Source organism: Strix uralensis, chromosome 24 (genome assembly GCF_047716275.1).
Source record: "Strix uralensis isolate ZFMK-TIS-50842 chromosome 24, bStrUra1, whole genome shotgun sequence".
In the NCBI taxonomy this organism is placed as follows: Eukaryota; Metazoa; Chordata; class Aves; order Strigiformes; family Strigidae; genus Strix; species Strix uralensis.
The window spans coordinates 6,346,372-6,619,609 of record NC_133995.1 but is presented as its reverse complement, the minus strand read 5'-3'; the positions used below and the strand labels follow the sequence as shown (position 1 = coordinate 6,619,609).

Below are 273,238 nucleotides of genomic sequence, written 5' to 3'. Positions count from 1 at the left end.
CCCAGGTCACTGTGCTCTTGGGCTGGTGATGGCTCAGGAGGTCCTGGGGCTCTGCTAGAGAGGAGCTGCTGCGGGGAGCTGTGATCCCCCTTTGGGTCTGATCCCACCAGCCCGTCTGTAGGAACGTGGCTTTGCAGGCTGTCACTCAGCCAGCTGAACAGGAGCCAGCATTGTGCCCAGGTGGCCAAGAAGGCCAGTGGTATCCTGGCTTGTATCAGCACTAGCGTGGCCAGCAGGGACAGGGAAGGGATCTGACCCCTGTGCTCGGCACTGGTGAGGCCGCCCCTCGATGAGTGGGTTCAGTTTTGGGCCCCTCACTCCAAAAAGGCCATTGAATGACTCGAGCATGTCCAGAGAAGGGCAACGGAGCTGGTGCAGGGTCTGGAGCACAGGTGTGATGGGGAGCGGCTGAGGGAACTGGGGGGGTTTAGTCTGGAGAAGAGGAGGCTGAGGGGAGACCTCATGGCCCTCTCCAACTCCCTGAAAGGAGGGTGCAGAGAGGGGGGATGAGTCTCTTGAGCCAAGGACCCAGCGGCAGGCCAAGAGGGAATGGCCTCAAGCTGCGCCAGGGCAGGGTCAGACTGGCTCTTAGGAAGGATTTCTTTGCAGAAGGGGTTGTTGGGCGTTGGAATGGGCTGCCCAGGGCAGGGGGGGAGTCCCCATCCCTGGAGGGGTTGAAGAGTCGGGTTGACCCAGCGCTGAGGGATCTGGTGGAGTTGGGAACGGTCAGGGGGAGGTTCATGGTAGGGCTGGAGGAGCTTCAAGGGCTTTTCCAACCGAGAGGATTCTGGGATTCAGCGGTGACGGCTGGGGAGTGGCTGGGTTGGTGGCAAAAGCGGGGGTCTTGGTGCCCCCCGGGTGGGATGGATGGGTCTCACCCTGCTGTCTTGGCTACCAGGCATGGTGGAGATGATCCCCAACGCCGAGACCCTACGCAAAATCCAGGTGGAGCACGGCGTGACGGGCTCCTTCAAAGACCGGCCGCTGGCAGACTGGCTGCAGAAACACAACCCTGAGGAGGATGAGTATGAGAAGGTGAGGAGGAGCCTGGCAGGGTCCCCGTTCCTCATGCTCCCCTCTCCAGGGACAAGATCTGTTGCTTCCCAACGTGTCCAGCCTTTCTCCACACATGGTTGCAACTTCCCTCCCTCCCTCCCTCCCTCCCTCCCTCCCTCCCTCTCTCCCTCCTCCCAGGCTGTGGAAAACTTCATCTACTCTTGCGCCGGCTGCTGCGTGGCCACTTACGTGCTGGGGATCTGCGACCGGCACAACGACAACATCATGCTCAAGACCACCGGCCACATGTTCCACATCGACTTCGGCAGGTTCCTGGGCCACGCACAAATGTTTGGCAACATCAAGAGGTGAGAAACGCCTCCAGCATCCCCTTCCCCATCACCTGGGCTCGTCCCTGCAGGGCTGAGGCTCTTTAGCGTTGGGGTTCACCCCAATTTTGTGGGGTGAAATCTCATGCTGTGGTCCTGGTGGTGGGTGACCCCCAGCCATGGTGACGTTCTGTCCCTGCTTCCCCCATGCAGGGACCGGGCACCGTTTGTCTTCACCTCGGACATGGCGTATGTCATCAACGGGGGGGACAAGCCCTCCAGCCGCTTCCACGACTTCGTTGACCTGTGCTGCCAGGCCTACAACCTGATCCGCAAGCACACCCACCTCTTCCTCAACCTGCTGGGGCTGGTGAGAGCCGGGGGGGCCACACACCCATCCCCCCAGGCACAGCAGAGGGGTCCTCCTGCTGCCACCTGCCCTCACCCTCTGCCTCCCCTCCCAGATGCTGTCCTGTGGCATCCCTGAGCTCTCCGACCTGGAGGACCTCAAATACGTCTACGATGCCCTGAGGCCGCAGGATTCTGATGCTGATGCCACCACCTACTTCACCAGGTAGAGGACGTGGGTGGGTGATGGGGCAGGAGAGGATGAAGGGAGCCCATGGAGGGGGACGCGGGCACAGGCTCAGCACACCAACGGGCTCCTCCCTACTGAACACGCGGTGGCCTCATTGCAGGTTGATCGAGTCCAGCCTGGGCAGCGTGGCCACCAAGCTCAACTTCTTCATCCACAACCTGGCGCAGATGAAGTTCACGGGCTCCGATGCCCGCCCAACCCTCTCCTTTGCCCCCCGCACACACACCATCAAGACGTCCGGCCGGATCCGCGACGTCTTCCTCTGCCGCCACGAGAGGGTCTTCAACCCCAGCAAGGGCTACGTGAGTGGGGACGGTTGGGGACAGGTGAAGGGACAACTCAGGCAGTTCTGTCCCAGTGCTTCCCCCCAGCCCCATATGGGCTCAGGGCACCCCAGGGTCCCCATCCCATGCCACAGCCCCATCTTTCACAGAATCCCAGAATCATCCAGGTTGGAAAAGACCTTGAAGCTCCTTCAGTCCAACCATGAACCTCACACTGACCATTACCAACTCCACCAGAACCCTCAGCGCTGGGTCAACCCGACTCTTCAACCCCTCCAGGGATGGGGACTCCCCCCCTGCCCTGGGCAGCCCATTCCAACGCCCAACAACCCCTTCTGCAAAGAAATCCTTCCTAAGAGCCAGTCTGACCCTGCCCTGGCGCAGCTTGAGGCCATTCCCTCTTGTCCTATCACTTGTTATCATTTGTCCTATCACTTTCTGCAGACCTACGTGGTGAAGGTGCAGCGGGAGAGCCCAGGCGAGGTGGCCTTCGTGCAGCGCACCTTCGAGGAGTTCCAGGAGCTGCACAACAAGCTGCGCCTCCTCTTCCCCTCCTCACTGCTGCCCAGGTACCCCCGCAGACCCCCACAGACCCCCGGGGCTCCCCACTGCCCCCCAGGCTTTGCTGAGTGTCCGTCCCCACAGCTTCCCCAGCAGGTTTGTCATCGGACGGTCGCGGGGTGAAGCGGTGGCCGAGCGGCGGAAGGAGGAGTTGAATGGCTACATCTGGCACCTGATCCACGCTGCCCCCGAGGTGGCAGAGGTGCGGAGCTGGGGGGGTGGTCCCAGTGGGGTGGAGGGGGGCTGCTGCCTCCCGAGAGGTGGGGATGGTGCTGGGGACACCAGTGAGGTGGGAAAGTACGTGGAGGGCCACTGCACCATGTAAAGCACTGGCACGGGGGACATGGTCACTACTGTCACCACAAACGTCACCTCCTCACCCCACAGTGTGACCTCATCTACACCTTCTTCCACCCCCTTCCACGGGACGAGAAGGCGTCTGGCACCAACCCAACCCCAAAGCCGGCAGGTAGGAAGGCCGGGGCAGCGTTGGCAGCAGGCTGGCACCGCGCGGGTTGATGGTGGGGGGCTCCCGTCCCACCCGCGCCCCTCCTCTCCTCCTCTCCAGACGCCACGTGGGCTCGGCCCCTGGGGAAGGTCGGCGGGGAGGTGAAGCTCTCCATCTCCTACAAGAACAACAAGCTCTTCATCATGGTGATGCACATCCGGGGGCTGGTAGGTGCACGGTGCTCGGTGGCAGCGGGGTGGGGGGGGGTCCACCCCACCACTGCACTCACGGGGTGCCCCCCGCTCTCTGCCCCACAGCCACCGTTGCAGGATGGCAATGACCCTGACCCCTACGTCAAGACCTACCTGCTGCCCGACCCTCAAAAAACAACCAAGAGGAAAACCAAAGTGGCCCGAAAAACCTGCAACCCCACCTACAATGAGATGGTAAGTGGGATGGGGATGGGGATGGGGATGGGGATGGGGATGGGGATGGGGATGGGGGGGCCAGGGGGGGCCGTAGCTGAGGGTCTGTCCCATTCTACTCCACAGCTGGTCTACGATGGGATCCCCAGGGGGGACCTGCAGCAGCGGGAGCTGCGCCTCAGCGTGCTGAGTGAGGAAGGCTTCTGGGAGAACATCCTCCTCGGGGAGGTCGGCATCCGCCTGCGGGACCTTGACCTGGCGCAGGAGAAGATGGGCTGGTTCGCCCTGGGATCCCGCGGCCATGGCACCCTCTGAGGTCCCACCGCCGGGGCTGGGGGACCCACGGCACCGCCGCCGCGGCTCTGCCCGCCCTGGGATGTGCCCGTAGGGACCGGGCACCGATGGGTGCTGCCGCAGGCGTCTTCTTTTTTAAGTTTACCTTGTGTCAAGGGAGCAACGCGGGGAGGGAGGGGCAGGGAGGACCAGTGGGGCGCTTTGGGGGGGGTATTTCTTCCTTTGGGATATCTGTATTTTAATTTTTTTTAATAACGAGTAGCGTGCGGCCAGGCACCGGGGCAGAGAGGAAGAGGGGAGGCGTCGCAGAGGTTCGCTGTGGGCTGGGGGTGCGTGTACCCGCAGAGCCCCGGGTAACAGCTCCAGCCTGGAGCCGGGCAATTCCCATCCCCGGGGAATTTGCTCCCAAAGGAGAGCGGTGTGGCGGGGCCGTGCACGGCACCGGTCCCGTGTGGCTGTCCCCCCCTCCACGCCACAGGAAGGGGACCGCTGGCCACCCTTCCCGTCCCCACGCCAGATCCGTCTCCTCGTCTGCCGTCCGGCCCCGGGGTGCGGGCTTGGTGCCTGTGGTGCTTTGTTTACAGCGAGAGCTCCGTAAACGGACGAAATGTTTCTCAGGATCGAGAATAATGAACTTAACCTTTATATTAAAAGTTTTAAATATTGTATCTAGCGGGTGTTGGGGGTGGGGGGGGCAGCAGCCTGGCCCTGCCAGCGGTTGGGGTGCTGGAGCTGGCACCCGCCAGTGGTTGGGACCCTCCTGCCTGTAACACGGTGGCGTGAAAATAAAGGAGATGAAGCGTGGGCCCTGCCTGCACCTCTGCCTGCACCTCTGCCCGCACCTCTGCCCGCCGCGGGGCACAGGAGGCTGAGTCCTGGAGGGCGGGGGGGGGGCGGCTGTGGCTCCCTCGGCCCGCAGGGACACACGCAGCCCCCTCCAGCTCGTCTCCCCAGCCATCGCTGCCCCTTAGGCCGAGGAACCCCCCGCCCCAGCTGGCTGAAGCACTACCGGGGGTTCCCGGGCAGCCCCCCCCGCCCCGGCCCGGTGCGTCCCGCCCGCCGCCAGCGGGGGCGCTGCCGCGCGGCCCTGCCGCCCCCCGGCTGATGCAATCCCTGCGCGGAGGGAGGGGCGGGGCCCCGGGGGGGCGGGGCCGCCGCGCCGCCGTCCAATGGGGGGTGGCGGCGCTCTGTGACGTCGAGGGGGCGGGCAGGCGCCTGCGCGGTGGGTGCGCTCCGCCCCTCGGGGCTCGCGCCGGGTGAAGGCGCCGCGCTCGCCCCCGCGCCGCCATTTTGTGCCGCCGCCCGCAGCAGGATGGAGCCGAGTACCCGAGGGAAGCCGCCCGCCGCCCGCCGCCGCCCCGCAGCCCCTCGACGGAGCGCCGCTCCGCAAGCGCGACCGCACCGCTGGGAACGCTGAAGAGCCTCCTCTGCCCGCCGCCGCCGCTCATGGAGCCGAGCGGCCGGGAACGCGTCGGCCCCGGCCTGGGGCGGGCCCGGCTGGGCTTCGCCGCGGCCTGGCCTAAACTGGCCGGGCCCAGCGCGGCCCCCGCCGGCGCCTCGCCCCAGGCGAGCCCGCCCTTCTCTTGGCTGCGGCTGATGTCGCAGCTCCTCTCCCCGCTGCCCGCTTTGCTGCAGCGGCTGCTGCCCGGCCCCGCGCTGAGCAGTGCCCTGTGCCCCGCCACCGGGCCCGCCAAGGGCCCCCAGCCGCCACTGCTGCTGCTGTCGGAGCCGGCCGCCTCGCTGGACTGGGCCGAGGAGACGCTGCCGTGGCCGGAGGAGCCCCTGGAGAAGGGGCGAGAGGGTGGCACGGAATCCCCGGCGGACCTCTGGGGAACCGGGCTGGTGCGGAGCAGCCTGGTGTCCCTCCCCGTACCGCGTGTGGACTTGTACGTGCTGGGCCCGGAGCAGGGCCAGGCTTCCTGCTCCGGCAAGAGCCATCTGCCCCAGCCCCTGCGAGCCGAGGTCCCCGCGGAGGCCTGGCGAGGCTGCCCCGTCCGGGGCGGCTTCCCGGAGGCCGAGTTCCTCCGCAGCAAGCGCCTGGCTTTTCTCCAGCGGTGGCATTTGGCGAGCGGTGGCCTGACGGTGCCAGACCTGGACCACGGCTATCACAGCCTGGAGGAGGAGCAGCAGCAGCACAAGGGCGTTTGTCAGGAAGAGGTAGGGGAACGGCGGGAGCAGCGGTGCGATGCCGGGGAGTTGAAACGGCCCGAGGAGCCGAACGACGCGGGGAGACAACCCGGAGGTGGTCCCCTGGATCAGGAGGGGATAAGGGGTTCAGCTGAGGAGAGGACACTTGAGGGCGAAGCCTTGGCTGAAGAGGATGACGAGGACTCCGAAATAGAGCAAAACCTTTCAGTTTCAGCCAGACCTGCCTGCGCAAATAAATTAATAGACTATATCATAGGGGGAGTTTCCAGTGGGGAGGAGAGTGATGATGATGACGACGGGTTTGATAGCGAAGGGGTCCCTTCGGATTCAGACGCCAGTAGCCAGGACGGGGAAAGGCTTCATCTCTGGAATTCCTTCTACAGTTTGGATCCCTACAACCCTCAGAACTTCACAGCCACCATTCAGACATCTTCCAGCGATCCGGAAAAAGATATGTCGGATGTGGAAGAGGAGGAGGAGGAGGAAGAAGATGATTCTTCGTGGGCAGACGAGTCCTCAGGTTCTCCTCACCCTAGTTCTGAAGAGGAGGACGAGTGGGACTGTAGCAGTGTGGATGAGGCAGAAAACTTGAAACTTTGGAACTCGTTCTGTACCTCAGATGATCCGTATAATCCTTTAAATTTCAAGGCAGCCTTTCAAACAGCAGAGAAAAAAGGGACGCCTGGTTTAAAAGGAGCAGAGAAGCCGAGTTTGGGCACTTCTGAGCGTAGACACTTAACTGTCTGTCGACTGGAAACTGTGCAGTTGGAAAAACATAACTGTGGGGTCACTGAGCTTGTGCAGCATGGCATTCTTTCTGGTGAGAAAGGTGCAAGTACCAAGCGGAAAAAGGTATATACTTCGTTTATGGTTTTGTGTTTGGGGGATGCTAAAAAACCCAAACAAACAACAAACCCACATTGCACGAAGTGGTATGTGAGTGGGTGAGGTCACTTGTGCGGGGATTCCAGCCGTGGCGACGGGCAGATCATGCCCCATGAGCTTATGGTCTAACTATTTGACTGAAATGAGTGTGCCTCATCCCTTACACGTGATGGTAGATTTCGTAATTCAGTGACACAGGGCAGATAATTCTTTTAAATTTTTTTTTCTAGACTTGGAAGTTACATTTTCCTTTTAAGATGTTTTCATTCTGTATTTGTGTTGTAACATAGTTTTCATCATCAGAGAAACAGATGAGACATGTGACGTAAGTTCTTCCTCTGGGAAGTACCCGTTAAGAATAACCGTTGATAAAGTATTTTAGAACCTTTGCGTGTGCGTAGTGTAATGGAGACTTAAAGCATTGTAAACGTTTTAGAACTTGTGACAAACCCACTTGAGTTACAAACGTCTTTGGGAGTAGGAAGAACTCTTCTGTTGTGGGTTAGCGCATGCTGCAGTAAGCAACTGAAGTTTCAGTACAAAGTATAGTAATACTCCTATTTCCATTTAAGAGACTGTTATAAGTCAGTCGTTTATAAAAAGGATGTAGCCTGGAACTGGGTTTTTGAGCACAAACTGGAAGTGTAATGCGTTTATGAGGAGTTTGTGCATTAAAAAACTTTAAATATATGTGCTAGGATTCAGGTAAATAGTAATAAAGAAATTTGCCCCCTCGTAAGTTTTGTGATGCCTGAAAAGCCATCTTGTACATCTGTAGCAGGATGTCTGAGTCTTGCCTGGTGCTTCAAACATTTGTATGAGTAACTGCTTGTGATACCAAGTCCCAGGGTAATATCAAAATAGAAAACTTGTATAATGCTTTAGTGTCCTTAGAGCGGAGAGCGTCCTTTAGTTGAGAGCAGCCTGGCTTAGAGGTAACTTCATACCTGTTTTTGCTAGGGCAGGTGGTGTTTACAAACTTAATGGTTCACACAGGACAAACTGTTGTATTTTAATCTAAATGGAAAATACACAAAGTTCAACAGTTCCTGCAAGAGGCCCTTTTTAACTGACAGTGTCTGTCTGAAAACGCTGCAAGGTGGCACCGATGAGCCCTGCTAGAAGTTCATTCTGCCATAACCTAAAATCTTGTTGCGTGTCAGGGCTGTGGACTTAACAGTAGTAATTTTTTGACTATCTTGTTTGACTCTGTGTAATGTGTTGGCATGGTGAAAGAGCAATGATCTAGATGCAATATTTAGCATGACGTTACAAAATCCGGTAATTGTGCCCAAGGGTGTCTCAGACTGATGTAAAAAGGATGTAAGGTAGGAACTCGCAAAGGGAGAGGCTGATGTAACAGCTCGGTGTGCTTGGAAGTGGGTACTTAATTAGGCCCACCTGCAAAACAGCAGAGATGCCGAGCAGAGGTGTTCCCAGGAAATCTTCAAGTTATTCATCCTGCTCAAGGCTGTCTCCTGTCTTGCATCCTGCGATCCAACAGCAGCAATATTCTTGTTTGTAAAGCCATAAAACTTGGAAGCGTCACGAGTTGGCAGATGCATTGGTGCTGTGTGAGGACGTGTGGGGTCTGATGCTCCTGCTTTCACAGACAACTGGGCAGTAATTTGGGATCGCTGCACTACAACTAGAGGACTTTCAAAGTCTCTTGTGGCTCTGTGTCCTCCTCAACTGCTGATTATTCCTATAGGTCATCTCTTCTCTAACTGTTATCTTCATGTTTTCTGTTAAGGCTGGAAGGTGGCTCTGCCACAAAAAGCAATCTCGCTCTACACTCCTCATTGTGTTAGCATGAACTGGGTGTGAAACTAGGGTTCTGTGTTAACAAAACGTAGGAATGGAGCAGCAAGTTTCTTGTACTTCCCCATGTTTTTTCCTGACCTTCCAGAAGTAGTTGCCCTGCAGCAAATTCAGTGGAGTTGTCTGTAAGGACAGCATTTGGCTTGTCTTCGAGAATTCGTCCTAGTCTGAGTTGATGGTTGCTGACAGCTAGTTAGTTTGCCCTTTGGTTTTGTGCCTGCTGTATAGCTAAACGACAAGCAGTACATAATTCAGTAGGAGCCTGAAATAGTCTGGCTTTTGCTTATTGCTCAATAACAAAGACTTAAATCCTTAATATAGTAATAGTCTGAATACCATCAAGTTTAGATCTTGAGCCTATAAGTTTATTTTCTTAAAATAGCTCAACAGTTCTTAAAAATAGCAAAGAGTGAAAGTTTTCATATGTATTTTAAAGTGCCATGACTTTGACTTCATTTCCTTGCATGAACTTAAATACACTGGAATGTGATACCAGCTCTAAATAGATGGGTTTGTTCCAGTCACGTAGTGATGAGTGTTGCTTCCTTATATGTAGAACCGTGATACTTCTTTTCCTGGTGCTGAAGTACACGCTGACTCACGTGATTGCTTACTCTACAGAACAATTACTACTTTTTTTTTTTGTTATGTAAGCTTCAGTAATCAGAGATGTTGACCCATAGCGTATTTCTAGCCTTGAGTGTCCTGGCCTGTCCTACTGAGCTGTACCTGTGTACGGTTGTAACCCAGTACTGATGTCGGGGGGTCTTATTTCGCAGGGAACATCCTGTGATCTGCTGTCAACATAAAGAGGCCTCTTAGGCTGCAGTTTAGAAACCGTAGTAGTTTGAGCTCTACTTTTAGTAGAGGGGGAGGTCAGCAATTGGTTGTTTTTAAAGTTGAGAGGTGAAATATGCTCTGGCTTAGGTGGTGCAGAGACCTTGCATGACCTGGGAGCGTATCAGGTCTCTTGCTGTTCTAGACTTCTCTTAAAAAAAAAAAAAAAGTACATGCAAATAAGTATTAAGCTCCTCTTGCATGAGTGTTTGGCTAATGCTTTGCTAAATAGTTTGTCTTTTCCAGGTAACCTTCCTTGAAAAAGTTACTGAGTATTACATAAGCAGTGAGGAGGATCGTAAAGGACCCTGGGAGGAGCTTGCACGAGATGGATGCAGGTTCCAGAAACGTATCCAAGAAACAGAAGAAGCCATAGGCTACTGCTTCACAACAGAGCATCGACAGAGAGTATTTAACAGACTCCAAGAAACCTACTACAAGAGGGTTGATCTCTTCTAGCACCTTAAAAGATCTGGTAGTTGTGTGACCCTAAGCACTCACGAACGTCTTCAAAACGAGAAGTGGCAGCTGCATGTGCTATTTTGAAATAGGGAAGGAAGTGGGATTTTCACACTTTCTTCCCAGTTCGATGTTCAGCCAACGAATATACCTGAGTGTCCCATTTTGATATCCAGACAAAATCTTTTGAGTATCATCAAGGGTAAGGGTGGTATAATTGCATTCCTTTTAAGTAAATAACACTTGAGAAACAGACTGCTTTAGGTTAAATCCATTCCAAAAATGCCTTGTCTGCCATATGTTGAGAAGTGGTGACTATTAAGTTGGATTTTTGCACTTTGAAAAAGCAAAACCTATTTTGAAGGAAATATTTATGGGGCTCAGAACCTAGTTATTGCAGTTTTGATTTAAAGTTTCTAGAGGTATGTGCTATTTTCTTGTGGTTCTCCATTTTCTCTAACTTGTACAAAAGTCTCAATTTTTGTTAGCTAATAACGTTAACTTTACTGCGCAAAGCAGATAGTTTATTCCTTCCTTCTAAGATCCTGGGTTTGCATGGAATCTAGCGTTTGAGTGTTTACGTAACGCTTTGATGTCGTAATATTTAAGTCTGGCACACTGGGGGATTCGGGGGGACTCTGGTGCACTACAAGCCCTTTGGTCTGGCTTTATTTAAATAATACCTTTACCCAGTACTGTTCCAAAGGGTGTTGGCTGCTTGTGCACCAAACCTCTTTGCTTTCGGGGCAGTGAAAGGCCTCGTCCTGATCAATAATTAAAGCTTCAAGGTACATATTGAGGCTGATAGTTGGAATTTAGGTAGCCACACACAGGGAATCAGCCCCTAGTTTTTTAGTTACCCTTGGAATAACTTTGCCGTAATTGATTCTGCTTTCTGAAGATGGATTGAAGTGGAGGACTCTTCATGTTTCTTGTATCCAATATGCTTCTTCTGGTACTTGTAAGAAGAATTACCTTTGACTTACGGAAATCTAAGGCTACAAATTGCTATGTTCTTTACCAAAAGCCAGTATTAATACCTCTATGCGTCTGCACTTTTGTTTGTCTGGTACCAAAATAACATTTCACGTTGGGGTCTGAAAGTTGAGGTCCTTGGTGGAAGGAAGACACTCCTTATTTATGTTCTAACTTAAAATGTTTAACTGTCGTTTCAGTCAGAATAAAAAAGCATATCCAAATGGTGCTGTGTTTGGACCTGAAGGATGTTGTGTGGCTGTTACCGAGGCAGGTACAAGGTCATGCAATGGAATAAACACCAAGCATCAAAGCATTCTTATCTGTTTGCATGAAGTTATGTGAATAAATGATTTGCTACGTGGTTCATTCAGCTGACTAGAATTGTTTCCCTTTCATAAGGGAGAAGCCTAAAAACACTTCAGACTTGTCATCTCATTAATGACATCAATTTCTAATTTGAAAGAAAATTACAGAAGAGCTTCACAGAGCTTTTCTGTGCTTTATCGTGCCATCTTTTTGGCCATCTCTTAATTCTGTCTCAAATTCCAGAGTTTTCGGGTTTATACTTTATGCATGAAGTATGTTCTTTGTATTTAAAAATTACCTTTTTCTGCTACAAGTCAGAAGTGTTACAGTTATGAAATTCAGAGAGTTAAGAGTTGTAAACTTAAAATTCAGCCAAAACTCAAGCAGCCTTACAGACTGGCTACTTGAAAGCAATGCAGCAATGTTATTTTTCATCCCCATGGCATAAAAAGAACCTGGATTCTCCTCTCCTACAAAAGATAATTTTAGTTGTGAAATTGTAATTCTAATTATGCTCTTGAATCCTGAGAAACAACCTTTAGTTTTTAAGAGTTCGTTTTCCTGTATCATTTGATAACAGGTGTTCTGCTTTCTTGTTTAGGAGAAAGCATGCGGGATGATAAATGTAGGATTAGAGTAGAAAATTTGTTGACTTATGGTCCAAGTGTGACTGACAAGTAAAAATGCTGTTTGTTGCTTTTGCTAAAATATACTATAGTCATTTTTCCATGACTCTTCTCGTTTCTTTGATCTTGGAGAACTTGGTGCTTCAGTTACTCTGGACAACTCACTTGGTTTATGGTGCTTGTAAGAAGCTTTTAGTGATGTGAATTAACACCTGCAAATACTGATCCACTGTTTGCAGAGGCTTGGGAAAGGCTGCAGCTGGTAACGAACCCAGTTGACAAATTGGATATAAACTAGATTAAAAACTGCTGCTTCCAAAGTGCTTCTAACATTGGAGAAATTTTTTTTCCAGCCTGCAGCGTATCAAGCACTGTGTTCTAACACTGCTGATTCTCCCTGAAACATACCTACACATGGGTAAGCTTTTCCCCTCTCTAACTTCACATTTTCAAAGTATCCCATGTAAGGTGGTAAGAAATTAACACTAAATTCATCACCATGAGCATCATCTTAAAAGCAAGCTAAGCTTGCTTGTCACCATTTTCCCTATAACATATCTTAAAATGGTCATACAGGATGTGTACATGTGTAAGTGCTTTGAGTGAGACAGTAAAAATAACACTTGCTGAACTTTAAATCAAAACTGTAATTATCAGATTTTATTTTTGTATAATTTAGAGAAAGTTAGAAAACCTTCAACATTGGCTTTATACAGATTTTAATTGATTTGTGTCGAGTTTGTTGGGTTTTTATATCTAAAGTTATATTTCTGTACATAATAAAACTATTCAGAACTAATCTGTAAATTGTAATAAAGATATTTGCAAGATAATGCCAAATTGTTTTTCTTTGAAAACTTACGGGAGATGTCAGGTAACTGCAAAAGCAGGATTCATGCACGTATGTTCAGCTTTATGAGAATATTAAATATTTTTTTTTATCGCCTTTGGTTCAGAGGAGGTTATGGTAATTAGAAGGAGGCATTCTCCCCTGTGAATATCCTTCTGAACCAGTAAATTCATGATTGTAAGGGCTCCTTGCACTAACGAATCTTTTTAAACTAAAATACAAAGTGTGCAAGTGCAATTAGTTGTTTTCAAATTAGGTGTTGGCTTGGTGTAAGCAGGGATGTTCGTGTTTTGTTGCCCTCATTGAAGATGGAGATCAGGTTTCGGTTTGCTCACTGGTTAGCATAACTTTAAATATGAATACTGCATGGTTTTGGAGGTATTTCAAGGGGTTTTTGAAGTATTTTCAGTCTTTGAACTGAAACAAATTTGAGGTGTCACCTTGTGAGTAGAAGTGACTCGAAGGTGCCAAACGTCTGATCTTTCTTCGATTAGAGAAGAGCCAGAACGCTTCCCTGGGTTTTGCCACGTAGGGTTGGCCAATAGTACAGCCAGTGATTTGTTCCCTTTATCTTTTCCTGAATTGGTGTAAAATGCTCGGTAAGGAGCTCAGAATACGTGCGGGGTGGCAGTGCCCAGTGACGCTTAATCCTGCACCGCGTTACCCTGCGTAATTCTTTTTAATGGAGGATTTTTTTTGTTGTATAAAGCTGCGTCTGTCACTCCGTGGTTTTTAGACTAGGGAATACTGTCATTTTGCCACAGGCTCCCACGAGTGTGAAGCTGGAACGCCCCAGAGGAGCTGGGGGCTGCTGGGGACGGTGGCTCTTGGCTGGGTGGGACGGAGGAGGCCAGGATGCGGTGCTGCTGCCCAGCACGGGGCTTTGCATCTTGGGGTGAAAGGGCCTGGAGTGGTTTGCCGGCACAAAACTGGTTTTTCTGGGGGTTCCCAGGGGCTTGCTGGGGAATGAGCCTGGCCTGGATGAGCCTGAGAATTTTGGTCTCAGCCAAAACCCTGCTGATGAGCTTCCTCTGGAGCAGCGCTACTGGTGACGAGCATCACCAGAGTGTCACCAGTGGCTCCGCTCCGCCTGTGATGTGGTCACGGTGTAGGAGTCTCTGGAATGAGTTCAAGGGCTGCAGGTCAGTCACACCTCTTTCACAGCGATGTTTTGGGGGGAGAGCTTTCAACTTACTCATCGTTTAGTTTATGCCTTAGAGAAAAGTGCTGCTCAGAGCTCAGGCCTGGGATGGTGCTGAGGTTTGCTCCTCTCTTGCAGCACAAGCCACGCTTCACCCTGTGCTTGCGTGTTGTCTGGGCATCTCTGTGCCACCATTGTGCAGTATGTGTTTCTGTAAGAGTACTGCGGGTAGAAAACTGCTGGACTGGACAAGGAAAAACATTGTTTGAACTTCCTGCAATACTCTGTTAAAAACAGCCAACAAAGCTGAATGCACTGAACATAGTTACGGTGGTTTTTTAAAGTGTTTTTTTAAAGTCATATTCACCTGTTCTGCTGGCTCAAAAATCTGCTTTACAAACAAATATTGTAATTTCTCTATTCAGTGAGATAGCTAAAGGAATATAGTTAGTGTGCTAAATGAACGCTTCTGTGTAGCTGGCAGTGCATCCAGATGCCATCTGGAACGGAGAAATCCTGCTGGGATTTCTTGATTCTATCAGCACTGAGGTCTGCAGTTGGAGTTTGGTTGACAATTCATCTGTGTTAGAGTAGAATTGTTCTTGCTCTGGTAGCTGTATCTTCTCCACGGGACTCAAGAACTTGTTTGTCAGCAAGGCACATGGGGAGTAAATAAGCTGCTATCTTTGTAGTCGTTGCTGACTGCATCCACTAAAATGCCATTTGCAAATTAATAGTGCTGCGGAGCTGGTTTGGTCCCACAAAAGCGAGTTTCTCCTGAAACTGGCAGGCGGGAGAAGGCCACGACACTGAATCACGCCGCGGTCGCAATTCCGGGCAGAGTCCGCTGCCTTCCAGCCACACAGCCTCGGCCTGACGGGCTGCGACTGGGGTAGGATCCGGGGTTTAATTCAGCCTGTGCGGTGGTGGGGGGGAAACGGAGTCTTGTAAATCTGTCCATTAGTCTTGAGGGTATAAAGTATTAGAGCCCATTAGTAGCCAGCATCCATCTGCCGCTCCTGCTAATGCTCCCGATAAGACTTAGCAATAAAAACACTGGCTGCTTTGTAGCTGCCCCAGCTGCGTGAGCACATCGGATATTCATCGCTCGCCTGGCCTCTCTGTTGTTTTCAGGATGGCGTGTGGCGTTCTGCTGGACACGTCAGCTGGTTTCCGTCTTCACTAGGTGTGTTGCTTCTCACAAAAAAAATAAATTCTCTGACAAACCCCCGTGCCTGTAGGAATGCGCTGTGTGGGGTGTCCGGCTCTGGCAGGCTGGACTCGAGGCTTCGAAGGGGCTGTGGGGACGGAGCACAGCTCACTGCGCTCGCTGGCTGAGCACAGCTCGCTGATTCAAGGGGCAAACCTGGTTTGCACTAGCCCACCAGCTAGTGCAGCGAAGCTGCTGAAGATAAATTCCTGCTATCTCCGTCACAGATACAGCCTGGACAGCTCTGGCTGGTGCTATCTTAAGCTAAATCTAAACGCCTGTCTTCAGGGAAGATAGCTGCCACGAAGAATAACTGATACGTACAGAGAAAGGAAAGGTCCTGCTTGGAAAACCAGGCTTTGCTGCTCGGTGGCTCTGTGGAGGGTTGTGGAATGGAAGCAGCGGGTTTCACGCTGCTCTGGAGCCGCTGTTCCTACCCCGCTGCTGCGTGACAGCCCGGCGTGAGCGGCTCCTTGCCCCGTGGGAAATGCCGGCGAGCTTCCTTCCCCATCACCGAGAGACGAGGCACCTCGTCAGAAATAGAAAAATAGCTCCCAACTGCAGCCCTTTTGCATGCAAAGAGCCGCCTTCGGCTGCAAGCGGCTGGGACACGGGCCCAGGTCTCTCGCAGGGACTTTGTGCCGAGGAGGAACAAAGACCCAGCAGGGACATTTGGATTCAGCGTCTTTTCCCCCCTTTCCTTCTCGTGCACCGTGCTGCTTGTTTTAGGCTTGCTGTTTCAGGTTGCTGAGATGATTTAGGCCAGATCTGAGGTTAAGCAAGGCTTCTGGCAGAGGGGAAGCAGGAGCAGGTTAAAAAGATTTCAGTTCTAGAGCCGGAGGGATGTTTTGCTGGCACCACTCCACGCCTCCTCCCATGCCGGCTGTTGGGAGCTATGGTAACGAGCCATACCAGGGTTGGGAGTTCTCGGGGTGGCTGTGGGAGCGCTGGGTTGCTGTGCCTGGTGGTAAATGTGTTACTCAGATCCGTGATAAAAGGCTGTTAAACATCTGCTTGCAAGCTGGGTGTCTGGGCTCCAGCGTCCCAGCCCGGTAGGATCCACGGAGCAGCACCCACCAGCGCTCCCGGCAGCGGCGTTCCCTGGCACCATCTATCAAATTACAAGCAGTTTACAACCAGACATAAAGAATATGAAGCAATTAGCTTTTTTGCTTAGCAACTCTCTTTCACTTGAGGTGATTACTGGTCTCTGGGCTCGAGCTGGGAAAGCCAAGAGGGAGCAGAATGCTCCTGCCTGCCCTGGTATTGCGAAGCGCGGTGGTGGGGTGGCCATTGTGTCCCCACCCTGGCTCCCACGTGGGGCTTGTGAGCTGTTGGACGGGCAGCACGTGGAGTAAAAGGGGAGATGACAGCTTGAAGTTATGGGGGGCAGACTGTGGTCTGTTGACAGGCGGGGAGGGGGCACCACGTGCATCTCAGGGTGCATCAGGTTGGATCGGGCGGAAGCGCCTGGCTGACTTGCTCGGCAGTTGCGTTTCTGGTCTTGTTTCTGGGGAAGCTTTTGTCCAGGAGATGGTGCCAGAACTGTACGGCACTGCGGGACTTGCAGCAGCAACGCTGCCGGGGCCACCCCAAGGCACTTCTGGCCGAGTGGGTCCCGCTGTTGTCCTCCCTGCGCAGCCCCCTCCCAGCCCTCTCTCCGCAGTGGCCCGAAGGTGCCTGGCTCTGGAGCGAGCAGCAGGGCGGGAGGGGCAGATGTGGGGCAAGTGCAATAACCATCCCTTTCTGGGCAGAAGCGCCCGGTTTTGTGACATTCCTAACATCTGACCCACGAGGGCTCCACGCAGGAAATTTCCTCAGCCTTCGTTTGCTTTCCTCGGCAGGGCAGGTCCCCCACCATGGGCTGGGTGTCAGGCAGCGGCCAGGCCCAGACGTCCTCCCTGACCACAAGCCACAGCAGTGCCTGTGTCACGCCGTTGCTCACCCAGCGCAGCCCTTTTCCACATGCTTCGCTCCCTCTGCCCTTTGTTCTCCGCCTGGTCCCTCCGTGGCTCGAAGCGAAGGCTCGGCGCTGCAGGGATGGAGGAGGAGGCGACTGCTCCACAGGGACAGCGGGGCCGGGCTGCTCCTGGCACGTTGGCAAACAAAATCTTTCTGCCCAAACCAGCGTCTTGAGCACCAGGGTGACCCGGTGCCCTGGGCTTGTCAGCAGCCACGTGTCATCAGAAGATGGCTGACTGCTGGGGCTGTTTCTTGCTACAGCAAATACATCTGCTGGCCTTTCTTCTCCGTCTCCTCCCCGTGCTTGGTCCTGACGCAAATCCATTTCCCCACTGGTGGGCCTCTGCTCTCAGGATCATCCCATGGGAGACTGGTGGCTTCCCCGTCCCTCCGTGTCCCCGCTAAAGGAAGGACATGGGACAGAGGTGGCAGTGCCTGATGCTGTGGGAGCCTCCCTGGGACCATCAGTAGAAACACTGAATGCAAAAGAAAACTTTGGTTTCTGCCTGCTTGCTGTCCTCTTCCTAACCTGGATGGTTGTGAACAAGGAGCTTTTAAAAGGATTTTAAACCAAATGAAAACAAAAGCCCCGCTGGTATTTCCCCTTTGAATTTCCATTGGATTAAGATAGAAAGAAATAGGGAAAAAATTCTCTTGTGGAAAGCAATAAAAGCTGATTTATTTACCTGGCAGGAGAGAGCCTGGAGCTGCTCAGGATTCTTGGCTGAAGGTCCTACAAAGCCCTCCAACAACCTCAGTGTTTCTCACCCCGGGGGCTGCACCAGCTCCTTCTCCTTTCTGATGTTAGTGTCTGATGAGTCGGTTTTGCCCTGGGCTGGAAGGTGAGGGCCGTGCACATCGAGCTCCTAACCCTGGGACTGCAGGGCGGGCTTGTTCCCTTCTGGTTCTCTTCAGGTTTCTGGTTCACATCTGTATAAATAAATTGGCAACGGTTTTGAAACCTGTCCTGAAAGCTGCAGGATGGGGAAATCTCAGAGGAGTCTTGAGAATGATGCCTGGAGCCCCTCACAGACCCGGGTCCCCGAAATATTTGTGCTGAGGATAAAGGCCGTGTGTGAGCTGTGACTCAGGTTAGAGCCTGCTCCCAGTGAAGAAAACCCCGTCTGCCAGCGGCTGCAGAGGCAGGGTCGCCGGGAGGACCTGTTGTTTCCAGGAGCGCCGTGGTTATCCCCACAGTGCCTCCACCAGCGCTAAAATAGGATTAGGGCAGCTTAGGAACAGACTCTTGCTGCATCTGACTTTATAAAACTATTTCTGCCTTGAGCCAGCACGTGTCACAGGCCACCTCCCAGCCAGGGCTGGCTATGGGGGTTCCTCCCCCCCCAAAAAACATGATGGAAACAGTTAAATGCGGCAGCTTTGTCCGCTGGTTTTGAGTTGCCCTGAGATGAAGCACCACCACACCGAGCTGCTCGTGTGCTCCCAAGCTTTGGCCACGAGCGTTAAGCTCTGGGATTTCTTCGCTGCGGTTTGGCTCCTGCGCACAGACCCTGCGTGGCTGCGGAGGCCGGCGAAGCGGAGCTGCCTCCCTCGGGGTCACGCCGTGACCTCCCCAATCTCGGGGCGCATCTCGGCATCAAAGCCCCGGGAGTTCCCATGGTCGTTAATCGGGCGGTGATTGACGTTTAGCTCTGCAGATGGTAACGTGATAAGGGTGGCAACTCCCCAGCCGCCCCAGCGTGACCGTAACCTGACAGGGGCGGGCAGGCTCGGCGTAACGCTATCCCCGTTCAGCCCAAACCTGGGCAAAAAGCCCAATCTTGTAAAAAGCCAAAGCATAACGTAATCCTGGTGAGCCGTGCTCTGAGCTCCCCCCTGGGGCTGCAAGTGTGGGGGGCTGAGCACACATCCACTGGTCACGTCCACGGCACAGGCAGGGCACGAGCTTGGCCCACAGTTTGCAGCCGAGCGTTTCTCCTACAAAGTGGAACTTCCCCGCGTGAACCAAAGCCCAGGACCGCGGCATCGCTCCCCGCTACGCCAGGGCCCCATCAGTTGCTCTCCCGATGGACTCGCTGGGACTAACCAGACGTGTTTTTCCTTCCCAGTGGTTCAAAGAACTATAGGAAGAGCCTTCCTGAGGCTTTGGGTGAACTGGTTTCCCCAAATCCTGGCAGGGAACTGCTCTGATGTGGGGACTGTGTTTCAGCTCAGCTGGGCAAGCCCCTTCCTCCCAGCTCCTTCCTCTCCACCTCTCAGGCCTCTCCTGAACCAGCATCTTTCTCCTTGTGCCATGAGAAGTTTTGCAAAGGCGCCGCTGAGACACGAGGGCAATTGCCTCCTTCACAGTCACCCAGCCCAGGTGCCTCCCAGACCCCACCTTTCCCCTTAAAAGACGTTTAATTGACGGCTAAGAACAAACAGAGAGAAAATACCCATTGGGCAGCTCCGAAAGCGTTGCAGATAATCATCAGGGTGCCCTACATACTGCCTCGGCTTGGCTGCGAGATCAGACAGGGAGAAGAATTTGACATTGTTTAAAATGAACAGGAGAGGGAAGTAACAACTCCATAATTACTCACCCCGAGTTAATTGACGGTAATTACACCGAGTAGGCAGCGGAGGAAGCTGTGACAGGCTAGCCCTGAAGAGTCATTTGGAGAGCCGTGCCGTGGTGCTGGGAGGATGCCCTCTGAACCCCGGCTCGCAGGCAGGGTGGCAACCCGGCTCCGAGGGGGTTAAGTTGATGGGTTTGGTTGGGGTTTGGTTTTTTTTTTCCCTCCCTCCTTGGTTATTTGCAGCAAACAGAGTCTGGGTGGAAGGTCTGAGCTGAGCAAGTGGTTGTTCCTGGGGCGACCGGGAGTTGTTTGGCACTTCCCGAGCCGGGTGCCGTCCCTGTCCCTCCTCGTAGTGTGGGGCTGCTCTGCGTCTGAGCCCCCCCCCCCCTCACACTGCCACCCCCATGGGGGATGACATCGACTGGCTGGACCTGCCGGGCAGGTGGACCTACGGCGTCTGCGGGGACGGGCGCATCTTCTTCATCAAGTACGGTCCTGCCTGGCAGCTGGCACGGCGCGGGGGCTGCCGCGGGGATGGGCTTTACGCTGGGGTGCCTGGCTGGGGGGGGCTGCGCTTAGTCTGGGCTGGGAACACGGGGGTACCCGCTGCTGCAAGCCTCTGCGTCTGGCTGCTTCCCTATCACACAGTCATCTCTCCTTTCCCCCTGCTTCTTTTTTCTTGGGGCTCTCCACTCCCCCAGCCTGATGGATGCTGTTCCCCTCTATCCCTAAAAATCTGGTCCTTCCATTCCTTTGTCTGGAAAAGTCACCCCTGTTGCAAAGACCCTTCCCTGGCGATGGGAAGGGGCTCCCTGAGCCCACGGAGGTGCTGACAGCCCCGCTCCTTGTCTTCCACAGCGACGAGACCAAGTCCACGAGTTGGGTGCACCCCGGCACAGGCTACTCCATCCAGAGCGGGCACTTCTCCTGCACCGGTAAGGAACGGCTCCTGGGTCTTGGTGTTTGCTCTCTGCCCTCCCCAGACACTGTGGAGGATCTGGAGGTGTGGAGTGAAATCCTGCAGAAATGCAGTGGAGACCCTGAAAAGCTGAGCGAGGGCTGGGGGACTTTCTGAGTGATGAGTGAGGCGATGCTGCATCTCTCGGGCACGGGGTTGCTAGCTGGAGAGATGTTCTTGGGGGGCTTTTAAGCGTCCCCTTCCACAGAGCTGTCTCTGAGACCTGTCGCTGCTGGGGAGGGAATGCAAACCACTTTAAAAATGCAGTTTGAGCATGTCAGAGGCGACCGTGGCAGGACATGGCACCCCACAAGTGTCACGATTATCCCACGGCTCCCTGCCCATGCGCTCCTGCCCTTCCCTAGTGCTGCGTCCTGCGAGAGGGATCTCCTCCACAGTTGGTTCTGGGGGAAGTGGGGCCAACGAGCACTGCTAACCTCCACTGCTAACCTTCGGGCAGCGCTCTGCGCCGGTGCAACACCCCAGCCCGCAGCAGGGCAGTGGCGGGGAGGGCAAGGGCTGTGCGGGGCGAGGGAGGGTGACCGCTGCTTCTGGCCTGTCCTTCCAGGGCTACCCCGAGGCTGGGAGGTGGACACAACGCTACACGGGGGCTTCTACTTCATCAAGTAAGTGAGAAGGGATTGAGGGGGAGAAGTTCTGCCTCCCGCTCGTGAGTGCCACTGCACCCTCGGAGGATGCTGCTCCCTGGGTTGGTCTCTGCCCAGAGGCAGCTGCTACCGAAATGCTGGCGAGGGCGACGCGGGCTGCTGTCACCCGTCCTCGAGGAGGAGCAGGGCGGTAAAGGTGGCGTTCGGGAGGCTTTGGAGCACAGCAGTTGCTAGAGGACAGAGTCAGGGTCCATGCTGCTAGCGCGTGTCGGGCGTGGGTGGGTGGGTGCCTGTGGCTCTGCTGTGGCTCGTCCCACGCTGCTGTGGATGTGGCTGTGATGGTCCCGCGGCCCCAGCAGCTGAGCAGACGTGGAACGCCCCAGCTTTAGCAGAGCACAACACAGCGAGGCCAGGCTGGAGTTACCTGTCCCTGCGTGACCGTGGCAGTCCCTCTACGTTATTAGCAGGGACCAGACCCAGCTCTGGGCTACGTCCTGCCACCTGGATCCCACAACCGGCGCTGCTGGGACAGGTAAATCTCGCCCTGTCCCTGTGCACAGGGGAGCTCCTGTGCCGAGTTACCATTTCAGATGCAAATGTGTCTCTTCTGAGGGCTGTGGGAGCTCCAGGGTGGCGTGGGCAAGCCAGCCAGCCCCCGGCCCTGCGTCATCCCTCGGGGAAAAGTCCCCTGAAACCCAGTGGGGCCTTTCTCCGGGGCCCTGCAGCACCCTGCCCCTGTGGGAGGGAGCTCGGGGGTGCGGAGGGTCCCCAGGGCACGCACTGCCCAGGGCAGAGCTGGCTGTGCTCGCTGGGCCAAATGCAACAGGAGCGTAACTCGGTGAGGATCTGGCCCGAGGTGCTGCTCTGAGAGCCCCAGTTTGTCACAGCGGGTTATTTCTCATCGCCTCTTGCCCCCCTCCCTGCCTCCAGTCCAGGAACTGGGACCCTGGCGGGGTGATGCTGGTGTCTAGACAGGCTGAGCTGCAAGCTGCCGCCTCGCCTCGCGCGGGGCTCCAGGTCCTGCCGGGCGAGGGTGTTTCAGACGGGAACTTTGAGCCCGTCCCTATCTGGCACAAACAGAGGTTCCTCTGTGTGCCCAGACGGCAGTAAACCCAGCGAGAGCAAAGATCCCAAGGTGGGTTGAGGGCTGGAGCAGAGCCCCAGGATTATCTGGGTTAATCCGTCGGGCAGAGCCAAGGTGTCCTTGAACCAGCCTCGTGTTTGAGTCGCGCAGCCACAGACGTCGCCGGCGGTGGGGCTTGCTGGGCGAGGGCTGCGGCGGCGAAACCTCCCGCTCAGGTTCCAGCTGCGTGCCTGCAGCATGTCTGCGATGCTTCCCCACGGCGGGGCCCGTCTTCCCCGTTGCTGCGTGCTCAACGTGGTGGGGTGTTACCCGTGTCTGCCGTTCCCCATGCGCCGCGGCGGCTGGGAATGCCACAGCGGAGCGGGGAGCGGGTCAGGGCTGGAGGTGGGGGGCTCCGACCAGGAGCTGCTGGCCCCCCCACCCACTCCAAGCCCTGGCTCCTGCCTTTGCAGCAGCACCCACAAGGTGGCATTGAGGCTGGCGCAGCGGTGCATGCCCTGCACGTTGCTGCACACGTGTGCAGGGCCCAGCTGCAGAGAAGGGAACCGCTGGCTCCGTGCGATGCCGGGCACCCCCGTGCCAGCCTGGGGTGCGGGAGGGCAGCACCCAACCCCCTGCCCCGCTGGGTGCTCCTGCGGGGAAGCACTGCTGGTAAAAGGGCTCTTTTCCACCTCGCTCCTGGCTCCAGCTCTCTGCCTGCGGAAGAAAAGGCCCTGCTGAGTTGGTGCCTTCGGGCTGAACCCTGAACCTCTTGTCTGTGCAGGGGGGCAGGGAACAACCGGCCCCCACCCGGGCTGGGGTGCTTAGGGCTGCCTGGCCAGGCTGGGAGGGGGCTCCCCAAGTTGCTCATAGGCTTCCTGAGCTGTTTTCAAGCTCTCAGGGCTCTCCTGGGTGGCAGGAGGGCAGCGGGAGGGCAGAACCACCCCAGCAGGTCCCCGCTGCCTGCAGACCAGGGGAATGGCTGGGGACAATGACCTTGGAGAGGGGACGACTCGCAGGCGCAGTGTGTAGCTTTGGGGGTGCAGGGGGTCCCTCTGCTGTGGGCTGGCAGGGCGGGAGGATCTCTCCCATCGCTGAGGAGGGGGAGATGCAGGAGGCAGAGCATCCAGTGAAAGCCAACCCCCTCCCCAGCCCCTAATGCCATGTGGCTAATGGGGGGATTATAGGATCAAGGGCAGCCGCTGGTTTTTTCTTCCCGGAGAGCCCACATCTCCCCCCACACCAGCTCGGTGGTGGAGGATGAGGGGTCCCTGCGTGCTGTGGGGTCTGAGCCTCCGGCCCCGCGGGCTGGGTGCAGGCAGGGTCCCAGCTGCGGGGCCTGGCAGCTCTGACGGGCAGAATTAGGGCAATGCCGTAGATCAGGGCACGGTGCCATCCCTGTGGGCTGGAGTTCGCAGCTCCCCAGCGCCTCGGCGAGTGCCTGGCTCTGCAGCCTGGGAGTCACCTGGCCACTGGGCCAGGGCTGGGGAAGGGGCCTGCCAGCCCTGCTTGAGCCATCGCTGGCCCTCGGCTCGGCCCAGGGGACCCAGCGGTGGCTTTTGTGCTCCAGAGAACAAGCTGGGGCTGTTGAGGAGTTTTTGCTGCCTGTCCTCTGTGTGCTGCATCCCCCCCGCAGGGATGCAGGGCCTGGGGGTGCTGCCTGACCCGCTGCAGGGGATCCCATGAGCCTGGCTGGGAACAAAGGGGCTCCCCTGCCCTGAGATGCCGGGATGTGGGGGAGCACGGTCCCGGCTGTGCCCCTGATACTGGAATGTGTGGAAGGAATGGTCCCAGCTGTCCCCCTGATGCTGGGATGTGGGGGGGTTGGTCCTGACTGTCCCCCTGATGCTGCCATGCAGGCTGGCACCATGCTCCACGCTGCTCCCCCAGGGATGCAGGGGGGTGTGCGGGGGGAACAGCATAGTCAAGCCCCCCCCCCCAAGTGCTGCAGGGGGGGCAGCACGGTCTCGGGCTCCCCCCAGGTGATGGGGCGGGGGGTGCGGTGCGGTCCGGTCCCCCCGCCCCGGGTGCTGCCGGGGGCACAGCGCTGGGGGGGCGGCGGGGCGGGGGCGGCAGACGAGGCCCCCCCGCCGTGCTCGGTGCCAGCCCGGCATCACGTGTCGCTCGGCGGCCCCCGAGCATGCCCAGCTCCGGCTCCGCTCCGGCTCCGCTCCGGCTCCGGCTCCGGCTCGGGCTCGGGCTGGGGCTGGCCGGGAGGATGCTGCACCCGTAGGCAGCCGGGGGATGGGGGGGGGTCCCGGCTGCTGCCCGCCCCGCACGGTGAGTACCCCCAGCGCGGCTCCCTTCCTCCTCCTCCTCCGCCTCCTCCTCCTCCCGGGCGCTGCGGGGTTGGGGGGGGGCCGGCAGAGCATCCCCCCCGATCGGGGATATGTGCTATAGGCCGGGTGGGGGGGGAGCTGTGCAGGGGGTGCTTTCTTAGGGAGGGTGGGGGGGGACCTGTGCTCTAGCCGGGGGGGGGTGTCACAGCCCCCCCGGGGTGCCCTAAGCGCACCCCATGGCCAGAGCAGGGTGCGCTGGGGGCCAGCACCTCCCGGCTGCCCGAGGGGCTGGGGGCCAGGTTCCCCCCTGCACAGTCCCCCCCGTACCCCCGCCCCTCCTGCTGTGCTTTCGGTGAGAAGTGGGGACCCCCTGAGCTGTCCCCACGGTGTGTTTATGTCCTGGCTCCTGTCCCCAGACCCCCACGACTGCGGGCCGGGATCCCTTGGGCTTGCACAGCCAGGTGGCACTGAGGTTTTGGGGGAGACATGCGGCTTTTGGAGCCTTAGCTCAGCACCCCCAAACCCCCATGATTGTGTCTGGGGGGCTCGGAAGGGCCAGACCCCCCCTAACCCTGCATGCTGGAGCTGGTGCCCCTGTGGCTGGGCGCTTTGCTGAGGTCACAGCCCGGACAGGCTGTGATGGATGGAGCCGGAGATGTCGTCTGGCGCTTCCCAGGGACCCAAGCGCTTCCCTGGGCTTCGCGGCTCCCGTCTCGCTGCCTGCGTGTTTGCGGAGAGCCAACCTCCCCCTCCTCGACAGCGAGCAAGGGCGAACCGCCTCGGGGGTGCGCGTCGCCTGCGAGATGCTGTTCTGGCTTGGCCCCCCCCTGCATCGAGGTGTCTGGCGGTGCCGGAGACGGCGCGCGAGCCGCAGCCGCTACCCTGAGCGCTCAATCGCAGCTTTGTTGCGCCGCTGTTAGATCTGAGGGAACAGGGTCTGATTCATCACATGATGGGGCATGTTAAATACGCCACGAGTCTATTAAACCCCGGCGGAAGGGGCTGGACTGGCCACCCTGGTCCATCCTCCCCCTGGATGCAGTGGGGACCCCAGCTCTGGCCACGGTGCCCCTCTGCAGAGGGAGGTCCAGCCCCTCCATCACCTCTTTGCGGGGTCTCTGCCGTCCTCTGAAGGCTGGGCCGTGGTGTGGCGTGGGAGGGCCGAGTCCCGTGTGCGCGGTTCGATCCGTAACGGCCTGGCCCCGCCATCCTCCCCGTGACGTGTGCCGCGGTCCCTTGGGTGCAGGGGGCCGGCTCCCTGCTCCAGATGGCTGCTGGAGCGGCTGTGTAATCCCTGCGAGCAGGGGGGCAAGAGGGAAGCTGCCGTGGGGAGGGGGTGCGTGGCCATCCCGGGGTGTGGAGGGGGCTGCAGGCCTGCCAGGGACCGGTCACGGCGGGACCCAGGGTGGCGTTTGCAGGGGGGAGCCATCCTTCCAGGCAGGAGAGGCTGTTTGCGGCGCTGCGTGCTGCTCTGCAGCCGGCAGTCAGCAGCGCCCGTTGGTTTCTCCCACTTCTCCACGTCAAGAGCGTCTGCATCCCGCTGTGCATCCCCAGGGCCGAGCGCAGGGCAGGAGCTGGGACTGCTGCTCCCCGCACCGTCACTCCCGGTATGGCTCATCCTGTGGCGCGCAGCCACGCACACGCGTGTGCACGCACGGGCACACACACTGGGCTCTGTCTGTGCGGGTGGCTGCGCCGGTTCCCTCCCCTGAGCCCCGCTGGCATTTCCTGATGGGGAAGGAGAGCTCCTGTCCTGTTCCGATCTGCACTGGTCCCTCTTGTCCCCTTTATTCCCGTTGGGTGAGGACAGGGCTTCCCCACTCCGTCCCCCCTCCACCTGGCAGGAGCCATGGCTGGGGGACAGCCGGCCCCGTCGCCCACCCTAAACCAGCCCCTCAGGGAGCCAGAGCAGGGATTAGGACTCCTGGAGAGGGGGTAGCTGAGGCATTAAAATTCTTGAGTGTCTGCTAAAAATCACATGGCAAGCGCAAAGCCTGTCCCCTGTGGCTGGTCTCTGGCTGCCTTGGCCAGAGTCTCCCTGGGGGGAGCAGCCCCAGCACCCCCAGCCCATGCTGGGGAGCCCAGTGGGCTGTGGCACCCATCCTGCTGCACTGGGCCACCAGCACTGTCCTGGCTCCGAGCACCCCATCACCCCGACTGTCCCCTCAGGGAGAGGGACTGCGGCGAGGGGACAGGGGGGCAAGGCCAAGCGCAGGGTTTCCCCTGGCAAACCCTGTGATGGGGCAGCTTGCCGCCAGGGTTTGGGCTGCCGGGCTAGCGCTAGCCTTGCTGGAAACTATATTTTCCTGCTGAGTTCCCATAGAAACCGGCGGGAGCAGCCGCTGGGCTGGCGGGGAGAGGAGGGACGGGCAGGAGCAGGCAGGAGCAGGCAGGAGGGTGAGCTCCACGCCTGGTACTGCCGGGATGAAGCGGCTGCACCCGGTGCCGGCTGCTGCGAGGGCACCGGCGGCCGTGGCCACCCCCGGCTGCTCCCTGCCATGGGTAAGATACATCAGCATCGCCCTGTGTGCTGGCCGTGGCTCGCTGTGGCTCGCTGTGGCTCGCCGTGCCACGGGGCACGTGTGTGTGTGTGCATGTGCGTGTGCGTGTGTGTGTTGCGGCCAGGCCTGGCGTTGTCGGGCGCAAACACCAACGCAGATGGGCAGCGAGGGGCTTTAATCCCCTCGAGGCCACCTGGACCCTTCGCAGCCGGGCAGGGTCTTGGGTTGTTTTCTGCTCCATCTGTGCCCCTGGGATCAGCGGCGCTGGGGATTTCTCCGGCCTGTCTTTGCTCCCTGGAGGGGAAAGCGTGGCTCCTTAGCAGCTCCTCTCTCTCTCAGGCATTTGTAGTAGCATCCCCCCCTTCTGTTTTCCTTAGCTTGAAACACGATAATCCGCAGCAGGCAGAAATAGTACATTGAGGAATGTGCTGTCTCCTCTTTAGCCTTGTTTTTCCCCAGGATCTGGCAGCTCCTCACCCGCCCGGGGAAGCCCAGCTCCGGCAGCGGCTCCGTGGCCCCTTCCCACCGCCTCACGGGGAGGTGGGTGCCTTGTGCCCTGCCAGCCCTCCTCTCCGAAACCCCCCCCGGCTTCATGGCACAGCTGCAGAGCATCCCCCGGCGTGGCACGGCAGGCAGATGGGGAGGCAGAGGTGACCTGCAGGGAGAGAGAGGGAGGGGGGCACACGTGTTCTGACCCCCCCTCCAGCTCTGCCTGCTCCTCCCAGCATCCAAAGCTGGAAAAAAATCTTAGAAATGAGGATTGTTTCTGTGCAGGCAGGTTGGGGCCCTCCTGCTTTCCAGCGTGGTTCTGGGTTTATTTTGGTTTTCACTCCGCAGCAGCAGCGCCAAGAGCCCGGCGAGGGGCGAGGGCTCCCCGGGGCGCAGCGGCTGCGGGGCGAGGTTGCTCCGGCCGTGGTATGCAGGGAATCAGGTTGGATGATGGCAGCGGCCGGTTGTGCCCTTAATCTATGAATTCACTGAAGCTCTTTAATAAAGATTCAGAGTCACCAACTTCTCAATTAAGGGATGAGACAGCTCTTGATCCATGTTTCTGGGTCAGCTGGAGAAAGGCCATTTAAGACCTGGGCGATTGCTTTCCTTTGATGTTTCTAAAGGAGATGACTTTGGAATAAACACCTCGCCACCGTGCGCTGCGCAGGGGGTGTGTGGCTCGGTCACCTCCGAGGCAGGACCCGCAGCCTGGAATCCAACCCCGGCTGCTCCCGAGTCACGGGCTGAGCTCTGGAACACGGGTGTTCCCTGCTGCGTGGTGCTGGGTGATGTCCCGCTCCCCTGGGGTGCTCCGGGCAGTGCCACCAGCCCCGCAAGGTCCTGCTGCTGCCATGCTGCTCTCTGCAAGGTGCAGGGCAGCCTTGCAGCGGGGGTGAGGGTGCCCTGCCCAGCCCTCGCAGGCTCACCCGGAGCAGCCGAGGGGCTCGGGGAGGTGAGTCAGAACCTGCCGGGCTCAGCACTGGGGCCACCAGCTCCTCGGTGCATGCCCATGGGTGGTCTGCACCCTGCCAGGGCCCCCAGCTCTCTAGGGTGCTTCTAACCCTCTGTTTACCTCAACAACAGCCGCTTGCATGGGTGTTAATTGCAGGAGCTGGCAAGGCACTAATTAGGGGATAATGAGACAGCTTTTGCGTGTGTCTGGCATCATGTAGACAAACGCCCTGCTCAGCCTGTTGGTGATCCCCCGTGCCATGTTTGTGACCCCCCCTGTACCGTGGCCACCGTGGCTGCTGCCCTCCCTGCCTGCCCCCCTGCTCCAACCTGCCAGGCCGGGGCAGCTCAGGGTTTTCTTCCAGCACCCCGTGTCCCCACCGTGACATGTCTCAAAACAGCCGCTCGGTGCTTCTCTAATTTTTTTAAGCAGAGGAGTTCCCGTCCCTGCTCTGGGGGACTCGGGTGGCAGCTCGGCTGCTCTGAGCCCCGCGTCCTGCTGGTAATTAAGTGGCCGCCGGAGCCTTCGTAGCCCTTTGTTCTCGGAGCAGAGAGGCAGGATCCGGCCGTCACGGGGCTTGGGCTGCCCTTCTGATGCCACCATCTCCCCTCGCCAGGTACCATCCCTCCCCATCCTCGTGGTGTCCCCAGCCCCTGGGGGACTGGAATTGGGGACTGGGGCTGGGGACTTGTCCCCGTGGTTTGCTCAGTGACATCCTCCTGCTGCTCCGGCACCCATCTTCCTCCCACTGTGCCTGCCGAGCAGCAAGAGGCTGTTGTTCCTCTCCTCCTGCCTGCAGTCACCAGGGACTGGGAGCCGGTGCTCTCCTCCGAGGTGTCTTTACGTCACCGCCGGCAGCAGCAGCGCGGTTGCTCTGGCAGCTCGGGGCCACCGAGGCCTGGCGCCTCGCACCGGCCGCCGGGTAAGGCCACCCCAGCACCACGTTGGGAACCGGCGTGTGGCTGCTGACTGCCTTTACCGGTATCACTGGGCTCCACTGGGGCTGGGCTGAGCGGGAGATGCCTCTCGGGGTGCAGCTGAGACCGGGGGATGATGCGCTGTGGGTCGGTGGCTTGTGCCTGACAGAACAGCCAAGACCAGTCTGGCAACGCCGACACCACCGGCCGCCTCCCAGCCCGGCTTGGCCAGTTCTGCACCAACCGGCACGGCGAGCCCAGTGCTCACCGCTTCCCGGGGCACCGGCCGGGCACCGGAGCGGTGGGTGCTGGACCCCCGCGGGGACCGTGCTCGGTGTTGGGTGAGGATGGGGTGTGCGTGCCTGCGGAGGAACAGCTTAAAAACCCCATCCCACTGGCATTGCCCCCAGCAGCCTCACACCCCCCGGCTCCAGCCCGGGCACTGGGGAGGGTTTGGAGGGACCTGACCAGGGCGAGAGGTCCGGACCCTTCTGTGGTGGGTGCTGAGCTGCAGCTGGCAGGTGGGTGCCGCGGTGCCTGTGATCCGGCGGGCGAGGGCTAATTACAGCCCAGAGCTGGCTGGGTTTAAAGAGCTTTGCCGGCGCAGGTGGGGCTGGTGAGGGCGAGCCCGGCTGCAGCTCGCCGTGGGCTCAGCACCGCCGTTCACTCACACCGGGGCTCAGCCCAGCTTCCCCTCCTGCACCGCCATCTCTGCCCCTCTCTGCGGTTACAGGAGGTGAATCCCCCCTGGCTTTGCAGGGATTCACTTCCAGCAGTGGAGAATCCTCATGTGATTTGGTGGTGGCGGGGTGTTGTGGCTTTTTGTGTTCCTCGGGGCCCGGTAGATGGGTGCAGGATGAGGCCAGGGTGCGTGGGGCAGCGAGACAGCGCTGCCGGTTTCCAGCCAGGCTGGAGAAAGCAGCTCACGCGGGTTTAGCATCCCCGACCTGCCACGACCGCAGCCGGAGGCAGCTCAGGCCCCTGCTCTCCCTTTTCACCCCCATCCTCACGGTCCCTGGAGTCACCATCGCTTGTCACTTGTCCCCCTGTGCAGCTGGCCCCAGGGCCAGGCTGGCTGCTCGGGTCCCACAGCTGGGACCCACAGCCCAGGGCCCTGCAGCGGGGCGGGGGTTCAGCTCTGCACCCCCTTGCAGGGGGGGATGCTCGGGGGGGGGGCGGGAGGTCCCCCAAAGCCCCAGCCCCCCGGCCATCTGCTTGATGCCCTGAAACCAATTTTCTGGCCTTTATTCTCCCAGAAAATTTGAAAATGCGATTGCACCCTCGGGGCCCAGAAAGCAAAAGCAAATCAGGAGATAGAAATCTGCTGGTTTTGCCTTTGTCTGATTATTTTAACGCCAATTGCATGATGCCAGCCTGCCAAGTCCGGGGTGCTGGGGGTCCCCAGGCTGGGGCAGGATGGGCTGTGGTTCGCCGGTTCCTCCGCCGTCCCGATCTTCCTGCAGCACGTTTGCCAGATTTGCCATGCGAGCGTGGGATATTTTTTTCCCTCTTCTTTTTTTTTTTTTTTTTTTTTATAAAATGCATGTTTTGTGAATGTGCAAATGCAGTGACCTTTCGCGGGGGCCGCCCGCAGCTCCGACTCTGGCTGCCGGCTGCTCTCCCTCTTGTCAGGGAGATGAGGGTTTCGAGAGCTGTGTGCAAACTCCGGGGCCTCTGGGCTCCAACACTCACTTGCAATCGCGGTGATGAGTTCCCGGAGGGGAGGAAGGAGCCCGTTTGCCATCTCTCCCTGTGTGCCCGGAGATGCCAGGCCCTTCATCAGCCCTCAGCGCTGCCGCTTCGCATCCTGTCCCCTTCCTCCCCGCGTCTCCTCCCCTGCTAGCCACAATCTGTTATTGGCGTGACCTTGTCCCCGCTGCCATCGCCAGAGGCTCCGGTGGCAAAATGTCCCCGTTGTCCCCGAGGGTCCCTGGCAGCGGGCAACCCGGGATGGACTCACGGTGCTGTGGGGTGATGGGGCAGAGCACTGGGAGCTGGTGGGGAGGGTCCAGCTCGTGGCCGTGACGCCCAGCCCCGCATGCTCCCGGCGAGCTGTCCCCTTCCCCAGCGTCCTTGGGCACAGCGATAGGGCCGGTGGCCTCTCCAGGCCACGGACAGGCCTGCGCTAGCCCACCACAGATAAGGGCTGTGCCGGCGGGGAGCCAACAGGAATGTTATTTATGCGGTTAAAGTTCCCCTGATCTTGGGAGCCGTCCTGGGCACGTGCTCAGGGGGTGTTTGGGGTGCCCTGTCCCTGGGGTGGCATGGTGGCCTCGGTCTGGGTGCCACCATAGCCCTGGGAGTGGGCTCTTAGGGCTTCTCTGGCTCCCATGAGGGTGCCTGTGGGCAGGGGAGCAGCACGGACCCCAACTCCCAGTCCCGTGGGGCCTGGGGCTTGGTGGCAGCACCCCGCTGCCGGCCTGAGGCCAGGGGAGGGCGGCAGGATGGGGCTGGTGGGACGGGGGTGCTCCGTGCCGAGGCAGAGCCACTGCCAGTGCTTTTGGGGCGCAGGGGGGGCTGAGGCGAAGGGCAGGGCTGGGGTAGCCCAGCACGGGGCTGTATCGATGCCTCTGGGGAGAGGCAGGGCAGCGGCTGGAGCGGGATGCCCAACCACAAGTGGGGAAACTGAGGCACAGAGCCAGCACAGTGGGGATTTGAAGCGGTGACCTCTCTCGGGTGAGGTGCCTCCCTCTGACGTGTCCTGACCCCGCTCCAGAGGGCTCCTGAGGTTTCGTGGGGTGTGTGAGCGTGTGCGTGTGCGCCTGTGCACGCGTGCACGACCTGGCACCCAGCAGTCCCATTTCCTGATCGGGGTTTGGGTGTTACCATCATATAATTAGTCTGTAATTGCTCTGTAACGAGGTAGCAATCCTGCGGTGGGGCTGCACTTAAAAGGGCTTCCTCCACCCCTGGCCTCACTCCCCACAGCCCCCCCCCACCCCACCCTGAGCCCTGTCCTCCGCAGGGTGCTTGGGTGGGTGCCGTGGGGTCCACACCGGGTCCACACCAGCTCCACTCTTCCCAGGAGCAGGATGGAGAGATCAGGGGCAGGGTGTCCGGATAGAGGGGTCTCCTTTGCGCTTGCCCCCCCTCCTGCTCTGCTCCTCCCAGCACTGGGGGCACTGGGGGCACTGGGAGGCAGCGTGTCCCCACAGTGCCCGCGCCAGCCTGGCAGGCTGCCCTGGCTCCTATCAGCGCTGCCTTTCCCTCCCTCCTGGCACCCGCTCCGCAGCCTCCAGGGCCTTTTGGGGATTTCCTCTGCCTCGCCCCTGCTTGTCCCCACTGGTGGCTTGACCGACCTGTGGCCACTGTGCCCAGCTCCCGCGTTACCCCTGGGGAAGAGCCATCCCAGCCCCACGTCCCCCCAGTGCTGCTGGGTGAGAAGGGGGCTCCTCTCCCTCCCTCCTGCCCTGTTTCCTTCCTCCCGCTCCCCGTTTCGCTCCGGTCCCATTTAAGCCCCCCCACCCCGCAGCCGGAACGGAGAGTGCTGGGTATTTATAGCTTGGCACGGATGCTGGGAGGCAAACATGCGTGGAGGGGGGTTGTTTTGGTCTTTTTTTTCCCTCAGTCCTCCTATTTTAAAGGCCAGGCTGGCTCTGCCGGAGGTGGGGGTGCCCACGCGCTGGCAGATCCCTTTTGTAGATTCTGGGAATGGGACTGAGCGTGCCAATCCACCCCATTTTCTTCCCTCGCCGTGCCCAGGCACCGTGTAATGCTGAGTTCGGGTGGGAGGGAGACGGACCCGGGTATGAACAGGCACCAGGGGAGGGCCCATCTTTTTGGGTGGCCCCAAGAGCTGCTCTCCCCCCTCCCAGGGTGGGTTTGCATCCATGGCATCGCCCCACGGGGGATGCTCAGCCCCGGGTTCCCGGCAGCGCAGGCAGGGTGATGCAGTGGGAGGCAGCGAGGAGGAGGAGGAGAGGTCGTCGGAGGAAGGCTCAGGTGTGTGTGCCAGCCCCCGGTGAAGTCCATGTGCTCTGCTCTCGCGGCCTGTGGGTTTGTTTTCCTCGGCGGCATCTCTTCTTTCAGGTCGGCTGAGCAGCAATGATTAGCAATTCCAGTTTTTATTGCGAGCCTAATGCAGTCGGGTTGTGTGCGGCTCTCTCCCCCCGCCATGCCCCCCCCCACCTTTGCTGCCAGGTTTCCCCAGACAAATTGTTTACTGTAGTGTGTGGGTTTTGTTTTTGCATTTTTTTTTTTTTATTTTTCCCCTCTCCCCTGAATCAAGTGGATTGTTTGATTTGGAAACAACAAGCAACTGTTGTGTGTGAATGTAATGAATCTTTCAAAGCTCATTAAAGCGAGAGGTTGCGTGGGGGGGGCCGGGGGGATGTTTGGGGGGTGCAGCACCCCTCAGCCTTGGGGCGCAGCGCTGGAGGAAGGGCCTGTGATAGCAGCGAGGCTGCACGGGGCCTTATCTTATCCCTGGGCTTATCACCAGACATGCTTGTGCTGCAGATAAGCAGGACCTTGGGTTCAGGCGCGGGTTGTCGGGGGGGAGCGATGCTCCGTGTCCCGGCGCTGGGGCACGGCTGGAGGATGCACCTTCGTTGCGTGGATGGTGCAGAAACCAGGGATGGGAACAGTGTGTCAGGTTCAACCCTGTCCCTTCTTCTCTTTAAGCAAAGGAAAATGGAAAAAAAAATTTTTTTAGGCCGAGGAGATGACTGTGGGCTCATCTAGCTGCTTAAGTAGAAGTGGTGCATTCAAAATACCTGAGGAGGAGCCCCAGCTTCTCCCTCCAACCCCCAAAATCTCAGTCTGTGCTGGCAGGAGCCCCAGATCTTGCTGGTGGTCTCTGCTCCATTCCTGGGGATTTATGGTTTGCTGGAAGAAGACGATTTTGGGTGCTGCCGGGCCGTGTCGGTGTGTACTGGAGGAGCGGGAGAGGGGAGGTGTTTGTGCAGAGGTGCTGCCTGGTGCCAGGGCTGCTTGCAGTGCACAGCCGGTGCTGTCTGGGCAGGGCAGGAGGATCCGTCCTCGTGGGGCCAAAGTCCCTCGGGGTGGCCCTGGGGAGGAAATCCCTGCCCGAGGCCATCTCATCCCCCCCATACCCAGTCAATCCTGGCTCTCTGAAGGCAAATTTGCTCTTCCAAAGTACCTTTGCAAGATGCTGGGGGTCAGGGAGCTGCACGGGGTGGACCCACGGTGCCGGTGCCTGTACTGGGAAGGGTCCGCGTGCCCTGCACCGTGGCAGCATTTCGGTGGGGGCTCGGGGGGCAGCTGGTGGCCCTGTCCCGGGGGGGATGAACAGCGGAGGGTGCCCGGGGAGCCACGGGCAGCCAGGCTGGGGATCAGCATGTCTCCCACTCTTCCTCCCCGGGATCAGACAGGGCGATAAGAGCTCTGGAGGCAGGTAGCTGGGGCAATGCCCTGCCCACAGCCCTCGTGCTGCCTGCTCGTAAACAGGCTGTTGTTGTTTGTGCGACGCCCGGCAGTGCCCTGGGGGCTGCTTGTGCAACCGGGGCGGGGAGCTGGCGCAGAGAACTGTGGGGCTCATTGCACCCCAGATGGAGGAGACTCCTCGGCTGGATCCAGCCCCCAGGAGCGCAGGGGAACCCCGGGCTGTGCTCACGCAGCGCCGGCAGCCCCCAGATACGAGCTGCCCCATCTCAGCGCCGAGCTCCCCAGCACGGGGATGCCACATGCAGCTGCACGATGGAGAGGTCCTCATGGACGTGCCCACCGAGACCCTCTCCATGCCATGGAGCGGTGTCACCCCCAGCTGGCAAAGCAGTTTGGGGACCCCCCTTTCCCATGGGCAGTGCCTGGGGCTGGCCTCACATCCCCGAGCAGGGCACAGTGCATGGCCCCGCTCGCCCCACGGGCTGGAGCTGAGGTGAAGCAAGCAGCCGTGCGCAGAGCCCAGCCTCGCCGATGGTATGTGGCCGCCCCGGTTCTGGGCTGTAGGTGAGCCTGGAGAACTGGGAAAAACAGGGCAGGGTTGTGTCTCCTTGAGGGTTTCGTCCCGCTGGAGGAAGTGCGGCCGTGGCGGTGCTGGCACAAGGAAGTCCCGCAGTGGCACGGCACGGCTGCGCTCTGGCTATTGGCCACCATGGCCCTGGCAAGTGGAGGGGCTCAGCTGCCTGCACTGCTCGGCAGGGACGGTGACGGGCACCCACCACCCTGGGTCGTGCACATGGCATCACTGCCCATCACTGCTGGGCGAGGGGGACTGACATTTCCCATGACGGCAATTTTCGATGACTGCAGGTACCCTGTCAGATGATCCAGCATGGTGCTGAGTCCCTCCAACCTGTTTTATGAGGTTAAAAAATGCACTGTTTGCTTTTCCTGTATTGCTGTTTTTAGCACCCAGGGAGGTGGTGCCTGCCGGTGGGTCCCTACCCCTTTCCCAAAGCCTGGAGCCTGGTGGCAGAGCTCTCTAGGGCATGAAAATACAACTGAAGCACGACATAAACCAGTATCAGGCTTCGCTCTGAGCTGGTTCAGGGCCAGGACTGGTGGCGGGGGGGCTCAGGCAGCAGTGGCCACCGGCTGGGCTCGTGGCCATCCCCGGCAGAGGGCTGGTGGGTGCCTGGCGTGGCCGGGAGCAGCGGGAGTGGCATGAGAGCCGGCGCGCACGGGGTGTGTGTGTGTGTGCGAGCGCCTGTTTATATAGGAAGGAGCCAACCTCCAGTTTCAGATTTCAGACCTAGCTTATCGGCCGGGGCCTGTCCCTGCCACGCTCGGACGTGGTGGCTCTCGGAGGCGACCGACACTTCTTCCCCTTCCCCACCAGCCCGGGGCTTGGCACCGAGCCCACCGCCCTCCCCACGGCCCCGGCAGCGCCCGACCAGCAGGTAGGCTGAGCCAATTGTGGGTGCTCTGCCCTCGGAGCCCGACCGGTGGCGGGGGGTAAGGAGGGGACCAGGGGGGTGCAGGAAGAGCCCTGAGGGCTGAAGCAAAGGGGATGGAGGTGCTGGAGGGGTTCACGCTGCGCTGGGGCAGCCAGCGAGTTGGGCTTTGCTGGAGGGTGGCTACAGAGCCGCTCACGGGGCCAAGGCTCGTGGGGAGGGTGGCTGGTGGGCATCAGCACGGTGGTGGCATTTGCAGCACGTCCCACCGGGCACAGGCACGGGCATGGCGCGCGGGAAAGCCGGGCTGCGCTCTCCCAGGGGTTAAACTCCTCGCAGGGAGCTAAATGGAAGGTGTGGCAGCACGATAAGGCTGGCAGAGCTGGGAGTGGGGCAGAGGCACCCAAGCGGGTACACACACGGCTCCGCTTCCAGCCAGGATGCGGGGTGGGATCCTGCCCAGGGTTCGTGCCCTGTGCCATGGGCTGGCTCGGAAGCCTGGGGGAGCTGCTGTCCCTGCCCTTAGATGAGCTGACTGGGGAATAATGCTGCGATCTCCTGGAAACGTTGCTTAAAATCACCTCTCCTCCTGGGGGAGAGACCCAGCTGCGTTGCCTGCTTGGTTGTGTTTAAAGGGATGTTTTCAGAAAGGCTTTTTTAAAGCAACTCTCCGCCATACCCTGCCATGCCTCCCTGTGCTTTCCCAGAGCCTGGAAAAGCCCCTTTCTCCCCACACCCTCCAGCTGAGCCACCGCCGTCTCCCAGAGCAGCCGAGAGGAACGCTGACACCCAGCACCCTGCGAGCACTGGAGGATGCTCCAGCACTGGGCAGGGGCGGGTGCTGTGGCCCCTGTTCAGCAGCTGGCAGCAGCGTGAGGCTGCTGCAGGTCTGCCCTGCTCTGCAGCACAGGATGGCTGCGGTTTCCATCCCATTGCTTCCAGCCATCCACGGGGATGCCCGGGAGATGGGAGCAATCTCCCCACTGCTCTCCGGCGCTGGCAGGGTGGTGGGTTTGTAGCTGAGCCTGATCCTGGCACCATCCTGCTCCTTCCTCCCCTCTTCCTCCAGTGATGGTGGGTGAAGAACCAGGCCCTGGAACAAAGCGCTCCCTCCTCCCGGCAGCGTGTCCTTCACTCCATCCCCGTGCCGCAGGGTCACTAATTAATTTTGTGACAAGGAGGGACCTTGAGCAGCTTCTGGCGATGCCCAGCGTGGTGCAGAGCTGGGATGTCACCTCTGTGGTCGCCACACGGTGCCTGCTCCATCCTGCTGGGGCAGGGAGACACGGGAGGGAGAACGCATCAGGGCGAGTCAAGTGCATGGCTGGCTTTTTTCCACTTACTGGTTTCCTAAGGAGTTGAGGTTTGTGATCACGTTACCTTGTCCGTTCCCTTGATTCCCAGTGATTTCTGGACCAGATTGGGCTGGGGACGCTGGTCTCCATGTGTGTGGAACACCCTTCTCTGCCCCAAACCCCCAGAAAAGCAGGAGCCACCGTGCTGCAGGCACCTGGCGAAGGGATCTCCCACCTCTCTGGCACCCGACTGCTCTTCCCACGTGTATCGGCCCATCTCTGCCCTCCAGAAACTCAGCACAAGCCTCCGGCTCTTCCCAGTGCCAAGCAAACCAGTTCCTTGTAGAGGGCAGCCACTGTGCTTGCTCCCCTTGAGTAAACCTGATGTAGCTCCCCAGCCCTGGCTGCCTTCGAGCATCCTCGGGGGGAAGCTGCGGGCAGGCGCGTTGGTGAAGGGCTCATCCAGGCTGCACCGCCGCTGGCAACGGCATCGCCAGGAGCCCTCACGGGGCTGGGACTGGCCCAGCTCCAGCGCCAGCCCGGCTCAGCGACTCCTGTCCCACCAGCTTCCCTCCCCAGGCACGGTGGGGGACGCAGGGCTGGGGCCGGAGGCGGCATCTCCCCGCCGGGGCGGAGGGAGCGTTGGGGCGGCGTTTATTTACGTGATGCTGGGGGAGAAGGGGGGAACTGGCAACAGGCTCGCTTGCAAATGGGATTTCTGAGAAGTGGAAAGCTGGCGTGTGTTCAGCCTGGAACTGTCCTGATTTCCAATTGGAAACATCCCACGGTGACTAAACTTCATTCAGGGGAAGATCTCGTTCTGCAGAGCCGGCGCCGCGCTACTAAACTCGCCCGCGGCGTTTGCACCGTTGCGGAGGTGGCTGCGGGGAGGGGGACGAGGAACAAGACGAGGGCTGTTTGGTGGCACAGAGGCGTGCCCTGTCCCTGCGCTGGCTTTGCACCACCCCAACAGACTCTGAGGGGTCCAGTCTGGTGGGTGTGGAAGGTTTGCAGCTCCCTCTGCTTTTCCCCCCAGGAGATTTCTTGCTTTTCCCTTTCAACTGCCCCTCGGGGCTGTTGTTGGCTGCGTGGACTAATTAGGACACTGTTGGGAAGCTGGGAGCAACCAGTGATTCACCGGGAAGCTGTGCCCGACTGCCCCGGCCACGGCTCTGCCACACCAGGGTGTGGTGGGCTGGAGATAGCAATAAAATTGGGGCCGTCCCATCCGAGGGCAGCGAGGACATCGCTGCGCCCGTCCTGGTGCTAATGGCCAGGCTGAGCGTTTAGTGGCCAGTGGAGGAGGCTAATGGCTCGATATGGCGAGCGCCTGCAGATAGCCGAGCTCTTGGTGGGTGTTAAGAGGAACTGGACAGTGTCCAACCCGACCTGCCTGCTGGGGGCTGTGCTGGAGACAGATCCCCAGGGCCACGAGGAGCACCCAACTCTCCAGCAACCACATCCTGGTGCAGAGCTGCTCCCAGCTCGGCAGCGGGGCGGGCGCGTTGGTCAGCTGCGGTTTACGGGGCCGCGGGGATTTGGTGCAGAGAGCCCTGACACGCTGATTTATCTCTGTCTCTGGAGACCCGTTCTGGCTGTGTCAGCTCGGCACAGCACGCGGGGGTTCGGCTGTGCTTCCTCCCCCCAGGGATGCTCCACGCCAGGACGGCACTGCTGCTGGAGGCGGAGGCAAGCTCGGCAAAGTCAGCGGATCCCGAGCCTGTGCCTGGCGTCCGGGGAGGGCCTGTGCGTGTTTGGTTTGGTCTGTTTGCTTAAGAACAAACCTCCTGGTTTGGGGGACCTTTGGTTCCTGCTCTGTTTGTACACGGAGGCCGGCAGTGTGGGCGCACGCCCGGGCAGCTCTGGCACTGGGGGCTGTCAGCGCTGGGGCCAGAGGAGTCAGAGGCATCTGCGAGTGCCAGGCTCGGCTCCTGGCCACGGCAGATCCCTGCTGTGGTGGCTCTTCCCGGGCACTTGGGAGCACTTTTGGCTGCTCCGCACATTGCACTCACTGGCACTCACGCCATGATCACGCGCTGCTCTCCGGGGCTGCAGGACATGGGGGTTGGAGACCCTCAGCCAGCCCCGAGCTGCCCAGAGCTGGTGCTCGCCCTGTCCTTGGGAGCTATTTGGTGCAATGCACTTGCACAACCGAGACGTGTGTGCTGTTGCGTCACAGCTCAGTTACAAGCTGTTCCGAGGCCTGTGAAGGTACAGGACCAGATCTAAAAATGGAGAGTTTCCCCATATACTGCCATCACACCCATGCTGATGTAGGGGAAGTGCAGCATCGCACAAGGAAGGCAACTGGGACGGTAGTTGTGCTGCTGGGGAGGGTGACAGGCTGCCCGCGATGACAACCTGCCGACTAGACCAGCTTTGCCACAGCACGGCAGGCAGAGCTCCTGCCCAAAGCTAAATCCCCACGGGCACACATGGCCATGCTGGACCACTGTGGCCACCAGACCATGACGGAGCCCCGGGGTGCATGAGCCTCTTTGCAGAGAAGCCAGCGGGCTGCTGGCATCCCCCCAGCCTCACTGCTCCGGCAGGTGTGGGGCTCCGTGCCGGCACGGCACAGCCGGCTATGCCAGGAATGTGCCGAATGTGTCGGGACTTGACTATGGGAGGTCGGGACGCAGAGCAGCCGATGAGTCACTTGGAGAGGGCTGGCAGCGGCACGGTGAAGCTCGTGAGCTGGGGCAGAGCCAGGGCTGCCACAATCCCCAAACCCAGAGCCTCCCAGAACCCAAATTCCCGCGGGAAGCGTGCCGGCAGCGCTCTGCCGGGGTCCCGCCACGGCGGCGAGGCCGCGCAGGCTGGCAGGGTTGGTGTTGGCAGAGCAAGGCGCCGTGTCATGCTCCCCGCACCCCGGGGTGCTGCATTTACGACTGTTTTTCATCCGTATGAGCGCACCCGTTTGCTAAAGCACTCGAGTGAGAGCTGCCTGTGGGAGATCCGACAGCGGAAAATTGGTAATTTAGACAAAAACAATCAAGAGCCTCTACAGGGAGCGGCACAGCCTGCCGTGGCTGATTGAGCCCAGGCTGGGGCTCACCCCGCTCCGTGTCCCTGTGGGCTCAGATCCGAGTGGGAATAGCAGCACCCAAAACTCACTGCCAGAAGCAGGGGGATGCTTAATTTCAGCACCCTGCTCCTGGCCCTGCGCCCTCCAAGTGCTCCCAACTCGGAGGTTTGCACAGAGCTTGTGGCTCCGTGTCCCGTGTGGGTGCGGGGAGTGGGAAATGCAAAGGCCGAGCCCAGCCCCGCTGCCGGTGGGTCTTATCAGCCGCTGTGTCTGCACTTATTTAACAGCTCATTCCCGTCTGTGGTTTTTTTAGCCATTTGATGGTCTTATATCATGATTAAAACCATCCCCACAGCAGCCCTCCGCTTTCCAGCCTACGCGGGGTGTTGCCGTGCAGATGTTTGTCCAAAGCTATTTATGAGCGCTCACAGCCCGGACACCCCCGGGGCTGTGGCCGGGGCTGGAGAAAGCGAAATCGGTGGTGTGTTGGTGTCCAGAAGCTGGAGCTGGGCTGCGGTGCCAGCGGGGTGCCGCAGGCTGTGAGTACCCCCAGACCCACGGGAGCTGGGATGGGGCTGAGGACAGGGACTGAGCCCCATCTGCATTTGCGGGGGGACGCGGCAGCTGCTCCAGGCTGGCCGAGCCGGATGTGTCCCTGCTCCGGGTCCTGGCACGGGACAGTGCTGGGGTAGTGGGGGCTGGTGCCGCCAGCTGGGCTTGGGGCTGGGGGGCATGGGGGTTCATCCCCAGGTGCTGTCATGCTGCGTGGGCAGAGCAGGGCCCTTCTGGTGACGGCGCAGCTGGAGGTTAATCATTCAACCCCTTCGCAGGTTGGGTAATGCAGCCGCGCTGCAGCCAGTGCCAGGGGAGGGGGGACAGGGACATTTGTCCCACTTCCCAGAGCTGAGACACCGGAACAGCCCCTGTGCTCCTCCTGCAGCTCCAGGTGCCGGTGCCCCCTCTCCGTGGCGGTGATCCCCGTGGGCACCGCGGCATGTGGGAGACCCTAGCAGTACCGTGTGCTGGCTGAGTGGCAGCCCTGGGAGCTGAGCTGGCCCACAGCATGGCCGAGGGAGCCAAGAGCTGCGGCTGGGTTGTAAACACGCTCGGATAAAGTTACAGCCATTGATGTTCCTTGGAAAAGCTGCGGGAAGGGAGAGCTCCAGGACCCCTGAGCTGAGAGATCCCATCCTGACGCAGCTTCCCCAGCAAGGAGGGGATGGACATACCTCCTGCCCTTGTGGGGGGGGAGCAGCCCCCTGCCCCACTGTGCTGCCCCACTCCTTGGGGGGCAGAGGGCTGTGGGTCTGACCCCCAAGGATGAGGGGGACGGGGGCTTTCCCGTGGCTGAGCTGCTCATGTCTCAGCTGGATGCAGAGCAGGATACAGCCCTCGGGGCGGCCGGGGGCCCACGCTGCCAAGGGAGCGCTTTGGGGAGCACAGATAGGTGACGCTGGGGGAACGGCCGCGGGTCCACAGGGGGTGCGGAGCCCCTTGGAAACCCCTTTGCCTCCCCGGCGCGTTGGGCTGCAGCGGCCTGCCGTGCTGTTAAAGGGGCTTCCAGCACGAGCAAAGGATGCTTCCCGTGCTCGTCCCGCAGCGGCGCGGTGCCGAGGGGGTTAAGGCTGCCGGCAGCTGCCGTGGCTGTTAATGATTGATACCAATGATGGTCTCCGTGGGCTTGGAAGGAAACCATCCACCCCGGCTGCGGGAGAGCCACCGGCTTGGCAAGCGGCGTGGACGGAGGGGATGAGCGGCGGCACCGGTGAGTGCGTGTGTGTGTGTGCGTGCAGCGTCGGCACGGAGCCCGGCCGTGCCACACGTGGGCCATTGTCTGCGGCTGGTGCCCGACGGTGGCCAAGAGCAACCGGGGACCCAGGGAGGGCGGCCGGGGCGGTGACGGGCACAGCTGGAAGGCTGGCAGGCGTGGGGAGCAGCAGGGAAGGCACCGCGGTGCCTGTCACCATCGGGACACTGGTGTGATTGTCGTGTGCGAGGGGTTCAGCAGGTGCTGAGGATTTGTCCCAGCAGGATTTCCCCAGCACTGCTGCCATAATCCCGGCTCCTGACCTGACCTGGCTGGGGAGGGGCTGGGGCCGGGTTTGTTTTGATGCCTCGTACCAGCGATTGCTTAGGACAGGTATTTCTGCCCACTGGAAGTGGTTTCTTAAAGAGCTTAACGAGAGGTTTAAACCCTCCAGGTCTGGGTCTGGCTTGTGGCTCGGAGGCTGCATTCGTGGATCACCTTTGGCAGGGGCATCACAGCTGCCCAGGCACCTCCGTAGCCCCTGGCTGGGTTTCGGTAGCAGCACCGAGCCCAGCCACAAGCTGTGGCCCTGCCGCCCCGGCCCCCCGCAGCCCCAGCCCTGGGTAAGGGAGGGGGAAGTCTGCAGCCCCGCAGCGGTTCCAGATTTGTAGGAGGCTCTGGAGTGTGGGGGGTGAGGCTGAAGGGTTGCATCCTGATCCGATAAACGCTTTTGAGGTCTCGTGTCCACTGTGCTGGTGCCCCGTGCCTCTCGGTGTCTGCCGCGGTCCGGCTCGGTGTGCTGGCAGCTGCCCCCCGCCTGCCCCTCATCTCCCAGCCCCGCAGTCTGCAGTTGCATCCGTCCACAACTGATTTCATCCCTGCTCCTCCCCTGGGGGATCCGCTCCCTGGTCACCCCACGGGTGGGGAAGGATGCTCGGCTTAGTGATGCCGCTGGAGAGTGGGTGGCTACTGTGGGGCTGCCCTGTCCCCCATGGACACAGTAGCTTGGGGAGCCTCCAACCCCGTGCACGTGGGGTTTGGGCTCTGTCCCCAAGAAGGGACAACGGAGCGACATGGTTAAAGCACTCAGTGCTGCCAGGGCATGGCCTGTCACCTGCTCTGTGCTGGGTCCTGGACCACCCATCACATGGCTGTGTGTCACCCCATGCATATGGGATGCTGCTGTGCCTGCCCCAAACTCTCCGTCTCCTGCAGCAGCGCCTTTTTGGCCGGGCCGCCCCTTGGGTCATGCCTGTGATGGAGCCGGGGTTGCCAGGGAGATAAAACACAAACTCCCGGTGCTTTTTGTGCTTTTTCCCTGACCCCAGCTGGAGCTGGAGCGGGGGACTCGCCCTCCCCGCCGCCGGCAGTGCTGGCTGCCAGCAGCCGCTTTGTTCTCTGGAAATCCCCTGACTTCCCCCTGCTCCCCGCCGTCCTGCTCTGCCCTGCCGAGGACAACGGCAGCTTCTCCCACTCTCCTTCCCCACAAATTCTGGCCGGCTGGGATGTCCCTGTTTGGGGGCCACCACCCCTCCTGTGCCAGCCCGGCTGCGTGGTGACGGTGACGTCGCACGTGGGTTGTGGGTGTGCGGGAGCTGCCATCCGCCCTTGCGGGGGACTTTGCCCTGGCTCGGCAGCTCTGCTGCTTCCCAGTTGGATCCAGCTCAAGCTTTCCTGCCTTCCCTCTCGGCCAGGCTCCCGTGGGGGACTCGCAGGGTTGATGCAGCGGGTGGTAAAGCCTGGCCTGGCCGCGGTGCTCGCTGGCTGCTGTGTCTCACGCCAAAACCCTCCCGAGGCGCATGGGGCAGAGCAATCCGGGGAGGGGCTGCTTGTTCCTGCCAGCATCGGTGATGGGCAGCGAGTCGGGGTGCTCCCGGCCTGGGCACCGCGGTGGCAGATGATGTGTGCGGTTGGGGGGACCAGCACCCTCCCTCCTGGGGCAGATGAGGGCAGGAGGCAAAATTAACCTTTGCTTTTGCCTCCCTGGCCCTATCCCAGACGCAGCTGCACTGGAGGGGGAGCGCAGCAGGCGGGCCCCGTGGTTTGGGGTGCGGGCAATGCTCAGCTGTGCCCCGGTGCCAGCACCGGCTGCAGGAGGAGGCTGTGCTTGTGCGGGAGCCTGGGGTCATTAGCACGGGGGGGAGCTGCGCTGCCTCCTGGCCCCCCAGTTTCTGTGCCGGAAACGCTGGCTCTGCTGGATGTCGGGCCGGGATTTAGGGCAGGGATGAGGTTACGGAGGAGAACCGGCTGCTGGTCCCCGCCGTGCTGGGGATGGCCCGAGGGAAACCTCAGCGTGCGGCTCAGCGCTGAGCTCTGGTTTTTGAGTGCCCATGAGCCGCTTTCTTCCCAAAGGTTGATCTGGCTGCAAATCCGGCAGGCGCTGGGATTTCCAGGACTGCGGGTGGGCTCTGATGAGCCCATGGCAGTGCCTGGCCAGGCACGTGGAGGTTTCTTGCAGCTCTCCATCCCGCCTTTGCCTCCATCTCCTCTTCCCCTGCAACCTTTTTTCCTTTGGCTGCCCTCTCCCCGGGCTGGCATGTAACTCTTACAAGTCCAGAGCGATTTGGAAATGCCGAGCAGCGTTTCCCACCGGGTTGTGCTCTGGGCTTTTGGCCAGGGCCGGGGCTGGCACAGGATGCCCCACGGCCAGCTCAGCCCTGCCGAGGGCGTGGGGAGCGTGCAGGGCCAGTTTTTATTTTTTCCTGCTTGAGTCATCCGACGGGGGTTGAAGTAGCTGCAGCGATGGAGCAGCCCAGGGCCTCGCTCGGCGGAGAGCCGGGGCTGGGGACAGCCCAGCGTGGAGACGCTGGAGCAGCCGAGCTGCTGGCACTCATCCCCTGGCTGCAGCGACTCCGCCTGACCCGCTCGTGCTGTGCCTGCAGAATTTAATTTAAATTATTTTCTCCTTTTTTTATTTTTTCCCTATTGCATCTCGAGCATGCGCTGTGCTGACTCCGCGGGGCAGAGCCAAGCCCTGTGCACCCATTGCGCTGAGCAGGATGGCCCCGGGGGTGTGGGGGGTCTGGTTTATTAGTGCATTATAACAGATTTACTCCTGGGCTCCCCTTACAAGACAATTTGCACTTGCTCATCTGAGGGTGGATTTTCTCTGCCAGCCCCCTGGCAGGGGCCATGGGTGACAGGGTGACCCCACGTCCCTTCGCGTGGGTGCTGAGTGCTGCAGTTAACTGGGAGAAAAGGGTTTTCAAGGGCTCTGGTCGGAGGAGAGGGCTGTGGCTCAGGAGGAGAGGGAGAGGTGAAGAAAGGGCTAGAAAAACAGAGGAAGGAGGCCAAGGCGCAGAGCGTGTTTGGCCGATGGCCACGCAAGCCCCTTGCTTGGGAGCCGCCTGGATGCTTGCCCCGAGAACGTGGGTGAAACATCCAGACGAAGGGTTTTCATTATCGCTTCGGAGGGGGGTTGCAGGCAGCCTTGGCCACCTGCCTCCTCCTGCCGCTGCCTGTCACGGTCCTGGGGTGGCAGAGCCCCGGATGGTCACCCCTCCATCCCAGCCGAGCCCCACCCCGAGGGGCTGGGGTGATGGGGGTGGCGAGGGGCCTGCCGGAGCTGAAATTTGGGTTGGGGCGTGGGAGGACGAGGCGGTTGGATCCCCGTGACACACAGCCAGCCCGGGAGCTGGAGGGATGACGTTAGCCTGTGGCGAGAGCTCGGAGGGGAGCCCAGCAGCTCCAGCATCGCACCCCGGTCAGGGTCCCCATAGCCCCCCTGCCCAGCCGCTCTGCTCTGGATTTAGGGCTTGGCAGGCTCCGGCGCCTGGGCGGTGTGAGCCTGTGCCTCCCCTCCTCCCGCCCGCACACCGCCAGATAACAGCCGGGAGCCCCGACACCCCGGCGAGGACCGCAGCGCAGGAGTGGTTCCTATTAACGGACGTCTGCCTCACTCCGGGGGGGTTTTGGGGGCTGCTTGCTGTCTGCCCCCCTTGCACCCCACACCAGCCCTCAGCGGGCTTTTTCCAGCCCGCTTGGTGCCCTCTCCCATGAGGAAGGGTCCCCACACAGCCAGGTGGGGGTCCTGCATGGCTGGCATCACCCACCAGTGCTTTGCCCCCCGGCGAGGCGTGCTGGGGGCTCAGCTCCCCGCACCCAAGAGCTGGCTGCAGGCACCTTGGGTGCACCAAGCCCCTTGGCGTGGGCTGGTGCCAGGAAATCGCTCCCTCCTGTCACCATTTCACCTGCTTCTTCCCAGCTGGGGCGGCCTTAACTCTCTCGCACCCTCAGCTGCAGCCATAAAGCCACTCACCCTCCCGCCCTCCACTGCTGCAGCATGGTCGGGTTGTGCACCGCAGGGTGCTGCGGGTGGGGGATAGCACCCATGGTGGCTGTGGGGGTCCTTGGGCTTTGCTCAGGGATGTGTCCCCCCCAGCCATGGTTTGTGGTTTGCAAGAGCTACAAAGCCGTGACTTTCATGGGTTGTGGAAGGGCAGGGGGGAGCCAGGAAGGTTGTCCTCCTGCCCTCAGCAAACTTCAGCTTTGGGGAGGGGAAAGAAAAGCAGCTTTGAGAGAAAGTTTTGTTCTTCAGTTATTGCATTTATTCCCTTGTCTCGCTCCTTACCCTTATGAAAAATCAAGAGAAGGTTTAGAGGGTTTTTCTTTGGTGTTTACCCCAACAAAAAGCACCGACTCCTTTCTCCTGTGGCTCTCCCCAGAGGTCCGGGGGACCCCCCACCCCTGAGCTGCTGCTTGGAGCCTTGAAGCGTGTCCGCACGTTGGCCCGTGGAGGATGTCGTGTCCCTGCCCACCCCTGGCTACTAATGACTGTGAAATAGCCCAGCTGGTGCAGGGAGAACAGCGCCTGCTCCGGGCTGGCGAAGCCAGGATTGAACCCGGGTTAAAGGCTCCCAGAGCGGCCCCCGAGCCTGGCGCAGCCCTCCATGCCACTGAAATGGGGTGATGGGGTGTGAAACCCCCACACTGGCGGGGGACGGTGCCTCTGGCACAGCCGCGGGTGGGCTCTGTGGCTCCTACCTGCAGTGTCCAGCACGCCCGGGAGCCGCCTTTCCTGCCCTTGCCACGCTGTCCCTTGGGGCTACCATCCCCAGAAGGGGCCACAGCTTCCGCTGGTGGCCTCGCCACCAGCTGAGCGCCGGCCTTGCCGCCCGGCAGAGGGCTGGCACGCGCCCACAGGCCATTGGGGGACCTTGACCCCCGGCTGCTTGGCTGCAGAGGGCGGCAGCGATTGAGGAGCGGGTGAGTCGCTGCTGCGGGGACGCAGGGACAGACGGTGCCGGTGGGTTTGCCAGCGGCGTGAATGCTGGCACAAGGCTGGTGCTGCCCATGGGTGGGCAGGTTCTCCGTGCCCGCGTGTCTTGCCCCGTGGCTGGTAGCTGGCGATGAGCTGGCAAGGAGAGCCGTGACGGCACCGCTCAGCTCCTCCAGCCCAGGGTGCCCTAAAAGGGTGGATTTAGGTGTTTGGGAGCGGTAAAGCCGCTGCGTTGGCACATCCTCTGCCCACACTGGGGACGGGGTTCCCATCCCTGGCTGCTCCCTGTCACCCTCCCAGCAGGGACCAGCTGAGGAGCAGCGGGAGCATCCCCAGCTCGCCCCAGGCTGACCGACTGGCCCAGCCGTGACTTCAGGGTCCCAGTTTTTTGGGGGAGCAGTGAACGGTGTGATGGCGGGGAGAGGCTGAACAGCACGGCGGGCTGGCGGGGGGCATGGGCAGCGTCCCGAGGTGGTCCCGGGGTGCTGGCGGAGCGGGGCCGCGGCGTGATGGAGGCCAGCTGGCTTTGTGTGCTCCGCTTCCTTCTTTGGAGGTTTCTCTGAAATGTCAGCGCTGCCTTCCCGCCCTCCCCAGGCATTATCATAACAGTCCTGATGGATTTGCATTTGCTTTCCAAAGTGCCCAGCCCAGGCAGAGGGTGGGACACCCCGAATCCTGCTCCCAGGGCTCCCCCCCTCTTAATCTGCTGGGGTGTGACGGGCTCCCCACGCTTTTGGGGGTGCTGAAGCCCCGTTGCTGGATGCCCTGCAGGGTCCTGCCCCCCCCTTCCGCCGCAGCTGCTGGGTTGTTCGGGGTGGTCGGTGCTTGTGCCCGTCCTGCTCCCCGGGATTTTCTGTTGGTGTGACCTGGGGAAGGGACGGCGGCGTGGGGAGGGCGGAGGGGAACCGGGATGGTTTGGGGACAGAAGCAGGGGGAAGGGATGCAGCCAGTGAATCCAGGGCAGCGGCAGAGCTCATCTCGGCGTGGCTGCCTCCCTCGCCGCGACACCCCGCTCTGCTTCCCAGGGAGCAGCCCCCCGCGCATCACTGTCCTGCCGGGGTGGGGGGGACCTGGCAGCCCCCCCCGCCACCCCATCCTGCCCCTCTCGCCCTTCGCCTGCCTTCAGCTGCTCCCCAACGCTGCACCTGGGCTGGGGGAGGCGGCGTGTGCAGCGCTGCCCTTCGCCTCTCCTCTGCGCGGGGACGCGAGCGGGAGCTGTTTGTCCCCGTCGCTTGCCGGCTGGCTGCCGCACACCGGGGCTCGCCAACCCCAGCAGCGCCGGAGCCCACGGGAGCTCCATTACCGCTTCCACCGGGAACGCCGATGCCACCGGCGCAGGGCTCGGGAGATTGGGAGATCCGGGAGAGGACAGCGAGACCCTTCGCCCACTGCCGGCGTCCCCCTGCCCATGCGGGGCTGCTGTCCCCATGGCACGTGCCATCACCTTGTAGCGTGGCGGCCGGTGGCACAGGGCTGGCCGTGCCCACCGCTGCCATGGTGGGAGCCGGGAGCCGGCGCTGAGCTGGGAAGGCCCCCGGCATCATGCTGAAGTTTCGGGCGGACCGAAGGGTGAGGTAGGACCCTGGGGTTGGGCTGGTGGGGGGCCCGGGGGGTGGCCGTGGGCAGGCGGTGGTGGGGGACCCTCAGCCCGGGCAGTGGCTGCTGCATTGCAGTGCTTGGGAGGAGATGTGAACTCGGGAGTTTCTGGAGCGGGGTCAACCGAGGGAGCTGCTGCTGGGGGGGTGCTTTAAGGAGGTTTTTCCGGCCAATTCTGGGGTCTTGCCGCATCTGGGGGTGGGGGCAGACTTGGAGCAGGGGGAGGCAGTGGGATGGGTGCCAGGAGGAGCGGCGAGCGCTGCAGAGTAGGGTGGGTGTCCTGGGCTTGGCGGCAGGGTGGGGGGAGAGTCCAGCCTGTGGGAACACAAACCAGCTGGGGTGCAGGGTCGTGGGCAGGGTTGGGGGGGTGTCCCCAGCTGGGGTTCAGGCACTGACAGGTCTGGCAGCCCCCACTTTCCAGGGCTGGGGCGGTCGGGGTGCTGCTCGCTTGGCGTTTGCACCCTGCCCATGTGTCAGCATAACGGGGGGGCCTGGGACCAGCCCTGGTACCACCGTGTTACCCCTCTCCAGAGTCACCTGCCGAGGGCAAACGGTGCCGGAGCGGCTCCGACCCCGGGTGGCAGAAACCCCTTTTGGTGCTGTCGGAGCGTGGGCCGGGCAGGCTGTCTCCGTGGATAACTCATGTTGGTCGTGGCACAGAAAATCCTGGTGCTGGGGGGTTTTGGGGAGCGAGTGCTGCCCCTCGTTGGGGGGTGCATACACATTGCCCAGGTTTTTAAGGTGACCCCAAGCAAGGGGGAGTGCTGGCAGGGGAGAGCAGATCCGTGCCAGGGTGCAGGATGGGACCTGCAAGGAGAAGCAGCTCACAGCAGGGCTTTTTTGGGCAGAAAGTGGTTAATATCTTCAGAGCCTGGCTGGAGCCCAGGTTCAGGGTGAAGCGTGTGTGGATGGGATGGTCTTGGCAGCTGCGTTTTCTTGCTCAAACTTCCCCTGTTTTGCTGACACGCAGAAGTTCAGCAGCGTGCTGGGCTGTCGGCGTGTCGGCTTCGCGGGTGGCCGGGGGCACTCGTGTCCTGGTGCCCGGCAGCTTTGGGAACGAGGGATGTCCCGGGGACGGGGTCCAAGCCCTCAACCTGTGGGTACGCCTCCTCCTTTCCTCCTGACACAGCTCCAGCAGCGAGGGACCCCGGGAACCAGCATGTGAGCGCGTTCCCCAGCCGGAGCTGCGAGGTGCCGGGGTGCCCGGCAATACCGGCTCTGCGGGATGGGGCAGGGACATGGCAAATGCTGCCAGTCGAGCCCGGTGGGAGCCCTGCCTCGCTTCTCCTGGTGCTGCCAGGGAGCCCTGCACCCCCCGGGGCAGCTGCCTTTGGCTGCACCCCAGCATCACCAAAGCAGCACCAGGGTTGGGGCTAAGCTGGGCCTGTTCCAGCTGCAACAGCTTGTGGTGGTGGGTCCTGGGCTGATGTTTGGTCCAGTGGTGCACAGCCCCGCGTGGCCAGGTGACCCTGACTCGAGGTGTTTTGGCAAATGGCTGTAAAATCAGCAAGTGACGGGGAGGACGTGATGTTGGGGCTGTCGCTGCAGGCACAGCCCAGGATGGACCGTTGCTGCCACTGCTTCTGCAGTGACTTCTGAGCGGGATTTATGGTAATATCTGGGATGTGACCAGCAGAAGTAACAAGGGCTCAGCCACCGGAGACCTCATTTTGGCTCCCAGCAAGGCAACGGCTTTCTGGGAAACACCGATGAAATGTGCTGAGCAGATCTGAAGCGTGGGGTTAGCGGGGTGAGGGGGGTGCTCGGGGCAGGGTGCAGGTGTGGGACAGTGGGGTTGGAGCAGCAAATGTGGTGCTGAAGGCAACGGGTTTCTGAGGGGGGGGCGGGGATGGGGGACACTAACCACCGCCCCGCCACTGTCTCTCACAGCCACAATGAAAGGCGGAACACGTTCCTGCACCCAGTGACGGGACAAGTCCCTGAGGACAGCTCAAGGCTTGACTTGCAAAAGTAAGTTGGCTCCCGACTCCCCTGGTTTTGGGGTCTGGGAGTGGGTTGTGATGGGGGACCAAGGTGGGTTGGGGTGTGGGGGGCCGGTGCTGGGGGTGAGGATACCAGGGGCAGCTCCTGCCGGGTGGAGAAACGCAGTTCTGCTGACTCAGCTCTCCTCCTGTGCCACAGACAGACCTTGGACATGTCAAGCAAAACGGGCAACAAGCGCCCGGCGACCATCCCCAGCGAGCCCTCCAACCACGCCATGGTGTCGGAGGTGCCCCCGGAGCGCCCCGGAGGCCGGGTGGGTGCCCGGAGCCGTGCAGCACAGCAGACAACAGCGCAGATGGGGTGTCGGGGGCCCCCCCGGGGACTGAGCGGCTCCTCTCCCCCTCTGCAGGCTTCGCGCTCCTCCCGCAAGGGCATCGCCTTCGGGAAGCGCTCCAATTCCATGAAGAGGAACCCCAACGCCGCCGTGACTAAAAGCGGCTGGCTCTACAAGCAGGTACCTGAGCCCCCACCATGCCGGGTGCCCCCTGTGGGGCTGTGCCACCCCCTCCCTGGGTGGGTGCTGCTCTCACCACCCCTCTCTCGCAGGCCAGCTCGGGGGTGAAGCAGTGGAACAAGCGCTGGTTCGTGCTGGTGGATCGTTGCCTCTTCTACTACAAAGGTATGGCAACGTGTGCCCGCCCCAGGTGTCCCCCCTGCTGCTCGTGCCCCCCAGCAGGACCTGGTGGCCACCAGCCACAGCAGGACCCAGTGGCCACCAGCTGGGTGCCTCTGTGCAAACCTGGGCTGTTCCCAGGCCTGGAGCCTGATTTGCCAGCGTGGGCAAAGGGGTCCGGAGGTGACAGCCGTGCCGGGGAGCGGTGGCCACACACAGCACCCCTTTGTTTGCCACACCGGGGACCCGAGGGGTTAACGCAGGCGCGTTCCCCGGCCTCCCTGGCAGCTCTGCCGGGCTCAGCCCTGGCAGCGCAGCCAAGGGCGGGCATGAATAATTGAGCAGGTTGTTGTGCGAGCCCGGCAGAGCTGGCGAGCAACAGGCAGGCAGCGGTTTCCCACAGGTGCCCTGCCCGCCTGCCCACCCGCGGCAAGGGGCGATGGCGTGTCCCCGCAGCAGCTCGTGGGTCTTTGCTGGGGGGCAGTCAGGGCTCCCAGCCCCTCTGTGTGTGTAACCCCCCGCCACATTTGCTCACCAGATGAGAAGGAGGAGAGCATCCTGGGCAGCATCCCCCTCCTCAGCTTCCGCGTGGCCGCCGTGCAGCCCTCCGACAACATCAGCAGGAAGCACACGTTCAAGGTCAGCGCGTGGTTGTGCCGGGGCTTGGAGGGGACCGAGGTCTGGGACAGCACTGGGGTGTCCCCGCTGTTCCCTCTTTTTGCTTTCTCGGTGATGGGGTGTGGAGCAAGCTGGGGAGAGGGGTGACAGCAGTGACCCTCCCGCAGGGATACCCTGTGCTATGCACATGTGCCTTCTGCTGGGGAAGCTGAGGCACGCGTGGGGCAAAGCAGCATCTTCAAGGTCATCACTGCCCCCCCTGACCCCAGGCCTGAGCTGCCCCCAGCTTCTGCCCCTTGGGGTGCACTGCTGCCCCCCAACCCGGAGGGGTGCTGGGTGCAGGGCAAGTAGCCGTGCTGCCCTGGCTGGCGGCGCTCTTGGCCCTCTCCCTGCCCCGCTTTGCCCTCCGCAGCTCTGCTCCCGGCCAGCCTGTCCCCCCCGCCCGGCCGCTGCGGCACTTCTCGGCAGCACTCCCGGAGCCAGACATAGAGAGGTGTCCCCAGCTCCAATTTTTTTTTTTTTTTTTAAGCCTGCTTTGACTGGTGTGTGGAAGAAAGGGAAATGTAATTGCAAGGGGGTAGCTCGGAATGAGTCGCTGCTTGTCAGCCTGCGCTGCCGTGGGTGTTTGAGAGGCGGAGGGCGGCCGCTGCAGCCGGGGCTCCCCCGTGCCTACCCCTGGTGCAGATCTTGGCTCTCCCTCGCTCAGAGCAGGGGCTGAGCTTCCCTGGCACCGCACGGCACTTGTCGGCATCACCAGGCACCTTTGGCATCACCGGGCACCTTCACCGACACAACTGCTTGTGCTGCCCGTGGTCGCGTTAGCACTCGCTTGCCGAGGGGCCGATGCACGGGCTGGCTTCTACTCCTGTACGTGGTGCAAAAAACCAGCGTGCACCTTCCTGCCTGTCAGCATGGCAGGAGCCCGGGGTCCCCGCAGGGTGCTGCGGAGGAGTTTTTCCACTCTTGAGGGATGGATTTTTGTAGCTGCCACCCTTAAACTTGCATTTAAGCCGCCAGCTGAGCACGGTTTAGGGGCGAGCGTTGGCAAGCGGCAGCGACAACCAGGAGCCACGCGTGGGCTCTCCTGCAGCCCACGAGGTGTCTCCACAGGTGAGAGCAGAGAATTGGCTTGGAGATGCCAAAAAGTCTCTCTCAGCTTGTGGCACTGGTGGGGAAGGAGCCTTGCAAAGATGCTGCCCTCAAACCAAGCTCTGTCAGCATGGGCCTGCCCTCCCATCGGCACACGAGGGTTTGGGGGGATGGTTTTGTTCAGAGAAGGGTAGAAAGAGTCCTGATGGCCGGGAGAGGTCTGTGCCGCAGCACCCGCGCTCCCGCCCCGCTGCAGCTTGACCCCGTGTCTGTGTTTCCTCCTCTCTCCGCGGGCGAGGATCCCCGGACAGGAGGTCTCTCTTCGTGCCCGTCCACCACGCCAGCACCCAGCCACCACCTAGGTAGTACCTTCTTGTGTTTCTGATGCATGCGGAAGGGTGAGGGACCCCCAGGCTTGCTGGCATGCTCCGCTCACCCCACTTGCACTAATCCGGGGGATGAATCTGGTTTAATCTTTTGCTCTGGCTGCGGAGCTTTTAGAGGCAGGAGGTGACCCCGTGGCTGGGCACGGTGGCTGCATGCTCTGGGGAAGGGGAAGATGGAAACCCAAGGGAGGGTTTTAATCAGAACTCAATTTTTTTTTTTTTTCATTTTATTTTTTTAAGAGATTGAGCCCTGAAAGTCTTTCAGGGAGAAAAACTTCCCACTTTCTCCCTTTTCTTCCTCCTCGCTGTCTCCCATCCCTTTCCACAGAGGGGGAAGGTGGAAGCTTTGAAAAGGCCCTAAATAGCCAGATCTCTTTCTGGATGGAGAATGAGCACTGACATCTTGGACCAAAAGCAAACCTTTTTCCCCAAAAACGTTGTCTGGGCCAAGAAGCCACCTTCCCCCTAACCCTGCATGAATATATTGCTCCCTCCGGCGCTGCCGCTCTCACTGGGACGTTGGACCCTTCACCGGCCCTGTGCGCCCCGCGGGGACCCGCTCGATGCTGGGATGCAGCAACCTCTGTGCCAGGGTGCTGCTCCTCCGGTGAGGGGCCCTGGGGAGGGCTGGTCCTGAGCATCACTGGGGGTGACCATGGGGGACTTGTGGCTCTGGGGGATCCCCTGTGAGGGGACAAAGGCTGGTGCTGGCTCTGCCTGCAGAGCCTTCCTCCCGCTCAGTGCCCGCTGAGGATGCACGTGGCCGCGAGCCTTGGGCAGGGGGGAAGGACCGTGTCTGGCTTCTCCTGCAGCAGCAGGACCTTGTGCCAGGGTGGAAATGGAGCTCTCACCCTCCTGTCTGTCTCTTTCCCTTCTTCTCTGCCTCCCTGCAGGTGACAGTGTGCTGGGTGGAGGAGATGCCGGCGAGTAATGAGCAGTCCCTGTTTCCCCAGGCCGAGCACGCTGGCATCCGGACCTACTTCTTCAGCGCCGAGAACACGGAGGAGCAGGAGTCCTGGATCCAAGCCATGGGCGAAGCCGCCCGTGTGCAGATCCCCCCGACCCAGAGGTCAGTGCCTGCCGTCTCCCCGTGCCTCTTGGAGATGGGGCGGGGGGGATGTGCATCGTGGGGAAGGTCCCTCTGGAGAGCGGAGCTGGGGGAGCGTTGGCCCCCCAAGGCTGAGGGAGGGACAGGACATTACCGGCCACCCCAGGGGCATTGCAAAGGGAAGGTGTAACCCTCCCTCCTGTCTCGGCACCCCCCAGGCATGAGAAGCCAGACTCTGAAAACATCCCCCCCAGCAAACACCACCACCACCACTGCAACACCACCCACCGTGAGCACCCCAAAGCTGACCCCGACGCCAAGACCCGGGGTGAAGGCGACGGCCGTGGCTCGGAGAAGATCGAGAGGAAGTCAGAGAGGATGGAGAGCAAGAAGGAGCCCTTGGCCAAAGCCAACGGCATTGCCGGGCAGGAGATGCCCTCAGAGCCTGGAAGTCCTTACCCTGAGGCACCCCGGGTACCAGCGAGCGTGGAGCGGCCACCACAGCCCAACGGCTGGCCCTACTCCTCGCCCAGCCGCCCCGGCAGCACCGCGTACCCCCCACCCGACGGGGAGAGCGTGGCCCAGCGCCGGGGCTTTGCCCCCCGCACCAACCCTGAGAAGATTGCCCAGCGCAAGAGCTCGATGACACAGCTGCAGCAGTGGGTGAACTCGCGCCGGGGGGCCGTGCCCCCCGAGGAGCTGCGGAGGTGAGGGCTGCGGGGGGCTGGCCAGGGGTAGAGAGGGGTTCTGCTCCTTTTCTCCTGCTGCCCCTCAGGTGATTCTCTGGGAATGTTTTTCCCCTTCCCATCTACTTTCTCCCCTCCTTGTGTCAGAAAATCTTCTTTCTCTGCTGTCCACATCTGCCAGCTCTGAGCTGTGTGTAGGACACCCCAAAAAGCTGAACAGGATGAATTTTGGAGGGGAGGCCACCCTAGGGTCCCTGGGAGGAGGGATGCCAGGAGGGGAGGCCACCCTAGGGTCCCTGGGAGGAGGGATTACAGGAGGGGAGGCCTCCCTGGGGTCCCTGGGAGGATGGATGCCAGCCAGCCGGCTTTCTGGATGCTGGTGGCAGGACTACTTGCTCTAAGCCTGTCCTTGCCCACCAGGACCCCCAGCTGCAGAGCGAGGGGCTGGGGCACTGCCTGGCCACCAGCCTGGCTCTCACGGCTCTCTTCCCTTCTCTAGCCCCACCAGGTTTTACCCTGTGTCTCGCCGGGTGCCCGACTACTATTCCCCCTACTCACCCCAGTACCCCGAGGACTACCAATACTACCCACCTGGGGTGCGCCCCGACAGCATCTGCTCCATGCCCGCCTACGAGCGGGTGAGCCCGCCCTGGGCGCTGGAGGACAAGCGGCATTCCTTCCGCAACGGGGGCACCTACCAGCTCCGTGACTGGAAAGAGCACCCCGGTTTTGGCCGGCAAGATGTCCCACTTTGGCTACCCAGTCCTGGGAGGCAACCAACCTACTTGGATGAGGTGGATGCAGCCTCAGGCTCTCTGCGACGAATGTCGCTGCAGCCCCGTTCCCGCTCCGTGCCCCGCTCGCCCAGCCAGGGCTCCTACAGCCGGGCACGGGTCTACTCCCCGGTCCGCTCGCCCAGCGCCCGCTTCGAGCGGCTGCCGCCCCGGGGGGAGGAGATTTACGCCGACCCCGCCACCTTCATGATGAGGCGATCCATCAGTTCTCCAAAGGTAAATGCCCTGGCGGTGCTTGGGGTGCACAGAGTTGGAGGGGGCAGGGGTGTCAGGGGGCATCTGGGGTGTCAGGGCAGGGATGCTGCGGTGCAGCTTGTCCCCTCAGCATGCACAGCCTGGCCTCAAAATGCCACCAAGTCCATGGCTTTGCCATCCTGCAAAGCTGCCCAGGTCGTGGTTGTTCCCTCCTGGCTGCTCCTGCGCTGCCGCCAGCTTGGGGAGATGGGGCAGGAGGGGAATGGGGTGCTCAGGGCCACCATGAGTGATGTGCTCCTGAGCAGGGAGCGCTGGTGTCCCTGTCTCGCTGCTGTGTGCCCCAAAACTGGGCCTGACCCTACTGCTGGGCCAGGGGCTGCCCTTGCCTCACACACCTCTCACATGTCTCTGGTTTTGGGGTGGGGGGGCTCCTTCTCTTTTCAGTACGACTATCTGGGTGACAGACGGCCCGTCCCTGCAGGAATGTATCCGTACCACTACCCGGCATCCCCCAACGTCCACGACAAAATGGTACGTACGCTGCTGGCACCAGGGCGGTGAATCCCGGTGGACCGGGGTGCACAGAGCCCCCCAGGAAGGTGGACCAGTTCGGGGGCTCCTTGCTCGGACAGCCGAGGAGGAACCGCTCCAGGGGCAGCTTTGGGGGTCAGAGTTGGGCTGCTACGGGGCAGGTCGGTGTCTCTGGTCCCTCCCAGCTGTGCCCAAAGGAAACCCTCATGGCAAGGCCCCCAGTTCCTGCCCTGCAGCCCCCAGGTCGCAGGGGCACTGGGACACCCTTGGACCCCCGTACGCCCCGCGATGCTGGGCTGGGCTCATCCCCGCCCAGGGTGGTCCCTGGCTGAGGCTGGCGCACACCCTGCACCTCTCCCCCTCTTGCTTTCCTCACTTCTGGCTACAGCTGCTGCTTTTTCCTGCGTTGTGTTTCCCCTTGGAGCGCTGAGGGGGCTGAGACTGGGAGGTCCCCCCGCAAAACACGGTCCCCAAACTGCGGGGCAGGACCGGCTGCTGGAGGAGGGAGAAGCACGAGTCACCATAAACCACCCATGCTGCCATCCATCCTCGCTAGCCGGAGACGCGGGGAAAGGGCCGTTGCCTCTTCTGAGGCACCGGGAGCCGGGAGGGGGAGCCGGGAGCAGAGCGGGTTTTCCGCGGGGCACATCCACGGCAGCTCTCCCGGCTGTGCCAGGGAGGCTCCTCGCTTCCCCAGCCGAGAGGTCTTCGCATTTCCGTAGCCTTCACCTAACTGCTTTGCTTCTTCTTTTATATGTTCTGTGTGTTCGTTTCTTGCCGCATGCCTGCTGGCTCCTGGTAGGATGAACTTTTAGACCTTCAGTTGCAAAGAAACCTAGAGTATTTGGACCAGCAGGTAGGCAGAGCTGGCTGCAAGCCTCACACTGCTTACGTCCCCATGTGCCCTGTCCCCAGCAGCATCCCCTTCCCTCCCAGTGCAGCATCTCTTCCCCTAACAGCCATCCTCATCCTTCTTGGCATTAAAGCAGCACGAGTTGGCTTTGGTTTGCTTCTTCCATCCGTCCCGTCTGTAGGGTCGCTCATTGCTTGGCAGAAAAATCCCCCCGATGGCGCCTTCTGTGTGGTGTGCTGGAGCCGGTGGGGGGGCTCTTGGGGGGAGCCGGGGCAGCTTCCCACATGTCTGGGCCCTTGGGGAGCTGCCCCTGGGGTGCAGGGGAGGCAGCCGGCTCTGAAACCCTCCCCAGGTTGGTCTCGGGGCAGCGTGGGACACCGGTGCACGGTGCCAGCGTAGCTGTGCTGGACGGTGTGTCCCCACACCCAGAATCGGTGCAAGCCGAGTCCCAGGGCTGGTGCCCCCCACGTTGCGGGGTGGCCGGGTGAGCTGTGGGGAGCTGGGTGGGTGCAAGGTGGTTTCGGTGACACACTAGCCCTGTTCCTCCTCAAAGGTGAGAGGCTTGATGCAGGGTGGGGGTGAGGCACCCTCCAGGACTGATACTGAAACAGCAGCTCTCAGATTTTTGCATGTCAGGGGGTGTTCGGAGGAAAGTTGTGAACTGGTTTCATCCCAGGAGCGGGGTGGGGGAAATCCAGCTGGGGGAGACCCCCAGGACTGGTGGGGTGGGAACCGCAGGCACCAGCTGAAGTCAAAGTCGAGGACAGGAGCTGTCAGCCAGTGCTGCAGCCCAGGCGCTTGCCTGCAAAAGCCAGGCTTGCACTGAGGGAGCTGCTCCAGAGACAATCTCATTAGTCTGCAAATCTCCATCGGTGCAGTAATCGCCAAGATCTGTGTCTGCCTTGGAGCTGAGCCAAGGACAGGCAGGAGCTCTCGCTGCAATAAAAGCTCTCTGGATTATTTCACAGCCATCGGCAGCCATGTGTGCTCTCCGAGGCTCTTTAAAACACTCCCTAAAAAGGCTTTGCATCTGCTCCTCCTCTCCTGCTGACCTCTGGAGAGACTAATTCGGAGTGACGCTGTCAAGTATCTCTTTTCAAACAACTTGCTGCTTTATTTTCTCTCTCCTTGCTTGTCCGGTCGCGGGGACGGCTCACTCGGCTGCACCCCACCTTGCTGACCCAGTCAGGGATGGGTCCCTGGTTTGTGCTCAAACTGCCCTCACCCCTTGGACCTCGAGGGTCCTGGCTGTGGGGTGCGAGGGGCTTCCCTTGCATCATCCGTTTTGGGCTGCAGGATCCTGCAGCGCTCCTGCAGGCAAAGGCAGCGGCGAAGCTCCTGTGCTGCTGATTTGAGTGGCTCCACCGTGCAGCACCGAGGGACCCTGCGGCCGTCGCACGGAGAGCAGCCAAACCCCCTCCGGGTTGCAGGGGGTGAATGGGCCCCGGGGTTGGGGTCTGTCCCGCTCCCCTGGAGGGCTCGGGGCAGTGCTGCCGGCCGGCTGCGGCTCTGGGGAGGCGCAGCCATGCCGAACGCCGTCGCATCCTTGCCCTGCCCGGCAGCGTGGCTGTGATGTGCCATCTCCCCAGGAGCACCCCATTGCCACCCGGCTCTGCTATGCGAGGCTGCTGGCCTGGACGGGGGGACGCTGCTGTCCCCAACCCCAGGCTTCAGTCACCTCCCGCTATGCCCAGAGCTCATCTGCGCCCCGAGTGGGGCCATCCTCTCCCCAGCTCTGCGGCGAGGGCAGGACACTGAGCTGTTTGTCAGCGCCAGGAGCGGAACCCGTCTGTCTGTCTGCTGGGACCACACTGTGCTGCAGCCGGGAGTGTCTCTGTGCAAGCTTGTGTTTGTGTGTGCAGTTTGCTGCTGCCCAGCTCCGAGCTGGCTCGGTTTTATCTGTGTTTTCCCCTCAACAAAGTTTTCAGGGCATGGCACCAGCCCAGGATGCTCCTGAGTGCACAAAACGGAGCAGCAGCAGCCGGGGGCAGCCGTCCCCACGTGGCTCAAGCACCTGGGACATCTCTTGGAGGTGGCATCTTGCAGCCCGATGCCCTGAGGGCTCCTGGACTGAGCCTCCTCGCTGCTCCGACGGCACCTGAGCACCGCGGCACACGAGCACATCTCCGCTGACCTCTGAACTTTTCCCTCCCTGTCTGCCGCAGATGAGCGAGAGCGAAACCCTGATCAGTATGGTGAACAGGATGGTGGAGACCTCCTCCCCTAGGGCTCAGCTCTACATGCAAGTAAGCCTCCGGCCACCGAGCCGTGCATGGCTCATGCATGGCAGCCACGCCAGCCACCCCGCGCTCCATCCCCGAGGTCACCTCCTGCCATTTCCACTCATGCAGACTCCAGCATCCATGAGGCTCCAGCACATCACGCTCTTGGGGACCTGCTAGTCCATCCCAGGCTTTGCTAATCCATCCATGAGCCATTAAAACCCAGTAAATCCTTGTGCTGAGAGCACGAGGTGGGGACGCCGCGATCCTGGACTCTCATCCTTGTTGGGCTGGACTTGGGTGTTTTGCTCACCCTCTGTTTGCTGGCGTGTGTTGATGAGCAAGGAGAAAGTGTGGGATGACTTAAAGATGGGAATCCAGCCCAAGGCTCTTAAACTCCTGTAGCAAGGAGAGGAAACAGCCCTTTTACCTTACCACACAAAAGCATTGGGATGTCCCTGCTGATGTTGGGCTGCAGCTCCAAGCATGAGCAGGTCCTGGGAACATGTCTCCAGGTCACTGCGACCCGCAGCCCCTCGTGCTGCCAGCCCAGAGGGGTCACAGGGCTCTGCCGTGCTGCCCAGGGCATCTCCTGGCTGTGCGAGCGTGCAGCGGCTGGGCAATCGCTGAGGTTTTCTGATGAGGGGAAGGTGCCTGTTTCCATCCTGCTGCAAATGGGACACGGGAACATGCTGGAGGGTGAAGCTGGAGCTGCCGAGATGCTCTGGCTGGCCGGGCTCCTTGCCTGGAGGCAGCAGCACCCCCATCTGCCAGGCTCTGCCTGCAGCGCTGGCCATTTCCCAGGTTCAGGTCTATTTGCATTGTCCTAGAGTTTTGAATGGCTCTAAAGTAGCGTCTTGCTTTCTAGCAGTAATGATCCCCTCCTTCCTATCTTATGTCTTTCATCTCGAGTTCTTGGAGGCATTTAATTGTTGAGGTCCCATTAGTAATTTAGATTTCCAGGAAAGGAAAATGACTCACAGAGAAGCCGGATGGTAAACAGGCCCTGATGCAGCTGCTGATTTATAGGTGTTTCCACTCTGCGAAGTGGGATTACAGCTTAATCTTTCAGCCTTTGTTTCCCTGCCTGTGAAATGGTGGCAGTTATACGCCAGGCAGTTAATGATTCACGAGGCATCTCTTTAACTCAGCTCTTGGCGTTCTGCGGAGAGGTTGTCTCTGGCTAATTCCCATGCCTCACCCGGCCGATGGGCACCGGGGCTGGGAACGGGGAGGGAGGTTGTGCCTTCACCCGAGCCGGAGCGAGAGCTCCAGCACCGTCATCCCGCGCTGCCGGCAGCACCTGCTGCCTCCCGACCGATGCCGGCATCTGCCCGGCCTCGGGGAGCACCCGCCACCTCCGGAGACTCGGCTCTCGCCTCTCTTTTCCCACTCACAGCGATGGGGGAGAGGGGCCGGGAGCTGCCTCGCCTTCCCCAGGGCTTCCCGGAGCGGGGCTCACCCCACGCTCTGCTTCCAGGTGACGCCCTTCCCGGAGGCCTACAGGGAGACGCTGCATGCCTACAAGATAAGCGAGCAAGACACCGATGTAAGAGCAAATGTCCATCCTGCATGTCCCCCCTCTGCCCCGTGCTGTTGCCCCTGTCCCCCGCCGCAGGTCTGTTATCCCCATGGAGAGAGCTGTGCCGTGCGCTCCCGGGGTGGGAGCTGGTGCTGCCCCAAGCGTGGTGTGTGCTGCTCGGGGACTAAATCCTCCACTGAGCTTAAGCTGCTTGGTCTTGTCCTATGTCCAGATTTGGCTGGTGTCACCCTGGCCGAGGCTGAAGTCCCTGCAATGAGAGCAGCGGGCTGGAAACCCTCCCTGGGACCACACGTTGACCCATCAAACCAACCCCCTGGGCCATGTCCCAGCTGCATCTCGTCTCTCCCAGGGGCTTGGCCCTGGCTGAGCACCGAGGCATTTGCACGGGTGTGTGGACACCCTGTGGCTGGGCTCTCATCCTCTCCTCCCTTTCTTTTTCCATCCTGGGGTCAGAAGCTGCTGGGGAAGCTCTGTGAGCAGAACAAGGTGCTGCGGGAGCAGGAGAGGCTGGTGCAGCAGCTCCGAGCAGAGAAGGTACGTGGCGAGCGGCTCGAGCGGCTGTCCAGGGATGAACCCTGCCCAGCCAGCACCTTCGTGGCGAGGAAGTGACGTGTCCTGCTCTCTTGGGGACAGCTCAGCAGGGACATTTCTGAGCTGGGGGAGATGCTTTGGCTGTGCCACAGTCCCAGGACTCCCAGTGTCTTCATGGCCTGTAAGGAGAGGGAGGGACTGTAGCTCCTACACCAACCAGGCTCTCACGGCTGCATCTCCCACTTTCCCCCCCACTGCAGGAGAGCCTGGAGAGTGCCCTGATGGGGACGCACCAGGAGCTGGAGATGTTTGGGAGCCAGCCTGCCTACCCGGAGAAGCTGCTGCACAAGAAGGAGTCGCTCCAGAACCAGCTCATCAACATCCGCGTGGAGCTGTCGCAGGCCAGCACGGTAATGGGCTCCCCTCCGCCCCGGGCCCTGGCTGCGGGACTGTCTCCCCGCACCTACCCTGATCTCTTTTTTCCCCTTCCTGTTAAAAAAAAAAAAAAAAGCAAGAAGGGAAATCCCCTCAGCTGGCTGGGGTTCTAGAGGAGCCCAAGTCCTTCTCAGCAGGGACAAAGAGAATTAACCCTCGTGGTGCCGCGCTGGCAGGCGTGCCCAGAGCCATCTCAGCCTCTGCTTCCCCCTCGGGCTCCCCGGCACCGCTGTGCCACAGCACTGCCATGGGCACAGCCTGGCTGGGGCACGGCACAGCTGGTACCCCCCAGCTGCCAGCCCCGCCATGGCACAGGGTGGGTTGTGTTGCGTGCAGCATCCTCATCCACTGTGCTGGCCGTGGCTGCTGCCAGCTGGGGGAAAAACCTGCCAAAGACCCCCTAACCCACCCACCTTTCCCTGCTCCCCAGGCCTTGGCGAATAGCACCGCTGAGTATGAGAGTCTGGAGAGCGAAGTGTCTGCCCTGCACGACGACCTTTGGGAGCAGCTGAACCTGGACATCCAGGTGAGTGGGATCCCCCCAGTCCCAGAGTCCCCCAGCCATTCCCAGGGTCCCCCCACTGACCCCGTAGAGGTGGAAGCTCCCTGTTTCCTTCAGAATCTGCTCCCCACAAAGAGCTGGTCTGCAAGTGGCTGCTCCATGCTCAGCCCTCGGTGTCTGGCTTTGGCCACAGGCAGAGGGGCTGAGGAACCGTGGGCACCTGGGTGCCATCGAGGGGCTGTGGCCCAGCACTCCCCATGCTGCTGGGGCTCCATCAGCTCCCCCCAGCCCGTGGCGGGTGCCCAGGGGAGCGGAATGATGGCTCCTGGCAGGCGATGAGTCGTGGGTGTGATGGCTCAGATCCCCCCGGGCTGTGTCTGCCTCAGCTGAACACCCGCGGGTCCCACGGTTCGGCTCGGGGCTGGGGTGCAGCAGGGCTGGCAGTGGTGGGAGCCGCTCTGACCGCTGCCTTTTCTCCCCTCCAGAACGAAATGCTCAACCGGCAGATCCAGAAGGAGATCTGGCGGATCCAAGACGTGATGGAGGGGTTGAGGAAGAACAACCCGTCCCGCGGCACGGACACTGCCAAGCACAGAGGTGAGCAGGATCCGTCCCTGCCCTTGCACAGCACAAACCCCAGTGTGCTGTGACCTGGGACATCCGCGGTGCCTGTGCTGCCACGAGGCAGATGGCAGCACCCGTTTGGAGAGGCAGAGGCTCCGGTGCACGCACTTATTTCTGCTTCTCTCTGCAGTGGCCATCGGCCCCTCGGGGACATACAGCTCCAACAGCCCCGCCAGCCCCCTGAGCTCGGCCAGCCTCACCAGCCCCCTCAGCCCCTTCTCCCTCGTCTCCGGCTCCCAGGGTTCACCCACCAAGCCAGGACCCGGCGAGGTGAGTGAGCCGGGGGGTCCATAGGGAGCCTTTTGTCACCATTGGGTCCCCAGCCTGGCCTGAGCCCTCACTCTCAGGGGACGGGTGGGCACCAGGCACAGAGTGCGCCTGGGTTTCCTTGTGGCTTTGCCTGGGGGCACCGTTTTGGCCACGTCCACCACTGTGGGGCTCTGCAAAACCAACCTGGAGCACCACAGGGCCCTGCAAAGCCAGTCCCCCGGTGACGTCTGGGTCTGTGGTCCTTGCAGGGTTGCAAACTGGGCTTTGGAGCCTTTGGGCTCCTACATCAAGCAGCCCTGATGGCTCAGCTCCAGCCTTTGGCTTCAGGACCAGCTCCTGCTGCCACCACAGTCCCCTCTTGCTTGGGGTCCAGCAGTGCTGGGCTCGCCTTCATCCACGTGAAGTTTAGGGTGGAATCTGGGGACTCCCCAACCCCACCTGGCTGCGTAGAGGTGATACCAATGTCTCCTGGGGGCTGCCAGCCCCAAGCTCAGGAGCCCCCCGGCTTGGGCAGCCCCCCGAGCCCTGCCTGGCCCCGCTGCCCTGAGGACATGCAGCAGTGAGGGCAGCGCAGGAGGTGGGAAGTGCTGTCCCCATCTGCATGGGGACACGGAGGCCGTGGAGCCCTGGGGAGCGGCGGCCGGCTGCTCTCCCTCCTCCTTTCCTTGACTCGACACTTCCACTGTGTGTTGCCTCAATCTTTTTCTAACTGTCTCTTCCTTCCTGGCTCTCAGTGTCTCTGCTCTCATGCCTCACGCTCCTCTCCACCCCAGGAACCAGGCCCGCCTCGACCTCCCCTCCCCAAGTCCTACGTACCCCTGGAGTCTCCTCCGACCGTTCCTCCGCTCCCCGGCGAGAGCCGGCTCTGGCCGTACCCCACCTCCCCTTCCTGGCAGCAAGGCGGCGAGGCGAAGAGGGGACAGGTACCGAAACCTCTCCAGAGCAGCCCTGCAGCAGCAGCCCTGTCCTCTTCCTCCCTGAGACATCAACTGGCAAGGGCTGGGACGAAGCAGGCGATGGGGCTACCCACCCTCTGCCCTGGCAGTGGAGACAGGGATAGCGTGGAGGTGGCACTTGGCTGGGGGACAGCAGCGTGTGGCTAGTACCTGCCCTCTCCAAGGGTGATGTCCCCCTGGCAGCCTCGCCGTGGCCCTGCTGTCCCTGCCAGGTCCCCTGCACCCACCTGCAGCACCCACTGTGCTCGCTCAGGACGGGGAGTGGCTCCTCTTGGGCAGTCCCCGAAGCTGCTGCAGCCCCCGGTATCAGCCCCTCTGCTTTCCTCTGCCTCTCTCACTGTCCTTCCGCGGCGCCGCTCCCCGCCATGCAGCTCTGCCGATGGGGGTGACCCCCCACACCAACTCCCACCCACCCGGGGCAAACCCAGATTTGGGAATTCCTGGTAATGCCTCAGCCGTGCTCCCTGGCCAGGGGAAAGGGCCAGGTTTGGACACCAGGAGACACCAGCATCCTTGCAGTGGGGGGGTCAGGATGCGTGCACGTGGGGGCTGGCACCACGAAGCAGCAGCGTGCTGAGTTGGGGAGGGTTACAGACCGTGCAGGGTAGTCGCGCCGTGGCTGCATGCTGATCCGTGGGGTGTAAGGGCTGTCAGGACGCGTGATCTCCATGAAGAGCACAGGGTGGTCGAGGGGGGCACGTTGGGCTCCTCAGCTGGTTGCCGTAGCCCTCCATTGCACCAGCACTATTGCAGCAGTGTCTGGGCACTGGCGGGCTGTGTCCAGGGGATGCAAGAAGGGAAGGACCCCAAAAATGGCCCCTTTGCTCGCTCTCTGCTGCTGCACAGTGTCTGCCCTGAGTTCTGCCCCCGTGGGACCCCATCCCCTCCTGTGGGCACGGGATCTTGCTGGAGCTCAGCCCAGAGCCACGGTGTCCCCATCCCGGGTGCCACCTCTGAGCTGCAGCAGGATTGTCACCCCTGAGGGAACCTCTTCCCACGGGGACAGTGATCGGTGCCCAGTCCTGATGGGCTGGGGCGTCGCGGGGGTGAGAGCTGCAGAGCCCTGCCAGCCCCTCCCCACACATTTTTGGGGTGCGCTGGTACCGCCTGGCTGGTGTCTGTGTGTGTCCGTCTGCCCCCCCAGAGTGTGTCTGCAGGCTGTGTGTCACCCCGTGGCTGCGGAGAGCAGCGGGTCTGTCCCCAGGCAGAGCGTGGCCCCCCAGGCAGGACGGGGTCTCACCAGGGACCTGCTTCCCTCCCGCAGCCCAAGCCAAGCTTCGAGCAGAGCAAGAAAGAGGCACAGCGGCTGTCCCCCCCCGGGCCCCCAGCTGAGGGGCTCCTGCAGAGCCGGCAGGAGCAGGAGGCAGAGAAGCAAGCGGCTCTCAACAAGGGTACGGCACCAGGGTCACGGGTTCCGCTCCAGTGGGCTCCCCATGCTCGCCAGGAGCACCCAGGGTCTTGCTGGGACCCTGCCCTTAGTCCCCGGCGGGGGTTCAGCCTGGTGTTTGGGTTTACTCCGCAGTGGGCATCGTCCCCCCCAGGACCAAGTCTCCGGCGGAGGAGGAGGTGGTGCCGGTGGTCGGCGTGGCAAGGAGGAGCGCCGGCGGCATGGCCAACGGGCTCAGCTCTCGGGTAGGGCTTGTGTTGGGGGGCTGGGGGCTGGGGGGGTGGGGCTGGGAGCTGGGCTAGCAAAGTGGGGGCTGTATCACAGCCTGTGGGGCTGGGGCAGCGTGTAGGGGAGCCTGTCCCTGCATGGCTCCACGTCTCAGCATCCAGCTCCTCGGGGTCCCCTGGGCTATTTCGGCACCTTCCCCCCACCCCAGGAGCGGGTTGAGCAGCCCCATCCCAGAGGGACTCAGCACTGGGTGGATGGGGCCGGATCCTGCCACAGGTTGGGGTGCGTGACCGCGGGGCTGGGCTCTCCCCAGGAGAGACCGAAGAGCGCCGTGTTCGCCAACGAGACGAAGGTGAAGATGAGTGTGGAGGAGCAGATCGACCGCATGAAACGCCACCAGAGCGGCTCGATGAAGGAGAAGCGGCGCAGCCTGCAGCTCCCCGGCAGCCAGCAGCCCGAGACCCCCGGCACGAAGGCACCCACCTCCTACAAAGTGGTGAGTCCCTGCGCCGGCCACGGCGTGGGGGCAAACTGGCCTTTGCTTTGCAACATGCCTGAGGTCTCCAACAGAGCAGAGAGGGGGCTGGGGGGTGTGGGGCTGGGGCAGGGGACAGTGTGTCACCCCGGGGGTGCTCAGCGGGGCTGGGGTCCCTCGCAGGTGCGCCGGCACCGCAGCATCCATGAGGTGGACATCTCCGACCTGGAAGCAGCGCTGCGCTCCGACGACCCCAGCAAGGTCTACGAGACGCCGCAGGAGGAGATCGCCCGGCTGCGCAAGATGGAGCTGGAGCCACAGCACTACGACGTGGACATCAACAAGGAGGTGAGGAGGGGCTGTCCTGGGGGTTCCTCCACACCCTACGCTGGGGGGGTCGATCCATCCTCCTGTGTCGCAGGGTCCTGGAGCCACTGGCCGTGCCCAGGCGGGTGCTGGGAGCTGGGGGTGGGTGGGTGCTGGAGTGGGGCTGTGCTCAGCTCAGTCCTTGCTGCTGTGCCCAGCTCTCCACGCCGGACAAAGTCCTCATCCCCGAGCGGTACGTCGAACTGGAGCCCGATACGCCGCTCAGCCCCGAGGAGATGAAGGAGAAGCAGAAGAAGGTGGAAAGAATCAAGACCCTCATTGCCAAATCCAGGTGAGGCTGCTGTGCCCACGCCGGCCATCCCGGGGGGCACCCTCCCACTCACCAGCACCCCTTCCCCAGCCATCCCCGGTGTCTGTCCCGTTGAGGCCAGACATGGGTGCTGATCCTGGGTGCTCTGCGCAGCCTGCAGAATGTCATCCCCCTGGGCGAGGGGGAGGTGGACACCCCCCAAGACCCTGAGACCCAGCTGCAGGAGCAGGAGAAGAGGATAGAGATCTCGTGCGCTCTGGCTGCCGAGGCCTCCCGCCGTGGCCGCATGCTCTCGGGTAAGGCACGGGGCGGGGGGCACGGGGGGTCGGAGCCTGCCAGCCCCGCCGGAGAGCGGACCACAGGTAGTGTTAGGGCAGGAGCGGTGAGGGCAGGGCAGATCTGGCAGTAGGATGCAGGGCTGGACAGGCAGTGAAAGCAAAGGCCCGGTCCCGGGGCACGGCTGTGCCGTGGGAGAGCCAGCCTGGTGACGCTGGCAGCTGCCGGCACCCTGCCCGCCGTGCCTGGGGCTGCCTTCCCCCACCACGTCAGCGCCGAGCGTCACGGGCTGGAGCAGCCGCTTGGGCCAGGCACAGGTTTCGGCACCTAGTCGGAAGCGTTGGCGAGGCTGTGGGATGGGAGCGCCTGGCCACGCGGTGGCCATGCCTTGTCCATGAGGAGCCCTGTGGGGAGCTCACGTGTGCGTGCCGCGGCCGGGCCGTGGCTGTGTGTCCTGACCACGCTTGCTTCCTCCCTTCCTTCCTCTCCATTTGCTCCCCACCGCTAACCGCTCGCTGGGCCGCCTCCTTCCCCTCGCCGCTGCCGGCAGCTTTGTGTTCTTCACGCCCTTCTCCCATTTCTTGTTTCCAGCTCAGTGCGCTACCCCAAGCCCTCCCACCTCCCCAGCCTCCCCGACTCCACCGACCAACCCCCTCTCGTCTGAAACATCCCGGGTCGCCGACAACAGCCATTTTATGCGTGTCTGAGCCATGAAGTAAGCACCTCTTCTCTCGTACTTCATCCCATCCTCTCTCCATCCCGGGAGGCCGGGTAGGGGGGTGCCTTTTCTGCGCCCGGCATCCGTCCATCGCTGCTTGCTCCAGCTAACGTCTCCTGAGCCACGTCAGCCCCGTCTCCTCCCATGGACGAAGCACAAGTGTCCTCCAAGGCGAAACCCCCCGGGCTGGGTCAGCCAGAGACCCCAGTGTGGGCAGGGGCGGCTCAGCAGGGAGAAAAAGGTGGTGGGTGGTCTCAGGGCCAGGCTCTGGGGGATGCCTGCCCTGGTATGGCTGCATTGGTGGCTGCAAAGTTGGGGGACACAGCGTCCCCCTGCTCGGTTGGAGGTTCCCCCCAGGGAGCCAGGGGCGTAGAGCCGAATCTGCACTAGGTTTTCCTCCAAGCAGGGCAGGAGGGGTCTGTGGGGTGGGCACAGGGGCTGCCCCAGGGCTGGCTGCCCCACACACAGCTCAGCCCTGCTCTCCTCTTCCTCCAGCTCAAGCCCTGGCTGCTGCCGGCGCCATCAAGTTCCACGGGGCCACGTTTTAGCTCCCCGACACCGAACCTCTCACCATCATTTTCGGTTCTCCTGGACCCCTCTTCCCTCCCAACCGACGGTGAGACCACCCGGCACAGCCAAGCGGGGAGATGGTCACCGACAGCACCAGCTGCTCTGCCTCATCCCGGAGGAGACGAGTGGGTGCTGGGAGGTTGTTCGCCGGAGTGTGGTCCCCGAGGAGCCCCCGGGCTGCCAGGCAGCACAGGGACAGATCCGTGGTGTCCTGGGCGTGCGTGGACGGCTGGGCAGGGGCATCTGCAGCAGCGGCAGCCGGTACAGCGGCCGTCTCCCTGCCAGGGCAGCCCTGGGGGAGCGTAGGACTCCCCAGGCTCCTCGTGCTGCTGCGTTGGTCTCCCAAAAATCTGTGAAGGGGCTCTTCTGGGTGGAGACCAGCCAAAATCCCCACCATGGATGGTGCTTCCACCTTACACTGGACCTGTGGATGCTCCATCTCTGCTCCTCGGGCACTTCTTCCCCTCCCCATGCCCTGAACCTGCTTTTAGCATCCATCTGACTGGGGGTAGTTGCCGGCAGAGCCTGGCCTGTCCCATCGCTCCTCGCACTGGTGGCTCAACAGGAGGAGGAAGGAGCTGTGTTGGGAATGGGACGGATGGAGGTGGGACTGGGGGGGACACGGGGGTGCCCGGGACAGCGCTGTGCTGGGGGTCAGGGTGGTACAAGGGCTGCCTGGGGCACCGGTGCGCCGCTGGCACGGAGCAGGAGGTCTGGGCAGGGACGGGGATGTTGCGCGGGAGCAGAGGAGCGGTGCAGGGAGCTGGGGCGCGAGGTGGGACAGCGAAGCCGTGGGCTCGGCAGGGATCCCTCTGTGGTGGATGGGGACAGGGACGAGAAGGGGAAGGGGCTTGGGGCCAGGCGGCAGCAGTAGGGCTCATCCTCGGGGAGCAGTGTCCCCCCGTCACTTCTGTCCAGCCCCTCTGAAAATCTGGCACCACGTCTCGCCCCAGGACCTTGCCATTGCACTCTGGACCCTTCGATTTGTTTGGTTTTCCTGTAGCAAGTTTCCCCTTTTTCTTTAGCTTTCTGGAGGGGAAAAAAGAAAAAAGCTGTTTCTGCCTGGAAAAGTGGAATCCCACGCGAGGTGGTGTGGTCGGCAGGGCTGCCCCGATGGGGCTGGGGTGGGCGAGGCGGGTGGAGTGAGGAGCTAAATACTGTCCCTCCTGCAGCTATTTCCCTACGGGCCTCATCTGACACCCACCAGGACCCCTGCCCCACGCTCCCCCTCTGCATCCCCATCGCCCCCCCCCGCACACCCCATCTTAGCAATACTGGTAGGATCCCAGGAGCCCTGAGTCCTGCTCCACTCCCGAGCCTCCCGCAGCCCTCTTAGCTCATAAAGCTGGCCCTTTATTTTGCTATTACATGCCTTAATATATGTTTTATGGAAATTATACATTTATAATATATATCTATATTTGTTTTTCTCTTCTTTTCTGGGAGGTACTGTTTTGTGCTAAGCTCTCTCTCCGCAGGGTTGTTGGCACCAGCCCTGCCAATGAGTTACAAAAGCAGATTCTTTGCCAATTTATCAGAAAAAAAGAAAAAAAAAAAGAAAAAACCTATTTAAAATATATATATTTTTTCTGCTTTTATTAAAAGCAAATTTATTTAAAATAAAATATAAAGAGACTGTAAGTTTTAAGAGATGATGCGTTTATTTCCCTGTCCCTGAGCGCAGCGGCGGGGCGGCCGGGGCGGGCTCCCCAGCTCGTGTAACCGGGGCAGACCCCCCTTACACCGGCTGTGGGGACACCGCCGGGGACGTGCTGGGGGCCGCGGGTGGCCCACGCAGAGGCTGTGCTGCCCAGCGGGGAGCCGAGGGGACACGCAGACCCACGGGCAGCAATTCCTCCCATCTCTGGGGACCGGAGGGGACGAGGAGCATCCCTGCTGCAGTGGCCGGGTCTGAGCCTTCCCCAAGGTGTGAGCACAGCCTGGTGCACTGGGACCCCACATCTGCCCTATTGTGGAACCCAGTGGTCATTATTTCCTTTTTTTTTTTTTTAAAAAAAAAAGCAACCTTAATTCTTAATTTTATTTTGGTTATTATTTTTCATAACACTTCATATACCAGTGACTTGTAACCAAGAAAGGATTTGCATCGGGAGGAAATCTATTTATGCACTGGGGAGGGTGGGAAGGGAGGCATTTGTTTTCTGGGTTTTTTGCTAGTGTTAGAGAAATAAAAGTATCTAAGAAACAGCGAGGTGTCAGTGTCTTTTGTCTAGAGGTGACCTCAGGTAACAATCTTAATATTAGACTGAAGAGACGGATGAATGGCTACAGCATCTCAACTGGCCAGGAAGGGTCTCACCTTGCCCAGAGCTCACCTGGTGGCACCTTCTCCTCCCTCTCCCTGTTTTGGGGGGTTCATTTTCCCAGTAAAATTTATTTTAGCTATAGCTGATCAATAGCCAGCTCTCACGGAGGAATAAACCCCACATTTGTACCTGGCAAGTTCATGTAAAACCAAGGAATAAGAGCAGCTGGTTTGTAAATGTGTGGAGCTGGTCCCCGGGGGAGTTTCTTGAGGGATGTGGGTGCAGAGGTCCCTGCGGGGTGGCACGTGGCTTGCAGGGACCTTGCTCTGGCTGAGCCATCGTCCCTGCAAACCCTGGGGACCAGGGCTGGGGCATAGCAGGTGCCAGAGCTCCTCTCTTTCACGGGGCAGCCGGGACTGTCCCTGCCCCGCGCGATGCACCGGTGACGATGCTGCAGGGAGCTGCCCGTGCTCACCGTGCCCCAGGAACCACTCAGACACCCCAAGGGACACGACAGCCACGTGCATCCCGCTATTTTGGGGACTGCTCCCAGCTGTCCCTTCCCGGGAAGGGCATGCAGGCAGGGACCCACGGCCACCTCTGTATGTCCCCCTGCAGTAATGCCCGGCCACTGTATCCCCCCCTGAAGGAGGTGCTGCTGCCGTGGGGGCAGGTGCTGCTGGGCTGTTAATGATTTACAGGATGACGTGGGGACTAAAGGCCTTTCCAAGGGTCACTGCTGGGGAGGCACGTGGAAGGGCAGCCGCCCTCGCCCAGCCCCACCGCCGGCAAGATGGTGTCTCTGACTGACTTCCAGCGTAAGCAGGCGGGCGTGGGGTGGCCGTGTCCCGTCCCGGCGGTGATGCCCATCCCCGTGGGACCAGGGTGCACCGTGGGGATGCTCCACAGCACCAAGTCAGGGCTGGAGGCTGTTGACTGGGGTGGTCAGGGCAGGGAGAGGGTGCAATGGCAAGTCCAGTCCTGGGGTGGGGGGATGTGGTAGGAGCACTGGTGGGACGAGAGCCGGGTTTGCCCTCATCCTCTGCCCCAGGTCTGCATCGGGAACAGCAGCTGGGGAGGTGCCCAGCTTGGCCCGAAAGCATCGCCAGCCTCTCCCACCGGCTGCCAGCACCGACACCCTTCTTACCACTGCTCAGAAAAATGCTGGACATGACATTCTCATATAGTTTTTCTTTGTGGTTTATTCTTTATCTGGCAGCCCAGAGGAGTTTCTGGGGTACCCAACAGTCTCCCCAAGGCTTGGGCAGGTGGAAAGGCTGTTTCTAAGCTTTGGAGACAAATCCCAAGCTCATTTCTAGGAAGGAATGGATCAGGGAGGTGCTGAGGAGAGCAACTGCAGCCCAAGGTGGGACCTGAGTTGTGTCCCTGAGCCCCCATCTCAGTCCTCCTCCCATCCTCTGCAGGGATCGGCGTGGGACTGGTCGGCTTTGGCCTCTTCTTCATCCTTTTTGGGATGCTCTTGTACTTTGACTCAGTGCTTCTGGCCTTCGGGAATGTGAGTACGGTGGGGCTGGGGCTGCCCACAGCAGGCGCTGATGCCCAAGATGGAGCAGAGTCCAGCTGGGCAGGGCTTCTCTGACCTGATCCCCTTCATCCTCCCAGATCCTCTTCCTCTCCGGCTTGGTCTTCATCATCGGTTTCAGGAGGACCTTCACCTTCTTCTTCCAGCGGCCAAAGCTGAAAGGCACCAGTTTCTTCATGGGAGGGGTCCTTATTGTCCTCATGCGGTGGCCACTGCTGGGCATGCTGCTGGAGGCTTATGGCTTCATCACCCTCTTCAGGTCCTTCCCCCAGCACCCAGCTCCCCGGCGTGACATGGGTGCCCCGGGGCGGAGAGCAGGACCTGGGCAAGCCTCATGACCTGCAGCCCCAGGCAGAGTCCCCACTACTCCCATCCCAGCAAAATCCTAGCACGGGGCTTAACACAGATTTTTGTTTTGATACAGGAGTTTTTTCCCAGTGGCTTTTGGGTTTTTGGGCTCGCTGACAAACATCCCCGTGCTGAGCAAGGTGAGCAGGGCGCTGGGCACGGTTCACATGGGCTGGTGTGACCCTTGGGGTTTGCAGTCCTTGGGTTTATCAATCCAGATCGCCGTGGTAGGGAAGGTCACCAGCAGTGACTCCGCAGCCCCCCAGGGATGCACTGGAGGATTTTCATGCTAATCAGGGTCTGTCCCCAATGCAGCTCTTGCAGAAGATGGGAGAGAGCAGCTCCATGGTGTGACCTGAGAGACGGGCCACGTCGCCAGAGATGGGACGGCACAAATGAACCCTGAGCCCGGCTCTCCTGTGGTGGGCTGCCACCTCTCTCAGCCCCGGGACCCCCAGTGCCAGCCAGAGCCACCCCCGTGACAGGGATGGTGCCTCACTGCCCCACAGGGCTCCCACAAGCAGCTCCTGAGCAAGGCTCCGGGGACCAAACGCTGTGCCAGACAGGCTTCTGGAATTATTAACATTATTTTATTATTTTTGTCTTCCCCTGTTGAAAGGTTTAATTAAAAAGTGTGTTAGGAGACCTAATGCAGACTGTGCTCCTTTCCTGTGGCTCAGGGCTTGCTCTAGCTTGGGTATCTCTTAGTGTCACCAAGAGGCATCATGTCCATGGTTGGAGGTGGCACGGGGACCTTCTGGTGGCCATGGTTGGAGGTGGCATGGGGACCTTCTGGTGGCCATGGTTGGAGGTGGCACGGGGACCTTCCCATGGCCATGGCCCCTGGCTGCCCTGGCCACGAGCGCCAGCCAGCTCGGGCAGCCCTGCCTTGCAGGCAGCGGCCATGGCATTGCCTTCCCATGCGTCCCACGGGGACGTGGGCTGCGGGCTGCGGAGAGCAGAGCCTGGGGAGCCGCGGGAGAGGGCAGGGGAGGTTAGAAAAACACCCATTAAACCACATTAACATTTCATGACCTGATCAGAGGAGAGTAAATTACCCCGTTCAAATTCAGCAACCATGAAAAAGCAAATGACATCTGGGGTTATTAATTAATTGAGAGATGCTGGAGCAAATCCACAGAGTTACAGTGCTGGTATCTCTGGGCATTATGGGCCAGGACTCGCATTTCCCATAGACCCGTTTCCTGTGGGATGAGGCTGGGATGGAGCAGAGCTGGACCCGCTGGCTGGTGCCTGGCAGGATGGAACTAGTGGGAGTCACGGCGATGGTGGGCACTGGGGCAGCTCTGCTGGGGTTTGAGCCAGGGGAACATCTCCAGCACCTGATGCCCACCCCAAGGCCAACATGGGTGCTGGGGAGGGGGCTGGCTGCCTACCCATGACCCAGACATCTGCCCTGCTCTGGAGGAGCCTGCTGAGATCCACAGCTTACACCCCAGAGAGGGATCCGGCCCCAGCCACCAGCATTCAAAGCACCTTTTCATCAGCTGTGCATCCTCACAGCCCCAGCACCCCTCTGGGAGGCTGACGGGAAGCTCCTGCTTTCCAGCCTGTTTCTGTAGGGACAGAAAGAGGCTGTTCTGGCCAAGTGCTGGGGGCCCCATCACGTCACATCACTCACCATGTCCCCTCTGTGTCCTCTCTGGCTGATTTGGCCTCAAGAACCATTCAGGCTCAAGTTCATCTGGTGCTTTTAAACCCTGGTCGAGGCAGGACCTGCGCTGCTGCGTGTTCTGGGGGACGAGCATCCCCCTGTGCGAGGGGCTGGCTGCTCGCAGGGAGACCTTCAAGGCAGGCAGGAACCTGAGGACGGCGCAGAGCTCTCCTAGCTTAACGTCAGATGATTTTAAAGGAGCTATTTTGTTCGGGCTGCAGAAACTCCTCTCCCCAGGAGCGCAGCCAGCGCTGCCGGAGAACTGGTTGGATAACTCAGCGGGTCTGTGCGATCAGAGACACAAACTAAATGGATGCCAGCCAGGTTTCTATGAGCACTTGGGAAGCTGGGTGCAAGCAGGAGCTTAATTAAACCAAGGCAATCACATCAAAGCTGGTCCCTGTGCAGATACCCTTCTTAACTTGCAAGAATTAATTAATGACTTTGAGTTAAACCCGTTCCCTCTTGATTGAGGCACAGCCTGATGGAGCTGGTGGCTGTGCCTGTTGGCTCTTAGCAGGTGCTGCACCAGTGCCCGGGTTTGCAGGGGGTTTGCACCAGGTGAAAGCAGACTGGGGACTGCTCTGAGTGCTCAGCTGATGTGGGGTAACTCATTTGGGCACCCAAAACCCAGCCCCAGCAGCCCAGCTGAGCCCTGGGTTACAAAGGACAAGCTCCCCGGTGGATATAAATCAGGGCAGCCCCCCCCCTCAAGCTGGGTATGGTTGTGTTGTGTCACTGAGAGGCCTGGCTCAGGGGAAGCTGCTCCCTTGGTGCTGGTTTTTGAGAGGGGTGCCCTTAGTTTGAGCACAGATTGCAGCTCTTGAAAAAGGGAAAAAAGAGCTTACAGCTTCCTGGCACCGGCTTGGCTGTGGGCAGGAGGAAGGTACAGGTGGGGCCAGCTCTGCTGGTATCAGGGCCAGCTTTGATGATAAAGCGGAGGAGTTTGGAACAGAGAGCTGAGCAGCTATTTGTGGAGGAGGAATAGGAGAGGAAGCTCAGGCTTGGACATTGTGCAGGTAAGTGAGGGCTGTAGCTTCCCTAATGCCCATCTGTGATTCCTGCCTTTGCCTCACTCCAGCTGAAGACTTGGTCTGCAGATCAACTTTTCCTGGTCAAGCTTCATCTTTAGGGCTTCCTCAGAAGAAAGAGGAACAGTCCTAGGCACACTGTGAGCAGGATAAGGTGATTCCCACTGTTTAATGCCCCCATCCCTGTGGCAGTGAGCGTGGCTGAGCAGGGTCCGTGTCCAGGGTGGGAAAAATCAAGGCAGGATGGAGCATCATCCCTGGGTGGCTGTGAGGGATGCTTCATACCAGGCTCCAAAGTGACCCAGGGAATGGCTGTGAGCTGCCTCTGGGATGGAGCAGGCAGCAGCAAGCCAGGGCTTCTCTCCCCAGCCTGCATTTCTGAAGCTTATTGCAGGGGAATGTTTTCCCTCTGGTTCACTAAACTGCTATTTCAACGTGCCCTGCCAGAGCAGTTTTGGTTTTAAACAAACACTTTGGGTGAAGCCCTGGCTCTGCTGACGTCAATGGCCGAATTCCCCCGGTGTTGGTGCCATCCAAAGCCTCCTCTAAGTCCTTCCCAAAAGTTGCTTTCAGGCTTGAGCCTTTTGCGTCTTCTGGAGCAAGGATTCTCACAAGCCTGATGTGTTTTTACTAGCAACAAACTCATGGACTTGTAGAGTGTGTAAAATATGTGGGAAGGATGGAAGCGCATCTACCTTTCTTTACTGTTTTAAAAGATCCCTCAAGAAATAAGGCTATTCAGTAAAACTTCCTAATGATTCCATTTAGAGAGGGAAGTACTTAATATTTCATATTTTATTTTAAGAACCGTGCTTGTTCAGCCCAATACTAGGGAGGAATGCATTTATCTGGCAGGAAAGGATTTGTTTCTCTCTCTGGAAAGCATTTTCCATGAATTCACTCTTAGATCAATCATCTGACTCCTTGAAAGCAGGCAGGGAAATAATGTAAGAGCATTCCCCTGCTATTTCCAGATGAGCTGCTCTTTATAGGATAGGTAATTGTACGAAACCCCAGCCCTTTGCAGCAAACTGCAGCAGGTTTCCCCCAGCAGCACATGAATCGAGCAGGGCGATTGCAGCCTCGCCTGATGGCCTGTTACCTTCAGTCGCTGCAAATTCAGGTTAAGTGATGCTTTGGTTAGAGCTGCCTGATGCTTCCAGGCTGCGTGGGAATTGTTAAGCATCCTTCCTGAAGGGCTCGGGGATAAAATCAGCGTGGCCCCAGAGCTGGCTGGTGTCCCCGTGGCCATCCTTCCTGTGCTGCCCTCCCCTCGCCTGCTCCAGCCCTTCGAGCCAGCGAAGTGATGCTCCTTCCCCCTCCCCTGGCTCCTACAACCCTGTGCACAAACACACCCTTTGCAGGTTATTTAAAGCCCCGTGTCAGGTCTTTCCATCGCTGCTCCCATGCACCTTGTGGGGATTTTCCTTGCACGGGGGGGGGGGGGGGGGGGGGGGAAGGTGCCCTGTGCTGAGGGGCATCCTCAAGCCGTGGTGCTGCCAGCAAGGCAGGTCAGCCTCAGGGCTAGCACTGGCCTCTGCCTTCAGTTCTCTGATGGACTGGGGTAAGTTGTTTTTTGCCTTGATTTCCCACCAAAAGGGCTGTGGTGCCAAGCCCTTGGCGGGAAGGTCTTGTCTTCCTTGGGGACTGGAGTGGGCTGGTGCTGCCTTTTCCCTGGTACCCACAGCCCCCCGCCATTCCCAGCTGCATCCCACTCTGGCTGCCCCATGGGAGGCGAGTGCCTCTGTCCCTGCTAGGGGAAAGCCCTGCCCACAGCATCTAACACTTCTCAGAGCTCCTGCAGACGTGCCTTCCCTCGGCCCTGGGTCGAAGGGGAGCTGGAAACGCTGGAGCCCCACGGCCCCACATCCTGGGACCACCTTCCCCCAGCTGACGTGGCCCCTTTCCTTTGAAGTCACGCTGCAGCCCTGGCCTCCCCTTTGGGGAACGGGGCTCAGCAGAGCCCACGGGATGCCCAGGAAGGGGATTTATGTCTGGTGGCTCCCTGCCAGACCCTCTCTCACCAGGCTGCTGCCTCCTGACCTCTGTGCCTCGCTGCAACCTGCGCCGGGGCATGAGGCTCCCCTGAGTGACGCAACGCTGGGGCCTGGCGTGGGAAAAGACGTCAGGGCTGGGGGGAGCGGGGCTACAAGCTGCGGGGCAGAGCCTGCTGAGGTCAGCCTTCCCCTGGCTCCCAACGCTGCAGCCAAAATCCCCCGGGGAAAGGAGCCTTTATAGCCCCAGCTTGGGGGGGGAAGGTGTCTGTAGCTTCTGGGGTGTCCTCGTCATCCCCCCCCCCAGCACCGCTGTCCCCTAGACAAGGGTGACGGCAGTGCCCTAAACAAATCCCATCCGTAACAGGAGCATGCTGGCACAGTTGCATAGCTGGGGGTTTCGAGGCAGGGGCAAGTGTGTCATCAGGTTTCTTCCAAGAACATTTTTATTGCCTTTTGCGGTCATTTCCCACCGAGGTTCCCTGAGCTCAAGCCCTGGGCTTGGACCCACAGGGCCTGATCTGGCACCCACCACCCTGGGCTGGGGGAAACACAGCTGAGTGTGAGCTGGGGACCAGTGATGCACCTTGTCTGGAGGAGCCCTCTGGGCCTTTTGATCAGCATCTCCCTTCTCGGGTGTCTTTTGGGCCACCTTCTGGGTGTCTTTCAGGCATCCAGAGCCACGCTGGGCCCCCTTGCACCCTGCGTGTACAGGGCAGAGAACAGACTATTCCTCCTGACCGTGCTGTGCCTGGCCAGGCTGTGGGTGCTCATACCTTGGTCTTATATCGTATGCCACAACTGCGATGAGTTTAGCTGTTCTCTGCATTAAGACTCTGCTCCCTCACCAGTGTAATGGAGCTGGCGGGGGGGAATCCCCCCTCGCTGTGCTCGGAGCAGCCCCCATAAGGGCAGTGGGTTTGCAGTTGGGGTCTGCGTGGCCCAAGGGGCTGTGACTGAGCACCCTTTGCTCTTTCCACCCCCGGGGCCTTTGGGGAAAGCCTCATTGCTCTGTGGCGTGGAGCTTGGGGACATCTCCTTGGCCAGCCTGTCCTTTAGACTGGAGCCACCACCACCTGCATCCCCATCATGCACCAGCTCTCCTGACTGACACCAGCAGGCATTTGGCCCATGCCCTGCACACGCCGTGCTGGCGGTGGCGGGGTGCTGACAGGTAGCGATGTTATTAACCGCAAGGAGCGTGGGTTTGCAGCTCCCAGCTATTCGCAGCTCCCCTTGCCAGCCACGCTTGTCAGCTGTGCCCACGGGGCTCCCCCAGCCTTGCCACCCTCCACAGGGACTGTCCCGGTCACCATCCAGCTACCTGCCTGCAGTGCTGCCGGCAGCATCCCCAGCCCTCCCCCGGCGAGCGGGGAGGAGAAACCCCCACGGATGCAGAAACCCAGGCTATAAAAGCATCCTCCCCTCTGGGACACAAGGAAGCTGCTGGCAAAGGAGGCGGCTGCCCTGGGAGAGCGCGATGCCGGCGGGACACAGCAGGAGGGTGCAGCAGTATCTGGTGGTCTTGGCTGTGACCTGGGGCGCCAACTTCTTCCCCTCGCCAGCCCAGGCTTTGCAGAGGTAGCAGGCGTGCGGGTTGCAGGTGTCCCACAACATTGTGGGTCTTGCTGTCTCCCCTTGGGTTTTTTTGGGTGCTTGGGCTGGTGCTGAGGACCGAAGGACTCTCCTCCTGCTGCAGCTGTGCTGGGAAACCCCCTTCCTCCTGCTTTTCTGTTCTTTGCTTAGCATGCCCGCTCTTCCTTACTCCTCTTCCTCGCTCCCCTTGAGCATCGTGTGGCTTGGCAGCACCCCTGTCTCCCAAATAACCAAGGAGGCCACGACGAAGCGTTTCATTTGCAAACGAGCTGAGCGTGGGGCTGGGGTCGGTAGATGCCTCCTGCAGCAGCCAGCCCCCCCGTGGGGTCCTTGTCCCGGCTGGGCCGTGATGTATATCCTTCCCCCCCACCCGGGGCCGGTGTGGGGCTGGCAGTGGCCATGGGACCCACCGGCACCCGTCTGGCAGCCCCACGGCGTGGGGTGCTGCGGGGAGCTGCTGCCATCTAGAGCCACCAAGGCAGGAGTGCTGGGGGGGTGGCAGGGAGCTGCGAGGGGGGTCTCCTCTGAGGGTGCTGGGTGCTCCCTGGCCCCCCCAGCCCTGTCCTCGACCCTGGCAGGGTCACGCTGCGGAGGATGCCCTCCATCCGCCAGACTCTGCAGGAGATGGGGGTGAAGGTGTCCGACGTCTTCCCCGAGCTGAGGCACAGCAGACGCAGCAGCGTGGCCGGCCCCAGAAACGGGACGGCTCCCACCCTCCTCACTAACTACCTGGACGTGAGTCTTCTCCCACGTGGGGGTTTGTCCCCCCAACACGGCCCCGCACCCTGCAAGTCCCACCCACTGCCCCCCACGGGGTGTTTGCTGCCAGGTCTGGGGGACCCCCCTCTCCTGCCTGAGCTGTGCCCCCAGCGATGCTCCCCGTGCCTCTTCCAGACCCAGTATTTCGGCGAGATCAGCATCGGTACCCCCGCACAGACCTTCAAGGTGGTTTTTGACACGGGCTCGGCCAACCTGTGGGTGCCATCCTACAAGTGCTCCCCCCTCTACAGCGCCTGCGGTGAGTACGGGGGCACAGCCAGGGTTGGGGCTGACCCCCTCCAGCCTCAGCTCAGCGAATGTGGGCAAGTGCCTCCATCTCGAGGGCCACTCAAAGTGGGCTGGGCCGGGTTTGCCTTCACACAGTGGGGACTGTCTGTGGCTGTCCAGTCCCTGGCCCTGGGGCAGGCTGGGTTCATCCCCCTCCCGGAGGCTGGGGGAAGAGAGATCCTCAGCCCATCCTGCCGTTGCTGCCTCCTTTGCTTTCTTTGACTCACCTTCTCCCTCTCCCCAGTTTCCCACAGCCGCTACGACTCCTCCAAGTCACGGACGTATGTAGCCAACGGCACGGGCTTTGCGATCCGCTATGGGACGGGGAGTGTCAAAGGCTTCCTCAGCCAGGACATCGTCCTGGTGAGTGCGTGCCCCGAATCTCCACTCACTGGCTCAGCAAGGAGATGCCCTCGCATGGTTCTGCTCCCTCGTACGAGCATCCCCCCTTACCCAAGAGTAGGGGGGCTCTTTGGGGGATTTAGCCCCACCCTGCAAGGACGCTTTTGCCCTTCCCCAGGTGTCAGACATCCCCATCATCCAGGTCTTTGCCGAGGCGACGGCGCTGCCTGCCTTCCCCTTCATCTTTGCCAGGTTTGATGGGGTGCTGGGGATGGGCTACCCCAGCCAGGCCATCGACGGCATCACCCCTGTCTTCGACCGGATCCTCTCCCAGCAGATCCTCAAGGAGGACGTGTTCTCCGTCTACTACAGCCGGTGGGTCTTGTGGGGAGCAGGTGCCGGGGCTGGGGAGCTGTTTGTTTTGTAGGGCAGAGGAATTGCAACTGCGGCAGTGCTGGGTTTGCATCTCGGGACTGGGAATGAGCCATGGCTGGGGCTGCGGGACCTGGGGGGGTGTGGAGGGTGCCTGGAGGAGCTGGGGAGGAATGAGGCAGCACAAGAGGCAGAGCCAGGTGGATGCTTATCTGGAGCTGCTGGGCAGGGCGTGCCGAGGCTGGGAGCGCTGCTCCGCGCTCGTTTGTCACTGTCAGATTGCACAAAGTCACCAGCTCTGCTAGTGGGGCTGGAGCAACCACAGCCAGCAGTGGATTTAGTGTTTTATCTACAGGCCAAACTAAAAAACTCAAAAATCTATTGAAGAAAAATCTGCACCAGCAGCCAAACTCTTTTCATTTCTTGCCCCAAACTGTCATGCCCCAGCATCCCTCCTCCCAGCAGCACCAAAACCTGCAGGAGCAGCGGGAGGGCCCATCCTGGCAGAGCAGGAGTGCTGCCCCCGCCCCCACCAGCACTCCCCACTGGCCCCAGCAGCTTATAGCAAACAAACACACACTTAAAGCAGCCGTGGTAGCTCTTTACCTCACCTAAAGGTGGATCCATCAATAATGAAGAAGGTCTAACAATGCTGGCTGCATTCTGGGTGCCACTTGGGTCCCCTTGGCACCCCGGGGACACAGCTCCCCTTGAGCCACGGGCTTATGGAGCATCTCTCTCTTTGCAGAGCTTCGAAGTAAGAAGACAAAAAGCACGAGAGCTCTTGAGACAGCACCCGCTAACAGTCACCCCTGCACCCCAGGGCTGGGCAGCCGACCCTGCTGCCAGCCGGGCACAGCTCCACGGGAGCTCACACACCACAGAGCCCCGCACCGGGCTCTGCCCGCACGCCTGCCCCGCACGTGAGCCAGCACCGACCTGCTCGGAGACCTCAGCATGTGGCACCCCCACACCCGCGGGCTCTCGCACCCCTCTGAACTAACTCGGGGTTTCTTCTTGCTCCCTGCTGCGGCTCACTGGGTCAGCAGAGCCTCGTGGCTGGGGCTGGTCCCTTCTTGCTGTTTTTTTCAGGGACAGCGGCCAAGGGAGAATCACTCCGCTGTGTTTTGCACCCTAGGAACGCTCCTCTGAAACCCGGGGGGGAAATAATCCTCGGAGGCAGCGACCCAACCTACTACACTGGGGACTTCCACTACCTGAACGTCAGCAAGAGCGGCTACTGGCAGATCAGCATGAAGGGGTGAGGCCAGGGAGTGCTTCTGCCCAGCACCGGGCCTCATCTTGCAAACCTCCCTGGGTGTGCAAGGGTGGGGTGGGAAAAGCTTGCTGGGTGCTGGGCACGGTGGTCCACGGAGGTGTGTGTTCACAGGCGGGTGCTTTCCCCTCTGGAGGGGAGCAGGGCTGGTTCCTCCAGCACAGAGTTGCAGCTCGGTGCTCAGCAAGGAGCCAGGAGCCGAGCTGGGGAATGCAGAGGGGGTGGCACCGTGGGCTGATTCAACTTGGAAGCTGCAGTGGAAGAGTTTAACCCCCTTTAGTCCTGCAGAAGGAGCATGAGGCGCTGAAACAATTCGGCTTTGTTTGATTTTAAAAAAATAAAAACCACACATGATGAAGCTTAGCTTTCACATTCGAGAAGCTCGAAGGGAGGGTTCCCGGTGCCCCTGGAGAGTCCGTGCTCCAGAGGCACCCGGAGCAGCACATGCTCTGCCTGGCCAGCAATCCCTGGACAAAGACGTGGCACACTCGCCCGAGGGCACACGTGGCCCTGGGAGCTGAGCTGCGGTCACCATGGGAGACTCAGGGTCACCCCTCTCCCCTCCCGCTCCAGCGTGTCCGTAGGGGCTGAAATCCTGTTCTGCAAGGAAGGCTGCTCAGTGGCCATCGACACGGGAGCGTCCTACATCACCGGCCCAGCCGGCCCCATCTCCGTGCTGATGAAAGCCATTGGGGCAGCAGAAATGGCTGAAGGAGAGGTGAGCAAACCCCGCCCTGTGCCCCACTCCACATCCCCGCCACCTCCCCCTTGGCTGCCTGGACCCCAGCCCATCCCTGCCCCAGCAAACGCTCAGCGCTGTCTCCTCCTCCCGCAGTACGTGGTGGACTGCGACCGAGTCCCTCAGCTGCCCAACATCTCCTTCCATCTGGGTGGGAAGGCCTACGAGCTCAGCGGCTCTGCCTACATCCTCCGGGTGAGCTGCATCCCTCCGTGCAGGGCGGGAGGGCGGCTTTCCCTGGGGTGCAGCTCTCCTGCAGCATCCTGCGCCCTCCTGGCTCCCCTAAAGCAGCTGAGATGAGCCCCAGAATGATGCTGCTTGTTTTTTCCCCAAACCCTCCTGTTTGGCAGAAGTGTCCAGATGAGCCAGACCAACCTGTCGCTGCTTCCTTGGGTGGTTTTGGGGGAGATTTGGGGTGAGCAGCAAAGAGCAGAGATGGGCAGGGATCCTCCTTCCTGGAGGAAGGAACATTGGGGCTGAGCAGCGGGTGTTGAGCTGGGGGTCGCAGCCCTTCCTCGGGCACCTCCATCACCGCCTGGGTCTCCTCCTCTTTGCAGCAATCCCAGTATGGGGAAGACATCTGCGTGGTGGCTTTCTCAGGGCTGGACATCCCACCCCCAGCTGGACCCCTCTGGATTCTGGGCGCCAGCTTCATCGGGCATTACTACACCAAATTTGACCGGCGCAACAACCGCATCGGCTTTGCCACGGCCCGCTGATGCCGGGGGGGCTGGGGAGAGGGACGGGGCACCAGCCTGGAGGCACGAGTACCACTGAGAAGAAACAATTTGAAGTACAAATGAGAACAGCGTTTCCTTACAGCTCAGCCACCTCCTCTCTTTACTGAAGCAACTGCAAAACCTCGCCTTCTCCCACTCCAAAACCCCCGCTCTGCTTCCCGAGAGTCTCTGCTGCTGGGGAGAACTGAGCCTTAAACGCATCTTCTAGTGAGCGTGTTCAGTCTGGCGATGAAAGCGGGATCCTGGGTCCGGAGCTGCACCTCCAGGGACATTTAGGGTGATGTGCAATAGTACAACCGGCACGCGGTGAGCTGCTGCTGGCGTGGAGGTGCTCGCAGGTTGCAGACAGACTGAGGAGGGATGATCTGTTACAGTTCGTGTTATTCTTTGAATGGGAGAAAAATAATCTGGCTGTGTTTAATGATCGTTTCAGCTGGTGTTAACTCTTTCCCTCTCCATGACTTTAATATTAAACAATTTTAGAGCAACAGGACACTGAGTGGATGCTTATTCTTGCAGATGGGAGAGATCAGCATATCTATTAAGAGAATGGGGGCACAAGTGTTTCTCTGCTAGGATCCACCACTGCATTTATGTCTTTCCCTGTTTCGTAAGAGTGAAACTCCCTCCCAGCTAGTGCCACAGCATCTGCATGTAGGCAAATCGGGGTCTTCTCAAACAGCAAACAAGCTCTTTCTGCAGGAGATGAGCTGCTGTGTGGGCTACGCCTGCCTTGACCTGCCTTCCCGGTGTGGCTGGGGACCACTGGTTGCACCCCTGGGGACAAGGAGAGGGCTGTATGTCTGTTTGCTGCCCTTTGGGGAGGGGAAGGTGCCTGGGGTTCTGACTAAGGGTGGCTGATTTTGTCCCACCAGGAAGGCAGCTCGTTGCCCCAGTGCCTGGATCCTTTTCCATTGCCACGTTGGCTCCAGCTGACAGCCAGGGGTTTGTCTCTGTCCTGGCTGTGTGTCGAGATGTTCAGTGGGAGCTGTAAGCCCCACGTCTGCTGGCCTGGCAGGAGGGGGCGACCAGTGCTCCCAGCTGGAGGCTGACATTTCCAGTTCCATGGCAGAGCTGGGGTGCTTTGGGTTACAGCCCAGCGGCCACGAATCCAAGCTGTCCCCAAAGCCAAGCGCTTTGCAACACGCTCTCATCCCCGGTTCCACCAGCTCAGGTGCTGTGACTGCCGTGGTCCGGAGCCGAGCCCTGGGAAAGGTGCCTGTAAAGCAGAGCACAAAGCTGGGGCGCCTGGAGCAAGCCACCATCTGAGCGTGATCACTTGTAGAAGCTTCTCATCCTCGTTTCTGCCACCAGTGATGACTGCTGATGAATTCCCAGCGTGCAGGCTGAAGGGGTGTTCGGGAGGGTGATGCTTCTGCCAGCACTGAAGCAGCAGCTGCTGTGTGACCTTTCCAGCCAGGTAGGCAGCAGCCTCGGCTCTGCTCACCAGCCCTTCACAGAATCCTTCAGGTTGGAAAAGCCCCTCGGGATCATCAAGTCCAACCCTCAGCCCGACTCTACAAAGTTCTCCCCTACCCCACATCCCCCAACAGCTCATCCAAATGACCCTTAAACACACCCAGGGATGGGGACCCCACCCCCTCCCTGGGCAGCCTATTCCACTCTCTGACCACTCTTGCTGTGAAACATTTTTTCCTCATGTCCAGCCTGAACCTCCCCTGTTGCAGTTTAAAGCCGTTCCCTCTTGTTCTGTCACTAATTCCCTGGGAGAAGAGACCAGCACCAACCTCTCTCCAATGTCCTTTCAGGGAGCTGTAGAGAGTGATGGGGTCTCCCCTCAGCCTTCTCCTCCTCACACTGAACAGTCCTTCCTCCCTCCCAGCACAGCACCTCATCCTCTGCCCTGCCCCACGGATCTGCAGCCCGACAGCGGAGAGGATGTGGCTAAGCGGATGTTTGTCCCTCCTGGGAGGGTCTCTGCAGCCACGGAGCATTTAAACCTCTTAACGTTGGGATGCGCGACCCTGGGGATGGGAAATTCAAGGCACCCAACGATGTTACTTGTTTTCCATCGCCTGCTGCGGCGCTGAGCCATCACCTCCAGCGCGGGGACCAGGAGAGCCGTGGCAACAGCTCTTGGGGGGCCGGGGGGTGGAGGGAAGGGGCCCCAGCGGTCAGTGTATTTTAGTTGCATCCAGCGTTTCCTGAGGACAGCCCTGGTGCTCTGGGCAGCTGCTCGGCAGCGCAGGAAAGCCCAAGGGCTGGGAGGCAGCGGCAGTGCAGGCAGGGAGGGCAGAGCTGCCCAGAGACCCTCGGGAAGGCAGGGGAGCAGCACAAGGTCAGCGCTGGAGCTACAGCCCGGCCTCTCCGCAACCGTACAGCGACGCCGGCAAGCTTCTCCCCTTCCTTCCTACCGCAGGGAAATTCTCCGCTTGGAAATAACTAAACCTCCTCTGTCCTATTCTACACTGCAAAGGCTCTGGTCTGGAGAAAACTCGAGTGGATGTGGGCTTGAAAAAGCACCAGGTGACTTAAGCCCATGACGGCTTCTGCCTGTAGCCCTCAGCTGGAAAAGGGTCAGGCTGGCCTAAAATCGGATGTTTTTGTGGATCCAGTTCTGTCCCCATTCAGCACAGTTGTTTCAAGCAGCGGGAGGGGAAAAATGCCCGGGCTGCTTGCGGTGCTGCTCCTGGGCCCCTTAAGCCACCCTATTAACACCTCTAATCGCCTGGCCAGCGCAATTTCCTGGTGGCTGCTGCCCAGTCCTGGCTCGGAGGCACCGCTAACCCCCAACTGCCCCGTATTAACACTTGGGATTGTTATGGGCAAGCAATTAGGCCACGCTCAGCCCAGCAAAGCAGCGAGAGCAATTATGGCCTTCCTATTAAAACTGACAGAGCTCGCTCTATATTTAGAAGCACGGGGAACTGGCTGGTTTATTTTTTTTCCTTTTCCTTAAATGATTTTTCCCCTAGTCTCCATGGTCCATTTAGCTGGTTTCAGCCGCAGCCAGCTGTAAACTTTGGAGGGGGCATTCTCCTCTGAGCCAGGGGCGGTTGTTATTTCCTCTGATAATGAAGCGGTGTCAGCGGGCGGCGGGGGGGGGACACGGTGCCAACGTGCTCAATCTTTAATTACCAAACCCCTCCCCAGCCCACCTGTAAATCCCTCGTGGGGGTCAGCGCTTGGTGGGGGAGATGGTGGCGGGACTGGGGGAGCCGCGTCCCTCCTGGGGGACATCTCATGTGCTCCATCCCTTTTTATTATCACCCCAAAGGGATTGGGGGGGGGGCTGTGCGCACCCCGGGATGGCTGAGGGGGGATGGGGAGGGGGGAGGCACCGCGGTGGAAGGCGCCGGCCGCAGGTGTGGGGGTGCCGGTGGGGGTCGCGGGGAGGGGGTCCCGGTGCGGGTCCGTTGCGGGTCCCGCTGACCTCACAATGCGGGCGGGCGCTGGCGGGGAGGCGGCGGCGGGAGGCGGGCCGGTGACTCATGGCTTCCCAACGGCGGGCGGCTCCTCCCCGCGGCCGCCGGCCCCGCCGCAGCCCCCGGCACATGGGCCGCGGCTCCGGTAGCTCGGAGCTGGCGATGGCCGTTCCGCCCGGCCGCTGCCCCGACTGCCCGGGGCCGGAACGGGGGGGCGGTGGGGTCCCCGCCGTCCCCCACCTCGGTATTGCGGTGGATGAGGGCGATGTGCTGCCCGGGGCGCTGCGGCTCATGCGGGAGCTGAGACCCGGCTGGGAACCGGCCAGGGTGAAGACTAAGGTACGCCCCGTCGGGGGGGGGGCGGGGGGTGAGGGGAGGGGGCGAGGGACGGGACACACGGGGCACACACCATCCCCCCCCCCCCCCCCGCGGGGATCGTTCGAGGGGGCTGCAGAGCCCAGCCTGGGGGGCTATAAGGCTCACCCCGCGGTGCTACAGCACCCGCCGTGGGGCAGCGATAGAGCTCACTCGGGGGGGGCTATAAGGTCTGACATGAGGGTGACTGGAGGACCCACCGTGGGGGGGTATAGAACCTGCTAAGGAGGGTACAGCATCCCGTCCCCCCACCCCCAGATCTCCTCTCCACTCTTAGAGTGTAACCGGGGCCGATCGGATGTGCAAAGGTGTGACACCCCCCCCGACCCTGACTTTGGGAACCCCCCCGAGGGTCACTGAGCGGTGACTGGGACTGTAAGTGTGTCCCCAGGGTCCCTCGAGGCTGCCAAGGTGGGTGAAGGCTGGGGGGCTGCCGGGGCGGCAGGCTGCACCGCTGGTTCCCCCCTGAGTCTCTCCTGCAGGTGCTGCACCCCTGCCTGCACCCCTGCCTGCAGCCGGTGCTGCCAGGCCCCTGCTCGCAGGAGTAGCTGCTCCCAGGAGCAGGTCTCGCTTGGGTTACTTGGCTCACACCTTTGCCAGGACGCAGGAGCCGAGCCCAGGTTCGGATGGGAGCTGGGATTCAGCGGGGTTCAGAGCTCCTTGCACGGGACGGGGCTTGGCTGGGAGAGCGGGGCTGGCAGCTGCCTGAACATGGGAGTCCCTTTTCCCCTCCTCACCTCTGCCTGGGGGTGCCAGGTTTTGGGGGTGACATCTGAGCCCTCACCGGGCTCCCAGCGATGGGCACGGGAGTGTGGAGGTGGCGGAGCTGGGTGCACTCAAACATACACACGTGTGTATGCGTGTCCTCTGAAGGCACATGCTTCCCGTGTGCCTGGACTGTCATTAAAAATGTATTAATAGCCAAGTGTAATTAAATACAAGAAGCTGCAGGAAAATACATATGAAAGGGCAGATGGCAATAGGCAGGAAGCTCGGAGTTCGAGTTCCTCAGAGCACATAGTTGTAGGGGCAGGAAATGTCTCAGGCTCTGTGCAGCACCGAGCACAGACCTCGGTGGTGATGGTTGTTTGAGAAGGACCCCAGCTCTCCGGTATCCAGGCTCTCTCCAGGCATCGGAGGGGGTCAGTGTTCAACAGCAGCTTGTCTGTGCGTGCGTGTGTTTTTAATTAAAAAAAAAAAAAAAAAAAAAAAAAAAGAGGCAAAAAACCCCGTAGGAATTGCGGGGGGGAAAAAAACCTCCGGTTGCGTTTCCCTTCGCTGCTCTTGCCGGGCTGTTCGGGAGGGGATTGGAGCGGTGCACTGGTCCTCAGCTGGTTCCTATTAGCGTTCCTGTTCGCTCTCCTCGGCGCACTGGAGCGGTGCCCGCTTCACACCACCTCGTCACACCGTGTCAGTGCACAGCTGCTTGCAGGGGCTGTACCAGGCTGTGCCGGTGACATGGAAAAATCTCCTGGCACTTGGGGCAGGGTGTGGAAGATGCGAAGGAAGGATCTGGGTGCTTGGCCTCCCCCGCCTTGCCCTCTTCTTACTGGGGTCTTCAGGCCCCTGTGCTCCAGGTTGTGCCCGCTTTCAGGGCTCCTGCTCCTCACCCTTTAAGCTCTGTCCCTGGGCCAAGGCATCCCCGTGCCGGGAAGGCACAGGCAGTGTGGGTGAGTCAGCCAGCCACGCTCTCAGGGAAGCATGCACTCCTCCATCCCTCATCTGGCGATAAGAAGAGCAGCAGTGATGTGGAGCCAAACCTCTGCGAGGATTCCGGCACAGCTGGATGTTTTTAGCCCCACTTGGGCAACAAGGTGCCCTTTTTGCAGTCCGGCCCTGGGGCTACTGGCTGCCTCTCGGGCTGAGGAGTGGTGCTGGGGGTGCAAGCCGAGGGGGGTCTCATGGCAGGGGCAGCACCGGGGTGTTGGATGGAGCTGCTTCGCTTCGGCCTCTTTGCACAAGGCTTGGGTCTCGCTTCGCGTTTAATTGCTGCAAGGTTCCTGGTGTGGAGTCACACTGTTTCCCCCCCACTCCCTGCTGTCACACAGCCACAGCAGGGAAGGATTTGGGCTGGTAGCAGCGCTGTGACCCTGCTGATAGCTGACTGCACCTCGGATCTGCAAGGAAATGGCACCAGGCATCTCCCAAGCAGCCACGCTCGGGAGCTGGAGGAGCTGCCACCTCCAAACCAGGCGAACCCCTGCGTGTGTGTGTGCAGGTTGACGAACCACGTGTGAGTCTCCAAAGTTAGTGGCCTGGAATTCAGAGGGGATAAGGCTCAGTAATCCCATTAAACCTGCTGGAAAGGGCTGATCGAGCTGTCGAGCAGCAAAACAAAGCAGTGCAAGGGACTTTGCAGGCGAGGAGGTGCTGAGCATCTTGAGGTGGAGCCATTCACCTGTGGCTGATGGAGGGCACCGGCCCCAGGCTGCACCCTCTTCTGCATGGATGGGCCATGCCACCTTTTCCTTGCTGAATTTCTGGCCTCTGGGGTCTGGCAGGACAAGGAGAGGAGACCAGAGCGTGGCACCATTGTGGAAACACAGATTATCTGCCTTGGGAAAAGCAACTCGGTTGCTTGAGAAGATTCAGCCCGCCCCAGCTGCAGCCCACCGGGGCCGTGGCGGCTGGCTAGCCGCTTGCCGTGCTCGCCGCGAATCCAACACCAGCCAGCTGTGTAACGAGCCGTCTAACTTGGGGTGTCTCATTCCAGTGCTTTGAGTTTCCCTCGGGAGACTGCATGGGGAGCCCTATATATAGGCACCCTATATAGGAGCGTGGGTTGCTGAGTGGGATGTCTAAAATTAGCTGTCCCACCCCCGAGCACCGCTGCTGCCGTAGCACGTGCCCTCGCCCCGCTCCCGCTCCGTCAGCATCACACCTGCTCCGGGAGCTCCCCGAACCCCAGGGGGATCGACAAATCGCTTTCCTGGGGAGCAGCGGCACCCTGGTATGCTCAGCCTCGGCGCCGAGCAGGAACCGCATGGGGCTGAGCATCCTCCCTGCGTGGGGGACGATGGGACAGGGGTTTCCCGTGAGGCGATGGAGACCCGAACCCCTCGGTGCGCCGGAGGCGACCGAAAATCGCGGCGGGATGGGGAGAGGAGCCCGGTGCGGGCGGCAGCCCCTGCATGTGCGCGGGCAGGCGGCCAGGCCGGGGCGACGGGAGAACAAAACTCCCTTTCCATCTGTGAGGAGCCATCAGAGCAATGACACGAGACGTCCCCAGCAGAGACGTCCCTGCCTATCAGCGACCCGGCCCCACGGGGAGGGTCAGGAGGAGGAGATGGGGTGGTGGTGGTGTTTGTTCCACGTTGTTTGCTGGGTTGTGGTTTTTGGGGTTTTTTTTAATTTCATTTTGTGCCAAAAGATTTACGTTGATTTTTTTGGGAGCGATTCCTGGAGCCGCTCGGGTGCCAAGTGTGCTGGCGGCACATCTGGCCTCAGCTATTCCTGAGCTTCCAGGTGAAAAACGGCAGGATTTCCACCCAAACTGCCAGCTTTGTGCAGCTGAAGCCTTATGCCTGTGGCCCTGTGCAGAGCCCCAGTACATGTGTGAGCCTCGAGGCCTTGCAAACTCGAGCCATCTGCTGCGGGAGCTTTCCTGGCTGCCGTGGGCACTGCTGCTTCGTGCTCTCTTTTGCCCGTTGCCTGTTCCTGCCTTCGCTTTCTCCCTGGGGTCTGCTGGTGGGAGGGGGTTTCCCTTTGGTGTGGCAGGGATGTACAGGCATCGGCTCTGCCGCCCTTCTCCCCCTCCAGCTCTTCACCGATGGCATCACCAACAAGCTCGTGGCTTGCTACACGGACGAGGACATGGCGGACGCGGTGCTGGTCCGTGTCTACGGCAGGAAGACGGAGCTGTTCGTGGACCGGGAGACGGAGCTGAGGAATTTTCAGGTGCTGCGTGCCCACGGCTGCGCCCCTGACCTTTACTGCGCCTTCCACAACGGGCTCTGCTACCAGTTCCTGCCGGGCATCGCGCTGGGGCCCGACCACGTGCGGGACCCCCACATCTTCAGGTGTGCAGGACCCCCACGTCCTGGGGTGGGCGGGAGACTACGGGGGAGCCACAGGAAGGGGACACTGGTGCTTCTCTGGGCGTGGGGGGTTTGCTCTGTGTTTCCACCTCACCCCCTCACTGCCTTTGTGCCAGACCGGTGCTCGAGCATCGCTGACGGGCACAAACCTGGGTGGTGCTGGGGGATAAATGGGCCAACCCGCAGCTGGGTTTATCAGTGTGTTTTTAAAGCATCAGCTTTTGGTGAGCAGAGATTTCATGAGAACCACAGCTTTCACCTGAATTTGCCCTGGAAAGGTGAACGCTGCTTTTGACCCAGACAGGGTCCTGATACGCTTCCGAGGCTTGCAGCTGAGGTGGAGGGGAGTCTGAGCTGCGCTGAGCCTGCGTTTTTAAACACGGCTTTCGGGGACCCCCCCTCAAGGCTGGTTTTGTGGAGCACTCCTCTGGGGGACACTGCTGCACGGCCACCTCTCACCCACGTGTCCGTGTTTCCTTCCAGGCTGGTGGCCCAGGAGATGGCCCGGGTACACGCTATCCATGCCAACGGGAGCCTCCCCAAGCCCATCCTCTGGCAGAAGCTGCACAAATACCTCACCCTCGTGAAGACGGATCTCAGCCCAAAGGTATCCAACCCCAGGTAAAGGCAGAGGGATCCCAAAGAGCCAGGCTCTGGCTTGGGCATCCGCTGCCCACCCGTCTCTAAGTCTTCCCCGTACGGGACCGGGGGGAAGAGCCCTGGTTCCCAGGTAAAGCCTCTGTGGGACTCTGGGGTGGGGGAGCGGGGCTGGGGATGGTGCTGGGGCTGGATCCGGCCACGTGGCTGCTTCTGCATCACGATCCCTCCATGAGCAAACTCATGGCCAAGCCCCCAAGAGCAGGTGGGGTGGAGGCATCTCCGCACACCCTTCAGCACCCTTCCTCCTGTCGGGGGGGGCGTTTGCTGTGTTAGAGCAGAGACAGCTCTGGGTTGTGTCTCTGCAGCACCCAGGCAGGATCTGGCCTGAGCCAGACTCCCACCTGCTGTTAATAATCCGCCTCCTCCTCCTCCCTGCAAATCTAGCCTGCATTTTAAGCCCTCCCTAGAATAAGCTGAAGCTCAAGCCCTTCTTATGGCGGGGATCTGAGCAGCAAGGTTGAGCTGGTGTTGGAGGGGATGCTGGAAACCCAGTATAGAGTAAAGCAGCCAGTTCCCACTTGAAAACGGTTCATCCCATTTCTGGGAGCCTGGGTTCATGCCAGGTGAGTGCCGGGGTGTCTGGGAAGGATGTGGACAGCCCCAAGAGGTGGTGGAGGTGAATGAACCTGAAGGCAAGCGAATAATTAACCTGTTCCCTGAGCAGCAGTGGCAGGCCACAGGGCTTTTCTCAGCACTCGCCCCGCTGCAGGCAGACTTTACCCAAGCCTGCACCTTCAGTGCAGCCAATTAGGTAATCATTAACTGGCTCGCTTCTTGGAATAGAAACTTCTGAGGTTATGGAGAGGATACGTGCCCTGACAGAGTCCAAAATATTCCCGTTGCCTGGGGGTTAGCTGGGCGCTTTGGGAGCGAGCGCTGCGGGGCTCGGTGGCTGGTGGGGTGAATTTGGGGGATGGATGCGGGTGTTCGTGGGGAGAAGGGAAGGGCTGAGGCTGCACCGTGGCGTCTGCGGGCACCCTGGGTACCACCCAGCACGCCAGAGGATGTCTAAGCCACACCTGGCCTCCCACCAAAAATGGCCTTGTTAGCTCTGCTCTGTGTCACTGATGAGTTCGTTTATCAAATGCACGGAGGGAAGCAGGGGGCAACGCTCTGCCCCCGCAGGAGGTTCCCTGTGAGCAGAAGTGATTCCACCCCGTCCCCTTCCCCAGCCTCCAGCAGGATGTGCCCAGCCTGGAGATGCTCGAACAGGAGCTGGCCTGGATGAAGGAAACGCTCTCCCAGCTCGGGTCCCCCGTCGTGCTTTGCCACAACGACCTGCTCTGCAAGAACATCATCTACGACGGGACACAAGGTTCGTGGCAGCAGCTTCGCACACCCAGAGGAGGGGTCTGTCCCTCGCCCGCCTCCCCAGGGGCTGGCAGCTCCATCTCCAGCCCTTCTCTGAGCCCCGGCCTTTGCCTCCACAGAGCACGTTCGCTTCATAGACTACGAGTACACCGGCTACAACTACCAGGCTTTCGACATTGGAAACCACTTTAATGAGTTTGCGGGTGAGTTGGGCTCCTCTTCGTGGCACCAAAGGTTCTCCCCCAGTTGCAGCGGCTGCCCCGGGATCTCCCCATCCTTGGGGATGGAGGAGGAAGTTGCATCCCCAGTCCCGTGGTGGGAAATAGGGCAGCTCGTCCTCGGGGTTAGAGGGATGTGCGAGGGGAGGGTCTCTGCTGGCAGTGGGGAGCAGCCTGGCTGCAACACCTGCACCAGCCCAAGGGTTAGTGACCTCGAATCAGCCCGTCGTGCGCACCGGGAGCTGCAGGGGTTTCGCTCACCCAGTTGTGCGTGGGGAGAGCCCTGTGGTCACGTCGCTTTGCACCGGAGAAACCCTCCCTTTCACCTTTCTGCCACCCCCCGGGCATCGCTGACCCCAGCTCCCCTCGCAGGCGTGAAGGAGGTGGATTATCGCCTCTACCCCAGCAAGGAGACCCAGCTGCAGTGGCTGCGCTCCTACCTGCAGGCCTACAAGCAGCTCACCCAGGGGGACCGAGGAGGCACAGGGGTGTCTGAGGAGGAGCTGGAGGCTCTCTACGTGCAAGTGAACAAGTTTTCTTTGGTGAGTGGTGGAGATGGGAAGGAGACGGCCGCTCTGTGGGACAGGTTTCCCTCAGCTCTCAGGTGAGCTGGCTGCAGCTTGGCTGGTGAGGATGGGGGTGCAGGTACCAGCCATGGGGGGTTGGGGGCACCTGGGGCAGGAGGTTGCCCCAAAGAGCCCAGCTGCACCTCAGAGGCACTGAGCCCCTGGGCAAGGTCAAAGATAGCACTGGCTGCCCGCCATCCCACCGGATGCCAAGGAACAGCGTGTCTCTGATAGCTGTGGCCTTGGGCATCCCTTCAGAGAGGCCAGGCGCAGCCAAGAATGAAGAAATCCTCTTTGGTAAATGCCATGGGCAGGAGGAGCCAATTTTCTGGAAACTTAGGGCAAAATGTCACTGGTTTCCTGGCTGGAGCTGCCAGGAGGGACATCCCGGCTGCAGACACAAAGGTGGTACCCTGAGCACGTTGCACAGCTGTTCAGCATCCTTCCTGCTTGTCTCTTCTCCAGGCTGGGACCAGCCTCTGGAGCATATAAAAATACATGTGTGGGCCAGCCCCAGCTGGCTGCCACCCCGCATCTTGTCGTCACAGCCACGGGACTTCTGGGACCCCGCCAGGAGAGGCATGAACAGCTCATCCTGTGGGCAAGGATGATGCTCCGTGCCTGTTTCTGATCCGTGTTTTGTCTGTTGCAGGCATCCCATTTCCTCTGGGCATGCTGGGGCCTGATCCAGGATAAATACTCTACCATAGACTTTAACTTCTTAAGGTGAGTCTGCTGGGGCCGGGCGGTGTTTGCTCCCAGCGCAGTTCAGTGTTAGAAGACTGGAGCAAGAGGATCCCAATGGCCCCTCTGTGCTGGAGGGATCCTCTGTGGCCAGGGGACATGGGGCCGGGGGGACAAGTGTCTCATGTCTGTCCCTCTCCTCTCTCGGCAGATATGCAAAGCTAAGGTTTAAACAGTACTTCAAGATGAAGCCGGTGGTCACAGCCCTGCAGATCTCTAAATAGCATCTCTGGCCTGTGAGACCCTGAGCTATTTTTGTCCTTGCTGCGTCCACAGCCCTCGCATCCCCCTCGCCCCTTCCCCACCCCAGCCGGGGGCGAGGGCAGGTCCTGATGGTGGGAAGGTGGAGGAGAGGAGCTCTGACCCGGCCACCGATTAAAGGAGACCCTGGACATAACTGAGACTGGACCGTGAGATGCTAGAGAGGACCACGGCCTCGGAGAGGCCCCTGCCTACGCCAGGAAGCCTTACCATCGCCTTAAGGCCGAGCCCCGGCTCGGCCCCGGTGCCCGGCAGGTCTGTGCTTTGCTGGCACTACTGCTGCTTGGCCTGGCACCCAGTTTTCTCCCTCTGTGCCGTCCCAAGGGGGGAAGCGGGTCCCCCCGTCTGCTCAGGACCCCCCCAGAGCTGCCCAGTTGCTTTAGCTGCCCAACACACACGCTGTGCCCGTTGCCTTCGCTGCTCCCTCCGTCCCCTCTTGCCCTGCCTGCTCGGTGCCACTTGGGCTCCCACCTCCAATCCCAAAACCTTTCTTGGGTCAGTATTGATCCTGGGCTTGGGGCTGTCTCTGAGCACGGCACCCTTTTCCACGGGGGGTGGTGCTGCCGTGCTCCAGCTTGGATGGTGCAAAGCAGCAAGGGGCAGCTCCAGCCGTGAGCCCTGGGACCAGGGGGCTTTTGCTGGCGGGCGCTGGGTGCCTGCGCCCCGGCGCTGTGCTTGGCCCACGGCTGGCTCTGCTTGTCCCCATGGCCATCATCTCCCAGACTCCCGTTAGCTCCCGTCATGGTTTCCCTTGTAGTGTCCTGTGCTGCTGGAGCAAGAGGCTCCCACCTCTGCCTTCCCCGTCTCCCCCAGGGCCAGGGGGAGGTCGGTCCTGCCCCTCGCACGGGCACCATCGCTGTGCTCCTCTCTTGGCTGTGTCCTTGCGTGGGACCCCCTGGCAGGAGGTCGAACAGAGCTGACTTGCTCCATGAGTGCACCCCTGTCAGCACTCGGCTGCTCCCCGCCACCACAGGCTCTGCGAGGGCAATCCTGACCTGCTGAGCACTGTCCAGCTCATGACAGTGGCTGTGCATCAGCTGGGGGGTGAAATCAGACCCCTCTGCCCCTGCCTTGGCTGCTCGGCAAGTGGTATGGGGACAAGGTGGCCGTCCCCTCCGCACGGGCACAGGAACCTGCCCCAGCAAGAACTGGGACTGTTGTTGCATCTGGTGTTTGTTTTGGTGCAAAATAAAAGCTGCTGGTAGCTGGAAATGGGGGATGGTGGGTCTGTGGGGACTGGTGTGCCAGAGCAGAGATGCTGGTGGAGGTATCTCCTCCCAGGGTGGGCTGCTGGTGTCCCTCCATGCTCCTGACCTCTCTTCAGGTGCCCTCACTGCCCCTTCCTGCAGGCAGCAACTGCTGGGGCTTGTCCTTGTCCCAGAGCGATGTCCTGGGGTTGAGGACAGTCTCTGCAGAGCTGACCCCTCATCTTCGTCGTGGCCCCCCCGAGGCACCGTTGGGCTCTGGCTGTGGCAGGGGCAGGCTGGGCCACTGGGCTGCAGCGGGCACCCGGGTGGAGGAGGCTGAACCCCAAACCTGCTGCTGCGTGGGGTGAGACCTTGGGAAAAGCCTGGTGGGAGGTGGGAGGAGAAGGGAGCGGCTTGGGGCACACAGGGCAGGAGCAAATGCCGAGAAACAGCACAAGTGAAACCATCGCAGGGAGCGAGAGCCTGGGGAGGGGGCTGTGCTGGAAGGGGGGCAGGGAAGGGGGGAAACAAGCACCCCCCATCCATACTCTGACTGCCTGGAGTGAGAGCTCCCTGCCCAGCCCTCGGCTCTCCCTGACCCCAGGCTGGTAAAGTCCAGACCCAGATCTCCGCTCCAAAAAGTCACCTTTATTGTGCCAAGGGGTAGGGAGGGGGACAATTGTAAACAAGTATGTGAAATATACAGGTTAAGTTACTCATCGTCTTATTAACAAAATAAAGCTCTATCTATATTTACAGTCTTTTTTTAAAAAAAAAAAAAAAGAAAAGAGAGAGGAAGAGCTGCATCTTTGTTGGGCACTTCTGCTTCCAGCCCCCTCTGCAGCACAGCCCATCCCTCCCTGGGGGCCAGCACCCCTTCCCCAGGGACCCCAGCCCCAGCCAGAGCAGCACAGGGAGGGGGAATAAATAAAGCACTGACGAAGGGCAAGAGAGGAGGGAGGTGATTGCTGGGTGGGCGAGGAGGCGGGATCCTCCCTTGGATAAACGATGTCCTGCCGGCAGCCCCGTGGGGTGCAGGGGAGCAGCACTGGTACCCCGATGCTCCTCTGGACACCCCCCTGGGGCTGAGGACGGGCGTCCGCTGCAAAGCCCCCATTGCAGGGCTTGTGTCCCCCCCGCCCCCCCCCCCGCAGCCTGGAGCGAGGGCTCCTTCTGCACCCCCAGTGGTGCTGGGCTGAAGGCCAGGCTGGGGCTGCAGCCGCGCTGCCTGTTTCTGCCTGTTGCCACAGGGCGGTGCACGGACTCTGCGCACAGCCGGACACCGTGCGCTGACACCCGGACACTGGGAATGCACAGCCAGACTCTGCACGCACAGCCGGACACTGGGTATGCACACCTGGACACTGTGCATGCACACCCTGAGACTGTGTATGTACACCTGGACACTACACACACACCCAGACACTGTGTATGCACACCCTGACACTGTATATTCACACCCAGACACCGTGCATGCACACCCGGACACTGTATGCACACCCTGAGCTGTGCACGCACACCCAGACACTCTGCACGCACACGCAGACACTGTGCACGCACACCCGGACACTGTGTATGCACACCTGGACACTGTGTATGCACACCCTGACCCTACACACGCACCCAGACACTGTATATGCACACCCAGACACCATGCATGCACACCCAGACACTGTATGTGCACACCCTGACATTGTGCATGCACACCCGGACACCACACACACCCAGACGCTGTATATGCACACCCAGACACCGTGCACGCACACCCGGACACTGCGCACGCACAGCCGGCCACACAGCCCCTCTCTACCCCAAACACCCCTGGGCTGGGCTCTGACCGGAGCAAGGTTGGGTTTTTTTAGAAAAAAATCTTTTTTTTTCTTATTTTTGTAATTGCTGTTATTTTTCTCTCCCTCCCTGGTTTCAACGCTGCAGCCCATGGGTGGAGCCTGCAGCTTGCAGGGCTGGGGTGCGGGAGGGAGAAGAGGTGCCCAGGGGCCACGGGGCACGTACCCACCGCAGCCGGGGCTCGTGCCCGGGGCAGGGGCCAGCGGGGGGACGGGGTGACGGCGCAGCCAGGGAACAGGCACCCTCTTTATTTACAAAGTGGGCCAGAGCTGTCAGGAGCATAAAGGGCTCCTCGGAGCCCTTGGCTGGCACTCGGGCCAGGCGAGAGCTAAAAATGGCTCCACGGGAATTTGCTGGCAGGCTCTAAAGACCGAGTGGGAAACGCAGCAGGGAGGTCAGGCGGGGCTGAGCGAGGGACAAGCGGGTCCCCATCCCGTGTCCCCAGCAGTGGGGGCTGGCGGCTGCGGGTGAAGCTCTCTGCAAGGGACTCACAAGGGCTGGGAGATGCTCTGGGGGTTTTCCCGCACCCCGATACCCTCAGGGAACTCCTGGGGGGCTGCAGGTGGGTGACAGCCGGTGGCACCCATGTCCCCAGGCCAGGTGGCTTTTAGCTCCCCACACCCCTGCCGCCACAGCAAGGCTGCACCAGCCCTCGCCAGCTCGCCCAGCAGGGTCAGCACATCCCAACCATGGCCCCATGCAGCGCCCCATCACCCCCGTGCCCCCCAAAACTCTGGGTGCTCACCTTCGTGGGACCCATTTGCAGGCAGCAGCTCCCACCCGCCGGGGTCACCTCTGCTCCCAGCGCAGCCCTTCGGCTGAGTCCCAACAAATCGGGGGGATGCTGTGACCTCCTTTTTGGTGGCAACCAGCCCTGCTGCCCCCACCCACCGCCCCCTCGGCCCCCCACTCAGTCCGTCAGCACCACCAGCTCGCCGTCACTCTTGTCCTCGCCCTCCGAGTCCTCCTCCTCGCTGTAGCGGTACATCTCCCCATCGGCCACCGAGTGCCCGTCGTCTCCGCCGTCGCTGTCCTTGAGGCTGCGCGTGTTGACGATGACGGGCATGTTGGGGTCCACGCCGCGGGGCAGGTAGTGCTCCATCACGGGGGACGTCAGCTGCATGCCCACCGGCCGCTGGTACAGCACGTCCGAGGAGGCGGGGGGCACCTGGCTGCCCTGGGGCCTGCGGGACAGGGGAATCCACTCACCAAACGGACTATCGGGGTGCTCCCACCCACCTCCTGGTGCACCCACCCCATGGGCGCCTCGGTGAGCACCCCCAGATGGGAGGAAGGGGCGCGTTACCCTATCAAGTAGCCCTGCCTGGCGTCCTGCCGCCGGTTCCTCATCAGCGCCTTGTACTCGCCGACGCGCAGCCGCTTCCCCTCCACGATGCAGGTACGTTTGGGTCGGGGCTTGTACTTATAGTCGGGGTATTTCTCCAGGTGCTGCCGGCTCAGCCGGGCTTGCTCCTCGTAGTAGGGCTGCTTCTCCTGGTTGGTCATGGATTTCCACCGGGAGCCTGCATGGAGAGGAGCCGCGGGGCGCGCTTACACCCTGCCTGCTGTGGTGAAACCCACGCCAGCTCCCAGCTGGGAGAACCATCGTGAGTTAATTAATGTTCATACCATCCCCTGGGCAAACAGTAGCTGAATTTGCACCCAGTGAGTGCAGCAGCACCGGTGGGAGCCCTGTGCTGGGGTGGGGAACACTGGGAACAGGTCCCCAGCCCTGACCCTCCCCTGGCACCTCTCGGGCCACAGCTTTCGAGCCTCTCCAAGGTACAGCGAGCAGGTGCTGTGGCTAAAACAGGCTGTGCCAGCGTGTGACTTGCATTCCCCCATGGGCTGACCTTTATTATCATCGCTGCCAGCACCCCGGGCAGGAGGGTGAAGCAGGGCACAAAGGCTGCTGGGCTGGGAGAGGGGCTCGGGGCCAGGTTGGTGGAGAGAAGGGATTAATCCCCTCAGCTCAGCACCTGGGAGGCTGCAGCCAGACCAGCGCCTGGTTTGGAAGTGAGATAGACGAGCTGGAGATGTTTGGAGATCCTCAACATCCTTGGAGATGCTCAACAGTCAACAGGACACAGCCCTGAGCGTCCTGGGGGGACTATGGGGTTAGCTGGGCTTCAAGCAAGGCTGCAGAGATCTCCACAGACATCCCACCATCATCTAAATCCTCCCGTGAGTCCCTGTGTTTCCCTTTCCTGGGTGTCCTTCACCCGCTAGAACAGCCCAGCTCCCCCAGGGAGCTCCACCTCCACCTGTACCACGAGCCAGGTGGCCCAGGTAAACTGAGGCACGGAGAGATGCAAACCCCTCGCCCATGGTGTCCTCCACCAGCTCCTTCCCCACGCACTCAGCCCCTCGCACGGGCTCAGACCCGCATTTCCAGGACCAGGAGAGCACACAGGATCCAACCCCCTCCCAACCTGGGTTCATACCAGCTCTGGACCACTCATCCATCTGCAGGTATCCACCTGCTAAATTTGCACCCTGCGAGCAGCGAGTGGCTCCAGCTCCCCGGGCAGAACCACACCGGTTATTTAAAGCCACGGACATCTACCACGACAGCAAGCAGCTCACCACAGCGCGCTTGCTCCCGGCCCCCCGAGCCCCCCCATGGCCACAAGAGTTAAGCGGAGCAGATCCTGCCTACGTGTTCCTTCAAAGGGAAAAGCTTGGTGGTTGTTTTGGGGTTTTTTTTCTTTAACGAGCAGAGCTGCTAAAAGGAGTCGGTGGCAGAGCGAGGTGCTGGTGTCGGAGGGAACCCACAGCACACCTGTGTCACGCCGCTGCACGCTCGCTGCTGGCCCTTCGGACCGGCTCGCTGGTGACCGCACCGCTTGCCTTTAATAGCAACGTGGCCTCTGGGAAGGGGCTGGTGTGACTGAAAGCCACAGGACCACTGCTGTCAGGGGGTGTGAGACGTTGGCTGGATGAGGCCCGTGCTGCTACGGGCATCTCCAAAAGAAATGCTACAACAGGGGTAGAATCATCCTGGTGGGCATCACCCCTACGTGGAGGCTGAGGATGAGCGGAGCGAGCAGCTGGCTGGAGCTTGTGTCCCCCTGCAGAGGGGGGGTCCTGCCCCAGCCCCCCCAGTGCCATCCCTGGCACTCACCCAGGATCTTGCTGATGCTGGAGTTGTGCATGTCCGGGAAAGCCTGCAAAATCTTCCTCCTCTCGTCCTTCGCCCACACCATGAAGGCGTTCATGGGCCGCTTGATGTGGTTGTTGTTCCTGGACTCGGGGAAGTGCCGTGAGCCTGTGAGGGAAACAGCTGAGGTCAGGAGCCAGAGGAAGGACCAAAGGGGGGGGGTGTCACAGCACGGTGCTCTCGGCCATCCTCACCATCCATCTCACAGGTCAACAGAGCCTCGTCCAGCCGGTGGGCCGGCGTCTCCTCCATCCGCTCCTTCACAGGGGAAGAATCAATCCCGACGTGGTCCTGCAGGAGAGCAGAGGGTCAGGAACCAGCCCCAAGCCTTGGAGCTCACCCAGAGACAGACACCCGGCTCCGGCCACCAACAGTGGGGTCGGAGAGGGGGACAGCGACCACCCGGCCGGCATCCCTCACCTTGCGGTAGGGGTTGCTCAGGGATCCCTCCATGGCTCCGCTGTGGCCATGCAGCAGCTGCCGCGCGTCCTGGATGGCTTTGGTGATGGCGTCACCTTCGCCCAGGAACCCTGGCAGGACACCGGCACCCATCAGCGCCAGCACCCACTCCTCCGACACCCCACAGCACCCCATCCCACCCCAGCGATCACAACTGAGTGCCCCAAGGGGGTGGCACAGAGCTGCAGGTGCCCACCCAGGCCACCCCAGGGATCAGAGATGTCCCCTGGCTCTGGGAGGTGGCCAGGGGAGGGCGTGGGGCCACCCCTCAGTGAAGGCACTTGGGAACCCACCCAGAGGCAGGTTGGACGGGCTGGTCTGCAGGTCCCTGGTGGCCCCGTGACTCGGCGTCAGGGACTGGCAGCTGCTCATCTTCAAACTGGGCGAGCTGGAGGCACTGGGGAGGTCGGAACCTTTGGGTTTGGCCGTCAGGTTCAGCGGCTGCGAGGTCTCCTGTGACAGAGGGGAGGCAGGGGTGAAGCGCAGCCCCCGCAGCACCCCAGCCCGGGGGATGGAGGTGCTTTGGGGCTGTACCTGCATCTGGAGGTGGCCCGAGCCGGCGGGTCTCTTCAGCGTGGGAGGAGGGGGGCTGTGCAGCAGCTGCACCGGGTATTCCACTGCGGGGAGCAGAGGGAGAGGGGTTGGGGGACAAGGCCACCCTGCAGGGCTTGGGGCAGTCCCGGGGACCCCGCTCACCTGGTTTGCAGGGGATGGGCTGGATGGGCAGCGCTAACTGGGAGTCGGGAGTGACGGGGAGAGGCTGGTGGCTGGGGGTGAAGGCGGGAATCATGACATAGGGCATGTTGACCTGCTGGAGGGAAGAGGGGGAGAGAAGCAGAGAGACCAGACAACCGCTGCGGGACACGGCAGGCAGGTGCCATCCCCTTGCCTGGCCCCGGGAGGGGCACACAAGGGGGCTGCAATCACCCAGCATGGAAAGGGGGACATGGGGAGGTGTCCCCTGCCTTTACCTGGATCTGTTGCTGCAGCAGGTTGATTTTGTGCTGCTGCTGGATGAGCTGCTGCTGCTGCTTGGCGATCTGGCAGAGAGGAGACAGCTGGGCTCAGTGGCATCCACGGCAGCACCAAGCTGGCCCCAGTGGGGCTACGGCCCGGCACGAGCTGCCCAACACCATCAAAATGGGGACAAGGGATCTGCAGAGGGTCTTGAGGGCCGTGGGGAGGGCAGGCGGGGGGTGGCTGAGCTGCCCCTGAGCCACCTTGAAGGGCAGGGGGAGAGAAACAGGCTGGAGGGACAGTGTCACCCTCGCCCCAGGGTATGCCAGGGGTGTCACCCCTGCCCTTAGCACCGTATGGGCCACCAGAGAGGAAAAATAGGTGTTCAAAGAGAGCACAGTCAGGTTTAATTATTTTAAGGAGTGCAATTCTCATTTTCTTTGACCCCTGTCCTCCCAGCACCAGGGAGTGAGATGGGGAGTCTTTGAGGTGGGCACAGAAACCGGGAGGGTTTCTGGGCAGACAGAGAAGTCCCCCTGCCCCCGACGCCAAAGCCACCTCCCCACCGCTCCCAGGAGAACCCTGGCCTGATCCTGCACCCACAGCCAGCAGATCCCAAAGGGATCCCCAAAGGGCTGGATGGTCCCTGGCAAATGCTTGCCCTGAGCAAGCTGCCCACGGGGACCCAAGCCCACCTGCTCCTGCTGCTGCCGTGCCAGCTCCATCTGCTGCTGCTGCTTCTCGAAGAGCATCGCGGCCATGTTCTTCTGCTCCGAGTGGGCTGTCAGGAGCTGGTCCCGCAGCGTGGACAGCTGGTTGATCATGACAAGTAACTGGAGCTCCTTCTCTGCCAGGCTCTCCTGGGTTCCTGCAAGAAACCAAGTGGCTGCGGGTCAGAGGCTTGGGGAGGGTGAACAGCATCACCACCACCGGTGTGATGGCCAGGAAATGGCTCATGCGCAGGGGGCGTAAAGATCCCCATGGGCTAAACCAGCCCCTTGGTGCAGAGGGCAAGCGTTCATCAGGGGTGCTCACCCCCCCAAAAATCAAATTAATGTTTTGGTTTAAAAAGAACAAACCCTTATTAAATTGTTAAAATATTAAATTATTAAATAAAAACACTTGCAGGCACATCTCCCCTCCAGTTAAGGTGGGAACTACCGCGTTTCCAGCCCCGGCTGCCCAGGCATGAGGAGGACGGTGGAGGTGGGTGGCCAGGGCAAGACTTCACCTTTCACTTCCTTGGCCTCGGTGGTGTTTCGGCCCAGCAGCCGCTCCTTCCAGTCACTGGACAGCAACTTCTCGATGGTTGGCATCACTGTCCACGCCGGCAGGGACCGGGGTTGGCAGAGCAGGGAGAGGGTAGAGGACAGCCAGGTGAGCACAGCCCGAGGCTCTGCACCATGGCATGGGGTGGCTCATCCCATCCCGCAGCTCTGGAAAATACCGAGAGGCCTGAAGGGAGCGGGGAGGGCTCCCAAGAGGCCACTCGGAAATATTTCTTACCCTCCTTCAAGTTCTTGTTGAAGTCCAGCTTCTCCTGGCCACTGACGGCCGGCTCGAAGGCAGAGCGCCTGGGCTCCAGCGCATCGCCGGCGGGCGAGCGGGACTCCTGCGACACACACAGTGTTACTCAGCACCCGCTCCCACGGACGGGGACATCCCCAGGTCTCTGGGCAGGAGGTGCTGGGCTGGTGGGATCCTTGGAGCCAGTCCAGCCCAGCCCAGCTGGCTGCTGGACCACACTCTGCCAGGCACATTCCCCCAGCCCGGCTTGAGAGCATCTCTGCTCTTCATGCTGCAAAGATGTGTTTGCTGGAGATTTCTACTATTTATTTAGACTGCCTGGCTCCTCTGAGACCCATCCCCTCCCCGGGAGGCAGCACAGGGAGTGGGAGGGCTGAGGCTGCTGGTCGTGGGAAGAGAAACCCAAGAGCAATTAAAAAGGGAGGCTGGAGGGACGGAGCACGGCTGGAGCAGGGGGCTCCATGCCAAAGGCAAAGCACTCAAATCCCCGAGAGCATCAACAACAGCCAGAAAACCTTGGGGGAGCCTCAGGTTTCAGCTTCGTTTCCTCAGGATGAGGAATAACCACCCAGGGAAACCAACCCCCCCACTATGCCAGGGGATAGAGCCCAGGTCCAGAGCCGAGATGGCCGCAATGCTCTGCCAGCCCGGCGGGACCCCAGCCAGGAGTAGGGTTTGTCACAGCCGTGGGACCCACCTGCGGCAGGGCCTGGGGGTCGGTGCCCTCCTTCGGCGGTGGCCCTGGCGGGTCATTGGGACGGGGCTCGGTGCTGGGGGCAGCCCCCGGCGGGGACTCGTAGCCACCCTCCTTCTTCTCCTCCGTCTTGATAGTGCAGTTCACCATGCTGCCCGCTCCATCGAGCTCCAGGTGGGGAGAAACGGGGCTCCTCATGGACATCCTATGGGGCAGCAGGGCCATCAGCAGAGCCATGGGCACCCCCTGGCCATGGATACCCCTTTTCCCAGCCTGGCCCCATCCTGCTGTTTTTACAGGGGCAATGGTCTCACTTTTTGCCATGGCTTGGCGAAGCTGCACTCTCCTGGCTTCCCAAGCTCAGGTTTTTTGCAGATTTGGGGCTCAATGGCCAGAACCCCCCAGGGAAACAAACCCTTCACACTTTGGGCTGTGGAGTGAATGGAGAAACAAAGCAAAGCCCTAAAAAAAGCGACCCTCTAGATGGGATTTAGGGCCAATATGAGCACGTGCCTTCGCGTTTCATCCAACAGGCTGGCAGAGAGCAGCCCAAGGCTCACCACGGCAGAGACCCGTGCCAGACCCGAGCCAGCACCCCAGGGGTTCTTGGCTCACGAGCCACCCCGCCCCACACCGCCCCAGCAGCCGTGCCTAGAAAGCCGGCCGGGCAGCAGGCAGCTTTCCTGCTCCGACGGGAAATGGAAATCCTGGCCCCACCGAACAATGGCTGGGACGGCCACCAGAATCGCTCCTCTGGGAGTCCCCGGCACAGCACGGAGCTGGGACCAGCCGAGCCACAGCCAGGGCAAGGGGCTGACCCCAGGGAACGGCTCTCCCCGATTTCACCAGCATGGCTGTGGCTGCTGGTCCAACCCCCGGTGCTGCCGGCCGCTCGGCCGGGCACCGCAGAAGTGACTCGAGCTGGGCTGTGTCCCTCTGCCACCTCATCTCCGCTGCCGTGCTCGCAGGGATTTGCCTTCTCAGGGCCACCAACCCTCACGCTGCGCAGCAAGAACGGGAACAAATATTACCTTCCCGACACCTTTCAGGGAGGAATAATGGGAAAAGGAGGATGTTAAGGACGGGAAATTCCCCGGCCGCTGCCAGGAGCCAGGATCTGGGTTGCAGGACCACAGGGGCTGCTGAGGTGCGAAGGTGCCGTGGTGGGATGGGGAGAGCATCCTGCACCCCACACCAGGACCCCCCTGCTCTGCTCCCTCTCGCCTCCCCACATCCCAGTGGCTCATCAAGACCCCCCTAAACCAGGACTGGGGGTGTGAGCTGGGATGGGGGGGCGGGCTGAGCCGGGCTGCCCCACTCAGGGCAGCAATTACATAACAAACAAAGCCCAGCTCAAGCTGCGAATTAATCAAACCGCTGAAAATAAAACCTTCCTCTCAGGAACTTCAAACAAAAGAAACGAAAACAACAAGGCCGGCTGGGTAATGAAAAGCCAGGGCTGTGAATAGGGGACAAAAGGAAGTGGAACAATAGGGTGTTGGACAAAAGCAATAAAGTAAAGGGAAGTGTGACAGCTCCACAATAGGGCACTGTGCGCGCCAGCCTTTCTGATCTTAGCGGGGCTTTTTTTAATCTCAGTTCCCTTGCCCTCCGCTGAACAAACCACCGCACTCGCCAGGCCAGCGGGCTTCCTCCCGACGTCGGCATCGCCGGGATCTGCCGCATCCTGCGGCACCGCCCGCGTCGCCCCTTCCTGCCCCCGGCTCACCTTGGCCAGCCCGACGGCAGGGAGGGCGACCCGGGCACGGCCAGCGCCCACCCAAAAACCCATCGCCTGCCTTGGGCACGCCTCGGCCGGGGAGGAGCCGGACACGCTTGGCAGCGGCGTGGCGGTGGCGGGCAGCCAGCGGGAAGCCGTGCCCATGGCTCTGCCAGCTCCAACGACCCGCGGAGGTAGGATTTACCCCGCGAGGCTGCCCCGGAGCCTGTGCTCTCGCTGTGCTACAGGTGGGGAAACTGAGGCACGAATGCACGGCGGCTGCAGCGCCTTGCTCTGGGTGCTTTCTTAACACCCCACACCTGCGGGTGTGGGTGCACAGCTGCTCCCAACTTCCAGCCTTTTTTGGGTTTTTAAAGCAAAATAACCCCTGCTCAGTGCATCCCTACCGCAGGTCTGCCCTCCCTACCTGTGGCTGGGGTGCTGCCCAGGCAATGGGGCGGCAGCAGCAGCGCTGCAGCACAGAGCGATGCCGTCGGTTTGAGACACACACAAAAGCGACGTCCCACTCCTCCGGCAGGTCACATTCCTATTGTACTTAACCTCCCGGTGCCACTGGAAGTTTACTCTTAAAACGGGGCCGATACTTTAATAGGGGTCTGTTTGAAAGGGGCCTCATTGTGGATTTATTATACGGTTTGCCGAACAAAAAAAAAAAAAAAAAAGAGAAGAAAAAGGAGAGAACGGTGCCGTTATCTTGTTACAGGGCTGGTTCCCGCCGCAGCCCTGCGCTGTGGGCTCAGGTGCTGGGCTCTGGGGCTGCCTGTGGCAGACAATAGGGATGGGAACAATTGCCTTGGCACCAGGAGTGTAACAGATCTTTGCCTTTAATGTTTCCCATTTAATGCAGGGCGGGAGGGGAAGGGAGGGAATAGCACTGGGATGCGAAGTGCCAGCCTGGAGGACCAAAACGGACCCGCCGTGGAGCCATGAGTCCTCGGTGAGGGACCAGGGATCCATGGGGCTGCTTCCTCCCAGCACGGCGTTTTGGGGAGCACAAGGGGGGCTCATCTCACAGGCACTGAAGCCCTAAAACGTACCGTGCAGGCATCATTGTGCTCACCTCGCCTCCAAACTTCAGCCTGGCAAGTCCAAGGGCTGAGCTTTCTGAGATGGCGACAGCTTTTCTTTCGCTTGTCGTACCCCGAACAGCACGTCCTGCAATTCTCCCTGTGGCCGTGCCACCCTTCCTGCCTGCCAGCCGATCCTATCTGCCCCGTTTGTGTTGCAGCAGAACAGCTCGAAAGGCCAGGGGGGGCCACCGAGGCGCCAGCAAGCCCCCACCCTGCCCGGCACCGTAGCAGCTTGGGGAGCACCGGTGAGATGCCAAAACCCTCCGTGACACTCAGAGCGTCTTCAGGGTAGCTTGTGCAGGCTCTGGCTTTGCAGATAAGGGGGTGGCCAGCATCACCCCACCCCCACAAAGCAGCAAGAGGAAGAAAAACCAAAAAGCTGCCTTTTTGTGTGGTGTGGTGCCGGCTGGACCAGGCTTTCTCCCCGCAGCAGATCCTGCCTGCAGTCGTAAGAAAAGGTTTTCTGCTCACAGGGCAGCTCAGGGGGGAGGCTGGCAGGTGGGACTGCCTGAAGGGAGGGGGATGTCTGCCTGCGGCTGGGGCAGGGACCAAGCAGGCGCTGAGATTACGTGAAATCCAAGCACTCTGCAAAAATATCAACGAGTGCAGGAGGCCAGAAAGCCACAAACGCACAAAATTTCCCGCGCTGCCGGGGTGTGAGGAATTGTGGACGCGCTGCTCGGCTCGGGCCAGCGGCACCACCACCTTCAACGGTCCCGGGAGAGGATGCAAGCACAGGAATGGTCCCGTACCCCCGTTCTGTGCCACAGCACCCCTGCCACAGCACCCACTGCCTGTCTCAGGGCTAATCCTGCCTCTCAATTCAGGGTTGATCCAACCCCCAAAGGGCTCCCGCAGAAGGGGGGCTTGGGGAGAGCAGCCAGCGGTTGGCTGGGGAAGCTGGGCTGCCCACATTCTCAGGCTGACCTTGCCCTCACCTGCCCCTCAGGTTGACGAAGGCAGCAGGGGAGGCTCTTGGAGGTTTTGTTTTCCTCTCTCTCCCCAATTACAGCAGAAAGCTGTCAGTTCACAGGTTACAGCAGACTTTTCCCTTCAGGAGCCCAGCGTGGTACCCAGTCATCCCAAACCAAATCCTCCCATCCCAGCAGCACACAGCCACTCGCCCCACGGCCGCATCCTGCCCCCAGGGCTCAGGTAACCAACCCAGCCAGGGGAAAAACACCCATGGCAAAAACCCGAGGGGGAAACACCATACGGGCAAACACAGCAACGTTGAGGAGAGCTGGGGTGGCGCGACACCACTGCTGTGCACGCACCAGCCACGTGCAGCACTCGCAGCCCCCAGCACCCCCTCCGGAGAGAGGGTAGAGGAAAAAATAAGACACACACGGACGTTTTCTTCTTCCAGGCAGGACCCGAGGAATCCCGGCCGGCCACCAGGACAGACAATAGCCCATCTCCTGCCAGACAAGCGGGCTGCTTTCCTGCCAGACTTGGAATGTCCTTTCGGGGCTGTTTCCAACTGTTTCCGCCCGGCGTGCCTTCGCACATAAAAGAATGGATGGCTTCCTCCACCGTGCCCGGGCAGGGATGGCCAGGGACAGCCGAGGAGAATGGCCCCGGCTGGGGGAAGTTCACGGAGCTGCCATCCCTCCCTGGGGATGCAGAGCATCCCGTGATGGTGGGTTATTCCCTGGGAAGGCGAAAGCAGGCGGCTGTGGGGGATGCGAGCTCTGCTGCCCCCAGCCGTGGACGGATGGGGACCACCAGCACATTGGCTACATGCTGAGGGGCAGAAAGTGTAAGACCCCGGGGCTTACTGCTTCTGAAAAAGCAGGTTTTAAACCCAGAAGGCCCAGAAATGCTGTCACCACGTGAGAGCCATGGCTCCACGTGTCCCCAGCGGACGGCAGCCGCTCAGAGCCGCGGGCCACATGTTCCCCCGCGGGGCTGCGTCACAGGCGCGCACCCACCCGTGCTGCCCCACAAACCAGGGTGCAGCAGCAACGGAAACGCTCTGCGCTGGGGGGGAGCACGAGGCAACGCTTTACGTATCCTCTAATGCCACATTTTCAACATCTTACCTGTCAGCGGCGCTCCCACGGAAAGCCACAACCTCCATCTGCCCAGAAGGCTGCCGAGAACTCAGGTTGCCGGAAAAGCTGCAAAATCAACGCCGAGAAGGGAGATCTTTGGCAGGCGGAGGGGGATTTCGGGAGGGTAATGCCCCAGGGGGCAGAGGGGCAGCAACAAGTGCCCAGCAAGCGCAGAACTGGGCACCAGGCTGGCACCCGCGTGCCAAGAGTTGCCCTGGGCAGGATGATGCCCACATGAGCTGTCAGGCACGTCCTGCCCAGCAGCAGCCTATGGCTGCTTCACCATCCCAGAAAGACCCCCAGACCCCAGCTGCTCCTCTCCATCCTGGCAAGACTTGGGATTCCATGGGAAAAGCTCTGGCGTCAGCAGGAGCTGGGATTTCCCACTGCCCACGCAAAACAGACCCGTCTTTGTCCAACCTCCATCCACCATCAGTTCCCTGAAGGCAATTTCTCTCCCTCCGAAGGACAACGGCCTCTAGAAACGTCTCTACAGAGCCAGAGCAAAGCGGTGACGCTACGGTGAGAGCATCAGCATCACGGAAACTCCAGGGAACAGTCGGCGCAGGAAAGAGCAGAAGGTCACCCCTCTGCATGTGCCACCCCGAGCACCCCACCTTCCACGCAGGTCCCCTCTGTCCCTTCTCCAACCAGGCATGGGACCCCTGTCCTGGTGACCCCCATGTGGGGATAGCTCCCCCTTCACCCCATTCCTATTGCTGCAGCCTCAGCGCTGCCACATTATGGCTCTTTTTTTTGGGGGGGGGGGGGGGGGGCGGAGCATCAATTCTCCATCTACTAAGATGAAAAGCAGCAACGCGGGTCTCCTGTTACCGCACAGCACTTGGAAGATTTAACCCTAACGCAATTACAACCAGCTAGCATAGCATTTACTAATTCTATCCCCCAAAAAACCCAACCTGCCTTCTTCAAAGGCCTCCAGGCCATATCCAGGACTGCTAATGAAATGCATATCTCTCTGATTCATGCCAGCAGAGAAGCCCTTCAGAGGTTCAGGGGGAAATCAAATCAATCCTGCTATTCAAAACTTGAGAAGAGAGAGAAAATAACCCGTATTAATGGCTAAATTCACTTAAGTGAACGCTTGCAAGACAGGGAAAAAGAGATGAATTCTCAGGCTGTGGCAAGGGTAAGAGGATCTGGGTTGCTTAACGAGGTGGCTCTATGTCCTCCACGTACACCAGGAGATCCCAGCTCTGTGTAGGTTGTCTCAGGGCACCGGCCGGTGGCTCGTGCGAGCACTAAGCTACAGCAGATTGAGTCCTTAGAGGGCAGGTCTGTCCCCAGGGACCCAGGTCCTGCTTTTCTAAGTCTTACGGGTTAATCCTACTTGCCAAATCCAACTCACCCCCTCGGAGATTGTGCCCTGGCCCTGCCACCTCCCTGCAGTGTCGGGTCGGAGGGACCGGCTGGACCCGAGGGGGTGGTGATGGAGCCTGGCCACGCAGGATGCTCCGGGTGGGAATGGGAAAACGGAGCCTCCCGTGATAACGAGACGAGCACAACATACTCCCTGTGGGTACGTGGGGCCATTTCATCCATCCCAGCACACATTTGAACGCGGCCACGTCCCAGCCTCCTAACGCCCCCTCTTACTAACAATTTCCAGCTCGCTGCTAACTGGTTTCGCAGTGCTTCTGAGGGGGTTTTGTCACCTTTCTCTGGTTCCTTATGAGATGGCAGAGGGACACATCACTGCAAAATGCTGTCCTGTCTTGGCGTAAAGGATTACTCAGGTGTTCCCTGCCTGCGCTGCCCCAAAGCACAGGGGCTTTGCTGGGACCCCCCCCTCCACCACCCAGTGGTGCCTCTGCAACCCAAAATCCAGGAATGCCGCCTCCCGTGAGCCTGGCTGTGTCAGGATGCAGACAAAAACCAGCCAGTAGTTTTATAACTATCCAAATAAAAAAATGAAATACAAAGAGGTGGCCGGATCCTTCCCTGGGTGTAAACTGGCACAGGTCCACCACCTTCACAACCACGACCCAAACACATTTTTCCTTTACCGGGACGAGCCATAGGATGGTTTTAAGTAGGGGAAAAATTAAACTGAACCTCAGGTGGAACTTCCTGGCCGCGAGATTTATTAGACAGGGAATGATCTCATCAGGGAAGTGGAGGAAACTCCGTCGCGCTGGAATTATCTAAAACCGTGCAAAGCCTGGAGGAAGAAGGCACGGGAACAATCCCAGCGACGGCCCACGTGATGGCCGGGGACTGCGCTGGTCATTCCCATTTCCTGGCCTCAAGACTAGACAGTCTGCAGGATGGTTTGGGTTTTTTCTTCCACTCAATAAGACATATCAAGGAGGGAAAAACTCTTTGCGCTGTCTCCGGCTTTGCAGGCAGATGGGTTTCTTGTCCAGGGAAGGTTACGCGGTTGAAAACATCTTTAAAAAAAGGCCTGGCAGCCACAGGGGTGCAGGCGTGAGGAGAGGGGGGAAGGGGGTGCTCAGCACAGGCGAGGGCTTTGCTCGGGTCCGAGCGACGGCACTGGAAGAGGTGGCCCAGGAACAAGTGTTGAAATAAGAAATTCCCCTTCCCCGCAGGTCTAAACGCTCCAGGGAAAAGTGCAAACCCCACAATTTTAGTATTTTTAGAGACCCCTTTCTTATTGCGTCCCTCTCCTCTGCCCTCCTTATCTTCCCGGGCATTACAAGCCGATGAAACATAGAAATACCAACAGCGTGTTAACAAGGGAAGCTGCAGGGGAAGCACCAGGAGGGAAGAACTCTGAAGCACAGGTATTGACCCTTTCTTTCCTTTTTTCTGCATCAGAAACAATTTTTAAAATAAGTTTCCTCCTTTGCACAAGGCTTTGCCTGGATGCCAAAAAAAACCAGCCTGGCTCGCGGGTGCTGAGCCTTCACACCCAGCACCTGGGGTGGCTGGATCAGGCCCATGGTCCCACTGATGCCAGCAGCAGCCGACAGTCCCCACGGTGGTGGGTGCTCGGGGGAGCTGCCAGGTCTCCAGGACCCAGTGAAGGTCCTTGGGGCTGCTCCCAAACCCCCTCCCACCACCCCAGCACAGGCATCGCCCCATTCCATCTCCCCACTCCCCAGTTTAACCGATTTGCATCAAACAATCAATTATGGGAAAGAAAATTTAAAAAATCAGCAAACCCTGAGCAAACAGAGAAAGATCTAGCCCTGTAGCAGGAGGCCAGCAGATCCCAGTGGTGAAGGACGGGGACAACTCACCCAGCCCCAGCGGGACAGCGCGGCGATGCCAGCACGGCGCGGCGAGGGAGCGCGGTTAGCACATCTCCCTCCTTTTCTTCGCAGTTTCTGTCCTCCCCTCACCCAAAAGCGGCCCTCGGCCTTATCGGGGAGGCCAATCTCAGTGTCGTTTTTGTGTAATTTCACTCACTCAGCGTTTCCAGGCAGAGCGGAGGGCACGTTTGACTCGGCTGCTTCGTAAACAATACTTTCCTATCGCATGACGGAGGGGTGAAGACATCTGACCCTTTTCCTCTCCTGCTTAGAAGAAGAAAAAAAAAAGACACGGGGCTCACCCGCCTCGACAGAGATCTGCCCTGCACCTCCCAGGCTGGGGCTGCACTTTCCCAACCCTTTTTCCACGCACCGTGCCACGGGGCACCCATGGGTGAGCCTTGCCGCACGCGGGACCTGATGGAATTTTGGCACATCCATCCCATGGCATCAGCCCACGTCCACCACCCCCTACTTTTGTTGAGTTTCTCGTGGCATTTTACACCTTCCACTATGTCTTTATTTTTCCAGCCACCACCAGGCTTTGGGGGGGGCCTCTCATTTGCGGGGGGGGTCAATCTCATCTTGTTTGCACTCCTGTTTCCCTGGGTGAGCTGGGCACATTATGTGAGCACTGAAAGGATGCTGGGCGCCAGCCCCGGTGCCCACATGGTACCCAAGCCCATGGTGGCAGTTGAAAATCATGGGGCCGCACTTCCCCCCCACCCTGCAGCCAGCAGCACCCTGGAAAACTTTGGGGTCCCTTTGCACAGGATCCTGAGCTGCAACAAGCAGGTCCTTACGTCTGAGCCGTTGCATGCTTGGACACGGAGGGACAAAGGCTCCGTGGAGCCACTTTGCCCTCTCCAGCTGCTGCCCAAATTCGGGGCAGGGGGGAGCTCCAGCTGCTGGGGCCGCTTGACATTTCAGCAACAGATTTTATTTTTTGCTGGCGTGACGGGAGCTGCCCTGCAAGCCATCAGGGCCATCGTCAACCTCCCTCTGAAAGAAAAGGCAGCCTGAAGGACGGGTGCTTGGTGCCAGTAGCCGTCCATCATCTGCCCCAAATCATCACACCCTTACTAACTGCAACCCTGACTTCTCCTGCTGTGCTTCAGCTCGGAAGAGTCGTGGCTGGCTTAGTCTGGATGAAGACCCCCAAGGAAAACGTCTTCTCCTGACTTCTCCCCCTTATTAGTGTAAGCCACGGTCATTTTCATGGTGTTACCCCTGATTTAGGGTGCGGATTCAGGCACTGAAGTTCAGGGCTCTGTGCCCCGGGGGTGAACCAGAGCATCCTGCAGCAGCAGCAACAGGGCTCGCGACCGGCATCACCTCCCGGGGCTGGTGGTCACGTTAACTGTGCAAGTGTCACGTTTGCAGGAGGAAGGAGCAGGGGTCTAGTTCATGCCATTTTTATTGCTACCATTATTTCATCTCAGGGGGAGATGCTGGGATCTGAGAGGTGGGGGACCCACCACCACCCTGTCCCACTGCAGGACCTGAGGGATCCAACAGCAGCGACCCTCCGAACCCCGACCATCCCCCAAGGCTGGGTTCCTACCTCACCCCTCCTCTTCTCCCTCACTTCGGAGGAACTAAAGCCATGAAATCTTGGTCGTGCAGTGGCTCCCGGCCAGGCTCCTCTCCTCCCAGGGGAACAGAAAAATTTGGGAACAAGCATTTACTGGCCCACTGGGATAGTTTTCATTGCACAACAAAAACACAGCACAGACGAGGGCCGAGGCACTCCAGCAAGAAACCGACAGCCCTCCCCGTTTGCAAGGGGGTATCCAACTGCCCCCTGCCAGCCCGGGGCTCCCTGCATCTCGCAGCAGACAAGGGGCTCTTTGTGCCTGGTGGCACCTGTCCCCCCACCCCCCCGCTGTATCCCAGTTTCCCCTGGGATCCCCAACCCTGCTCCCTCCAGCGAGGGGCTTTGGCAGCTCCTGCCTCCACGTGCCACGTCCCGGCCACGTCCCCTGCACGGCCAAGCCGAACTGTGGGCAGGCACAGTTGCTCTGCCTGCACAGGCGTGCAGGCAGGGACACGCAGGCAGGGACATGCAGGCAGGGACATGCAGGCAGGCACACCCCGCTGTGCTGACGGTGCTGGGAGCCCTGTAGGGATGGGCACGCCTCGCTTTGCCCCCCTAAATGAAGAATGGAAGGGTGTAAGAGACCGTGGGGCTTCCAGCTCCTGCTGCTGGGCCACTTCCACCAAGAGCCACGGCCAGTACTCAGCCCCCAGTCCCAGCTTTACTTAAAAACACACACACACACACACACACACACGCACAACCCCCTCCCTGCAAAAATGTGTTCCCCAACCCAGTTCCCAGGATGGCGCCACAGCCCCGAGGCAACGCCGCAGGAAGGACCGGGTGCAGGAAGCCCAAGGGCCAGTGTTGCACCTGAGGACATAAATCACAGCCCGAGAGCCACCAAAGAGGCAAATACTGCGCTGCCTCTGCCTGTGCTGCTGCCCACGCGGGTAGCGATGGGTCCTCCAGCCTGCCCAGGCCTAGCTGCCCTGGGGATCGCGTCCACATTACCCCTCCATCTCCTGAAATCCCTGTGTCATGGCAAGAAAAATGAGTAGGAAAGGTCCTGAGCCTCTTCCCACTCAGGAATTCACCTGCAGAGCTGCCCACGGGTGGCAGTGCCTGCGTGGGGGCCACGCAGCACAGACTGGGGAGGATGGCCCTGCCAGCCCTGCCTGTCCCTGCCCATAAATCCCCTCCTGCAGGCAGGCACACTCGTGTGCAAGCCTCTGCCCCAGGGGACTCGCTTTCCGCTGGGCGTGCAAGGTAGAACAATAGGGCCAAGCCCTCTATTGTTCCAGACAAAAGATAAGCCGGGCTCTGGCATTCCCCTACGCCCTCGTGGGCAGGCAGGCAGGCAGCAGGCAGGCAGGGCTGCCACCCTGGGCCAGGGCAGAGGGTTTTCTAAACCAGTCCCAGGTCACCTCACTTTGAGGAGGTGAACCAGAGGGGCTGCTGGAGGGGGGGGTGACCCCCCTGCCCAGCTCAGAGCTTGAACACCCTCCTCATCCCGGCTTGCCCTGCCCTGCAGGCTTTGTCCCAGCTCTGGTGGTCCCCAGTTTCTGCCACAGCAGCCTCAGGCACCCACGTGTCCCCAGTGCCAGGACACCCAGGATGATGCCCAGCCTCTTGACAGACCTCAGTCCTGTCCTCTCCCCACCCCGAGCTGCTTCTCCTCTCTGCACCCCGCAGGGACACGCTGGGGACAAAGCACCCTGCCAGCCACAGGGGTGGTGGCAGGAGGGATGTGGGTTGCCCAGCACTGGGGACTGGCTCCCAGTGGCCTCGCCAGCGGGCGTGGGGCACAGAGCAGACGGGCAAGCCCATGGCTGCCAGCTCTGCACACCCTGCACAGCCTCTGCAAACCAACCCAGCACCATCACCTAGCTCAGCTTTTTTAAACAAGTGGTTTTCCAGGCTCTGAACGAGGCTGCAAACCGGAGCCGCACTGTGCTACCGACACTCAGATGGGACAAGGGAGGAAGACTACGGGGGATGAGGGCTGCTCGCTGCACACCCGCACCCATCCGGGCACCCAGGCAAGAACTGGAGGTGACGGTGCTGAGGTGGGTGCTGAGTACAGCAGCATGAAAAGCCTCGTCTCTGCTGGGAAATGGCCCTGCTCCCTCCCTGCAGCGCTGCCGGACCGGGTCTGCCTGACCCTGGTGTCCCACCACCACGTTGCCTGGTCACACTCGGCCCTGCCAGCCCAGCTGAATCAGACACTTTGACTTTTATGGCCAAAGAGTTTCGATTTCTGGCTCTCTCTGGTAGCACCGTGGGCCCTGGCAGCAGGGGAAGGCGGCAGCGGCGGAAGATGCTGCGTGGTGCTGGCGATGCCATCGGGTATTTCTATTTACCTGCTTCTACAGCTTCTTTTCCTTCTCCTGTTAGACTCTGGCTCAGCCCAGCTCGTGACAGCCCCATTTTGCACGGCCAGAGAGGATCAAATACCCCTACTGGGCTCGCTGCTGCCCCACGCTCTTTTACTTCTCTTTGCTATATTTATTTTATAATCTTATCCTCTTTCCCCCCAACAATGAACTGCCATGAGCTGCCTTCACCGAGCAGAATTAAGAAATAATAACTTGGGCCAGGAGATTTTGGTCTGGGGTAGTGGGTGCTCACAGGGCTCTTCCAGGCAGCTTTAATGATGAGCCATATTATCTTGTTCTTCTCTGATAAGACACCCGGGGGTACGTGGGGGGAGGCTGCCCGGCCTCTGCAGCCACCAGACTGCATCTTTTGTAACAGTCACATGCCTCGAGCAGGCCTGGGTGGTAATGGAGCATTAAATTATTGAGAGGCAGAATTTCAAATATTTCAGATCCATCTCCCAATTTGCATTCTTCAGCTGAAGGGCTGCAAGCAGGCGCGGGACAAGAAGGCAGGGAAAGCAGCTTCCCTCCAGTACAATGTTCGCAGAAGTAGCTTTCCCCATGAAAAACGAGACATTTGAGCTAAAAGCAGCTGCAGAGCCATCCGGGGTCCGAGGGGCTGGCAGGGTGCTCGGAGGCAAAGGGGACGGGGCTGTTTCAGCGGTGTCCCTATTGCTATCCTCCACTTCACCATGTGCTCCAGCGCACTTGGATAAACGCTTTGTTGAGGCAGATTCAGCCACTGCATCCCCTATTTATAATTTTTTACTGACCCATCCAAGCGGCTGGGGCATTTCTGATGTGAGACAGGGCCCCACACGGCCAGTTGTGCCCCCCGCACCTCCCCAGCCTCTCTCCCCACCAGTGCTGAGCTGGGGGGACTGGGCAGACCAAGGGCCCTTGTTTGGGGCTGGAGCGGTTCCAGCTTGGGACATGTGGTCCTGGAGCAGGTGGACATGGAGTGGGAGGGAGGGAGGGAGGACGTCCAAGCAGCAGAAAATTTTCCAAAAGTTGATGCCTCGGACCCTGCCAACTTTCCTCGTGCTGGAGGAGCCCACGCACTTCTAAGCCGTGCACAAGCAGCACCCAGCCATGAGGAGCTCCCAGGCCAGCGGCAGCTCTACCCAAGGGAGCAGATTTCACTCCTGAAGTTACTCCCCAAAAGGCACAGGATGGGGTAAAAGCACTGAGATATTTTCCAGCAGAACTGTCATAAGCTGCACTAATTTATTTCCCTTTTGCATGTTCTTTGCTGGGTTAAAATGGGGTGGAAAACAGTGATGCATCATGCAAAACTTTTGAGTGGCCCAAATCTTCCTCCCTGCAGTGCAATGAAACCAAAACCTCCACCAAACTGTGAAAAATAAAGCAACAGAGCCTAAGATAGCCCAGCCCGGGCTGGTCAGGGGTGGCCCCGATGCTGCAAGGGACCCCCAGCCGGGGAACGCCTGACCCCGGGGCTGCCCGTCTTTCTGGGCTCTCCCTCCTGCCGAGCACAACTCCTCCACCAGCCCTGCTGCCAGACCAGGCTGCTGTCAGACGCACAAAAAGAGGCAGCTTTGACCCGTCAGTATTTTCTAGCCGAGGGAAAACGCAATGAAAATATTTCATCACTAGTCCCCAGTTCGTAGCGATGCTACGTGCAGCAGCACGGCCGCAGGAGAGAACAAAAGAGGCCAGCCGGCTTTCTCCACGGCATCGCAGGCTGTAGGTAGCAACTGCCCTGCCTGTAAGTGGATTTTTTTTTTTCCCAATAAATGTATTTCTTTAGGAAAATAAGCAGTACGCATTTTGTTGGCACGGCTGGGAACTTCCAGGGTGTAAAAGCAGAGCAGAGCTGTACTGACAGCGCGTCCCTACAATCGGCCGCGGCCGTCTGTTAAAGGTTGTCGCTTCGGTAATAAAAGCTTTTCTGATTTCTGCAATTACACGTGCACGCACAAAGCCAGCCCGACACAAAACTGCGCTAAGTGTTTACAATGGGATAAAGCTGGAGCAAGCAGGAACGCGGCTTCGCGGCGGGCAGACAAAGCGGGGCTCACCGCGCTCCACACCGGCTCGTGCGGGACGGCTAGCAGCCACAGGCCGTGGGCTAACAGGCTGTCTCACTGCTCTGCCGGCCCTGAGGGCCCCCGACACCTTGTCGATCTGTTGGGTCTGCAGTGAGGGACCCCCAAAAGCAGAGCCAGCAGCGACGCCAGCCCGCCAGCACCACACCAAAATCCTTCAAAGTTTGTTTGGTTTTGTCGTACGCCGGAGAGCGGCCACGGCTGCGCCGAGCACACGGGCGGGCTGGGGACAGCGGAGGTGACCCGGCTTCCCCGGCAGCAAGCCGAGCATCCCACGCTGCACAGCCCCCCGTACCCCACAGGGATTCACCGCACCGCCCCAGCCGCTCGCCAGCAAACTCCCAACACCTGCAGCACCGGCCCCCGCCACCCCGAGGATGCTCCGTCCACAGGACGCAGCTCGGACGTGGCACACTGCAACCCCGGGAGCGCGCAGCCCCCCGCCATCTCCCCAAAAACCAGCCCTAAACACTCACCTGGGGAGCACAAAGCTCGCCGCTGCCGGGGCCCAGAGCCACCCTTCGCCCCCGTCCCCCGCCCTGCTCGTGGGGTGTGTAACGGTGGTTCGGCCCCGGCCGGTCTCGGTCCCTGGAAGGTGACGGGCAGCGAGAGCAGCAGGCTCCGGCCAGCGCCCCGGGGAGCCCACCAGCAAGTAACGAATGTAAAAATAAAGACTAGATTTACTGTGCTTCCGTGCTCCCTGCACGGAGGGAAAAACCCTTCCTCTGCATCCCAGGAACGAAATTAAAACCCCTCCAGCACATAACAAGTTTATGATCTGCTCCATCTCCCCTGCGTCCCAGCGTGCCAGGGCACAGCTCCCCCGGCACCCCCCCCGGAAAATGGACATTTCGGCAGGGAGACAAAAAGTCCAGCTATTCCCCCCGGGACATCTTGCACCCTGACTGGAACAAACTTTGCTCATCAGGACTTTCCAGGGGGAGACGGATGGTTTGGGTGCTCCGATATGGCAGGGGTACAAAAAGCAACGCAGGCACGCCGGAGGAGGTGAGCAGCTGCCCAACGGCACGAAGAGCTTCCCAGAGGAAAATGGATTTTTAAAAATTTGGGATCTCTGCTCTTACCTATTACTCTGCTCCAAAGGGATTTCGCCTCCTGCGTGAGATGCCAGATCAGATACCAAGGGCGAGCCCCCAGCCCCACGGGAGGGCAGCCCCGGCAGCAGCAGCTCTGCCAGTCACAAGTGAAACAAATAAACAGCACGAAGGGAGATGCTGGTAAAAATGTGTCACTCGCAAATGATTTAGAAAACTGTCTTTAGCCTGCCCACGTTTGTCAAAGGACAGCAGCTATTTTTAACACAAAGCCTCTGAAATCGCAGGCTTTCAAAAAAATAAAAAAAAAGTACTGTATCAGTGTCAACAGAATGGATTCTGTACAAAATTAAATTGAACTAAAAGGAAATTGCATGAATTACAAACACGAGTTATTGGCTCAATAGGAGAGAGTAACTGAGTGATATTATCTGGTCTGTGCTATGGAGAAAATCACATTAGCTGAGCTAATGGTCCTTTTTCACTCCTAAAATCTATTACTCCAGATTTGCTTTGGAAGTCAAGTGTTTTCCATGCTGAAGGTACTTCACAAGATGTAACTGAGACTTGAACAATATGCGGCCACGGTCTGTAATTTTTCCTGGGCAGCATCCCTCACTGGCACCAAAACCCCTGCATAAGACACTGGAAATCATTAGGCGGAGGTGGAAAGAAGCAAAGCTTTGTATTTATTTGCGCATTTCACACGAAACCCTCTCCTTTACGGCTCCCTGGGCGACTCATCTCTCCAGTTTTTTTTCTCTTCCACCACTAACTTTGTCGGTGTTTCACTGCGGGGGTCTCGGGGGGCGAGCGCCCCGCTCCGCGCAGGGGCTGCGCTCCATCACCCGCCTCGCTGCTCCCTGAGCTGAGGGTGTACCAGCACCCAGGGGTGGGGGTGAAATCCCCCCCCCTCCAAATCCCCTCACGGCTGCACCCACAGCCCTGCCAGTCACCCCGGCAGCGTGGGGCTGCCAGAAAGGGTCGTGGGACCCCACGGCATGAACCCCGCTGTCGGGAGGGCTCTGCTGGGCAGCAGCTTTGACCCCCAGAGACCCAAATTTGCCCAGGACGGGGCTGCGAGGCGCAGGCAGGACCCGCCATGGCCACCGGGGAAGACGGAATAATCTCTGTGACGAGTTTCATCTGCTCTTGGGTCTCAGCAAGTGACGGGGTTCAGCGCTGAGCCAGGTCCCAAACGCTCTCTCGGGCCGGGCGTTATCGCCACGTTGTCCCCGCGGTTTGTCGGAACGACCCCAGCCCCCTCTTGGACAGACAAACAGCCCCCACGGGAAGTTTTCCTGCGTGGACCCCACACCTGCTCGTGGGGCTGGCTGGGGTGATGCTGTCACACCGGACAGAAATCGCCTCCCCCTGGCAAAAAGGAGTCGCGGGATGGGGCAGGGGGGTCCCAGCCATGCCCCAGCGGGGGACAAGGGATGGGGACCCCAAACCCTCAACACCCGTGACCAGCCCCACGCCCTGAGGACACACGCGTCGCGGGGTCGGGGCCAGCACAGCGTGTCCGTCTGTCCGTGCACAGATGACCCCCAGAGCTGTGTCTGGGGGTGGGGGGCTGTCACCCCCCCCCCGCATCCCCGACCCAGAGCACCCCGTGGGGGTCGGGACAGGGGGATGGGTGCCACCGGGTGCCACGGGAAGGGGTGAGAAACCTTCCTGGGGGGGGTGGTGGGACGGGGGTCCAGGGGAGGGGGCTTGGGGGGGTAACCCCTTGGTAGCCAGGTCAAGGGTCGGCGGGGGGGGGGGGGGGGGGGGAGGATGTCGTTCATGGATTAACCCCTTGCCTGCCGACCCTGTGCTCTCCCCCCCCGGGGGGGTTGTCCGTGGGTTAACCCCTTGCCTGCTGGGCTTTCCCTTGCCCCGGCACTGCTGCCGGCGAGGTGGGGGGGGCTCTCGGAGGAGAGTTTGCAGCCCCTGAACTTTGCAGCGGGGACGGGGCGGTGCGGAGGACGGGCCCTGCATCCCCCCTTCCCCTTTTTCCTTCTCTTGTTTAAGCAAAAGGGCTTGGGGGAGGGCGGTCCTGCCGGGCAGCCCCCAGAGCCCCGCTGAGCCCCGCCGGGGTCGGGGACCGCGCCCCGGGAGGATGCTCGTCGCCCCGGGAGGATGCTCGTCGCCCCGGGGCCGTGCCGGTGGCCCCCCCCCGCCTCCGAGCACTGCTTGTGCTCCCCCCGCCCCGGGCCGTGCCCCCGCCCGTGCCCTCGGCCACACTCACGGCTCCGCCGCGCTGCAGCGCTGCGCCCCGGTCCCCGCCGCCGCTGCCGGTGCTGCCGCCGGTGCCGGTGCCGGTGCCGGTGCGGGCTCCGCCGCCGCCGCGCCCGGCTCAGGTCCGCTCCATGTCCCCAGCGCCTCCGGTGGGAGCTGCCCCGGCGCCGGGCGGAGAGAGGGAGCGAGGAGGAGGAGGAGGAGGAGGGGAGGAGGAGGAGGAGGAGGAGGAGGAGGGACACCGGTCCAGCCAGCCAGCAGCCGGCTCCGGGGCGGCCCCTCTGCCCCGTCCCCTCCCCTCGGGACCCCCTGCCCCGCCGGGGGACCCACGCGTGACACCGCCGGCAGCTCCTGGACTGCTCCCACCCTCTGCCCTGGAGTCTTGTGGTGGGGCCGAGACCCCCCCAAAAGACTGAGGGACGACTCGGAGGAGTCCCGGGACCCCCGTCCGTGCGGGGACCGGTCCTACCCGCTCCCAGCGAGGGACTGGAACAATGCCTGGCGTGCAGAGCACAGCCCGCAGCTCCGGGGAGAGTCCCAACACCATGGCACACCAAGTGACGGACCCCCAAACCCGGCTTCCAGCCTCCCCACAGCACCCCCAATTCTTGCTCCTTCACCCAGGAGACGAGGGATAACCCAGCTGGGAGCTCGGGTGTAGAAACGGGGCCCTGGCAGGGCCTTCGCTGCCCTCGGCCGTCGAGGAGCTCGCCCCGCACCCCGCATCCCGCACCCCACCGCTGGGAATGCCATCACCCGCCTTCCTGAAGGGAAAAAAAAAAAAAAGCTCCATTTGGAGCAAAACGGTGCCTCAGCTGGAGAGCGAGGGGGGTGGTTTGGAGAAACAAATGTTGACAAACAGTTTTTTCTGTATAATGAAATCTTTAAAATGTTATGTCAACATTGAAGGAGAACTGTTTACGTTTTATCAACCGGGAAAATTCCCATTGACTCGAAGCCGTTTCCTCCCCCACACCGTTATTTTCTTCCATGGGAATTTCTTTTCTCCAAACATTGTTTTCACCCGGTCCCAGGAGCAGAAGACAAGAGCTCAGCCTCCTGGGACTCCCAGCTCCCCCAGCCACCACGCGCTAGCCTGGAACGGGGGGTTTCTGGAGGGGTTCGGGCACCGGCACCCCAGATCCACACACGGCCTCCCCTCGCCCTGTCCCCAACGCACAGGAATGAGCGGAGCTGGGCAGAGCCAGGCAAGAAGTTATATGGGAGAGTTTCCCATCTGGCATCTTCACCCGGAGGATTAAACACGAAGCACGACTGTGTTTGGAAACCAAAGGTGGCAAGTGGGCTGCACTCACAGACCCCAAAACATAAAGGAGCTCAGTGATACATGTTCCCATTTCACAGATGGAGAAACTGAGGCCCAGAGAGGACACAGCGTTCCTGGGGCTGTGCAGCAAGTACCAAACATGCAGCAGGGCAGGATGCAAAGGCAGCTCCTCCTGCACCAGCCCCCCCCACCCCCAGCCCCTCTGAAGCCCCCTCCCCAGGTGGGGGGGGGGACTGGCTGCCCCCAGTGCCATCCCATGCGCCCACCAAAACCACCAGCCCCTCTGTGCTGGTGCTTCGGCTGCCAACTGCTCCCACCCCCGTCACGGGAGAAGACCCCGAGAGGTCACGTGAGGGAGAGGGTGATCGGCAGCCAAGCGAGTGCCGAGCGCGCTGGCGAGCTCGCAGAGACCTCCGTGTGCTCCTGGGGCTGCGGCTGTCCCAGCGAGGCCCCCAGAGCCACTCCAGGGGCAGGAGGAGGCGGGAGGCGCATCCCCCAAACTGGACAGGGAAACAATTAACAAAAGGGCCGAGGACCCGCACAACCGAGCCAAAAAAGAGGGAGCGGGAGCTTTGTTCGGGTCGTCATAGCAACAGCAAGGCCGGAGCAGCAGCCATGGACTTTCACTTTCCTTTCCTTCCTCCTTGTCCCCAGTGGCCGTGGTGGCCGTGGTGGCCTTCCCTCAGTGCCTGGCAGGTGCCCCCAGGTGCTAGCCACACTGTGGTCCCCCGGGTCCAGCACCACAACCCAGATGGGTGCCAGGAGGTGGTGGCCCAACTGCCCATCCCCAGATGCCACCATGGGTCCTGTCCCCATCCTGGCTCTGCTCTTCCCTGTGTCCTCTGAGCCACACCAGCTCCACCAGCATCTCCTTCTCTCCATCTCACCGTGAGGCATCCCCAGGACCTGCTGGGCATCCCCAGCACCCATGGGGCATCCCCAGGACCTGCTGGGCATTTCCAGGACCTGCTGGGCATCCCCAGGACCCATGGGGCATCCCCAGGACCTGCTGGGCATTCCCAGAACCTGCTGGGCATTCCCAGGACCCATGGGGCATCCCCAGAACCACAGACACGAGGTGTCAGGATGGACATGATGGTACAGAGACAGTCCCCGTCCTTTCAGATGGGGTCACATGGGCTCCTGCTCCGTCTCTCCCTACCTGGCTGCACCCAGGCGAGCAACCAGGGCTGCTCCCACCCTGTGATCCCTCCCTCAGCTTTTTGTTCCCTCAGCAGGAGGAAGCCGGGACAATGGGTGGAGGGACCAGGAAAGCTGGTGAGGGCAAAGATCCCGCTGCTGCCAGCACAAGGGGCACGGAGGGGAAAGGCACGGCCAGTGCTCGCCTTCCTTTTCCCAAGCCCCCCACCCTGCTGCGGAGCCTGCGGGGCCGCTGGCCGCGGGAGCCGTGCCTCCCGCTTTGTGCTGGCTGTGAGTCCCGGCCTCCCGATCGCAGGATACTGGTGACTGAGTCATGGAAATGGTTCAGACAATGGCTTGGCCCCTTTATAACTGGCCGGAGGGGGCAAAGCAGGGAGAACAAATCCGACCTTGCTTCCTGCGCGGAAGCGGGCCCATTGTTTGGAAATGGGCATGTGCTTTGCTCCTCACCAGCCTGGGAAAGCTGCAAAGCGATTGCTAATGGGGAGCAAGCTGCGTGGGTGCTGCCAGCTGCCCCCGTGGCTCCCCGCCTCAGGCGCTGCCTGTGAAAATTGAGGGAAGATGTGGATGGAGGCGCTGCTGGGGGCTGTTCGGCCAGCGAGTAGCTCAGCTGGCCCAGGCTGGCATGGTGACAGTGTCCAAGCTGGTGTGGTGACAGTGCCCGGGCTGGCGTGGTGGCAGCACCCTGGTGAGCCATGTGCCAGCTCGGCTCCTCACTGTATTGGAGGGGTTGGACTCATCAGGCCCCTCTCCTGCCTGCTCCCATCAGAGCTCTCTTTTGCAGCATGCGGTAGAAGATGGGGTATTGCTGGGCATCTCACAAACACCACTAACCTCCCCCAGAAAAATGAGCACGGTGTTATCCTTGCACTGGCCCTGCGGATGCGGAGCACCCCAAGAAGCAGGCCCAAGGCTTCAGGCGAGCAGCAGCACAAGCGGGGCCAGAGGAAGGAGAGGAGCCAGGGAGCAGCTCGGGAGCCTTGGCCATCCAGGGACGGGGTCCAAATCTTCCCCAGCTCCCATCTCCAGACCTGCCTCGTGCATCCCACGATACCCCTATGCCTGCGGGACGAGGGTGTCCCCACTGCTCTGCTCAGAAAGCTGGACTGTGCTGGATGGACAGAGTGAGCAGAGGGACCCAAAAAGGTCCCTTGGAGACCAGCAGACCCAGCAACAAGCCCCAGGCCGAGAGGCTCCAAGGCTGGACATGCCCCGGTGAGGCCAGCACCATGTCCCCGGCCGTGCCACGCCGTGAGAACCGGCTCACCAGGAGCCGTACCAGGCGCACACACTCTGGTCTTGCACGGGCAGACAGACAGACATCAGCAGCCCATTAAAGCCAAGTCGATATGACAATGCTGAGAAGCTCAGACCCTTGGAACTGTGATGGCCCTGGGGTTTTCCTGTTGTATCTCGCAGTCCATAGGGCTGATGGACGTGGCACGCTGAGGGCTCCGCTGGCTACCTGTCTCGCCCAGCTCTCTGCATCCCCAGGCAATGGGCAGCTTGTCAGGATGGTCCTGTACCCACTTTGTGCCCCCTAGGTGCTGCTTTTCCCTGTGTCTGCCTCCCCGGCAGCGCTCCTACAGCCCCTGCCTGCCTGCTCCCCCTGGTTTTGGGGCTCAGGGTGGGAACACGGCTGGGCCCTGTATGTTGGGGGCCGATCGCTGTGAAAGCAGCACACCCCAAACCCTCCCCGAGCTGGCAACTTCTCCCCCTGCTCCCCACCCAGCGCCCGCCCTCGTGGGCTCCTAGCAGGGGTGGTGGGTGAGCTCCAGGAATTAACCTAACCAATTATTTCCACCCAAACACCACAATTGATCCTGGCCACTTCAGAGGCGTTTCCAGCGGCTGGGAGCTCCGTGCTGCCTTCCTCCCCGCCGCTGGCAGTGCCCGGCTACTGCAGGGAGTCAGGGCTGTGCGAGCGAGTCCGCCCACAGCCTAACAGGCTCTAATCTGAGCATAATAAACCCAAGATGTTCCAGGATTGCTCTATGGGGAGCGCACTCGGAGCAGCACAGTTCTTAGCCAATGCTCAGAGAGAGCTCGTCCAAAAAGCAAAGTAAAATTGAGCAAATAAATGATTCTGCAGGAAAGCAGAGCTGGAGCGGCACGGGTTGAAATTGCAGGTGAACTCCAGCTGGTGTCTGAGCAGAAATACCTGGGCAGAACATTTAGAAATGACCGAAACGCTCCCTGCGGCAGGCACAGCACAGGATGCTGCAAATGTTTGGACACTGTGTTAAAATCCTGCGTCCCACGGCCCCGGCCCCCTCCCTGCGCAGCCGCCAGCCTCTGCCGGGGCGATGTGCGGTGGAGGAGGGTGGCTCTGGGCAGCGCTGCCCGCAGGCAGGACACGAGGGAGATGCCACCACCGGGCTCATGGGGAAGGTGCATGACCAGGGCAGGTGATGGAGAACAGACCCAGAACCGGGGCCACATTTTGGGGCTGAAAGGGGGATTTTTATAAATCCGCCGGCTCTCCAGCTGCCTGAGAGCGTGCCAGGTGGGCACCTCCAAAAGTCACCAAAATCACCCACCACTTCCCAAACTGTGGCAGCGACAAGCAGCCAAAGCTCCCCCAGGCAGAGCAGAGTGCCAGCTCCAGTGGGGCTCCCGTCCACCACCACCGTCCTCGCCCCATGCCGGCTGCCCGACCCGGGGGGTACCCACCGTGTCCCCCCACAAGGCAGCACACGTAACACAGGCGGACCCGTGCATGCCAACAACCCTGCCAGGGACCTTCAGCTCCAAACAGGGATTCGATGGGGAGAGGAAACAAAGCGGCATCGCATCTCTGTAACTCCCTATTCCCAACCTGAATGCCGTTGTTGTTTTTAATCCAGGCGACGCGAATCGTCCTCCCCCGGAGCACAGCCCGGCAGGCTGGACTGGGAGAGCCACACACGCAGCACCGGCCGATGGCTCCTCTGCTGAGGGAAAGCCACGGGGTGGGGAGGACGCAGCCAGGCAGCCCCCCCAGAGCATCCCCGGCCGTCAGACGGGGCAGGGGGTTGCACCGGGGGAGGAAAGAGCGGAGGGGTGATGCTGAGCGGGCTGCGCGCCGGAGAGACGCGTGGGGAGGGAGGGGATGGCTGGACCACACAGCGGGACGGGAGGGGGGCCGTGGCTGGAGGGCAGCGCGAGAGCAAAGCCATGGCCCCAGCCTGCCGCCGACCCCCACGCAGCGCCCGAGACGGCGCAGCACTGGCGGGGGGCCGAGCCCATCTCCTCCGATTCAAAGGCGAAACTGGGCTCCTGGGGCCTCCGCTCCCAGGCTCCGGCGCCCTCCGCCAGCCCGGCTCCAGCGGGGACCCGCAGCACCGCCCGTGCCACCCACCTCCCACCGGGCCGGGACCCTCCAGCTCAGCCCTGACAGAGGGGCTTTTCTTGTCCCCTGCCTTTGTTTTCTATTTAGTGCTTTTGTTCTCCCCTCTTTGGTCCTTTGTTCCAGCTTGTCCTTTGTTCCGACGCCTTTGGTTTCTCTTCCCTTTGATGCTTTGTCACTCCCTTCATCTTGGTGCTTTTCTTTCCCCGGGTTTTTAAGCTGGCGGTTGTTTTCTCTCGCCGCTCTGTGCTTGGCATTTTTATCCTTTCTCCTGCCTGGTCCACTCCTCGGGTCACATGGGCCCGGCCCGGATTGTCTTCAAATCCCCATTTGTCTTGTTTTGGTGCCTGGATTTCCCTGCCTTTATGTCCTTTCTTAAGAGACTCTTAGCGATTTCTTCTCCTCAGTGAGGAAAGTAAGGGGGGGGGTCGGGGCTTAATTAATTAGCGAGTGTAATCTTTAGATGCGTGGCACTGCGGGACGTGTGGAGCATCATTATTATTGTCATTAGGATGTTAAGGGTTAGCGAGGGTTTAAATACCAGCTAATTGCAGCAAAGAACTCCAACTTTGCAAAATTATATCAGAAAGAGCCAGACTTGTTTTCACCCACCAGGCTTGGGAGAAGAGAGAAATTCCGAACACAGGCAGAGGATGAGCAGAGGCAACACATCCCAGCCCCAGCCCTGAGGGCCGGGTGATGGTCGGGAAGGGCTGGCGGGAGCGAGGAGGAGTGAACTGATGCTCTCCCCACCTCTCCCAAGAAGACCAAAGAGCATCGTCCTGCCTCCAGGGATTTTAAATGCAGAGATTGGTGACTCTGGGGCATGGCAGAGCCCAGGGGAAGCACGAGGGCAGAGCTGCTGCCTCAGCGAAGCGGGTTGAAGTCCCCAGGGTTGGTGATTTTTGCTGGTGCCCATCGCACAGTGGGGCCGATGCAGCCTTTGGAAATAGGGACTTGCAAAGGGTTTGGCCTTGTCGAGCTCCTGCCGTGGGCAGGGCAGGACGCAGATCATGGGGCTGCTTCTCCGACAAGCCACAGAGGGTACGAGGGCTTTAGCTTCGGGAGAACGACTGCTCCTGCGCTCGCTTTGCACCTCGAGACACAGCTCAGAGCACGTGTACAAACACAACCACAAAATCAGATAGCGGGCGGTCAGGATTAGGGAGCCGTTTTCCTATGAACAACTTCAATGTTAAGACGCTGCCGCTTTGCTTTGATTTAGTGCCCTAAATATTCCCCCCCCCAGCGCCGTGTCCTCAGCATCTGGTCGTGCCACGATTCGCTGGCCGAGAAAGAAAGGGCAGGATGCAACCCTGCTCACCACGGCACCTCCGAGACGTTGCATCGCTCAAATGGTCAAACCATGGTCAATTGAAACACAGGATCCATTTTTACGAGCCCCGAACCACCCCCCCCGCCCCGACAGACGCCATCCCGCACAGGTTTAAAGCAGCTGTAGCTGCACAACAGCTGTTGAACGGAGGAAGCAGCCAAACTTAGCAACAGGATGTACCCTCAGATAACGTGATCAATATCAGAAAATGCAGCTTTTCAAGTGAGAGCTAAACCCATCTGCTAAAACTGGGTGTCTCAGGAGATCGGCACCGATACGGGGCATCTTTGACTCTGTCTTCACAACACCCTGATTTCTCCTTTCCCAAGTCACTTACAGTAACTGGGTGATGTCCCCACAGTCTGTGGCAGCTCGCGGTGGCGTGGCGTAGGAGGGATGGCTTTCCGAGTGTGGGACCAGAGGAGGAAAGGTCACGAGCATGCCAGGAGCTCCAGGAAGGGACGGGCGCCTTGTGGGACCATCCCTCTCTGCCCAAATGGATGGCTCCAGCTGGATCAGAAGGCATCTGGGTGCTGCAGAGGGGGTGCTTTGGTGACATGCCCTGCAGTAACAACCCCACGCTGTTGTTAAATGAGCTGATGTGTAACCACACCAGAGTGACCCCGGGCTCCCCACGCAGGCAGCCCACCACCAGGCAGGACCAGACATCAAAACACAACCGGGAAGGCCCCGAAGGAGGGTTTTCCAGGCAAGAGCTGGATAAAACCTGTACCAGCCCCACTCACGAAGCCCACAAAGCATCGCAGGCACAGCAAGTGAGGTCTCCATCGCAGGCATGGGAGCAGCCACACACTGGCTCCCATGGCACATCCCAAGGGCCCACTGCTGATTTACACCAGCTGAAGGTGCGGGGTGCTGGGGCCAGCGATGGACTGGCAACCTGCACAAGCAGGAGGCGAGACAAAGAGGGTGCAGAGCAGAGCCCTGTCAGCCGTGGCAGCGCCCGCACAGCTCCTGCCAGCCCCAGTGTAAGAAGAGAAAAGGGGAGCTGCCTGCCCACCCTCTCCTGTGAGTCCTGGTTGTGCCAAAAACCTGAGCTTGGTGGTAGCAGGAAGAGGCTGGATGGGTCGGGGACATCCTCACCCAGGGCGGACAGACTCTGCTCAGGCAGACAGCCGTGTCCGAGCACGGCAGAGCCGTGACCTGCAGATTAACCCCCCCAAACTGTGCCAGCGCCTCATCTCACCGGGGCTCGGTGACTCCCCTACGGCCATGGAGCAGGGGACGGGTGCGGAGGGATGCCAGGGAGCCATGGCTGGCAGCTCTGCCAGCACCCTGAGGGGGGTCTCAGCCCAGTGGGCACCTCTGCCCCCAGCCCACATTTCTGAGGTCAAACACTTAAGCGCTTGAAACAAAAGCAGCCAGAAAAAGCCATCTTTCTGGTCTGCCCGGTTCTGGTTTCAGGCCTGTAAGTGCAGCTGGCTGAATGCAAAGTTGGGCGTTGATAAGCCCGGGGCATGAGTCATAAAACACACTGCCCCAGAGCCCTGGGCTCGTACCGGGCTGCTGGCCCTGCCACGGCTGCCCAGCGGTGCTGGGGGCCCAGCCTGGCCCTTGCAGGAGGCAGCACCCGACCGATGCTCATCCAGCAGCGAAACGACCCTCCCTGGCATCGGCAGGTCGGCCCAGGCAGCTCTGCCCACCCACCCCCTCGCTCTGCCCCGCTCTCCGAAGGGCTGAACCTGTTTTTATTACAGAGCTGGCACAGGGAAGGCAAAAAAAGAACCAAACCCCCCTCATCTCTCTATCTGCAGCCATGCAAGGAATATTGTTCAGCGCAGCACAAAAGCATCCCTGAAAATAGAAGCGCCAGGGCCAGGCCTGCCAGTGGCTGTGTGAGATAACGTCTACTTGCAAACAGTGTGCCTTTGTGCCGCTGTCACTGTCCCCATTGTTCAGGAGCCTATTGCCTCGGGGATATTGTTCCCTTCTTTTGTCTCAGCCCGGCTCCTTTTTGTTTGACTTTACTTACCATTTCATTCCTCTCCTTTGTGCTGGGGTTCTTTCTTTTGTCTCTCTCTCTCTCCCTTTTCTCTGTGTGATTTGTATTTAGCAATTGTTCCCGGCCTGTTGGAAACACAATGTACTCCGGGCTCTTTTCTCTCCTCCATTCATTACCTATTCAGGTGGGTTTGTCTGCCCATAGGTAATGGGGAGGAGCGGGGGCCTCCAGGAGCTCCCGCGCCTCTGAACGAGCGGGGGCGCAGGAGGAGGCTGGCGATGGGGACAGCGGGGTGCCCGTGTCCCCGAGCCCAGCACCGGGTTCCCATCTCCCTCCATGACAAGCCCCAGAAAAAGGACAAATCGGCCCCCAACTCGCCGCTGCCCCGCTCTCAGCAGATGAGCCGAGGATGCTGCCACAGACGTGGTGGTGGTAGCCGTGAGCCACATGCGCAGCGGGGACGCAGAGGCACGGAGAGCAGCCCAGGTCCAGCACGCTGCCTGCTGCGACTGCCGGCACCAGGACAGGGATCTGAGCCCTTATTCACACCGGATCTGAGCCCGGCCAAGCAGTCCTGGCCCTGGCACTGGTGCCCCTGGTTAACACAACTGTGGCTCTTCCCCATCCCTGCTCTTCAGGACCCAGTGAAGGGACAAGGAGAGGATGCAATGGCAGGAAACATCAAGACTGCCTTGCAGCAGCAATCCCACCACCCAGTGCCTCCCCCCAGCGTCTCCCCCATGCTGCATGGCAGCAGGATGCCCTTAGAGAAGGACCCTTGGGGCTGCAGGGTGGGCACCCACCCCCCCCACTGCCAGCCACCAGTGCCCAGGGCTGCTGCAGCCCATCCGGCAAAGTAGGGAGGGGTTCACCCCTCTGCTGCAAGACAGCCCCCAGCAGCTTCTGGAGACCACAGGCATGCAAAGAGCGGCTGAAGGCTTGAGCCTTGGGATGGCTGGATGCGGCCAGGAGACAGAGGGAATTGAGCAGAGGTGACTGGAAAGCAGCTGAAAGGCTCCAGAGGTGCCCCAGCTCCTGCAGGATGGGGGGGGGACCCCTTGCACCCCATCCCCTTCTGCCTAACTCCCCAGGCCCACACTCCTGCGGCGCATTTGGGGTTGCAGGCAGCGACTAGGGTGGGCACAGCCGCTGGGGTTGTTTCTAACCCCGGGAGGAGGATACACCAGGAAACCTTCAGGGAGTGCCGTGACGGGAGAGCTGACAAGTGGCCATCCCCGGAGACAACAAAGCCCTGCTGTTCTCCAGGGCACGGACCACATGACCTAATGGGACTTTTCCATCCCTCCCGCTGATTAAACCCCCGAGGATCAAAGCCCGCTAGAAGCCACCTCCTTCTCCTCTCAGGCACAACCCGCGCAGACGGGGAGGCCACGGGGACCCCCGAGACTCACCCCACGAGCGAGGGATGGGCGCTGTGCGAGCGGGATGGGGGGGAAGGCGAGCAGCAGCGGCGGGTCCTCGGGGATGGCGTGAGCCCCCGAACGCAGACGGCCCCGGGGCTGCAGGACGGGGCTGGGGGGGGGGGGGGGCGGGGGGGGGGGGCGTGCCTGGGAATAAAGGGAGCAGACTGTGGTCTATTGTTTCATTGTTATGGCTTCAAAGGACAATGGGGCATTGTTGTCTCTGGGGATCCCATTGTTTGCTTTCGCTGCAGATCCCAGCCGCGCGGTGGATGGAGGTTTCCCGAGGGCCAAGCAGGCTCCGTGTGTGGGACACTAAATAATGAGGCAGGCATGTTTCCTTCCCCACCCCCTCCCAACACCCTTCCCAAAAAGGCACGGCACGCTGCAGCCCGCCTGTGCCCGCACAGGCCAGGGCACGGCCTGGCACAGCACGGGCAGAGGCACCAGGACCACCCATCCGAGCGGGGAGCGCGCAGAGAAACCCCCACACCCCACAGAGATGGGGCGAGAGCAGGGAGGGTTCACCCCGGAGGGGCTGAGGTCGCTCTCTCCATCCCTGCCGACTCCAGCTAAACCTGTGCCAGGGCGAAGGGCAAAAAAGACCCCACCAAACCACCCAGCATTTACGGTGGGAGCTGAAGCCTGTTTGCTGCCAGGAGCAGAGCAGGATGGAGCCACTGCGCTGCTGCTGGCCGGCAGCCCGGGGAGGTGCCCAGGCTCCAGCCGTGCTGGACGGAGCTGTGGCTTCACAGCAACATCCCGATGTTTTTGCTGCCTCCTGTCATCATGCAGCATCCCCAGACACGCAGAGCAAGGGGCGTTTGCTCTGCTCTGCTGCAAAGCCCCACTTCTCCATCCGTGCCAATGAAAAGGTACTTGGTGCCATCGAAGGGACTTGGGAAAGGAGGACGCAGCCCTGGGTCCTCCCTTCACTGTTTGTGCAGCACCGCAGGCCCAGGATTTATTTGCATAGCTCCTTCCTATGTAAAAATAAATCTGGGTGCTATGAAAAAGCTGGGGGAGGGGGAAGAAGCAGGGAGCCATCTCCAGCCCCCAGCTGAGCCCTCCGGAGCCTGCCGCTGTCCCGGCACATCAGGCGATGCCGGAGGTGGGCTGAGAGATTGATGGAGCGGGAAAGAGATATGGTCTCCCCAGAGACACCCTTTCAGCGTGGGGCTGCTCACAACAGCTGGGGAAGGGAGTAACTCAACCAGGGAGCCCAGGCTGAGCCCCGGGAGGGGTCCAGGGCTGGGCAAAGCAGCGCTGGCACGCTCAGCTGGGGGAAGGGGACACACACCCTGTGGAAAATCAGCCTGGGACAGTTTCGCTACCGTGCCCCGTCACTCCCATTGGGCTCAGACCCAGCAGATCCCCCTCCCCAGGGGTCCGACCACCCTCCTGGATAACCCGCAGAGAGGTCCCAGACAAGCTGGAAGAGCTGGCTTGCATGGCCAGGCCCCCCTCCCCACTCCCTGGACCGCAGCCCTGTCACCGGAGGGCTCAGAGGCTGCCCAAGGTCTGGGATCAGATCAGCTGCCGCAGAGCATCTTTCCCCACTGCCCAAGTGCACCTTGGTGCTGCCCGGGCACCAGCCAACCCCCTGGTCTTGTCACCCTCAGAGGGAGAAAAGCCCAGCCCAGGCTGGCTGTAGACCCAGACCAAGCTCAGCTTGCAAGGACAAATAACAGGGTTCAAGTTTTTCAAAGAGGGAAGCAACTGCAGCTAATAAAGGTATAAATTCATCTGGGTTTGTTTGTGTTTTAATCCTGGGAATTCCCACTGCTTCTAATCAGAAGATGAGGGTGGACCTTGCCTCTCAAATGCCTCTAAGATTAATTTCTGGAAGCAGCACCGAGGGATTTGTTTGGGGATCAGTAGAAGCTATTTGGGAAAAACAAGCAAGGTGTGATAAGAGACGCTGGATCTTGGCACTGCTGCGCTGCCAGCCTCTGACTAAACCCCTCTGCTCCCCTGGGCCTCGTGTCTCCACCGTGGAGCAAGGGCATGTTTCCTCCCTCGAGGAGCCCGGCTGCAGTCTGCAGAGGCCAAGCATGCCGGCTACCAAGGGCACCCATCCCCTGGGGTCTGCACCCTGCGGCCCTGGGAGCTCTGACGCCGCTTTGGCTGCTTCTGCCGTGATCCCTGGGGCTCCTGGGGACTTGCTCTCATCCTCTCGAGCCGCCAGCCCGGGGAGGGGGCAGTGACCAGCTCGTCTTTGGGGCCAGACCGACCCCAGCCTGGGCGCACACGGGTCAACCCGTGTTTGCAACGTGCCAACGCGACCCCAGGTGCTGGCAGGAGCTGGCAGCGAGCCCGTCCTGCTCCGGGGGCTCTTTCATGCTCCTGGCAAGTGTTATTTACACAAATGCGCACACACGCACACACATAGACACACACGTACACGCTCTCTCCCCCTCGAATAGTGCAATTTCCTCTCAGATAAAGAGCTCCTACCGCAGCCCCCCTTTCCCTCTTCCCCCAAACTTGTGCATGTCTCACGCACCCATTTCGGAGCCCACCTTGGGCTCAGATATTATCTCACTTCCTTGATATGACTATTAGCTCTGTTGTTGATTTACGATAAAGGGATGGGCTCCAAAACACTGTACTTTGGGGAGGAGGCAGTGGTGCAACACGGTCTGCCGTGCCCCAGCTGAGAACAAAGCCTTTTCAAGAGCGGATGCTGGTACCTGCTGTACTGCTAACTTGACAGCCCATCTCCACCAAAGCGTGGCTCCCGTTGGCGCTGCCCTCCTGTCCCCCCTACACCTGCACGTGGCAAGGCGGGGGGGGGGGGGGGGCCCTACAGCAGCTTGGGGCTGCCTGTGCTCCGCAGGGTGACAAGCGCTCGAGGGGCAGGGAGCAGCTCTGCAGGTGCCACTGACACAAAACCACGGCCAGGCACACGGGATGTCCCTGCCGTCCTGGTTTCAGCTGGGATAGAATTAATTTTTCTTCTTAGCAGCGAGCTCAAACCACGACACCTGCGCAGTGGGGGAACCTGGTGTCTGGGTCAAACGCTCAGGGTAGGGTGTCTGGTCAAACTTCCCCTCTATTTTGTAGCATCTTCATGTATAAAACACAACTGAGATCCGGCAACCCTTCAAGATCCCTCACCAGCTGGACCTGGCCTACTTCTAGCTCAGTTTACGAAGCGAAAAACAACCACCTGAATAGTCTCCTTAACTTTGAAGCCACCCAACAGGGAGCACAGGGAAGGAGAGAAGTGTCCCTGGAAAACTCAGATTTATTTACAAACCAGATTGCCTGGCAGCAGGAGAGCCACAGAGACAGCAGGTCGGAGCACAGCGCTGTTCCACTCAGCTGAGGACATCACACCACTCCATCAGCCATCCCCCCCCAGGGGACTATTAGATATTGCTCCTATTTCACAGACAAGAGACTGAAGAATAGCAGATAAGGCAAAATGCTGAAAAGCAGCAGCCAGAATCAGGGCTGGACCTGCAGGAAAGCTCAGGCTGCTTTTGAAGCTCTGGCCCTTGCAGTAAGGCAAACCCTTCTGCAAACCTGATCTCATACATCTTTTCTGGTGAGACTGGCAAAACTTGGACTAGGAGCCGAGCGTCCCAGGTCTTAAATACGTGTGACTAAAATAAGCTGCCCAAACCTAAAGCTCTCCCGTGACTTTGTTTTACCACGTCTATACCCCAGATCCTGCAGTCAGAGGACAGCCTGCCCCACGGAGCGGAGCTGTAAAGAACGATCGATCTCTCTGCCACAGATAAATTGGCATCGTTGGGGGAGAAGCCCAGAAAATGTTGCCCAGCTAACGGGTGATGCTGTGCTGGGAAGGAACACGACCCAAAGACAAGTGCAGGAAAACTGGGCTTAAATATTGCAGCTTGAGGCAGTGGAGGGAAAAAGCCCTATGGGAACACGGTTGTCTTTTGGGTGATGGATTCTGCGACGACACCTTGGTCTGAAGTGCGTTCAGGCTTTTGTGCATGGGGAATTAAGGCACAACACCCTCCCCGAAGCCCAGGTTACTGCTGGCAAGAAAAGCAGCAACATCGACCAACTTCAGCGAAGCAAGTCCAGCTCCTCGCACGAAGGGGCCTGCTGGTATGCGAGGCAGCGGCGCGGGGGGGCGGGCGTTGCTGCTGCTAATGTGGCAGAGTTTCCCTGCTGAGGGCAGGCAAAATGCCCATGACTCATTTTTCCAAGAGATGTTACAAACAATAGTAACGATGCCCCTGGTGGGTATGAATGTGAAAAGGCACGACGGGGGGGCAGCCATGCTGGGCACCTTGTGTGTGGGCTGCCAACGGAGGGTACTGCCATGAACAAAACCTGCTGGAGCCAGTTTTTGGCATTGTGTGCGACAAGAGCCCTTCTGCAGGGACTTTGGGGGGAAGAAGGGCGAAATGGCTGCCCAGCAAACTCCTCTCCCTACTGCAGCCTGCTTCCGATGGGTACCAACCCTGCCTTCAGCTGAAGAGGGGACCAGTTTTATTGCCCAGGGAGAAAAAGGGCAAAACCAATCCCAAACGGTTCCATCCCCACGCAGGACTGGAACAAGAACAGGCAGGGAATTTAGGAAAGCATTAGAGCACTTTAAGGCTGCTCTCCCCGAGCTCCTGCCTCTACCCTTGACACAAGTTTTCCATATTCAGATGCTGCCCTAAGGGCACAGCTTCTAAGCCGTTTGAAGCCTTGACCTTCCACTGTTGTCTGTTTGATACTATTATTTTTAGGCACACAATCCTTAAAACATACCAGCACTTGAAATAAGCTCCCAGATAATGGGCACTAAAGCATGAGGTGGCGAGGCTTCAGGAGAAGGGAGCTCTGCGGGATCAAGGGTGGTGGCAGAGCGCGACGGAGGGAAAGGTGGTTTTCTCCTCATACAGCCCACACAGTTACACATCCCATCTCCCCGTTTACTTATTTTACAGACATTCAGGTGGTTACAGGCCTGAAAAGATGGTAAATGCTGAAGGTAGCCCAAGCTCAGCCAGCAGCCACGGGCTACACAAGGTGTCTGCTCCCGTTTGCGGTGCTCCTGCCGACACAGACCCGTGTCCTGCCCGAGGACGGAGCCCACGGCGTCCCACGCAGGCTGAGCAAAAGTGCAATTGATGCCTTTCAAGAGCCCTTCCAGGCAGCTGCCTGGCTCAGAGGTTTAGGTTCAAGCATATGTAAAATCGTCCCACAAATTATTGCATCCTACCAAAGAACCACGGAGAAACTGTTCCCCTCTGGAAAGGCAGGACCACTCTGCCTCCCTCCTTGGGCGGCTCTTTCACAAGCACAAAGAGTCTCATCCTGCAAAAGGACTGGGCTGGGCCAGGGCAAGCAATTCCCAAGTGCAAAAGGGAAGAAATACAGCCTTTTTCCCAGAACCCCAAAGCCACAGGCAGAGAAAAGGGACAAATATTTACTCAAAGCACCTTCCGAGTGCTGTTAAAGGTGCTAACGCTTTTAAGAAAGAAAAATAAATTAAAAAAAAAAAAAATCGAACACTGCAGAGCCCCACTTGGATCTGAGTGGGCTCTCATCTGCCTGCCACGATCAGCACAATGGTCTCAAACCAAAACGCCGTGTGGTAGAGGGCTCTGTCGTACAGAACCTGTCATCATTTGTGCAGAAAAAGGTCTCAATCACTCATTTTTTAAGACAGAGCAAGCTCTATTTCTACAAAAGAGACATTCGGGTACGGTGAGATGGTATCTAAAGCTGCTCTCAGCTGGATTTCTGGTTGTGACAGATACCTGAGTGCTGGTAGCAGTAAGAAAACTTTCTCTGGCAAACCCCACCTCAGACACTTTATTCCCTACAGCTGCATGAATGCTCCAGCCTGGTATTTGTGCCACAACACGACATCCCACTGCAACAATTCAGCATGCTGGTGCACTCCTAACAACGCCACCTCAAGGCATCTTCTTCAAAAGGAGCCTTTACATGTCCCCCTCCTCTGACACCCCCTGCTCCCCCCCACCCTCCCACCAGAGGGAAAGCAATTCACACGTTCAGTACAATTTGCAAAAGCAAACACAAACAGGCTTCAAGGCAGCAGAAAGCCAAGCGATGGGAGTTTTCTAAACACAGAGCCCAGCTGTCAGCATTCACTCTACCTTGCTCCTCCTCACTGCCTCTCGCTCAGCCAAAACCAGAACCTTCTACTCCTCATCCCCTTCTGGAACAGGACACCCCAGGGTGCGGACGAGCCGGGGAAGGTGCTGGCACCCAGGAGATCCGGGCACCCTGTCCGGCCACCGCACCATCCGAGAGCAGCCCCGCACCAGCCAGCCCGGTTTGTTTTCTCCCAGGTTGTTCGGGAGCCAACAAAGCTCCTTGAGTGCTGGGGAACTCTGTGTTCCTGCGGAGGCTTATGACACTTTGCTGGAGGGGCAGGGGGAGCTGGCCGAGCCCGCAGCACCCCCTTCCGTCTACCGCACTCTTTTGCAGCCGGTTTGAGTCTCATTCTGGCACCGCGGGGTTCGAGCGGCTCATGAGAAGTTACCTTCTCACTGCCTGCAGCTTGGAAACACTCAGGAAGCTGGAAGGATTTGGGGTTAAAAAAATCAGCAAGCGTTTAGATGAGTCAGTGCTGTGGTTTTTATGAGGACAGACAAGTGCTTCTTGGGAAGCCAGTTTTGGCAAAGCCAGAATTGTTTTTGTGCCCAGTCTATGTGCTGGTAATGCCTAGAAGCTCTGTTCTTGGACCACATGCTCCATTGCCAGGCGCTCCTCAAACAATGGGGCTGTGTTTCCTCCTGGACGTCCACACTCGCCTGGACTCTCCTGCAGGCTTTCTGCAGTTTTCACAGCTTCCTGCTGGGGAGCTTCTCCTTCGCTTCTGCAACTCCCCCCCCACATAATTGCTGCCTATTTTGGTACCTTATCATGAGATGCTTCAGAGCTGATTAGCCTGGACTTCCTTCCTCCCATCATCAACCTACTCCAATATTGACGTTCATTCGCACTAATTTGATAATATCAAAGAGCAGAGGAGCTTTAGGAGGCATTACGGTGTCTTGAAGTGCACAATTTGGAGTTGGCAGCGGCACTGCTGATAAGAATGAGCTATTTCTCCTAATGTCCAACTCTTCTCAAAAAGCAGCTGCTCGCCAGCCACGTGCAAAGCGGAAGGACAGACCCTCGTGGGCTCCGAGCCAGTTTTGTTTCAGTGGCCCTGGATAAACTGGAGCCAAGCAATGCGATGCAACACATCCCATTAAATAACCTTTTTCTGAACAAACACTATTAGTAAAGTTACACACACTTGGAAAGAGAAATGATTACTTCAAAACTACTTTGAAGAGAGTCTGCGTTTTAATAGTCTCAGCTCTTTTGCAGAAACTTAAATACAACAGCCAGATCCTCAAACGGCTAATAAAAATAAACCAACATGATAAGAACCCAACTGATACATCGCCTATCCCAATTTAACACTGCCATGGTTTAATCTAGAGACTGCCCAAAGAAGCAAATAATTAAGAGATTTAATCCAAACCAACTGCCCTCTCTGCTTCTCTGACCTGAAGATAAAAGTCATTTTACAGGCACGCCTACCAGCAAGGTTTGTAAGTGTTGGATTACTCTACCACAGCCCCAAGTCCCTCGCTAGAACTATGCAACCTCAAGGACCACATCGCTCCAATTTCCTGAGCGAGCCCACCCTGTCCACCTAACACAGACATAACGTGCCAGAACGCACAGATATTTATCAGAGACTGCACAAATCCACAGCAAAAAATCACTCTGAAGGCATTTCTCCCCCTTCTCTACTCACAGACGGGCATGAGACTGAAAGCAAGCAGTTTTATGTTTACAGTTAACATGAAAAATGTTTATTTGCAAAATACATCGTTCATCGTTTCAAACTACAAAAAAAAAAAATATTACTTGCAGAAAGGAACGTGCAGTTTTCAACTCTGCATGCAACCCCAGTTAGGTATAACTTCCTGTCTACTAGCTGGTCCTGCTCCCACTAGCACTTTATTAACTCCAAAGCACTGTAGCCATTATTTTAAGTGAAGAACAACAACTCCTAGTTAGAAACACTTTGAAGAAGGGTGATATTGTCCCCTTTTAACATGATCCGACCTGCAACACAGAGAAAGGAAAGGGAGGATTAGAGAGATCCCAGACTCTGACGATAACCTCGTGTTTTCAAAAACCATTTCACAACAGCCAAGGTGTTGCAAGGAGTCACCTCCACAACCAGGGTGTGTATCAGTACCAGGGTCCGTCCCACCGGCTGCGCCGCAGGACTGGACGGGTGGTCGTGCAGGGCCCACAGTCACGATTCACACCACGACATCGCAGACAGAATCTCCGCTCCGCAGCACTCTGTCCCCACTAACAGCCCCAACACGTCACTCGTCACAGTGTTTATCCTCATCAGCGGGTGGTAAGTATTAAACACCGCCACTGAGGTGGCTCCCTGCTTTGACTTGGAGGGGACACAGCAAGTGTCAGACCTGCTCGGGGCCACCTGCGTTAGACAGAGCCGAGAGGAGTTTGGCTGGACCCCTCCAGCCACCCTGGCTGCAGAAAAACCACAGTGCAGCGTGTATGCTGTTACACACGTTTGAAAGACAAAAGCTGGTCTCAGGCAGAGGCAGATTCTCCTGCACATTCAACAAAACCACCAGCTCAAGGAACAGCAGGAACTGAGACCTAGCCACTATCTGCTCACTGCGCTTCGAACTCAACACTCCTCGCGTATTTTGCACTTTAAGGAGTTGCCACGTGGAAAGCTCACGCAACCAGGTCCTGGGCACGGCTCAGGTTACACGTACTGACATACCCAGCTGTTTCCTGGATTTTGTTTTGGAGTGAATCTCCTCTGCGTCGTCCAGCACCAAGTTCATATACTCATCAAAGCCCTAAAAATCAGTAATAAAAGCAGTCAGTGAGTCACGTCCCTCGGTCTAAACCACGATACAAACTATCATTAGCTGTGCTGACACAGGCTGGACAATTAAGACTATCCATTGGAGACACATGAAGTTATTTCCATCCCCCCACACTAGTTTTTCTCAACAGAAAGACAGTTTTATGAATCTGAAAAAAAAACAAAACAAAACAATCAAAAGACATAACAAGGGGACATCCTGATACTCACAATGATGCAGCCTTCTATCCGCATGTTCACTTGCTCATAAAGCCACACCTGGATCCTGGACCTCTGCAAAATGATGGAGGAGGAGAGCAAAACAGGAACATAAACACTCCAAGCAATTCTGTTCTCTCCCCTGCATTAAGAAATCCTTGCTACCCACAGCTTCGTAACACTCAAAACAGTAACTCTCACACATGGTTTCAATTACGTCCACAGTTATTTTTAAGGTGTTATACTATGGTGTAAACACTATGTGTTCACTGATGAACGTGTAACAGCACATGGATGTGTAACATCCGATTGCAAAATCAAATGCCTGTTACTAAGGTAATTCCTTAATGCGAGAAGGAAACGCTGAACTCAGAACTGGCTGGTCTCCTCACGTACCTGAGGGACAGCAAGTTCTTCAGTTCAACAGAAACTGGCTTCGAAAACTGAATTATGAACTCAGAAATACAAATCTGAGGGTGTGGCGCCCTGGTCCCCACACGGGTCTAAGGGCCCTGCGCAAAAATCACAGACTGGTTTGGGTTGGAAGGGACCTTGAAGATCACCCAGTCCCAACCCCCCTGCCCCAGGCAAGGACACCTTCCACTAGCCCAGGTTGCCCAAAGCCCCGTCCAACCTGGCCTTGAACCCTTCCAGGGAGCGGGCAGCCACAGCTTCTCTGGGCAACCTGTGCCAGGGCCTCACCACCCTCACAGGGAACAATTTCTTCCTTAGATCTCATCTAAATCTGCCCTTTTCCAGTTTAAAACCATTACCCCTCATCCCACCCCTACTCCCCCTGACAGAGTCCCTCCCCCCTTTCCTGTAGCCCCTTTCAGTCCTGGGAGGCCGCTCTAAGGTCTCTCCGGCGCCTTCTCTTCTCCAGCTGAACCCCCAGAGCCGGTTGTTCTCTCCAGAAGCACCCGGCCCTTTCCCTCTCCCGGGGGGAGGCTGCTGCAGGCCCGCCCCGCCCCGCGGTACTCACGTTCTGCAGGTAGCGGAAGATCAGGTTCTGGAGCGGAGCGTTAAGGACGCAGCACAGCAACAAATCCTCGGCGCCACGGCCCCCGGGGCTGGCACCCGCGGCCTTCCGGGCCCCACACAGCAGCTCCTTCCCGCCTGCCCCCCATCCCTCCCTCCCGCGCGGCCCCGCACCCCCCAACGAGCCCTCCCGCGCCCCGGGAAGGATACGATGGGCTGCACCATCACCTTCTGCACCTTCTGGCCCTGCCCGCGGTACGCCATGGCTGCTGCCGCCGCTGCCCGGCACGCGCTCCCGCCGCCGGAAGTCGCTGGGCACGGCGGGAGCGCGCAAGGAGCTCTGGGATGCTGGCGGAGCCGGCCGCTCTAGGAGGCGGGAGGACCGCCGTCTCTACTGCTCGGCGCCAGGCGGGGGGCGAGTAGGAACCAGCCTCTGCGCGCCCCCAGCCCCCTGCCCCGGACCTCTGCGCCCCCCCAGCCCCCTGCTCCGGAGCCTCTGCGCCACCCCAGCCCCCAAGACAGACCACGCTTTTCCTAGGCCAGGTTTATTTAAAAACACTGTTAACTGCTGTCCTAGGGAACAGTTCAACTAGCGGTGAAGGCGGAGGAGGCCAGACTACGTTTAATACAATACCTTAAATAGAATACAAATATAAAATGGAAGAATAAAATATTTACAGAAACCATGGCATACACCAAATCCCGTCTCCACGGACAGAGCCTGGGCGAAGGCTGACGGCAGAGCAGGAGGGGGAAGCCTTCCTGGCCGGGCTCTTGTGCACTCTTCCTCTCTCCCAAAGTCCCTCCCGTCCGTGTCCACGCCGGCAGGAGAAAGTCGTTCAGCAGGATAAAGGTGACCCTTCCGGAGCCGGAACAACAGTTTTCTAAATTTTGGTTTCAAACCTTTCCTCTAGGAACTAAGACATCACAGTGGATTATCAAAGCACACAAGTGTTTTCTTCCAAAGAAAAAGTATTTACAATCAACCCAAAACTGGTTTTTCCTCTGCCAGCAGCAAACGCCTGAGGGCCCCTACAGCTTCACAAATCATAGTAGGAAGAGACTAAAGTTCTTCAAAAATTTAAGAAAAATAAAATATATCTGCTAGGGTGGCAGGGTACACAATACACCCCAGTCTCAGCTATTTTCTGCAGGGTCACAAATTCAGATCGCACCAAGACAGACCAGTAACCTCCAGCACGTACTCTGACACGGAGCTCAAGCCTCAGCAGTGGGGCAGGGGACACCGACGGGAGGATTCCCTGGGGCACGCCCCAAAAAGGAGAGCAGGGTTGGTCCTGCAGCAGTACCAGGCTCCAAGATGGCTGGGGCACACGCTCAGATGAAGCCCCCAGTGTCTGAACACGAGTCCCAGCAGCCGCCGCTCCCCGGCGGAAGATGAGGCAGCAGCTTGGGGGAACGATTCTTAGAACCAAGAGGCACTTAAACCAGTTCTTAGTTTACTAATTTACTGCAGACTACGAGAGGAATTGTGACTATCCACCCCCAGAATCCTATTCGTATCAGCAAAAAGCACCAAACCCCTCCCCTAGGCTTTGGTACAACAAAAGGGGCTGGGGGTATTCTGGCTGTACTGCAGAGCTGCTGCTTTTCACACTGACATTGTATCATCCCTGATAATTCAAAGTAAGGCTGGATGGACTGACCCCAACCACCACCCTTGGCAGCACGTTTGGTCCAAAATACTATGAGTAATTGTTCCGCTCCCTCCCATCTTGACGTTTTCATTAAGTTACCCTAAAAGATGAAAGTCAAAATGATAGCATACATAAATAAAACTCAAGAGTTGACATAGTAACTCCAGGCTTTAGATATCAACTGTCCAAGAAACAAGAATATCAAAGCTTTGAAACAGGCTGAACGTTGAGTTTTGTCAAGGGGGGAGGAAGGAAGAAGCTTCACGTTTAAGCCTTCAGAGCATCACTGAATCAGTAGGTCAGTTCACAGCCACCACAGTTCATAGCTGGGCATCTCTGTCCCAAAATAAACAAGTGCTTTGTCCTCTTAACACCGAAGGTAGCCACCGATAGTTACAGAAGGGATGCACACGACCTTGACTCTGACCAGCAGGGAAATTTAGGACAACTGAGTGCAGATACTGCCAATTTCTACCAGTTCAGCTGTGCTTTAAGACTCATTGCAAAGTCTCAGCCGGAAGAGGGATCACCTCTGGGTATCCAACAAAATACATAGTTTTAATTTTTTTTTTTTTTTTTTTTTTTTTTAAACTTGAAGACTAATGCAGTTCAGCTGTCAATCATTTCCGACAGTTCCAGGAGGAGGTCATCCTCATCCTTCCCTGGGTCCAGGTCAATTTCTGCTTCCAGTTTGCCTCCTGAGATTTCCCAAATAAGCTTCTCAAAGTCATCTTCTACAGATAAGGGTGCTTTCCCAGCCCCTGTGGAGCTCAACCGGCGTGTCTTTACTGCTACTTGTGGAGAAGCTGAAGTTGAGCTTGAGACCTCTGACTGTGCCACGGAGTCTGCCTGGCTTCCAAGATGCAGCTCAGGACTTGGAAGAACAAGAGAGAGCAAATCAGTGTATGACATCCTGTAACCAGAGAGGTGTTTTCTGCAAACCAGCTCTTAAAACTAGTTAATCCCTCCTACTCCTCAACTTTACACAGGGTTTGTTATTCAATTAACCTGGGGCTACTCTTAGAGAGCAATATATTAGGAGGTACATTTTTCAGTTTGGGGATTTATTCATGAAGACAGAGCATCTGGGGTCTGGCAAAGAAAGATCTGGGGTCTGGCAAAGAAAGTTCAATTTTTGTAGCCAGGGACACTTTGCCACCTTTACTAAATGACTGTAAAAAGGTTACTAAGTCAACGTCTTCAGGCATTCAGAAAAGCTGAAAAGTCACTGAAAAGCTGTACCAACTTGCAGCATTTTAAGAAAAGAATCTAAATAAGCATTCCAGCTAGCTGCTAAAAAATTATTTCAGATAAATTGTTCCTTTGTTGGATATTGGCATTAATTATTTCAAAACTCTGATTTTTCCACATGTGAAAAAACCTTCTATTTCACGCGAAAGACACACTGATCAAGAAAAAGAACAAGTTGTGGTTGTTACCTGGCTTTGGGTTTTTCTCTCCCAGGTATGGAGACCAGGCTGTCCTCTGGCAAAGCAGGAACAACAGCCTAGGAAAAAGCAAGATGGTTTTTACAATACACAGGTAAAGGACTTTAGTAGATTCTTCCTCTGCTGCTTCTCCTCTGGCATTGCTGAGCCTTAACCAAAATACAGAACCAGGGAGCTCCTGAAGAAAAGTTAAGTGTTCAAGTTCACTAATGGCCTTGTGTCTTTTTTAAGAACACAGCATTAACAGACAAAATCCTTCACCCCACAGAGAAGATCAGCAGAGTATTATGTAAATGCTGCCATTTATCGAATAAAAAGCAGAAAGGTACTACAACCGTCCTGTAGACCACTTCTGGATTTAAAAGGGAACAGGCACCCATAGAACATTTCAGTTTTCCATCTTTTCCCCAAGGGGAGGGTGAAACTTGGGCATAAATTTTACTGGGGACCCACTACGCCTCAGCCACTGTCCTTACCACAGCTGCTTTCTTAGCTGAAGGCTCTTTCGTATCCCCACCAGTGGTGCTCAGCGGTTTCACAGCCGCCACAGCAGAGGGATGACTCTCAGCTGCCTTTCGTTTCAGTGTCTGCTTTGTGGGGGAGGTGGTTTTCCCATCCAAAGGCTTCAGACACACCTTAGATTTGGCTACAGTAAGAAGAAGAGAGAATGGATACAGTCTTGCTCTACCTCAGGAAAAAAAAAAAAACAAAACAGGTTCTCTTAACAGTACCATAATCCTTCCAGTTAAGTATATATGGCCAGCACAATTACACTGCCATTTCCCAGACTCTCAGCTGTATTTTCCACATAGTAAACTCTAGTTTACCAACGAGCCATAAAAAGGAGCAAAGAAGTTACAAAAAGGAGCCAGAGTTACAATGAGAAAATTGTCATCATCTGCCTTTTTGACCTAAAGTAACTCTTCAATGTACAGTCAACACTTACTTTTAGCTTTCCGTTCCAGAAGCTGAGCTGCCTGTTTCCCTGGTGATACGGCAGCATCCTTTCCTGGGCTTTCAACCCCATCTTCCGGAGATTTCACCAATACCTTCTTCGCAAGTTGATAAGCTGACCCTGAAACCACGCTGGATTCAGGACTCCCTGATGCTGGAGTTTTATCCTTGATGGCTTTTTCAACGGGAGACGGCACAGCAGCTGCCTCCTTCTGAAGCTTCTCTTCTTGGCGTTGTTTCAGTTGCCGCTTCTCCCTCATTATCTCTTCAAGGCTCTTCACTTTAACTGCAGAATTAGTTGCACTCTGATCAGAGGGCTAGAAGGAAACAAAAGAAGAGGACTAATAGGACAAAAATAGATTTCATTAAGAAAATCCGAGTGGCAATCTCTCCAAAATGGCTCCATGTGGAACAGAGCATGTTAATACCATTCAGATCTGACATTTTTTCCATGCTTTTCTATGGAAATACTGTTTGAAAAGCCTGCAATTCCCAACACAGCATGCTTCTTTAATAGAGCAGAAGATTCTAGCTGTAATCTATTACATTCTTTTTAAGCAACAGAGCCATGCAAGCTCTCCCATACAGCATTCACTGACACAGATTTCCTCCAACACGAAGCTCGAGCCTTTTCTAGTAAAATACTTACCTCAGGATTTTAAGCTATCCTTCCAGCCTGACAGATAAAGTCACCGAGAACAAAAACATTCCCTTCACATTAACCTCGCAGATTTTATCTGGTGCTAATAGGGTCTTCTTATTCACTGTCAGGTATAATAAGATTAATTCCAAGCTCGAGGATTACAATGTTGGCTGGAAACGCTATTGAAAGTGACAGGGCTTACAACTTCACTGCAGCGCTCACGGAGTGCAGCAAGGAAGGAACACACTCAAACTGGGAGCATGCAGCAAGTTACAAACAAAACAACAAAATTTAGCAAAAATTGTATGAATATATGCATATCCTCACAAAGGACTCACCTCTGCAGGTGCAGAGATGGCTTTGGGAGAAGACTTGCTCAATTCCACTACCTTCTTTTCTTCTCTTCCAGGTGCTTTAACACAAGAAAAAAAAAAAAAAAAATCTGTCAACAGCAGAAATAAAGAAACCTGGTTACCTGTTTCTTTGGTGTGTTTATTTCCTCATGTCTAATAATGGGACAGAGGGAAAGGCTACAGCAAGGATTCCATGCAGCACTCGAGCTCTCTTTCCCTCAATCTGTCTCTTTGTACATGGCTTATACAATCTTAACAATGACATCTTTAATGCTCTGTCATTTCTGACAAAAACTGTCCCTCACACTAAGAAGCTGCTGATACATGATTTGCAAACACATATACATCGATAACGAAGTTGAACACCACATATGCTGAAGAGGAAGGTAAACTTGGATTCAGCACAGGAAAGATCTCGTACCACAAACAGATGGCAGAAAAAAACAGAAGAGAGAAATTAGACTGTAAAGCTCCTCAATGAATGAATTTTCCAGTGGGAAATACAGAAAATGGTCATGCAATTCATGGAAAATAGTATGGTTGCATATTCTGGCACTTTCTTGCCTTTTGACTCTGTAGCCTTAAACTCTTTTATCCTCTAGTACACATAGAAGAGAAAAAGCAAAGTGAATCCTGAACAAACTGAATTTGCTTGATAGGGGAAGCACTTCACCAGGGCAGGTCCCACACCATCTTATTACCTATTAGCTTTGTGATCCGTAACAATCTCCTCCCTGGCGGGGCAGGTTCAGGCTGTGCTGGTGGGGCTGGCACATTTTCTCCACTCTGCTGCATCCGCAGAGCTTTCTCCTGTTTGATTTCTTCCAAGGTTTTAATACGAACCTCTCCTGCTGGCTTGGCTTTACCTGCCGGCTCTGCCAGCTGCACTTTGCTGGGCACAGATGGAGCCAGTATGTTCTGCTTCTTGGGCTCGCTCTCAACTTTTGTCTTGGTAGGAAACTCTTCTGGTTTTGGCTTCTCTTCTTCCAATCGCTTCTGTCTTTTTTCAGCCAGGGCTCCTGAGAAAGTTTTGATGCGAACTGCAGGGGAAGGTCTTGGCCCCGAGCTGGGATCTTCTGTTTTACAACGTCCTTCAGTCTGGGGTTTAGCTTGAGGTTCTCCTCGTCTCTGATTAGCTCTCTCAAGACGGATTTCCTCCAGTGTCTTCACATGGATCTCTCCCGTTGGCTTAGCAGCCTTCTCTGTCATCATCAAAAGAAGAGAAGCACCAACATTTAAGGAGAGTCCAACAATATTTAAAATCTCCAAAATCTGTCACAGTACTAAAGAAAACTAGGTATGAGTGTTCCCCAGAACACATCTTAGGACACTATCATTCTGCACAATATTCTCCTCCTCCTTTAAGCCACTTGTATTTTGAGGACCAGCGCTATCCAGCGAGTGCTGCTACACAAAAACCACTAGTCTATTTTATTTTGGTACTTTCTCAGACTGTGTCTCTCCGTCAGCATCTCAACCTCTTGCTCCTGGCAGTGGTTCTATTCTACTTGTGGGTAAGCACAGTGCAGCTTCTGACGGTTCACAGCAGGAGCATGAAACCCTGATGAGGCCCAAGTGGAAAACATACACACACACCCCCCTAGAGCCAGATCTCTGGCAGTGGCCATCAGGACAGCTTCAGCACTCAAGCAACAGGAATCAGGCAGGTTTTTTTAAATTAACTAACAGGGCTGTACGGAAGTTCAAAGAAAGAAAAAAGGGGAAAGCGTATTTAATAGCAGTTATTACCTGTCTCTGTACTGGCCTGTTCAGAGGACAATCCTAGCCTCTCCTTCAGAGACTTGGGGACTTGAACTACAAGACAGGACAGAAAAAGTTTAGGAGAATGCATAAATCTCAATTTTGCATTCATGTTTCAAAATGAGACAGGAGATCACTTCACTGGGATTCAAAGTTACCTTAAGCCCTCAACTAACATGCAGAAAAAATTAGAAGAAAGACAACCAGAAAACCTAAACAGAAAATCTGTGCATCAAATCCAGATGTGTTTAGCAGCTGTACCTCTCTTTGGTGCTTTGTCAGCATTCTCCAGAATCTCTATCTTCTTCCCCAGCCTTTCAGCAAGGTTGCGCTTTAGTGGAAGGACACTTTTACCAGCTTCAGAAAGACAGAAACCAAGAAATACTTTAAGAACATTTCTCCAGAGGAGGATTTTAGAACAGTTAACCACAAACTTCAATTCTTCCAGATAGATCTTCCTCTATTTCCCTTTCAGTTGCTAACAGAATTTACCAACATTTTTGCAGTCAACACAAATCTCCTCCAAAATGTATTTTCCCTCTGTATACAGCAAAAATACCCTTAAATATAGTCACGTTTAGATGAGGGCACCCAAACAACAGCTCACAAAAAGCTCTTACTTATGGAGGTTTTCCGTTTTCCCAGTCTCTCAGCAAGATTCAGTCGAATCACAGGCTCCTCCCCTAAAACAAAGAATAAACTCTTTAGTGCACAGAAACCAGTAGCCAGTAAAAGTATTGTCCTTCTAGCCCAAAGATGCTCTTTTGGTAGCCAAACCTCATAAACAAATGACTACAAGCAGAAGTAGTTCTACACCTTTTTTGCCGTTAAAAGGAATTTGTGCAGATCTAAACATGACCATTTATACAGACTCATACTGCACTACTGTCCACAACCGCCACTGTCAGCCTCTTCAATGCCTCAAAAATTGGCTGTTGTATAACACCATCTTCTACAGGTCTCCCCTTTCATTAGTTCCCCGTTTTTCCGTTCTCCCCCTATTTGCATACTGACACTTGTTTTGACATTAGCCTCCCTCTGTTGCTACTGCACTGAACCCAACACTAACTCTGTCACACGCTGTCAGCACATTAGCTCATTCACAAATCTCACTCAACTTCAGGAACAGGAAAGTCAAATTAAGCACATTTGAGAGTCTGTAGGATGGTGATAATATATGATTAGCTACGGCTTAACGTCAGGCTGATAAAAAACACTTCTTGATCTTTTATTGCAATACAACAAACTCAGCACCTACAAATGCCAAATCTTTCCACTACAACCAGGGTCTCTAAGCATTAAAGCATGGTTTTAATTAGACAAGGCAGCACCAGCAGACTAACAAGTCTGAATTATCTCAATTACTACTAAACCTTTTGGTTTAGGAGCCATGAAATGGAAACTAGCATTCACTATTACCTTGCTTTGTAGACAGAGTCACAGTTCTCACTACTGTCCGTACATTTTCCTTTTCTGGTACAGGAATAGTCCGAGGTTGGAGCGGATGAACAGAAGCTCCTGAAGGACCTTCTGATCAGATCAACCAAAACATAAGGATGTTTAGGAAAAAAACCCAACCAAACCAGCCAGAAGAACTATCAACAAAGACCAAAACCATTACTTATTCATTACTGTCAAACATACGATGGCCAGTGCATGCAAGTAAGAGAGATGAGGAATTTCCCCCTGATTTGCTCTTGCAATTCCAAACTAGAATACCAGCTGCATGAGTTGAGGAAAACAGGTTGCGTGACAAAGTAGCTCAAGGCCCCCAGCTAAACATGGAAGTCTGTCCCTCAAGCAGCTCTCAGCTGCAATCATCTCCCAGTCTGACCCCAGTAGTCTAAAAAAAAACAATTTCCTTTATTTTGCAAATAATTGTATTCACCAACGCATACCCAGCTATCCAGGTAATATCAGAAGGATAAAATAAAATAAAGAGGATGAAGGTGAATGGAAAGCAGAAGGATAAGAAAGTAGGAGGTATTAACTCACCACCTTGTTTTTTTGTTTTTTCCTTTAGTTTCTTCAGTTTGATTTCTTCAAGTGTCTTTATTCCAAAATTTAAATTGTCATCTGAAAACACAAAATGGTTAATGAAACTGAGCCTTAAAGGCACATGCTGAAGAGCACAGTTCCCCAAGCTTCTTACAGCTCAGAACCTTTCCCGAGTATTTTGAATAAACCCTGTCAACACTCCCCTCAAGTAAAAAAAGCCATAGAACAGATGGTATTTTGGTAAGCAACTGGCACCTTTCTTCAGTCCTACTCCCATCCTACAGGGTAAAACCTATAGTTTTAAGCATTTTAATCCATCCACATGGTATTAGATTCCTCTACCATTTGACATGGCTTTCCACAATGTTCGAAAGGACACATTTGCAGGCATTTAAACTCCATTCTGTGGCTCTATTTTGTTCTACAAAAGTAAACAGGGAGGAGTTTACCTGTCTGACCCAAGGGACATAGGACGTTATTAGATAGGAATGAGCTTGTGGAAATAACTGACTCCATCCAGCTACTCTATGTCCTACTGTATCTTTAGAACATACTGCTTTTGAATTATCTGTCAAATTCTCCTTCCAATCCATCCTACGACAGCTGTCAGAATACCTTGCTTTGTATTAGCATTGGATTTCCTCGTGGAAATTATCCGCAATCCATTATGGGCTTCTGTCGCTGGTTGCTGGACAGGCGTTTTAGTTTCATCTCCTTCTTCAGAAAGCTGGTCTGAAAGGCAGAAATAAACCTATTCAGTTATGGAGTAGGAATTAGACAAGATTTTTCATGTTTATGTAGCTCATACAATGAATTTCAGTCCACGGTTCCTACTCTGTTCATATTCTTAACTACAAACAGAAGCAATTGTTTATAGAAGGATTTTTTTTAAACAGTTATGTATTGACTTGACAAACTCATATAAGTGAAAGAACTATACTTGGAAAATAATATTTGGGACTCCAGACTCTTGTCTGTAGCTTTAACCACTACACAATTCAGGTATTCTGTGATTTATACATTCACTTACAGCAGAAATGCTTTCAAATAAGTAAAAGATGCTCACCATCATCATCTTCATCATCATCTGCAGCATTGATTACAACTGGAGGATGTGTAGGACTTGGGACATTTTCAGAGTTCTCCACTTTCATCACCCCCCTCAGCTGTGGAGACGGATTTGACTGGACAGAAAGTTTGTTTTGCTGCAGTGACATCTGAGCCATTTTCACATCGTCTTCTGCAGACTCAGGTGGACTCGGAAGCGCAGCTAGAGGAAGAGGAGGATCATTTGTAATTTGGCCGTTTAAAACTTTGACCCCAATGTTGCACTCTCTGCATAGATGTGGTAGATAACCCACCTGGCTACTAAATTTAGTTTCCTATTCCCCACCCCTGGTTACACTGTGAGCAATGGCTTCCCTTCACACATACAACTCACCACCCCGCCACCCAAAAAGGATTAAATGAGGGGAAAGCAACCTGAAAGGGAAAGGTCAGACGAAACACAGAGAAGCTGAGCATGAAAGAAAAACTTAAATAGCAGAATTACAATCCTTTTAGTTTAGAGCTTATGACTGCTGATTTCTCCCTGCACTCATAAATGAACAGTTAATTGATGTCTTCTATGGTATTGTTCCCACTCACAAGGAATGTTCAAAATTAACTATTTAATACTTAAAGAAAAAGGACCTAAGAAACTCACTTTTGCTTGGTGGTAAGAACAGTCCATCAACATAACGTCCTTTCGCGTGATGAAAAGCACAGTTGGATTTTTGACAGCCTACTGGCTGATTCTCCCAGTAGCAAGGAATCTCACTGCGTTTTTTCTGAAGACAGAAAAAAAATAAAAGCTCATAGTAACACTCACCTTAGATTTGCAAAGAGACATAGTTTCACATCATGCCAGAGACAGGACTATTGCACTGCAGTGCTGAAATGTCATTCCAAAAGTCAATTTATCACTAAAATATTTCAGGGCATATACACCAAGTTTGTGTAAGGTGTAACAACTACGTATTATCCACCTTTCCTACCGTTCAGCTTGAGAAGACAGGCACTCACATGTCAGTTCAGGGTGGGTTAAACTAATACTATGTGCAAAATACTGGGGACAATGTCTTAAATTGCCTACGTTAAATCTATCCGAATTTATCTTTCGGAGCCTTAGTTTCTTCCCATCTTTTCTCTCCCCACCCTGTACCACCCCAAGAGGTCAGAACAACATTATCTGAAGAAATCCAGGACAGAAGAGACCCAAAAGGCCATTTTCAAGCCCAGCCCTCAGGACCCCAGTGCAGGCTGTTTACTACTGCCCTGCTCCAGCACATTTAAGCATTCTGATAGATGTGGTTGCTTTTGCCTCTGTTAAGAAAATATTGTCAGCACCTAAAACAAAAATTTCTTGCTGAGATATACTGAAGAAATTGATTTTTCTTACCCCAATTTCCTCCCACCCCCCTCCTAGTAATAGAAACCAGTATCATTTTAAAGCAAGTAAATCTATCATGTAAAAGCCCATTCGGTCCACCTACAGCAATGAAAAATGCTTTCAGTGATGTAGTTTGAGGACACATCTTCAGGCAAACACTCACATCAATTTCCATGTGTCTGAATCTGCAGATATTCCTGAAACAGCGACCCTCCTGCCAGAGCGTGCAGACAGTTTCATTTCCCAGAGCAGCTTCACAGTGGCGGAAGGAACAGCTGTCTCCCTGTAACCAAAAGAAATCAACAAAAAGGAAAATAAAACAACACAGCCTAAAAAAAAGTCCATGCTATTAGAACCGGGAGCAGAATTTAACTGCTTATTAAGTTAATGGAAATCTGTATGTCTCTTCCCACTCCTCTCTTAAAAACTAAAAAGGAAAAAACAAACCCTAAAGCAAAAGAAACCCAAACATACCTTGTTACATGTGGAATAGAAATAGAAGTAGCAGTCATCTCCTTGGTTAGACATAATGGACAAATTCGTAGGACAAGCTCAGGTTCTAATGGTTTGCTCAACAGGGACTTCCTCCAGCCTTGGCAAGAGCTGGCTTCACTCTTTCTTGGACTGAAAGTCTTCTGCTGGCTTGATCAGTGAAATCTTCTTTTTAAAAGTAACCCTAAGGAAAGGTATCAATAAATGAAAAATAATTAAGTAATAAACATTTTTACAGCTGCTTTCTGTTAATCAGATTAGTCTCTTAGGGAGGCAATGTCTTGAAATCAGTTGGTCACAAGAACTATCCCAATACTAAGCCAAACTTCTGTAAAACTGCATGGGTTTAGTCAGCAAGTGTTCTCCCCTGTGTCCTTAGTAATTGTTAGATGCCTTGGAGCACGGAAAAAGTTACCACGTGTGGCTGTAAGCACAACAAGAGAGCCACTTCTTAAAAAATAAGTTGTACATTTGAGTCATCGGTCAATGATTAACTGTGGGTACTAATAATGTTTTTAAAAATACAACTGACATATTAAACATTATTTTCCAATCACCATGGATCTTCAAGTTCACGTACCTGGACAACTTCAGCAAAAGATATTGATCTTCAAAGACTTCCAGTTAACTTCTCCTGTAGGCCGAACCAACACTGAATCCGTGAATTAATAATAAAGGGGTAGAAAGAATTTTCCTCCTCACATTGCCAAGGGAACCTCTCATCCACAATTCAAACATAGGATGTGCTTTTAAACATCTTACAACTAATGGAGGAAGCAAGTCCATTTGAATACTGTCAGACTGGAGACAGCCAGGGTTAGTTAGCTCTTCAAAAAATAAAAAAAACCAAAAAACCAAAAAAAAAAACCAACAAAAAAACCCAGTGCATTTAAAGATGAACTTGTGATTCAAAGTGGCTGCAAAAATGAGGATCCATCTTCCACAGCCGGACAATTTTAATTTTTTTTTTTTTTTTTTTTTTTTTTTTAATTTAAAATTCAGTAAGCTGCAATTTCTGGTCTTCAAGATTTCTTCACCTATTAAGAAAACACAAAAACCTTCCCCCATCTTTATTACCTGTACAGCAAAAACATACTTGTGCGTATAAATACACAAATATGTATATACATACACATATGTGTTTATACACACACCAAGAGCGAGTGATAATAAAGTCAGCGAGTGATAGTAAAAATTAGAATTTTGGGCTATTTGCCACATAAGACTGCATAAAAAGGCTCTCATTTTGAGGGAACTGGCAAAAATGAAAAGATCTACATAATATTTTGATGAATATGCCTTCAAAGCTGATGCTTTATAACATGAGTGATTTTGGGGCCAGCACACAAATATGCATACATATGTACATGCATACAGTATAAACATATCTATACACACAAGCGTGCACAGTATATGTTGTATGATCTCCGTATCGAGAACAACTTTTAGCCCTGATCAGACACGTAGAGTTGCAATCAATTAACAGCAGGGAGACAGCAGATCAAGGATACAGCAAGCTTTGAGAGGCAGGGAAATGCTCACTTTGCAAGTGGCATGGCTGCATGATACCAAGAATTTTGAATTACTTTGATTTTAGGAAATAATTTGTCTTCTTTTTACATCAGAGCAAATACTACAAGTTTGCCATCATATGCTGTTCCCTAATCCATCCATCCATCATTATCTATTGCTGCAAGATCACGGAAGGTTTGAAAAGATGGCTTAGGTCCAATTCAACAGCTGATGATTTTTTGGTGCCACCAGAGTGGAAATTGATTTTATTTAGCCACAAGCAGGTTTGGTTTTTGACTTTTTTTTTTTTTTTTTTTTTTAAGTGAAGTCAGATACTTTGATTCTTATTTTTTTTTTTTAAAGATACAAAATGCCATAAAACCTGCAACCAGACCAGATAAAGTTCAAATTAAAGTGATTCTGACCCCTTTCATTAAAATGCTGCACATTCCTGTGCAAACTATTTCTGACTCTTTCGGACAAAACTGAATGAAATAGTTCTTATAAATTAATAATAAAAGGTTGGAACCTTTTACTCACACAAACACTAGTGAATTTTCCAGGATATTTTTTTTTGGCAGGGAATTTTCCCAAATCTAAAATAAAGAGAGGAAAAGTTGGGTTCTCATATTAGTTATTGGTTTTTGACTGCTTGACAAAGGGTATAAAAACAGGAGTTAAGTGCAAGGCTTTCTTCCCTTCTTCAGTATCGAAGGGACTATTAGATTTTGACCTTTAGCACCTTCAAAAACAGACTTTGTGTCATGCATCTACTTCTAAATATTACTGGTGCTCCTTCACATAGAAGTTTGACAAGAAACTTTTTTCCAAATGCATTATCAATACCTCTGATAGTTAAATTAAATTTCAAGCAGACTTCCTCAGTTTGCACAAGCCAACACTTAAACAGATGGCAATTAAGGACCACTGCTTTGCTGAGCAGAGGCATTCAGATACAAATCAGAAGGAATTCACCACCTAGAAGGCAGCATTTCTTTTCCCTAGGAAGTGGGAGACACCTGTATAATGGATCATTACTATATCCTCCACCATGGAGGAAAAAAAAAGAAATCCCCTCAGATTTAGCTCTTTTGAATGCCCAAGCAGCTCAGCATTTTGCTTGTCGCCTTCCACAGTCCTGAGCAGACTTCAAGAGCTGTTCAGAATTTGAATGGATCTTGTTTAAGGAATGGGAAAAAAGCAAAACTTTAAAACAAACAAACAAAAAATTCAACAACCCTCCCCTCACCCGAAAAACAAAAATAAAAAAATCAAAATTCCAAACTCCACAAAAGTCCTCTAATTTAAAAAAAGGTTAACTCAAAACTTTTTTTTTTTTTTAAACTGGTGTCAATTAACATGGCAATCTGAGCACTAAACAGAAATCAACTGAACTAACTTCTGAAAGTCTGTATGAAAATGAGTAACTCTGGTGCACTCAGCAAGTCTCTAATGCAAGTTGATGAGAATTTTAAACACTTTTTTTCTCCAGAACTCTAGTAAATTTGTTGTATTAAGAAATTTTGAATTCATTTTGGAAAAAAAAAAATAATTACAGATGCAGTAGCTAGGGGTCAGGAAAAACAATGCCACCAAGTGCCATAAACTTCACCTTTGCTAAGGGAAGATAAATAGTACAATGAAAATCTGTCTAGTTGGTTTTACAAGCTTGTCTTTCTTGGTACTGAAGAAACAGTCATACTTCCTGGTCTAACCTTCCAGCTCGCTGCCCTGCCTTTGTGCTGTACTGAATTTTTTTTGCACCCCAACGAATTTGTGAGAAAAGTATTATTGCACCTACCTGTGAGTACTTTTTGGTTATAAAGCACAAAATATTTCACTTGGACAGTCTCTCTTGCTGGTCCGCTTTGTGCCTTTAATTTCTTATAAAAATATTAAAGATACTCAACACCCCTGTTTGTTAGGACAGTCAGATGACAGGAAGGAAGAGAACCAGTAACTACATGTTCTAACGCCTCTTTTCAATTGGTCAGCGTTACCCCAGCTGCAAAACAGCCGCTGCTGCTGCTTTACCTGCCCGTTAGCACCTCCACAGGCTGCAAGCGCAGTGCTGGGGGGTCACAAATGACATTACCATGCGTCCGTAAACCACGCATCTTCATGGCATCTGAAGCATGGAACAACCTCTTGCTAACACATCTCATTCTCCGCATGAAAATCTAAAGCTAAGTTGTCCAAAGGTGAAGCGGAATAGCAATAATTTCTACCCTTTACATTTGTTTTGGTCAATTCTAGTTGTTAAATACTGTCTAAACACGGACTGGGGGTTACAGCACTCAAGACCCACTCAGAGCAACTGCAAGGTTGCCAGTCAAGAAGGCAAAGGTTAAAGCAGATGATGGCCTGAGCTGCTTCTGCCATTGCGTTGGGGTCACCTTTCATCACGATCCGGGAGTTACTGCGAGGCACAGCTGTCCCTTACTGGCTGGAGCAACTCTATTTGAAGATACACCACTTCAGGAACCTGAATTAGGACATTCTTCCTTAAGATGAGAGGCAAATCAATCTGCTCCTGAAAGGGCTGATTGGCCTGGTGTTTCTCTAACTGTCAAAGAATAACCCTGTACTGAAGCACTCGTCAGATCAGACACTGCTTCAGATCTGTCTTGAGCTTGACACATCAAGAGGCAGGAGAAGGAATTCTTCAAAGCAACCTTTACAGCAGGGATCTAGTAAAGTGGCCAAGACAAAGCGTTCAGATCTGAGCGCACTGCTCCGTTTCAAGCCTAAGATATTTCACCCATCTCCCAGTCCAAGAGCAACAGTGACACCTTTGATCTGGAAGTCTTTCCAAGTGCTCTGCAAAGCCAGAAGGATGTGACCGATGGCAGCACTTGTCTAAGAACTGCAGTTCCCCACAGGCCTCTACCTGCAGGCAAAGAATCTTTCACCCATCAGACATCTGGGACCACTGGATTGAACTGAGAATAGCCCCATTTTCCTTCCCAGGAGGATGCTGCTCCACCTTTTGCTGTTTTAAAGTCACTTTAACATATAAAAGGTAGAGAGAGGTTCACTGAGCAGCTATTTCCTGCTTCAAGTGATCATGTGGCAGATGGTTTGAATGCAGGATTTTCTGACGAATTTGATGAGCCTTAGCAGAATGAACAAGGAAGTCTCTTAAGTACCTGCTAACCTGTTCTCAGTGCTCCTGTGCTCAAAATCCTGAATCATTAATTTTAAAATATAGGTAAAACATAGCAGTTGGCACCTTGCGATGTGCCCACAATGCAGCATGTCAGAAGCTGGAAAGCCAGGGGCGAGGGGATTAAGGGAAAGCCACACACCAGTTTGGTAACTTGGTTCTTGTAAGACACTTTATACTGCAGAAGTTTTAGCAAAGCCAGTGGGAGGGAGCTGCCTGTTTTCTAAAAAGGGACTCCTGGTGCAGTGTCTCAGAAGATATCCAGTGGGCCATCACTGTCAGTAGTCCATGGTTGGTTCAGGGTCCACATATCAACAGTTAAATGCGTGGTTTTGTGTTGTGCTTTCTCCAAAGCCATGAAAAATGTTTCTTCTACAATGCTGTAAAGTCACGTTCTGGATGGAAACTGTCTAGTGCCACAACCTGTATGAACTTAAGTTGGCCTTGAAAAAAAGTGTCTTCAGTAACCAATTTTCTAATAGCTCTGTGTATCTGTTATTTAAGTGCATTCTCATACCTGAGTTCCTTCACAGTAGTATGTAGTTGAGATTCTGAGTCCCATAGTCAAGATCCATGTCCTTTCTCCTACCAGGCACCTGGCTTAGAAGGCAAAGACGGAACAGGAACACCCAAGCCTGGAGATGTTAAACCACAACTGGCTCTGAGCCTATCCGTTGAAAAGAAATAGTTCAATACGTCACCTTTGGGGGCAAAAATTCACGTGGAACAGTAGAAAAATCCCAAGCTGCTTCCCGAGCTTCTGGTTACCAACAGCACTGTCGCATTCAGGCCCTGGCCCAGCGTGCAGGGTGCGTGGTCTGCAAGTGTTGCTGCAACACTGGAAGCACCAAGGCGAGTCCCTGCCCTGTCTGACACACTTTTTAAACATTGCAAGGAGCGTGCCAGGTATACCGAGGGTCAGCTGAGAAATTCCAGACAACAGATGTGTTTGCCCTCATTTCTGGCATCAAAAGGCTTTGTATTGCTTTCATGAAGAAAATCCCTCCATCTTCTCCAGAATCCTCTACGGCTGCAGCTGCAACGGCTGCACCGGTACAACCCACATCTACGGCAAATCTCTTTGACAGCTCTCGTTTACTGGGGCACATTTGCAGTTCACTCCTTCTCCTCTTCCAGCTGAAAAACCAGCCCGCTGGCTCTGCCACACCGTAACTGCCGACACGAGAGCTGAGAACATACGTCAAACTCCCACTTTCTGGGGAGACGGCCGACACAGACACATTACAGGCACGTTCACCCTCCCTTACAGCGCTGACAGCTGTGACGCCGGCTGTCAGCCACAGCCCAATGTACACTACACTCTGCTTGGAGATGTCACCAAAGAGTCAGTGTCCCCTGATGAGTACCTGGCGTGCCACAGCTTTTTTTTTTTTTTTTTCCCTCTTTTTTTTTTTTGGTCAGGAGGCGCACCAGGTGAACCATAGATCCAAAGTTCCACACAATAAAAGTATTTGCTCTTCCTCCAGGCAACAGAGCATGCTTTAACACACTGCATTCAATAAGGAAGCTCGCTTCACCTTGCCCACTGAGTACACGCAGGTGTAGCAGTACTTCTAAGTCCCAAATCCTTAACAAATTTTTAGATAGCACCAATTTTTAAGGTAGTGGCTTTCCCTTAATGCATAACCCTTTCTTTCCTATATTTTTAATGGGTGGCTCTGCTCTATCGTTCTTTCTGTCCAACAGCTTTTCCTCCTCGGTGTCCAAACAGGCATAGGGAATCAATTCTAAACTAAGGGGACTGTTAAAGCTGCTGCATCTACTCTTGGGTGAGACAGGCATACTTAAAAAAAAAAAAAAAAAGACACTAATTTTTTTTCTATTTCTGAAATCAATGATTCATCTTCTTTACTGAAATGTTTTACTAAATCTCAGAGAGTCACTTTCCTCTGGAAGCAGCCATTTGGATGGGTACCATTTTAGATGAGAAGCAACAGCTAAAGGAAGTTTTCTCTAGACAAGCTTTCCTCCAGAAGCACCTGGCCATTCAGCAACAAATCCAGCCTATCTGTTCAGCCTGATCAGTTTAATGTGTGTCTAATTCAACCACTGTGGTGGTTGTGATATCATTTCAAAAGCCCCTATCGCCACTAGATCTCCTTTTTTACAATCAAATAACACTGTTTCATTTTGAAAGCATGGCCCAGAGCTCAACTCCCGAGTGCAGTGCGCACCCCAAAGCGCCAGTTCTGGGAACAGTGTGTAGGCTCTGCGTACTGATCCCTGCAACAGTAAAAATCACTTTTGCATTTTCGTTATAGACATCCACGTAAAAAACAGAAACCTCTTAGATCCAATTCTTGAGAAACAAAAACAAACGTCACCCAATTGGGTTGTTTTAAACAACCTAAAGGAGAAATTAAGATGACAACCGGGTGCATCCAGAGTTAGTCAGATCCTGAAGGCAGTTCCTCTGGGGAGCGGAGGAGCAATTTGTCAGATGACTACATTACAGCACGCCCCTTATACGCATTGCTACAAAAGGCAGGCACAAGGTTTTAACTGAAAATAACATATACTCATAAGGCACCTGCACTGGGGTCTTCAATTTGACCAACCTCTCTAGAACCTGACCAAGGACTCAGTTTCCCCGGAAGACCACCGGGGGAGGGGAGAGCCCGCAGCCAAGCCCCGTGGAAAGGCTGACGGCCAAGGAAAGGGCAGAGGTGGGGAAGGGGAGAGCTGCGCCCTGGGCTGCGGCCCTGTAACCGGGACAAGAGGAAACCTTGGGCCTACCTCGGGCAGCGGGGAAACAGCTCCCCCTCTCTAAAGTCCCGGGGCGCCGAGGCCGGGGAGAACACCTTACCCCCGGCACCGTCCCCGGAGAGCCCGTACTACCCCAGGGGCCCCAACGGCCTCCCCCCCATCCCGCCCCAGCGGCTACGGACACCCCGGTGGGGAGGGCTCGGGGACGCGGCCTGGGCCGCCCGCCCCGCCAGACGCGGGGGACGCGGCCTGCTTCCCCTGAGGGGAGCGGAGGGGACCCGGGCCTGGCAAGAGGCCATTCCCCAGCCCCTGCGGTCTACGAACGGCTCTAGTTACCGGCGAGCAGGGACTTTACCGAACCCCAGGGGACCGCCGCTGCCGCCGCCGTGTCGCCTCGATCCGCCAGAGCCGCCGCTCAGGCCGTTGCCGTCCCCGCTGCCAGCCTCAAAGATGGCGCCTAACGTACGGGCAACGTCAACTCACCCGTGGCTAAGATGGCGGGCGTCACGGCTTCACTAGGACCCACTTCCGGCCGTTGAACGGGCGGGGGCGGATCCCGCGCAGGCGCAACGGGCGGGAGGCACCGCCCACCGGAGCCATAAAAGCGAGGCGGGCGGGACCTCTAAACGAAGCGGGACGGGTGGGTTTTTCTGCGTGTTCCTTCTCTGAGGGATCCTGCCAGCGCCTCTAAGCCCAGACAAAGCCTTTACTTATGGCGTGGAGAGTGCCCCCCTTCCCGTCCACCTCTGCCTGGGCTGCGGTGCCCCACATCCACCTTCCTGTCAGGGTGTGTGCTGCTGCCGCCATGGCACCAGGCCTCAGCCGGTGAGACGGCCGTCCCTTCCCTCATGCTCCCAGGTGCCTCAGTGTTACGCTTTCCAAGCCAGAGGCTACTTCACGTTTTCAACCCAATTTCCCGGGCCGGCAGGCACTTGCCCTGGGGCCTTGAGACACCTCAGGCTGGGCTGTGCCCTAGGGAGGGAGGCCTGGGCCTGGCTGGGGTGTTTTGGGTAGCAGCCATTTCCCGGTCAGCGTGAGCCTGCCAAGACTTCATGGCAGATCATAGACCTAAACCTGCTTCCTCTGCCTTTCTCCTCTCTGTCGCAGTGTGCTGGTGTCCTGCTTTCCCTGGTTTGAACCCAGCAGGAGCAGTGTCCGACCTCAGGAGGAGGGTACTGGGGACAGCCCCACCACAGTACAGGCACAGTGGGCACAACCATTTTCTCTATTAAATGACTAAAAGTTCTCTGATTTATTTCTTTCTTTGCATCCAGCCTGAACTATGTTTAAAAAAAGATGTAATTGTGGCTGTTCTGTTTAATTCAGAGCTGGAGGACGCTGTCAGCACAGACACCTCCCCAAGAAAGCAGGAAATAGGGTGACGCTGCACAGTAAAGCTTTTACACCCTGTTCATATCCCCTGGCGTCAGCTCCAAGGGTCAGGCAGCTGAGAAGTTTTAGATTGAACTTTCTCACTGACAGCCTCGCCCAGCTTGATGAGCATTCTCATCATGGCTTGGCCCTGGAGTTATTAAATAGAGAAGCAACTGCCTCTCCACTGAAGCCAGGGAGTTAAACAGATCCAGTGCAATCAACCTGCTTGGAAATGAGAGTATTGCAGGGGCTGGTTGCTTTTATTTCCCCTTATTCTTCTTGCCTGGGCAAAGTGCCTCTAGGGAGGCAAAATAGTCTCAAGTAGGGAGGCAGGACATGGCTGGAAGCCAGTCCCCAGGAGATGGAGATCACAACCTCCACCTTAGAGGCACTGCAGACATGGCATTGGCGAAGGGGACAAGGGAGGATCTTTGCTCGCAGGCAGCTCGACACATAGCCCAGGAGCACTGGTTTGGGTGGCATTTGGCAGCCAGTTCCGGACTTTGCTTGGAGATGGAAGAAGCTGTGCTTGACGCAAAATGCTGGGTGCAACCAGCCAGCCCCCGCCTCTCAGTAGCGAGGCTTATACAGCGAGAAAACCCACACCAAGGGCTGCTTTTGTAGCGGCGGGGTTGCTTTTGGTCCCCATCCCTTTTTCCACCCCGCAGGCCCCACTTTCACACTCCGGCTCGCTCCGATGGGAAGCCCAGCCATTCATCCAGTGCTAGGAGAGGATGTGGGATTGATTTCACAAGCTGGTGGACACACTGAGGACGTCATAGTTACATGTGGGCACATTTTATTCTCTGGATGCACTTGCGCATTGTTTCAGCTCAACAGCCAAAGCTTTATTGATTCAAAACCGTTACCCTTCTCCCCCACCCCACTTTTTTACTATGCACCCCCTTTCCCACCCCTCAACCACTCCTCTGCTTCCACTTTGAGTATTATCTCTGCTTGGAGTCTGTTTTCTCAGAAGAAGCCAACTGACAATTCATTCAAAATTTTTTTCTCCCAAGAACCATATAAATTACATGCAAAACATTGTACATAGAGATTAATATCAAAATGCAATACAGATCAGGTGCACTTTAAGCTGGACTCTAGGATATGGCAAACACACCAGGGTACATATTGCTTTGAAACCACCGTTTTTTTTTTTAATGTCATGCATACCACATAATATTCAGTCTTTTGTTTTGTATTTTTCTGTTTTTATACAAAAATACCAGTGCTTATTATACTTAGTTACTGGAAAAGAAAAACTCAGATCTGCGTGCCCTCTTCAAAAGAAAGTTTTGTTGTGAGAGCGTTGGATAAATATATATACACACATAAATGTTGATTTAATACTGTATATATATATATTTATTTAAGGGGAGGAAATAAACTAAAGGCAGTTTTAGCCATGGGCTTTGCTGAATGAAAATTTTAACTTGTATTGAGCAGAAGGATATCAGAGGCAGGACAGCCAGAGATCAGCCAGTCTCGGTGGCAGAGGACAGCCTTGGCAGAGAGATGCTGGAGAGGAACAGCCAGGCAAGAAACACGCTGGCATGACCCCACAGCCTCGCTGTTTGGGGCAGGACCAGGAGAGCAGTACCCCCACGTCGCTGTGCCCCGCAGGGGAGAGCTGGGTTTGCAGGAGGGCATTTTACCGTGCCTGCTCCAGGGGTTGATAAACTTGTAGGAGCTGGACCAAGTAGTGAGAAGTGATGGCAGGGAGGTACATGTGTCCTTCCCCCCGAGAGGTACAAAAGCTTGCAGGGACTCTTCTTTGAGGTGCTTGGTCCCTCCAGTCACGGAGGGCAACAGGATTTGGCAATGGCATCTTGGAGATGCCCTCCCTGGATCTGGGATGGGGCTTTTCCATTCACCCCAACAAGCATTTCTAAAGGGGCTGAGCACTACAGGACATCTATCTACTCCTCAGCTGGGGAAAGCCAAAGGCTGCCCATGCTAAAATGTGGTTTAGTTTTTTTCCTTCTTGAGATTGTTCCAAAATTTTCCTCAAAGCTTATTGCACAAAACCTTTGAAAATTAAGTATAACCCCTGTGCAAATCAAAGGAAACCTTATCACATAATGCAAATGCCTAAAAATGCCTGTTCAGCAATGCACACAGGACGTGGTGTAATGTCTTTGGTACCAATCCGCCAATTTATTTAACAGAAAACCACCACCACCACCAGAGACCCTACTGTTATATTAAGAACTGGATGCAAAATTATGTTCAGAGTGTTTTAATAACAAAGCATTCCAAGGCAAGTTAACACGTATCACAGGGTATGACTTCGGTTCCTGTCTGGCATGGCACTCTCCCCCGTGCACACTTGTGGCAGTTCAAACAAAGCAAAAAAAAAAAAAAAAAAAAAAAAAAAAAAATCTCCCCCTCTTTCAAGGCATGTTGCAAAGAGTCCCCAGAAGTTCGTGCCGCCAACCATGCCTTTCAGCGTAGAGCACCAATCTCCCCCAACTCTTTTGTAATGTCCTCAATAACTTAACCCAATAGTCATCTGCTGCCAGTATATCACTGAAACTAAATAGAAAAAAAAAAAAAACAACTTTACAGAAAAGATGTATGCACAATAAACGTTTATACTTTAAGCAACCAGCCATACCAACATAATTTATATAAAAAAACATTTGTGTCATCCAACTAACATCTAGTATAAAGATGGCTGCTCAGAGAAAAGGAAGCTGACTGGCATCCGATCGCTGATACACTGAATTAATTACCTGTCCCTTTGAACTGCCGTCACACAGTCACGCGCCGTTGCAGACGCGGGACTCAAGATTTATTTATTTTTTTTCTTTAAACAAAATACATATGGCTGACGTAAAAATATCAGTTTCTGATCTAAAGAAAACTATATTTTTTGCATAATATTTATATATAATTATTTCTCCCCCTCCTAATATGGAAACTAGAACAACAACAAAAATATATCAACTGAAGAACAACCAGACCCTTGTGGCAACCTGCCAGTCACAGATTTCTGGGAGTGACTTTGAGAGCCTCCAAAGTTGGCTTTTTGTTGGTTTGAGTTGGTTTAAGTCTTTTTTTTTTTTTTTTTTAAAACAGGTCTGAGGTATTAAAAAAATATCAAAAGAAAAATTGGTGTGTGTCCCCCCCCAAAGTATTCAATAAATATTTATGTAAGCTTGTAAGAACACCCTATTTTCATCCTTTTTTTTTTTTTCTTTTTTGCAAGTATTTAAAATAGAAAAAGTGATCTTTTAAGCAATGTCACCTTTAGTACAGAACCAAACCCCACAACCACCCCTTTTGTCTTTCCTGTCACCACTTGTGTATAACCCAAGAAAACACACCCCCCCCCACCCCCTGGTCCTGCCCAAGGTATTTTTTCAGCTCGTGTGAAGAAGGAACGGGGAGGGCAGCAATGGGTTTGTGTGGGCAGGGGGCTTGACACTGAATTTGCAATTGAGATGGGCAGTGGTGGCAACTTCTTCTTGCTGTTGGCAGTGTACGGAGCCCAGCCTTCACCCCCTTTGCCAGCACCGAGGCAGGAGACCTGGGAGAAGGACCTTTCCTCAGCTACTTGGGGCAGGAATGGGGCGACCTCGTCCTTCCCTCCTCCCAGGCCAAGGAAGGGACGAGTCAGTGCTGGGCTGGAAACAAAACAAAGACACTTGGTTTGTGTTGTCGTTTAAGGAACACTTATTTCTTGGCAAAGTACTGGGCCCTCGCGTGGCAGGCGGTGCTGCAGGCAGTGCTCGGAGAAGGCACGGGAGATTCTGCTGTGCGTTCTTAAAGGAAAAAAAAAAAAAAAAAAAAGAAGAAACCAGCCAGCCCACTCTCTCGCTAAAACCTCTCTGCTTCCAGGGATGGAGGCTGGGCAAAGACGATGACGTTGTACAGCCAGTTACAACCAGGTTCTCTCTGCTTCCAACCAAGCCAAACAGGACGAAGGAGAGAAGGCAGCAGAGCTTCCTCCAGCCCTGCCTGCCTGGGGCCAGTAATCTGGGGTGCACCAGCAAGAGCCTGCGAGGAAGAAACTAAGCCCAAGTAAAGCAAAGTCCTGCCTCCTGCTCAGTCCCATGGCTTCACAAGAGGGTCAGAGCCAACTTGCCCAGGACACCTGGGGCCTCTGCTCCAAAAAACCAGCACTCTAACAGTTACAAGAAACCAAGGTGAGGCAGGACGGAGGGTGAAGAGATGACCTTCAAAACAGCAGCAAGCGAGGCAAAGCCTCCATGCAGCACCTTCTCTGGAAAACCTGCAGCCAACCAACCAACCTGCCACCTCTGCAAGGAATTGCCTCCACTGGCAAATCAGCTACAGAAGTCCTACGGAAATCAAGGGTCCTCCCATCGGCCATGGAGCCTCTCTCCCTTCCACCAGCTAAAGAGACAACCTGACTCATCCCTTCCATGATCTAGGAGGTGCCCCACTGCACTCAACAACCCAACGCTTGCTCTCTGTTCAGCCTGCTAACACTGTGGCAGTGATGTGCAGAGCTGGTGGGCATGGCTAGAGCATCCTCTGGGGTTCCTCAGCAGTTAACCAGAGCTTGTACTCCAAGGCTGAAGGATCATTTAACCCAACAGTCCAGACAAGCCAGAATGGGCAAAAGTCCCTCTGCTCTTGATGGCAGGAGCCGTTAAACCTTTGCAAGGCTCTCGCCAGAAGTTTCACAGCTGTTCAAAAGCAGCAGAGATGCATCTCTTAAGACTCCCCAGGAAGAAGCCCCGTTTCTCACAACCATGGGGTTTTTCTTCACCACCCTTCCTTCCACTGCCAGATCACCTCCACCTTCCTTTGTAGAAAAATCAGAATCTTTTATATCCAGCAAGGTTACAAGCCAAGTCACCTTCATTCCTTGTCTACCAATTACTGCTTTGGAAACAGAGAGAGAAAAGTGTGCGTGCACACACAGAGGAGGAACTGTAAAGGCTAGGTACCATTTTTCAAGGTGGAAGACTGGTGTACATCCCTGTATCTATCAACCTGTGAGTAAACACCTTCCCCCTGGCTGGGTTTTTTTTTATTTATTTTAAAATTTTTTGCACTAGAGTGCTAACTCCCCCACTTCCCACTGTGAAGTTACTGGGGGCAAATCCCACAAGCAAAGAACAAACCCCAACATTAGAAGAAAACCCTAAAAACCACAAGTGGAAAAAAAAAAAAATAAAGTCACAAGTGCACCCCAGCCCTCAGGCTGAGAGCGTGCATGTAAGACTACAACAATTTGAACTTTCTTGAACATGCATTTTTCAAAGTGAAACCCCCCAACAGACGTATGGAGCCCAACTCTCGGAGAGGAAATAACCTGGCTGCTTCACTTGGGTGAGTACCACTGAAAATTAGGGATGGAGATGCACAATTTTGGCTTAGCCTCTCTCCCAACACCCAGCATCGTGGTACTCTGGTTCCCACTGCTAAATAATGGTAAAAAAAAAAAAACACAACAAAAACAAAACAACAAAAAAACCCCAAAACAAAACACCAGAACGATATACGTATGAGCAGTTTGACACGAAGTGACCGCAGTGTGTGATCAGTTACTGGTGCCAATATCACACATGGCGAGGGGCGAAGGTGGAGGAGGAGGGGGGGTTCGAAGTTCTAAGGTCAAACCGATGTCTCCAAGCTGTGTAAGGGGCTTTCAGGCTCCGGGACGGTGACCTCAGCTTGATCGCTGTCCACTGCATTGTTATTTCTGTTGAGGGATGTCGATCCACCCAGGCTACCCCCACCTCGCTTTTTGAGTCCATCAGTCTCGGGGTCGTCTTCAGCGCCGTCAAGGAATGGTGTTCGAGGCTCGTCTTCCTCCAGGATGAACTCTGGGTGAGTCATGAAGTTATGGATGGAGCTTCTGGATTCGGGTTTCTCGAGGCCTTCGTACAAGGAGCTACGGAACGCATTCACCACTTTGATCTGCCGGGAGGTGAGGAGCATGGGGGATAAACAAAAGAGGGGTTAGTAACAGCTACAAGTGGCCAGAGCTCCCAGGAGAAAGTAAAAATAAATAATAAAGACACAATAAAACAAAAAGCACAACAACAACAACAACAACAACAACAGTCACCACCACTGAACAGACAGCTAAGTCAAAATGAAAGATCTATGGTGAACTACGAGGGCCAACATGGATCAGACTCAGGCACTAGGTGGGTGATGGGGAATCAACCGACTATGGGGAGACTTCAGAAGCTGCAAGAAAAGACACGAGAAAAACTCAAAAAAACAGATCACTTCAAATGAATGGAAGCCAAAATGCATTAGTTGTCATTACGTGTGCGCACGCGTATCTGTGTGTATAAACGAGGACAAAAAAAGTGGAACTACAACTCAAAAAAGAGGTGGGTTAGACAAACAGCGGGTTCACTTCAAGGCAAAAAACTCTACTGTGGGAGCGATGTGTGTGTTTGTTCTGTTTAATTTTTAGACCTATAGAAAGGAAGGGGCTTTAAAAAGACGTCACAAACTTTTCAAGCCCGCATGAAGCAGCAGGTCCAAGTGGATGCCATGACCAGTAAACCAGACCCAGCTAAACATGCAAGAAGGAAGCCAGATCTGTGTGAGTTTCCCTGCACAGCTGCCACCTGGATCCCAGGCTGGAGCTCTGGATCCTTCCCTACACTGACATGCTGAAGACAGCCCAGCGGTTTCCAAAGGCAGCTATTCTTTTGGATGCTCTGCACAAGAAACAGATCTCAAACTTTGCTAGAAAGCCTGGCCACACGCTGCCTCTGTGAAACCCACAGGCTGTCAGCACTGCCAAAAGCCAGGCTCAGGGTGTTATGAGCAGATCCAGAACCCGGTTCGGGCGGCCAGCGTATGGCTTTGCTACCTCCATTGCACTGGGAGAGGTCTGGAAACAAGCCTGGGTGGTGGCTAGCAGTAGATTCACTGCTCCCTCCAGTTCCTCTGGAAATCCAGCCTTGAACCCTTCCAGCTCTCGCCCTCCCTTGCAGCCAAGTCACGGTTGTTTGGGTGGATGGGTGACAAGTGTCAGATCCAGCAAACGAAGGGGCAGGAGGCGGCAACACCGTGGGGCTGCGGCAGAGCTCAACACCCCAGCGCAGACGCTGGCATGCGTGAGACAACCAACATGTGCTACTCGGGTGCGGCAGAGCGCTCCAGCTCTCGTGGATGACTCAGGGCTATAATCACTCAAAAAGATGTCAAAAGGCATAAAACTGAAGGAGAGCAATGCAACATGTGGGCTTTTGAAGCAGAGCCAGCAAACCGAGCAGCTGAAGGTCTCCCAAGTCTTAGAGCACCAGGTGAAATCACACACATGGCTTTGCCTTTTACTGCAAAGCCGAGAGCTGCCCACCTCACAGCGCCGGTCGCTCCGCTCTCTTACACCAATGCTCTCCCCACTCACTCTTTCAGGCCAGAGCCAGCAAGTTGCCTCTCTCCAGAGGTCTCTCACCAGGTCGTCCCAGCACCCTCCAGGCTGGTGGCACCCTCCCAGTCACCTGGGAACTGGGCCAGTCTCCTCCCTTTATAGAGGAGGAAGCTACTGACAAAAGTTGTCAAGCAGGGACCAAGCACTTTGCACAAGTTCTTGTGTGTTTTATGGAAGCAATAGAAGTCTTTGCTCTGTTAAGCAAAGTTCATCTGGGACCAGGAGATCTGCTCAACTCCTTCCCTCCAAAGAAAATGCCTCCAGACCACTGTGAGACTTTGTTCAGCAACACTGAGTGCAGTGGGGAAGTCGGTACCACCTCCCTGTAGCAGTGTCAGTTCTCCTGCCGGCTCTGCCCTGTGGAAGCAGCACTGCAACTCACGAGATACCTTCACCTGCTCCCAACGCCCGAGGAACCCAGTTCCCACCCATATCTCCTGCCTGTTCTCATGGTGTCCCTGTGGACCGAAGCTGGGGCACGGAAGGGAGGAGATCCACAGATCCCACAAAAGGGGTGCTCCTCCGCAGCATCCCTGTGCTACACCCCGGAGAGCCTCCCCATCACTCAGCTGAGGGAGTGGAGAGCGTGCAGAGCTGCTGGAGGGAGAGTGATTCTGATACCCCCTTGCAAGCTGATGAGGCAAAATAAAGATACGTTGTGTGTTCTGCCACTTCTTTGCAAACAGGCTGCAGATCTGGTGGGTGAACAGAGAGGACACTCCTCTTCCTGGTGAGATGAGCCGGGTTAAACTGGCCCCCTCGGTCTGGTACACGGGCAGGCTAGGAGGGAAATCACCAACCAGCAGAGCCAGTGAGAGCCTCCTGGGGATCTCTGGTCTCAGCACAAACAGCACTCACAAAGCCAGACCAGAGAAGTTACTTTAAGAGGAATCTCATGCCTGGAACCCTGTAGATTTTACCTGCAAGGTGTTGCAGGGTTCCCCTCTCGTGAGGGATGCCCTTCTGAGTCCGCTCTCCATCTGGCTCAGAAAGATGGTGCTGCACCCCATGGGGCAGCAACGTGCAACCCTGGGCACAGGCTCAGCACATCCCAGCTAGAAACAAGCCAGCCCAGCTCTTGCACACACACACGGACCAACACGCACCCGCGAGCTGGATGACAGACACTCCTGAGGAGATGAGCGTGGGCCCCCCCCCCATCATGCTGGAGCACCAGCTGGCCTGCAAAAATGGAAAGTTTATGCAGCTGGGAACAAATTCAGAGCTGTGTTTGCCGCACTAATGACCACAATAAGAGCCTGGATAAATTCAGTGTTTAGTGTGGATGCACAGGACAAGGGAGACCACCAAGCAGGGCACTTTCTGCTGGGACTGATAATCTGTCACATCATCAACACCTTGAGAACAGCAACTGCAAGCACTGACAAAAGCACTGACCCCTAAAATGCCACGTGCAAAACCAACTAAACCAAAGAAGCTAGTGGAAGCCTAGATGACTGCCAAAGCAACTAGGTGGTCAACCTAGGACAAGCTCAGAGGAAGGAGTAGCTTCACAGAAGCCCTCCCTGCCCCACCACCTCAAGCATTGGTGAGTCCAGACCCTACCACCACATCACTGCCTTTAGCTCCACCAATAAACTGCTGCCACAGGTTTCCTCAGATTTTCTTACTTTGATTTAACCATCTCTGTCAGCAACTGCTGTGAAAATAATTAATTCAGCTGTTCCCTTGTCAAAGGAAATGTGTTTTGAAAGAGCCAGGCAGTGCAAACACAAATGAAATCCTCCCCAACCAAGCTGAAAGGCTCCCTCCCTCCCTGCCCATGGTCAAGCTCACGGCTCCTCTCCACCTGAAACCTTCGCAACCTGCATAACCTCCACGCTTGGAATTTATTCTCATTTCACGCCATCACTTCAGCACTGCAATGTGCTGGGCAAACCCCACTGCTCACACGGAGATGGAAATTACATTTTCTGCATGAAGCCAGCATCAGCTGCACCACTGACCCCTGGCTTGCTCTGCCCAGCTCCCTCAAACCAGGGTGAAACCCCCAAGAGAGACCAGCTCAGCTCTGCAAACCACATCCTGAGGGTTATTCCCCAGATCTCCCTCTCCTCCAGCACCCCAAGAGGGGCACAGCAGCGGGGGCTGCCGAGGTCCAGCCCTGGAGAGCTCATCCCACAGAAGTGCAGTGGAAGACAGAGGGACACCAGTAATCTGTATGGAGGGAAGTGGAGCTTAGAGAGAGGGAAGGGAAGCGGCAGAAGGAACAGAGAGAAGTCTAGGCAGAAAACAGAGGGAAGACTTAGCGACCTGGGTTAGCTTCTGGTAAAGTTGTTTGCTGCCTGGAAGGGCACAAGCTATCCAAGTTATCTATTCCCTTGCTGCAAATCGGGGAGAACATTAATCCACAGACTGTAAAAAACCCCTGAATTTTGGTCTTGTCCACCCAAGCCCACTACCCTGAGACCCCTCTAAGCAGGTTTTCTTCCGATTAGAAAGTCTTGGTGGTGCACAGATGCAGTCGGGACCAGAAGGCAGCTGCGCTGCTTCAGAAACACTGGGGTTAAGCAAAATAAAAAATTCAAGCATCAGTGTCAGCTAAATAGAGAGAAAACAAAATTATCAGAAATTCTCTCTTCTCTCCCACAGTGCACAAACAGTGGAAACTGAAAGCTATTCAAAAAGTCACCAAGGGTATTTCTTTAATAAGAGGAGAACACGGAAAATGACTGTGCAATAAAAAAGCCAATTATCCGGGAAAGATACACTACCTACTCACAGCCTGGCACAGCCCTGCAGAGAGAATTCACACTCACGTGCTCACAAGCCCATATACGCAGCTCACAATGAACACAGAGAGGGGCACTGCACCAGCGAGGGCTTTTCTTTGGTCTGGAAACCCCCAGCTAGATCCTGGATGCTCCAGCTATGATGGGGTCCAGCAGAGCCCTGTGCTGTCCCCACAGAGCAGTGAAGGGCACGCTTACGTGCGCGGGCTGGCTCAGCTCTGTCTCACACGGCATGCAAGTTCACAGGCAGGACAGGGGAGGCTGCTTGCTTACAAGCCAGCTCGGAAACAGCGGGCTGAGCTGCAGGTGAGCGGCTCCGATGCGTCACCGCTGGCCAGCTGAGCCTCGGTAGCCAGCTGCTCTCACGCACTGGCCAGCCTCTCAACCAAGGCGGGAGCAAACACCCCTTCTCACACACGTGCAAGAGGCAGAGAGCACACAGGCAGCCCGGTACCGTGGCTCAGCCCATCCCAACATCACACTAACTGCTGTGGGAAGGTCCGAGCGGCCACTCTGCCTCCAAACAGATTTTCAGCTTTGGTAAAGCAACGCCTCTGCCCGTCCCTGCCCTCCTGGGGCTGGGCAGAGCCATGATGGAGAGAAACGGCAGCTTTTGGGTGCAGCGTGCCCTTTTCACAGCAAAATGCTTTTAGTTGCTCATGAACACACGGTTCTTTTAACAAGAACCGCCAATTTTTGCACCCCTCAGGAGGGTGGACTCTTACATCAGTCCTGCAAAGGAGGAGAAGAGGTAAAAACAGAGGAAGCAACAAGGAATGGCGGGGTGGGGGGGGAAGGACCAGGAAGTATCGTAAACTTGTTAAAGATGCAACAGCATAAAAACTAATTTTTTTAAACGCTCTCCCGCCCCATCCTTCATTTTGGAAATCAGTGTGCGAGTCAAGGTTGAGGGAGAGAGAACAGGCTGGGTTAGGTTGGTGCAGGTGCTCTCTGTGGTTATTAGAAGTCATGCATTGTAATAGACTATCACTCACTGCCCGCAGGAGGAGATGCAGCAGCAGCAGCAACAGCAGAAGTGGTGGGAGTGGAATTGACGGAGGAAAGAGCTACATGGGTTGGGCTAGAAACATTTTTTACATCGTGGTGCTGGCTCACGATGGAAGGCTGTCTCCTGAGGGCTCCCTGCAAAGAGGAGGCGCCGGTCTGGAATGTGTAAACTACGTCCATCTGCAAAGAACCAGAGAGTGAGATAGCGTCGCCCCGGCCAGAGACAGGGAGAGGGGTCAGGGATGGAGGGGAGCAGGGAGGTTGGGCAGACACACACAGACAGGAAGGAAGAAGGAGGACGGAGAGGTGGGGAGGAGGGAGGAGAGAGCCCCCCCGACCCCGCGCTCCCGTAAACCCACACCGAGTTTGGCTGGTGTTTCTGGGAGCAGAGGAGAGGTAGGCTTCGAGCCTCTGCCCTGCTCTCGCAGGTGTGAGAGGGGCAGGGTTTAATCCCACCACCAAGAAAGAGGCTGTGGTGGGAGGGAGAGATAGAGGAAACACCTTTAGGTTATCCCGCCAATCTGCAGGAGGAGCAGAGGAAGAGAGAGGGTGGGCAGAGGTGCGAGCTGGCAGCCGGTGGTCCAGAAAACTGCACTGGGAAAGGGTTTCTGGTTCCTCAGCCCCAGGGGATGTACAGCCGGGGGGCCAAACCTTGGGACACACCACGCGCCCGCAGCTCCCAGGGCAGCCGGCCGTGCTGGAAGACATTTCAGCCTCTCCCAGGCTCACGGCTCCGCACAGACTCAGCGGCAGAGCTGGCAGGGGTGAGCAGGGATGCAGCCAGGAAGCACCCTTGGTGATGGGCCACAGTTGCTCTGTGGATGTGCACCGAGGCTGGAGGAACTGAGCAGCACCCGGGTGCCACCGTGGCTTCCCAGACACTTTGCAGCTTGACTGTCCCCAGCCCCATGCCAGCCTGGCAGAGCGCACAGCCTTGTGCCACCCCAGCTTGCCCGCACGGCTCCTGGGGAAGAGGCACCTCCTCCAGACCCACGTACAGCTCGAGCTCACCCTGAAGATATTTTACACATTGCTCCGCTCCTTCCTCGGATTGATCTCCCTCCACAGAGTGAGACTTTTCCCCAGTGCACCAAGCTGGCCCTGTGCTCTCGTTTAAGACACACTGACTTGGGACAGAAGCCCCAAGACGCTCAGGTTGGACCTGCCGGCTGCTCTGCTCGACGTGCAGGGCACCACAGCCGGGAGAGGAGATGCTAAAGAGGCTCCAAGATGTGCCAGCAACGTTTTTCAGGTTGCAAGAGCAAGAGCTCTTTTCAGCCCAGGTCCACCATGGCTGCAGGGAGATACCTCAGAGGCTCCAGGCTCAGCCCCAGCGGCATATCTGGCCGCTGGTACTGCAGCCGTTCATACCTACCAGGCCTCCGACACATCTGGACTGAAACAGCCCAGTGCTCCCAGCACGTCTTTCATGTGAATGAACCAAACCGAGCTGGCAGCTCAGCTCAGCCCCCTCCAGCACCAGCAACTGGCACTGCCCTGGGCCCCCAGAAGAGCCCCGCTGCCCCTCCCCACTCACAACAGGCAGGAATCAAGGCTGCACCTCACCTTGAAACCATCAAGGCAACACCTGACCGAGGAGAAGCAAAGTGAACATGGCACAAGGTGGCTGCTGCGCTCACTCCAGTCCCCTCCAGGACCATTTTGGTTATCTCCATTTGTCAGAGGGCCAGAGGAAGGACGGAAGGTAACATAGCAGCCCTGCGTGCCAGGGGTCACTGGGGACCCACAGCTTTCCTCCATGGGGCAGCTCTGCCCAGGGCTCGAGGAAAGACGAGGGGCAGTGACCTCGCTGCAGGGAGCTCTCCCTGCCCTGCCCAGCCAGCAGTCTGGGGGAAAAACCACCCTTTGAGGAAAAACTGAGTAAGAGAGAAACAACTGATGTAAAAAGCATATCAACAGATAGATTCTCCTCCCCTTCTGTGCTGCAAGACCAAGAGCTTCAGGCGAGGAGCCTGGAGAGCTGGCAGGAAGGGGCAGCAAGAGCCCTTGGCCATGGGGAAGGACAAAGAGCAGTGAGACTGGAGAGGGTCTCGTGCAGGCAGATCCCTCATGGGCACGTTCCCCACTGGGAGCCACATCCCAGCAGCGACCAAGAGCAGCTTCAATGCTGACCTACTCGCTGCACAACTCAGTAAGAGCCTGGGTGGCTCTGTGGCCCCCCAACAGCTTCTGAACACCCTCCTCTATTGCGCGAGGTGCCCACCAGCAGCACATCCAGCCTCCTGCAGACCAGTCTGGCCTCGAGCTGCAGGATGCCGTGCTCTGCATCAGAACAGACCAGTGCCTCCCCCCCACCCTGAGCTGTTCTGAGAGCCAGGCTGTCCCAGCTCCCCACCCAGGGCAGACCCAGAAAGGCACAGGTGGTGGGAGAAGTCTAGCCCAGGAGGTGATGGCATCCTCCGAGCAGCAGCCGTCACCTCTTTCCAGACAGAGCCCCTGGAGAGAAAGAAAGAGAAAGAAAGAGAGAGAAGGAAGAGCCCCACAATACCCGGCTGCCCCACAGTACCTGCGTCTGTATCCTGTTGAGACCCCTGAACCACAGGATCTGCCCGCGCCGCAGCTCCATTTCAGCGTGGTCAATCTCATCCACATCTTCAGGCAGCTCCTCCTCTGGGATCTCCTCCTTGGTGATGCCGTGCCCAGCTTCCTTCAGGAATTTCAGGTGGCTGGTTGGGACAGTGCAGATCAGCTGGGGAGAGGCAGGGAGAGAGCAGCTCCTTAGCCTGTTGCTGTGGCAGCACAGAGCCCACGGCCAGCCTTGACCGAGGGGGAGCATTCCTGCAGTGAGCTGCCAGGGACTCAGCTGAGAGATGCCAGGATGCAGCCAAAAGATGCCACCGCTGGATGTGCCCCACTACAAGCAGGGTGGGAACGAGGAGTAGATTAGCAACCTCCTCTCCTCACTGCTGGTATGGTCCTGGGATGAAGCATCACCCCCTTCCAAAGCTGCCTTGAATAAATACTGGGCAGAACAAGAGCAGCGAGGCAGCGGGAAGGGAGAGGCAGGCTGGGCTGCGAGCACGCTGTGACACAGGCACATCGTATATTTTTCAGACTGGCACTTACCTGGCCCCAGAGGAGCTCTCCCACTCCGATAAAAATACACCAGAACCACTGGCTCAGGGTGAGCCCAGAGCAGCTGAATGGCTTCCCACCAAACTCCACAATGATGATCTACAGCACAGGAGAGAACAAGTCACACACTGGGGAGCTCCAAGGGCTGCACAGCACAGCCACGGGATAAAAAGGTCACCTACAGCCACACATCTTCCCCCCCTTCACTGGGATCACGAGAGCAGCAAGGACCTCACATCTAGGCTAGTAACACCAGAAGGTGCTGGCTGGCCAGCCCTGGCACCTCCCAACACACTCTAGACCCCAATATTCAAGTTTTATGTCACCAAGAAGCTGCTGGAGAAGAAGAATGAGGATATAGAACAGAGCTGTGGGCAATGACTGCAGCAGACACAGGTCCTGCTCGTGCTGTGGTCCCCTCCCAGCCCCACCATCTTATTCCCACGCTGTTCCCGCAGCTTCACCTGAGCTGCAAACGTCCCCAGCACCACTGTGCAGAAGATGGGGTTGCGGTAGATGGACTCGAAGACGTTCCTCTCCCCGTGGATCTTGCGTGCGTTGATCTCGTTGAACAACTGCATCATGACAAAGGTGTTGAAGACGATGGTGTAGTGCTCGGTGGGCGGGGAGTGGAGTGGGGCATTCCGGCCGCTGTCAATGTCAAAAAACTTCTCCCCTAAGCAGACAAGGGGTTTTGGGGAGGGGATAGGGGAGGGTGGGGAAGAAAGAAGATGAGATCCTGCTCCTTCCTTCTGGCTCTGACTGGTAGAGGTGGAACTGGGATCCCAGGCTCTCACTGAAGATTCCTTCACCCAGCTAGAGTGCCCCATGCTAACCCCACTGAACCCTTATTTCCTTAAAAAACATTGAAAAGCTGCTTCCTTGGCTAAAACTGTCTCTGCGCCCAAAAAGCTCTAGAGAAAAAAAAATCCTCTCCTTATCAGCCCTCCGCTTCCCATCCATTAAATAAGCTCTCTCCTGGCCAACCTGAGATCACCGAGTGACAGCTGAGAGCAAGGGTCCCCGACACTGGTGACAAAGGGTGGCTTGCAAGGCAGAGCTGGGACTCTGCCCCTTTCCTTCCCCCCCTGAGTTTCTTGGGGCCTCAAAGCTCACCTGCAAAAAGCAGCGTGAAAATGATAGTTAGCTGGTACACCGCGTGCCCCAGGATGTTCTTCATCATGGTGCGGGAGATGAGCGGCTTGTTGCGGCCGTAGGGCTTGCGCAGCAGCAGGGACTCGGATGGGGGCTCCGTGGCCAGGGCTAAGGAGGCGAAGGTGTCCATGATCAGGTTCACCCACAGCATCTGGACAGCCTTCAGGGGAGAGTCCTGCAGAGAGAGGGGGGAGAACACGTCATGCCACCGAAACCACCCTCTTTTCGCTCCTTGTTTCACAGGAGCCTCCGCTCTCCTCCTGCCGAGCCCAGCAGCCCTGTACCTGCGTGATGCAGGCGCCCGTGAAGGCCACGATGACAGCCACGATGTTAACGGTCAGCTGGAACTGCAGGAACTTGGAGATGCTGTCGTAGACATTGCGTCCCCACATCACTGCCTTGACGATGCTGGTGAAGTTGTCATCCGTCAGGATGATGTCTGAAGCCTCCTTCGCCACGTCCGTGCCTGCGATGCCCTTGAGGACCAGGGAGAAAGAGAAAGGGTTGGGGTGAGTCATGGAGCAAGCTCCATGCTTGCTGTCCGCCTGGCTCTGGTTTTTCCCAGAAATAGCCCCAAGAGAAAAATCTGCCGGAGCCAGAGGAGCCTGAGCCAGTCCTGGGTTTGACAGCGAGTCCTGCTGCGGCTGCGCCAACACACCCGGGAGAGCAGAGGCTCCAAAGGAGTGAAGCCTTCAACGACAGACAGCAGCTTGGCTTTAAAGCAGGGCTCTGAGCGAGCACCAGCTTTTCAGCCTTTTGCTGTGCTGACCCAGACAGGGGCCACAACGCAGCAAAGCTGGAAAACAGCTTATAAGTGTGGCTTCCTCCTCGTGCCAGGGAACACGGACATCCCCGGCTGGGCATCTCTGCGGCAAACGAGGGTCAGGACCCCCAAACGAGAGAGAGGGAGCTCAGTAGCCCAAAGCCCTGGTGCCTTCTGCCTTATCCGGGGCGGACGGCAGCCCTGCAGCAAGCAGGGTTGCCCACAGCCTCCCAAAAGTCACCTGCAGCATCTCAGAAGGACACAGTTTGCTCTACAGGAGCTGGGCTCGCTGCGTTTCTCACCGCCAGCACACAGAGGCGCTGGCTTTGCAGTAATTAAATGCACCAGAGCAATGCCCCGTAACCAGCCGGTTCCCTGGTGCCTTCCGGGAGCAATCTTGAGATTTGCAAGACCCATCTTGGGCGGGAATCCTGCAGCTGTTGCAGGACATGAGCTTCGGAGGCAGCTGGACAGAGCTATCCCCTGTGCCGGCTGCTCCCCACGCTCGGCAGACCCAGGGGCAGCACAGCCCCGTGCTTGGCCAGGGTCCGATCCTGCCCGCAGTACTGCATGGTCCCCAAGAGAAGACAGACCTTCTGCTGTTCATCCTAAAGGCTCCAGAATTGCACTTGGATATTTAACAGCTTCCTAAAAACACTCGCTCCCCCCAAAATTCCTCATTTGCTCAAAGCTGTCTACATGGGCTCATAAGGCTCCACCCAGCAGCTGGCTCCTGCTCCCATACCTAAACTTAAACAATTCACAGGAAACCCATTAAAACCGACAGGTTTATTTCCTTGCTTCTTTCAGACAGGGCAAATATAAGCAGCAAACCAGGAGATAAGGACCATAAATAAACTCCCCAAGACATTGCCAGCACTGCACTCGGAGCCTGGGCTGCCCGTTACAAGCCTGGGTGAAGAACTCCAGGGATAAACCACGTCACGTTGAGTTACTGGGCTCCCACAGCTCTCCTGGACCCCACAGCTCTCCTGGACCCCACAGCTCAGAAACCAGGGCCAGGCAGGTCCCTGCTCTGGGTGCTCTGCAAGCGCCGTGTCACCTTCAGCTTGACACGGTCCCTCCAGAGGGGACAGAGGAGCTTAGCGCTAAGCCAGGCTCTCAGAGGATTGCTTCCCATCCGTCTTTGGCTAACAATCCTATAAAGTTCATAAGAATTAAATAAAACCTCCAAAGAAAGTTTCTTTTTTCTTTTTTAAGCCATCCTGTAGATTTGGAAAAGCGTTTCATCAGTTCAGAAATAATTTCAGTGCTGACAATAACCAAGCGTGCCATTCGTTTCTCACCCCAGAGAGCGAAGGCCACCCCTGGGGAAACCCCCCGCCTGCCCGTCCGTACCATGGCAAACCCGACGTCGGCTTTCTTCAAAGCCGGGCCATCGTTGGTCCCGTCCCCGGTCACGGCCACCACCTGCCTCTGATCACCAACAGTGCTGTCGATAATTCCTGAAATGGAGACAAGCAGTTTAGAAAAAAAAAATAAGCCCCGAAAACAGGCTCCCAGCATGGATTATGCTGCAAAAGCACCCGCGCAGAGCAGGATGAGACACTCTGGGGAGAGGCAGCAGCCGGGGGCTGCCCAGTGCTCACCTTTCACAAGCGTGTGTTTATCTGTCGGGGAGGAGCGGGCCAGCACACGCAGCTTGGGCCAGATCTTATCCAGCTGCTCCTGTTCTACCTGCAGGACAAGGCACGTGTGAGAAAGGGAAGGGACCCCCCAGAAACCTTCTGCTCCACTGGAGAGCAAACCCCAGCTGGGACAGGACAGTGCATTTGCCTCCAAACACCCAGACACCCTACGGCCACGCTGGCTGAGGGTCCCGGCAAGCAGAGGGACCAGCTGTGTTTATCCAAGGAGAGGAAGAAAACCCAGCGGGATTCAGCTGCTGGGGCTGTCAGAGAGGCCACCCACACCCGCTACAGAGCAGGACCCAGGGCTGCTCTCCCACCTCTCCCTTCTCGTTGCGGATGAGCCGGTTGAACTCCTTCCCCTCCAGGCACAAGAAGTCCTCCCCGGGCAGCAGGATGCCACACTTAGTGGCAATAGCGCGGGCGGTGTTGATGTTGTCCCCTGTCACCATCCGGACAGTGATCCCCGCTCGCTGGCACTTCAGGATGGCGTCTGGCACCTGGGGGACAAGGACAGAGTTGGGGGGGCAGGGCAGGGTGCTTGGCTTTGGCACTGGGTACCCCGGGAGCCAGGCAGCTCCTCTCCCATCCTCCCTAAAAGGATCTGGAAAGGGCCCTGGTGGGGTCAGGAACCAGCAGCCCACCTGCACCCACCCGGGGCTCAGCTCAGTGCTCCTGCTGGGGACAAGATGCTGAACCAAAAATTCCCCCCTGTCTGAGAACCAGCTCAGCCATTTATCCCTGGGGTGCAGGGGGAAGCCACCAGGGCTTGGAGAGGACGCCTGTCCCTGCTCCTGCCCCGCAGCCTCCTGCCCTCGCCGTGGCTCCAGCCAGACTCGCGTGCGTGGCCGGAGCAGCTCCTCTGGCACAGCCAGCGTGAGATCTTGCAGCCCCTGCCCCACAAGGAAGGCAACCTCGCTGCCTCCTCCCCACCATGCCGCGGTGCTGGGCGCCAAGGCACGGCCAGGCAATCCATCAAAACGGGGACATTTCATCTGCCCACCCCCCCCCGGCACCACTCCAGCAGTACGTTGCTGCACTAATGGGTTTATCTATTACGGAGTGGTGGGGGAAGAGGATATTAGTGAGAAATTAGCAAATTGAATCAACGGCCTCCAGAGCCGGTGCAGACCGGGCATCTGTTATGCAACTCCCAGACCCAGATACTTGAACATCTAATCAGGAAAGATGCAAGCAAGGCAGGAGCGCAGGGGCAAGCTCCAAAATGTAATCAAAAGGCAGGTATCAGAGGGCTTATTGCATTAGCCCAGCAGGGCAGCAAGCTGGGAGGGAGGAACCAGCTGGATCTGCCCTGCCCCTCTCCAAGACCCCTCTGTCACCCCTGTGGTGTCTCCATGCCCCTTTCAACAGCACACGGAACCAGTCTGGCTTGTGCACAAACCCCTGGTAGCAGTTGGGGGAAAGTTTGGGTGGAAACACCCTGTCACTAAGTCATTTTGTCCAGGTATGGGAGAGAAATCCCATACCTAGCGGGGAGCTGGTAGGATGGGGCACTTCAGGGATGGAGGCAGAGGAGCTGCTTGTGCTTTCATAAGGGGCTCATGGTCCTGAGCAGCAGGAAAGGGGGTCCCAGCCCAGGACAGCCGGGGCAGAGCTGGGGTTCAGTACCTCCGGCCGCACAGGGTCCTCTATCCCAACCACAGCGATGCAGGTCAGGTCAGACAGGATCTCGTTCTCACTGTCCCAGTCTGGCTCGGCGTCAGCAGGGAAGTCACGGAACGCCAGGCAGATGGTCCGCAGTCCATGGCAGGCCATGGGCTCTATCACCTTCTTCACCATCTCATCCCGGTCCTTCACCTTGAACACCCGGGGGTCACCGTTCTTGTCCAGGATCCTGGTGCACCTAACACAGGACCAGGACGGAGGGTGAGGGGACTGGTGGTGACAGATGCTGCCGGCTCAGCAACCTGCTCCCCATCACCCAGCTTCCTCATCTGCAAAATGCCCAGGGAGGGGGTGGAGTCACCATCCCTGGATGTGTTTAAGGGTCGTTTGGATGAGCTGTTGGGGGATGTGGTGTAGGGGAGAACTTTGTAGAGTCGGGCTGATGGTTGGACTCGATGATCCCAAGGGTCTTTTCCAACCTGAATGATTCTGTGAAAATGGGGGCATCTCCTTACACACAGCTCCCTACAGCTTTACCAAAGCCACCCTAAGTGAGTTAAACACTTTGCACAGCATCACCTCCCAATAGTCACCTCCCTGCTCCACAGCAGTGGGACACCCTTCACCCCCCAGCCCCCCAAAACAGCTCCACGGTGCATCGAGAGTCTAAAGCCCACGGGACGGGGAGAGGCATAGCGAGGGAGGACGGTTACTTGCGGAGGATGATCTCGGAGGCTCCCTTGCTGTACATGCGGAAGCCACCGTTGCCATTCTTCAGCACCGTGCTCATGGACTTGCGCACTGAGTTGAAGGTGTAGACCTTGTAGAGCTTCTCCTCCGGCACCTCATTCCGCACAGCCTGGTAATCCTGCTTCAGGTCCAGCACGAAACCCAGCAGAGCGCACTCAGTCTTGTTCCCCACTTGCCGGGGTAGCCCCCCTTCCTTCTCGGGTGGCTGGAGGGGAAGAAGGGAAAGGAAAAGCAATGCCAAACCTTGGTATGGTAGGACAGGAGCGGCAGGGATGGTCAATGGTGGGAAGGCCAGAAGACATGAGGTTGTGGTTCTCCAACTCACCAAGATCTTGGATGTGTAGGCAGAGTTGATGGCGACACCGTTGACTATGAGGTCCAGGATCTTGGGCAGGATGGCTTCGGGGTCGGGGATCTGGCGGTAGTGTGTGTCCCCCACGTAGGCCTGCACCACAGTCATGCGGTTCATGGTGAGCGTGCCCGTCTTGTCCGAACAGATAGCAGTGGCGTTGCCCATGGTCTCACACGCATCCAAGTGTCTCACGAGGTTGTTGTCCTTCATCATTTTCTGCAACAGGCACCATGACCGGGAAGGTCAGAGCCAAAAACTTGAATTTCCCCATTGTGCCCTCAGTGACCCCGCTGCACCGTGGTCTCACCTTCACGGAGTAGGCCAGGGAGATGGTGACCGCCAGCGGGAGCCCTTCAGGCACAGCCACCACCAACACGGTGACACCAATGATGAAGAACTTAACGAAGTATTGGATGTAAATGGGGGTGCACTCTGCCAGCCAGGGCCGCCCCTGCACCCCAAACGTGTCGATCACGAAGTACAGCACCAAGATGATGACCGTGATGGCCGACATGATCAGCCCTGGGAGAAGAGGTAGAATGGCAGGTGAGGGGATGCAGGGGAAGGGGACAGCCCCTTCTCCCCGTGCCACTTCCAGCAGAAGCTCTGGGGTGACAGCTCGTGTCAGGCCACCGCCACTCACCTGCCTTCCCAATCTGGACCGCCAGGCGCGTGAGCTTCCCTTGCAGCACAGACTTCTCCTTCTTGGGCACCTTCACCTTCTTCTTCTCCTTCTCCTCATTTTCTACCCCTTCCTGGCTCTTCAGGGGCTGGATCTCTAAGGCCACACCATCCTGAGTTTTAGCTACAGCCCAGGGCAAAATAAGACACCACGTGTGAATAGGAGAGAGACCGGGAAAACCTGTAGGACACCACTGAGAAAGATGGTGGTGGGAGAGAGAGAAAACCCAGAACAAGAACCGTTCCCGATGACACACGCATCCGAGCACACGGAAACCTCATGTCCTGGGGCCCTGCCACCTCTCTACAGGGCAGTTTTCTGCCATCTACCCCAGCCCCACAGATAAAGGATCCTCAGAGCTGACACTGGTGATGTGACCCCTGCGCCGGTCACACCTCTAAGGCAGTGAGTGCTGCAGGAAACCCTCTGGCCAGGCTTTGGGGTGGAGACAGGTCTCTTCTGGCCTCCCCAGGGGCTGATTTACACCCTGCAGCAGACGGGGAGCACTTTGGGCTGACCCCAGAGAGGCTCCAGTTCCCCCCAGTCCCCTGATGAGCATCCCCACTCCCTCCCGGTGCTACCTCTGCAGTGCCCTATGGGCAGTTCAGCAGGAATCACTTGCCAGGGGAGCGACTGAGGGGGTGAGATGGAGGGGGACGGTTAGAAATTGGGATGGAGATTGAGGAGGAGTGAGCCAGCTCATTGAATCCCAACCCTGAGCCATCCACCACATTTTTAGGACCCGAGACAACCAGGCTTTCAGTTGCTATAATTGATCTAGTCCAGCTGAAGGTCTGCACCGGGGAGACCCAAGTCAGCTGGAATTTTTGAAGAGGGATGAGGAGAGGGTGGGAACCCTCCTGCCCCAAGAGGCTCCTCCTCAGCCATCAGGGCTGGAGGAGCAGCAGTGGCCCCATGGCTGCCCGCGGATGCCCCCGGGACCTGTCCCCTCCCGGCTGCTGCTGCTCGATGGCTTGAGACACCCTGGAGCTTACGGCAGCTCCACATCGGACACCTCCACGGTTACGACAGACCCGACACGGACAAAACAAGCACCCGGACACAGTCTGACGGGAAGGAGGGAAACTCAAACTGCTGAGAGGAGAGAGAAAGAGAGAGAGAGGTGGAGAGAGAGGTGCAGAAATGGGCTTCCTCCACAGCCTGCAAAGAACAGTGTGAGAAACACTGGCGAGGAGACGCTCACGGAGTCGAGGCCATGGGAGGAGAGGGTGCAACTGTCGCATTGGCCAGGCCCCGTGGGACATTTCATCCCGGGAACAGCAGGAGGGGACCCACATCTCTCTCCCAGCCGTGCCCAAACACAAACCCTGCAAAGGGACAGCTTCTGACGAGCACAAGGGCTTCAGAGCCCCCAGGTCACAGCTGCGGCTCATGTCAACATGGATGATGTCTGGCCCAACAACAGGATGCTCTGGCAATAGTCCAGGCTGCTGGAAGAGCCCTGTCCTTCCTGCACAAAGGCTTTGCCCCACGCAGGGGCAACGTGGCCCCAGGACAAGCCAGCCAGCCCCATCCCAGCTATGCACAGCCCCGTGGTGTGGGACACCATGCCAGGGCCACCGGCCGTGGGACCATTGCACCCTCTCCCAGGACAACGAGGCGAGAGTCCCGCCGGAGCAGCAAAGAGCACAGACTGATGAGAAGAAGGAAGGAAGGAAGGAAGGAGGAATGCTCGGTAGTTAGTGTGGTGCTGGTTCAAAGGATGGAGAGGCTGGTTACCTTTGTTGCGATTTTCGGGGGCTCCGGTTTTTTTACCTGTTCAAAGAGAGAAAGGGTGGAGGGCTGAGCACAAGGACCCACGTTCACCATCCAGCTGGTGGGACAGCCCGGAGCCTGCCCCGCTCCAAGGGGCCATGCACCGCTCCAGTGGCATCTGTGCGCAGGGCTCAGCACCCTGTGGTCACCCTCTGGACACCACACGTGCCTTGGTCCACAGCTCACGGCACCGGGAAGGCTCTGGAGCTCCCTGGCTCCCCCAGGCACCCGTGTCCCCAAGGCTTCAGATTTCCCCACCTGCAAAGCACCCTCTACAACCCCTGTCAGTGCTTCAAGGGGTGCCAGTGGTGTCTCAGATCTTCGGGGAGAAGAAACCATATAGCAGAGCTTGACCTCCGTGCAGCATGTGCCGAGCACTGGTGCTCCCTACCTCCCGCTGCTGTCGGGCGCGAGCGGATCCACCCAGGAGGTGCAGATTTGTCCCCCGCCACAGGCAGCAATACACCCATAGTGGGGGGCTCTGCCCCCGCCGTGTCTGTGCTGGTCAAGTCTGCTCATGGGGGTCCTCAATGTGCCTCCACAACACAGGGCTGCTGCAGTCTAAAGCCTTGAGTGGTAAGGGGTTTATCCACCTTCTCCCCATCACCCCCCAGCACCACGGTGGGGGGCGAGCCGGTGAAGCCCCCTGTCCCACTTTGCTCCCAACTGGAGGGCTGCAAGGCACAGAGCTGGGTTTGCTGTGGGGCTGCGACAAGAGCCTGAAGGCTGGGAAAGCACCAAAGCACTGTGCCCGGGTGCTTGGTGAGCTGCTGCTCAGCTCCAACAGCAGCGCCGCTCCCACACCTCACCCCATACTCCCACCTCCAAGCTGGCAGCCCCCCAAGAGCTCCGCAGCCACCGGAGCCCAGCGATGCGAGCCAACCGCCCGCCCCGGGCGAGCAGAGCTGAGAAACCCAGCGCACATGCGGCCCAGAGCTGAAACGGCTGCCAGGAGAGGCCCGGCAAGCCTCTCCCCCTGCCTGGCATCGCCTCCCGGGAAGGGCTCCCTGGCGCAGGGACGCCTGTGCAGCCAGCGATGCCAGCCGGCAGCTCCCTCCTGCCAGCTCCTCGCACCTCGCCGCTGCTCCCAGTGAGCCCAGACCTGCTGAACTGCGGTGCATGGACACGGGGGAGAGCAGGAGCTTCCCAAGCCTGGCTCGTACCGGTGCTGGCACAGAACAGAATAAGCAGCAAGGTTTAAGAGCCGAGGCAGGAAAGCATTCGAGTCCCAGCATGATCAGGAACACCTCAGCCTGCCTGGCTGCTCTCCTACCCTCTACCCCCCAGCACACAACCCCTCCTCTGCGCCTCGCCTCCTCCCCTCAGGGAGCTCAGGGGCTGCCAGCAGAGATCTTCAAAGTCCTCAAGGTTCTGGATGGGCTACAAACATCCTACGGACAACCAGGACTCACCTTCCCCCCACAGGGTGGGCAATGAGCACCGTGCCACAGCATCGCTATCGGCCACTTTTCTTTCTGAGCATCAACCCCCCCCACCCTGCAACTCCAGGCTGCAGCCGGCTGGAGAAGAGAGAGTTGGAACCGTGTCCGAAAGAGCTGGCGAGCAGAGGTCTGGGTGCACGGGGGGCTTTCCTCAGGCAGCACGATCCCCACGCTGTGGGTGAAGGGGCAGCAGGGAGGGATCCCCCCCCCCCGCCACCTCAAGAGCTCACCGTACCTGCCTGGGTCACGGGCACTAACCCACAACCGCGTCCCACGGCTGCGGGCATAGCTGGTTGCGCACCGGTGGATGCTTCCCAGGAAAGGGAGAAAGGCAAAAGGAGGGAAAAACGCAGGTTCAGAGGATCTCCTTACCTTTCTTCACTTTCTTTTCCTCATCTCCTTCTCCCGCACCCAAGAGAGTGAAGATGATTCCCGTCTGGGAGTTGATACCCACGGCAGTCACCACCATCCTGCCGGAGCCCTCCATCACGTGGGTACCTGGCACAGCAGGAAGGCCACGGTGAGACCGGACACGGGCACGCAGTTCCCATCTCCTCCCCGCCACCGGGACACAGGACCAACCATCTCCCCACCCAGCACAAACCCGTCCCAGCCCCACACCCACCACGCGAGAACTGCCCAGATCCTCACCTGACAGCAGCATGGGATCTTTATCCAACGATTTCTTGACTTGGTCTGACTCCCCAGTCAGCGAGCTCTCATCTATTTTCAGGTCATTGCCCTGGATCAGGATCCCGTCTGCTGGCAAGAGATCACCTGGGAGAGGAGCAAAAAGGGGGGGTCAGCCCCGGCACAGGCAGCCACAGCTCACCCCTGCCTGCCCCATCCCTGGAGGAGGCTTCGTGTGTCAGCAAAAGGATTCAAAACTCAGTCTCAGACCAAATCTAGAGGGAGGAGAAGCAACAGATGGGTGTTATAAGACAGATGGGTATTATAAGATGATATCCAATAGCTCCAAAATCTTCACTGATGTACAAAAGCATTCACTGTGAGGACTTTTGTTCAATCAGACAGCACGTCCCCCGTCTGGTTTTACTGAATCAACACCACATCCTTCCCAAAGCCTCCTGATACCTCCAAACCGTTACACGATCCCATTATCCACCTGTCAAGGAAGGAAAAAGCCCTACAGGGAAATGAACCCCATGTTGGACCAACCTCCTTCCTGCCAGGAGCTGCATGGGATAAGCATAACCCCTGGTAAACAAGGAGCAGGGCCTAGTTTAGCCCAAGGGCTGCATCTCCTAGTAAGGAAACGTTCGCCAACAAGGACGTGGTTGTGAAAATGAATCAGTTTTGAGACCAGCAGGTCGCTAAAGCAACCCCAAAGCTGTGTGCAAACCCCAAAGCAGAGAGGAGGAACCTCCTGAGGTGGAGGGCCAGACCCCAGCCACCGCCGCCTCCACTCACCATACTTGATCTGCGCGATGTCTCCCACCACGATCTCGGCCACTGGGATCTGAATCACCTGCCCCTTGCGAATGACCGTGAACTTCTGCTCCTGCTCGATGCGGCTCTGGAGGCCTCGGAATTGCTTCTCCTTGCTCCAGTCATTGAAAGCGGTCACCAGCACCACAATGATCACCGAAAACAAGATAGCCGCCCCCTCGATCCAGCCGGCCTGCGACTCGCCCTCGTCCTCCACGCCGCCTGATGACTGGCCACACACTGCAGACGGAGGAGAAGACTCGTTTTCACAGCGAGACACCCGCTTTCCTCCGAGAAACATGCACAGAGCAGAGCCTGCAAGACAGTTACTCCTCCCTCCTCCTCCCTGAGCTGGTCCAAGGGCTTCCCCTGCTCTCAGGAGAGGGTTTTTACATCCCTGGAGATATTTGGGCGTTTTGGTTTTGGTGGGGTTTTCTCCCCCCCTTTTTTTTCACTTTTCATTTTTGGCAGAGAACGGGGACAACTAGCTTCTATTTCCAGTTGGAGAACACAGCCCTCCCTCCTCTGCATGACCCTCGAGTGAGTCACCATGTCCCTGCACCTCCGGCTCCCTGCCCCTGCTCGACTCCTCCAACAATACAGAGATTCAGGGCCGGGGAGGAGAAACTCACCCAAAGCTGTCACCCAGCCACACGTGGGATGTCACAGCTGGGAGGAGCCCTCCCTGGTCAGGGGTGGGGGTACCAGGGGACAGCCAGCCTTGTCTCTCCATGCCCAAATCAAAAGGGAAGCCCCATAGGACTTGGAAAGCCACCAGACCAGACGGACCCTTCAGCCTTTGAGCATTTTTTTGGGGAGCACATGAAGCAGCTCTGAGCCACATCGTGGTGCCAGCTACACCCAGACACATCCATCAGTGCGGGTCCCTGGATGGGACCACACCAAGGACCCCAAGGATGGGGAGAAGCCACCACCTAAAGTGTGAGCAACAACAGCTCCCAGCTCCATCCGCACCAGGGTGGAGGGACACACAGGGTGACCTTCCAAAGACAGCACCACCCCAAAGCCCTGCTCTACACCCCCAGGCAATGCAGCTCATGTGGAGCCCCCACCAGGCACCCCACCCCAGGGACCTCAGGGACTCACGTTCATTGTCACCGCCCGGAGGGTGGTAGAAGGACAGGCCCAAGGAGATTATGGCTGCGATTTCCAAGATGATCAGCGTGACGTCCTGGAGTGCCTCCCACACTAACTGCAGGAACGTCTTGGCCTTTTTGGGAGGAATGAAGTTCTGGCCGAAGACCTGCCGCCTCTTCTCCAGGTCAGTCGGGTTCCCGGACAGGCCTGAAGAGACGGAGATGAGGGCAAACCCCACTGCTGCCCTGCAGCCCCCCACTAGCACCAGTGGGACCCCTGCAAGGAGCAGCACCCTGCAAGGTGCAGGCAGGGGGGAGCCAAGGCAGGGCTTTGCTGCTGTCACCCATGGGGCAGGGGACACACAACCGGTGGGGCAGGAGAGCGCGTGGGGGCCGGGGCGAGCACGTCGAGCCGCCTCTCCCCGGTGCTGCAGCCTCACGAAGCGCCCGAGTGCCAGTTAATGCCAGTTGGCACTGGCCGGCTTGTTTACATGCTGCATCAAATTAGCCGTAAATCTGGCACCGCGAGCGGCGCTCGGAGCTGTCGGAGCCACCTGATCCCTCTCTCCTGCCAGCTCGCAGGAGCAGCCGCCGCAGAAAGCGACTCGGCGCAGCAGGAGCGTCTCCGAGCTCAGCCGAGCCCCACGGACATGCCACGGCGGCAGAGGCTGGGGCAGAGCGGCCAAGCCAGCTCCTGCGGGGAGTTGGTGGAGGAGACACGGGGCTGGTCCTGCTGAAAAGGGGTGGTGGGAGCGAGGAAAAGAGCAGGATGGCCCTGAGCTGGGCTGTTGCTCCCTCCAGCTGCGTGCAGCAATCCCAGAGAGGGGAGCAAAAGGGGAGCAAAAGGGGAGCAAAAGGGGAGCAAAAGGGGAGCCTGAGCCCCTGCCCCAGGGCAGCAGCAGACTGAGCACAGCAGCCTTCACAGCCCCCCCATCCCGGGGCATGGGCCAGCAATGGGAGACGGCAATTTGCCCCACGACCTCCCCCATCGTCCTCTGCATTAAAGCCATTAAAAAGCTGATGGGGTCCGAGGTGAGAGCAGCCTCCCCCGCCCAGCACCACCTTAATCAAGCCCCACGCTGAGCCCCCCTGTTCTCCACCTTAAGATGGCCCGTGGGGCTGCTGCCAGCTCCCGAGATGCACCGGGCAGGCGGCTGCAACTCCCAGCCCTGGACACATCCCGGTGCCTGGAGCAGCCTGGCAGTGATGCCCTCCTGGGGGGACCAAGCCCTCCCACTTAGGGGACACCTCCCCACCAGCTCCATGTCATCCCAGCCAGGAGGAAGCAGCAGGATGAATCCCATTTCCCCCACCACCACGCACCCCCCTTTCTGCTGCGACTACACCCCGTGGCTGCAGGGAGGGGACGTGCTGGCAGAGCAGCCCAGGCGTCCCCACCCAGCCAGTGACGAGGCAGCAGGATCCTGGGATCTCCCAGCCTCGATTCCCGCCCAATATCTTCGTCGGGACAGATGGAAAATATGGCTAACTGCCTCGGCTTGACTCATGCCGGCGCCAGGGCCGGGGAGGCACGGCGTGTGCCGTGGGCAGGCGTGCCGGGCACACACACGCTCCCGCACGAGGACGCAGGATGCTGCCACGGGGCACGGGAGGCTGCACGTGTGGCTCCTCCAAAGCCCCCGTCCCACCTACGGGCATCACCTCAGAGGTGCCCCCCACCCTCCTGGGGCAGTTGGGGAAGCAGCGGGGGGCCTTTCAACTTATCTGTGCTGACTCAGGGAGGGTTGTGAAGAGCAGAAGCCGTGGGCACGTACCCTGGGCACGCTCCAGGCTGGCAGAAAATCCCTCCTGGCTGGGGCCACTGCAGGGCCTGGGGGGACCGATTAGTGGGGGAGTGGATTAGAAATTTTGGATGGAGGCCACAAGTGACAGCAGGAGAACAAAACCCTGTGCAGTCACCGGTCCCTGATTAGAGGGGAGGACCTGCAGCCTGGGAAAGCTGCTTTTGAGTTGCAAAGCTTTGATGCAAGGAGCCCCCAGAGAAGGCTCCATGCCCCAGCTCGGGAAGGAGGTGGCAGCCCCGGGAACTGCTACCACCAACGGGTGAGTCAGGGCGGTGCCTGCTGACACTCGTCACCCAGGGGAGACCAGGAAGGGAGACGCTGAAATCTGTGACTCACCAAAGCTGCCTGTGCTTCACCGCCACCGCCCCGCTCCCCTTCCCACCCTACCCGACCCGGCTCTGGGACAGGTCTGATGGAGGAGGTGGGAAGCCAGAGCCCAGCAGCGAGCCACCCCGTTGCCAATCCCCTTTGTGAGGAACCCTGAGGGGTTGGGGTCCACCAACACCTTTTAGGTCAAGAGCCAGAGCAGCAGGTCCCAGCAGACCCCCACCCCGATGCCAGAGGCCCCCTCACTGCACAAACACCCATGTGGGGAGATCCCACCCTACAAAGAAAAACCACCCTTGGGGTGAAGGCAGCACCCTGGGGGGACTGTGGCCATCCCTGCCCCACAGGGACAGTGCCAAGCTCGACCAAGGACAGCCAACGCTGCGGCATGGAGAGAGGCAGGAGCACCCAGGGGCAGGAGCCACACGCACCTAGATGGGATCATCTGCTCCAGCCACTGCCCGCAACGAGCTGCCATGTTTTAGAGTGGAGCAGGAGGTCTGGAAGGACTCCCCAGACAGGCTCTGCTGTGCCAACCACCTACTTTGGTGACACCAAGGAAGAGCACACGGGCACGTGCTCCCTGCCCGCGCAGGGCAGGAGCTGTGCCCCATCCCCGCGGGATGAGAAGAGGGATAATGAGCACAGGGACAGGCACCAAGTTCTGCACAGCGCTGGCTACTGCAACACGGCGCGGGGACACACACGCAGCGGTGCCCTGTCTCATGCCCACAGGTCCAGCGAAGCTCCTGGGCTTTGGCTGGGCAGTGCCAGCTCAGGAGGGGTGTGCAGGCAGAGAGGGGCTCGGGGTCAAGTCCAAGTCAGCCCCAGCTGTCCCCAAAAGACCTTCCAGAGGGAAAAAGCCCCACGCTACACGTGCTAAGATGTAGCTGCAGTTCCCCAGATTGCATGTCTTTCACTAAACCCCTGCTGGGACATCCCACCTGCAAACACAACCTGAGCTCGCCTGCGTTGCCCTGTGCTCCTCCTGAAAATCCCGACTTGTAGGAAATAACCTTTTCTTTGCTCTCTGGGCTCAACAGGACAGGGTTTGGGACAGGCAACAAAGCTCATCTCTGGAGCAAGAGGGTGAGGCAGGGATACGCTGGGGGCACAAGAAACACCAACACCAACCCCAACCTGGAAGCAGCACTCGGGATGGAAGGGCAGCCCTTCGCCTCCCCCGAGCAAGAGCCGTCGGGCCAAGGCAGAGCCTTTCGGGTTCGCTTCCCCCCACTCCCCTCTCCTCCCACCCCCAAAGGAGCGTGTTCCCAGTTTGGCAGGGCCAAACACATTGTTTTGCAACCTGGACTTGGTATTTCCACCGGGACTCCCCCCCCTTCTCTAATGACATCCCGATATTGTCTCCCCTTCCCGGTCCCACTCACAGCTGGGAAACACGCTAATCCCCAGCTTACGGCACTAATAATAACCCACAAGTTTTCACAGCCACGTCCCCCATCCCACACAGCCACCGTGGGGCCGCATCCTGCCAGTGCTGTTCCCAGCCCCAGGTAAACCTCTCGGTGCCATAAGCAGGGGGTCTCTCCACCCTGCACCCCCTTTTAATGCCAAAGAAGGGGTGCATTGCCGTGCAGAGGCCTGCCACGCCATGAGCCCCAGCTCACCGATACGGGGGGCCCCGAAAGGCCAGCCCAGATCACGGGCAGGAGAGGTGACATCCTTCCACCAAAGCCTCCCAGAAGTGACCTGGCACCCGCAGGCAAGCGTCACTGCCACCACTCAAACCTGTGATGCTCAGAAGCACCCAACCGGGTTTTAAGCTCCCACAGCTGCTTGAGAAGCCCTATAGATCAGGGGGAGACCCGCCTGCATCCCCCCATCCCCAGCAGCGATCCCCTTCGGGGACGTGCTGCCCGTCCCTTGGCGAGATGCTGACACCCAGCAAACGAGCCCCACGCAGCCCGGCCACCTCTCCAGGCACGCTCCCCAGCGCTCTCCAACCCTTACAACCTTCACCCACACCCCACGCAGCCCTGCCGTTAGTGCTGTAAATTATTAAACAGGAAAAGCTTGCACTGACCTGCGGGGCAGCAGCTGGGCTGCAGAGAGGATCCCCCCCCACACCCCTCTTACGCCCCTCCTCACCCCTGCCCACATCCCACCTCCGCTCCATCCTCCCAGGGGATGCAGGGCTCTGGGGGAACCCCCAGGGAAGATACTTCTCTTTTGCCTCCTTTTCTACCTTAAATGATCATTTTATTAAGATGCAGGGAGCCACCTCCCACGAGGCTTGCGATGGACGCCCGATGCAGCGGGACCACGCTCTGAGCTCAGCCACAAGACCGTTATTTGAGCCACTACCTCAAACCTTGCCCGGCTCTGGCCAGACCCAGGCAGGCAGTCCCACCTTGCAGACCACAGGATGGCCACCTACCTTCAACTGGCGACGTCTTCAACCTCTTGCAGACATTCTGCACACCGCCATAGGAGTCATTGAGCCGGGCGACCGCCTCGGCGCTCCTCAGCTCCATGAGGTTCCTGAGCTCCACCACGGAGCAACCAAAGTCCCCCTCATGGTTGCCTTCAGCAACCGAGTTCCCGGGGTGGTGGTCGGCCACGTTGTTCGTCATCTTGCCGGCGCAGTGGCTCCTGCAGCACCCTCCCTCAAGGGTCCGGCAGGGGGATGCTCGGCACGGCCCCTTCCCTGGGGGCTGCCCGGGTGAAGCGGGTGCCTCTAACCGAGCCCAACTTCTCCGGATAAAGGTGTAAACAGGATGTGCATGTTACCGCGGAGGCGACCTTAGCAACGACCAGCGTGCATCTCCCGCAGAAGGAGGAGGGCTCCCTGGATACCACAGCAACTGGAGCTGCAAAAACAAGGATGGGAAACAAAAATATCAGCATTAGGAGGCCTACTAATAAATTCACGCGCCTCGCGGGACAGGTGAGCGGGAGCACTGGTACCCGAGGGTGGGTCACCCACCAGAAATAACATGGTTTGGAGGTGCCGGCTTGCTCACCCGACCCCAGGGTTCAGCATAATTTGACCAAAAAACCTGGATGAGCTGGAGTTGACCTCGGAGGGAGCTCAGACAGGCTCAGCACGGGCCGAGGCGTTTCACGAGCCCTCGGCCATGCCGCAGGGAAAACCAGCGGCAGCAGCTCCAGCAGCGCGCAGGGCCGGGCAGGAAGGGCGGCCAGGTGGTTCTTCGCTCAACCCCCAGCTGCCCGGCCCAGAAAAACGCTCCCATTCAGTTTGGTTTAAAAATACATCTCGGCAGTGGAAAACAGCTGCTTCCTCCGCAGGCTGCCGTCCCGGGGCGGGAGCGCTGGCTTGCTGCACTGCCAACAGGTAAGCAGAAGCATCCCACTGAGCTAGCCAGCACGATGGAGGGGAGCTCACAGCACCCAGCGGACTTTTAGTCAGCAGAGAGACTGAGCAAGAACCGGAGAAGCTACTAAAATCTGCACATTTCTCTAAAATAAAGAGGCTTTTGCATTAATGACCCTTTCAGGCTGTCTCAGGAAGCCTTCTGCATCCTGCTTGCAAGCTCTCATGCCATTCCCTCGAAGGCAGCGAGCGGGCTCTCAGCCTCGGCTCTCAAAGCCCCAAACTGCTGCCACCCAGGTTACACCCCAGCCCTGCCCGCGAGGGCAGGCGAACCCCAAAACCACTTCAGCCAGCAAGATCCGAGTGCTGCAGCCAAGCAGGGACCATGAGCACCCCGCAGGTCCCGCCTTTTCCCAGGGGTTTGGAGTCTGGGGTCCCCCACTGGCATCTCGGGCAGAGAGGACAGGCGCTGGGGACAGCTAGGGACATGGAGGGAGCAGCATGGGCCAGAGGGAAAGGGCTTTCTCTCACCCAAGGCACCCTCCAGCTCTTCTCCCAGGCTCAGATGCCAGCAGCGATGCTTCCAGACACCTCTCCAGAGCTACAGAGGCAAAGAGCCTGCAAGGGAGGCTCTTGATGGGGAGAAAATAAAGACTTTCCTAGAGCTATATAAATGAATAACAAAAGGGTAATGGCCACTAATGCAGCATCAGCACCGAGACAGAGGTCCAGAGGTGGCAAGAGTCAGTGGCCAGACAAGAATGGGAGGAAGGAGGGAAAACACCGTTACACACAGGATGCACCAGCCCCTACAAACCCAACAGACAGGCACCAGACCATCAGGGGTCTGTCTCAGCACCACCCCACAGCAAACAACCCCGATTCCAGCCCTGGTCACCCCAGCTTTGCAACCTCTGGGGCAGCAAGACCCCAAAAAAGTAAACCTCTCCCTGCACTCCTGACCCAGGGCCTGGCCCCTGTGAGCAGCTCCCCCCACCCCCCCGCCAGCAACACCCAGGGCAGCTCTCAGCATTATCAGGAGGCAACAGGCACCAACCGAACCTCAGGGACAGCAGCGATGCCACCGCCACAGGAGGGTCCTGTCCACCAGCTGCAGGCAGCAAAGGGATGGGGAGCACAGGGACGTGCTCTCCCCACAGCACTGCAGCTTCTGGGGCACCCAAACTTGCATCCTCCAGGCAGAGTGTTGCTGGTACCCCATAGAGCACCAGCCGGGGCACCAGTATCCTTGCCCCAGCATCCTTGCTTGTGCCCAGCCCGGTCACCCCACGGCTCCTCATGGAGCTGAGCCCATCCATCATTTAAAGGCGTGAAAGCTGCCGGCAGCGGGAGGCAGGAGACAGCAGGTCCAATTAAGCAGACTCCTGCTGATCAAGAGAAAAAAAGATAATTCCCCCCACCTCAACACACTAATTTTTTCCTCTTTCATAGCAAATAACATCTTCTAAGGAGAGCTCAGAGATTAAGAGAAACGCAGTTAATTAATAGTGTAACGGCCTAGTCTATAATTACCCCTGAAGGAGCCCATGGGGCACCGATCATCACCAGCCCGTGCCCAGCCGTGTGGTTCCTTCCCTCCAGCAGCGCCAGCCCCGGGGACTCGCTCTGCCAGTCAAGAAGAAAGGAGGGACCATGGCGGGAGAAGGCTCCTGCCATCTGCTCTGAGCACCCTCCTCCAGCCCCAGGTTGGGGTCAGAGACCCATTCCTGGCCAGTCTCTGCCCCATCCCGCCGGCACCAGACGGGCTCCCGTGCTCCTTGGCCGTGCTGGGAAGGATCCATCCCAGGCAAGCAGGGAGCTGCGCCTGGGCTTCCTTAGCAGCTAATGCTCTGACAAGCTCCTAATGACTCCAGCAGCATTCAGTGGGCTGGCCCTAACTCTAATTGACTCATTTCCAGAGCCCCCCCAGCACTGGAGAGGAAGAAGTGCTCCCCAAGGGTCCCCTTGGTACACAGGGCGAGAAAACACAGCCCAGATGGGAGAGCCTGAGCAGGATCCTGACTGCCCTGCGTGGGAACAGGCTGCATGGGACCCCCCGAGCCACCAACAGTGCTGCGTCACCTCCCCAATAGCATCCCCGAGCAGGACAAGGACAGCTGCAGACACGGAGGAGTTTGGGGGTGGCAGCGGTGAAGGACACGGACCCTCTCAACCCGTGGGCCGGGGTGTGAGCTGGGGGAAGGAGCACACACGTTCCGGGAAGGAGAGAGCGGCTGGCGAGGAGCGGTGAAGCCGATGTGGTGCTGCAGACAAACCTGCCCAGAATAATAAACGGCTGCATTACACCTCCGTCCTGGCTGGGGAGAGCGGCCGCAGCCCTCTGCCTGCACCCACCCCAGACAGCGGAGCAGCCGCTGGCGCAAGGGAACGGACCCGCTGGCTTTTAAGCCTGGAGGAGAGGAAAGTGGGCTGCTCAGAGAGGGACAAGAAAAAGAATAAATCAGCTGGACATGTCACATGTGACACCTTCAGCCAAGCCACGAGCGGTCTCGCCGCGACGCCGGCGGCACAGCCCACGGCACCAGCAACCCGGCGCACGCCAGCCTGCGGCTGCTGCCTGAGCAGCGATTGCTGAGCCGCCGGGCGAGAGCACAAACCCTCCCTGCTCAGCTCAGTGCGCTCGGGCTGGGCCCCGGCAAGCAGATGTGAGCACCATGTTGTCCATCCCGGCAGATGACCAGAGAAGGAGCAAGCCCTGACCAAGCTCAGGTCTTTTTGGTTTTTTTTTACCCATGAAGGAGGTGGAAATCCACACCCTAGCTCAGCTTCTCCCACATCTCACTCCAGCCTGGACATCTCCCACCATCCAGGGCAGAAAGCACCACGCCGAGGAAGAGCAACACCAGCCACCGTCTCCCCTGCCCAGAGCCACAAACCCCATTGGGGTGGCAGGATCGGGCCCATTGAGCAAACCTCAAGCCATTTCCCTCAAATTTTATCACCTTCCCCAAGCACCTGCCTGGCTGCATTGGTACAGAGGCTGCTGCATCCCAGCCCCACATGCTGCTCGTGGGCTGTCCTGCCCCTTGGGCAGCACCCGCCGGGGTTTGTTTCCTCTCCCACTTCGGGGATGGGGTGTTGGAAACACTCAGCTGCTGGAGGTTGCCATGGCAAACTCAATGTAAAGCTGTCAGGGATGCTGTTTACATTGCCAAGTGGGGAGAAAAAAAAAAAAAAAAAAACCCACACCAAACCCCCAAATTACCCGTCTTGGCCTGCATTTAAGATTTTTCTTTCTGGAAATTAAAAGCTGAGCTCCATCCCCAGTGGAGAGGCTGTGCTGAGCCCCGGAGTGCAGACACACGGACAGACCGAGGCTCCAGACGGACGCACGGGCCCCAAAAGCCAAAGTAGCCACTTAAAGCAGAAAAACGGGCCTGAAGCACCTTCCACTTGCTGAGAACTGTCCCGGTGGAGACCGTGCAGCTCTCCCGGCTCCATCCCACTGCACGGACCCCGCCACCGCTCAGCACCCACCGCCGGCTGCTGGGAGCTGTGGTCCCACATGGGAGTGATGCTCTAATGGGAGAGGGAGCTGGAAAGAACACATCTGCTGAGAAAAGTCACCGGGAATGACATGTTAAGCTCTGGAGGGTGTTTCGGGAGGGAAGGGACCCCGCTGGGCAGACCCTCTTAGTGGGGAAGGAGCAAATGTGCTCGGAGACACTGAGGAGCACACGGGGCTCCCTGCACCGGGACCTTTGCACAACACACCCTGCCTGGTTTCACCAGAGACGAGAGCCTTGGGCAGACGCTGCTCTTGGCAGGTAGGGGGGGACATGCAGGGAGGGTGCAACTCCCCATCCCAGTGCCTGCCAGGGCTGAGCCAGGTCCATCTCCCACGGTGGAGGCACAATTGGGGTGAAGTGACATGGCCAGGGCAACCTGGAGCAAGAAGTGCTCCCCAGGCCACGACAACACCGCTGCTTGGTGGATTTTGAGCAAGGACAACACCCTCCCTGCCCCCAGCCCACCCCCAAGTCCTCCACGTCTCACCCTGCGCTGCAGCAGAGCCCCCACCTCTCCTCATGAAGCCGGTGGGGGGGGGGGTCACAGCACCCGGGGCTGGGGATCGGGGCCCCTCCCTTGCACACTCACCAAATCGCAATGTGCAGATGGCAACAGGCTCGCTTGCCTCTTCCCAGCAACACCCATGACAAGCCTTCCCCGCTCGCCAGCCACAGCTTAACCCCTCCCGCACCGGCTGGCCGTTGCACCCCGAGAGGGGGGCACCCGGAGAGGACACCCGTCAAGCTACCGGGTGTTATCACCTTGGTGGGCGAGAGATGGGTGGAAGGAGCCAAGATGGTGACTCAGTGGCAAACCGCACGCTCCCGAGGGCCAGGGCTGGTTCCCGAGGGAGGATTTTCACCCTCGGGACCAAGCACTTCCCCCAGCGCTCGCTCGCAGCCCAGGGAGAAGGCGCAGGATCGCAGCCACTACAGTGGGCAGCAAAGGTCACGGTGTGGGACCTTCAACCTCGCCCCAAACAGGGGCCGTGGCCCGAGCAGAGGAGGGTGGCAGAAGCAAGGGGGGAGGATAAGGCCAGCCCGAAACACCCCGGACAGATCTCTCCAGGAACAAGCTCCACTCACAGCATCCTGCGCTGGCACCGGCACAGTGAGGGAGCAGGATCTGTCCCTCTTCCCCCAGTAATGCCAGCATCCATCTCTCCCTGCTCCTTCCCCGGGGCTCTGGGTGCTGAGATCAGCCATCGTCCCTCACCAGGGCTCCCCTGGGCAGGCACCCACGGGATATTACCTCCTCGCCAGCACCTCCTCCCACCGCAGCATCCGCTTCCTCCGCCGGAGCACGCTGCCTCGGGATGGGCGGCACAGCATCCTCCCCAGGGGAGGGGACGGTGGCATTTCCCTCCCCAGTGGGGCCCCCCCCAGTACCTACCAGTGGGAAACCCCCAGCGACACCCACTCCACAGCTGCTTGCACCCCAGGGTGCTGCAGATGGGGACAGGTAAACACAAGAGCCAAAATCCTGGGTGGGGGAGACCCCAATAACTGCAAGATCCTCTCATTTCCCTTGCAGTGCAGAGCAGGAGGAAGCTCCCAGCCTTCATCTTGCAAGAGTGGGGGGACTAAACATCCCCCTCCAGGGCACTGCAGCTGGAAAAAGAGTCAACAAAACACCCAGGAAGTGCTGGGGCCTCACACAGCCCCGGCAGAGCTCGGCGGCAGCAACACTGTGCCGGGGGAAACCGAGTCACGGCGCAGAAGCGACTCGGGCCACAGGGCAGAGCTGACGCTGCAGCCCGGGAACACCAACTCCTGCAGAAGTTTGCTGCGGGGTCAGACGGAGCTCAGGGCTTCTCCTTCGCTAACCCACCAGCAGCACCCCGGGAAAGACAGCACCCCAGGAAAGGCAGCGCCTTCTCCTCCCGCATCCCCGCGGGGGGAAACCGCCGGCGCAGCGGCAGCTCTGCAACGCAGCGAGTTAAAATTCCCAAACTCCCACGCGGTGCCGACTCCTACGCACCTCACCGTCTGCGAGCTGGGACGCCGGAGGTGACGCGAGGGTGGGGGACACACACACACACACACACAGAAAAATCACCCGGTTACCGTAGACAACATGTAACGCTGTCACGCGCGGTGGCTGGCTCCGTGACACGCTGTCAGAGGCGGAGGAAGGAGCCGCTGGCCCCGAGATGTCACCGCCACCAGCCCCAGCTCCCCGCCCTCCCCTGCCACCGGAGCGTGGATTGCACCAGCCCCTGAGCCCGCAGCATTTCTCCCGCTCCCCTCTGCCACGACACGTTTCCCCGCTGCCGGGAGCGGGGTGAGCGCTTGCTTGGGTGCCAAGAGCGCGGCAAGCGCGCACAGCGTGCTCGCGGCACACACACCAAGGGCTGCCATGTGAAAGGGCAAGAGTTGGCGGTCATGTCTCCAAATAAGTTGTCCCCCCCCTCCCCACCCTCACTCCCTGGGTTTGCACACTCGTCCCCACAGGGCACAAACACCAGCACTGCCCATGGATGGGGAACAAACCAGAGCATCATCACCGCGCCCCGAGCAGCGTGACACCACGGCACCATCCTCCTCATCCTCCTCCTCCTCACCCACCAGGCTGTGGGGGCCAAAAGGAAGGCCGGCAGCTCTGCGCCACGCATGGGGGGCCAAGGTCATGCAGACAGCAAAAGGGAGAGGCAGGCAGAGGCAACCTTCTCCAAAAGTGCATCTCTCTTTGCAGGCCACTCTGCAGGGAACGCGAGCAGCTGCCATCAGCCCACTAATTACAGCTGCCGTGGCTCGGTTTTTGCTAGTATTTTGCCTCCTCTTAACGAAGGTAGGAAAACCATTGGGTATTTTTGCATGCCCAAGGCAGCAATTAGCTATTGCAAAAGGCGGGGAAGAGGCTGGAGGCAGGAGAGCACCGGGCGTGCTGCGGAGGCGTGGAACAAGCGCGGATTCAGCGATCCATGACGTGGCTCCCCAAAACCTGCTGCCCCGAGCCCACTGCTAGCCCAGCGGCCAGGGCAGCCCCCGGCTCCCGCTGCCCGAGCCCTATCGTGACGCATCCATGTGCAAGAGCCACTGGCGCAGCTGCCAGAGCCTTGGTGGCGGGGGGCTCAGGAATCTGCCCTCGCCCCTGGGCTTCCCCATGCCACAGGGTGCAGCGGCCCAGGAATTTCAGGGGGGTGGAAAAAAAAGAAAAAGGAGGGAGTCTCCAGGCGAGCTGTCAAGGGGAATGTTTCCATCTAAGGCCTTGGTATTTCTCTCCCGGCGCCTGCACTAAATCACCCCAGCTCCTCTCATTATTCTTTTGTGCTTTACAAGGTAGCACAGCCGGTGGAGGAATGCAGAAGTATGCAGAAAGCAAACCCCAGCCTCTTCTGCACCAGCAAATACCTGCAGCCCTGGAGCCTTCAGCCTTCGGAGGGGCACAGCATCCCCTCCTGCCGCCCCTCGCCGAGGCTGCTGGTGCCCGGTGAGCTGGTGCGTTGCAGAGCCCCCCAGGTGCTGCCAGACCTGGGGGGCTGCGCCGGACCCCAGCATGAGGCTTCACCCACCCCTTCTCCATCCCACTCAGCACCGGGAAACACGTTCCTCCCACCCCAGCCTGGGAGCATGGTGGGCACCGTGCACTCGCCACCGGGCGATAAGGTATCAGCTGGCACACATTGGGCAACTCTTCACTCCAGCTCTTTTTTTTTTTTTTTTTTCCTCTTCAGCTGAATGTTTTGCAATGCCGTGGTGGGGAGGTGTCCAGGGCAGACAGCTCTCACCAGGCTGCTCCCCACAGCCTCTCTGCTCACAGGGGTCAACCTCTCCTCCTGCACTTCAGCCCCACCACAGACTCGGTCCTGCGCTTGTCTTAGCGCTGGTTTACAGCCTAGAGCAAACGAGTCCAAAGCAACGTAGGGAAACAGTTTGGATTTGGGTGACTTTGGGGAGCAGGACTGGGTGATAGAAATAAGGCAGCAAACTGGGGGTGCCATCTCTCAAACTCCTCTTGCAGCACCACCACCCCATCCCAGGACCTGCGTCGAGCAACGGTCGCATCCCAGCCCTGCGCTCACCCACCCGGACCCTCCCAGTTCATGCCATGTCTGGATGCCCGCCGGTCTCAGCACCCTGCTGTGGAAGGGAGATGACACCCAAAGATCCCGTCGGGGTGGGTGGGCAGCTGGGGGGGCCCATCCCCAGGCAGATGCTCCATCCCCACTCAGCTTTGCCTGGCTCCCACCCAGCACACGGATACTGAGGCTCTCCCAGCTCCCTGCAGAGCAGAAGTGCTGATCCAGAGCGGGACTGGGAGCAGTCGTCTGCGCTGGCCAGGCGGCTGGAGGAGAGGGCACGGGCCGTGAGCCGGGATTAAAACCAAAAACTCGTGCAGAAAGCAAGATGGGGGGAGCTGAGAGCTCTGCCTCGAGGGACGGGTGCTCTCTGCTCCAAAGACCTCACGAGCAGTTCCTGGGGCAGAGGCACAGCTGGAGGACACTGGCACTTTGGCAGGAGCTCAGCCTAACCCAGCTCACCCGCAGCCCTCACTGCCAGCCCAGCATGGTGCCACTCGGGGGAGAGGCAGGGATGCTCCAGGCAGCTCAACCATTCAGCCATCCCCATTCGATAGGGCAGCCCACGAGCACACGGTGCAGATGCTCTCCGATAGGAACAGGACTTGGCTCCCCACAATCCCTCCACCTCATGCAGATGGGGAAACTGAGGCAGCAACACACCTGAGCACAGCATCAGCCCTCTCCCAGCCCCTGAGCAGGGAGGAGATCCCAGCAGCCCTGACTCCCACCTTTCTATATCCTATTCAGGAAGCGGAGGAACAGCTTAGCTTAAAATAAAGTAAAAACCAGCAGGCAAGAACCAACCTACAGAGCACAAGGGAGTCTCACAAGCAAAACAACACCCAGAGAACGAGAGAGCTATCGGCCAGGACATACGGGTGCAGCCATGATATTTTTAGCAGTATTACACAGGGACAGGGGATTCCTACCCTGAAGATCCCCGGGGGCTTAAAATAGGCCCCGTCACTTCCTCCCAGCAGCGGCTGGGAGAAGCATCTGCTTCTTCTGAAAGCCAGGAGAGGCTGAGCCCTTGGGTCTCGGGGAGCTGTGGGGCACCCCAAGAGCCAGGGAGGCATCTGGGTGAGCACAGCACTAACCTTCTCCACTGGAGCACCGCAATGAGCTGCTCCCTCCTGCCTCGCTCTGTGAAGAGAAAAGCCCGTGCAAAATCCAAAATAGCAGCGATAATAAAAAAAATACCCCTCTTGTTCACAGCAAGGGAAACTGAGGCAGGGCTTGTTTGACACCACAGGGTAAGTCAGTGGCTTGCTGGGTTGCATGGCCTGCCCCGTGAGCAGGGGGTCCCCCAAAGCAGGGCTGCACTGTTGGGGAACCCCAGCAAGTCCAGTCACCCCACAGCAGCCCCCCGGAGTGGGCTGGGACAGCAGGAGGGATGACCCAGCGCTCAGATCCTGACCCCAAGGCTGGCAGCAGCCCTGGGGGCAGAAATACCCCTCCTGCCACCCTCGCCACACGGGCAAGGGGATGGGTGCCCCGGGGTCCAGCACCCACAGCCCTCAACTGTCTCAGCTCCGAGGGATCCCGCTCGGTCCCGCTCCGGATCACGTCCCGGCCCGCCGGTGTGCTGGGCACCCGGTAACTCCTCCGATCCTGGCTAGCACATATCCCTCACGCCAGACCATGCCGGTGGCAAATCCATATTTTTCCATTTAGAAGTCCAAGCAGAGAGGGGATTTTCCAGGACAAGGAGAAGAGTAAAGCAACAAGGAGGGGGGGGGGGGGCCTGTGAGCCCCCTCCCTGCCCCAAAGGGTTAAAAAATATAGCCGGCAAAAGTGTGTCTGCGATAGGAAAAACACACGCGCTCCCAGGGAGAGCGCGCCGGCTGCTCCCGTTTCCCTTCCCGACATGCCCCGCTCCTGGGAAAGTGTAGGCTGTTTTCCATATATAACTGCAAACTGTTCCATGCAGTAAGAAGTCTAATTAAAGGGAGGGAGGGAGAGCGGGAGAGACGCCGAAGACCGAAAGGCAATATTTATACGAGGGAAGAAAGCTTGCATCCCGGGCACCAAATTAGACCCTTGCAGAGCAAAGCCCGTGATATCATCGGGAGATCAAATCTGGGCAGAGCAGCAGCTTTGCAGAAGAGGCAAATCAGAGCCTGGAAAATATGTACCAATAAATAAGAGGAGAGAGCCAGATGGGCCAGGAGAGCACGGGGAGGGGCAGGGGAAGGAAAAGCTAATCTGAGCCAGTTGCTGGGATGAGGCAGAGTGCCGCAGGAGGGTGCACATACAACCCCAGCCCCCCGCGAGCCTCCTGGGGTCCCCGCTCCCCGTCCCCCACCGCCCCCTGCGTCCTGCTGCTGGAGAACCAGTTATTTAAGTAAATAGCAGGAATCTGCTTGAAAAATAAATATGAAAGTAAAGCTGTACACGCCAGAGCAGGGCTGGGGGATGTGAAATGCCAGGGAGGAGAGTGACACGCTGGCACGGCGCGGGAGCCGGCTGCCGAGGCGGTGGGGAGAGGCTGCAGGCGAAGGGGCACCCATCTGAGGCACCCACCCGTGCAAGGGGTGACCCACGCAGCACCCAGTCCTCCCCCCACTTAGACACACCAGCCCTGGCTCTCCCAGCCACACGTGGCTGCATCCCACCACCCTGATGCTTTGGGGGCACCCCCTCCCTCAGCATCCCCAACCCAGCCAGGGCAGGAGGGGTGCAGGGGGGGGGCACGCTGGGCTGGACGGGGAAAATACGCACCCGATCTGCTCTTCAAAGCCTCTTTGTTAGAGCTGCACTTCCCACAAGCGCCAGCCACAGCCCCAAGGTAATCCACAGTCAGCTAGCACGTTCCCAGCGTCATTAGGTCCTCAGCCTACACTAGGTGTCAATGAATTTTAAAACCGTTAACGTACTTTTAATTAAGCGCCGATATATTCAAAAGTCGCCCTACCTAGGCTGAGCCCTCGCCGAGACGCCAGCTTACCGCCCGGCCGCGGGGTTCGCTGCATTGCTTGGTGCCGACACCACCCTCACCGCCATCCTCACGGGCACCACGTGCTCCGCTCCCAACGGGGGTTGGGGACCATCCCCTGCGCACCCCAAAACCAGACCCGAGCCACCGCTCCCGCCCTGATCCAGCGCCGGAGCCCCGGTGCGCTGGGCACCGCCATTGCCGGCACAGCCCCGGCCCCACCTCCACACGCACACACCCATGTGCCCGGGGCGCCCAGCACCGTCCTGACCTGCCATCCTGTTTATGCAGCGTCTCGAACCCCACGCGCTCCGCTTCGGGCAACGCCCCACAGGCTCCCAGCTGCACCAGTAACCCAGAGAAACTGGGATATCCCTTTCCTCAAGTGCCAGCATGAAGCTACTTGGCGAGGCTCCCACCTCCCGCATCCCTCCAGGTGGGACGGTGCCTTCCAGCCCCGACCCCCACCCCAGGCTTTGCCACCACACACATCCTTCGTGCCCATAAATCGCACCTCACAGAGCTGGGGGAAGGCAGCCTGCAGGCTATCCCTCCCCCAAAAAAACCCCTGCAACGATGCCAAGAGGCCCAAGCTTGGGTTGAGCTCTACTTCAAGCAGAGACACGACAAGATGCGCTGGGGACGAGGACACGTGGAGGTAGGGGGGGGCCCTCACACCACCTGGCAGCCCCACCACAGCGAGCAACACCCCCCGCTAGCACAGAGCCAGCCCCAAAGCCCTGCGGCCTCTGCCCAGCCTCCAAGCAAGAGGAACAAGCCAGCCCCGCATGGCACAGCCCTGGGGTCACCTGAGGTGACCGCCGGCCACCAGCCACTTCGTACTGGCTGGACCTGGAGGCGCAGGAGCTGTGGGAGGCTTTATAACAGTCCCTGCCTATCACCGGCATTTATACAGGTGGGTATCTAAGCACCAGCGCTAATCTGGGGATAATAGCAGCTTTAGCAGCAATAGGGCAGAGATTACTGCCACAATCCGGGTGTTAGGGGCGTTTCGTTGGCAGTAAGCAGCGCAGCAGGCAGACAGACGGAGCAAGACGATCCATGGGGAATAAAGCGAGCGGTGTCTCAACCCGGCTCCTGGCAGCTCCCCAGTGACACCCGAGCCCAGTGCCGGGCTGGTACTGGGGTACAGGAGGCAGACACGCTGCCTGCCATGATCCTACGTGCTGCCCGGCCGGGAGAACATAGAACCCATCCCGGGCCTGGGGTTTTGTGTGGACAGGATTCCCCCTCCTCCTCCTCCTGCCCCAGGCATCCTAGCCAGGATCGCTGGGCACACTGTAATCCCCTCAGCTCCCAAGGCTCTGCCTCCTCTTCTCTGCCCCCACGTTTCCCCAGCTGCCCCACGCACACAGATGGTCCTTCATCATCCTCTCCCTCAGCCTTTGGCACCACCCTCCGACCCCAGGCAGGGTCAGGGCAGGTGTTTTTGCTTTCCATATAACAAGAACAGCCAGAATGCAAAAAACAAGCCTTACTGCCACAGAAGTCTGCTTGGTTTGGGGTCCCCCAGCACCATTCGGGGTCCCCCAACACCACGTGAGCTTGTTCTGCCCAGGGAGCACCCTGCTCTCACACAGCCCCTTGAGGGGAGGCAGCCAGACAGGGTCCTGGAGTGAGGAGGCTGAGATCTGGGGAAGCCCCTCCTCTCTCCGCCTGTTTTTCTGGGTCCCTTCTTGGCGATGCTCTACCCAAACCCATCACCTCGAGCGGGGATGGAGCACAGCGAGGTCTCAGGGGCTGAGAAGCAGGGAGGCCAGTCTGCGCAGGCAGCTGCGTCCGGGGGAGCAGGAGGAGGAAGGGAGGATCCCTCATTGTCCTTTCCAAAGGGAAAAGGGACAGTCCTCTAAATGGAAGTGCCAGGCAGGGCAGGAACCACCTCCAGCCTCCTTGCTCCAGGCTGCATCTGCCCGCGGAGAGCGGAGGACACCTGCACGCAGCACCAGTCCCCCCTGTGCTGCAGAAGCACCATCTGCAACATCTTGCAAGGATTTGATGCATTTCACGTTCAACTGCAGGAGCGAGAAGATCCCCTGGCTGCTGCCCTGCAGAGAAACACCCAGACGCTGCGGGGAAGGGAAAGGAGGAAGAAGGGCCATTCCTGCACCGAGCCCCGGGTAAAGGCGAGGTGGGATGCCCGAGCTGGTGCTCAGCAAGGTGAGACCAGGCGCGCAGGAAATGAGCGTGGCTGCAGATGGCAGGCACGGACAGGGAGAGATGGAAAGAGGAGGAAAACAACGCCAAGAAGGGGAGCAATGAATGGAAGGAGCTGAAAGGCAGCGGGTCAGGAGTTAGCACAACAGAATTCAGCGGCGGATACGGAGCCGGAGCACGCTGCAGAAGGATTTTGGCTCACCAGAACCTGGCCTATGGCTGCACCCAGGGGATGAGCATCTGCTGGGTACCAGGGCAGCCTCCAATCCATCGCCCCCAGCAGAGCCTCCCCCAGAACAGGCACCTACAGAGCAACATCTCAGCACCCTGACCCATGGCTCCAGCCTCCTCCCCCAGCAGGCAAAGCAGCCGTCTCCTCCGGGAGCCGCAATCGTCTGCGTTTGGCACCCAGCACACGCTGAGTAATTCAAGCCGCCCCTGGGAAGAGCAGCCCGTGGATTTAATACTCTGCAGAGCAGACGGGCGTTTGCAAGGCCGGCTCCCAGGGGCGCAGCGTATCCCCGGGGATGCTGAAGCAGGTAGCGGGATGAGGTTATACAGCTGGTTTTTCCCCCATGGGGAGGTGAACGGGTCTTGGCTGCTTGCTTTCTCCTTCCCCCAGGAGATCTCCTGCTCACTCAGGAAACACGCTCAGGTGCCCTGCAGCTCTCCGGGGAGGAAACACTGCTCAGACAGAGTCAGCTGGTTTGGTCCTTCCCTTCGTTTTTGGACAGTCCATTTGGGGTCAGCTTTAAGAGCAATTCGTCACATGGGAAATAACACCACTTCAGGCCTCCTCCCTCAAATAAACCTCAAAAGACATCATTTAGGCAAGCTTAATTTGGACAACTAAAAATAGCCGGCACTAGTCACACTGGAAAATGCAGGCTGTGGAGCTTCACACTTTTACAGCTCGAGCCAGGACACGGGGGTTTCTGGCTACAGGAGGAGCGTCGTCCCCCCCCGCCCCAGCTCCGCAGACGCATCCCTGGGTGATGAGCACAGCCCTGCTCCCACGGGGGAACGGGTGGGCACAGCGGGACCCTTCAGAGCCCCATTCCTGGGGCCACCAGCGCCCTGCACTGCTGCTCCGATGAAAGTTTTGGGTCCCCACACTTTCCCAAGCAGAATGCGGTGACTCACAGCCACGTCTACACCAGGACACCCAGGAAAGATCAGCCGCGCTTTCAGCTTCTCCACAGCCAAGCCAAGTTTCTGGACCCGGCTCCCTGCGGCTGATTCGCCCCCACTTCCCCCAGCATCCCCAGGCAAACGCAGTCAGGCCTCTCTGCCAGCTCTGCCCGCACACGGGATAAATCCCCTGCACTGAGTAATGCGTAGAGGCGGGTTGTTATTACAGCTTTCCTCCTGTTCTGTAGCAGCGGGGCTGTCACAAGCGATGCGACCCTCGCGAGGCACAATTCGAGCCTTGCTACAGCCTGGCAGCCCATCGCACCGGCAGCTCGGGCTCCTCCACCACCAGCCTGGTGTTACCGGCATCACCAAACAGCCTCCTCCAGCAGCGCCGCAAATCCAGCCTGCCCTCATTTCCCTGCAATCCCCTTCCTTGCACCAATCTCTCCCTGCTCTAGAGGCAGGAATAATATTTAACTCAGGTTCACGCTGGAGCACGAGGTACCTCCCAGCCTAGGTCACCCCCAGGCTGTCTCCATCACAGAGGCCACACTGGATCCGTGCTCACAGCCACGTGCCCACGGGAGAGCCCAGCACCGGCAGAAAGCCCCTCTGGAGCGGGTGGCACTGGGCTGGGAAGCTCAGGGAAGCTCGGCACGGCGACACTGCCAGCTGCAGCGATACGGCACGGCACGGTTTTGTATGCGGCCGGCACACGGGACCAACGGGCTGAGCTGGGAGCCTCACGCAGCAAACGAGACACCCTGCCCTGAATTTCACGGCCAGCGGATCACGCCTGGAGCCATCCTCCTCCCCTGGGGTACGGCCTGCAGAGCTGATGAGAAGGTGGGGGCTTCAGCCCCGGCAGAAAGGAGATGAGACGGGAAGATGCTCGAGGACCGAGCCATCTTCTCGCTCATCCTCGTGTCCCTTCGCTGCCTGCAGCAGCGACAGCCTGCGAGATGGCACGAGCAAGAAAGCAGCTTCCCTGTTCTCTAGTTAAAAAGCATCCATGCAGCCCGAGATCTGCCTGCAGCAGCCAAGTGCTCGAGCAACCTGGAGTTACTTTTAAGTAGCTGGTGAGAAGGTGGGAAGAGAGATGAAGAGCTGGAGCGCGGTGATGCCATGGCACTAAGCCTCTGGGAGGGCTGAAGCAGAGAGAGACGAAGCATCAGCATTTCCGAGCAGGAACAAAGGGCGAGAAGAGAAAAGCTGAGGGCATGCCATGGGGCTGGCGGGGGAGATTGGCACCTCCCGGGCAAGCAAAGGGGTGGAGAAGGGACAGTAAAGCTCTAGCTGCCGCAGCAGGGTCCTTAATTAGCATCTTGGGAAACCGTGCTGAAAATCAGACACCTTCTGTCCGAAATCTGAGCCCGGACCTGAAAATCTGATCACTGGATCTGATGCTCAAAGAGCAAAGGTCACACCAAGTCCTGGGCAGGCCCCACAACCGCGGTGCAGGGCTGAGCTCCCCCCTGGTCCCCTCCGGCCCAGCTTCACCCCCAGCCCCCTCAGCAGGAGCAGAGGCAGCACCGTGAGGGCCAGCAGCTTATTTTTAGCCTGGGGAAGGCAGGAGCCCATGAGCAGCCCTCCCGGCTCTTGCCCTTGGCATGGGGCTCGCGGCTTTTACTGCTGCCACTGCTGAAGCGAGTGCCTCAGGCCTCAGCCCAACCTGCCACCCCCCAGGCTCTGCAGCGCTGGATTCGGCCCCCGGCTGGCATCACCAACCAGCCCAATCCCTCCCCCGGCACAAATCCTTCCTCTGCCCAGGGAGGAGGAGGATGATGCTGGGATCAGCCCAGGAGCCAGCGGTTGCTGCGGCCCCGTAGCAGACGGATCCAGCTTATTTACGGCTCCTTAACGGACCGCGGTGAGTTAGGCAGGGCTGACCTTTCTGTGCCCGAGACAAAGAGGAGATGTCAGCAGCGGCGGCAGTGGAAGACTCACAGGATCGGCGGTGCAGAGCCCTCCCCTGCCAGCCGGGACGGAGCAGGAGGCCAGACCCACGCAGGGGGCTCGGGAGCAGGCAGCCGGCCGGGGCCACGGGAAGCGAAGCGCGCTGGGATCCCAGCCTGGGAAAAGGAGGGATCGGATTCCTCCCTCCCCGTCCCTGCCGGACAAACTCTTCCGGGTAGGGACTCCTACGCGCTGCACTCTGCCCAGGCACACCAGAAGCTCGCTGCTCCCCGCAGACCCCAGCTGCTTTATCAGGGGAAAATATGGGGATACGGCATAAAATAAAAAAAGGGGGGGGATGGAGACTTGGCCCCAGCACCCCAGCAGCGTTCGGCTCCTTTGGCTGTGGGCGCCTCGGCTCAGCCCAGCTGCCGACTCATCCCTGCCATGGAAGCGTAGAAGCAAAAGTTTCCCCGTCAGCATAAAACACGGACAACTGGCCAAACCTTCGACTTGGCTTCTGCCGCCCTGGCACAGAGTCCCCACAGTGGGGATCCGCCGTGTCCCAGCTCGGGTGCCTGCGACAGGCAGGGGGGCGCAGGGGTCTGGCCCCCTCCCTGCGTTAGGGGAGCAGTGTGTCCCCACGGGCTCACCACAGCCCCCTGTGCTGCGGGGAGGGAAGGGTTTGCCCAGACCAAGAGCTCTCCTGAGCCAGCCCTTGGCACTGCCAGCTGGGATGATCCTTCCCATGCCCCTTCCCTTGTTCCAAAGCGAGTCAGCCGCAGGATTTTGGCAGAGGACCCGGTGGCACAGCCGCACGGTGCCCCCTCCCCAGCCTGGCCTCCCCCCTCCTGGTCTGTACAGTGTTTAGGACTGGATGCCACAATGCAGAATCCCAGTGAGCCAGCCCAGGAGCACTCAGCATCCCACCTCATGCCCACGCCAGGGTCCCCACGTCCCTCTCCATCTGCCAGGGCAGCCATGGCCTGTCCTCGCTTGCGAGAGCAGGGCCAGCCCCTTGCTTTGCAGCCAAGGGGGTGAGGGCAGAGGGATGCTCCTGGCCAGGACTCCCACGGCCCCAATTCCTGACCTCCCAAGGACACGTTGCTGTGCATCAGCTTCCCACGGGTAAATCCGAGACCCCTCCCAGAAGCTCACAAACGCAGGAGGACACTGAACTCATCTGTTACTCACAGAGAGCTCTCCCAGGATCTAAGTTGCTTAATTAGTGCTTTAAAAGAGTCACCATCCAGGTGGGTGACACACCAGCGGGTTGTCATGTGCTCCGCACGTCTCAAGCATTTGCTTTCTTCCTTTCTCTATCCAGAGTTAGCTTGCACTTTTTTTTTCTCCTTTCCTTTTTCTAATGAACAAATAGAGGGGCAGGTTTTATAAGTCCATGGAAACTCTATTATCCCTCTGCATTAAAGCCAAAAGCAACTAATTAAAACATCAAAGTCAGATGTTTCATTAGTTTGGCCTCAGAAAGTGCTGGCAAGAGGTGGCAGTGAATGTGGCTCCCACAACTGGCTACGCTGAGGGACCCCAAGCCTGGATCCGCACCCTAAAACACGGTCCCTGTCCCAGTGTCACTCAGAGACCCAGCAGGGAGCTCTGGGCTGGCCACTGCTGGACAGAGGGGACAGGGGTGTACCACCTTCTCCCCATCAAGGCTGCTTCCCCCAGGAGCATCTCCATCACCACGGGACGGATCCTTATTCCCTCCCGGGGACAGCACGAGGGCAAGAGAAGAGGTTCGAATTCCCAGCTCACCCAGACCCATTTATTTCCTCTTCCCCACACTGGTTCTCCACTTGTACAACAGAAAGGACATCGCTGCCTCCGTCCATCCCAACCAGGAGGGCTCCAGGCAGCCAACAGGCATCAGCCAGCAACCCTCACCCTGCCTGGACCTGCTCCCAGAAGTCCCCAGCGAGACACAGAAGTTGGGGAACACCAAGGAGGTGGCACCTCTTTACGCCGCAGCGGCCACCTCCCCATCTAGAGATCTGCATCCCATCGCCATGGTCACACCGAGCATCGCCGCATCCCTCCCCACGCCTGGTCCCGGCCACAGCGAGCACATCTCTTGCACAACTCCACCCGGAGCAAAGCGGGGTCCCCACCCCAAGGCTTGCCGGGGGTTTAACCCAGGTTTTCCTCCAGCTCCCAGAGAGCAGCAGTGATTTGCCAAGCGCAGCACAGCCTTCCTGGTGGGGAGGGGCCCTGGGCAAGGAGGAAACGGGAGCAGCAGCCAGCTCTTCCCCGGGCCCTGCCGTGGGGAACAGCAGCAAAAAGGTGTCAGGAGAGTCCCTGCTGCAGAGCTGCTGCTCAGTGCCAGGCTCCTTGCGTCCCCCAAACCCCCCTGGGCTCCTTCCAGCGCTGCTGCAACAGGCGTGTGCGACCACTGCGGGCAAACTCCGCTTGTGGCCTAGCAGGGGGAAAAAGGAAAAAAAAAAAAAAAAAAAAAAAAGGAAGAAATAAAAAACAACCCAAGAGAGGAGCAAGGAGCGTGCAGGGAACCCGCAGCCCTTGTGAGGTGCAGGCAGGGAAGCAGCAGGCTCATCCCCCAGCGCAAGGCAGCCAGGGAAGGCCTGGGGGAAGAGGGGGAACTCCAGGCACAGCTCCACCCCGGCGCTTTCTACTGCAAAACAATAGCGGAGAGGAGCAGCAGTCCCTCCCTGCTCTTACTCACCCCGCCCGAGGACCTGTGTCACCCTACGGCCTCCCTGCCCCATCCTTTGCCTGGGGGGTTCCAGCACGGCAGGTCCCCACTCCAGGGGTTGGTGACACCAATGGCAAGAGATCCTCCACACCCCGAGTGCGGACCCAGGGCACGCCAGCGGGCACCGGGAATTCCCTCCGTCACCACCTCAACTGAAAAAAAAAAAAAACCCAACCCACCACCCAACAACAGCCTTCGCCCTCTCAAGCCTCTACCTGCAGCACTTGCACCACCGCCCCAGCCAGCTCCTCTCCCGCAGGGAAGGAGCCAAGGCCTTGCGGAGGATCCCGCGCGTCCCCTTGCACGAGGCCGCCCAGGGCAGCGCCCACAGCCCCGCCGCAGGCGACGGACGACGCCTGCACCCCAAGGGGGTGGGTAGCGGGAGGTACGGGGAAGCTCTGGGTGCTCCCCAGCGCCGCTCGCACCACAGCATCGTCCCGGCACGGACGGGCACCCGGGGGTGCCTTGGCGTGAGGCACAAAACCCACATACCCGAGTCAACCGCTCCGACCAGGCTTTGGGGAAATCAAAGGGCACGTTGGTTTTGGGAGGCCTCCAAGACCACCCAGCTCCATCCATCCATTCTGCCTGGGAGACCCCCTCCGCTACCCAGGGACAGGGGGAAGGGGCACCTGCAGCCACCCCTGACCCCGCCACCCAAGCCCAGGCCATCCCGAGGGGACGGGTGGGATTTCCTGGGGAGGTCACCCGAGGGGGCAGCCCGGAGGACACCGGTGGAGCCGGGAAGGGAACCCCCCGCCGCTGCGGGGTGGGGCTGGCGGAGTGCGGGGGTGTCAGCTTCTCTCGCTCATGATTAAATAATTCAGGTGCGTTTCAGTGCTCAAGGAAGCGAAAGATTGAGGGCACTGTCTGGAGCCAGGCAGAGTGCAGGCAGCCGGCACAAACCCTGCCTGCTGGAGCCGGCAACAGCAGAAGCATCGTGCCCGTGTGGGGTGGGGGGTACAAAACGGTGCCCCCCAGCCCCAGGACAGCTCTGGACACCCCGTGGGTTGCTCGGAGCACTCACCTCCACCCCGGGTGGGTCCCGGCCAGGCTGCCCGTCCACGGGCAGAAACAGGCTGCACTGGTTTGAGATTTGCAATCCAAACCCCCACCCAACCTCAGGTCTCCAGAGATAAGAGCACAATAACCTATTGTCCCTCCTCCACTCCCTCCCCTCTCAGGATCTCGACTTGTCTCCGGCGAAACAGGGAGGGACCACCCAGTTCCACACCCCCCACCCCCGGGGGCTCGCCTGGACCCCACGAGGGGCACGACCCCAGCCCCTGCCCGCGGATGCTCGGAGGCTCCAGAGCCAGGGCGCAGGCAGGGCTGGGATGCAGGCAGAGGCAGGAGGCGGAAGAGGCTCCTGCCTGCTGGCCATGTGGGCCAGAGCCTGGCTGGTTTTATTTTTTTTTTAATTTTTTTTTTTTTCCGCCCCACTCCTCCTGTTTTCTGCTGTGGATTTGATCAGCTGGATTGGTGCAGGCAGAAGGGGAACGTGGGCAAACACCAAGCAGCCTTCCCCCCCCCCCCCTCCCCGCCCCAGCGCTCTGCGATCCCACCCTCCATCCCGCCCCCCTGTCCGGATCCGGCCCCACGCACACCCCGCCCGCGTTACCCCACTCCGGGCAGGGAGCAGCACCCCCCATTTGCCCCACGGATGGGGAAAACCACCCACGCAGCACCTTCCCCGCTCTGTCCTTGGGCTGCCGCAAGGCGCTTCCCCCCCCACACCCCCCCCCCTTCCCCGCCTGCCTGCGCTGCCTCTGCCCTTCCCTCCGGCACCAGTGCCAAGCTGCAGCGTGGCCTGGGATGGATGGAAGCATCGGCCAGACGGAGCCCGACACACGGCGGTCGCATCCTGCCCCCCCGCCCCCTCCTCATCCTCCCTGCAGTGCCACAACACGCTGCCCTCCAACAACACGCGCGACCGGGAACCCCACGCCCCCCCCTCAAGGGCAGGCAACAAGTTGCAGGATACAAGCGGAGAGGGTTTCCACCCACCCCAGATGCCGGAGGGGGAGTAAGGGGGGGGCTGCACGGCTCGCAAACCCCCCCGCACAAAAACCGAGGGAGCGTGGGCATCCCCCCCCATCCCGCCCACCTCCAGGGACCCAGCCGGCTCCGCGCTGCAGCGGGGCCGGGTGACCCGGGGGTGGGGGGGACACACACGCCACACGCCACGCCAAGACGCTCCCCCCCCCCCTCCTTCCCCATCCCACCTGCTGCACCTGGGTGCAGCACCCCAGTGCACCAGCGCTGCGTACTGGGAGAGACTGGGGTGGGCGAAAGCACCGCTCCCACCGCCCCACCCGCGGCTTTCACCCACCCGTACCCCCACCACGGAAAAAAAACAAGCCCCGAGAAGCACCCACGGGACCCCCCCACCCCACCCCACGCCCGTCCGTCCCCCACACACTCACCGGTTCAGCCCCCACGGCGCCCGGTTGGCGGCGGAGCCCCCGCGGCTGGCCATGGGATGGGGAGGGGGGGGTAAGGGGGGGTGGTGGCGGCGGAGGAGCGGTCCCGGAGCTAACGGGAGAAAATGCTTGTCATGGCAACCCGTGCCGAGCCGAGCCGAGGAGGGCTCGCCCCAGCCCGCCGGGGGAGGGGCTCTCTTAAGGTGGCGGCCCGCCCCGTCGGCTGCTTAAGGGGGACGGGAGGGAGCGCGACGGGTCTGTGCCCCCCCTTCGGCAGCACCGTGCATGCACCCCCAGGTAGAGTGGGGATCCCCCAGGCAGGGCGGTGCGTGCACCCCCAGGCAGTGCGTGGACCCCCCCCCACCCCCGGCAGTACCGGTTCACGCATCCCCAGGCAGCACAGGAACCCCCTGGGTAGTGTGCCCCCCCCCCCCCCCCCCCCCCCCGCCCCCGGCAGCACCGTGTGTGCATCCCCAGGCAGCACGGGGACACCCCCAGGCAGTGCGTGCAGCCCCCCCCCCCCCGGCAGTACCGGTGGATGCACCCCCAGGCAGCACAGGGACCCCCCCCGGGTAGTGTGGGGACACCCTGGGCAGTACGGGGGCCCCTCCCCTGCAGCACCGTGTGTGCACCCCCGGGTAGTGTGGGGGATCCTCCACCCCCCCGGCACTACCGGTGTATACACCCCCAGGCAGTGTGGGGACCCCCCCCTAGCAGCACCATGTGTGCACCCCTAAACAGTGTGGGGCCCCCCTGTGCACGCACCCCCCAGCACAGCAGTGAGGTACATGCACCCCCAAGCAGCGGGGACCTCCACCCAGGGCAGTGTGTGTACCCCAAGAAGTGAGGGTACCCTCATGCACAAAGCCCTCCCCACTCCGGGCAAATCTCTGGAACACCCTGAATGGAGGAAAAAAATTGGGGTTCCTCAGGGGCAACTGCGGTTTTGGGGTTCCTCATGGGCAACTGTGGCTGATCACCAGGAGCTGGGGTGTGCCCAGCCCTGCCAACAGTGCAGCACCGTCCTCTGACCTCACCCGAGGGTGACTGTCCCCCTGGGTGACAACGTCCCTTGGGAGGGGTACACACACCCGCTCGGTGAGCTGCAGAGGGTCGAGCACAAATAACGGCCCTTTCGCCCAGGCGGACCCGATCCTCACCCTTTTTTTAGAAGCAACCAGGAGAAAAACATTCATTGAAACGCCCCTGAAGCGTGTGAAAGGCTGCGGTTGTCCTGGGAGCGCAGCGTGGCACCGGTGCAACACTGGGTGTAGGCAACCTTAAATCAGCCTTAATCCTGTCTGTAGCCCCACGTTTGGGCACGCAATCCGGTTCAAGTTAAACCAGTGGAACATCTGTGAACGCACAAGCCCTAATTAGCGCTTGTAACATTTTTTTCCCCCTCCTTCAGGGCCTGCACCTCAATAATTTTGCATTCCTGAGCAGTGCCAGGGCAACGTGGTGCTGCAGGAGGTGGGTTACGCCGGGTGAAGCCCCCAGCGAACGCTTTGGGCCCTTTGCGGGGGGAATTCCTCCCTGGGCTTGCACACACAAAACGTGCTTGCAGGTAAAATCGCTTCTGTTCAGCTCCCAGGGAGCGGATCTGCGTGCTGGGGCGAGCGGGTCGCCGCGCATTTTCAGTGCACGGGCAGTTATTTGAAGTCAACGGAATGACTTCAGAGCTGTCATAAAGTCTCTGTGTCCCTTCAGTCGTTTGCAGCACGGAAGGCATCAACCTGCTCCTGTGCTTTGCGGCGGCGGGGAGGAAAGGGGCTTGGGCTGATAACTCCTTGTTCATCTTCAGCGGTGGGGTCCTTGGCATTTTCCTGGGGAGTTAGACGGGCTTATTCCTTCTTAACGTAAAAGACTCCAGAGCTGGAGACTCTCCTGACAAGAGCAAACCTTGTATCTCAAAACACAAGCTCGGGCATCTTCCATTTCTCGGCCCCGCAGCTTGCCCGCTCCAGAAAGTGGGAATAAACACGCAGCTTTTAGCTGGTGCCCGGCTCCCCCTCCACCAAAATAAAAAACAGACGGCACTGACCACATCGGGTCGAGGCGACGGCTGAACAGCTTGAAAAATAGATGGTGGTGCAGCCGGCAGACAGTGCTTCCAGTGGGCTGGGATGCAAAACTGCTATTGAGACATAATGGCCTTTTAAAACAGGTTTTCTGCGCTTGGAAGGAATCTCTGACCATCTGGATTTGGACTCCTGAAAGGAAATCAGCCTTCCTGCCTCGGGGAACCTGTTGTTAACAGGGCAATTCGCGCTCTCAGAAATGCTGAGAATTTGCAGCCTCCTTGGGCTTCGGCTGAAATGGGGAAAGGCAGATTTTACAGCCCAGGCACTTGCAGCTGAAGGAACTAGCCAAAATCCGTTTGAAAACCGTGCTTCCCATCCAGTGGCAGCCTGCAATTACAGAGCTGGTACTTAGCAGCTCCTGCCCGGTGTGTTTCCATTACAGCGAGAACAACCATAAACACTGAGCCTGAAAGCCCCTTCCATTTTACATTTAAGGAAAAGCACATGGAGGAAAAGTCAAAAGCCTGGCTGGAGCGGGAGCGGCAGCATCGCCTCCGAGCGAGCCGCCAGACCCCGCTCGCACCGGCGCGTCCCCACACACCGCGGCAAAGCGGGAAGTTCCTTCGTGGGGTATTTTGGGCTCCATGGCTGATGCTGATCGAAACCTGCTCTGAAGACCCTTCGTGTGCCCCTGCTGCCCAGGATCGTGCCTCTGGGGCTTGCTGGTGTCACCCCTCCTGCTCCAGCCCATTGGGCCACAGGGCCACCCGCTCTCCTGCTGTTGGGAGACACGAGGCTTTGCCATCCCTGGGGAGGTGACAGGGGTGTCCCCACGCCGCTCTGCTGGGGGCACAGACGATGCTCCACACTCCTGCACCAGAAGAGGAGGGAGGAGGAAGCAAGCCTTGAGCCAGCAAAGCTCCCTACTCGTTTCCCAGGCGGCCAGCCCCGAGCTGCAGGAAGGGACCTCCCAGGATTAGCCGGGGCTCCGGCTGCTGCAGCCACGGGGGTGGCAGCGGGGACAGGCTGCTCCTCGTTTGGCTCTTGGCAGACGCTCACAGGCAAGCTCCGAGGGAGATGCTGGATCCTGCTGGCAAGTCTCTGCGGGGCTGCTCCGCTGCTTTGTGCTTGTGCCTTTGGCCTCCTCGTTCGCCTTCGATAATGGCTGGATATTCATCCCTCCCCTTATGTTCACCCAGAACGAGCTCAGGCCACGTGTGTGGGGCCAGCTCCGCGCCCGGCCCGCGGCTGCGGGGAGCACATCAGCTTTCACAGCCGGGATGTGGCCCTGGAGAGGTCACGGGAGGGATGCAGGGACCGCTGCTCCCCGCTGCTCTCCCCTCTTTGCCCACACTTTGCACCCGACGCCTGTTGCACGCAGTCAGGGCTGTGCCGGGAGAGGACGGGAACCCCGTCCTAGCCCAGGAGGCATCTTCCTCCCGCGCCTCTCCGCAGGTGATTTCTGCTGCTTCGGAAAAGGAGTAAAGACTCCCACAGTGACCAGCAGCGTCGGAGCCCATGATCAGGGACCTAAACCCTGCGGAGAGCCCTGCCGTGATGGGAAACTCGGCTGTTATCCATATTTTGGCCTCTTTTCTTTTCCAAACGCTTTTCTGCCGGGTGCTCTGTAAGCAAAGCGGTCCCTGGCCTGAGCAGTTTCTGGCCTAAAAGCGACTAGCAGCAACATAAAATAAATAACCCCAAAATAGAAAAGCTCAGTCCACCAGGTTCTTCTGTAAAATTGGGCTTGACTGATGATTTCCCTTTAAAACCAGTATAAAACTTTGTAATAATTTGCCTTTAATGTCTCCCAGGCTGGGAACTTGTAGGTGGAGTTTTAGCCCAAAATGAATTGAATCAGCCAAGTTGTATCAGCCAAGTTACAAACCCATCAAAACTCGAGGCCAGATCCTGATCTCATCCCCGTGGGTATAAATCCAGCGTCGCTCCGCTGGAATCAACGGGGAAGATTTTTGTCATGGTGCCGGAGAGCAGAGAGCAGGATTGGACCCCCAGGGTTTCTAATGGAAACACTGACTGACTCTTAAGCACGAGGCAGAGTCGGGCGTCTGTAAAATCTCTCTCCATTCAAGGGCTAAATATAGGGAGAGAGAGCGCCAGCGATTTGACTTTCAGTGCTCAGGGATAAATAAACCCCCGATTGCTGCTGCGGGAGAGGCTTTGTTGGAAATGCCAGGGGCTGACGGGGGGTCCCGCTGCTCTGAGCTCCCCTCCCGCGGGGCAGGGCAGGGGGCCCACAGGGTCCCCGCGGGGAGGCAGGGCTGCCCGAGATGCTCCCAGGTGATGCCTGCAACCGTGCGGAGCTGGTGCAAAAGGAGTTTGGGGTTTATTTTTTTGCCTCTTCTTCACCTTTTCTCTCTCTGCTCAGCCCTTCAGCGCCCACAAATGCCAGTTTGCAAGGCTTGGACTTGTGCTCAGAGCCAGGAGAGAGCCTCCAGGGGGAAGGGTCCCATCACACCACACCAGTTGCCCTCTCTGCCTTTTGCCTGCTTTGTCTCACTTGATTCTGGGCTTTCCCCTTGCTCTGGGCCAGCTCCCCATGGCTTTGCAGCCCTAAAAAAATCCCACAACCATGGGATTGCTAATAAACCTCTCCTAGACCATTTCTGCTCTCAATTACTCTAACAGCCCTGTTAATTTCTAATTAAGCAGCTACTTCATTGGGGAGGGGGGCTGGAAATAAAGAGCAAAACAGAAGAGGAGGGATTTGGGCCCAGTTTTGCTTTATGGATGTAATTAGGAGACGAAATTGTTCACTCACCTAAGGAATTCACCACCAAACTGCCTGTGAGCTGACAGACACTCTGTGTTTTCCCTGGGAGCCCTGTGACTGACGGTGCTTTTCCCTTCCCCACCCCTACACGTTCCCATTTGGAGCTGGAGCCACGACAGGCTCCAAATCTATCAGTGCCTGTTATTAAACCCCTAATATTTGCAACAGCTGAGGAAAAGCCTCTGAGCTGCTTCTTCCCAGGCACCCGTGGGCAGGGTGAGGGGGAACGCCGTGTTGCAGGGATGCGATGAAGCCTCACCAGGGCTGCTGGCATGGTGGAGCTCCTTCCGTCTTCATGGAGTACCCCACCAGAGCACCCTGTGGTTAGGGCAACGCACGTGCCCCCCACCTTGAGATCTGGGGGACTCTCCGGTCCACTCCCAAGGAAGTCAGAGGGAAATAGCTAAATCCTCAACTCCATCTCAAAATGAACATTTTTCCCTCCAGTTCCGACCTCGTTTTGTTCCTCACATCAAGGAGGAACCTTGTACTCGGTGTTTGCATCACGGTAACAGCTTGGGGACCTTAGTGGGACTGAGGAAAGTCCCTGCTGCCAGGAGTGACAACGCGGTGGGTAGTGCTGAAAGAGAGGAGAGAGAAGTGACAGCGCGGGAGAGCGGCTCTCCCATCACTCGCAAGCTGTCAGTCCTGGAGCTGGGGAGGCGGAGGAGCGCCCGGGCTCCTGAGTCCTACTTTGGTGCCTTCCTGCCAGAGCCGGGGCAGGGAAAAGTCAGGCTGGTGCCGGAGGCCAATTCCCCGGGGCTGGAGATGCTCTTGGTCCCAGCCTGGGTGCTGTGGTACCCAGCGTGGTGATGCTGCAGAGCCCATGCGGGTCTGTGGTACCAGGACGCAGCAAGGATGGGGCCAGCCTGGCAAAGGCAGGGTTAACCCCAGCAGGTCCCTTTCTGGGGGGCATTTGTGCCCTCTTGCTGCCCCTCTGTAATGCTGTGGGGTTGGGAGCAGCCCTCCAAGAGGAAGGTACGTCCCTCCAGCCCAGCTCGCCTCGCTGCTCCCAAAAACCTGCTTTTGCAGCCCAAAGCACCAGTGAAAGCGCAGGGAGAGAAGCCGCAGGTCACTGTGACACCTGTGGAGCTCGGGCAGGGCTGGCATTGCCCCAGCAAAGCCCCCCCTGAGCCTGCAGACGGCCACCTCCTCCACTCCCATGTGCTTCACCGCATGAAGTCAGGCTCCAACACGCTATTACCGAAAAGGCCAAACCTCCCCCAACCCCACATCAAGGCTGTTTGTTGGGCCCCTGGGCAGTAAAATTAAGGGGCATCGCTGGTATTTTGCGGGTGTCGATGCCACAGGGCGAAGCTGGGGCGAGCTCAGCCCCTGCAAACACCCACTGTGGGGGGGGAGAGAGGTGATGAAGGCGGGTTGAAAAAGTAGAAGATGAAAAGGTGACCTCTTCCCGAAATGGAGAAAGAGGGAGAAGAGAAAAACTATAAACACTGCCAACTGCGTCCGCAGGAAAACAAAAAGAAACGACTATTTTATTTGAATAATAACCATCAATAATACATTGCTAAGAAGCTGCAGATGACTGCAATTAAAAAAAGCATCTCATTCCCTGAGCAAAATCTAAATTATTCCTCACAGCTTCTCCGCTCGCTGAGTTATATTAAAATGAAGCGGTTCCTGGTGCGGCATGGCTCAGCAGAGCTGGGGAGCCCGGGTGGAAGGCATAAAAGAAGTAAAAAGGCAAGGAGAAAGAAGAAGAGCCCTAATGTAGGGGGTTATAAATATTTTACAGCCGAGGAGGAGTGGGGAGCCACGGATATAGATGCGATTGCGGGCGTCCGTGGTGGGAGGGAGGAATTAATCACATAAATGGAGGAGAAACTTTTCTCGAGGAGCACGTGCCCACACCCACGGCCGAAACGGCTCCGGAGGGTCCCTGGGTGCTGGGGACGGGAAGTTTTGGGTTTGCTTTGGAGGGTGTAAGTGCGATTTGGGGATGATGACCTACCTCTGCCGCATGCCATGGTCTGGGACAGGCACCGTCAATTCTTCGGGAAAGACAAGAGTGCAAATATTTACTGGGAAAACCCCGAGAAACTCCGCAGGTGGGGCTGGAAATGCTCCATGCTGGGAGCGTGCCGGCTCTTTGCTGGGGCCGTGATTTACAGCCGGGATGTTGTGCTGTTGTTGTCCTGGCTCCGTGCCCCCAGGACAGTGTGAACATCCCCGTGCACAGGCCGTCTGCTGTGGGTGGTGGTCTGGGGGCTCGGAGACAACCTGCCTCCACGCCAGGGCTGCGGGAGGGGGGTGACCTGCAACCGGCCGAGTCACGCAGCCATGCTGCACCCTGCAAACTCTTCTCCCAGCTGCCGGTGGGCAGGATCCTGGTGCAGGAGAGGCCGTGGCTGCCGCTGCAGCCTGGGGAGCTGGATAACACCGCCGCCCTCACACCCTGACGTTCACAAAGCCAACACGCAGAGCAAACACCAGCTGGCAATCCCTCCTATCGCTACCCAAACAGTGGCTCCGCTATCTGAAGAGGAGCAAACAGGCCCAGGCGCCTCGTCCTCTCCCTCACCTCCTGCCCCACTGCCCCTCCTCACCCGGGTGGGAAGGGAGGAGGGAACCAGCCCTCCAGCAAAGTCACCCTGATGGGGACAGCAAAAGAGACAGCAAAGGGGACAGCAAAGCTGGCTGAGAGCAAACACTTGCCCCGAGGCAGCTCTGTCTCCTCCCCAGGAGAGCATCAGCAGAGCTGGAGCCGAGGGACGTCAAGGCCGTTTGTGCAGCTGGAGCCATTCCCCACCCTCCACAAACGGCTCCGTCCCCAGAGCTGGCCAAAGCCAGCGTGGGAGGCTGTGGTTTATCCAAAACTGCACTGTGTGGCAGGACCAGGGGAATCCTCCCGAGGCCAAAATGTTTTCTTTTTCCCTCGCAGCTCTCAGCTAGTGCTTCCCAGCCATCCCAGGCGCTTCGCAGCGGCAGGGACATCCCCATCCTCTCTGCCTCCTTTCTCCGTGGGCAGAGTGGGATCCCTGTTCCCAGCCCCAAGCCTGGTCTCCATCTGCCATGTATCTGTCTCAGTGTGGTCCTGGGTGTGACTGGAGCGTTGCTTGGGGCCCCAGCCCCAGCCAGCTCTCCTCCCATAGCCCCATCCACACCAACTGGAAAAGCTCAATGGCACCTGCTGGGAGCCGCTGCAGGTATTAAAACTTCTACGCCTGAGAGTGCCTCTTTAAAAATTAAAGCCTCAGTGAGAAAGAAATGAGTCATGACAAGGAGAGATGAAGCTCACGGCATCTGCAAATCACTGAAGAAAGGAGCGCCAGCAGCAGGGCCAGGGTGGGCTGGAGTCATGACCGTCTCGGATGCACTGGGTGAAAGGATGGAGATTAAATGGAAAGCAGCCAAGGCACGGGACACCCGACAGGGCGTGCTGGGGGAGCTGGCTGTTTGGGTGACAGCCACTGTACAGGTGAGGGCACCTTCCTTCGCCCTGTGTCATGCGTCCCCACCAAGCTGAGAGCAAGAACTTTCCTCTACAGCCCTGCAGATACCAAGCCCTGGCTCAGCACCCGGGGATGCCTGACTTGGAAAGATGATTCCCTGCCTCGTTTGGAAAGGTGGTGGGGGCCTCCCACCCATCTGTTGTGTAAGGCACTGCCCTGACACACGGCACCGGCAGTGCCCGGGCTCTAAATGCCTCTCCTGGATCTTAACCAGCCATCCTCACCCGATGCCGAGCTCCATCCCCAGGCAGCCTGGTTGGGGTGGCACCCCAGCTGTAACACTGGGCTCCCCAAAGCCATGAGGATGCTGAAGGCTCTGCTCCCCCCAAACCAGGCCCAGCCTCTTGGTCACCAACACTTTCTGGTAAGGACAAGACCCCGCAGTGCAGCCAGCCCTGGGACCAAGGGCAGAGTGCAGTGGAATTCTCTCAAATCCTGACTGCCCACAAACCTACCACTGCAGTGTGCAGTGCTAATACACGAGCTGGAAGAGCTTGTGCTGCAAATATGGCACAGATGTATCTCTCCTGCAAGACATGCATGTGTCTCACATCAGCGGTGACGCCAGCAACTTATTTCCCCGCTGACTACTGAGACGGCTGATCCGCTCCTCAGCCGTGACGCGTGAACCTGCCCTTAATTTCCAGTGGCACCAATATGTTTTCTTCCTTCCCTTTTTTCTCTGCCAGCCCCAGTTTGCTCCATGTAGGACATGACACGCACTGATAAAGCACCCTGAGTGATGCTGGGAGGCCCAAAGGCTGGCACATCCCAGGCTCCCAAGGAGCAATTAGCTAACGGAGGCCAAGGGCTGGGCTGGCCTCACCAGCCAGCAGTGTCCTTGGCAGCTCACGGTGAACCCAGGTCACGCATGACACATCGCATACATAAAGGATGTGTATGTATGAGTCTAGAGCAGAGCTCCCAGCAAAAAAAAAAAAAAAACAAATCAGCATTCACTTTGAGGAGGGAAGCCAACAGGGTGTGTAAGCAGGAGGGTGAGTGAGCATCCCTCCCTGAATACATGGCTACACCCCAGCCAAGGGGATATTGCAGCAGACAGGACAAGGGATGAAGCTGCCTGCACCTCTGCAGGACGGGGATGCTGTGTATTTACGTTTAAGGGTGCCTATATCCAGGCCAGGTGTTCAGAAGCAGGGACGCACGCCTGCGGCCAGGACACTTGTGTGCTCGGCTGACTAGCGCAGCAGTTGCCAGGGCTGTGTGCTGTGTGGTCTGGCAGCTGTGGAGCTTTGTACACATATTTGTAAATACACTAAGCCCATGGTTTGCAGAGGAAGACGTGAGCCAAGCGCCTGCAATTGTCTGCACGGGCGCGTAACCTTTGGGAAGTGGAGCCTTCGCGCTCTTTACTGAGCTCAACAGAAATTGTTCTGCTCTGCCGAGCTGGAAATTGGCTGCAGATACCATCACCCAGACGTTGGGTCTGAAGAACAGACTCTCCTTTCAGTCATTAGCTGTGGGCAGCACCGCGAGCAGACAGGGAGGAGGAAAAGAACTGATGCGGTCCCTCGGGTCCAGCGTGGCAGCAGGTGTGGGCTTGACTGTCCCCGCGCAAACCCAGCGCAGAAGGGAGAGGAGGAAAAGATGCCTCTGTGCCACCGAGGAGGGCTTGGGAAGGCTTGAGCCCTCCAGCCTTGCCAGACTCACAGCCCCATCACTTACCCTTTGTCCCGGTCCCCCTCTGACTAATATCCTTCCTCCCATTCATCCTGCCCTCCTGCTTCCATCCCTGCCCGCAGCCCCAGCCATCAGCTTTTTCCTCCCCCAGCTGACCTGAGCGGGGATTGGGAACGTGGCTTTCAACCCAAATCCTAGAGCAAACCAAGAGGAGACAAAGCAGCAGCAGGACCGAGATGACTCGCTCCGGCAGCCCCAGGAGATCGGTGTCCAGCTTTTGGACAGATCAGATGCTTTTTGTCCTTCACTATCGGCTGACGAACGGCGCCGCAGCGTTGGGTAACGGAGCCAGACGAAGCGCAGCCTCGCGGGTCGCGTAATCCAGGCAATGCCTTTAAAGGGAAAGGGCTCGGTGGTGGCTGGAGAGGCCCGTGGTGCAGGCAGCACTATCTGCCCGCGATGACTAACTCACTCCCTCACACACCCTCTGCGCCAGGGGCCGTGGCAGGAACCGCTATCAAAAAGCAGAAGCTGGTTCCTTCCCTCTTGCTCCCCACTAAGATTTTCCAGTGACCGACTCTTCTGCAGCGCTAACGGAAACTTTGCCCAGACTCCGGCCGTTTCTTCTCCGGGGTGTTTGTTTGGGGTGTGTGTTTTGTTTTTTTTTCCCCCAGTTGTCTCTTAGCATCATCTGCCCTGAACTGACCTCCCTAGGAGGATGAGCATCATCTTGGCATCACACTATTGCCTCCGAGCAGGGGACTCACTTGGTTTTGCTGCGAGCACAGTAGACCCACAAGGAGAAGTGCCTCATGCCCCTGCACCCAGCTCCGACATGGGTCCTCAGGGGTCCCCATCAAAGGGGAACCAGCCCTACAAACCACAGCCCACCATAATGACAGGGACTGGTTCCAGCATCGCCAGGCACAGCTCTGTGAGGTCCCAGAGATGCAGCACAAGTAGCTGGGGGGCAGGGGGAAGATAGATGCAGCAGGCTCCCCCCTTCCCTGGGTTTTGTTAGGGTGAGCCAGGAGCAGCAGCAGAAGCTGCAGAGGAGGAGAAACTGCCACCCAAGGGGACAGGCAGGCCTCCAGCACCCAAACATCTGAAGGGGCCAGGCCTGTTACCCCCCAGGAACCAGTCTGACAACATGGTGGAAAATTCTGACACTCAAGCACATTTTGGAAGTCTGAAAAGCAGCTGGCAAAAGCCTCACATCCAGGTGCTGGGGAGCCTTTCTCCAGCTCCCCGACAGAGCCGGACCTGCCCAGCCAGGCACCCCGCAGCTCCTGGCCACCTTCACTCCTTCTCTGGCAGCAAAACGACTCCCAGCCAGGCTGGATCCAGCCCGGCTCCTCGGCCAAGGCACTGACATGAACCGCAGCATCATCTCCAGCTCCATAACTCGCCCAGGCCGCTTCCTCCAGTGTGCTAACTCAGCCTTAATCAACTCCTCAGTTATTAATTAAAAAGCCCCACAGACTGTAATCCCCAGTCCATGCTCAACTAGAAGCAACCAACAGCCAAAGAGCTCTCCTAGAGCTCGTTCCCTAAATCTGTTCCTAATTAGGAGTGGACTTACCCCTGCAATTAATTGCTGGAGCCATTCATTAGTGACTAGATATCACAGATGATCTGTTTGGAAAAAGAGGCAGCAGAGCAGCTAATCAGTTCATAACAAATTGAGAGTGTCAAAACGGTGGTAAAGCCTCTGTACCTGGCCAGGGGACAGCGGAGGCTGGAGGTTTCCAGCAGAAAGCTCCTGGCTTTGGGACAAGCGGGGTTTGGGATTTTTTTGCATGGCTCTGGGAGAGCTGCAGAGATGATGCTCAGGACGCTGCCAGCCCCAGGGGCTGTCACTGCAGACAGAGGAGCTGCACCCAGCATGACGCAGAGCCAGTGTCCCGGCTTACCCCAGCCCCACGTCCCCAGCCGCCTGCTCCATGTCACCATGTCCAAGCCCCGAGGGGAGCTGGGACTGAAACAATCCTTCCAAAGCAATTACTCTGAACTAGCTGTTTTGACTCATCTCCAGGTACCAGCAAGCCTCCGGGAGCACGCTCGCCAGTGCTGGGGTACGGGAACCCCACTTTCTCCCAGGCTTCCTGAAGGACACAGGGTTTTTGCCCATGCTGTGGGCGCTCCACAGACCTGGGAAATCATCCGGGTCAGCTCGTGTAACCCAGCAGCAGGCAAGGACAGGGAGTGTCACCCGTCATGTGGCATCACCAACCTCGCTGGAGACAGCAAAGTGACACAGACAGGGTGTAAGGAGAGCACAAGCCCTTTCCTAACACCCCCTTAAACTAGGTTACGGTCTTCCATGCCTCAGTTTCCCCAGCTCCCCACCACCCTCCTCTCCCGTACCGCAGGGTGCCCGAGGCACGGGAAGCCTGTTGGCTGCACTCACCACTGAAAGCATTGGGTGCTATTATTAGCTTTAAGGGAAGTGAAAGCGTTTCTGTGCCCCAGCATTTAATTTTCCCTCCTAATACAATCTGCATGGAAACAAATTAACCCCCCCTCTTACACCCAGACCCACCCAGGAAACCACCAGTTTGCAGGTGACAAAGCCACAGGGCCATTCCCCAGGGCTGGGAGCAGCAGGTCAAGGCTCCCAGCAGGTCAAGGCTGCAGTTACAGCTGTTTTTCAGCAGTTTTACCATAATCAGGCTGTTTCCGTGCTGCACAGCTCCATGCTCCCTCCACCACTGCCAGGTCACCCTGAGGGGCTGGAGCCCCCGGTGCCTTGGCTACCAAAGCAGCTCCATAGTTTCTCAAGTGCAGATGCTTAGGAAAACAAAACAAAAAAAAAAGTGTTAAGTGACAGAGGAGTTAAGCTGCATTCTGGGCTAATGGCTGGTGAAATTACATTAAAAATGGAGCACAGCAAGCCCTTGAAGGTAGACTAATGTAAACAGCAGGAGAAACTGGGACACAACTTCTGAGCAGGAATAGCTGTTTATTGCTGGTTGACAGGGGACACTCAGGTGACTCACGCTGGGGACAGTGGACCAGTTCCAGCTCTCCTGGGGACTGGTTCTCCTCAAGGCTGACTGACCAATGACCAGTGCCCCAGTGATGGGCTCTGTGACAAAGACTCTTGGCCCTGCTCTTAGTGGGGACAGATTTCTGCATAAAACAGCAGCTCCAAGCCTGGTCAGCCTCACAAAACTGCATTTTCCCCAGCAGCTCATCAACATCCACATGCTTTCTGGCCACCACGAGCCAGGATGGGGCTGAGCCGATCGCCTGGGGGCAGATGGGTTCTGCAGTCCATGGCCGAGTCCTCAGGGAAGCTCCAAAGGAGGGTTATTTGCTGCTTCTATCTAGCAGCTGAAGAGGCAGCTGAGGACAGAGAGGATACCCAGGAGAGCAGTCGGACAGGGAAACAGTGTCCCCTAAACACCCTCTTCAGCCCAAACCAGCACCTGGGCAGGAGGATGAGAGGCGAGTGAGATGGTTAAATAGATGCTGCGAGGAAAGCAATGAATAATGAAGACAATTGGGCATAAGACAGACAGAAGCAGGCAGGCTGATGGATGTGGAGGGACAGAGAGACAAACGCACAGCCAGACAGACGGCTGCATGGCCAGAAAGGTGACGGGTACAGGGTCTGTGGATGGAGGAGAGAAGGGTGGGCAGAGGCGGCAAGGTGCACACATACTCGTGGTACCTCTGGAGGAGAGCCATCTGATGAATAATAATGATGAATTATCATGATAAGCATTCAGGCTCAGCCGTGCTTTCACGCCAGGCTCGTAGGGGCTGAGGGAACCAGGTCTGCTGCAGCCCTGCCTGCCCACTGCCATCCCTGGCCTCATGCCTCAGCCAGCCCGGAGGCCACCAGGACATTAACCTGTTTTTCCACCAGCAGCTGCTGGCCACGTCAGCCAGCTTTTAATTAGACCGAGCACTTCCGAGCATCCCCCACAGCCCGTTTGGGAAGATCCGGGAGCTGGCAGAGCCCAGCCTTATGGCCAGAGCCTGCACCCAAGCAAAGGCAGCGCTCAGGACTCATCGCAGCTCGGTGCCAGGGCTCCAGTGGAGCTCCATGCTCTGCCTGCCACTTGTGCACCCCCAAACCTTCCCCGTCCCCCTTCAGAGGGCATCCCCTCACAACTGCTGCCTTACCAGTGCTTCTGAGAGTTTGCTGCTCCCCCCTGCCCTGAGCTGGGATGGTGCCACGACCTGCCGCTGGCTGTCAGAGGAGCCAAGCTGCAAGGAAATCTGGTGCATCTCCCACAGCCTCCGCTCCCAGAGCCCTGTGATTATGGGGATTTCTCTTTCCTTTTCTTCACTTTAATTTGCAGTCTCTGTGGTTGCAGAGCTGTGCTCCTCCCAGGAGCACCATGTCCCTGGAAGCAGGGGGAAGGCACCCACCCTGCCAAGATGTGGACCCTGATGGCACAGAGCATCCATCCCTCAACCCTCTCCGCAAACAGGACCCCCCCCACCTATTTTCTGTGGCAGGGGGCCACCCGCTCCCAGCCCCACACACCTCTTGGGGGAACTTGGCAGCAGGTGCCTGCTCCTCACCGACTAAATCTGCTCCCTGCCACCAGCCAAGGGCTGACGGGAATAAACACATCCACAAGCCCGCTCATGACATGCCTTTCCATAAGGGGAGTGAACCTGCCGGCACTGCGCGCTGCTGGCGGAGGTGCCGCTCTCTCCCGGCTCGCTTCCAGGCCAGCAGGTCACCGGGGGCCAGGTGGGGAAGGGGCAGTGGGTGCTCTGCAGAGCCTGAAGCCTGGTGTCTGCTGAGCACCCTGAGCCCACCCGCAGCCCCCATCCTCCTGAACCAACCTGCTCACCTCCAGCAGCACATCTCCTCACCACCCCTGCTGGTCACAGCCCTGTGTGAGCTGAATGCAAAGAGGCTATTAAATAAATTAATTAATGAGAGTGTTAATTAGAGATGAGAAGGTTCTGGGAGAGCAGGTGAGAGGGAGAGGAGCTGGCTGATGTGTGCACCCCCAGAAGAAGGGCAGCCCTGCCTGGGGGACCCCGCTGTGGGCTGCTCTCGCTGCAGTGGGGACACGGTGGGGACACAGTGGGGGGTGGTTGGGACCCCAGGGTACCACAGTGGGTTCCAGGTGCCACCTCACCCATCCACAGGGATGCCCCTGCGAAGACAGTGTTCAAAGCATCACTTCCAATATCTGTCTGTTTTCCCATCCTGCCATGGAGACGCCTCTTTATATAAACCCTGTTAAGTAGGACGGCCTTTTATATCTCTTTCTGCCATCGCTGCTGGTGGCTGTGGAGGCTCCAGGCCTCTGAGCCATCCCCGCTGCCTGCTTGGCAGCTGAGGAGAAAAGTGACCAGAGTGCAGGCAGCTGGGCTGCCCTCGCACCCAGCCCCGTGCTGTGGCCATGCCAGTGCTGGAAGGGGCTGCACCCAGCCCAGGGACCAGCCACCAGTGCTGTCTGGGTGCATCCAACACCGTGTTGGGTCCCAGAGGGCCCTGGGGTGGCTTTGAGCCAGGACTGAGGGATGGGGAGTTAATTGAAGTGGCTGAGTTCATGCAATGCCTTCCCTGGGGCAGGGGATGTTGTCACAGAGCAGATGGAGGGGGTGAGCACGAGGTGGTGGCACCACCACACTTTTGATCCCCTGTGCTCGGCCAGGAGGGCCCCATCCCTGGGGCAGCCCCCTGCGCAGGCCAGCAGCTGCCCACGGGTTCACGACACCCCCTAATTCATGATTCTTTACGGCTGTCTCTGGCCAGAGCAATCCCCTCCTCGCTGCCCGCTCCATGGCTCCCCGCTGCCTTTTCTCCAGCCCTGTCAGACATCTAAAATGACGGCTTTAACAAGGGTAAATTTTTGATGAACAAGCTATTAAATATTTGCGGCCGTTGCATGAGCTTTCAATTATTCAGCACGAAAGTGCAGGCAAGGTGTAGGCAGCTCCGGCAGCAGTGACCTGGGCTGCTGTGCTCTCCTGGTGACAGTAAAGGACACGGTGGCTGTGTGGGACACGGATGCGCTGGGGAGCCCAGGCAGAGCCAACTAGAGTCCCTCCACCCCACACTGTGGGAAAAAACCTCTGGGGATGAAAGTTGCTTCACTGGCAAAATCATTTTAACTCCCATAAAAACCCTCCCAGGGAGCGAGAGGCCACCTAAACCGGGTGAAGCCTCGCTGGGATGGAGGTAATGCTGCAACATCTTGCTGCAAACTTAAATTTGCTGCCTGGTTTCCACGCTCACGTGTTTTCTGCTGCTCCTTGGATTTGCTGCTTTGGTCATGGAGTTGCTCGTGGTGTGTCCTTATCCCCAAGTCTTGCTTTGAGTGGGATCTGTGGGAACACTGGGAGCTGGGATGCTGCTCACCCTGCTCCTGTGGTTGGGCAAGGGAAAGATTTCCATTGCTCCCATCTCTGGGCTGGTTGAGCAGAGCTGGCAGGGTGGGCAGGGGGGTCTGAGCTGCCTACGGGGAGAGGACAGACATCCCTGCTCATCTCCTGCCTGGGAGAGGTTTGGGAAAGGCAGGAAAAGCGGTGACATGCCGGACACTTGGAGGATGCTCACTGTGTGCTCTGGATGCCCACGGCCATGGTTACATGGGCTGCAGCTCATCAGGGCACTGGCCAAAGTCGTCTCTGTCCCTCTGGCTCCATCCTTGCCCCGGTGGGACGGGGCCCGGCACGACACGCGTGCGGCCGGCCAGTGTCACCCGCCGGGAGGGCACTGGGCAGGTCCCCGCGGGGAGTACGTCGGGCCATCCTCGGGATGCCAGCAGCTCTGCTGGGTTCCCGGCTGATGATCAAACCCTGAGCATTGTTTGAATCAAAATCACATTTCCAAATGCCATCGTTTCCCACAAAAGAGCAATGCGGAGCTGTGACCAGCTCGAGCCTGGGAACATCCCAGTGCCACATTGTTTGCAGAGGCAGGGGCATCCCACCCTGCCTCGGGCACGCTCCAGCTTGGGTGTTTCTTATTTCCCTACTGAAGCTGCTGCTTGCATTTCATTCCTGGTGTGTGCAGCAACACCACTGAAGGATATTTAACAGCTCCTGGGTCTCACCCCTCCTCTGCCTGCTTCCAGCTTTCGGCAGAAGATGTCAGCATCCATGGGGAGCCCCGGGGAGGTGCAGAGCATCCTCAAGCCCCCCCATCCCTTGCTGTAGCTCTCAGTCCCAGGGAGAGCTGCTGCTACTGCAAGCTTGGCCGCATTATTGAGGGAGCTCATTATTGCGTGGGGGCTCCACCAGGTTACTGGTTGATGAGCCAACATTGGGTGCACGGACACCACCCAAACCTGCACCCTGCTGAACTCGGGTGCCCGCTGTCGCAGGGCTGCTCCGGCTCAGTGCTTCGCAGCCGGCCAATCCTGGAACATACCTGGGGGAAGCAGCCAAGAGGCATAAAATTCCTGCTGAGCCTCTGCCAGCCAGAGGAGCGGCAATTAAAACAAAATGATTAATCGCAAACAGTGAGTGGCTATAAAACTTTCCAGTAATAGGAATGAGAGTGGGATAAGCAGGTCGGGAGCTGAAGAGGCTCCTGGCTGTAGCAGGGGAGCAGAGTTGTGTTTCTCCTGCTGAGAAGAGGGACAGTCCCTGGTCATTCCCAAAGTGCCGAGTTCCCTTTTGGCTCCAGAGAGAGATGAGTTACTTGGTTGGAGGTGTCCTCTTGGCCAGGGGATGGCGATGCTTGCTGGGCTGGATGCTCTTCACCACAGCACCCACCACATCGTTGTCTGCTCGTGCTGGGGTTGCTCTCCTTCGGCTGGCGTGAGGGGCAAGGCCAAGGGCAGGATTTGCCCAGGGTCTGGTTTCCACTGATAGCAGATGCTTGGGCAGGGCATATTTGGGATTGCCTTTCCCAAAGCATCACGTTGGCTGCATCCACCCCCAAGCTGCGTCCCTGTTTGTGGTCTGCTCAGAGCCCAGGGGAGCATCCAGAGCTTAACCCTGGTGCTGCACTCCATCCTCCCCACCCGCGCTGGGGAAGGCAGGGACACGGGCAGGGGTGTGGTGCAAATAAATAACCAGTGAGCACGAAGGGCATGACTGGTCTTGCAGCCCCATGCAGCTGGATCGCCCACCACCACATGGCAATGGAGAACAGAAGTGAGGTGCTCTCCCCCTCCTCAGGACCGATCTGGTTTGCGTTTACTCCAACGTGTGTGTGTGCAGGCAGGGGAGGGCTGGCAGCGCAGAGCCCGAGCATCCTGCCAGGCTGCTCACTCCTGCAGTCAGGTATGCAAACTTTCTTCCCTTTGAAGAAAGGAAACCCAAGGATTAGCCAGGCTCTTTCATTGCCATGACAACCCTAAAACATTTATCAGAGATAATTGCCGAGAGGCCAGATCCTGATCTACTCTGGGCCCAACGCTGCGGCAGGTTGACTTCTGCCCAACTGCTGCTCCTGCTCTGAAACCTGCGTCTTCTGAGCATCGCCATCCCGGTGCAGCTGGGCTGGGAACTGCAAGCAGAGGCTGAGGACGCTGTCCCCGACACTCTCCTGTCCCCAGGAGGTGCTGGGAGGGCCAGGGCAGGTCTCCTGAGGGAGAGGGATGCTCTTTCCATTTGCTACATTGGCTCAAGATGAGGGGCATCCATTCTCCTCAAGAGCCTGCCCGCGGCAATCAAGCTGCATCGCCGTGGCGGGAAGGAGAATCCATTTCCAATACTTTATTATTCTTATTAATAATAATTTTAAAAATTGACTTAAAATGGTGGTGCTGACCTTGGCACAAAGTGTGTGCTGAGACTCAGCACAGATTGGGGTAAATGGGATTTTTGGATTCATCTCAAGTCATTAACTCCTCCCAGCCAGTCATTAATCCCCAGGAAATGCCCTGTGACTTGGATCATTGCTGCTTAATTAATACAAGCTCCCATCCCTGGGAGCCCAGGGCCAAATCCTGAAGTCATTCTGTGCAAAGCTTCCCCTTGGTTGCGGGAGCTGCTCCCCAAGCCCGTGGTGCCAGCAAGAGCCGAGCTTCTGCTGAGGGATGTGGGTGCTGCGGGATGCGGGTGCAGATGGGGCCAGAAGAAAACTACCCACAGACTGGAGCCAGGGAAAACATTTTGTTGTGGGTTTGTACAACACCGAGCACCACGCCACAGCCAGGACAACCTCTCTGAGGCACGAGTGTGGCCCTGAGCGGTGCAATACACTATCCTGATACTACGGAGTCGTACAGGAAACCTTCACGCAAGGGGTATGCAGCAAACACTGTTTCTTCCCCTCTCTCTTCCAACAGCTCTCATGCAATTAGTTTTATCCCCCTTCACTTGTCAAAAATAGAAAATGCAACACCTCCTCTTCCCCGCTCTCCTCTGCCCTGGTCGTTCATGATTCCTCTTCTTAAAAGAGAAATAAAACCCCATTCATCACAATAATGATTTTTATTTCCAAGTGTTGCCAGTGATTTATGGACCTGTTTCCCGAAGCCGTTCTCTCCCACAGCAGAAGAAGATGAATGTGTTTAGGGGTGGGCTGAGGGTGCCAGTGGGGAAATGGGGACGGGCAGAAGGGAGACACCGTGGGCGAGCACGTGCCAGCGAGTCCCATGGCAGCACAAGCTGGAAAAAAGACTTAAAGAGGTGGTCTGATAGGAAAGGGAGGTGTCACCCATCCAACAGCCTGAAACGAGCCTCTGGTGCCACGCGGATGTGGGAGCATCATGGGACGCAGGCACACGGCATGGGCTGGGCAGCATCGCCCGACCCCGCTGGCATTTGAGGCCGTGGTGACAAATGAGCCTGTGAGAACCCGAGTGATGCGGGGTCATAAATCCTCACCACAAATCCGGGTAGGAGCCGTGCAGAGCGCGCTGAGGAAGGCCGTGCTGCCTGGTGTTTCCCACTGTGGTGATTATCGGTGGGCAGAGGCGATGCGGGGCTTAAATATCAGCAGGATTTTGGTCAGGGAGTGGTTGTGGCACTGGGTGATGGGCTGCAAGGTCCCACCGACACCATCCCACAGGTAGTGCCACTGCTGGTCCTCAGCCCTCCGGGCCACCGGAAGCCTTTTGAGAAGAGACTTTACCAGCCCCATTGCAGATGCCTCCAAATCCAGACCCTTCCCCAATCACTCGTTGCTTTGCAAATTTAGGCTGCCTGTGTATTTATTTTTGCTTGCATTTATTTGCCTGAATCTCTCTTTTTTTTTTTTTTTTTTTCTGTTTGTCTGAAGTTATGGCTCAATTTCAGGAGTTAAAGAAAACTCAGTTTATAAATAGTTTGCTCAAAGCACTGCTTTCCAGAAATGACAGAAGTCAGCTCCCAGCGAGCGCTGCTTCCCCAGGGGAGGGTCGCCTCAAGGGGAGGGGGGATTTTCATCTTTCCCACATCATCTCTGCAAACAACATCCAACCTTCCTGAGAAAGCTGGCGAGAGTATTTTGGGCGGCTGCTCCTCAGTGCTGGTATTGCAGCCAGGATATTTCCCGGCTCCGAGAGTGACAGCAGAGCTGCGGTGGCCAGGGACAACCCCACAAAAGCAGCACCATCCCTGCTCCGCGCAGGTCCCATCGCCCTGCTGTGAGCAGGGGAGATGCCCCCAAGCCGGCATGTGATGCTGATGCTGGGAAAGAGATGATGAAAGGTGGAAATTCTTGGGGAATTGTCACTGTTGGAGTGTCCCTGCCTCTCCTCCCAGCATGGTGCTCCTCCTGAACCCGAGCTGGTCACACGAGAGCCGTGCTGCTGCTCTTGTCACCCCTTTTAAGGTTGTCACTGTCGTCCCCGGAGCTGCCCGTGCTGCAGGGCTGGGACCCGCTCCAGGAGGAGAGCGGCTGCATGCCCACCGCTCCGGCTGAGCTGGGGAGCCAGCCAGCGTCAACGTGCAACCCTGTCCCCACTGAGACTCCCTCTGTACCCTCGGCAAAGCCTCCCCTTGACCCGGCGAGACTCAACCCCCCGCGGATGCTGCAGGAGAGTGGGCTGGGGTGGAGGAGCCCCGCTTGCTGCCTCTTGCATCCCAAGCCCATCCCTTGCAGAGGGCGAGGAGTGATGCAGCCAGATATGAACCTTCAAAGGAGATGGTTTCTGCCAGGACAGGGTTTTTGGGTAACCTTTGGAAATGAACATCTCGAGCCAGACTCTCTCATCACACTGTGTGCTGCTCCCTGAAGCCATCCCCAAGGATTTGGCACTGGGAGGCTGGGATCCAGCCCCACTGCCTCTGCCGAGCACACAGGCAGGGTCGCCCAGCTCCTGGAGCCCTTAGGAACACACTAGGAGAGGCCACGGCTGCTCTTACCCTGTTTTATTTCTTTCCCCCTTTGTGGGATAAAAACCAAAAGCAGGTGTATCATTTTTAAATTACTGGGAGGGGGAAGGGTTGCGGAAAAGTCACATCATTTGGATCAGGTTTTAAGGACACAAGTCATCAGGGCCGTGTGGAGTTGATGAGAAACATATAGCGTTTTGTCAAAGAAGAATTTATGTCAGTGTGACTAATGGGAGCAATAATGAGAGTGTTTGGGATGAATCATTTAGCAGAAGCAGGACGGAGGGCATTGCTAATGGGAGGCACCTATAGCTGAGATTTTGGGAAGACCAGGTTCATCGCAAAAGCCGACTGACACTGGAGAAAGCCAGGCACATCCAGACAGCCCGGTGCTCTGGCAGCCTCTTGGTCACTATCCTGGTGTGCCAGGACACCGACACTACTTGTACGGCTTTTGACCCCTGTTCCTTTGCTCAGACTTACTGAATTTCTGGGGACCAGGCCGGCGTTTCTCCGGGCTGAGGACCCCAGAGGTATGAAAAGCAGCAGCAGCGATGGGCAGATGTTGGCGCGGGGCTGTTGGAGATGTTTTTACATGAGCCAGTGAGGTGGTCTCAATTGACTTATTTGCTTTTTTTTTTTTTTTGGATGCTGTTCATGGGCACATCTGCACCAGAAAACCACCCACCGAATTCACAGATTGAGGATACATCCTAAAAAATGGAGGGTCAAGGAACAGAGAGCTCTTCATAACTCCGCGAGGTGCCCTGGAGGAAGCCCTTCCCTGTGTGACCGGTCTCATCGCTTTGATGGTGTGTGAAGAGCCAGCGCTGTGGGACGGGGACTGTCATCCCCATGTGCATCCAGAGCCTTACCCCGTGCGGACTTTGATTTATTGAGACCTCTCGTTCCTACAGCGATGCAGGAAATAGCGCTGCCGCTAGCCATGGCCACTACTTGCCAGGCAGCAGAGATCGTTGCCTGGCATCCTACAGGGGCCTGGCCCCTCCCGGGCACCTCTTGGTGCAACACTTGCCTCTGGCTGAGCAAAGGATGCTGCAGGACAAGCAGGACCCAAAAGACCCTGGATCCAAACATCTCTTCCTCCCTCTTCAAAGCTTCAGACCGTGGCTCCACTGGCAGCTCGCAGCCAATTTCCCAGCCCAAAATGCAGCACCTGATGCCCATCTTGGTCAGGGTTTCACCACAGCCCCAGCTCCCAGCGTCCTGAGGCTTCATGGGGACCTTCAGCTTTTGAACCACATTTCCGACTCTCTGGTCCCTGAAGCAAGCAAGCCAGGAAAATCTCACACACCAACCGGGCAATAAAACCCCTTAAATACCCATAATTCAAGGTGCCAAACACATGAGAGCTGGCGGTGGGCAGCCAGCAGTGCCAGGGTGTGCTCCCATGGCACGGCAGGACGGCTCCCAGCACCCCTCTCACGACCGTCCTGCGCAGCAATTAAATACACAAATATTTGCTGCAATCTGTTTTCTATCTCCGCGTCCCTCCTGGGCTCGGCTTGCCCCTCCCGGCCCAAGGAACGCCGGCATCTGCTCCTGCTTAAAACACACTTCTGCAAACTCGCTGGCTTGAGCCAAAAAAAGGAGGGAGATGGGGGAAAGACAGCGCTCAGCTTTGCTGGCTTTTGGTTTTTGTTGGGGTTTTTTGTTGGGTTTGGTTTTTTTTTTTTTTTTTACAGGAGGGTTCGTTACTTCTCCCTCTCTCTTTCTGTTCCTGCTCAGTATGGAAAGTTTTGCTTCAGCTCACCCTTGTGACTGGAAAAAGAGCCAGTTCATCGCAGCAGAACAAGGGGGCTGTTTCTTCTTTCTTTTTTTATTCCAGAGTTCTTAGGAAAGCGTTTTTGCAGGGAGGCTGCCGGGGAAAGGCAGGAGCGAGGTCTCTGGGGAAACCCCTGGCAACAACCTGGGCTCGAGAAATGATGAAGACCAAGATGCGGTGGGATTTAGGATTGGTGGGTTTGGGGGGTACGTGGGAGAGAGAAGAGCCTGGGAGAGGGGAACAGAACCCAGCAGCATCCCCCCAGCCATGGCAGAGTCGTTGCCCTCCCCAGCAAAAACCTGCATTGGCCTTTGGGGCTGGGGCTGGCACCAGGGCTGCTCTGCCAGGCAGGGGCCTGGATCAGCCCCTGGAGAGCAGGTCCCGTGCAAAAATGCCAGGAGGCGATTGCAGGTGACCCAGGTGTTTGCTCGTGCACTGACACACTTGTGTGCGAGGGACAGAGGAGGGCTCAGGGCGGGGAAGGTGACAGGATTTGCCCCGGGTCTCAGCGTGGGCTCCTGTGTCAGAACTGGAGCAGACGCTGAGACCCGGTTCAAGGTTTTAACCCCAGCTCTATGTTTCTTCTCCCAGATTTCCCAAGATAGTTTGGGAAAGGCGACATGCCCTGGTCTTTCTGCGCCCCCAGATTCCTCCCTTGCCTCCATCCTGGGGCTGCAGGCAGGGCTGTCTGGCCGCAGGCAACCCTTTGGCTAGCAAAACCCGGGGAGAGAGGCAAGCTTAGCATCAAGACCAAACGCTGTGCTTTCAGCATCTCACTTCACGCTGACACGGGGGTGTCTAAGGGAGAGGCAGAACCAGCGTGTCCTCCCCCACCTCCCCTGAGCCCTTTGGGACCAGACAAGGATTTCCATCCCCAGGACGTGACCGTAGCCCTTCCCGGGACAGCCGGGGTTCGTGGCCAGCTTCCTGCCGCAGGCACAGATGCTCCTGCCCCAGGTGCCTGCGCTTGTGGAGTCAGAGACTGTCGCGACGGCAGGAGCTGGCGCAAGCTGTTATATGGGGACCCCGGGGGATGGTGACACATCTGCGTCACGGATGACAACACTGAACGACCTCAGCATCACTGCTCAGACCCTTCCTGCCACCGGAAAATACCCCAGTGACTACTTGAGCCTTGTGAGGATGCCAGCACTTCCCTCGCTCTGCGAAGGCAGGAGGAAGGGGAAAACAGGGAGGAAAACAGGGAGGAAAACAGGGAGGAAAACAGGGAGGAAAACAGGGAGGAGAGGAAAACAGGGAGGAAAAGAGGATGCTTGTGAAACCCTGGGTTTTGTCCATAATAGACTCTGCCCCTTCCTCCAGCTGCATCCCAAGCACTGAGCATCTTTGTCACGCTCCAGGGTTTATTCCCCAACATCATTCCTCCGTGCCCCTGAGGGTAGGGATGCATCAACCCTCCTCCCCAAGCTGGCACGGGCTGGACGAGACCCATCTTGCTGTGGGTGCACGGAGGCACGGAGCAAGGCAGCGCTTTTCCAGCGAGGAGGCAGAAAGCCAGCCTGCTGCAATTATCAAATCCAACAGCTATCGCTGAAACGCAGCGGAAGGACGTGGCAGAGCCTGCCAGGGCTCTGCTCAATGAACCAGCCCGTCGCTCAGAGCGGGATGCGTTTGTGCCCACTCCTCTTCCTTCCCCCTGCAGTCACTTCAGCATCAAAGGGATTTCCCTGCACAGGGCAGGGCGACGATCTGCTCTCGTGCTGCGTGCTCCGAGCATCGCTGGCACAGCTCCCCGTAAAGCATTTGTTAGCACTCGAGTTGGAGAAGCAGGAGGAAGGGGGTGGCACAGGGAGCTGAAATAGCTCTTCCCTGCGTCCCTCCGCCCTCCTCAAACCTTCCTCTGCTGGGACCTGGATATCCCACTGCCAACCCATCACAGACTCCAACAGATGCATTTATCAGCTTGTTATAATTTCAGGTTTCTATTTGATTGCTAGGGAGGCATCAGACCCAAAGCCACCAAAGTCCCTGTGGACACGAAAACCCAGCCCAAGGTCAGCTACAAAGGGCCCAGCCCTGTCCACACACCCTTTTGCAGGCTCCAAGTGCCACCAGGCTCTGCCCCCCTCCCTGTGCCGCTGGGCTTTGCTGTAAATCCCTGCACTGCTCCAGCCAGGACCCAGTCCAAACACCCCTGAGCCTGGGCACTGGCTTTGATTCCCTTTTTTCTCAAAAAAAAAAAAAAAAAAAAAAAAAGCTTGGAGAACACTTTGAGCCTGAAAAAGTTTGCAAACAACCTGGCCACATTCTTCAAACCTTTCCCAGCTCTACAGAGGCATTGAAACATTTGATGAAAGAGTTGCATGGGATCTGCAAGCAGATATAATAAAGAGAAAAGCAGGTCAGATTTTGGCCGCTCACCAACACAGCCACCATTTCGTGAAGTCGAATTGAGCCCTTAACGCAACTTCCAGTGGGAACCTGGCACTGTTTGGGGGTTCCCAAACCCACCTCCACCCCCATCTTCCCCAACCCAAACTGCTCTTGTGCCTGGAAAAGCTTGTTCAGGGGAGGAGGGGGCTGCTTTGGGAGAGTCCTTTGGGTCCAGAAGCAAACCAGAGATTTCTCCGGATCCTCCCGCATCCCTGTGGCTCTGGCTGCATCCCACTGGGAATTCGGGGAGCCCTCGCTCTGCCCCAGCATCTCTCCCAGCCAGGTGCAGCCCACAGGTCAGGCCCCCACCTCCTCTCTGGGAAAACGAAAATCTGGAATTAAGTTATTAGTTTGATTAATACTTAGGAGGTAGAGAAGGGTGTAAAACCTGTGGAGACAGCAGTTTAATAAATGAGTTCTCGGCTCCAGCAAGGCTCCCAAGGAAAACCACGGCGGTGCCGGTGCTGTTGGCGTGCCCTGGGCTCGCCACGCTGGAGGCTGCGTTTCCAACCTGCAATTGCAATGGCTCAGACAAGATGCAGACTCGTATGGATGGAGGTGGTTCCTATCCCAGATGTCACCCTGTGCCTCATTGAAGGGAATTATTGCTGGATCGGCGCGCCAACAAGATCTTCCAGCAGTCTGGCCATAAAGCATCACCTGTCGGTGTGGGAGAAATGCCTACAGTGGACCAGACCATCCACCAGCATCCTCTCCCTGACTGAGGCCACTAAAAATGCTGCAGAAATAGGGTAAATCAGAAAAACAGCACAAAAATGAGCTATTCTTCCCCCACGTAGGATCCCCTGCCAGCCCTTAATATTTGGTGCCTGTAGATGAAGCAATTTCCACACCAGGAAGGAATTGCTGGTATTAACCATCCTGCAGCGGGATGAAAAACCATCATCGAAAAGAAAGGAAAAAGGTCATTGTTTGAAAATCCAGACCCCAGGCTGGAACGAGTTAATCCCAGTCTGTTGCTGAGATCCTCCCCAACCATTTTAGTAGGATTTCAGCCCCCTTTCAAAAGGGGATTTTGCAATACATTTACTTACATTGCAAAATGAAAAGTAATTTGGAGCTGAGAAATGGATTATGCTCTGCCGAGAAAGTGTTCAACTGGGGTCTTTTGACAATTTGGAAAGTGTTCTTTTTTCTTCTAAAAAACATGTTGAAACAGAAATCTGTTGAAACCGATGTTTTTCTATAAACACGCCGGGTTTCAAACCACCTCCATTTTTTGAACAAAAACAATTTGTCTAAAAATTACCAACCGGTTCTGCCTGGGACTGGTCTCATTCCCATGGCACGTGGTTAGATATTGCCCCCAAAGCGTGCACAGCCCCCCAGTCACACCGTGCCCCATCGCTGGGGGCATTTCCATGGCCATGGACTTGCAGCAGGGCTTGGCCAGCAGCTTTTTGGGTGTTGGAGGTGTTTATTGCAGTAGGAGGGGGCCAAGCAGCATCACTCCAGCTTCCTGAAGGAGCCCCAGCAGAGAGGCAATAGCATCCCTCCTACACGCAAAGAGCATGCCCAGCCCCGTGGCTGCTCCAGTCCCCCACCTCCACAGCTGCTGCTCTATTTTGGGTTTATTTAAGGAAAAATTCTATAGTTTTCACCTGAAAAGTGTTTGGCATCATTTAATACCCCCAGCTGCTGAGACTCTCATCTGAGACCATGAAAGCTGATCAAAGCGCAGTGGAGAGCCGCAGCGGCGGAGCCACAGATCAATGGAGCCACAATTACATATTGATTTTTATTTTTTTCCTAAGCAGCTACTTTAATGCCACTGGCGTTCCTCTCCCTCCCGGCCCTCACCACACTCGATCTCTGCAAGACAAATGGGCAGGATGGGTCAGAGCAGGAATTTCCCCTGCTCGATAATCTCAGTCTTTAAATTTTCTTTAAGCTTTGGGGCAAGATAAGCAATTCCCCTGGCTGCACAGAGCCCTGGCCCCTCTCCCACGCTGGGGACACCAGTCACACACATTTCCAAAAACCCAATAATTAATGGTGCAAAGCCAAGTTTCCAAGCTGGGGCACGCAAAGCGTTACGGCAGCCAGAAGCGGGGGCTCTGCCGATGCCGGGGACGGCAAATATCGACACAGCCATGGTCCCTGCCCTCACAGGGAGGATGCTGCGGCTCCAGCTGATGGAAGCAGATTCATGGCATTACCATATTAGCAGCCCTGCAGGCTCTCCCCCATTTGTTACCCTGATGGGGATTATTATACTTATTATGGTCTCAGCCACCGATGCTTATCGATTCTGACACTGCAGTGGTTTTAATCGGGAATCTGAAACATGCTATTATTGGCACCAAAGGGTCATCAACGCGCAAACAGAGCCACGATGACAAGGACAAAAATAACCCCCTCCGTCAGAAGGCGATGCTGGGCGGACAGGGAGCTCACTAGCAGGGGACAGCCAAGCGTCCCCAAACCAGAGTGCTGGCAGTGACGTCGGGGAGGGCAGCAGAGCGGTGGGCGGCTGGGAGGGAGGTTTACTCAGGAGCAAGTTGCAAACCACGGAGCACCTGATTTTCACACCTCACACGCGCGCAGGCGCGGCTGGCCGCCTCCGAGCCGCCGCCGTTTGCCTCTCTCCCCCCAAACCTGGTGAGTCACCAAGAGGTTCTTATGCAATTGTGGGAAAAAGCTCAAATTGCAGAGATAATGCCACGGGAGTGACACATGCCAGCACCGAGAGCTGTGGTGTTTGATTAGAAATTACCCACATGCATATTTATAGAGCCTGCCTCTGATTCAACCCCTTCCAGCACAGAGCCAAGAGCCATCGGCCCTTTCCAACATCCCCCCCTCCAAAAAGCAGCAGCCTCCTCTCCGCAGCACACACGCACCGGGTCCCTTTCATGGAAATCACCTGCTCTCTGCTTAAAGTAGCTCTGGGAGCAAATGCAAAATAAATACACTTTAAACACAAATAAACAGAGATGCAGAAGGCGCTGCAGCAGTACGTCGCTGGCCCTTCCCGCGCTCCCACTGCTGGTGTTCATTAGCAATACAGCGTGCACGGGGCAGGCTGCATCGATCCGCTCAGCGATCATTAATTCATAAGCACAACCATTGATTTTTGCGCATGTCCTCATGCAAGTTTTATCAGCGAAGCCACGTGAGCACCTGCCAGGTCCGGGCATCGCCGTACCCAACCGGCCAGGTAAGGGCAAACCAGGCTCCACCACCCCAGGGATCCTCCCAGCCTCATTAGCCTCTTGGCAAAGCCACCTAATGACCTGTTGGAGACCAGCAGGTCCCTCTGGTTCTCTTTCTCTACCTGCTTACCTAAGAGATGCCCCGCTGCAGCCCTGTCCATCCATCTGAGGCGTCCCTCTGTCCCCAGCCACCAACACGTGTGTCCTTCGTCTCTTCAGCAGACACAAGGCAGTCTGGATCCAAGCAGGAGGTTCGCAGGGAAGTGAAATAATTTGCCTTGGAACAGACAAAAGAGCATTTAAGATGCTAAGTGGGACCCTGACCCAAGTCACCCCCATCCCTGCTCCACAGCCCCCACCACTGCCCTCCCATGGAGGACCCCTGGCATCCCCAAACCCCCGTGCAGGGCTCTCCCTCCCTGTGCTGAGCCACGGCTCACTGCGGGTGATCTCCTGGTTGCGGGGAAACTGAGGCCACAGAAGCATGTGAGGAGCTGGTGTCCTCTCCCATGGCTCACTGAGTCCTTGGGACATGCCCTTTTCACTCCATGCCTCAGTTTCCCTCATCCCCTCTTTTCCATGAGCACTCCCAGCTGGGGGGCAGAGGCACCAGGGCCAGCAGCCGCAGGTTTGGGTGCATGACCAGCACATTTCAGAGCCCTTTTAGGATCCAATTCTCCTTTCACTAACGAGTCGATAAATCAGAGTAATCCATTGACAGAGCTGGAGGAAACTCCCACAAGAGAAAAGCCCACCCGGAGGCTGCTCCACACCTCTGTGGGCAGAGCAATCACTTCTCCAAATGCCTCTACCTTCTGCAGTTGAACTCATTGTGCCATAGCGACCGTTACTTCCCCCTCTGCAGAGGGAGGCTCTGGGAGGCGACAGGTCCCTGGTCCTCACTGGACGGGCTGTCTGGCATCTCCCGGGGAGCCACTTGAGATGCAGAGCCCATCCCCGCTCTCGCAGGGGTCATTTTTCTCTCTCTGCTTGGCTGGCCCGTGCAGACGCTTGTCACCCGCTCCAACCGTCTGCTACAAGTCCCCAGGGTGAAGTCAAGGGAGTGCAGCCCGGCTGCTCCCCCTGGACCTGGGGGTCCATCCCGGTGGGACCGGGCTGGGGATAGAGCTGTCCGCTGCAGCCCTGCACTGGGGGGAACCATCCCTGGTGCCCCACCATCGCCTGGGTGACACTGGGAGGGCTGAGCTGGCACGGGCCAGCCCTGGCCACGCTGGGGAGGGGGCAAGTACAGAGACAGCCGGAGAGGATGGCAAGGTGGAGGAGAGAGAGCAGGCAATCCATTTGCAATGTGCATCGATTCCTAATGCGCCCGTTAGCCTGCCTGGCTCTTTGGGGAAGCATTAGGAGACGATGCTTAGAAAAGCTATCCACGGCCCACTGCAGTAAAACCCTCGATTACCTCACCGCCACGGCACGGAGCCCAGGGGGACGGGGAGAGCGGGCGCAGGGCTGGACATCCCCAGCAGCCAGCGTCCCTCCAACTTCCATCCATGTGTCACCCATCCGAAGGACAGACATGGGGGAAAAATGTCGATGTCCTGGCTGCATGCAGGGGCTTTCCCTGTGGGTCCCACTACCCAAGGGGGTGCTGCCCTCTCTGCAAGGGTAAAGACATCCTGGGAAGTGGTGACCCAAATCCCCCCTACCCAGGTCTGCCTGCCTCCTCCCTGCCTGGGTGAAAATGTGGGTGCAGAAAGCAATGTCTGATGGCCCCTACCCTACCCAGCCATGGAAAAAGGCAGCAAAAGGGCAGCTCTGGGGCTGGGGGGAGACAGCAGTGAGCCCCAAAACCTTGCAGGCAAGCGCCTCCCAACAGGCAGGGCTGGCCCAGCTCTTCAGAGAGCCCAGCGGTGCTGCACAATGGCTCTGGCTCTTAAGCAGAGAGGCGAGGGAAAGCAAAACCTCTCCATCCAGCTGAAAGCACCAGGGGAGTGACAGGTAGGTAGAAATAATTACTCAAATTGGAATTTGGGGTAATTATGTTCCGCGTTCCCGCAATTTGCCCTGTGGGGAAGCCTTTTCACAACGCCCTGATAAAACAGATTTATCATCAGCTGAACACCAGGTCCTTTCCCTGTAATCTTCAAACTCAAACATATATTTCTCTGATCATAAATTAGCAATACTTGCACTTGCTCTCTCAAAGCTGTTTCTCTCTTCCCCCTCTCCAGGTTTTCCACATCCTACAGAAACGGAAGATCCAGGCTCTGGCTGGTTATTTTAAAAGACGGCGATCAATCAGGCATGCCAAGCTCAGCTCTCCCCCTCCCGCTCGGGGTCCACAGCACACCAACACGCCGGCTGCTGCCGTGCCAAGCTCTTCCTTAGGGGTGCATCACCCCTAAACCAACATGTGGCCACCCAGGTCATGCTTGAAAGAGTTTGGCTTCAGATCAATTAAAAAAAATAAATCTAAAGGCAGGAGTGGGGATGCCCAGATCTGGGGAATGAATCGCTGGTGGGGGAGACCCGCATGCCTAGTGGTTCTTGTCCCAGCAGCCCAGGAAAAGCCTGGCTGGCAGCATGGAAGAGCCACACTTATTGGCATTTTTCTCCATTTCATAATTTCTCCCCAGTCAGACAGTTTGGCACGCTCAGCCGGCGGATGGGAGACGGTGCAGGAACAGAGAGTCACCTTGGAAATGACGCTGGAGAAACTCTTCGCTCTGCAGCAACGGGCCAGGACTGCGCAGGGGGAGCATCCAGGTGCCCCGAGGCTGGGAGCAGCATCAGGGTGGAAATGCCCCCATTTTGGGGAGACACCAAGCAGCTTTCACCCCCCTCAAGGAGGTGGCACTGTCACTCCTGGCTGCAGTGGGAACAGCAGCTCACAGGCCACGGGCTTGAGCATCCTCCAGACCAACCACATCTCCCTCGGAGAGATGCCTCCAGCAGAGACACCCCTCTCCTCAGCTCCATCACCCCCAGCCCCCCCAAATCAGGCCCCTCTGAGCGCTTCCCTCTGCAGAAATTGGGTTAAGCCGGGGGGGGGCGGGGAGCTCCCAGAGGACACGTGCCTCCTGTCGCAGAGCCTTTCCCAGGCGTCAGGGCTCCTGTTGACAAGACCTAACGCAACATTGCTAATAATAGCTGTATCTTGGTGGCATCTCCCATCCCAGAGCAGCTTGTGGCAAGGAGTCCCACTTGCTCTGGAGCGGGGTGGAGGAGGAGAGCTGGGAAAGCCCCGAGGTGCTGCAGGCACCCCCACCCCTTAGCAGACCCACAGTGTGTGCAGGGAGGGGGCTGATTTTCTATAGGTTATTTTTATGCTAAACATTCACAATTTGGGGGGAGGGAGCTGTGATGAGGGAAAGAATGTGTTTTCTTCTTTCCCTCCCTTTTGCTGTGTTTTTCCTCCTCCTTTTTCCAGTGGTGAAGTGGAAAATGGGGAGAGGAAAAGCCCAAGCAGTTGTCTTATTTTTTCACCCCCCCCTCTCTATTTCCATTGTTGAGTTTCCCTGAAGTGGCCCAGGCAGCTGTCTGCACCCCAGTGATAATTCATGGACAGTGCTTTCATCTCCAGAGCCATTGCAACTCCCATCTAATGAATCCCAGCACCAGGATCTTTCAGAAAAAAAGGGCAGATCTGGAAAACTGAGCCATGACACAGCTCTCCCCGGGCGGCTGCTATTAATTATTCCATTAGTGTTAGGGATGTACAACCTCCCGGACCCTAAGACGCCGATCGGGATTTCTCCAGATGAGATGCTCTAGAAATATAGGCAGAAAATGAGTTTCTGATCAGTCTGGGGGAGTCTGGTCCCAGACCAGCTGCCTGGGCTGGGGACAGGGAGTGGGATATATCAAACCCAGGCAAAGTCCTGCCCCGATGCCGGATGGTGGGAGCTCACTGAGGGCTTCAGCGGGGCTGCCCGAGTGCTCCAGCCACGAGCTGCAAACAGCCGCCCTAAACGATCGCATGCTAAGCACAAATCGGTGCCTTGAGCCAACAGCCAGTTAAGTGCTATAAATAAAGCTGTTATCATCCGTGGCTCACTCGCTGAGCAAGCTGGGCCACAGCGCTTCCTCCCCAGCAGCGTTTAAGGGTGATTTCTAGCCTGGAGGAGGCCAGGAGCTTGTCAGCATCCACAGTTCAGTGGCCTTTTCCCATCCTGCCATTGATTTTGCACTTGGCCAATAAATTCACTGGTTGCCTGCCCTGGACATGGGTGGGGGACAGAGCTGGCAGACATGGTCACTGTCCCGGACAGGAAGACTTGTGTTATCTCTGTGGCCTCTTCCCAGCCTGCCTGGGTCCCATCCTCCTCTTCCATCCTTCTGCTGCTCTGATTCCTGCTTCAGGTCCATCAGCCCAGCCACCACCACTCTGCTCCTGAGCTGGGCCCCCAACCCTGCAGCCTGTGCTGCTCTGGCTGAGAAGCTGCAAAAGGACAGAAGTGGATGGCTCTGTCCCCAGGTGGTGGCCAAGGGACATGGCCCAGTGTGGCACAGGGTGCTCCTGGTCATGCTGGGAGGAGAGCAGAGAAGAAATCTGGGTGAGGAGGGGAAGCAGGAGGGACGGGCATGGTGATGGGAGAGGAGCTCATTTCCCACTGAGGGATGAGGACCTGTGGGAGGAAGCTCAAGCAGAAGAGGATGGAGGCAGCTCACAGACAGGCGAAGCCACACGCTGAGTCCCTGCAAGGATGCCACACGCTGTCCAGCTCCTCCTAAATCAACCCAAGGGAAGGAACATGCTCATGTCACGCTCCCCAGGAGACAGAGGCAGAGGAGGGAGAAGGCTGCTGCTCTCCAGGGCTTGAAGACTTTCCCGTCTCTGTTTTGGTGCCGGTTAATGATGCATGGCCAGGGCTGGGAGGAGAGCGTGGAGGGGGAGGGCAGGATGGAGGAGGAGGGGGGCCCATATGGAGATGCTTCTCCCAGAGAGTGGCAAGATGCTGAGCTGGCGTGAGATCGGGAGCTCACCGAGACATTGGCTGTTAGAGCCAAGCAATCAATATGTGAAAATCCAGCCCCGACGAGGAAGGTGACCTTGAGCGGGAGAGAGACAGAGGGAGGAGAGCTGCATGAATTACACACCCAGACGGTCTCTGGGTGAGGGAGGAGGGATGGAGGGGAATGAGAGGGACAGGCAGGATGCAAGCCCGCTGCCCAGCTGCTGCAGAGCCTGCTGCATGCCCAGGCAGTGGGCAGCCGTGGATCTGGCTGGAGGGAGGTTAGTGCCCGGAGTTAGTCTTCTCCTCCCCGCCCATCCCTGCACACCCTGTACCAGGGGGGACACAGCTGCCTGCACATTTCTAAAGCAAAAGTCTGGGAGCACCTGCCTGTCACCCATCCCCTCCGGCCAGGGCTGCTCCCCATTACTCCCCACATCATTTAACCGTCTCCAGCAGTGGGGCTGCCACTGTTGCCCATCAGACTACTCTGAAGCCCTGCAGCTCCTGCTGTTACTCAGCAAACGCCCCCGAGATCAGAGCCATGCTTTGCCTTTGCACAGCTCCAGCTCACGGCTTCTAACGTGGGCCCTGCACTAATTCCTCTCTCTGACTGCTCTGCTCCCTCCTGGCCCTGCATGCCTGCAGTGGACCCGCTCCTCTGCTGTCCGCTGGCCCCGTTAGCCAGGGCTAGCTGGTCTGTGGCTGTGCCTGTGGCAGACTGGCAGAAGCAGCACTGGTATCTCAGCAGAGATGCACGGTCCCTGACATTCATATATGCATGGGACAGGCTGTGCAAGCCTGTAAAGCCTCCGACACAGAAATGGCTTAAAATACAGGCAGGTCCCCAAGGACAGGCGGTGACTCTGCCCCTCAGGAGCAGCGTAAGCCAAGGCATCAGCTGGGCAGAGCTGCAGACATCAGGGGGGGAGAGGAGCCAGGACTCCCAGCTGCCCGGCTGCAGGACGTGGGGCAGTGGGCAGCAAGAGTGGCAGAGGGGGTGGCAGCTCTCAGACCCGCTACCAGGCCAGGCTGAACTGGGGCAGGGCTGTCCCTCTGGAGAGCCCCTCTAATGCCACCATCTCCAGCCCAGGGAAGGCTCTGTGCCTCCACTCCAGCCAGCCGCTTTGGGGTGCTCGGGGAGAGCCGGGGAGCAATCCATCCCCACGGAGGGGATGCAGCACTTCAGCAGGGTGGGAAAGGGCCGAATTCCAGCGGCAGGAGGGGGTTGCTGTTCCCTGCACCATGCTGCAAAGACAGGTGCTGGTTTCTTTCCCCCACCGTGGCAGCAGCCAGGACACGAGAGCACAGTTAATAACTGCACCAGCAGAACAGCGGGGCTGAGCCCCCAGCAGCCCCCTCCCAAGCACAGCCCCAGACCCCCCCAGGGCTTTGAGGAAGGGGAAGACCTCTGCTGCCCCAGCCCTCTCCCTCCTCCCCAGGGGTCTGAGGGGACCCAAGAGCCACACAAGACAAGACAGCACTGCTGAACCTCAACTCTTCCCTAGCAAAGCCCCCCCCTCCTCCAAGCCACCCCATTGCTTGTAGAGAAGTTTGGTTTCTGCAAAGCCAGCAGCCCCATCTCCCCCATAGACATCCCTCCACCTACCTCACTCTCCTCCCCCACGAAGCAAACCCTTCTTTCCCCTCTCCAGCTTCTTTTAATCCTTCCTCTGCCAACACCGAGCACCTGGGCTATTCCCCAGCTGTGTGGGCATGCCCGTGAGTCGATAAAACCACCCCAGAAGGGAGAGGTAAACAGCAGAGAGTGAGTTTGCAGTCTGAAGTTAAGGTCAGGTATTTCCAACCACTCTGCCTTGCCATCTAGTGGGACGAACGCGAAGGGCCGGGGCTCGCTGTTGGGAAAAGTTGGCCAAATCCATCCGGCTGGAGCCGAGCCTGGCTCGCAGCAGTATTTCATCCCACAGGAGCAGATGAGATCACTGGGGGTAAAGGACAGTGTGAAGGTGTCAGAAGGGTGAGTGGGGAAGGAGGAGAGATTGGGGATAGACTGACAGCTTTTTCAAGGATGACAGGACACCAGCACTAATAAATCCTGGCATTTTAGATCTAACCTGAAAGGAAAGGCTGGAATGGCTCCACATTCCCATTTACCAAGGGCCCTGGCTTTTGGATCAACGTAATCCATGTCTGAGTTTTGAATGGATTTTGGGTTTTGAATGGAAAAGGAAGGCAAGGGGAGAGAGGTGCTGTGCACAAACCAGCGTGCCTGTGCCGTGCCGACGAGGCAGGCTCGCAGGCAGGAGTGCCCAGCAGTGCTTGCAGCGTGCCCATAGATGAGAAGCTGGATTTTCTTGCACAGTTTTCTCCAGCTGCCTTAGTTTGCCTCCGCAGGCCTTGAGGATGTGGGCTGAACTCACTGGTTTCAGTTCAGGGTTTTGGATTCTCCAGGGATGTGTCATCCCTCTCATGGTATGCGTATTTGTTACATGTGTATAAAAATATAGAGGATGAATACATTATATTTAAAATATCTCACCACTGGGCAGCTCTTTTCAGGTGCTGAAAGCTGGGATGATACGAGATATTTTAACTCCCTCCAAGTGACTTTTTCCTGCTGGACCCAGGGCCGTTCAGCTCGCAGGCTCCAGTGCTGCTCCAGGGTTTCCCTGCAGCTGAAGCAGACCCCAACCCGGGGACACCCTCCTGCTGGGCAGAGCTCATACTGGAGACCCCATTTGGTACCAGGGCAGCTCCCAGTCCCGGGGTGGGGGGTCAGGGTCCCTGCAGAGCTGGGCAATGGGGCTGCAGCAGGTCTGGGGTGAGGTGATGGAAGATTCCAGCTGGCCTATGCTGAGGTTTTCTATGGCATCTTCTTTTGGAGCACATGGGGCCAGCCCAGCTGTGGTCACAGCTCCCACCTGGGTGTGCAACACTCCCCCAGCGCCACACAGACCCACTGGATGGACCTGGGGATGGCTGAGGGGACAACCTGGTCATGCAGGTCAAATGTGATGTGGCCAAAGCATCACCTCTCTGCAGCATTGCAGCTCTCAGTCCCTGTCCAGGAAACCCTGAAAGCAGACATGGATCGGTCTTCCCAAGGCCCCGGGAGGGAATTGAGGAAGAAGTGGGACATGGGGAAGGCCCCGTATTTGCAAACCAGCATCGTGCACAAAGCAGCTGGGCAGGGGCTGGGCAAGGGCTTTCCGCTGCTCTCACTATTGAGAACAAGACACCGAATGCAATTAAGTCTTCATTTTATTAGAGCTGCCCATTCCGATTTGCCCCAGAACTGAGTTCACCCCTACAGGGAGGCTCAGCTCACACCGGGGTTAAATGCATCTACCTTAACCCTCCATTCTCCATGGGGCAGCAGGGTCCAAGGGGGTCTGGGGTGGGGTCATGGTGGGTCCAGGAACGCTCACCCTTGTTTCCCAGTGTTGGAGCCATGGGGCTCAGAAGAAGCGGCCCGTGGGCAGGCGGGGCAGGCAGAAGTAGGCGTTGGGGAAGAGGCTGAGGTTGATGGGGTTGCCGTCGAGGCGGATGTCCTCCAGCACCCTGCGGATCTGGCTGTGGTCTTGGCTGTTGCAGAAGGTGTTCTCATGCATGGTCTGGATGTTGTTGTTCTGGCCAGGGAGGCAAAGGGCAAAATCAGATTCAAATGGATGGGGAAGAGAATGAAGAAGAGGAGGAGGTGGTGGTGGTGATGGGCTCTGCTAGACTCAGGTACGGACAAGCCTGGGTCCGGCTTTGTCTCACCTGGAGGTGCAGGGAGCGCAGGTTCTCGGGCAGGGGCACTGGGATATAGTCCAGCTGGTTATCAGACAGATGGAGAAACTGCAGCTGCTTCAGGTCCTGTGGGAAGAGGGGAGAGATGAACCTCCCTGCTCCCAGCCCCGCTCCAGCCCTCTGCACCATCCCTGTTGCCCCTTGGCATGGCAGGTTTGGGCTAAAACCAGCCTGGATTCATCCACAGGCCAGCAGCTCCAGCACCCACCCGGAAAGCATGGGGCCGGAGGCCGGTGCTGGGGATCCTGTTGAGACGGGCATCCAGCCGGACGATGCTGCCGGGCAGCTCGGGCAGCGCCGTCAGCCTGTTCTCGGGCAGGATGAGCTCCTGCAGGCTGGGGAGCAGGCGGAAGGCGTCTGCATCTGCCCAGGAGATGAAATTGCTGGTCAGGTCTATTCGCTTTAGATTTTCTGGAGGGAGAGGAGGGAGGAGATGGACAGGGACCTATGCAGAACTGCTTATTCTCCCCGTGCTCCATTGCAGAGCCTGGCCTTTCCCTTGCCTCGACATACTCAGCCCTGTGAAATCGCTGGCCCGGATCGTGCCGATGCGGTTGAAGCGGGCGTAGAGGTAGGTGGTCTCCGGCGGCAGCGGCGGGATGTGCTCCAGGTCGACGTCGTCGCAGTAGACGGAGGTGCTGATGCACAGGCAGAACAGGCAGCTGGGCAGGCCTGGGCGTTCAGAGGCAGCCCGTGGCATGGCATGGCATGGCACATGGCATGGCATGGCTCCCCAGTCCCCCACAGGGCACCCCAGCATGCCCAGAGATGGGAGGACATGCCCACCCCTGCCCACACTGTGGGTACACAAAGTCTTTAAGCACCCAGAGCTGTCACAGCCCCGGCACCTTCATCAGTGAAACAGCCAAGGGCATCTTGTCAAGGGAAGGGCCAAAACTCCCAGCCAAAAGAGCTGCTAATAAATGAAACTGCTCAGGGCCAAATACCCGCCATGGGAGAGGGGGAGATATAAGGTTGCCAAGCGCAGCAGCCTTACACCCAGGGCTCACTTGGCCCCCTCGGTTTTTCCTCGGAAGGAAATGGAACAAAAGAAAACAGTTTTGCATCCAGCAAAACATCTGTCTTGGCTGCGTGAGGGTCCTGGCAAGCTGGATGGGGGCAGCAGGAGGTGTAAAGCCATGTCCCCCCCACACATGTGCTCCCTCTCCTCTCCCCCAGCGCCCGCGAGACTCAGCATCCATTAGTGGGGGAGTTCAAAGCAGCAAGGCAACAATTTCCCTTTGCCTCCTACTTAATTTGTCCCAGTCCAGAGTGACAGAAAATGAATAAAGATATTTATCCCTCGCTACAGGATTTTAATTGTCACTAATCTAATTGCTACTCTGTCCGACTGTCGCAATGCCTCTGCTCATTAAAATGTTGCTGCTTTGCTGGAGCTCTTATTTCCCAGAAATGTCTCGCTGCAGCCCTCCTGCCTGCTGTGTGATAAGACGCACCCCCAACACCCCGGGCAGAGCAAATAACTGCTGCTGTCTGATGGTGGCAGAAGGATTTGCTCCCTTTTCTCCAGAGCACCAGCCCTGCCACCCCTGGGACATGCAGCTGCATCCCATGGGGACCAAATCACCGCTGTGCTGCACCCAGGGGTCTGCACTCACCCTGCGCGGGGACGGGCGCTGGGTGGATGGGGCTGGCGGTGGTCGGAGGCTGCAGCTTTGGGGTTTCAGCCGTGGGGCCCAGGTCTGGGAGAGCCACAGGGTCCTTGGGGCGAGGAGCCAGGGTGCCGACCTCAATCTGCAAACACAGCCTGGGTGTGAGGGCTGGGGCGGCCGAGCAGGTCCTCCCACTCCCCTCCAGCGCAGGAGGTGCTGGTCAGGGGGTCAAGGGCACTGGGTAGGTCTCATTGAAAAGCCAGCTCCTCTTTGGAGAGCTCTCCTAGCTCAGTTTCAGAAATCCCCCTCCCCATTTGCCCAGAGGGATGTAAGAAGCCTCATCTCCTGACTTCCTGCAGCAATGCTCTGGCCAGACGCTGGCCAGGGACGAGGAAGCTGGTGGAGGTCAGGGTGGGGTAAAGCCTTTCCTGACACCAATGAGAACAGTGGAAGAGCCACCAGGGCCCGTCAGCTTGTGCAAGAGGCTGGTTCTCCAGCTGTGCCCCATCCGTCCCTTGGACCAAGCCCCTTTCTCAGGGTGCACCCAGGGGAAGACCTGCCCTGCACGCTGGTGCTCTCCTGCATCCCCCTCACCTTCGGAGCAAGGTCACCATAGTCGTAGAGCTCCTCATAGTTGTTCAGGTCAAGGATCTCCCCATAGTTGTCCAACGTCAGGTCATAGTTGTCCAGGTCCAGGTTTTCATAGAGTACCAGATCAGCTTTTGGCTTCTCTGCCTTCCTCCTCTCCTCCTTGGCTGGGACAGCCCAAGCTGCCCCCAGACACAGGCTGGCGATGCCCAGCCAGGCCAGAGTCCGCATCCTGCACCCGGCCAGGGTCACCACTGGGGACCACAGTCCCTGGAGGGCACAGGGCTCCCACAGGACCAGCAATGCAGGGCAGGATGGGGCCAGGTGCCCTGAAACGGTTGCAAAGCAGTGAAAGCAAAGAGGGATGGGAAGGCAGAACCGGCACGGTGGCTGCAGCCAGCCACACTCTGCAGCCATGGTGGGGACTGCAGCCGCCGTGGGGGACAAACAACCTCCATCCCCGGCCCCAGGAACATTACACCATCCCTTTTCTTTTCAGCCCATTTCATGCTCGGTCAGGCGGCGATGCAGGAGAGGCCCCACGGCCCTGCTGTGCTGCCCTCGCTTCTCAGCTTTCCCAGCCCTGAGGAGGGGGTGAGGGGGGTTGCGGTCCTGCTCTGGCCCCTCGAGGCGATGGATGAAGCTGGTCACTGGCCCAATAAACCCAGCAGAAAGGACCGTAGGAGCCCTGGCATTCTGCTGCTCTCCCCCTGGGTCGCCCCAAGTCCAAAGCCCCAAGGTGCTGTTTCTCAGCCTCCAGCATCCTGGGCAAGCCCGTGCTGGGGGGACTGGAGGCCACAGGGTCCCTGTGACTCGCCCCTGAGCACAGGGGCTGCCTGTACAGGGACACCCCCAGCTCTGCAGCCCAGGCAGGGTGCACCTGGCAACCCTCCACCCAAACCTGCTGCGGTCCCTTCCCAAAGGGAGCTCCCTCCCACCTGAAGCTGGCCCCTGCACACGGGTCCCCAGCACCCACCATGCATCCTGTGCTGCAGCATCGCCCACCCACCGGGCTGCATGCCCACGTGTGCACCCACGGCAGAGCAGGCGGAGGGGCCCAGCACCCAGCAGCCTCCCACACGGCTCTCCCAAACCAAATGCAAAAGCAACCACCCAGCCCAGAGTTTTTGCACCCCAGACTGAGGATTCTGCTCCCTAATTTCCACCAGTTTTCCACAGATCAAAGCTTTGAGCCCCCCCCCCCACATTGCTGGCCCCCGACCCTCCTGCCCCACAGCTCACCCCAGCCCAGAGGGGCTCTGCTCGGTGCTGGGCGAGCAGAAAGAAGGCGGCATGAACGTACCCCCTTTCCCCTCCTCCTTGGTGTGGGAGAGCCCCGCTCCGCTCCTGTGGGCTGGTGCACTGGCTGGGGAAGGGCTGCCCGGCTTTTAATGCATGGAGAGGAGGGGGGGCTGCACAGAGGGGCCTGGCATGGCCGCTGCTGAGGGGAGAGGCAGGATGCGGCCAATCAAGCCGGCAGCCCCCCACTGGGACCTTATATTGTCCCCAGGGGCAAACCAGCCCCAATGGCCGCTGTCCTCCAACAGCCTGGGCTTGTCTCTGGGGCTGTGGGGGACAGGATGGGGGACACGCTGTGCTCCTTGCGCTGGTGTCCCCATGGGCGATGGGGACACACAGCCCTGGGCAGAGGGGACAGAGTTGCATCCCTACCCCAACCAGCCCAAGTCCTGCCAAGCCAGAGAGCAACTTCCAGCTGTGGCCATCCCTGGGGATGCAAAATGACAAAGCACCAGGCACAGCCCCCACCTTGCTGATCTGGATTTCAGCTGAGTGGGACTTTGGGGCCCAGGGAGCACCCCAGCCCTGGGGAGGGTGTGGGGAGACCCACCGCTCCCCAGGGTTTGGGGGTCTGCACAGGCCCACCTCAGTAGCCAGATGGCTTGTGATATTTGGCTCGTCTGCTCCCCTCGCTTCCTGCGGGGCTCAGTGCTGCTCACCCCTCTGTGCACCGTTGCTTTGGAAACGTGGGGGAGGTTTGGGGAGGGGGAGCTGGTGCGGATGCGGGGGGGGGGGGCAGCACTGGTAGGATGGAAGACATCCCCCATCTCCACCGCATGCACCCACATGCTCTGGGGCAGGGGGGCTGCTTGATACCCCCATGCAGGGCTCAACTCAGGGGGGCAATGGTCCTGCTTCATCCTTTGGGTGAGGGGGGGGGATGCCATTACCAGGGACGTGTCCTGTGGGGTTGGGACACCCCAGGACAGGCAGGGTGTGCACGGCAGCCCCGTGGGTTCCTCGCAGCGCTGGGCAGCCTTGTGCACACACAGCCACCCACTGCCGTGAAAATGTTCTCTCTCACAGGCAGCTCGCAGCCCCCGCGCTCTCCCACCCGCGATGTCGCACCCATCTGCCGGTGCTTGCTGGGCAGGCGGGGACACCCTGGCAGCCCTCCCCAACCAGTGGGCACAAGCCTTGTCCACGCACCCGCAGCCCCCTCACCCCCAGCCTGTCCCCCCGCCCTTGCCAGGGCAGCCCCAGCCCTGCTCAGCACGGAGCAGAGCAAAGGGGTGCCACTAATCTTCATTAAGCCCCTCATTAGGCGGCTCGGCAGCCACAGTGATGGAGGCGATGTGGCAGCTGGGGGGGGACATTACAGCTAACCCGGTGCCTCTGCTCCTTGGAGGGGCTGCAGACGCTTGTCCAGGGTGGGCTGCTGAGTCGTGTCCCCCTCCCTGGTGAGTGGGGGCTTTGGCCCAGCGCAGCTGGAGGGGACCCGACCTTCAGATGGGACTTTCTGCCCCAGTTCAGGGGGAGATTGGGGGGCAGCTCCTGCCTGGTAGCCCAACGTGGGGGAAAGTGCTGCAAAGCAAAAGCCTGGGCTGGTGAGGGTCCACAGGGCATCAGGGTCCACAGGGCATCGGGGTCCCCGGGACAGCGGTTTTGCTGCCCTACAGAAGCAGCTGGTGTCCATCCTTGTGCCCACTTCTTCCCTTGTCCCCGAGGCGGCGGCCCCTCAGCCGCAGAGATCGCCCGCACGTGTGGCATCACCTGAAGGGTGGTTGCAAACCCTCACAGCAGGGGAGAGCCCTGCTCAAGCACCCCTAAATGGGCGGGTGGGGGGTCACCAGCTTTAAGGGGGGGCTTGATTGGAGCAGTAACTCATCCTGCTCCAAGCTCGCCATACCCAGCTACTCCCCAGCACTGGGAAGACCAGAACCCACCACGCTGAGGAGCCCCCTTTGATGCCCACCCAGCAGCCCCCCTCAGCCCCCACTAAAGAGGGGTTTCCAGCCTTCCCCGTGACCCCATGACACACGTGATGAGGGGAGGGCTTCCTACGCCATCAGCTCTGCTCCCACTCCCAAGGTGACACAGCAACTGTTTGCGGAGATGAGAAACGAGCCCCCTTTTCTGCGGTGCTCGGCTCCCCCGGGAGACAGGGCTGACTCTCCCAGGGAGGCAGCAAGTGAATGCACACCCAGGAGTGCATGATTCACGCCCCGATTACAAAATACGGAGATTTTATTCTCTGGCACAAAAAAACATAAGGGGAGCTCGCTGACTGTGCCTGCTCCGCACACACACACACGCACACGCATCCCCTCCTGCCAGCGTGCACGCTCCCGTGAGCAGCCCCACGCCGCAGCCCATGCGTTCGCACCCGCGCCCACAGCCGTCCTCCCTCTCCGCTCATGATTCACGTGGGGAGAGCAGCAGCGAGAGGAGATTTTTTGAAGCTGCAGCGATGGGCAGAAGGATAAGTCGCTGCCTACACCCGTTCTGCTCGTGTGAAAACACGCGCGCACCCCACACAACTGCAGCCCTGGGGATGGATCCAGGCTTGTTGATGTGGGTGGGAGAGATGCCTCCTCCCCCCGGCTGCCCCTGTACGTGCCCTGAAGCTCCTCAGTGCTGCTCCACCGGGGGGCAAACTCACCCTGGGGACATTTGTCCGGCTTCTTTGGGAGCATGAAGGTGACGTGGGGGCAGCTCAGCCCAAGATCACACACCCTGCCCCAACACACAGCCATCGGCTTCTCCCACCTGGCTTGCAGGGACAATAACACCCATCAGCTGCAGCCGTGGGAGCTGTAGTCGAGGTCAGGCTCTCTTAATTAGCAGAGGTGCTCATTAGGACAGGCCCATGCTCCATAAGCCTGCCCACTGCCACTCTGCTGTGGGTTTTGCAGGTGCACTTGCGAGTCCAACCCAGCATCAGTTCAAGCGACAGCACATCACAAACAACCCTCGAGCCCCCCAGCCTCCCACCGCAGGGACCCCCTGGGGTCTCCCAAGCTCCAGCTGTTGGGAAAGTTGGCCCCAACAGAGCAAATCTGGTCCTGAATGAAGCGGCAGCTCCTGCACAGAGAGGAAGATGAGGATGGATCAGAGAGAGGCAGGTCCGACCGCGGTGCTGGGTCCCTTGTGAATCATTTTATTTTCACTGCTGCAGAGAGTAGGAGTGAAAATACCATTAAATTGAAATCAGTCGAGAACTACATATGTCTCTAGATATATCTGTACAGTCTACCAGTATATATACACATTATATATAAATATATACATAGGGTCTCCGGGTTTAAGGTTGAAACCTGTCAAACCCAATAAAGCCCACTGGAGGAAGATTTGGAGAAGAGACTTTTATCATGAGAAAACAAGCCTGAATTCGCACAGGGGTTTCATGAACCTTCCCGCGCTGGGAAGGGGGGGAGCACTCAGCTCGCAGGGTCGCTGGTGTGTCCCCAGGCTGCGGGGAGCATCCCTGTCCCATTCCCAGGGAGCGGGACACGGTGCCCGTCCATGCCCGTCTCAGAGAAGGGTCAGTTTTGGTGGGTGAACTCAAAGGAGGTAACGGCTGGTTTCTTTGGTTTATTGCTTTAATGCTTATTTCAGTTTTTTGTTTGTTTGTTTGTTTTCCTTTAACACTCAGCCTTAAATCTAAATCCTGAGAATCAGGAAGAAAAAAAGAGTATAACCCCCGCTAAACCCGGACACCCTATATATGCAGGTACAGCTATCAAAGAGGGAAGCGATACATGTGAAAACAGGGAGAAGGGGGAATAAAAAAAAGAGTAATTCTTCCTTTTTCTTTTTCTTTCCTTTTTTTTCTAAAACAAACAACAAAAAAAGGCACAACCAGTCATGTGTGTTTGGTTCAAGAAAGCAACAGAGAGTAAAACTTCCAGGAGATGGGAGTCGAGGTGGGAGGGCAGAGGGACTGTGAGAGCAGAGCGGAGATCTCACGGGTCTTACACCCACGTCAGCATCTGGCCCCAGGCACCTAAATATGAGTCAAGTGTCCCGCTGGCATCGCTGCAAAGCCCCTGGCTCTGCTCTGCCCCCGGGGGGGTCCTGTGCCCGGGGCAGGTCACCACCACTGGGGTCCCACAGGCTCGGGGAGGGCAGGATGTAGCTGGCAGGAGCAGAGTGCGGCCACGGCGCTGAGCCCTGCATCTCCACAGCACGGGGCGGCTGGAGGGTGCGGGGTGCTGGGAAGGGGCTGTGGCACCATGGATTGATGCTGCTGGGGGGAGCCTAGGAGGGATGAAAGCCGGGGAGGGGGCTGTTCTTGCAAAAGAGGGTGCGTGGTGTATTGCAGAGGGTGCTGGACACCCTCCCCACTCCTTCCTGGCAAGTTCACACCACCACGAGGGAATAAGCCCCTCGGCCTCCAGAGCAATGCGGAGTCAAGGCCAAAGCCTCCCAGAAGGGCCCAGGCGGGAGGAGCGTGTCCCTCGCCCGGGGCCCCGGGACGTGGCTGTGGCCACGAGGTGTCGTTGCCGGTCCTGCCGGTCGGTGCCAGCCCCAGCCACCCTCCGCCGCACGGATCCTGCTGCCCCAGCCACCCGGTACGCCCGGCTGGCATCGCCCGACGCCCCAGGGCTGCAGGGTGGCCACCTGCACCCTCGGCACACCAGCTCCGCCTCCGTCACCGGGGATTTTTCCCCAGGGACATGGCGGGCTCTCCGGGTGCAGCCACCCCGAGCGATGCTGTGACCCGAGTCCCGCAGCGAGGTGGCCCCTGGGCTCCCTCGTCAGCTCCATCCAGTGATGCTCTTGGCTTGGACCGAATCCAACCTCCTGAAACTCTGCCGGGTGGAAGGGGAGAGAACAGAGCCAGCTCCAGGGCAGGGTGAGGGCAGAGAAGGCAGGGCCCGCAGGCAGGGAACTGGGGTGAGCATGGCAGCCACCCCGGGCTGATGCTGCGACCTGGGATGGCTGCTGCGACGCGGTGCTGTCCTGCAGACAGTGGTCCCCAAGGATGCACATGCCACGCGTGTCCACGGCCATCGCCGGGGAGGAAAGGGGGAAAGGGAAAAGGGATGGAGACGGGGTGTGAGCAGGGGGAGAGGGAGGCAAAGAGGGTCCCACACGTCAAACACAGACAGGGTTTGAGTCTCTGTGCAAAGCCAAGTCCTGGGAGAGGTGCGCTGCTGGGCAGGGCTAGAAAACCACGGACTGCAGGAGACGGAAACACATCATCAGGTCCAAGGGGATGGGAGGTTTCAGGAGGTTCCCATCCAGCCGCAGGTACCGGAGCCGGGGCACACTATCCAGGTCGGAGGGGGAGAAATCGTGGATGGACACCAGTGAGGTGGGGCAGATCTGCGTCCCGTTGATTTCTGCAGAGAGGAGAGGAAAAGCAGGATGCAGGTTAGAAGAAAGGGAAGACAGAGAGGGATGCTAGAGATCCCCTCCTTGCCTGCTTGTCCGTCGAACCCCAAAATGGGGTTGCTTTGCTACCGAGGGGGAGAATCCCCAGCCTCTCCCAGAAGATGGTGCAGCCCCAGAGAAAGGGAAATCTTGCTTTTGTTCAGAAATGAAGTAGGTCATGTTCAGCCAAAGCACGGTGAGGGATGCAGTGTCATTTGAGAGAGAAAAGGGATTATTTCAAACACGAAACCTGCCGAGCCAGCCCTAAGCCTTCAAAAAAACATCAAGGAAACACGCTCCAGCGCCGTTATGCTGAAGGTAACGTCAATACCCGGCTCGTTGCTCGCTTCTGGATTTCGACGTGTTTCTCCCCACTCCAAGGTCTACCTTATGGAAAATAAACCTGGAGATTCTTCTGTCGTTACCCAACTCCAGGGACTGAAACCTTCTAAAATCTGGGTAAAATAGGCAAAAAAAGAGCTGGGACATGATATTCATGGCCACGCAGGCATCTTTCCATGGAAAGCCCTTGCAGGACCTGGGTACCGGTGGGTGTGAAGCCAGGAGCAGTCACCATCCCAAGGTTCCCCTTGGCTCCAGTTTGGTGTTGTTTAAATAAAATGCAGATTAACTGGCATTTGAACCAGCTGTTCATCACTGTGTCCAACTCCGGTGACTCCCTGAGAGAAGGGACATGGCTTTGCGAGGGTTTTGTCCCTCTCCCTGGCATCACATCCCTTACCGCGATGAGTGCTTGCCTACAAAGAGAAGCTTTCTTGCTCATCCCTTCCTGGCTCATGTTCAGTGCCCTGTTTGGGCAGGAGCTGGCCCGTTAAAGCTACTCTGTGATTTTAAAACCCCTCTTCGGCAGTGGCCCGCTCTTACATATAAAGCCACGCACCATCACTGCACAATAAACACCGCAGCGTGGAAGTGCTTGTGTCACACCATGTGTGGGGACCAGCGTCCTGCCCAGCAGCTGCTTCACAGGCGAATAATGCCCCGGATGGGTCCTGCAGCCCCCATACACCCCACTGCAGCCAGAAATACAAGAGCCCAGCACGCTTTTCCCGGTGCACATGGAGGGTTTCTGGCAGAGGCGCCGCATTCCTGCTCCCCCGCAGATTACAAGGACAGCAGGCTGCTGGACCTCTAATAGCAGAAACATCTGGGGTGACCAGGAATGGGTGTCTGTCATCTTCTCGAATGTGCTAACTGTGTTTACACATTTCACAGGCCAGCACCTCTCCCATGAAACTGCAGTGCTTTGCCTGGAATGGTGTGAAACTGCCCTGGTTGGTTTGCCAAGACAACCTCCATCACAGCCTTGTTCTCCCTGTTCCTTCCTCGGTAAGGCTCAGCTCGAGAGCTAAGCTGGGTTATTTCTAACCATCTTGACTGCGTATTTGGCATCTGTTCTTAAAATATGTGCACAGACTCTCCTTTTTAAATATCCCTATTTCTGAGCTCTGCTGGAGAAGTAACTATTTAGATGGCAGGTGGCCCCAAAGAAGAGCTGCCCATGACAACGAACATGAAAAGCCCTGCAGCACTAAGGGGAATTCAGCTCTGCTCCTCAGCTACCACCCTCATCCTCAGGCCACCCTTCCCCACACGCAACTCCATCCCCCTTAGGGCCTTGTTCACCTACAAAGACCCCCTGGCTCTTCTCACCACTGCACCCCCCTTTGAAGGGCTCACATCACGCTGGGTGAAAAATGAGCTTTTTCAATGAAACACTTGCGATCCTCAAGCCCATCTGCTCCCCCCTCACCCCAAGCCTCACCACAGCCTCCCGACTGGCCAGTGTAACTCACTTTCAATAGAGTTGTTATTCAGGTAGAGGTGCTCCAGCTTGGGGCTGATGAAAGGGACGTTGGTGAGCTTGTTGTGGGCCAGGTGCAACACCAGCAAGTTGGTGAGGTTGAAGGAGTTCTTGGGGAGCCCCTTGTCAGAGATCTGGTTGTAGTTGAGCCGGATGAATGCCAGGTTGGGGAACTCCTTGAAGTAGTCACTGGGGATATCCTCAATGTTGTTCCTGTCCAGGAAGAGCTGGTGAATGGCACTGGGCACCCCAGGGGGCATTTTCCTCAGGATGTTGTGGGCAAGGTTGAGTTGCATGAGGTTCTTGAGTCCCTTGAAGGTGTTTTTGTTGAAGACCCCATCGCTTAGCTTGTTGTGGTGCAGATCCAAGAGCACCAGGTTCTCCAGCTTGTTGAAGACCCCAGCAGGGATCTTGGAGATCTGGTTCCTGCTCAGACGCAGCTGCTCCAGGTTGGGTGGCAGGAAGGAAGGCACCTCCTTGAGCTGGTTCTTCTCCATGTAGAGGAAGATGAGGTTTTCCAGCTTCTCCAGGACCCGCCTGTCCACCTTCCGGATGCGATTGTTGTCTAGGTTGACCCATTTCAGCTCTGTGGCATTCCTGAAGGACTCCTCCGGGAGATCATCAATGAAGTTGTTCTGGAGGTAGAGGTAGTGGATGCGGGACGGGATGATGGGGACCTTCCGCAGGTTGCGGCTGTCACAGTAGAGGGCAGAGGGGAAGTCTGGTGGGCAGTAGCATTCTCGGGGGCAGTCGGGAAAGATGGAGGGGGGACCTGGTGGTAGGGGTGGAGGCAGCTCTGTGGGCTCGACGGGCTCGATGAACTCAGGAGGCGGGCGGGTGGGTTTCCTTGGAGGCTTCCTCCGCTGCCCGCTCACCTCCGAGATCAGCACAAGAACAAGTGGGAGAAGCAATCTGAAGGCCACCTTCATGGTCCAGATGTTTCCCTGAGGGAGGCAACAAGAAGAGGTGGGCTAGGAAGTGCCCGATTTAGGAACCGCATCATCTCCCATCTTCCCCATCCCTGACAGGCAGGAATTTACCCCACACCATTGCCAGTAACCTGCTATTTTCTCTCCTTTCCCTTGGAAGTTATCTTTAAATCCAACCCTTCTCTAGAGCATGAGTCACCGAGATCCCCTCTCTCTGGCTCAGCTTTATGCCATGGGCGGGGGGAGTGTTGGGTTTTTTTCATTTGGTTTCGGTTTTTTTCACACGCCACCCCCGGCACTGCCCTGTAGAGCCTGCCCACCACCCACCCCGGAAGCCCCAACACCACTGTGCCCTCACCCCAAAGGATGGATTAGGCTTAATTTTGCACTTGAGCCAAAAAAATCAATGATTCAGTAGCAAATTGGCTGCGCAACAGTATCAGGAGGCCAGCAGCAGTTAGCGGGGCAGCAAAGATAGATGGCCCTGTGCTTCAGGGACAAGGCTTTAATGCAGGACAGCCCATTTTCAAGGCTGTGTGAGAAAATGGGCATTTGCAAGACTATGCATGGGTAATGCTGCGGATGTTTGGCTATACAGCTCCCTGTGCTGCCCAAATAACCCATCCATCACCTCCAGTCCCACTGCAGGGTGCTGGGCTGGGCTGGTTATTTGGTGAGAGTCCCAGTAGAAATGGGAGATCCAGAAGGATCAGGCAAGGTCTCTGCTTGCCCCTAGCCAGAGAGTTTCTCCTGGATACCAGCCCAACACCTTACACATACCACCTCTCCCTCTTCTCTGGGTTGTTATCAAGCCCATGAAGGCTGCTGGTCCCATCTCTGCCCTCCCTGCTGCTGCCTGGAACAGCAGCAATCGTCCTTGCAAGACTGTTGCTGGTAGCTCTCCAGCTGATGCCTTGGGGGATGGAGGGATCCAATTTGTTGCAGACAAGCTCCCCAAAGCCCTGTGCAGAAGGTGCTTTGGATGCTCTGACGCTCCCCAGGGCCAGCTGGAGCAGACCAGGCTGTGGGTTTCCTGGGCAGATACCCTGGGGCGCTCGCCAGGCTTTTCCCGGCGGCATTTGTCACCCCAGCAGGAACAGAGCTGAGCTGGATGCACAGTGAGGCAGATGGAGGAGCTCAGCAGAGCCAGGGTGGAAAGAGAACGAAGTGAGATGAGACAGGGAGGAAGACGGGGAGGAAGATGAAGAGTCTCAGAGGAAGAGGGATCTCCTGGGGAAACGGAGCGTCTGCTGTGGGAGCCAGCACTGCTGGGACTGGAGTGTGGGGCAGAAGCCTTGAGGTGGTGATGCTGATGCTGGAGAGAAATCAGGCTCCCCCGGCTCATTGCTCTCTCCCATGCAACACGACAGCAGAGCTCACAACTTGCCACTGCACAGTGCTGCTGTCGTGACCACAGGGCCAGGAGCATCAGTGCCACGGGCGCAGCCAGCCCCAAACAGCAGCAGCAAACAGGCAGGGCTGAGCCAGACACGTCACGTTTGTCTTTGAGCAGCGGCAGGGAAATACCCCCAGCCCTCATCTGACCAGCAAACAGCACAGACCAACACTGCTGGGGTAACCCCCTGCCACACCAACCCCCTTTTGCTTACAGCTGCCCATGGGGGTCCACATCCCACCCAGGGATGCCCTTAAGGCCCCTCGGTGGGCCACTGCTCCCAGGGCTGTGCCAGCCCGGCTCCCTTTGAAGCGATCCCACGCATTCCTGGGGCTCCAAGTAATTGACTTTCTCCAAGAAAAGATCCTGTTCTCGCCCCCCCTCCAGGCCCAGCCTGTTACTTTCCTTTTTGTCTCACTCCGTTCCCATCTGGCTCTGTTTAACCCTACGAGCCTCACATGCCTGCTGTTTTCAATCAAAGCTCTGGCATCTTGCTGGGGGAAGGGAGGAACAAGGGAAGAGCAACGGGGCCCGAATGCTGCCAGATATTCAGCTCAGCAGTGCTGCAGTAAGTCCCCTTTGGGGATGTACGTGCGTGCTTCTGTGTTGTAAGAGTTCAGATTCAACGGTGGGCTGCAGAGAACGGGCAAATTCGTGACAGGGAGCTGCTCTACGTGCAGTCCCCTCCTTGGCTCCGCAGCACCCTGCTCCTTTCCCAGCCACGTCCCTCCCCGCACATGGCTCTCCCCCCACCTTGTCCCAGACCTTTCCATGGGCTTTTGCCTCTGCTCCAAAACTCAGACCTGGATTTTAACACCCACAATGCCCGGGGGAGCGGTGGGGGCTGAGGTCTGCATTTGGCCCGTTGCAGAGGGGAGGAGGCAGCTGGGATCTGATATTCCAGCCAGGACACGCTGCGATCCGGGCGCTCGCGGGGCGATGCTCAGCTTGGGCCACCCAGCAGCCGCCATGGGCAATGTCACAGGGAGGGTGGGGGACAGGGCAGAGCTGTCACCCCGTTGCTCTCAGGAGCTGGCCGAGCTCTCAGCCCTTCCAGAGTCCTGCACAGCCTACGCCATCCCCTTCACATGAGGCCTTAACGCTGCAGATGTGTAGGGACTCGGCATATAGCAGAAATAGTCAGCGAGCCAGAAATTCAGGCTGGAGAGCAGCAGCATCATGTGGCATTTCTCATCACAGAAGGAAAGTGTCAGGAGGCAGATGCAGCCCCTTGTATCCGCCTGCAACCCGCTGCTAGTCCCCCCACGGGGACTGCCACAGCCCCCCTGCCCATTGCAGCCTGGCAGAGCCAGCACTGCCACCACCCTTCTCCGCTGCTTGTCCCCCTGCAAAGCTGCAGCTCCCCGCGGGGGCTCTGCCCACTGCTCCCCAGCCCGCTCCGGGAAAGCAGGACCCGATTCCAAACAATCTGCAGGAAACCAGCTCACAGCCAGCGGTCCCTGAAACAGCCCTGCATCCAGAATAATGGGGGTGCGACAAACCTGGGGCCACCACAAGCTCTACAATTGCCTCCAACACGCTGGAAGGTTGAAAGCCAGCTCTCCCTGGAACCTGACACAGTCGGCAGTCTGTTCTCCATCCAGTTTCATGCAGTTGAATTTACTGGCGTGAATGCAAGAAGACAGATTTCAAAATCCCACACCCTGATTCTGCACGAGCACCGGCTGCCGAATCCGCGGCCAGAGCCATGGCACAGGGCCCGCACTGCAAATGTCTCCACTCGACCTTTCTCACCACTCCCCGACGGACAGGACAGCTCGGATCCCGGGTACCCACAAGGAATCTGTGCAACTGGAATAAAGTTAAACCATGAAGCAATGAATGCATTCAGGAAACCAACTGCCTGGTGTGGAGAAAAGGCTCAATTCATGGACAAAAAGAGTTCAGACACCTCCTGAGCTGCAGGCTGGGCTGACCAGTTGGCCTGGGTGCAAGTCCAAAGCACCCAACAGATGCCAGCCCAGGGTTTTTCCCAGAAAGAGGCAGCTGCTCCCTCAGTCACCCCATTACAATTGACAAAAATTCGGCACAACAGCTGGAAATTCCAGCCCCAAATGCCATTCGCGTTTGCTTTCCAAGACGTTTATCTGCGCTGCATCTCGCTAACCCACAGCTCCCAAGCAGTGCTCCCTGCCAGCCCAGAGACGGGTGCCAAGGGCAGGCAAAAATTACAACCTCCGGGGCAAGAGTGAGCTATGTAAAGGTCACGAGGGGATTTGTCACGGGCAGAAGTCCCAATGCTCTCCCTTGGGTGCCTCCTGCCCTCCCCGCCTCCTCTTGCAGCAGTCAGACACACAGAGAGCTGTGGCTGGCTCCAGACAGTTATCACGGATGTGTCTGGGACCCCTGGTCCTGTGGAGGGGCTGGGAGGGATAAAGGGAGCTTTGAGCTTTGGGAGGAGGGGGAAATCCCAGATGGCTGGACCAGGGATCCTTTCCAGCCCGTTGCCCACAACCCTGCTAAGCTCCCTTCACAGCTTGCCCACTGGGACCCCCAAGTCCCACCATCCCTCCAGCCCCCAGGCTGGAAAACGCCCCCACCCAGCCTGGGAACCTGCACGTTGGAGCAGAACAAGGAGAGCAAGCTAAAAATAACTGAAAGGAGCCAGCAAAGCTCCCTTGCATCGGCTTCCCTCGTGCCCAACCACCTCAACAACCCGTTCGTGTCTCTGCAAGAGTCTGGGTCTGATCAGCTGTAACTAAAACAGCGAGTTCTTTATCCAGAGCTGGCAATGGTGGAAAAGTGCTAAATACAGTGCAAGCCTGTCCTCGGAGGGGGGGCAGACACGCTGTCACCCAGGCATTCCCAGGGTCCCCTGGGGAGCAGAGCCCTGATGCAACAACCCTCTCTTCTCGCCCTTTCCCAGCACTTTCCCAGTGAGAAGCGGAGCCGCAGGCAGCGCTCAGCTGGGCTCGGGGCTGGCACATCGCTGAGGCCCCCGCTGCATTTCTTCTTGTGTGGATACTGCTGTGTCCACGCAGGGGATGGGTGTCTCAGGAGACCCTGCCAGAGAGCAGCTCGGACACGCTCCTGGACTCTCGAGCAACACTTTTGGGCTCAGCCCAAGGACTGCAAGACATGGAGACGACAATGGCCAGCTCCTGCGTCCCTCTGCGTGCCAGGAGCATTTCCTCACTGTACCACAGTCACCAGACTCATTGCGAAAGGCTCGTCGCGTCCACAGCAACCTCCTCCCGCAGCGGGGTCTGTGGGAAGGCAGCCCTGGCAGAAAACACCTTTCTGCTGCCTTCTCTGTGTCAGCAATTCCTCCCTCCTACTCCCTCACTGCATGTCCCGACCCTTCCCAGGGCTGCTCCCGGCTCAGCTCGCCCGCAGACCTCTCTGCCACACACGGTGGAACTGGCTGGACATAGACAAAAGCAAATCGTGGGAGAAAATGTTGCCAAAGCAACGGCAGCCCGGCCCCTGAGCCTAGCCCCCACGCACACCCTGCTCCCCTCCAAGCAGATACCTCACCTTGGTCCCCCCGGCTCTAGGGGTGGGAAACTGCTCCGATGCCTTATCAGCCTCAGCCCTCCCCTCCAGCCTCTTCCCAAGGGCAGAGGAAACCTCCCACAGCTGCACTTTTTTCTCTTCCCAGGTGAAAACACTCAGCCACTCGCGCCCCCCTCCCCAGGGGAGCGGGGACACCCCACATTTCTGCTCCGCGCTGCCTGTCCCGGGCTGGCCGAGGAAAGGGTGCTGCCCGGGAGGCAGCTCTGGCAGCTTGTGGGATGCTGTCGGCCGAGCACCACATAAGGCAGGCCCTCGATCCCAGGCTCCCAGGAAAGTTTCCAAGCCCTCATGTGCCACATGCTTCGCGTACAGCTGCCAAGGGGATGAATTTCCACTTTCTGCCCTGTAGATGCTTTTCCTAAAGCTCTCAAACAGACACGGAAGAGGGGGTTTGGGATGATGTGCAAGAAAACCCTTTCCCTGGGATTTCAGCGAACGTCGCTGCCCTGTTGCTTCCTCCCATCATCTCCAGCCTCTGCCGGAGCAGAGACAAAGAACCAGCTCCAGGAGGGACCCACACGGCAGCTCTCCCTGCAAGAAACAGCCTGCCTGGAGTGGAGCTGGCTCGTATCTCGGCGATCCAGGCAGCAAAAGTGGTGTTACATGCTCTGGGAATGGTCTATGTGATCCAGGCACGGCTCTGCCCGCCGGGAAGGAGAGAAGGGCTTTACCACCTACATTTTGGGCAGAAAACCAGCTTGCTGAAGCATCGAGGTGCTGTTGGGCTGCTCTCTCCCACCTCGCTCTCGAAACAGCACAATGCTGGTCCCTTCCGCGGGGCACGGAAACTCCCTGCTCCCCACTCCGGCTGCGCACAGCCCCCCTCCCACGGGAGCAGGACCCCCAGCGCCCCCCCCCCAGGCCCCCCCAGCCCATCTGTTGGACCCTGTGCTCGGCACAAGGAAGACCCGATGGTACTAGAGCCTCCCTGGTAGCGGTCCTGGCTCCGGAGGGGTCTGCTCCCCTCTCAGCCTCCCCCCCCTCCTTGCACGTTTTCCCGGCTGCTTTCCAAGGCAGGGGACTGTCCTGGGCACGGCTTGGGCTGTGCAGCCCCCCCGGAACCCCCAGATCTGCCTCGCTGGCTGCAGAGCCAGAGCCCAACATGCGTGGGGCTGCGAGTGACTGAGAGTGCAGGTCGGGGGTGGGGGGGCACAAGGGGGTCCTCGCTCACCCCCCGTAGAAAGCGCCTGGCAGCAGCTGCAACGCTCTCAGACACGGGACTTTCCTCTGACTTTGCAGCCCCAAGTTCCCCCCCTCCACCCCAGCCTGCCCCACACCGAGAAAAACTCTTGCAACGAGAGAAAAGGGAAGAACAAAGACTCCAGCTGCGGAAGAACAGAAAAACCAACAAGAGGAGAGAAAAAAATAGGAAGAGCAGATGCTGCTTTGCATGTAAGGGAGGATGGAGAGGGCAGGAGCATCGTTGACCAGTGCAGCGTCCTGGGTCGGAGGGTCAGGCAAGGTGAGAAGAGCCTGGGGGAAAGCACCTGCCCACAGCTTACCTGTGTGCACCTCTCCCTCCTCCTGCCTCTTATTAATCCCCAAGACAAGTTTCTCTCTGGCTTTCTCCCTCCTCCTCCTCCTCCTCCTCCTCCTCCTCCTCCTCTCGGCACCGCGGCTCCGCCACGAGTGAGCCTCGGCCGAGCACGGGGGTTTTGTTCCTGGGAGCCGCTGGCCGAGGGTGGGTGGGAGCGCGGGAGGCGGAGGGCTGGGACCGAGGCACGATGACAACAATAACGTCTTTATCTGGCAGCCAAGCGCTGCGGGCTCTGCTGCGCACACATGGCCTGCCTGCCGGAGGGCTGGCGTTTAATAACAATTCCTTCTGCTGCGGAGGCTGCTTGGAGCCCGTGTTTAAAAACAAAGCTAATTAATAATTTAAATAAGCCCTTTTCCTTGCCACGGCCCCTGTTTTCCAGAAGCGTGTGTTTGGGATGGAGTTTTGCAGCGATACAGCTGAATGGCAATGGGGGTGCAGAGCGCGGGGGCTTGGTGTGTGTCACCAGCCAGCCTGTCCCCGGGGATGTCCCACCCGGGTCTCCCACCTGCACAGAGTGACTTCCAGCCGCCCCCCAGCCCTGCTGAAGGGAGCCAGCCCCATGCCGGGGTCTCTGCTCCTGCCTGGCAGATGGCACTGTAAAACATGATGCAGGGTTCATTCGCTCCCAGCTGGCGATAAGCTTTAATTTAAATCGTGATGCC

At 57.8% G+C, this 273,238-nt stretch overlaps 11 protein-coding genes across 46 annotated transcripts in view; 5 read left to right on the top strand and 6 right to left on the bottom strand.

The window, feature by feature from the left end:
- Positions 1-4,739, top strand: part of PIK3C2B (phosphatidylinositol-4-phosphate 3-kinase catalytic subunit type 2 beta) — a 25,470-nt gene extending 20,731 nt beyond the window's left edge. For both annotated transcript variants that reach the window (XM_074893636.1, XM_074893637.1), the window contains exons 23-33: positions 899-1,035; positions 1,195-1,364; positions 1,539-1,695; positions 1,790-1,899; positions 2,024-2,225; positions 2,652-2,776; positions 2,853-2,970; positions 3,156-3,237; positions 3,337-3,443; positions 3,534-3,662; positions 3,768-4,739. In XM_074893636.1, the coding sequence (XP_074749737.1) occupies positions 899-1,035; positions 1,195-1,364; positions 1,539-1,695; positions 1,790-1,899; positions 2,024-2,225; positions 2,652-2,776; positions 2,853-2,970; positions 3,156-3,237; positions 3,337-3,443; positions 3,534-3,662; positions 3,768-3,956 (1,526 nt within the window). In that variant the 3' untranslated portion in view covers positions 3,957-4,739. The remainder of the gene's footprint in view (positions 1-898; positions 1,036-1,194; positions 1,365-1,538; positions 1,696-1,789; positions 1,900-2,023; positions 2,226-2,651; positions 2,777-2,852; positions 2,971-3,155; positions 3,238-3,336; positions 3,444-3,533; positions 3,663-3,767) is intronic.
- Positions 4,740-5,187: 448 nt separating this feature from the next.
- Positions 5,188-70,960, top strand: PLEKHA6 (pleckstrin homology domain containing A6). 7 transcript variants are annotated; one of them, XM_074893936.1, is made up of 28 exons: positions 5,188-6,935; positions 20,536-20,612; positions 51,019-51,099; positions 51,271-51,385; positions 51,482-51,586; positions 51,679-51,751; positions 52,284-52,384; positions 54,732-54,907; positions 55,105-55,593; positions 56,072-56,582; positions 57,006-57,092; positions 57,895-57,948; positions 60,111-60,191; positions 61,648-61,716; positions 62,164-62,244; positions 62,502-62,651; positions 63,107-63,202; positions 63,664-63,775; positions 63,933-64,072; positions 64,846-64,995; positions 66,293-66,419; positions 66,551-66,660; positions 66,957-67,139; positions 67,302-67,466; positions 67,643-67,776; positions 67,909-68,051; positions 68,623-68,746; positions 69,245-70,960. In XM_074893936.1, exons 1-27 carry the CDS (start codon positions 5,382-5,384, stop codon positions 68,736-68,738), a joined length of 5,280 nt encoding a protein of 1,759 aa, XP_074750037.1. In that variant the 5' UTR covers positions 5,188-5,381; the 3' UTR covers positions 68,739-68,746; positions 69,245-70,960. The 7 variants fall into 7 exon arrangements, with proteins under 7 accessions (XP_074750037.1, XP_074750036.1, XP_074750039.1 ...); XM_074893942.1 differs by lacking the exons at positions 5,188-6,935; positions 20,536-20,612 and adding an exon at positions 24,449-24,586; XM_074893935.1 differs by lacking the exon at positions 57,895-57,948 and having other exon boundaries at positions 51,271-51,586.
- Positions 70,961-72,338: 1,378 nt separating this feature from the next.
- Positions 72,339-74,127, top strand: GOLT1A (golgi transport 1A). The gene is made up of 5 exons (XM_074893708.1): positions 72,339-72,404; positions 73,011-73,102; positions 73,210-73,388; positions 73,554-73,617; positions 73,793-74,127. Exons 1-5 carry the CDS (start codon positions 72,380-72,382, stop codon positions 73,829-73,831), a joined length of 399 nt encoding a protein of 132 aa, XP_074749809.1. The 5' UTR covers positions 72,339-72,379; the 3' UTR covers positions 73,832-74,127.
- Positions 74,128-79,638: 5,511 nt separating this feature from the next.
- REN (renin) lies at positions 79,639-84,782 on the top strand. 3 transcript variants are annotated; one of them, XM_074893600.1, is made up of 9 exons: positions 79,639-79,758; positions 80,352-80,508; positions 80,668-80,791; positions 81,065-81,183; positions 81,341-81,537; positions 82,673-82,795; positions 83,384-83,528; positions 83,646-83,744; positions 84,107-84,782. In XM_074893600.1, exons 1-9 carry the CDS (start codon positions 79,658-79,660, stop codon positions 84,266-84,268), a joined length of 1,227 nt encoding a protein of 408 aa, XP_074749701.1. In that variant the 5' UTR covers positions 79,639-79,657; the 3' UTR covers positions 84,269-84,782. The 3 variants fall into 3 exon arrangements, with proteins under 3 accessions (XP_074749701.1, XP_074749700.1, XP_074749702.1); XM_074893599.1 differs by having other exon boundaries at positions 81,341-81,546; XM_074893601.1 differs by lacking the exon at positions 83,646-83,744 and having other exon boundaries at positions 81,341-81,546.
- A 2,959-nt stretch (positions 84,783-87,741) lies between these two features.
- Positions 87,742-97,059, top strand: ETNK2 (ethanolamine kinase 2). Of its 2 annotated transcripts, none has more exons than XM_074893466.1 (8): positions 87,742-88,014; positions 91,810-92,069; positions 92,571-92,708; positions 93,920-94,062; positions 94,178-94,261; positions 94,649-94,818; positions 95,495-95,568; positions 95,738-97,059. In XM_074893466.1, exons 1-8 carry the CDS (start codon positions 87,742-87,744, stop codon positions 95,808-95,810), a joined length of 1,215 nt encoding a protein of 404 aa, XP_074749567.1. In that variant the 3' UTR covers positions 95,811-97,059. The 2 variants fall into 2 exon arrangements, with proteins under 2 accessions (XP_074749567.1, XP_074749568.1); XM_074893467.1 differs by having other exon boundaries at positions 87,806-88,014; positions 95,863-97,059.
- A 603-nt stretch (positions 97,060-97,662) lies between these two features.
- Positions 97,663-139,727, bottom strand: SOX13 (SRY-box transcription factor 13). 8 transcript variants are annotated; one of them, XM_074893684.1, is made up of 15 exons: positions 123,062-123,174; positions 110,536-110,613; positions 105,683-105,884; positions 104,965-105,070; positions 104,690-104,776; positions 104,154-104,326; positions 103,473-103,541; positions 103,198-103,312; positions 103,036-103,118; positions 102,795-102,954; positions 102,463-102,572; positions 102,237-102,333; positions 102,007-102,150; positions 100,189-100,405; positions 97,663-100,066 (listed from the first exon to the last, which is right to left on the bottom strand). In XM_074893684.1, exons 2-15 carry the CDS (start codon positions 110,571-110,573, stop codon positions 99,793-99,795), a joined length of 1,875 nt encoding a protein of 624 aa, XP_074749785.1. In that variant the 5' UTR covers positions 110,574-110,613; positions 123,062-123,174; the 3' UTR covers positions 97,663-99,792. The 8 variants fall into 8 exon arrangements, with proteins under 8 accessions (XP_074749785.1, XP_074749787.1, XP_074749783.1 ...); XM_074893686.1 differs by lacking the exon at positions 123,062-123,174 and adding an exon at positions 113,772-114,069 and having other exon boundaries at positions 100,207-100,405; XM_074893682.1 differs by lacking the exon at positions 123,062-123,174 and adding an exon at positions 113,772-114,067.
- Positions 139,728-141,335: 1,608 nt separating this feature from the next.
- Positions 141,336-143,952, bottom strand: SNRPE (small nuclear ribonucleoprotein polypeptide E). The gene is made up of 5 exons (XM_074893808.1): positions 143,822-143,952; positions 143,616-143,642; positions 142,646-142,708; positions 142,328-142,406; positions 141,336-141,621 (listed from the first exon to the last, which is right to left on the bottom strand). Exons 1-5 carry the CDS (start codon positions 143,873-143,875, stop codon positions 141,566-141,568), a joined length of 279 nt encoding a protein of 92 aa, XP_074749909.1. The 5' UTR covers positions 143,876-143,952; the 3' UTR covers positions 141,336-141,565.
- Positions 143,953-144,140: 188 nt separating this feature from the next.
- Positions 144,141-163,231, bottom strand: ZC3H11A (zinc finger CCCH-type containing 11A). 10 transcript variants are annotated; one of them, XM_074893925.1, is made up of 19 exons: positions 163,091-163,231; positions 157,402-157,457; positions 155,930-155,983; positions 155,332-155,533; positions 155,021-155,140; positions 154,132-154,255; positions 153,493-153,696; positions 153,042-153,158; positions 152,424-152,504; positions 151,848-151,958; positions 151,049-151,111; positions 150,690-150,785; positions 150,417-150,482; positions 149,369-149,869; positions 148,653-148,726; positions 147,664-147,988; positions 147,194-147,363; positions 146,709-146,776; positions 144,141-146,143 (listed from the first exon to the last, which is right to left on the bottom strand). In XM_074893925.1, the coding sequence occupies exons 4-19, from the start codon at positions 155,383-155,385 to the stop codon at positions 145,879-145,881; spliced, it is 2,439 nt and encodes an 812-aa protein (XP_074750026.1). In that variant the 5' UTR covers positions 155,386-155,533; positions 155,930-155,983; positions 157,402-157,457; positions 163,091-163,231; the 3' UTR covers positions 144,141-145,878. The 10 variants fall into 10 exon arrangements, with proteins under 10 accessions (XP_074750026.1, XP_074750028.1, XP_074750024.1 ...); XM_074893927.1 differs by having other exon boundaries at positions 163,110-163,231; XM_074893923.1 differs by having other exon boundaries at positions 155,930-157,457; positions 163,110-163,231.
- A 1,679-nt stretch (positions 163,232-164,910) lies between these two features.
- ATP2B4 (ATPase plasma membrane Ca2+ transporting 4) lies at positions 164,911-252,531 on the bottom strand. 9 transcript variants are annotated; one of them, XM_074893364.1, is made up of 24 exons: positions 252,387-252,523; positions 248,518-248,691; positions 245,992-246,138; positions 195,638-196,070; positions 191,118-191,315; positions 189,993-190,250; positions 189,213-189,338; positions 188,934-189,059; positions 187,084-187,119; positions 185,305-185,466; positions 184,969-185,183; positions 184,635-184,877; positions 184,273-184,514; positions 183,563-183,797; positions 182,254-182,433; positions 181,895-181,982; positions 181,644-181,750; positions 179,806-179,997; positions 179,483-179,696; positions 178,831-179,042; positions 178,358-178,465; positions 177,798-177,980; positions 175,361-175,450; positions 164,911-170,029 (listed from the first exon to the last, which is right to left on the bottom strand). In XM_074893364.1, the coding sequence occupies exons 4-24, from the start codon at positions 195,831-195,833 to the stop codon at positions 169,724-169,726; spliced, it is 3,717 nt and encodes a 1,238-aa protein (XP_074749465.1). In that variant the 5' UTR covers positions 195,834-196,070; positions 245,992-246,138; positions 248,518-248,691; positions 252,387-252,523; the 3' UTR covers positions 164,911-169,723. The 9 variants fall into 9 exon arrangements, with proteins under 9 accessions (XP_074749465.1, XP_074749470.1, XP_074749466.1 ...); XM_074893371.1 differs by lacking the exon at positions 248,518-248,691 and having other exon boundaries at positions 169,864-170,029; positions 175,258-175,450; positions 252,387-252,531; XM_074893369.1 differs by lacking the exons at positions 175,361-175,450; positions 248,518-248,691 and having other exon boundaries at positions 252,387-252,531.
- Positions 252,532-254,196: 1,665 nt separating this feature from the next.
- On the bottom strand, positions 254,197-256,962 carry OPTC (opticin). The gene is made up of 6 exons (XM_074893798.1): positions 256,738-256,962; positions 256,150-256,285; positions 255,044-255,202; positions 254,739-254,941; positions 254,501-254,596; positions 254,197-254,367 (listed from the first exon to the last, which is right to left on the bottom strand). Exons 1-6 carry the CDS (start codon positions 256,960-256,962, stop codon positions 254,197-254,199), a joined length of 990 nt encoding a protein of 329 aa, XP_074749899.1.
- A 4,147-nt stretch (positions 256,963-261,109) lies between these two features.
- Positions 261,110-272,646, bottom strand: PRELP (proline and arginine rich end leucine rich repeat protein). 2 transcript variants are annotated; one of them, XM_074893456.1, is made up of 3 exons: positions 272,539-272,646; positions 265,167-266,118; positions 261,110-263,318 (listed from the first exon to the last, which is right to left on the bottom strand). In XM_074893456.1, exons 2-3 carry the CDS (start codon positions 266,101-266,103, stop codon positions 263,140-263,142), a joined length of 1,116 nt encoding a protein of 371 aa, XP_074749557.1. In that variant the 5' UTR covers positions 266,104-266,118; positions 272,539-272,646; the 3' UTR covers positions 261,110-263,139. The 2 variants fall into 2 exon arrangements, with proteins under 2 accessions (XP_074749557.1, XP_074749558.1); XM_074893457.1 differs by lacking the exon at positions 272,539-272,646 and adding an exon at positions 269,002-269,214.
- Between the last annotated feature and the right edge of the window lie 592 nt (positions 272,647-273,238).

Excerpts from the sequence above, each read along its gene's own strand:
- SNRPE (XM_074893808.1), bottom strand. The coding sequence starts at position 143,875 with ATGGCGTACCGCGGGCAGGGCCAGAAGGTGCAGAAGGTGATGGTGCAG. Across the intron at positions 142,709-143,615 it reads TCTTCCGCTACCTGCAGAAC|AGGTCCAGGATCCAGGTGTG; the intron begins GTGAGTACCGCG and ends ATCATTTTGCAG. Across the intron at positions 141,622-142,327 it reads AAAATCCAGGAAACAGCTGG|GTCGGATCATGTTAAAAGGG; the intron begins GTATGTCAGTAC and ends TCTGTGTTGCAG.
- ZC3H11A (XM_074893925.1), bottom strand. The coding sequence starts at position 155,385 with ATGTCTAACCAAGGAGATGACTGCTACTTCTATTTCTATTCCACATGT. Across the intron at positions 153,159-153,492 it reads TGATGATGAAGATGATGATG|ACCAGCTTTCTGAAGAAGGA; the intron begins GTGAGCATCTTT and ends TCTGCCTTTCAG. Across the intron at positions 150,786-151,048 it reads AAAACGGAAAACCTCCATAA|CTGGTAAAAGTGTCCTTCCA; the intron begins GTAAGAGCTTTT and ends GTCTTTCTGAAG.
- PRELP (XM_074893456.1), bottom strand. The coding sequence starts at position 266,103 with ATGAAGGTGGCCTTCAGATTGCTTCTCCCACTTGTTCTTGTGCTGATC. Across the intron at positions 263,319-265,166 it reads GAATAACAACTCTATTGAAA|AAATCAACGGGACGCAGATC; the intron begins GTGAGTTACACT and ends TCCTCTCTGCAG.
- GOLT1A (XM_074893708.1), top strand. The coding sequence starts at position 72,380 with ATGGTGTCTCTGACTGACTTCCAGC. Across the intron at positions 72,405-73,010 it reads GTCTCTGACTGACTTCCAGC|GGATCGGCGTGGGACTGGTC; the intron begins GTAAGCAGGCGG and ends CATCCTCTGCAG. Across the intron at positions 73,389-73,553 it reads GGCTTCATCACCCTCTTCAG|GAGTTTTTTCCCAGTGGCTT; the intron begins GTCCTTCCCCCA and ends GTTTTGATACAG.
- PLEKHA6 (XM_074893935.1), top strand. The coding sequence starts at position 5,382 with ATGGAGCCGAGCGGCCGGGAACGCGTCGGCCCCGGCCTGGGGCGGGCC. Across the intron at positions 51,752-52,283 it reads TTGCCTCTTCTACTACAAAG|ATGAGAAGGAGGAGAGCATC; the intron begins GTATGGCAACGT and ends TTTGCTCACCAG. Across the intron at positions 63,776-63,932 it reads GGACACTGCCAAGCACAGAG|TGGCCATCGGCCCCTCGGGG; the intron begins GTGAGCAGGATC and ends TTCTCTCTGCAG.
- ETNK2 (XM_074893466.1), top strand. The coding sequence starts at position 87,742 with ATGGCTTCCCAACGGCGGGCGGCTCCTCCCCGCGGCCGCCGGCCCCGC. Across the intron at positions 92,070-92,570 it reads CGGGACCCCCACATCTTCAG|GCTGGTGGCCCAGGAGATGG; the intron begins GTGTGCAGGACC and ends GTTTCCTTCCAG. Across the intron at positions 94,262-94,648 it reads CCACTTTAATGAGTTTGCGG|GCGTGAAGGAGGTGGATTAT; the intron begins GTGAGTTGGGCT and ends CTCCCCTCGCAG.
- OPTC (XM_074893798.1), bottom strand. The coding sequence starts at position 256,962 with ATGCGGACTCTGGCCTGGCTGGGCATCGCCAGCCTGTGTCTGGGGGCA. Across the intron at positions 255,203-256,149 it reads AGCGCCCGTCCCCGCGCAGG|GCCTGCCCAGCTGCCTGTTC; the intron begins GTGAGTGCAGAC and ends CTGAACGCCCAG. Across the intron at positions 254,597-254,738 it reads TCCGGCCCCATGCTTTCCGG|GACCTGAAGCAGCTGCAGTT; the intron begins GTGGGTGCTGGA and ends CTCTTCCCACAG.
- ATP2B4 (XM_074893364.1), bottom strand. The coding sequence starts at position 195,833 with ATGACGAACAACGTGGCCGACCACCACCCCGGGAACTCGGTTGCTGAA. Across the intron at positions 184,878-184,968 it reads CCCTGGCCTACTCCGTGAAG|AAAATGATGAAGGACAACAA; the intron begins GTGAGACCACGG and ends TGCCTGTTGCAG. Across the intron at positions 183,798-184,272 it reads TCCGAGATCATCCTCCGCAA|GTGCACCAGGATCCTGGACA; the intron begins GTAACCGTCCTC and ends GTCCTGTGTTAG.
- SOX13 (XM_074893684.1), bottom strand. The coding sequence starts at position 110,573 with ATGGAGGTTGTGGCTTTCCGTGGGAGCGCCGCTGACAG. Across the intron at positions 105,071-105,682 it reads ACCCCCAGGCCCTGCCGCAG|GAGTCCCGCTCGCCCGCCGG; the intron begins GTGGGTCCCACG and ends TGTGTGTCGCAG. Across the intron at positions 102,151-102,236 it reads GTTGACCTGTGAGATGGATG|GCTCACGGCACTTCCCCGAG; the intron begins GTGAGGATGGCC and ends TTTCCCTCACAG.
- REN (XM_074893599.1), top strand. The coding sequence starts at position 79,658 with ATGCCGGCGGGACACAGCAGGAGGGTGCAGCAGTATCTGGTGGTCTTG. Across the intron at positions 81,184-81,340 it reads TCAGCCAGGACATCGTCCTG|GTGTCAGACATCCCCATCAT; the intron begins GTGAGTGCGTGC and ends GCCCTTCCCCAG. Across the intron at positions 83,745-84,106 it reads GCTCTGCCTACATCCTCCGG|CAATCCCAGTATGGGGAAGA; the intron begins GTGAGCTGCATC and ends TCCTCTTTGCAG.